Source organism: Pinus tabuliformis, chromosome 5_2 (assembly GCF_031772625.1).
Source record: "Pinus tabuliformis cultivar Carrire ecotype Pingquan chromosome 5_2, CPIR1, whole genome shotgun sequence".
NCBI lineage: Eukaryota > Viridiplantae > Streptophyta > Pinopsida > Pinales > Pinaceae > Pinus > Pinus tabuliformis.
Genome location: NC_142306.1, coordinates 1,063,146,701 through 1,063,435,058, shown reverse-complemented (window position 1 = coordinate 1,063,435,058; position 288,358 = coordinate 1,063,146,701). Strand labels below are relative to the sequence as shown.

The 288,358-nt window shown below is 39.4% G+C and overlaps 1 protein-coding gene and 1 pseudogene across 1 annotated transcript; both read right to left on the bottom strand.

Moving 5' to 3' along the window:
* Positions 1 to 76,207: 76,207 nt before the first annotated feature.
* On the bottom strand, positions 76,208 to 211,754 carry LOC149162909 (rac-like GTP-binding protein 5). The gene is made up of 7 exons (XM_089437445.1): positions 211,296 to 211,754; positions 210,931 to 211,018; positions 209,518 to 209,627; positions 209,337 to 209,400; positions 125,815 to 125,879; positions 76,886 to 76,951; positions 76,208 to 76,602 (listed from the first exon to the last, which is right to left on the bottom strand). Exons 1-7 carry the CDS (start codon positions 211,392 to 211,394, stop codon positions 76,498 to 76,500), a joined length of 597 nt encoding a protein of 198 aa, XP_089293571.1. The 5' UTR covers positions 211,395 to 211,754; the 3' UTR covers positions 76,208 to 76,497.
* A 44,448-nt stretch (positions 211,755 to 256,202) lies between these two features.
* LOC149162908 (uncharacterized) lies at positions 256,203 to 256,664 on the bottom strand (annotated as a pseudogene).
* Positions 256,665 to 288,358: the final 31,694 nt, after the last annotated feature.

Here is a 288,358-nt window from a genome sequence, read left to right as displayed (position 1 = left end):
TTTTCTTGGTCCTATAAGAATCTCAAGACATATGATGTAAGCATTATTCAACACAAGATTCCCTTGAAAGAAGGGATTAAACCATTTAAGCAGAAACTCAGGCAAATCAATCCTTTTCTTTTACCATTGATTGAGAAATAAGTCAAAAAGCTTCTTGATGCCAAGATAATAGTTCTAGTCTGATACTCTGACTGGGTGGCCAATTTAGTACCTATAAGGAAGAAAAATGGAGAAATAAGGTTATGTGTGGATTTTAGAAATCTAAATAGGGCTTCCTTAAAAGATAACTATCCATTAACTAAAATGGATCATGTGCTGCAGAAGGTAACTAAATCATTCAGAATGTCAATGTTGGATGGTTCTCTAGGTATAACCAGGTGGTTGTTGATAAAGAAGGTCAGAAAAAGACTACATTCACAACTCCTTGGGGAACCTTCATATGCTCGAATGCTTTTTGGGTTGATGAATGCAGGTGCAACATTTCAGAGGGCTATGGACATTTCATTTGTGGGTGATAAGTTTGTAGTGATATACTTGGATGACATCATTGTTTTCTGTAAGTCAGATGAGGAGCATCTGGACCATCTTAAAAGGACTTTTGAGAAATGTAGAAAATTTGGGCTTTCTTTGAATCCTAAGAAGTTGTTTTTGCTCTAGAAGAAGGAAAACTATTGGGGCACATTGTTTCTAGAGATGGAGTAAAGATAGATCCATCAAGGGTGCAAGCTGTGCAGAAAATACCCCTGCCCAGGAGTAAGAATACATTCAAAATTTTCTGGAAAAAATATTTTTTTAAGGAGGCTTGTGTCCAATTATGCTGAAATTGTAAAAGAGATTACCAATATGTTGAAGAAGGAAAATGAAGTGCATTGGACCGAGGAAGCCAGAGCGTCATTCTCCAGGATCAAAGAAGAATTACAAGTAGCTCTAGTTTTAATTAGCCCTGATTATCAAAAGCCCTTTCAAATTTTTTCATTTGCATCACTTAATTCAATAAATGTTGTTTTGTTACAGAAAAATGATGAAGGAAAAGAGTAGCTAGTTTCTTTCTTTAGCAAGACTCTCAAAGATGCTGAACTCAAATACAATATCCTTGAAAAATAGGTATATTCTTTGGTAATAGTCCTAAAGGCCTTTAGGACATATGTGTTGCAGTCACAGATCATTGCTTATGTGCCAAATGGTGTAGTAAAGGATGTCTTAGTCAAGAGTGATGTGGAAGGTAAAAGAGGAAGATGGATAGCTAAGATTCAAGAGTATGACCTAGACATAAAGCCCACAAAGTTGGTGAAACGGCAGGGCTTGGAAAAGATGTTGACAGAGTCAAATTTTCAGGCATTGGGAATCAACTTGCTAACACCTGTAAATGAGGAAATAATTGAAGAAGGTGAAGAAAAATCAAACCCAGGTATGAAGATCCAATATAAATTTTTATGTTCAGAATGGTACAAGCACATAGTTCATTATTTATGTTTTCTCTCTTGTCCCCAATCATTGGATAGAACAAGATATAGAGCATTAAAAATCAAAGCACAACCATATGTGATTGTAGAGGGCAGATTGTATTGGAAGGATCCTGTGGGAATTTTATTGTTATGTTTAACAGAAGATGAATCTACAGAGACCATTAAAGATTATCATGAGAAGTTATGTGGTGGACATTATAGTTGAAAAGCTACTGCACACAAAAACCTCCAAGAAGGATTTTGTTGGCCCACCCTATTTGGTGATATATATAAGTTTGTCAGAAGTTGTTATAAGTGTCAGCTTTTTGCTGAGAAGAAGAGTTTAGCTCCTTTTCCATTGATCACAGTCTTCATATAAGAACCATTCAGACAATGGGGACTAGAATTTGTTGGACAAATTAACCCACCTTCAAGTGGACAGCACAAGTGGGTTCTCACAGCTAGTGATTATTTCACCAAGTGGGTAGAAGCTATACCTACCAAAAAGGCAAATGACTAGGTGGTGATGAAGTTTTTAGAGGAAAACATTTTCAGTAGATTTGGATGCCCTGTCAAAATCATAACTAACAATGCTCAAGTGTTTAGTTCAATTGAGTTTGTTGCTTTTTGTCAGAAGTATAATGTCATTTTATCTCATTCAACGGCTTATCATACACAAGGAAATGGATTGTTGAATCCACTAACAAAACATCGATGAAAATTCTTAAGAAAACTATTGCAGTGAATCAGAAAGATTGGGATTCGAAATTAAAGTTTTCTCTATGGGTTGTCTGAGTGACTACAAAAAGGTCTATAGGCAAATCACCTTTTGAGTTAGTGTATGGAACTCAAGCTATGTTCCCTAGTTAGCTTATGAAGCCTATGATTGCAATGATTCAGGAAGCAAAAGAAGAGCTCAATGCTCTAACAGGAAGGATGCATAAGGTAGTGGAGTTGAGTGAGAGCAGAGATAAGGTAAGAGATAATTTGATTATGTATCAATCAAAGATGAATGGTATTTTTGACAGAAAAGCCAAAGAAATTGATTTTAAAGTTGGAGACCTGGTATTAAGGTGTAATACTAGAAGAGAAGATAAGGACAAACATGGGAAGTTTGATCCTCTCTATAATGGCCCATTCAGGATTATAGAAGCAAGGGAAAATAATACATTCTTCCTAGAGAATCTTGATGGTGAAACTTTACAACTGCTTGTCAATGGGCAGTACCTCAAACATTATTTCCAATTCTGAAGCACAAGCATCCTGTCATTGTAGATACCAGAGTGAATTCATTGTAAAAATTCCATAGAATTAAAATTGGCTAAGCAATATATGACTCCATGCCCAAGGTGAAGGCACTGATATGTGATTCTTAGTGATTATGTGGCAAAAGAACTATCCCCAGGTGGAGCCAGATGTTGTAGCATCCATCATCATTTAAATTTCATTTTCAATTTTATCACAAAAAAATAAAAAATCAAATATTATGTTCTAGAAACAAAATTAAAAGAGAATGTGAAAGTCCGAAAGTAGTGATTTGTTTTATATTATTGATGGCTTTCAAATCTGATATAAGGTGGGGCCCCAACCCGTATGTTAAAGTTCAAGCAGTATCACAAGATATGAGCAAGCATGGGCTCGAGAAGCGGGTAAAGTGCTCTGCGGGGGAACAACAAGCACAAGTTATAACTCAGGCTCAACCCCCGCACTTGACCATGACGTCAAAGAGTTTGACCAAGATCTACGGCCTAAGATTGATGCGGAGGTTCAAGCCCGATGAACATCCCGTACACTCCTACCCCCGCAGCGAGTTTCCCCCATCGCTTCACTCCATCTCATCTCCTCCACGTCATCCGCCACCCTCATTCATTACCGTCCACCTCATTCACCATACCCCATCACCACATCTGCCACTCCATTAATTAGTTACATTAATTACAGGTCCCCTCCCCCCCGTTTGAATATTATATGTATAAAAGACAAGCAAATCCCCGTTGTATTAGTCTTTTGTTTTAGTACTAAGAAAATTGCATCCAGTTCAGCAGTCTGAGTCAGCAACTGTCCTGGAAACTATCATCGGTAACTATCACCAGCAAACTGTCACGTACAGTCACCATGGCCAAACAAGTAAGCTCCTCATCAATTATCCATACCCCATTAATGGATGTTGAACGAGACATTTCTGATACCCTCTGTACAATTAAACATCATTCACTGTATCAAGAGGTCATTGTAAACCATAAGAAGTCTCCTATATTCATGGCAATGGATAGGTTAGGTGTTCTAGCTACTTTTGTCCCCAAAACTCATTTATTTCCTAAATTTATTCAATGGCTAGCCTCAGCAATGTACCCCAAGAAATGTTTCGTAATGGATCAGTCAAGGGAGAGTGTTTTTCAAGTAACCTCATAGTTAATACACCAAGCTTTGAATTACCTTGTGTCTAGTACTTACACCACCTTTACTGAAGAATCCTTGATTTCTTATTTTGATAACATGTCTCCTCACGAGCTTTCTCATATCACCTCTTTCTTGGCCCCTAAATTTGGTCAATTCTCCCTAGATGGAAATCTCTTCTCTTTAGAAATATTTGCAGTTGACATAAGACCTGTTCTGCAAGTAATTGCCAAGATTCTAGGGAAAGAAGACTCCAAGCAGGCAGATAAAGTTGTGTTGGGATTTTTCTCCTTAATGATGAATCCTGAGATAGTACTAGACATTCCAGCATTCTGGGTAGATGTTATCAATACTCAATTTATGACTTTGCCTCTCACTGGTTCCTTCAAATTTCCTTCAGTCATTACTTATTTATTTATGTACCAGAATGCTGAACATTTTTCTGATTTGGGGCTAAATGTTGTTGATATCAATAAAAAGAAACAGTCAATGGTATTCTGGATAGACCTGATAAGGGGTGATCCAGGAGATAATGGTTTATTTGAATTTACTTCTTTATTCCTTCCAGTGGCTTATAAAATCTTGAATGGAACCCTACCCCCAAATTTCCTTCCTAAAGCTCAAGAATTTCTTCAATTAAGTAAGGATGTGAGATGTGGGGATTGGTTCATTTTTGAAGAGCATGCAGAGATTAGGCTTTATGGAGCCTCTGTCAAGCCTTACAGGTTACCTAAATTTGTGCCAATGAGGCTTTTTTCCCTTGAATTCATCAGGTAGAGCTTAAATGTAGATCAAGTTCATTTTGTTCCTATGAAGAAATATTTTTTCTTCAAGTTGCCTAAAGTAGTGGGACCCTTCATTGTAAACACCAGACAGGCTGCCCAGGAAGTTGAAAGATTGTTGAATGACATGTGTCTTTTACAGGTGGTTGAGTGGGCTTATGACCCTCACCAAATTATTTCAAAGAGAAGACTAGAGAATGGATATTCAGCCTTTGTACATGAAAGTAGACCTGAAACAGAGAAATTGGCAAATGGAGGTTTGCAAAATACTCAAGGGACAGAGATTGAAACCCCTAGCATTACAGAAAAATGGGTCAAGAGGGTTAGAGGAAGTTGTTGATCTGGACGAGGAAGAGTCTGAAGCAGCAAAATGGACCAAGATTTGGTATGCAATGTCTTCAACACAACTTGGTTTAGTGATTCAATTAGGAGAAACAGAGGGTGCCCCAGCTTCCCCATCTTCCAGAGAACATGTTCATGATCAGGTTCCTTTAATTCAAATTATGTTTGCTAACATAGTTGAGAGAAATCAGAAGATGAAGTTAAATATGGAGGCTCAAGCTGAGTCTCAGGTAACTCCTGAACAAACTAGATTGATATCTGCCATGGATTTGGAGAGAAGCCAACTTAAAATTGTTTTTTCTCATCCCACTGAAATATTAGTGGGGTCTACTAGAAATTTCAAGACTGTGAATTTAACTATTGACACTCACAAGCTTCCAATGCTTGACAAGATCAATTTGCATATGCAAACTGGGAAATTGATCATAAATGATCTACATAAGACAAATACAGCGACTGTCAAGGCAAAAAAATGTCAAATAAGGTGATTCAACAATTAAAGTTGTAGAAAGCCAACTCTGGGCTTTAAATGCTCAGGTGGATGAGCTAAAGAAAATTATCATTAAAATTGGTGTCAACCCTGATGACCAACCTGTTGTTCAAAAATTATTGAAATCTGCCAAATCAGAGATTGGGGCTTTGAAAAAGAAGTTGAATCTACCTGCAGGTGAGCATCCCATAGCTACAGGGGTAGCTGAAGTACAATGAAAAGGAAAATCTCCTACAGGATGTGTTGCAGAAGACTGAAGAAGTTTCTTTACTTAAAGAATCTTTAGACACGTTGCAACAATAGGTGGACACTCATGTTTGTACAATAGTAATGCTAGCCAAAACAAATGATCCACCAGCACAGGTTTTACAGTTGGGAATAGAGCTTAAAATGGTTGAGCATGATGTAAAGAAAGCCCAAAGAGAAATGGAAACAGCTTGCAAGCTACTGAATTTAAGTGAAGAAGAAGCAAGAAGGGAGAAATATAATGCAAAGAAGTACAGGGAAGATCTCCTGAGGGTTGAAGATGGAATCAAAAGGCTAAAGGAGAAAATGAAGGGAAATATGTCCTTAATTCAAGCCAGAGAAATCCTATGGGATGAAGTCATTAAGGTTATCAAGGGCATTTGGGGGTTTCTAGTGATTATATCTGAAGAAAAAACACTAATTCGAGATATGGAAGAGGTGGTCATTAAAAATAAGAAAAAAGATCTAGATAGATCAAAGTTTGCAAAGAGGATGATAGATTTCATCAACTCTAAATCTACTACAGAATTGAAGGAACATGACATGCCAGACAGAACATCATGCACAATTGATTTTAATAAAATGATTGTCAGAAACATCTACAGGATTACTGCTAAGAAGAAGATAAATGAGATGAAGGAAGCAGTTTCAAAGTTTAACATCTTGTTTGATAAAAGGGTTAGGGATGGACTTCCTTCTTTCTGGGATCTATAGGGAAACTTGCTGCCATGGAAAACATATGAGGCTTTTTTGGTTGAGGCAAAAAGCAAAGTTGATAACACTCTTGAAAAGACAGCAGTACTAAAAGGATCCACCATTGTGAACTACCTGAACAAAGATTTTAAGCTTCTCTGAATGGTGAAGACTCTGTTTACTGACAAGCCTACTTATGGTAGGATCACAGCTTGCAGAATAGCACTTGATAAGTTAGAGGAAGCACCAAAGTCAAATGTACTATTATGGATAAAGTGAAAGGAATGGATGATAAAACAGGCCAAAGATGCATCAGCAGGACCACATACTCAAGCCATAGATTCAAACAGCGAGCAGCAATCACCAATCATACTCTAATTTCTGTTACTTCTTGTTATTTTGTTTTCTTGAGAAGAATGAGGTGTCTTTTACCCTCCAATGTAATATTCTGTAATGACTTTTACTTTAGACAGTTAGGAGGTAGTTAAGCAGTTTGACAGTTTTGGTAGTTACCAACTGTCCCATGATGTATAAAAAGAGGCAAAATTATAGGAAAAAGGTCTGAATTTTGAAGAACCTGGAGACTATGTTGTTGTATTCTTGATAAATTGATGATTAATGAAAGAATCAGAAGTTTTCCACACATTGTTGGGTATGATTTTGTAATTTCTCTGTTATGTGTCATCATGTTTCTTCCTTTCTTTAAATATGGTAATGAAGTTGCAGGTCTTTGTTTACTTATGTGAATGAAGTTAAAGTTCCTTAAAAGAGTGCTCCTATATTTAAAGTTCCTACCCCTATATTTCTTCTAAGTTACAGATAATAGTTCCTGTCAAACACAACATATTATCTTTAACTTCTCAAGGCATTCTTCACACAGCATTCATATTCAGCATCACATGGCATTCTGAGATTTTCATGTCAGCTAATTATTAAGGGTTAAAAGTCAAGTCCTTCAGGCCCTTCATATGAAGATATATTATAGAAATAAGTGACATGCATAAATAAAATTAATGTCTTAAGCACAATTTCTACACAGCCAGGAAATTGGTTTCTTAAGGAACAACACATGCGATGGGGGTAAAATCAAGTTCGAACTGTGAATCCAAGGCTTCCCCTGCTACTCCTCCTGTTGTCTTCTTGCTTGCTCTCTTATGTGGACACTTCGTTGCATAGTGCCTGAATTCATGACAATGAAAGCACTTTATTTTGGACAAGTATTTCTTCTTGCCCCGTTGACTCAAATATGCTTTGAATTGGGATTTCTTCCCCTTCCCTTTATTTTCCTTTCCAACCAATGCACAGTTCTCTTTATCTTCTCCCTTGGATGAGGACTTGTCTCTAGTGTTCCACTTTATTTCTTCATACCCTAGATCAAACCGTAATTGCTCCCAACTCGATAGTTTTTCTCTACCATTTACCGAATCCTGATAGTTGTGCCAGCTCTTGGGAAGGCCCAAAAGGGCTAGAGCTGCCAAGTCTTCTTTAGGGACATTAACACTAACCCCGCCAAGCTTATCATGACATTGGGTGAACCTGCTCAGGTACTGCAGAATTGTGTCATTCTTTTGCATCTTGATACTTCAAAGCTTTTCCTTGAGTGACAACTTCCTGTGGTCACTATTATTATTGAAAAAATCGGTCAGTTCTTTCCACATCGTGAATGGAGTCTCTTTTCTGTGGATATCCGAGATAATATTATCTTGGAATCGCTCCAATATGATTCTCCTCACTTTGGCCACATCCTTCTTCCATTGAGCGAGATTCTAGGCATCAGATGCTTGGGGTTTTGCTACATTTGTCTTGACGTATTCTAGCAACCCATTGTAGAAATTTTGAATAATTTAACACATATTCAATGGAGATTATCCTGATCATGTACTAATGCGGAAAACATACACAATACATAAGCTCCTCTACGTTGATCAAGAATATAGCAGCATCAATAACAATAAAACATCAAGAGCATTCACACATTAACACAGTATGTATCACGGGGAAAGCATCTCGCTAAAAACCCCACACTATCTGTATATTAATGATTGAGTCATGTAACATTACACAGCATAATACTTCTCACAAGTATCTCCACCTCTGTTACACACAATACAGCTCAGATCTGATCTCCAAATCTCTTCCACTGCTTGCCTGCCTCCACTGCTCAATACCTGCTCAAGAACTGATGAGAATGGCTTCCCAAACTCGTTTTTCACCTGCAAAATAGTCACTCACTCTTTGTGGACGTGAGCAAAGGCTAAAATGCGGGCCAAATACGTGAGCAAACTCATTGGCATACTCAATCCCTTGATTGTGCAAGATCTGGTGCACAACTATAGTCACAACTGATAGCAATCTGATTCTCTACCACCTGTCCCTGTTGAACTGAACATGCACTGACATGCAACTGAGTTAACTGATGTATTCTTTAGTTGTATTATGAGTTAATAATTAGTTTAACAACTCATCATTAGTCTATCTGCAGTTAGACTAACTACAACCAGTTTAACTAAGTTAAACTGAACACAACTCCATCAACTGTACCTCCAGTCCACTAAACTCAACTCACTTGAGTTCTAACTGAAGTCATGCATGCAACAACTCAACTGACTCATAAGAAAAACGAATTTCCTTCTGACAGCTGCATGTGCCACTTCCGTAGCTCAAACTGAAGTGCTCCAAGAGAATAAGATTAAGTTTATAGTCCAAATATTATTGTGAGATAATAATATTTGACTTTTCTATTTTTGACAGCCAGTCTAAAAATAGACTTGATCACTCACACTGTGATCACTCACACTTTCATCAAAAATAGAAGTCCATCTATTTTCCCAACTTGATCAATCATCCATAAACATAGACATGATCCATATGTCTAAAAATAGACATAGTCTAAAAATAGACTTGCGCCAAAAATAGCCTGCGGGCCCACTTAGTGAAGGCGACTCTTTTCACTAAGCTCCATCATCTTGTTGCAATCTCAACACTCCCTCTCGACAAGATATGGATTATCAGCAACCCCTATCCTGCCTCGGTGGTACTCGAATTTGCTCCTGGTGAGAGCCTTCGTCAGAATATCAGCATCCTGATCCTCCGTTGGAATGTACGAAAGTAACATGATCCTCCGCTGCACACAATCTCTGATATGATGGTACCTGATGTCAATATGTTTAGATCTATCATGAAATACAGGATTAGCCGAGAGTTTAATGCAACTCTGGTTATCACAGTAAATCACAGTAGGATCCAAATGAGAACCGAACAAACCAACCAGGATCTTCCTCATCCATATAGTCTCGCATGCAGCCAAACTTGCTGCCATATACTCGGCCTCCGCTGAACTGAGTGCCACAGATCTCTGCTTCCTGTTGTACCAAGAAACTGCTGTCGATCCGATACTGAAGACCCCTCCTGATGTGCTCTTTTTGTCTGTTGGGCTCCCTGCCCAATCTGCATCCGTGAAGCCACATAGCTTCACCTCATCCTCCTGTCTGTACCACAAACCATATCCCGATGTGCCTCTCAAGTAGCGCAATACATGCTTGCCCGCCTTCCAGAAGAGCTTGGTAGGCTTAACCATAGCTTGTGAAAGCTGGTTAACTGCATAGCATATATCAGGTCGTGTATTGACCAAATACATCAGCGACCCCACCAACTGTCGATAAACAGTGGCATCCACTTCTTCTCCCGAAGTGGCATCCTCCTTCCTCCAACCTCCAGGAAGAGGAGTATCAACAGGCTTGCAGCCATGCATGTTGAACTTCTCCAGTATCTCCCGAGCATACTTGCCCTGAGAAACAAACAGTCCACCACTGCGCTGCCATATTTCCAATCCTAGGAAATAGTGAAGGAGGCCCAAATCCTTCATCTCAAACTCTGTAGCAAGATCCTTCTTGCATGACAGTATCAACAGCTCATCACCCGTTAGAATCAAATCATCAACATACAGTACAATGATAAGCAACTTACCCTCCACCACAATCTGGTATAGGTTCGGATCCGCCTCGCTCTTGGAGAATCCAAGTCCTGTGAAATAGCTGTCTATCCGTGTGTACCAAGCACGTGGTGCTTGCTTCAACCCATACAGCGCTCTCTTGAGCCTGCACACATGCGACTCGCTGCTGAAGACTTCAAAGCCTTCGGGTTGCTCAATGTACACCTCCTCCTCAATGACTCCGTTGAGGAACGCAGTCTTCACATCCATCTGATGAATGTGCCATCCCATCTGCGCTGAGAGAGCAAGAATCGTCCGTATGGAAGAATACCTTGCGACAGGTGCAAAGGTCTCCTCATAATCGATCCCCTCAATCTGTGAAAAGCCTCGGGCAACAAATCTTGCCTTGTACTTCTCCACACTCCCGTCAGCTGCTTGCTTAACTTTGTAGATCCATCTCGAACCTACCACTGATTTCCCTTCCGGTCTAGGAACAATCTCCCATGCACTGTTTCTGACAATAGAATCATACTCTTCCACCATGGCGTCTACCCATGCGGGATCCTCCACAGCTTCCTCGAAAGAGGATGGCTCAGTCACAACACACTTGCTCATAAGAGCCATGTATCCAGTGTACCGATCAGGTGACTGTCTCTGCCTGCGTTGGGCTGTAGGTGGTCCTACAACTTTCTCTGCATCTTGAGCCAGTCGCTCAGCTTCTGTCAAGCGCTTTCGCCCTCTGATGGTTGGCGCTGCATGAGTGGTCTCTTCCACTCCATGAACCTCGTCATGTGGCTGATCCACGTCCTGAAGCTCATCCTTAGGAACTAATAGCTCCTCATCTGCATGCAAGTGTAGCTCCCTCTCAAGCGAACACTTCATGGCTTTCTCCTCCTGAAATTTTATATCCCGTCGCACAACAGTTTTACCACTATCTGGCAAATACACACGATAGTTGTGGGGCGTATCAGTGTACCCCACAAATATCCCAACCTCTGCAGTTGGTTCCAACTTCTTTCTGGCATCCTTCGTCACATGCATGTAAACGTTAGCACCAAAAATCCTCAAATGAGAAAGATCAGGCTTCTTACCAGAATAAGCCTCCTCGGGTGTACTCATGCCAAGTATCCTATGAGGACAACGGTTCTGCACATAAACTGTTGTATTGCATGCTTCCGCCCACAAGTGAAGGGGTAGGCCCTGATCATGCAACATTGCCCGTGCAGCACCCACAATCGTTCTGTTCTTCCGCTCAGCTACCCCGTTCTGCTGTGGGTTATGGGGAGCTATGAGCTCTCTACGAATCCCTTCTGCCTTGCAGAAATCCTTGAACTCGTTCGAGATGTATTCACCACCATTATCGCTCCTAAGAGCCTTCACCTTCTTCCCCGACTCCTTCTCGACCAGTGCTTTGAATTCACAGAACTTTGAATATGTCTCGCTCTTCTTCTGCATGAAGAAGATCCAGCACTTACGAGAGAAATCATCAACAAAAATCACATAATACCTGTGTTTTGCTGTCGAAGCAACTGAGAAAGGTCCACACACGTCTGTGTGAATTCTCTCAAGGATCGTCGTGGCGCGACTATCCTTCTCGTGAAAGGTGGCTTTCACAAACTTCCCCAAAGTACACCCCTTGCATTGATCTGACTGCGCAAGTGTGCCTTTAGGAAGCCCTGTAGTGATCTGCTGCAGTATCTTCAAGGCTCCATGGTGAAGGTGACCCAATCTCCTGTGCCACAACTCGCCATCATCCCAGCTCACCAATCCTTCTGCCTTGCCTGCCATTGCTGCGCATCCATCTACATGCAACTGATAAAGGTTCCTAACTCGAACCCCTATCTTCCGGGTCTCACCAGTTGTCTTGCTGCGCAGGAAGGCCTTTCCCTCGCTGAAAACAACATCATACCCCTTGTCTTCTAACATCGCCACTGAGATGAGATTCTTCTTCAATCCTGGAACATGCATGACTTCCTTCAATACAAAGGGTTTACCAGACTCCCTCTCAAAGGAAATGGTACCGATACCGGTCGCACTGTATCTACCATCATCGCCCATCTCGATGTGCACTCCAAGATCTTTGTCCTCCAGATCAGAGAACAAATCTCTATCTCCCGTCATGTGAAAAGACGCACCACTGTCCAGAAACCACACTGATCCCATCACACTTGAAACCAAGCATGCGATCAATGAAAAATCAAGCTCAAACTGAGAAGCTAAAGCCTCTCCCCCTGCAGATCCAGCAGCTTGCTTGTTCTTCTTCTTCTGCGGACAATTTGTGGCATAGTGTCCATGCTGGTGACAGTGAAAACACTTCACCTTGGACATATCCTGCTTCTTGCCTTTCGCACCAGACTGAGAAGCTTTCTTGCTCTTCCCTTTCTTTGCTTTGGCAGCCAAAGCACAATTCTCTTCATCAGCTCCCTTTGACGAAGATCCGTCCCTGGTACTCCGCCTGATCTCCTCCTGCACAAGATCTGACCATAGTCTTTCCCATCCTGGCAACTTCTCCCGACCATTGACAGAGTCCTGATAGGAATGCCAACTCTTCGGAAGACCAAGGAGAGCCAAGCTCACCAAGTCCTCATCATCGACAGTAACCCCCACACTTCCCAGCTCATCTCGACACTGAGTGAACTTCGTGAGATACTTGGGAATACTGTCTCCCTTCTCGCATTTGATGTTTCTGAGTTTATCTTTGAGCGCCAGCTTCCTCTGATCGCTCTTGCTTTGGAATAATTCTGTTAATGATTTCCACATCAAATATGGAGTAGCCTTTCCATGGAGGCTGGACACAATGTGATCCTTCACGCCCTCCAATAGAATTCTTCGACATTTTGCGATCTTCTTTTGCCAAGCATCAGTAGGCTTTGGGATATCCGTATCTATGAATTCCTTCAGCCCGTTATCATCCAATACTACCTCCATCCTGTCCTTCCATGCAATATAGTTTGAGCTGCCCTCAAGAGCATACTCCAATCGCAATCCGTTGAAAGACATTGCTGCGTTGTCACCAAGAAAACACTGCTGCAAATTCGAATTCCACCAGCAACCAACTCAACTGCTTCCGATCAACCCTCGCTTGATATCCTGTAAAAATCTCTTCTACAAATCAAGCTGCTCCGATACCATGTAGAAACTTTTTCTACAATTATCTAGCTCCGATACCATGTAGAAATTTTGAATAATTTAACACATATTCAATGGAGATTATCCTGATCATGTACTAATGCGGAAAACATACACAATACATAAGCTCCTCTACGTTGATCAAGAATATAGCAGCATCAATAACAATAAAACATCAAGAGCATTCACACATTAACACAGTATGTATCACGGGGAAAGCATCTCGCTAAAAACCCCACACTATCTGTATATTAATGATTGAGTCATGTAACATTACACAACATAATACTTCTCACAAGTATCTCCACCTCTGTTACACACAATACAGCTCAGATCTGATCTCCAAATCTCTTCCACTGCTTGCCTGCCTCCACTGCTCAATACCTGCTCAAGAACTGATGAGAATGGCTTCCCAAACTCGTTTTTCACCTGCAAAATAGTCACTCACTCTTTGTGGACGTGAGCAAAGGCTAAAATGCGGGCCAAATACGTGAGCAAACTCATTGGCATACTCAATCCCTTGATTGTGCAAGATCTGGTGCACAACTATAGTCACAACTGATAGCAATCTGATTCTCTACCACCTGTCCCTGTTGAACTGAACATGCACTGACATGCAACTGAGTTAACTGATGTATTCTTTAGTTGTATTATGAGTTAATAATTATTTTAACAACTCATCATTAGTCTATCTGCAGTTAGACTAACTACAACCAGTTTAACTAAGTTAAACTGAACACAACTCCATCAACTGTACCTCCAGTCCACTAAACTCAACTCACTTGAGTTCTAACTGAAGTCATGCATGCAACAACTCAACTGACTCATAAGAAAAACGAATTTCCTTCTGACAGCTGCATGTGCCACTTCCGTAGCTCAAACTGAAGTGCTCCAAGAGAATAAGATTAAGTTTATAGTCCAAATATTATTGTGAGATAATAATATTTGACTTTTCTATTTTTGACAGCCAGTCTAAAAATAGACTTGATCACTCACACTTTCATCAAAAATAGAAGTCCATCTATTTTCCCAACTTGATCAATCATCCATAAACATAGACATGATCCATGTGTCTAAAAATAGACATAGTCTAAAAATAGACTTGCGCCAAAAATAGCCTGCGGGCCCACTTAGTGAAGGCGACTCTTTTCACTAAGCTCCATCATCTTGTTGCAATCTCAACACCCATTATCATCCAATAATGCCTCCATCTGGTCTTTCCATGCAACAAATTTTGTGGTGCCTTCCAAGGCATACTTGAACATGAGTCCATTGAAATCCATCTTCTCAATCCTGAAGAAAACTCACAACAATGATCATCAAATTTGAATCTTCTGCAATGAAAACTTTGAAATCTCTTCTCAACAGTGATTCTGGCTCTGATACCATGTAGAAATTAATGTGTAGATTCAATACTGCTCATGAAATTTACTAAATCACAAGACTTGAAGCTACTCTATTGATTTGCGGAAGTTAATTCACCATCTAAAACAAGAATCATTGACATGCAAAAGGAAACATCACACATACACAAATATTTATCTAGGATATCCCTCTGCTTGATTGACTGAGCCTGGCCCAACACTTAGCCAATTTCAAGCCTTCCTAAACTCTTATTTCCTTGTGTTTTTCCCTTAGGAAATTGCCCCTATTTTTTAGGAATTTCACACCAAGGAATTGTGCAATATCCTTAGGTCAATCTCTGACTGCATGCATCACTTGTACACATGGGAATATGCTACAACTAATAGTACACTGCCTTGGAATCTCCATCTCAACTGGGTAACTCAAATTCTCTGCATGCAACAATTATTTGGGTTGATTGATCAGTTAATTGGTTGATCACTGAATGTGGTTGAAGTTACACATCCACAACTTGACCTCCACTAGTTCTTATAACAGTTTGAACTAGTTAAACTGACAATAACTCAAATTAACTGAAACAGATTTCTACAAATTAGCAATCAGTCATGTAGAACTGAACTCAAGTGTCTCCAACTCGAATTTACTAATTTGACTGAGTGGCAAGAGCCATGTCACCTCAGTTAACTACCTCCAAGTATTCTGCTGAAATAGAAATTCGAGTTTTAATCTAGTTTGACCAAGGAAAGTCAAAACTAGATTTTCTTGTTGCATTTTCAACAACATTCATTGTCATAACAAAGTTACTTCCAAGTCAAAGGTACTCCCATATCAAAGTTTACTACTATTATTGTCATCATATTGTATCAATATTATTACTCAAGGTCATTCTAATTATCAAAGGTTGTAATCATGAAGGCCATACAACATAGTCGAGAGAACATAGAGTATACAAATATGCCACTAATAATACAAATCATAGGGATATAGCAATGGTGCTCCGATTTCTATAATAATATCAAGCCTCATATGTGATGTCACTATGATGTAATACAAACCATAGGTTATAGCGATGATTCCACAAAGTACTAACATAATGTCGAACCTCAGATGTGATGTCACTGTGATGTTATACACACCATAGGTATAGAGATGATGCCACAAAGCATTATAATATAGAGAAATACCGCAGATGTGATGCCATACGAACCATAGACAATGTAAACCATATATGAGAGCCACTGTGAGCTATAGATACAATCCACGCAAATTATACGAGCCATAGCAATAACAATATGAACCACACAAAGTAGAACCATTGTAACAATCACTTGTGAGCCACAAGAAATTTGCCACTGTAATCTATGATGTGAACCATAGGAAACGAGAAACTATAGAAAAATATATGCAAAGTATGGTGATCATATATGAACCATAGAAGTTTGAGATCCATATGGAGGACAATGTGTGCCTCAGAAAAGACTATATGAACCATAAATGCAATCTTACAAACCAATGAGATCCAAGGAGATGAGGCACAAAGGAGTCGAATATGTAAGCTTCTATATGGTCTGAATAGATGCTTATATTTTTGGATCCAACCTGAGTTTGTGTTTATTATTTCCCACTTAATTATTTTACATGGATTCTTGGTGGGTCGATTTGAGAATTACTGTGCCCATTGTGTAATTTGCCACGTCAAATATTAATGAGAGGAATGTCAAACCCATTTTCACATATTAAAAATAATATTTCTCTTTGTTCGATTGAATTCTTATTTTGGGGGCGAGATGGGCTTATTTTGGGGTAGATGGGTTTCCTATAGGGAAATTCGTCCCATATATACCCAATTTTCAATAGATTGCAATCTTGCCACCATTCCTACTGCCTACATGATGTTTGGTCATGAAATTGTCAGATATAAAAGACCCCCAATCATTGATATGCGAAGAGTAGCATCCACCATATGATATTTTTCATCCTTACTTAGCTTGCAACCTGTAAATATAGGAGTGCTCACAATAGCACATTATTCCATCCCAAATCGCTTAAGCATATCTCTGAGATATTTTTCTTGTGATATGAACATACCTACTTTGGTTTGAGTTACTTGAAGTCCAAGAAAGTAAGACAACTCACCAATCATCGACATTTCAAATTATTTTGACATGTTTTGGGAAAATTTATGACTCATTTCATCATTTTTCTTTCAAAAATAAGATCACCCACATATACTAATGTAATTAACATATTGTCTTTGTCCATCTTCATGTAAATATTGCTTCCTACAACTCCTTTCTTGAATCCTTGTTGTTGAAGATAGTGATCAATTCTAGTGTACCAGGCTCTTGGAGCTTGTTTTAATCCATACAAGGCCTTCTTCAATTTGCAAACAAAATATTTTCCTTCTACTAAGTCGAACCCTTCTGGTTGTTCCATGTATACTTCTTCCTTTAGGTCACCATTTAGAAATGTTGATTTTACATCCATTTGATAGAATTTGAAGCCTTTAGAAAAAGAAAATGCCAAAAAAATCCTTATAGCTTCTAATTGGGCAACAGGAGCAAAGGTTTCTTCAAAGTCAATTCCTTCAATTTGAGAGTACCCCTTGCACACCAACCTTGCCTTATTTTTGATGATTTGTCCATCTTCATTCATTTTGTTCTTATACACCCACTTGGTTCCTATGACATTCTTATCTTTTGGACAAGGTACTAGCTCCCATGTTCCATTATTTTCAATTTGATACATATCTTCTTCCATTGCTTTTATCCAATGAGGATCCTTACTTGCTTGAGTGAAATTTTCTGGTTTTATTGTGGATAGTAAGACAATATCATTCCTTTTTGGTGTATTTTTCATATTTCTTCGAGTTTGTATTCCACCATCTACATCAATAATAATTTGATATTTTGTATGATGTTTTTGAACAAACTTTACCTTTGATGGAGTTTGCGATGGTTTCTTTTGATTTTCTAACTCCTTTTCTTCTTTAGCAACATCTTCTTCTGGATATCCAAGGATAGGATCTTATCCATTGACTTCAATTTGTTTTTCAGGAAAACCCTCATCAATCTTTACATCAATATTGTCAACTATCTTTTGCAATTGATTGTTGTAGCATTTGTAGGCTTTGCTTCTTGTAGAGTATCCAAGAAAGATTCCTTCATCAACCTAAGAATCGAACTTGCCTGGTGAATCATCATTCATCTTCATAAAACACTTACTTCTAAATATTTTGAAATGTTTCACTGAATCATGTCTTCCTTTCCATAATTCATATGGATTTGTATCACTATTTTCTCGAAGGTGTGCCCTATTCATAGTATATATATTGTTTCCTCAACTGCTTCTCTCCAAAATTTAGGTTGTAAATCAATTCCTAATAGCATTGTTATTGAAGTCTCTTGTATGGATTTTTTCTCTCTTTCAACCACTCCATTTTGTTATGGAGTCCTAGCAAAAGATAGGTCCCTCTTGATTCCACGTTTTTCACAAAATTAACTGAATTTCCCTGAGGTAAATTATCCCCCTTTATTTGTCCTTAAACATTTTATCTTTGACTCACTTTCATTTTCAACTATTGCTTTAAAGGTTTTAAAACATCTAGTTCTTCTAACTTAAATCTTATGAAAAATACCCACATCGTTCTAGTATAATCATCTATAAATAATATAATGTACATTTCTCCTTGTAGAGTTGGAGTTATGGTTGGCCCGCACAGATATGCATGAATTATTTCTAAAGGATTTGATGACGAGCATTCCTTTTTCTTGAACTTGGTCCTATTTACTTTCCATGTTGGCACGATGCACAAATAGCATTTTTAGGTTTTGAAATTATGGGGATACCTCTCACTGCCTGATTTTTGCTAATATCACCAAATTATCAAAGTTTAGATGCCCCAATCGCTTGTGCCATAACCATCTTTCATTTGTTTGACTGAAATAACATCTTTCATGTATTTCGCTGAGAATGTATACATTGTTTGTTATTCTCACTCCTTTTTCCACAAGCTTTCCTAAAGAAGAATTTCTTATTTCACAATCCTTTGCACGAAATATAATATCATGTCCTTGGTCACATATTTGGATGACGCTTAGAAGATTATGCTTGATTCCTTCAACAAATAGTGCATTTTTTGCTTTGTCTTTACCATTTATGAGACTCATTGTGCCTTTTCTAACAATTTTAGCAGATCCACTTCCAAAAGTCACATTTCCATCCTTATTTAGTGAGATGAACTTATTTTGGTCACCAGTCATGTGCCTAGAACATCCACTATCTATAAACCATTTTTTTCCTCATTTTGTGCACACAAATCTAAACCACACTTTTTAGGGGTGGATTCTCTAGTCTTCCTTCTCCATACCCTTTCTCTTGGTTCTAGTGGACAATTTTGTGCTTCATGACCTGGATTATTACATTTGGAGCATTCTAGACTATACTTTGAAAGAGGAGCAAATAAATTGTAAGTCCTTATCTGGTTTTGTCTCCTTGAATCAATAGTCTTATTTTGGTAATTAGTCCCATATTTTCTTGAGTCAACATTATTACCTCCATAAGCCTTGCAATGCTTAGCCTGATGACCAAAATTTTTACAAAGAAAACAATGACCAAGGAAAATAGTTTGATACATGTTGGTATAAGCTTGGCTTGATGTGACATTCTTTTTTGGATAAGACAGCTTCCCATTCCTTGGATTATTGCAAGGATGTCCTTTTGGTGTGTCATTTGGATAGAACTGCTTATCACTTTTCGGATGATTGCAAAGAGCATCAGCATAGTTTCTTGATTCTTCTTCATGATGGGCATTAGTGTTTGTCAGACTGGGAGGTAACTCCTCAAAACTAATCGTATTATTCATTCAGGTTGTTCATTATTATATACAAGAGGAAGTGATTGTTCAGTTCATCTCCCGATGACTCTCCATTTTCTCTATTATTTATTTACACTAATTACAATTGTTCACCCAATCCCTATGATTAGGTGTCAACATCCCCCCCTTAATCTAAAGGGATGTTGATGAGTCCAAGCATTGTTCTAATTCTTTCAAGCTTTTCTCTTCCAAGCGCTTTGGTGAAGATGTATGTAATCTGCTCATTAGTGAAGCAATGGCGAAGATGGATTGTTTTGGCCTCAACATGATGTCGAATGAGATGATATTTTGTATTGATGTGCTTCGTTCAATCATGAACTTTGGAATCTTGGCCAACTTTATTGTTGAGGTATTGTCAATCATGAGTGGAGTTGATTGTACTTGTTTTACCTACAAATATTCCATAATTTTCCTGAGCCACACAATTTCTTTTGTTGCCACATATTCTGCCTTTGTTGTGGAATTTGTTGGAACTGATTGTTTGTGTGATCTTCAGGAGACAACTCCTGATCCAATACTCATAGCATAACCCGAAGTAGATACCCCAGTTTCTTTGTCTCCATCGAAGTCTGAATCAGAGTATCCAATCAAGTTGAAGTCGCCCACCTATGTATACTTGATTCCAAAGTCTTGAGTTCCCTTGAAGTACTTTAGAACTCTTTTTGCAGTAGACCAATGTCCCTCACAAGGCTTTTGCATAAACCTGGAGAGGATTCCAACAAAAACGAAATGTCTAGTCTGGTAGTAATTAGGTAGTTGAGACTTCCTACACGTTGTCTATACTTTGTTGCATCCTCAAATTCTTTTCCTTCAATAGATGTGAGCTTTAAGTTTTTTTCCATTGGAGTAGTCAGAGGATTGCATTTAGTCATGCCCAACCTATTCAACAGATCTCCAATGTACTTCTTTTGAGAAAGGAATATGGACTTCGGATGTTGAGTTACTTCAATACCAAGATAGTAATGAACATAGCCCAAATCAGACATTTCAAAACCTTTCCTCAATTCCTTCTTTATGGATGCAATGTAGCTCTCATTGTTCCCTGTCATCAAAAGATCATCTACATATACCACAAGATATACAACTATTTTCCCAACCTTCTTAACAAACAAAGTTGCATCATCAAGATCATAATGTTTGAAATTGACTTTCAGAAGATGCTCAGTTAGTTTTTCATATCAGGCTCGCCGTGCTTGTTTGAGGCCATAAAAGGATTTCACAAGTTTACATACTTTATGTTCATGTCCTTTTACAGCAAATCCTTCAAGCTGGGACATAAAAACATTCTCTTTTAGATCTCCATTCAAGAAAGCAGTTTTTACATCCATTTGATGGACTTTCCAACCGTTCTGAGCTGCTAGGGAAAAGAGTGTCCGGATGGTAGCCCATTTTGCTATGGGGGAAAAAGTCTCCTCATAATCGACCCCTTCCTTCTGTGCAAAACCTTTTTCCACAAGCCTGGCTTTGTGCTTGTCAAGTGAGCCATCAGCTTTATACTTGTTCTTGTAGACCCACTTGCATCCAATTGGTTTGGTTCCCAATGGAGGATCAACCAGCTTCCAAGTCCCATTCTTTATCAAGGCATCATACTCCTTTTGCATTGCTTCTTTCCATTCATCATGAGAAGCAGTTTCTTTGAAGGAATTTGGTTCAAAATCTGTAGACAAATTCAATTCAAAATCATAAGAAACATCCATATCAATAGGTGAATCAGAGTCATCTACATCACCTCCATTTTTCCAGGTTGAATTTCTAGTTCCTGTCTTTCCAACCTCATCAGGATGAACACTTTCAAGTGTCTTTGTTAACCACATTGGGGGACCTTTCTGAGATGGTCCAAGCTACTCCATTGATTGAGTTGGGACTGAATCAAGATTGAGTCTCCCAATTCTGTCAATCACATCACTCAAAGTATCATCCATTGTTGGAGTTTCATGCGGGGGAGAGAGTGCTTCAGAAGAAGATTCCACAGGTTGATCTAGTATAGGAATCCCCCCTTCAAGATGTGGAATCTGATTATCAAATTCTTGAAATGATTTTGCATTTTCGAATCTATCCAAGCGATCAAGTTTCCGCTCAACAACATTGTCAGTTTTGGATGATTCAAGAAAGATTACATCTCTAGATACAACAAACGTTTTATTGACTTCATCGTAGAGACGGTATGCTTTGGAGGTGTTTGAATACCCCAGGAAGATACACTTACGACTTCTTGCACCAAGTTTGTTTCTATGTACCTTTAGTATCAACACATAACATGTGGAACCAAAGACCCTGAGATGCTTTACCGAAGGAATGTGCCCATACCACATTTCATAAGGAGTCTTGTTTCTAATAGCATTAGATGGACATCTATTCTTTACATATACAGCACATAGAACTGCATCAGCCCAAAACATCATTTTTAAATTTTTGAAAAACATCATGGGGCGCACCATATTTAAGATTGTCCTATTCATTCCTTCATCCACTCCATTCTGTTGGGGATTATAAGGCATAGTTATTTGATGTTTGATCCCATGTTGGCGAAGATAGTTTTCAAATTCATTTGAAGTGTATTATTTTCCATTATTAGTGCGAATAGAGCCAATATGAGATTGTGCATCATTTTCAATCCATGTATGAAAGTTCTCGAATGTTTGAAAAGCATCAAATTTGTTCTTCAATAAATAAACCCGACACATTCTGGTGTAGTCATCAATAAATGTCATCATATATTTATTTCCATTTGCAGAAGGAACAGGAATTGGACCACATAAATCTGAATGAATGAGTTCAAGTTTTCTATGTGCTCTAGAATGCAAATCATGAAAAGACTATTTTCTATGCTTTTCTAGAATGCAAGCATCACATTGCTTAAGTTTCCTAGGAATTGTAGGCAAACCAGTAACACCATTTTTCTTCAACAAGCGGAGGTTGTCATAGTTCAAGTGTCCAAATCTAGCATTCATAATAAACTTGATGGAAATGTACCTTCTTCATAATGAGAATTGTATGAGAAATTTTGTGCACGAGCAAAGGTACCCTACAGCTTGAGAAGCCTTTCTTCTTCTATCCCCGTCATGACAAGTGAGTGGTCTGATGCTTTTCTCATCTCAAGATTTCCATCAAACATATGAATGGAGTGTCCTTGCTAGTGGATGTGGACCAAGGACAGAAGTTTCTCCTCAGCTCTGAGAGATATAAAACATGATGCAGAAGAAAGTCTAGAAGACCAGGCAATTTAAGCCTGATTGTACCAAGCCCTAATGGCTTGAGTTTTGATTTGTCTACAAAATATACTGCTCCATCAACATTGTCAGTAAATTCTTCAAAAAATTCTCTTCTAAAAGTCATGTGTAAAGTTGTGCCTGAATCAAGCAACCAATCATTTTTCCAAGAAGCAAGTGAAGCATTAAATAAGTCTTCATTTGCTCCAATATTACAGTGTGCCACAACATAGTGAGCGGATTCAGGTGCTATACATTTCTATTTGTCATTAGTTTTACCTTTGGGTTGGTTTCTTTCATGCTCAATTATGTCCCAAGGCAACTTTCATGTGGATGCATCATGTGATCCATCTCTTTTGCAGCGTATACAGTGAAAATCTGACTTTTCTCCTTGAGAGTGTCTACCCCCCCTGCCTTTGAATTTTCTTCCACTTCCTCTTCAACCACCTCTTCCTCTCGAATAATCTTGAGCAAGGTTCTTCTCTCTATGTGAAAGGCACACAGCGTCTTCAAAAGACTAAGGAGTTGTCTTCTTCCCAAAAGCTTTCTCTCTTTCAACAAATTTTTTCACAAGGGAATCAAAGGTAATATCTTTGAGGTTTCCATTTGCTTGCAATGACTCAAGATAATTTGAGTAAGTGGGATAAAGTGCCTTGAGAAAAGCTATCAGAGGAATGCCCAATTCAACATTAGTGACTTTGATATCATGCATAATAGATTTTACTTTTGATGCAAGAGCAAGGATCATCATTTTGTAATTGAAGGGTGAAAAATTTAATCATGAGTTGAACAACTTCAAGTGCAGAGTGTGATTCATAGAGTTCCTTTAGTTTTTGTAAGTGTTAGGCCCCTATACTACTAGTGTAACCCCTTATTGTTATTAGTACAACCCCCTTATTATATTTTTGTATCCATGTAGTCCCCATACTGTTATTATTGTGCCCCATAGAAGCCCACTATTGTTATTATTGTTCCCTTACATTATTATTGTTATGTTGGCTCTAATTATATTATGACCCCTTAGACTCCTATATATAGAAAGGAGGTCTTGTCATTTGTATCGTCCAATAATTGTTCATTTGTGTAATGTAAAGGAGGTTTCCCCCTCGAAGAGGCTTATTTCTAAGGCATTGATCTATCTATTCTATCTTTTTGTGAGTTGGTTTCATAACATTTGGTATCCGAGCTTTGGATTCTAGGGTTTCGTTGCTCCAAACAGGTCATCATGGATTTTTTGCTATAACTCTTTCGCTACGAAGTTTCAGAAGCTAAAAAAACCTCATTTGAGAAGAGATCAGACTAAACCTCGGCTCCGAAATTGAGATCCTCTCGCACTACATTTTCGAAGAGATAATCTGAGGAAGTTAGGGTTTTTGCAAACCCCAAATTACATTCCAAACAGGTCAGCTTGGGAAATCATCATAACTTTCTCTTTGAGCATCATATTGAATTTTCGTCAAAATTTACAGAAAGAGGAAAACTGTAGTTTTTTTGATACCATTTTCAAAACCTAAGGTTGAAACAGTGACCCGCGGCACGTCGTACAGGTTCGCTCCACTGAACAAGTCTATAAGCAAGTCACCGTGGGAGATTTGACATAAATCTTCCTTGGAGAATCCAATCTTGATCAGACTTGCAGGGTTAGAAAGAGGACTCAGAGGGCTATTATAGACCAAAATTTCAGAACTTAAATATCGAGAGTACATAGTTACAGTTGTTTCAAGATCGAGCTCCTAAAATCAAGAAAAATCGAGATGAGGAAGTTTGATGGCATCCGATAAATTGGATACTACAAATGGAGAAATATTTTGATCTACATGGTGTACCACTGTTACAAAAGGTATGTATTGCATCTAATTATTTAGAACCGAATCAATTTTTATGGTATAAAGGGCTTTTTTCTCATAAACCATTTGTCACATGGTCAATTTTCACGGAAGAAATGATAGCACATTATGAGGATACAAAGAGAAACATCTTTTGTAGCCAACTGATAAATCTCAAACAAAAGTGTTCAATGCCAGAGCACATGGAGGACTTTCAAAAATTGAATATAAGGGTAAATGATATTCCAGAGAAGCAAAGGATTGATGTCTTCATAGGTACTTTAAAGGATAACATTCAACATGAGGTTTGTCTTTGGGAACCTGATTCATTGGAGAAGGCATTCAGGTGGGCAAGAAAAATTGAAAGTGAAATTATGGAAACAAGGAATCCCACCACTCACGACTATAATTATGGAAGTGTTTTTTCTCCTAGCCTTCCACAACCTACAAGGTTTACACCACAACAATTGGAAGAAGAAAGAGAAAAAGGGCTTTGTTACAATTGTGATAGCAAATGCACTAAAGGTCATCATTGTGCTGAGAAGGAATTATTTTACATAGATTATGAAGAAGAGGAAGAAAAGGATCAAGAAACATCAAAAGAAGAGGATATACACCAGGAACCAACCCCAAAGAAAGAAGAAATGAATCCGACCATATCTTGTAAAGCATTGGAAAGAATTACCACTCCTCAAACTCTCAATAAAGAAGGACATATCAAGAAGAAAAAGGTTCACGAAGTGAAAGATCACATCGAGAAAGAAGAAATGAATCCAACCATATCTTGTAATGCATTGGCTGGAATTACCACTCCTCAAACTATCAATATAGAAGGACATATCAAGAAGAAAAATGTTCAAGAAGTGAAAGATCACATCGAGCATCAAGAAATGAATCCGACCATATCATGTAAAGCATTGGAAGAAATTACCACTCGTCAAACCCTCAAGATAGAAGGACATATCAAGAAGAAAAAGGTTCAAGCAGTGAGAGATCACATCAAGCATCAACAACAAGTTCTCCAACTTTTAAAGGATAACGCCACTTTGGTGTAGAATCGAATGAAACAACAGGTAGATCAACATCGCAGTGAAAAAAGTTTTGATATAGGTGATCGGATATTTTTACAGCTACATCTCAAGCAAGCTATTTATGAGAATGAAATGTTGGCAATACTACATGCACTTAAAAATGGCGATCTTACCCAATGGGAAGACACTTCAAGGTAAAAATGGATCATGATAGTCTTAAATACTTTTTAGAACAAATATTATCTTTAGAAGAACATAAAAATGGGTCACAAATATGTTGGGTTATGACTTTGACATCATCTACAGAAAAGGGAAGCAAAATTTTGTTGCAAATACACTCTCAAGAATGGATGACGATGTGGAAACATTGTTTTGTGTTATTTCTATTATCCAATGAGATTGGATAAACGAAGCAAGGGATGAATGGAAGAAGGACGAAGAAGTGTGGCCACTCATTCAAAAGTTGTAGAAGGTCCCAATTCAATGACTCTCCATTTTCTCTATTATTTATTTACACTAATTATAGTTGTTCACCCAATCCCTATGATTAGGTGTCAATAGTGTTCTTCCTTGAATTATATGATTCACCTATATAGCCAAGTCTTGATTTGTCATGTTGTGGTCTTTGAGTGTTGAGGATGACATCTAGGGTTTGATAAATTTTCAAGTTTTTGTTGACCTTATCCAATTATCCTTTTAAAGAGACAAATTCAGCTTCTAATTTCTCGCAGGTCTCTTCCTTTTCCTTTAGTTTGTTGTTCAATACTTCTTTTATCTTCTTTGATTCTTCCTTTTTAGTTTTGAGAGAGATGATTTCTTGTGATAATTTTCCATTATTTTTCCTTAGTTTTTCATTCTCTTCAATGGCATTAACTAACAATTCATCCACATTTCCTTCTTCTTCTTCTTCAGGTTTATCTGTGTCATTTGTGAAGACCATGAATAGTACTTCACAGCTTCCTGCATAATCCTCATCTTCATTAGAATCATCACTATCTTTCTTGGAGAATAAATTCATCTTATTTGAGCCTTTCTTCTTGAATGTTCTCTTCTTAGGTTCATCTTCATCATAATCATCGTCGTCTTCTTTGAAGAAGAAGTTCTTCTTGTTTGAACCTTTCTTTTTTAATATCCTTCTTCATATTCATCATCATTGTCATCCTTGAAAGGACACTTTGCAAGACAATGTCCTATTTTTCTACATTTAAAACAAATTAGAGGGTACTTACCTTTGAGTTTGGATCCTTTCTTCATATTCTTGAAAATTTGTGCTAATTCTATTTCAGTATCAGAATCATTGCTATTGTTGTTGCAACTCTTTCCCTTTATTGATGTTTTGTATGCCTTGAAAGCAAAGTCTTTGTGAGTTGAATTTATTTTTCTCATTTCACATGCAATAAGAATTCCATGAAGCTCATCCATTGACAAGGTGTTCAAGTCTTTCAATTCTTCTATGGCTTTGACTTTGGCATCAAAGCAGTCATGAAGTGATCTCATAACTTTTTGGACAATTGTATTCTCCTTGATGTCTTCACCTAGTCCTTTAAGAGAGTTAAAAACTTCATCTACCCGGAGAAAATAAGCAGCAATGTCTTCTTCTTCATTCATTTTAAGACTTTCAAACTTCCTTCTAAAGGTTTGGAGCTTTTCCTTCTTGACTTTTTCATCTCCTTCATAGATGCTAATGAGTTTGTCCCATGTCTCTTTAGTTCTTTTAATACTCATCACTTTAGTAAATTTTGAATATGACAGACCACTTGTTATAGAATTTAAATCCTTTACATTTGTCACATATGTTTTCTTCTTGTCTAGATTTGTTGAAAGAGGAGATGGGATCTTGTATCCATCTGTGAGAGATTACCAAAATTTGACTCCAAGAGACATTAAATAGAACTCCATTCTAACTTTCCATAACGTATGATGGATTGCCTCTTTGAATCACTGGTTGAAGACACGGGCTTGCCGCCAATATACAGAGCTGCATAAGCACCTGATCTATTCCTGATCTTATAATAGAATATCATTAGATAATGGAAAATAAAAAACTAAATATAACTTTTGTATCTGTTCCAGGTCTATCTGATTTTGATTGCTCGGTGTTTATTAACCGATACAAAGCTTAAGTACTTTTGGCAAATCTAAACAACGTTTTCCCGTACGTTCATCACAGAATATGTCCAGATCCCAATATACCCAATGCCATATAGCTGCCAAAAAGCGTAAAATTTGTTCCATCAAATTGGGGGACACTAACATCCTTACTGGTCATTGCGATTAAAAAATCCTCCTGACAGTTAGGTTGTTTTTTGAAGAAGCTAGCTCTGATACCAATTGTTGGAAATACTAACTAAGAGGATGGTGAATCAATATTTATTTCAATTGTTATATTATGTCAGTTAATATTTTTATCACAAGATAAACTAGAACACAAAAATTTGAACAAAAATAAATTTATTAACAAGATGATGAGGACTCCAATCCTTTTTATAATAAATCAGGCTCCAACTTGTACAACAAAATCTCTAATATTTTCAAGGCTCCAACCTTGAACAAATCCAAGCTCCAACTTAGACAAATTGAGGACTCCAATCCTCTCAACAACTCCAAGCTTCAACTTGGTCAAACAAAACTTTACAAGAAATACTTACTTCAAAAATTTCCTCAATGCTTCAACAATGCTCCAAGGATATCTTCAATAGTGCTTCAAAAGCAGTCAAGAATGACTGCTCAAAGAAGTGGCTAAAGTCTGCTTCCAACAAGTCTTCTTCAATAATTTTGCATAAGGGTCAACAATAGCTCTAAAGTCTGCACAAGTCTACTCCAACAAGGTTGTTCCAACAAGTCTGCACAAGGGTCAACGGTTGCTCCAATGCCTGCACAAGTTTTCTCCAAGAAGGTTTTTCCAATCAAGTATGCACAAGGGTCAATAGCTACTTCAAAGTTATCACAAGTCTATGGTATGGCTTCAAGACGATTCTCAAAAATCTGCTTAAGAACTGTCAACAATTCTACAAGGTCAACTCTATTCCTAGAAGTCAAACCTCAGAACTTTCCACAGGTTCCTTGTAACAAGTCTCTACATGTTGAAAAACTCCTTGTTACAAGTTTGTAATTTAGGGTTGAATTTATCTTGTCACAAGTCTCCACAGTGTTGAAATTTCAAGTCCTCTACTTTCCTCAAGGCCGAAAATCTAATCCAAAAGGGTCGAAAAGCTTGCCTCCAAATTATAAAGGGGTCTTCTCTAAAAGGGTCGAAGATATCTACTCTAAAGTAGGTCAAGAACAAGTCCAAGAAATAGTCAAAATTTTGCTTCAAGGAGCCTAATGTTTGCTCCAAGAGGGGCCAAAATATGTTCCCAAACAAATCCAAAAACTACAGAAAGATATCACCAAAAACCAATGAGAAAACCCATGTTTAGCTCCCTTTGATCAACTCCTTAGTTCACTAGTTGTGAACTTCTTTCTTTCTTGCCTTAGATCTGAATTTATTTTGTGTATACTTGGCCAAGTTGGATGGATGATGTAGGAGTATAACTTCTTATTTATACTTGTTCGACCATGATTTGAATAGACACGTCTCTTGGGAAGGTTGACTTGTACTCATGTAGGCTTGACAAAATATGGATTTCCAACTTGTAAATTCAATATCTCGTTAATGAATAGGAATTAGAAGGTGAGTATATTCTTGTTGGAAATGGATTGAAGCCCTCTACACTCTTATGTGATTGACTTTTTGAGTTGGCGATCCCTTTGACATCAATAACAAGAATTATTCCAACAAGATGGTGGTTGGTGCTATGTACAGTAGTAGAAAAATCCAGCTGAGGAAACAACAGCAGAGTGCATAGGAGGTTCTAGCAAAGAGGCCAACATGAGAAAATTGGCACAGTGAAGAGAAAAAAAATGTTGCAAGAGAAGACAAAAACATCAGCAAAATTATTGTACGGTGTCACTAGGCAAAGGAATTGTTGCGATAAGCATGAGTCAATAATGGTCGACAGAGCATGGTACAAAGGATAGTACTAGCAGGTCTTGCCAACATGATTGGTAGAGGTCAATTCTCAAGAGGAGAGAGGGAGACCATACCAATTGGAAGTTTAGTAGCAAATTATTTTTAGTGGATGTCCCAAAGGATCAAGATAAATCAATGAGGAAGATCTTTGCAGATCTATAAAACAACAGGTTTCTTGTGGGTGCTAACACTTAGCACAGGGGCAAAAAAGGAGAAGTAGAAAAATGACAGATGAAAAAGAGCAGGAAGCTTCGAAGGTTGAGCAGATTGAAGGGATTCGATGTTTAGGTTCACGAGGGGATGAGTAGCTCATAGATTCCTCCAACTATGTCAAGAAAGTCCCTTGGTATTGTTGAATTTGTAACTATCGTTGGTCTTCATAATGTACTTTTGGTCACTTGATGTAATGATATTTATCATTATAAAGCATATTTATAAATGCTTGAGCTAAAGGAATATTTATTTTGAGTCAAAGTCCCATTTCACCTTCTAAAAGATGTAAGTTTGAATTCTTGAAATTTTGGCTCCAAAAGTGACAAGTCGACTTCCCTCCAAGTCAAGTTGTCCCTGGCCAAGAGCCACGTCCATTCACCCTAGATAGACTTCTATATAAATGCAGCTTGATCTCCTCATTTGGGCAACTCACATTCCTCACACAAGATAGTTTCTGGGCAAGTGAATGAAGGACAAAGAAGAAGGTTGAATTTTCTCTTTCCTCTCTCTCTCTCTAGTAACTTGCACGTGTGAAGAAGTCTCTCTCTCTCTAGTTCTCATTTCCTGGGGAAACTATTATAGGGGGGCGAAATTTAATGGGTTATTGGGGCAACTGTTGCAGGGCCAAGATTTTGGGAAACTGGCTATTACAGAAGGGCCGAAATTCTGAAAGTACGGGATCAAGAGCAAAGTGCAAGATCAGTTTGTGTGACTTGACTTGGAGGAGAAGACCAAGTCTGACCATAGGTCTAGGTGTGTCTCTCATTGAATAAGAATAATTTCTCTATTGAAAGGGTTTTTGGGTTTTTCCACGTAGTAGGTTTTCCCAAGGTAAATCTTTGTTGAAATTGTAGCAAGAAAAGGCTTCATTTGACTTGTGCCTTAGTCAAATGGAAAAATTCGATTTTCCACATCAGCAGGATAACTTGGATTGCAGTTAGTTGGAGTGACATGGCTTTGTCTCCTAGTTAAATTAGTGACTTCAAGTTATAGGCTAGATTTAGAGTTGTGCATGGGTTGATTGCTAAAATCTAGCAATCTAATGGAGTTATTGTTAGTTAAACTTAATTAACTAAGCTCTAGTCATTAGTAGAGAGTATGAGTTCAGTGGAGTAGTTACAAAATTTGTTAACACGATAATGTCTCAGTTAACTAATCAATTTACTAAAAATAGACCCAATCATGCATGGAATTCAAACTGCCTAGTTAAGTGGAGGAAAAAGGCATCAATGTATTTATTATTGTATACTAGAGAGTGTATACATCTTGTATGCAGCATGTGATACTATTCTCTTGGGAATTGTGCAAGCAAATAGGGGTTTCTCCTATTCTTTAGGAGTTAATTTCCTCAATGCGAGGAAATAGGAGCAGGAAGACAAGATTTGGCTCTCTTTTGTAGAGCAGTCTCAGGAGGAGGAGATCAGAATTACAGTGCAAGGTGTGCTTCATGTGTAAAGCAGCCATTTTAATTGATCAATTTTTTCTCATCTGATATAATACAAATAGAGGAGGGGTTTTCCCAGTTGGTTCCCCTGTCAAATCATTGTATTCCTTGTGTTTTGATGGTTGCATGTCATTGCATGTGTTTTTATTGTGTGTTTTCCTTTCCGTAGAATAGTAGAAGAAATTTTTGTCTCTTGATTTCAATTCGAATTCATTAGCAGTAGAATATTTCTTGCAATTTCTACATGGTATTAGAGCCTTGAAAAATACATAGAAACCAACTTCCTAGTCTTCTCCCAGAGAAATTTCGAATTGCAGATTTTGTAGAGAAAATTTTCTTCAGTGCAGGAACACTGCCCTTCTATGGATTGAGGCTTGAGCATGCATTGGAGGGAACTTCGAATTTCATAGCTTGGAAAGACATAATGGAAGTTGTGTTGGATGAAAATGGAGTATTGGAGTGCACACAAACTAATATTCCAAAACCAACAACATCAAATGCACAGCAGCGAGCATAGTGGAAGAAAGACACTGCAAAATCCAAGAGGATTATCATGGAGGGTGTCAGAGATCATGTGGTTTCAAGTTTGCATGACAAGAAGACTTCTTATTCAATGTGGAAAACTATCACAAAGTTATTCAAAAGCAGCAATGGTGCCAGGAAATTGGCATTGAAATCTAAGCTCAGGAACATTCGAATACAGAAAAATGAAACCATTGTTCGGGTACCTATCCAGACTCACTCAGGTTAGAGATGAACTTGGAGGAGTAGGAGAGACTATTCCGCCATTTGAGATTGTGAGCTTAGCACTCCTTGCCCTTCTAAAATCCTGGCACAATTATTAGGATTCAGTTAATGGAAGGGATGAGCTTTCAAATTGGGAGATACTTTGGTCTAATTTGGTGCAGGAGGAGATTAGAATAAACACTAGAGATGGTCTCATCCAGATCTGATGAGGAAGAAGATTTTTCTCTAGTTGGAAAAGAAAAGAATGCCAAAGGAAATAAGGCCCAAGGCTGAAGGATATTAAACAAAATAAACTCACATAATTTCCAGAGATATAAAAACTGAAGCAAACATGGCAAAAAAGGTCAGAGCCTCACTGTATTATATTCTTCACACTCTCAATGTAATGTACAAAATAATGTTTATGATACATATAAATACATAAGGAGAATTTGTCTCAAGATAGTGAGTCTATCTTGGACACTATGGTTGAGAAAATATCCCAACCAAACACTAATCTAGGAGCCTAACTAGTTGGAGAGAATCTCTCAACCAACTAGGCCTAAATTGACTCCTAACCATGAGGAACAAACTCAATCTAGAAAAGTAGGAATAAATCCTAACTTTCATGATTTAATTAATTTAATATTTTTTGACTTATTATTGTTTTTAATGTGAGAGTGAGGCTAACATTCCCCCCCCCCCCCAATGATAAGTCCAAAGTAAAAACCTGGTACCATCTCCAAGTCCTCATGCTGAAATTGTTGATCCTAAAAAACACTGCCTGAAAAATCGCTAAAGTTGGATGCCGAAAAAAACTCCAATCTGAAGAGAACATGAATCAACTGCAAGTCTGATTCATCTCTGAATTTTTCTTGAAGACTCCATCACGTGCCAAGCTGCAAAAGAATCCATCTATCCTTTTCTTTCAATCAGCATCCTTTTTTCGCTAACAAAATGTTGATGACACCAACTAGCGAATTTTCTTTGTCCACTGACAAAATATTGAGAATGCCCACTAGCGAATTTGTTGATGCAAAACTGCCCATTGGCTACATGATGTTGATGATGGAAAAAATTGTTGATCGCCCACTGGCGAATTTTTTAATGATGCCCACTGGATGCTTTGTTAATGCCCACTCGTTGATTTGATGAAGTGTTCCCACTGGCTTCTTTTTCTAATGTTGTTGAGACTTTCAGTTCGAAAAACCACCTTCAATTCCATTATCATTTCCCCCCTTTGTCCGCTGAAAGGAGAGACAATCATTTGCACTTGATTTCTGAACTCTCCCCCTTCAAGTGTAGGAGAGTTTCACCCTCTTCATTTTACTGTAGAATTGGTCTTCATGTGAGACTGAATCCTTCGGTAAAACATAGATAATTGTTTGACTGTAGATGACCACTTCCAAAGATCAATCCATGCGTAATTGATCTTCACTCTAGGTGGTTGATTTCTCTTGCAGCATCTTTCGGATGAATGATTTTGCTTGCCACAATGGTGATAAGGATGGAGATCAAAGCATTTACTCTCCATATGTCCATTTTGTTTACAATGGTTACACTAAACCATATTTTGATCACTGTCGAGAAAACCAGCACTTACAAAATGCATTGGTTTTGAGAAATATGGGACATCCAAACTGTTTTCTTTGTTGTAACCTAGGCCATGTTGATCTTTGTTGAAGGAGATTTCTTCCGAAGGTCTAATCACTTTCTTGGAAATACTATCTTGTTATTGTTCTTCATACTTTCTTTTGTTGCTAACATTTTTTCGTTGATTTATTAAACCTTTGGTGTCACACTGGGCATCAATCATTAACAGTTCATTGGTTTGACATGTTGCGTCAAACTGATCAATTTGATCTTTGGTACTACTTGTTGCATCATTAAGTAGTACAACTGGCTGGTTGAGATCACTTGTGGCACAACTTATATCAACCTGATTGATTAGTTCATCGATGTCACAACTTATATCAACTTTCTTGATTAGATCATCTGCGTTGCAACCTTCATTAATATGCTGAATAAGATCACTTGTATCACAACTTTCATTTGTTGTTTTGATGAGGTCTTATGTTTCACAACTTGCATTTGTCTTCTCTACCCATTGTGCATCAAGTAAATCTTGTATTTCACTTAACTTAATTTGGAGTGCATGAATGAGCTTTTCTTTCATTTCGAGCTCAATTTGAAAGTCTTTCATTTCTTCTAATGTGTTGGTCAGTTGATTGATTAAGGTTTGATTCTGCTTCAACTTCCATTCCAGTATTTCATCTTTGTTCTATAACTCATGATTGCAATCTTGCAAATATTTAATCTCCAGTTCTACACTTTGAAGAAGTTTTCCTCCTTTGCCCATTATTAATTTTGACACGTTCATTTGTATTGGCTCGCTTGCTTGCTTGATTTGTCTAGAGGCTTTCTTGTAACACTTGTGGTATTTGAAGATCTCACTCGCTTGAATTCTTGAACTTGTGTGCCTGATTTAGTTTATCAATGGAATGGTTGAACTCACTCTCGCTTGAAATTTGTGAATGCTTCAATCAGCTTGACGCTTTCTTGAAATTTATATTCTCATTTGCTTCAAAATGGGCTCTGTCCTCACGCCAAATGCCATTGTACTCGGGCTATGTAATTTTAGTAGCATTTTTAACCAAGTTCTGTAAGTTTGAAGAATACCAAGTTCTCGTATCATCCGGCCATTGTCCACCTTCCAACCATAGTAAGAATGGGAATTCAAAGAAACCAGAAGCGATGGGGCGAGGGAAAATCCTGATAAAGAAAATTGAAAATACTACAATCTGGCAAGTTACATTCTGTAAGTGGAAGAATGGGTTGTTGTAATCTCCGAGCTCTCATCTTGGAGAAGTGAGCCACTGTTCTTCACCATCAAATGCATACCTCCTTTGTTCATATATTTGTCATTGGATCTTCAATGTTCCAGGTGCATTCACTAAGTATCCTATGCTCTCAATACGAACAGTTTCATTCAGATTCAAATCAATATAGAGTATGCAATCTGATACCAAAAAACCCCATTTTTATCCCTTTAAAATCAAGCTACATTTCTATGGAATGAATCTCTCCTTAGTGATTTTGAACTCAAATATTGACTATGCCTTGTCATGTTTTGGTTGTTGGGTATTTCCAACGTTTGACCAAAAATTTAATTCGTCATTGAATTCTCCCAATGCAAAGTGCCAACATGACTTCAATACAAATAATTCCCTTGCCTTTGACGCAGGTTACCATTCTAGAATTCAAGCAATGCAATTTCAAACCTCACGAGTTTAATACACCAGACATGGCGGAACCAATAGCTCATCAAAGAAGGCAAAACCAACTCTGGTTTGATGGCTTTGTTTCCTATCATCAAAGACGCCAATAAGCATAGACGCATGATGATTGCTGCACTAGCGATCAATACAACCACGATGGGTTCTTGGGACTTGACGATTGCCATAATGGGATCTTAGAAACCAAAGTTGAACCAACGCTAAACTCGGCCTTGCATGCCAACAACTCTTTTACGCCATTTAATACCTTTCACAAGACACTCAAATTGTCGATCCATTCTCTCCACAACTCCTTCACATACATCTAGATACCACATGAAGGATATTAAACAAAATAAACTCACATAATTTCCAGAGATATAAACACTGAAGCAAACACGGCGAAAAAGGTTGGAGCCTCACTGTATTATATTCCTCACACTCAATGTAATGTACAAAATAATGTTTATGATACATATATATACATGAGGAGAATTTGTCTCAAGATAGTGAGTCTATCTTGGACACTATGGTTGAGAAAATATCTCAACCAAACACTAATCTAGGAGCCTAATTAGTTGGAGATAATATCTCAACCAACTAGGCCTAAACTGACTCCTAACCATGAGGAACAAACTCAATCTAGAAAAGTAGGAATAAATCCTAACTTTCATGATTTAATTAATTTAATATCTTTGGACAAGCTTCCAAAATTGGAGATACTTTGGTCTAATTTGGTGCAGGAGGAGATTAGAAGAAACACTAGAGATGTTCTCATCCATATCTGATGAGGAAGAAGATTGTGCTCTAGTTGGAAAAGAAAAGAATGCCAAAGGAAAGAAGGCCCAAGGCAAGGTAGAATCCAACTAGAACCATGGCAAGAAGAAATACCTCAGTAAGATTAAATTCTTCCACTTCCATGAGTATGGACACTATGCAACCAAGTGTCCAGATAAGAAATCCAGTAAGAAGCCTACAACAAGAACAGGAGGAGACTCTCTCGCACCACAATTCGAGTTGGATTTCACCCTCAATGCTTGCATAGCAACAGAAACAGTGAGAGGGATTTTTGTTACAGTACATTCCTATAGGAGCATGATTGGGGTTTTGCAAAACCCTTTTCTTGCTAAGAGGGAGTGTTGAAATTGTAGAAAGAAAAGGCTTCATTTGACTTGTGCCTTAGTCAAATGGAGAAATTTGATTTTCCACATCAGCAGGATGACTTTGTTTGCAGTTAGCTGGAGTGACCTGGTTTTGTCTCCTAGTTAAATCAGTAAACTTGATTTATAGGATAGAAGTAGAGTTGTGCATGGGTTGATTGATAAAATCTAGCAATCTAGTGAAAAAAATTTCTTCTACTATTTTGCTTTGACAGGTTTCTTTTCAAATGATAATAACATGTGGATGGTAGATAGTGGAGCATCCAGGCCCATGACAAGAGCGGGTGGAAATATTTCAAGCATGACATACAGGAAGTTGTCTTAAAGGGTTGAATTGGGATACTATAACAATTGTGCAGTCAAAGGAGTTGGAAAGGCATCCATAGAGTTGGAATTTGGCAACAATGTTCATCTCAGCAATGTCCTTTATGTAGCAGGTTTGAAAAATAATCCATGTTTATGTTTCTTGTTTAGAATATAAAGGAGATAGGGTTGATTTTTTGGATGGAAAAGTACTTACGTGGTCAAAGGGCTCTAGTATAGATGATGTTAGGGTTATTGGGATTTGTGATGGAAAACTGTATAGACGTGTGATTCAACCAGATCAAGCATTAGTACATGACAAAAATGGATCCAAGTGAGTTGTGGCATTGAAGGTATGGACATATTCATTTTAGAGAATTGCATGAATTAAGTGAAATAGTGTCAGGGGTTCCTGAACAACGGATAAAGAACGATGGTGTATGCAAAGGTTGTGCTCTTGGAAATAACTTCAAGAAACCATTTCCAAATAGTGACAGCAGATCTAAGGAAGCTTTGGACTTGATTCATTCTGATGTATGTGGTTTGATGCCCATAAAATCACTCGGTAGTTCATTGTACTACATGACATTCATTGATGACTTCTCCTGTAAGACATGGATATATCTCTTGAAGACAAGAGATGAGGTATTTGACAAGTTCCAGGAATTCAAAGCTAAAGTGGAAAACTTGACAGGTAAAAGGATCAAGATTCTAAGATCTGAAAATGGAGGAGAATTCACCTCAAAGGAGCTTCTTGTTTTTTGCAAGCAGGCTAGGATGAAAAGGGAGCTAATTTCCCCCTATAATCCTCAACAAAATGGTGTAGTAAAGCGAAAGAACAGATCCATTGAAGAATTTTTCAAGGCCATGATGCATGATTTGAAAATTTTGTTTTCTTATGGGGTGAAGCATCACGGACAACTGTCTATATTCAAAATCGAAGTCCTCATAGAGCTATGAAAGGTATGACTCTTGAAGAAGCCTTCTCTAAAAGGAATCCAAAGGTTAGGCACATGATAATCTTTGGTTGTCTTGTATATATTCATGTTCTTGAGGATAAGAGGAACAAGCTTTAGCCTTCAGGAAATAAAGGAATATTTTTTGGATATAATGAATCTTCAAAAGCCTATAGAATATACATTCAAGAGTAGCAATAGATTAAGGTCAGTCGAGATGTCACCCTCGATGAGAAAATAGCATATTGGAGGTATAAGGAAGTTTCTTTATATTTCTTGGAAGAGGTAAAGCAGAAGTCCTTAAGAGAAGAGCATTCAAGTTCTACAGAATGTACCGGAAGGCCAAAAGGGGCCCAAGATCCAGCAACACCAATTATAGTCCCTAAAATCAAGAAGAGACTAGCATGGCTTAGATCCACATTCGAAGAGGTAGAAGAACATGCAGCTCCTGATGGCACATCTATAGAAGCGAAGAAACCTAAGAGGTTTTCCAGTTATGTAGCCATCATGACAAAACTCATTGATGAAGAACCTTCCACATATGAAGAAGAAATTAGCCAGCAAGTGTGGAAAGAAGCAATGAATGAAGAATATCAATCAATTATGAAGAATGACATATGGGAGATTGTGCCAAGGCTGTAGGTTTTCACCCCATACAGAAATTACCTGCATACGAATTCTGAAAACAGAAAATAAACAATGGCAAGAGCATAAAACACAAAACAAATATACACAAAGATTTTCCCCTGGATCCCAGGATCAGGACTACCAGATTGATTTTTCATTATGTTCCTTTCAATGTTACAATACATATATATACATGTCGAAGCATCCATAAACCCCAATCCATTAACCATGGATTATATAACCGTAGTTCCCTTGACCGGATCTACAAAATACCATGGACATTAAACAATCATGCATGCACAAAACCATAGGTAGGTCCACCCACCTAATATAGGGTCCCAAAAAAAATTTGTAGGGCCCTGCCCCATACCCCGTGTAGGGGGGCTACCACCCCCATGCTTACCCCCTATGACCCCCCCCCTTTGCCCCCCGCCCGTGGGTTAGTCATGGAAATAATATAACACAATGCAACATTCTCCCACTTGTTGTTTTCTTTCCATAGGGGGCACAGGAGAGCTTAGTCATTGATCTAGCCCTGCAATGCCCATTGTTTCTCTACACCAAGAGAACTTTTAAGTGATCACAGAGTTTGCCAATGCATCTACAATACTCTTCAAAGTGTCCACCTTTACCAGCAACACCTTTTTTTCCTCAACCATATCCCTCACAAAGTGATATTGAACATCAATGTGCTTTGCCTTTGAATGATAAGCAGGGTTCTTTGCCAAGAAAATTGCACTTCGGTTGTCATAGTTTATCCTTATATCTTGTTGTACTAAACCCATACTTGAACACAATCTATGCAACCAAGCTGCTTCCTTGCTTGCATGAGTGGATGCCATGTATTCTGCCTCTGTAGTGGAAAGTGCCACTACAGACTGTCTCTTACTCATCCAACTGACTGCACCTCCAAATAGGTTAAGCACATACCCACTTGTAGATCTTCTATGATCCAGATCTCCAACCCAGTCTGCATCAACAAAGCCATGGATGTCCAAAACTCTGTCCAATCCTGGTCTTCCTTAGTAGCACAAACCATAATCACTAATGCCAGGCAAATAACTGAAAACATGCTTCATTGTTGTCCAATGCTCCTTCCCTGGTTTTGACATAAACATGCTCAATTCTCCCACTACATGTGCAATGTTTGCTCTGGTATAGACCATTACATACATTAGGCTACTGACTGCACTTGCATATGGAACATGGGACATGTCCTCTTCCTCTTCTTATGTCTTAGGACAATGTTCAGCAGATAACTTTGCACCTACAAAGAATAGGAACCTTCACCAGTTTACTATCCTGCATATTAAACCTCTGCAGTATTGTCTCGACACACTTCCTTTGGTTTAACCAGAGCTTCCTCTTTGCACAATCTCATTTAATTTCCATGCCAAAAATATAGTTTACAGCACCAAGATCTTTCATGTCGAATTTGGAGGACAAGTGGGTCTTCAAATCCTATATAATTTCTTTGTCATTTCCAACCAACAGCGTATCATCCACATACAAGACCAAATAAATGGCACAGTCACCAATTAATTTAAAATACACACAATGATCTGCTTTACTTTTGGTGAAGCCAAGTCCACATATAAATGTATCAAATCTCTAATACCACATCCTTGGTGACTGTCTTAACCCATATAGAGACTTTTTTAACTTGCATACCAGTTCTTTCTTACCCTTCACTGCAAAGCCTTCAGGATTCTTCATGTAGATCTCTTCTTCCAGATCCCTGTGAAGAAATGGTGTCTTCACATCCATCTATTCTACCTCAAAATCAAAAGTAGCGACAACATATAAAAGTAATCTAATAGAAGCTACCTTGGTAACAAGAGAAAAAATATCACCAAAATCAATTCCCGGCACCTGGGAATAGCCTTTTACTACCAACCAAGCTTTGTATTTCTCCACCATTCCTTCTTCATTCATCTTCTTCTTAAACATCCATTTGATGCCAATGGGTTTCCTTCCAGCCGGTAACTCCACCAGATCCCAAGCCTCCTTTTTGTGCAAAGATGCCATTTCATCAACCATAGTCTCTTTCTAGAGTTTTCCATCCTCGAAATCTACTTCTTCCTTCACAGTTCTGGGATCATCATCAGTAATAGATAAAGAAAAATTTGAACAGAAAGAATATGGACTATACCTTTATGGTTGCCTTCTTTCTCGAACTGATCTTCTCACAGCTAGAGTTTGTGGATCTTCATCTTCTGATTCCTCTTCTACTGTAGAGTCTGATTCTTCCTCCTTTAGCTCAAACTATCTTCTCAGGTTCCTTTGGTAGGACTTCATGTTTAATAACATCTTTCACCTCTATAAACACCACATCTCAGTTGTACACAACCTTCCTTGTTTCTGGATCCCAAAGCTTATAACCTTTTAAACCATCCTTATACCCAATAAAAATACACTTTTCTGATTTATTATCCAACTTTGTTCTTTTCTCCTTTGGAGCATGTACATATGCACCACATCCAAATACCCTCAGATGTGAAAGAGAAGGTTTCTTACCAGTCCATACCTCTTGTAGAGTGTTATCCTCCAACACTGATGAAGGTGATCTGTTGACCAGGTAACATGCAGTCTCCACCACCTCTGCCCAGAATTCTTGTCCTAACCCGGCACCATTGAGCATGCTTCTTGCCCTTTCCATCAACATCTTGTTCATTATTTCTGCAAATCCTTTTTTTCAGGTGTGAATGGAGTAGTCTTCTGTCGTGATAAACCACACTTCTTACGGAACTCTTCAAATTCCTTCTTGTAAAAATCTCCACCATTATCTATCCTCAGCACCTTTATCTTCTTCTCTGTCTGGTTTCCCACCAAAGGCTTAAATTTTTTAAACCTGTCAAAGACTTCAGATTTCTTCCTGAGGAAATATATACATGTATTCCTTGAGAAGTCATCTATAAATGATACATAGTATACAAACTTACCCAGTGATGAAACCGACACATGTCCAAACACATCATTGTGAAAAATCTCTAATATTTGTTTCGCCTTCTTACCACTAGAGGGGAAACTCACCCGATTTTGCTTGTCATATACACAATTTTCACAGAAATCAAAATCTAGAGAGCAATTAGACATACCTTATGTTGAAGAATCTAGGGCATGCATAATTAAGTTGATTCTTCGTTACATGATAACAATTTGTGAAGTATTTAAACAATTGATCTTAGCTTGATATTTCATTCATTATTAGTGTATGTGTTTGCTTCATCAAACTGCTACCCAAAGAACAAAAGAGACAAGAACACAAATGTTTGGCTTTCTGCTAGGGCCAAAACCTCTCCCACTTGGAGTGGAAAACCCATGCATAAATTCTTCTTATATAGATTCCATTGACGAATACCAAGACCATGACCCTTGACACACTCTGCCTCTCCAAGACCAAGATACCAGTCCTCCTTTCTGTCGCTACTGATATCATCCTCATTGTTGCACCATTGAATGTCTTCATAATAGGATCACTTAAATCGTTTGCTAATGCATCTCTCACTGAATTGATATCATTGTTGCACTTCGATATAATGAGATCATAAGATCATAGTCTATAGCTACTATGATTATGGTTATGCCAGGATTAGGTTACTGCTCCTAGTAGCACGTCAGCATTTGCATCACATTGAGTTCGAGACCTTGTGGTAACCAATAAGATTGTGTGTCTCTTTTCATATATATGCCGAGGATCTCTCCCATCATGTGAGCTTATTTTATGGTATTTCTGAGATAGTTTAGGTCATCTTCATATAACCCTATAACTACTGCAATACATTGTGTCAAGGTTGCTACAGGTATATCACATCATGTGAGAAGGCCGAGGGTATTCATAGTGACTGTGTCCTCATGCCGAGAGTAATTGCTTCACTTGAATGCCCAGATCACATGCTGCTTGATCTGCTCTTATCCATCCGATGAAATCATAGGTATGCCGAGAGCATTATTTCTATTGTTGAGATATATCTACACAGATCCATATAAAGATGTCGAGGTTGTAATCACAGAAGTATATCTATCCCAGATTGCATGATGTTGTTGTGTCTCTATCCATAATCTTACACATCTGAGGGCTTCTCCTTCCAGTCACAAGTATGCCAAGAAGTTATAGGACTAGGTTCTATTTCTCCTTATACCCATCCGAGGAGGCAACTGAACCCTTAGACCTGCCTTATTTTAATGTCAATCTTCTTCTCTGACTGCGGCTTCTTTCTCTTTGACTGCGGCTCCTTTGAGCAATATTTCAAAGGCATCCGAAATTTCTCTTGTCTCTTTTTCGCTGACCCTTAATGGTTATTTATAGTAGTGAGCCACCTATATGAGCCAACGTATGTTTATGAACCGATATGTCTATTTTTCCAAGCCGAAATGACTTATATTTATTTATTTGATTCATTGGAGCCGACATTATCTTCCTTTGTTGTTTTGCTTGCAAAATTCGGTGAGCTTGCTCTTGGAGGATTCTTCTTGGTCTTGGAGGGTCAATTTGACACCAATACATTTTACATAGGCTCTTAAAGAGCTTCTCCATTCATGACATGACCCTTTGACATAACAATAAATCCTAAAGACATCAAGAATAAGTCTTTCACCTAGTGACACTTCTTGCTCATGAAACCCATGTAGCAAGATTATAAAAATAATTTATTTCCTTTTATTACATCAACTACAAAGATTATGTCATGATGAAGACCGAACCTAGTTACACTTTCTTCAACACTCCCTCTTAACTAGGTAGGTATTCATAATGGTACTTGGTCATTCTCAATCTGAAGAATTTCTCATAAGAAGAATCGGATTTGCAATCCATCTATTATAGCATCATTTCAACCAACATAGTTTCCATATAGCAAGGCCTTGACTAACAGCTCTATCTCTCAAATAGATTAGAGCACACAATTTTGGCAATACCAATGACTGATAGACACGCATCATCTTGTCTCTCTTAGGGTCATACCCGCCCGGGTGTTCTTCAAGTATGCCCTACTAGGGCTATTCCCATCTTGGGTTCCCAACCCTCAAGAATATCAGTGCTCTTGCCCACTCTTGTCTTGGATGCCCTACCACATCCTCAAAGAGTGTTGGATGCCAAATGATTACACAATCCTCCATTCTTTCTTCCAAACTGAACACAAGAATGTCGTGTCTAACTCTCCCTCTTAAGCAGGGACGAGTTCCAAGTTTCTCTTTACTCAGAAATTTGCTCGGGTTCCTTTGCTCATAGGAACTTCCGAGAGCTCCCTCTTACCCAGGGACTCTATCATCAGTGCTTTATAAGGTCTTCTAGTTTACTGATGATTCAAGACTTCGATGTCATCAATTTCTTCACATATAGGGTCAACCATCCATCACTTTCCTCTGTCATGTCATTCCTTCTTTCCCGAAAAGTATCCTCCTTGGCTTTACATATGGAGCTTCCTTCATAAGCTCATATGTCTTCACTTTCCTTCAAAAGTGATTGCTCTGGACCACAAGGTATATAGTTGTGACATCCTTCACAACTTTCCTTTCCTTGCTCCTGCACACATACCCAGACTTTTCCAAGAGGTCAGACACCAAAAACAAATTACATATTACCTTTTGGTGATGGCCTTCTTCCAGTGACATCTTCTTGTAGGTATCAATCATCCTGCATACATGTTGACACATCTCCCAATGATATATGTTGTCAGGGTTCCTCATCCTTTTAGAGTTCCATCAAAGCCTTCACATCTTTCCAGGAGATTTCCTGGTCAAGTCTTCCTGATCTTCTAGATGTTGATTGCCTTCATCAAGGTTGCATACTTCATGATCTCTTCCATCCTCATATCTTTCATTCCCAGGAGCTCTCATAGTTATTCAATGGTCATCAACTACCTCATACTACATTATGAGGACATATTATGTTGATTTCATCTAGTCTGACTTATGTATTTCTGCATCCTTTCAGAGGAGGAGATCTATTACCTTTTGATCATGCTTGATCCATTTTATCTGCAACCACATATCATGACATTAAAATATCAAGTGCAAATACAAATACAATCATATATACCTCATTTTCCTTCAGGTATTTTCCAGCAGCTTCCTTGATTGAAAATATCTTCAATCCCTTGGTCTGCTTCATTCTTCATGTTATCGAACCACCATCTCATGAGTTCCAATAGTTGGAATTTCTAACGAGGCATTTGTCGCCTTCTCGGACTAGGAGATCCTCCGTTGAGATCTCTATCAGAGATCCTTCAGGATCTAGTATATCCCCATTTGGCAAATGTTTCCTTTGACCTAGATGGCTTCTTCCATTCCTTCAATGTACAACGAGATTCCCAAGAGCTATGTTCTTCATGATCCATAAGATCTCTTACTTCCATGATGCCACGATGCATCTTCTTACTATGTTCATATCTACAGGGACTTCTGATAAGGTCCTTTTGAGAGAGATACTATCTCATTCATAGTGGATATCTATTACTCCCTCTTTCCCTTGATCCTTTCCTTAGCTTCCTCTATCCTTCAGGTAATCTTTTCATAGTACTTATCTTGTGAACTTTTCCTTTGCACATATTGAGTCTTTTGTCTTTCTCTATTTAACATAGAGACCATAAACTATTGATTGAGGTGACCTTCTTGTTCATAGAACTTTGTCACCTTGCTTATTAATGATGATCATCTATTCATCATTTTCCTAGATCTCTCAATTGAGATCTCATGAAGATGTTTCTTCATTCCTTGGCAACTTCTGTGTTAAGTTATGGTATGTTCTATGCTTATAACAGTTTACTTCTTTTTCTTATTATATTACACCGATTAGCAATCACATGTACATAAAGTAAAGTGCAGATAGAACATTAAACGATCGACAGAAAACAAGCCAAGACAAGAGACACAAGATGTGGCGGCTAGCCAGGGACAAACCCCACAATGTGTGGGGAAACCCTTTGATCAAATCTTCTTTTATCTTAAATAATTCAGCAGAGAGAAATAGTACAATAAATCTGATTTATATCAGCAGTAGAAAACCCTAGATCAGTAGCATCAGCATTAGCGGTTTCATTATCAAACTAGGGCAAACCATATCTCACAAACCGACCGTCGGATTGACTTCATTCCACCACCAAAAGTTTCGGCTTCCAGAGGAGGTTCAGATGAACCTACAGCGCAATTCAGATGAGGAGATCTTCTAGGCCACGCAAGTCAATCTTTACTTCTGCAGTTGCAGCTTCAGTTTCAGCAGTTTCCGGCTTCAAACTAGGGCAATCGATATCTTGCAAACCGTTCGTCGGATTGACTTCATTCCACCACCAAAAGTTGCGGCTTTCAAAGGAGGTTCAGATGAACCTACAGTGCAGTTCCAAAGAGGAGATCTTCTAGGCCACGCAAGTCAATATTTACTTCTACAGTTGCAGTTTCGAATTCAATAGCTTCCGGCTTCACATGTTTGAGAGAGAGAGACCCATTTCAGCGCAGTAGAAAAGAGACTCATATCTGCGCAGTAGAGAGAGAGAGATGTGATGAGATGAGTGAGTCCAAATGAGGAAAAGTCCTCTTATATTTATACACAACGTTGGTGGGTGAATAGATGCAATTGTTGGGTTTCTGAGCCTACATGAGTTGTAGGTCGGCTTGATAATAATTCCATAATCAAAATAAATTCATATCTCCATGAATACTTATCGGAATTGGATGATCTTTATATCAATCCTACACCTCTCGACGAGAGGAATCTAATAAAAATATTATTAGCCATGAATAAGGTGACCCACATGAAGTTTTACCCTGGTTGCCAATTTTAACACTCCCTCTCAACCATGGAGAACTTCATCTGCAATCTGTCTATCGGTCGTTACTATTCATCCATCAAATGCATTGCCTTGTACAACCTGACCCTTGCCCTGCTCTGCTCTATTTTTCCTGTTCTGTTTTGTCTTGTTCTGTTTTGTCTTGTTCTGCCCTGCACTGATCTGTACTGTTTTGTTCTGTTCTGCTCTGCTTTTGCATTGTTCTGTTCTACTCTGCTTTTGTCCGAATTATGAAGAAGAAGAAATGATCGAGGATGTATCATACTGACTCAAAGTCAGTCTCAGAGTATGTACCACTGGTCGCAGACCAGTCTCAACCAACCCAAAGTCAGCGTCATAGTGAGTACAACTCCAATGGTCCCAGACCAATATCATCCTCCACTGACTCAAAGTCAGTCTCAGAGTATGTACCACTGATCCCAGACCAGTCTCAACCGACCCGAAGTCAGCGTCATAGTATGGTACAACTCCTACCACTGGTCTGAGACCAGTATCATTGATCCCAGATCAATGGAGGTCATCTTAGCGTAGGGAGTACGGCAGTTACAACGATGCGTCCATCGGTACTACTATGGTCCCTAACTTCATTTCCCTGCTCATTGATCAGATGAGAGGTACTTCCCATGAGTCCCAGACTGCATGGGTAGGATGCCTCGACAGGAGAACTAATCAATCCTGTCCTCACAGGAGAACACATCAATCCTGCTACAATTTCCATGGAGAACACATCAATCCAGGCCTCACAGGAGAACACATCAATCCTGCTACAATTTCCATGGAGAACACATCAATCCAGGATGCCATGGAGAACACATCAATTCAGGCCTCACAGGAGAACTAATCATCCTGCTACATAGGAGAGCGAATCATCCCGTTCCACAAGAGAGTGAATCATCTTGTCCCATAAGAGAGCGAATCATCTTGTTCCAGTGTGCACCACCAGGGGAGGGTGAGTCACCCTGTGGTCATATGTTGCTCCAGTAGGAACCGCAAGCCCTCAGAGCTCCCAGAGCTCAATGTATGCAACATGCAGGACCCTTGTACAAGGGTTTCTTGCCGACTCCAAGTCGTTTGGGAAAATCACAGATTAGATCTTTCCTCGGGGCTTTGACAAGGTGTATCAACCTGTACATCATCTTAATGCGATGGAGCCTCCTTGCTCATCGACTTACCATATCCCAGATGATGTCTATCTGCTAGAGCAAGTGACGAATACTGGATTCCTCAATAATTGAATCCCACCTCTGGTTGTTACAGAGAATCATAGTGGTATCCAATATAAATCCAAACAGCTCACTAAAGAGCTTTCGCAACCAGACTGCCTCACACGAGGTTATGCTAGAAACAATATATCCTGCTTCGACGGTGCTCAAAGCCACCAACTTCTGCTTCCTGCTCATCCAGGATATTGAAGCAGATCCCAAGGTGAAACAGTACCCGGAAGTTCTCTTACGGTCCACCACACTGCCTGCCCAATCAACATCAGTGTATCCAAATAGTCTCACATCTCTGGCAATGTATCTTAACCCATAAGTGATAGTGCCACGGAGATATCTCAGCAGATTCTTGGCACCAATCCAGTGTATGTGGTGGGGTTCAACCATATGCTAGCTCAACGTGTTGACTGCAAAGCATATATCTGGACGGGAGTTCACTAAGAACATTAATGCTCCGACGAGTTGCCGATACTCGGTAGCATTTCGTAAAACAGGTCCAGCAGCACTACCGCTTAACTTCTTGAAGTCAAGCTCCATCGGAGTAGTTACAGGCTTGCAGGCCACCATTCCGAATCTTTCCAATATCTTCACCACATATTTTCCTTGAGATAGGAAAATTTCTCCTGGCTTTTGCCACACTTCAAGTCCTAGGAAGTAGTGCATCAGTCCTAGGTCTTTCATTTCAAATTCAGAGGCCAGCTCCCTCTTACATTTGTGAATGAGAGGGTCTGCACCTATTAGAAAGAGGTCATCCACATACAATACCAGTATGAGAGGCTTGTCATCTTCAACCTTAAAGTAAAGGTTAGGATCGGCTTCACTCCTAGTGAATCCCAGCTTCATCAAATAGCTATCGATCCTCTCATACCATGCTCGGGGTGCTTGCTTCAGCCCATAGAGAGCTTTCTTCAACCTGCATACATGAGATTTTCGATCATAAATCTCAAATCCTTCGGGTTGCTCCACGTAGACTTCTTCTTTGATCGAGCCATGCAAGAATGCAATCTTGACATCCATCTGATGTAGGTTCCATCCTTGTGAAGCGGCAAGGGCTATGATCAAGCGGATGGTCATATATCTGGCAACAGGTGCAAATATCTCATCATAGTCTATACCTTCCTTTTGGGAGAAACCTCGAGCAACAAAACGAGCCTTATACTTTTCCGTGCTTCCATCTGCTGCATGCTTTATCTTGTAAAGCCATTTGGAAGTAACAACAATCTTGTCCTGGGGTCAGGGAACTACTTCCCAAACATCATTCTTTATGATAGACTCATATTCTTCGGTCATAGCATCCTTCCATACTTGATGCTTGACGGCATTTGAGAATGACGAAGGCTCATTTTGTATGATCGTGCTCATGATGGTCAGGTATCCTTGATACCTATTAGGTTTCTTACTTTCACGAAAGGTTCCTCGGGGTGCAGCATGTCCTTCAGCATCATCAAGTAACCCCTTAAGCCATGAAGGCCTCTTCCTAGAAGAGGAAGGTTCATATGGATGAGGATTAATCGGATCCATGGGTTCTTCTACATCAGGCATTGATTCATCATCCTTTTCTTTCGGTTCCCTGGTGTCGGCTTCTTGAGAGCTCCTCAAAGTCGGAAGATTGATCACCTTGCTGAGAGCCATATCTTCGTCAAAGGTGACATCATGACTAATTATGACTTCCCTTTGACCGGCTACATAGATTCTATAGCCTTTAGTATTTTCACCATAGCCCACGAAAATTCCCTTCTTTCCAGATGCTCCCAATTTATTTATTTTCTCTTTCGGCACTTGAAAGTATACAGGGCTTCCGAAAATTTTAAAATGAGAAACATCAAGTTTCTTACCGGTGAATTTTTCTTCAGGAGTCTTGGAACCCAATGCTTCATGAGGGCATCGATTTTGTACATATACGACGGTGATTGTAGTTTCAGCCCATAGAAACTTCGGAAGTCTTTGATCATGTAGCATGGCCCAGACAGCTTCCATCATCATGCGGTTTTTCCGTCCCACCACACCATTCTGCTCAAGAGTATGTGGTGTAGTAGTCTCCTTCTTAATGCCAACCTCAGGTATGCCTGAGTGAACCAATTGTAATATATCGGAGGTCTTGCTTTGCCTTGAGGGGAACGGTCCCCTTTTGAGCTTTCCTTTGGCACATCTTGGACATACACCTTCTTTCTCTACTCAGAATTCGGGCATCCCTGTCACCATTTGTCTTACATCGGGTAGAGCTTTGTAATGAAGGTGGGCAAACCTCTGATGCCAAAGTTCGGACTGAAGAGTTGTGTCACAAGACATGACACCTAGCGGACTTCCATCGACCTGATATAATGAATCAACACTAAACCCAAGAGTAAAGGCATCTTTAACATTATTTTTCCATATACATACCTTGCCATTGCTGAAGGTTACCTTGTAGCCTCTGTCTTCCATTGCCAAGATGGACACTAGGTTCCTTTTGAGGTCAAGTGCATTTAATACATCCTAGAATTTCTAGCCTTCTTGAATGCTTGTCCTCTTCCTTGATTCCCAGCTCTCCTCTTACCTTTGCTGTTGAATTTGTCATTCCTTTGATTGCCATCAGAGGGATTTCGAGTTGCACCACTGCATACTGTACCATGTTTCTCTAATCATGATTATCATCATGTTGCCCATTTCCATGATTTTATCTATCATAACGCTGCTCAAACTAGTGTGCATCATCATCATGCTATCCTATATGTCCATGATGTCATTCATCATGATGCTCATGATCTCATACATAGTGACTTGCTTTATCGCAAATGTAACATCGTCATTTTCTTCTAGCCTTAGGTCCAGCCTTTCCTTTTGATTTAGTCCCGGAATTATTTCTTTTCTTTGTATGAGAAGAAAAAGCAGCAAGAGGACCTTTAGGGATGGGCATTTCTTGCACTTCTTCCCTTGTTTCTTCTTGAATGCATCTAGCCATTAATTCCTTGAAACCAGGAATTACATTATAGTTCAAAAGAGTAGTCCTGAACACATACCATTCAAATGGCAATCCTCCAAGAGTTGTGAGTGCCATTTCTCTGTCAGTAATAGTTTCCCCAATAGAAAGGAGATCATTCTTGATCTCGGTGATTCTTAAGAAGTATGCTTGCATACTTTCATCTTTACCCTTCTTGATTTCCCTCAGCTTATTTCTAAGAAACGAAACTTGATTTGCATCATTAACTTTAAATAAACTCACCAGTCTATCGTAGATTTCCTTGGAAGTGTCCAGTTCAGAGATGTAGGCCACCAAGTGCTTGTTGATAGAGTCCCGGATGATCTTCTATTGTTTTGACTTCTCCATTTTTTCATTTGTTCCAGGCAGCAGCGGATGCATTTGATGGAGGCTCAACAATATTACCTCTCACATGATCCAACACTCGATTCTCAAGGGTTAGATCGATAGACATCTTCCATCCGTGATAGTCAGCTTTCTCACGGAGCTTTTCTTCAGCAGGAAAGAGTGTTGAGGACCCCATAGTTCTTTTAGTATAGCCTTGCCAATATTCTCTTTGATGATTGCTCTTGCTCTTGCTCTTGCTCAGGCTTTGTCTTCACCTCAGCTCTGATACCATGTTAAGTTATGGTATGTTCTATGCTTATAACAGTTTACTTCTTTTTCTTATTATATTCCACCGATTAGCAATCACATGTACATAAAGTAAAGTGCAGATAGAACATTAAACGATCGACAGAAAACAAGCCAAGACAAGAGACACAAGATGTGGCGGCTAGCCAGGGACAAACCCCACAATGTGTGGGGAAACCCTTTGATCAAATCTTCTTTAATCTTAAATAATTCAGCAGAGATAAATAGTACAATAAATCTGATTTATATCAGCAGTAGCAAACCCTAGATCAGTAGCATCAGCATTAGCGGTTTCATTATCAAACTAGGGCAAACCATATCTCACAAACCGACCGTCGGATTGACTTCATTCCACCACCAAAAGTTTCGGCTTCCATAGGAGGTTCAGATGAACCTACAGCGCAGTTCAAATGAGGAGATCTTCTAGGCCACGCAAGTCAATCTTTACTTCTGCAGTTGCAGCTTCAATTTCAGCAATTTCCGGCTTCAAACTAGGGCAGTCGATATCTTGCAAACCGTTTGTCGGATTGACTTCATTCCACCACCAAAAGTTGCGGCTTTCAAAGGAGGTTCAGATGAACCTATAGTGCAGTTCCAAAGAGGAGATCTTCTAGGCCACGCAAGTCAATCTTTACTTCTGCAGTTGCAGCTTCGAATTCAACAGCTTCCGGCTTCACATGTGTGAGAGAGAGAGACCCATTTCAGCGCAGTAGAGAAGAGACTCATATCTGCGCAGTAGAGAGAGAGAGATTGTTGGCATTATGATTCTAGTTTGGCTCTATGGTACAGGTGTTGTACTTGATGGCAACTCACTCAAGTGGCAAAACTATGTTCAGGCTCTCAAAATGCTGAAAATTACGAGGTTCGCAGGTGAATGGTTCAAAAGGTGTGGACCCGCAGGTTCGTCGTTCATGAAGTGCGGTCATACTCGCAGGTTACCCGTTCAGAAAGTGCGGTCCCCCAGTTCACTCACTTCAAGGCAGAGAAGTGCACTCACGTAGGGTTTCTTATGTTTGGCTCGTGGTATTTAGCCCGTCGTTCATGATCCTATGGTTTTGGCCCGTGGTATAGGATCTAATTTAGCCCCGGTTTGGATCCCTTGTATTGGTTATTGATGGTTTTGCCCCATGGTGTGAATAAGGGCTTGACTATAAATAGGGAAGGAGATCATTTGGCTGAAATATCTTTAAAAGGTTGAATATCTTAATATATGAATTTTGGGTTATCAGTTTTAAAAGCTAGATCTGAATCAAGGTAAAATTTAAAGGCGAATCTATTGCTAAGTCGTGATCTCTCGGGCGCATGATCAGATCTGAGAATCTGACTGTCTGTGGTACATTGGAGGACTGTTAATTTTGCCCTAATCAGAGGTTCACAGGCGATCTACAGTGTGAGTGCGGGGGTACGCAGTACAGAAGAAGGTGCAGTGCGGGTATACGCAGCGCAGCTGAAGACGCAGTGCGGGGTACGCAGTACAGAGGAAGGGACAGTGTGGGTATACGCAGAGCAGTTGAAGGCACAGTGCGGGGTACGCAGTACAGAAGAAGACGAAGTGCGGGTATACGCAGTATAGCTGAAGGTGAAGTGCGGGTATCCGCAGGCTTATATTGGTGAAGTTGCGGACCTGTTTTGAAATATTTGTTGGCTACTTGTTTTCTAGTTGCTGCTGTGTTCTGGGTTTAGGTTACTGGTGTTGGTTTTCTGTTTATAGCATTCTGAGAAGTTTGGGTGGCTCATTGGTTTGATTGTATAAGGAGATTGGTTGACTCACATGTACTTGATGTTTATTTGATGTTCTTGGATCCAGTCTGAAAATTAATGAAAAGTGGTCCTTGAAAGAAAAGGAGTAGGGGGTTGTAGCTCCCTTCCAGGAGAGACTGGAAAACGAGAGAGAGTTGTAGCTCTCTGCAGGTTGCAGCCTGCATACTGGTAAAGGACTGCACCAGTATAAAATCATTGTAAAAGGAGTTTCTAATTGAAAGAAGATAGAGACATATTGCAGCAGGTGGTTTTCACCCACATTGGGTTTCCACCTTATATCTGGTGTTCTTTGGTGTGACTATCTGTTTTTTTTGTTCATGCTCATTATTTTATGGTACTGACATACAATATCTGAAGAATAATTCAAAGTATAAATATATTGAAAAAGAATTTGATAATACTGATTCACCCCCCCCCCTCTCAGTATTATTTCCAACAATTGGTATCAGAGCAGGTCCTTCTGAAGGAGCTTGATCGCTTGAAGGAAGATCTTTCATCATGAGCAACTACGAGAGGGAAGCATCAATCAGGCCACCGATTTTTGATGGGACAAACTTCGTGTATTGGAAGGTAAGAGTTACTGCCTATCTTCAATCTTTGGGTACAGAAGTCTGGAACATCATAGAAACAGGGTATACTTTTCCATCAGCTACTCCTACAGATCCAGCTGAGAAGAAGAAGTATGAAACAAATGAAAAGGCAATCAATACTCTTCTAGGATGTCTTTCTCAATCAGAATTTGTGAAAGTTATGCAGTATAAATCCGCAAAAGAAATATGGGACAAGATTGTTCTGAGTTATGAAGGAGATGATCAGGTAAAACGTGCAAAACTTCAAACCCTTAGGATTCAATATGAAAATCTCAAGATGTATAATGATGAAAGTGTGGCTAACTATTTTCTTCGTGTGGATGAGATTGTTAATTGTATGAAAAAATTGGGTGAAGAAATAAAAGAGGCTGTTGTGGTTGAAAAAGTTCTAAGATCTTTGTCACCTAGGTTTGAATCTAAAGTTTCTGCTATAGAAGAAAAGGAGAATCTACAACATCTTAAAATGTCACAACTGCATGGAATTCTAACTGCTTATGAAATGAAGAAAGGAGGTCCATCTGATAGGAGAGAAGTTTCCTTCAAGGCTTCAGGCAAAGGAGAGTACTATGAATCAGGACATGGGTCAGAAGAAGAAGAAGAATCAAATTTTGTCAGAAATCTTCAACGGGGTGCTGGACGGTTCAGAGGTAAGTTACCCTTCAAATGCTTTCTTGTGGAAGAGTAGGTCACTATGCTGCCAAATGTCCTCATAAGGATAAGATCGACAAGGGAGAGGAACCTATTAGATGGAACAAGAAACAAAATGCAAATAAGAAAAGCTACTACACTCATGAAGACAGTGATGGTCTATCAAATAGTGATGAAGATGAACGAGGTAATGACTATAAACTTTTAATGGCCTTTGAAGATGATGATTACATGGATGCTATAGATGTGGATAGTTTCTATGAAGAGATTTCTAGACTCAAGACATGTATAGAAGAAAAGAATGTGATCATTGATACTCTACAATTTCAAATTGATGAAAAAGAAAATTTTCTTGAAAAGTTAGAATGTGAAATTGTTGGCCTTAGAAAAGAAATTGAGAAAACAAAGGCTATTAATCTTAATTTTGTCAAAGGATCTGAAACTCTGGATGAGATCATCAATGTACAACGTTCTCCGCTAAACAAGACAGGTCTAGGGTATAATGGAGAAACATCTCAAGCATCCACCTCAAAGAGTTATCTTGATGCAGCAAGAAGGAATGAGCAAAAGCACAATGGAGATCACCAGGTAAAGCAGGGACGAATTACATCAAGAACAAACAAAGACTACCAGGTAAACCAAGGGGAATCTGTCTTAAGGGTGAACAAAAGCTACAACCAGCCACAGGTAAAATCTTCTCAACTTGCTTCAAGAATGGATGACAATAGAAATTACAATCATTTAGCCGGTAGATTTGATAACCGCAGAAGTTTCTTCAATGGCCAATGTTTCTCTTGCCATAACTTTGGTCACAAAGCAGCTCAATGTGTTGCATATAAAACAATCATGACTAGAGAAGCTCAAAAACAAAGAAGTATGACTGGGATTACAAAAAGGACCTATAACAACTTTTCGGCTCTTGAAAATGAAATTGAATGCTCTATTTGCAATAACTTTGGTCATGAAGATTCTGAATGCAGGAGCAAGTTTCAGCAGACAAAGGAACAAGCCTCAAGCACTAGAACATGGAGAATAAAGGAACCACAATCAGAAAGATGTGGGATAGCCTTTTATGCAGAAGGACAGGAAAATCTATGGTACATCGACAGTGGATGTTCGAAGCATATGACAGGTGATAAAGAAAAACTTGAATCATATTCTGCTTTAGAAAAGGGAAAGAAAGTTTCTTTTGGAAATGATACTCCTGCAGCTATAAAAGGAAAAGGCACAGCTCAGTTGAAAGAAAAGGTCAAAGCTGGAAATGTTTTGTATGTTGATGGCTTGAAGCATAACCTTCTGAGTGTCAGTCAGATGTGCGATCAAGGAATCGAGGTAATATTTCGATCAAATGGATGTAGTGTTCGTGATCTTGATACAGGGAAAACAGTGATCAAAGGTAGAAGAACTCCAAATAATATATACATATTTGAAGAAGGACAACAACAATGCTATTTGAGCAAGGATGATGAACATTGGTTATGGCACCATAGGTTGGGGCATCTAAGCTTTTCACAAATAAGGAAGGCATGCAAATATCAGGCAGTTCGTGGTCTTCCAGATATCAAAATTCCAGACAACACCATATGCAAATCATGTCAGTTTGGTAAGCAAACTAGAACCAACTTCCCGGAGAAGGAAGGATCAGCCAGCAGACCTCTTGAACTAGTCCATACAGATGTATGTGGTCCTTTCAGGACAAGGTCACCACAAGGAGAAGAATACTTGATATTATTCGTTGACGATTTCTCCAGGTTTGTTTGGTTAGGACTTTTGAAGCACAAAGATGAAGCATTCGAAAAATTCAAATCCTTCAAAGCCTTGGTTGAAAATGAATCAGGTTACAAAATTAAGTGCCTCAGGTCCGACAGAGGTGGGGAGTTTACCTCAAATGAATTTTTCGATTTCTGTGAAGAACATGGGATAAGAAGGGAATTCTCTACAGCTAGAACACCTCAACAAAATGGAGTGGTGGAAAGGATGAACAGAACAGTCCAACAAATGGCTCGTGCTATGCTTGATGAGTCTGGAACTCCCACAAATTTCTGGGGTGAAGCTGCATATGCTACGGTTGTTATTCTCAACAAAACAAATGTCCGAGTAAACAGCACTCAAACTCCTCATGAGCTCTGGTATGGTGAGACTCCTTCAGTAAAGCATTTCAAAATTTTTGGGAGCAAATGTTATATTAAGAATACTGATGAGCAACTTGGCAAACTTGAACCTAGAATAGATGAAGGTATTCTTCTTGGTTATTCTCCACACAGCAAAGCATATAAGTGCTACAATAAAAGACTTGGAAGAATTGTTGACAGCATTGATGTAGTGGTTGATGAAAAAGGATACATTCCTAGGCAAGTAAATCATGAAAATATCGAAGAAAATGAAGACTACCCTCAAAGACAGAATGATGAAGAAGAAGAACCTCAAGGAGCACCAGAGGAATAGATAAGGATAGAAGAGAAGACTCCATCCAGGTACGTTCAGAAGAATCATCCAGAATCTCAAATTTTGGGGCAGAAAGAAGCAGGTGTACAAACAAGAAGAACAATTGCAGAAGCTTCAAGTTATTTGGCATTACTCTCCTCCACTGAACCACAAAATGTAAGAGGGGCATGCAAAGATGAATGTTGGATCAAAGCAATGGATGAAGAACTTAAGCAGATCGAAAAGAATAACACTTGGGAGTTAGTTCCTAGACCAAAGGATAAAAATGTTATAGGGACAAAATGGATCTTCAAGAATAAGTTGAATGAAAATGGGGAAGTAATTAGAAACAAGGCCAGACTTGTTTGTAAAGGGTATGCCTAACAAGAAGGAATAGATTTTGAAGAAACTTTTGCTCCTGATGCAAGACTTGAGGCCATCCGAATGTTCCTTGCTCTCTCAAGCTTTCAAAAGTTCAAAGTATTTCAAATGGACGTGAAATCAGCCTTTCTGAATGGAGACTCAGAAGAAGTATACATTGAGCAGCCAGATGGTTTCATTCTTGGAAATGATCCAAATCTTGTATGTAGACTGAAAAAGGCTCTCTATGGTCTTAAACACGCTCCAAGGGCTTGGTACTATCGTTTGGACAAATATCTTCATCAACAAGGTTTTTCAAAAGGATCAACAGATAGCAATCTTTATATAAAAATTGAAAATGACAAATTGCTAATACTTGTTGTGTATGTAGATGATATTATCTTTGGCAGCAATGAAGAAGCTATGAGTCAAAGCTTTGCCTTGGTGATGCAGAAAGAATTCGAAATGTCTTTGCTTGGAGAACTGACATATTTTCTTGGATTACAAATCCAACAAAATGAAGGAGGGATATTCTTGTCTCAACCCAAGTATCTCAAGCAGATTTTGAAAAATATGATATGGAAGATGCAAAACCAATATGTACACCCATGGTCACAGGATGTAACCTCAATGCAAATGATGAATCAGCAACAGTGCATCAACCAACCTACAGATCTATGATTGGAAGTCTACTTTATTTGACAGGTTCCCGACCAGACATCATGCATGCAGTGGGAATAGTTGGAAGATTTCAGGCAAATCCAAAGGAAACTCATCTTTAGGCAGTGAAGAGAATTTTCAAATATTTTCAAGGGACTCAAAACTATGGCTTATGGTATCCTAGAGATACAGATCTCACACTTCATGCTTATACAGATGCAGATTGGGCCGGAAGCGTGGATGACAGGAAGAGCACAAGTGGTGGTGCATTCTTTATGGGTTCCAAATTAGTATCTTGGTTCAGCAAGAAACAGAGTTCAATTGCTTTGTCTACAGCTGAAGCGGAATATGTGGCTGCTGCATCTTGCTGCACTCAACACCTCTGGATGATGCAGACCTTGCAGGATTTTCAAATCACTTGTACACCACCTATCTCCATCTTATGTGATAATACAAGTGCAATCAGCATTTCAAAGAACCCAGTCATGCATTCAAAGACCAAGCACATACCAATCAAGTATCACTTTCTCCGGGAACAAGTGCTTGAACAAAAGGTCAAGTTGGAGTATGTTCCTTCTAAGGAAAAAGTTGCTGATATACTCACCAAACCATTGCCCAGGGAGACCTTTTAATACCTCAGGCAAAAGCTGGGGGTTTTTGATGCATCATCTTGTTATTGACTCTCTTCTGATTGTTGGTTGTACGCAAGGTTCATCTGGGGTATATGTGTACATTTGCTGAGTTGTGGATTGGTCGAAGATCGAATGGCAAAGGTTCAGGGGGAGCATATAATGCATTGTTGGCATTATGGAGGAAGTACATAAGGAATATTGCTGCAATATGTCTCTATCACTTTCATGGTCACTTATGGTGTTTGGTGGATTATGGTTCTTCTTGAAGAAATTTCTTTCCTTTGCAGATCTGGTTTATAGTCAGGGGGAGCATGTTCTTAGGGGGAGCATAGCCCTTTGCCCTTGATGTCAAAGGGGGAGAATGACGTTGAGGATCTTGAGGTTGCCATCAAGTCCAAAGGGGGAGATTATTGGCATTATGATTCTAGTTTGGCTCTATGGTACAGGTGTTGTACTTGATGGCAACTCACTCAAGTGGCAAAACTATGTTCAGGCTCTCAAAATGATGAAAATAACGAGGTTCGCAGGTGAATGGTTCAAAAGGTGCGGACCCGCAGGTTCGTCGTTCATGAAGTGCGGTCATACTCGCAGGTTATCCGTTCAGAAAGTGCGGTCCCCCAGTTCACTCACTTCAAGGCAGAGAAGTGCGCTCACGTGGGGTTTCTTATGTTTGGCTCGTGGTATTTAGCCCATCGTTCATGATCCTATGGTTTTGGCCTGTGGTATAGGATCTAATTTAGCCCCGGTTTGGATCCCTTGTATTGGTTATTGATGGTTTTGCCCCATGGTGTGAATAAGGGCTTGACTATAAATAGGGAAGGAAATCATTTGGCTGAAATATCTTTAAAAGGTTGAAATTCTTAAGATATGAATTTTGGGTTATCAGTTTTAAAAGCTAGATCTAAATCAAGGTAAAATTTAAAGGCGAATCTATTGCTAAGTCGTGATCTCTCGGGCGCATGATCAGATCTGAGAATCTGACTGTCTGTGGTACATTGGAGGACTGTTAACTTTGCCCTAATCAGAGGTTCGCAGGCGATCTACAGCGTGAGTGCGGGGGTACGCAATACAGAAGAAGGTGCAGTGCGGGTATACGCAGCGCAGCTGAAGACGCAGTGCGGGGTACGCAGTACAGAGGAAGGCACAGTGCGGGTATACGCGAGCAGCTGAAGGCACAGTGCGGGGTACGTAGTACAGAAGAAGACGGAGTGCGGGTATACGCAGCATAGCTGAAGGTGAAGTGCGGGTATCCGCAGGCTTATATTGGTGAAGTTGCTGACCTGTTTTGAAATATTTGTTGGCTGCCTGTTTTCTAGTTGCTACTGTGTTTTGGGTTTAGGTTACTGGTGTTGGTTTTCTGTTTACAGCATTCTGATAAGTTTGGGTGGCTCATTAGTTTGATTGTATAAGGAGATTGGTTGACTCACATGTACTTGATGTTTATTTGATGTTCTTGGATCCAGTCTGAAAATTAATGAAAAGTGGTCCTTGAGAGAAAAGGAGTAGGGGGTTGTAGCTCCCTTCCAGGAGAGACTGGAAAACGAGAGAGAGTTGTAGCTCTCTGCAGGTTGCAGCCTGCATACTGGTAAAGGACTGCACCAGTATAAAATCATTGTAAAAGGAGTTTCTAATTGAAAGAATATAGAGACATATTGCAACAGGTGGTTTTCACCCACATTGGGTTTCCACCTTATATCTGGTGTTCTATGGTGTGACTCTTTTTTTTGTTCATGCTCATTATTTTATGGTACTGACATACAATATCTGAAGAATAATTCAAAGTATAAATATATTGAAAAAGAATTTGATAATACTGATTCACCCCCCCCTCTCAGTATTATTTTGTTATATATCTAGGGGGGATAATATGGGGTACCAAGGGAGGTACCCAAGGTAATAATGTAATAATGGGATGGGCCATAATAATAAATAAGGTGGTTAACCCATGTCATGTAAGGGACCACAAGTAGTTAATAATAATGTAATGGGCCCATGGTATTAGTTGATGGTATGAGGGAACCATGGTAATGACCCATGGTATTGTATGTATGAGGCCTATATAGAGGCTAGAGACTCCACATGGAATATATGAAGTGAAGTATTATTGTATGAACGAGCATATGGCTTGTGGAGTGTTCTCCTTCCTTAAGGAGTGAATGTATGGTGTTGCCCTACCTTAAGGGTTTTGATAATAAATAAGCATTTCATCTTATTCTTGGGTTTATTTGCATTATCTTATCTTTTCATATCTGATCTATAATATTCCGGGTTAGATCTACAACAATTGGTATCAGAGCTACAACAATTGGTATCAGAGCACTTTCTTGGGCACAAAAGTGGAGATTTTTTTTTTTTTTTTTTTTTTTTTTGCAGGGTTTCGGGGGCGGCGACTTTGCAGGTCAGATCTGTACATTTTGGTGCAAGATCTGTAAAATATAATTACAGATCTGGATTCTTTGTGCAAAAATAGTCGAATTCAAAAAAAAATTCAGTTGAATCGGAGTCCGAATGAAGGAGATATCGCTGATTTAAAAATCAGTGGGGTTGCAGACAATTTTCAGGGCAGCGAGTTTGCGGCACAGATCTAGACGTCCTGGTGCAATATCTACAAAATCTAATTGTAGATCTGAATTTTTTGAGAAAAATTACCCAATTTCAAAAAAAAAATCAGTCGAATCGGAGTCCGGATGAGGGAGATATCGCTGATTTAAAATCAGCTCTTTTTGGAGAAATTTTGGTGACGGCGGGAGAGTTGCAGCGCAGATCTGGAATTCTAGTGCCTGGATCAGGATTTCTATCACATGGGCAGATGCAGAATGGTCACTCCATTTCCGAAAACAGATCATAATAAAGATTCTGAGCAATATTGACTAAACTGTGGCCACTTTAAATTTTCGCCAAGTGAGGAATTTTTCTCAAACCCTCTTCATGGAGATACTATATTTTACAGGGAAAGATGATGGTCCTACTATTGAAGAATTTATACAAAGATCCAAGTCTACACATGGGAAATATTGGAGGATTCCAGTAATATGTAATGTGAGAGATGAGGCTAAAAATTGGTGGTTATCACTTGACCACCAGCAGATGACCAAACTTTCAGATGCAGAATATGAAAAAGTCTTTTTGGACAAATGGTCTCGGGCTAGAAAAAAGGAGAATAAGACACATAAAGGGTTAATTGCTACGGGTGTCTCCTTATTGCAGGTTCATGGATTGATTCAGAAAGAGAAAATCATTGTTTCTATCAATCCTAGTTGTAAACATAATTTTATCAGTGTTAATTTGGCAAAAAAATTGCAAGTCCCACCAAAACAAATTGAACATACACAGGTTGATAATGAGGATGTTCAAGTGTACAAGGATTTGAAGATTTCTATGGATAAATATGTGTTGCATGGTGATTTTTATGCTTCAGAGATGGATAATATGGATGTTGTTTTGGGATATCCTTGGATGGAATCCGTGGGTACTATCAATATTAATGTGCAGAAGAAATTCCTAAAGCTATGGTATAAAAAGAAGAAAATTACATTACAGGATATTTCCATCCATAAACAGGTAGAGCACATGGAGGCTGAAGCAGAAGATGTTCAAGGGACTGACATATCAGATTATGAGCCTTTGATGATCGACAATCAAACACAAACAGAGGCTGCAGAAGAAAAGGTTGCAGGTGATGATACATCAGAGGAGGGCTCAGTGGTTGAAGTCATATTAAAAAATAAGACACCACAACAGGCACCACAGCAGGGTGAAGTCAAGCAAAAGCCATCGTGGGTTAAAACTTCAACATATCATCACCCACATCACCCCGCAAGACAACCATCAAGATGGAAACCAAGTAGTCACATGACGGATAGAAAGGAGAGACGATCCACCTACTACACACAGAAGAGCTGCCACGGTCAACTTCCATTTCAAGCGAGCGAGGCACCAGCGAGATCGAGGGTTCATCTTTCTCTTGGATGGCTAGATGCACGTGCATGGTATCAGTGGACTACTCTTTTGAATAGATCTTATTATTTATGTTCTTCCCATGTTTCGGGGACGAAACATGCTTAGGGGGGTGGAATGTTATATATCTAGGGGGGATAATATGGGGTACCAAGGGAGGTACCCAAGGTAATAATGTCATAATGGGATGGGCCATAGTAATAAATAAGGTGGTTAACCCATGTCATGTAAGGGACCACAAGTAGTTAATAATAATGTAATGGGCCCATGGTATTAGTTGATGGTATGAGGGAACCATGGTAATGACCCATGGTATTGTATGTATGAGGCCTATATAGAGGCTAGAGACTCCACATGGAAGATATGAAGTGAAGTATTATTGTATGAACGAGCATATGGCTTGTGGAGTGTTCTCCTTCCTTAAGGAGTGAATGTATGGTGTTGCCCTACCTTAAGGGTTTTGATAATAAAGAAGCATTTCATCTTATTCTTGGGTTTATTTGCATTATCTTATCTTTTCATATCTAATCTATAATATTCCGGGTTAGATCTACAACATATTTCCAACAGAGATGTGATGAGATGAGTGAGTCCAAATGAGGAAAAGTCCTCTTATATTTATACACAACGTTGGTGGGTGAATAGATGCCACTGTTGGGCTTCTGAGCCTACATGAGTTGTAGGTCGGCTTGATAATAATTCCATAATCAAAATAAATTCATATCTCCATGAATACTTATCGGAATTGGATGATCTTTATATCAATCCTACACCTCTCAACGAGAGGAATCTAATAAAAATATTATTAGCCATGAATAAGGTGACCCACATGAAGTTTTTCCCTTGTTGCCAATTTTAACATTCTGCAATTCATTTTAGAGAGTATATACTTTTATGTTTCCTTTCTTACTTCATAGAACCTTAAGAGTTCTCATGAATTCAAAGGAGACCTTGAGGTACTGACTTCATTCCTTCATGAGGATTATGTCAATCCTACTGCAAGAACTTTATCTAACCCATAGATCTTCTTGCATTGATGAAGTCTATAAACCAAAACTTGATTGTAGAATAAAAGATACTTACTTGATAAGAGAAGACAAGATCTTCACCTTGATCATGTTGGTTTTTGTTGAGGTAGATGCATTGAAGCTTCCTCTGGATAGGATCCTTGTTGAAGCTTCTCTTCAAGTCCTTCAAGAATAATTGACTTGAACATCTGGTCCTTGCAGCATCAACTAGAGGTTGCTTGCCATGATGTAATAGGATAGTGCAGCATCTGATTTGAGTCATGTCCATGTGCTCTTGAATCAATTTGAAAAGAATTTAATCTGAGACAGTGACTATCACTGAGATGTTGTAGGTGTAGTTGTGGGAGGCATCCGTTGTCATGTACCCTAAGATCTTAATATTGTTGTCATTCAATAACCCTTACTGTTGCAGACTTGTTGTTGTATATTGTTTCCTTGATCTAAGGTTTATAGGTCCTGCCATCTTTGAACTTGCTTTGATGCTTGAATCTTGATTCTTGCATGTCTCTTTTCTGCCCTTCCTTTGACTGCTGAACCTATCCCTCTGATACCATGTTGAAGAATCTAGGGCATGCATAATTAGGTTGATTCTTCGTTACATGATAACAATTTGTGAAGTATTTAAACAATTTATCTTAGCTTGATATTTCATTCATTATTAATGTATGTGTTTGCTTCATCAAACTGCTACCAAAAGAACAAAAGACACAAGAACACAAATGTTTGTCTTTCTGCCAGGGCCAAAACCTCTCCCACTTAGAGAGGAAAACCCATGCGTAAATTCTTCTTATAGAGATTCCATTGACGAATACCAAGACCATGACCCTTAACACACTCTAGCTCTCCAAGAACAAGATACCAGTCATCTTTTCTGTCGCCGATAAGATCATCCTCATTGCTGCAACATTGAATGCCTACATAACAAGATCATTGAAATCATTTGCTAATGCATCTCTCACTGTATTGATATCATTGCTACACTTCAATATAATGAGATCATAAGATCATAGTCTATAGCTACTATGATTATGGTTATGCCAGGATTAGGTTACTGCTCCTAGTAGCATGTTAGCACTGCATCACACTGAGTCTAAGAGCTTGTGGTAACCAATAAGACTGTGTGTCTCTTTTCATAGATATGTCGAGCATCTCTCCCATCATGTGAACTTATTTTATGGTATTTCCGAGATAGTATAGGTCATCTTCATATAACTCTAACTATTGCAATACATTATGTCAAGGCTGCTACAAGTTTATCACATTATGTAAGAATGCTAAGGGTATTCACAATGACTCCATCCTCATGCTAAGAATCATTACTTCACATGAATGCCTAGATCACATACTCCCTGGTCTACTCTTATCCATCTGATGACATCACAGGTATGTCGAGAGCATTAGTTTTGTTGTTGAGATATATCTACAAATATTTGTATAAAGATGTCGAGGTTGTAATCACAAAAGTATATCTAGCCCAGATCGCATGATGGTGTTGTGTCTCTACAATCTTACACATCTGAGGGCTTCTCCTTCCAATCACAGTATGTCGAGAATATATAGGACTAGGTTTTGTTGCTCCTTATACCCATCCGAGGAGGCAACTGAACCCTTAGACCTACCTTACTTTAATGTCGATCTTCTTCTCTAACTGCGGCTTATTTCTCCTTGACTGTGGCTCCTTTGAGCAAAATTTCAGAGGCATCCGAAATTTCTCTTCTCTTTTTCACTGACCCTTCGTGGGTATTTATAGTAGTGAGCCACCTATATGAGCCAACGTATGTTTATGAACCGACATGTCTATTTTCCAAGCCGACATGACTTATATTTATTTATTTGATTCATTTTGGAGCCGACATTATATTCCTTTGTTGTTTGGCTGGCAGATTTTGGTGAGCTTGCTCTTGGAGGATTCTTCTTGGTCTTGGAGGGCTAATTTGACACCAATACATTTTACATAGGCTCTTAAAGAGCATCTCCATTCATGACATGACTCTTTGACATAACAATAAATCGTAAAGACATCAAGAAGAAGTCTTTCACCTAGTGGCTAGTGGCACTTCTTGCTCATGAAACCCGTGGAACAAGATTACAAAAATAATTTATTTCCTTTTATTACATCAACTACAAAGATCATGTCATTATGAAGACCAAACCTAATTACACTTTTTTCAACACCTTCTACCATACCATTACGATGAAGTATTTGAAGACCCTTTTCTCCAATATGTCCAAGCCTTTGATGCCATAGCATGGTCTTTTCTCGAGAGACCACTAGTTTTTCTGGTCCACTTTCAGGAACCACAAAACTGTTGCACCCATCAATAACAGTGCTACCTTGAAGCTTGTATAGAGTTCCAATTCGAACTCCCTGCATCAACACCAGTGCTCCCCGAACTATCTTGCAAGTATCTTTCTCGAACACTGCTTTTACACTTGCATCATCCAGCTTGCTTACATAAATCAGATTTCTGGCCAATGCAGAAATATGTATAACACCCGGAAGTGTTCTAATCCTTCCACCTTGCAACTTCAACTTGACTTTTCCACGACCAACGATTCTAGCCTTCCTGTCATCCCTTAAGAAGACATCACCACCATCATATTTCTCATACTCGCCGAACTACTCTCTATGGGGAGTGAAGTGAAAGGATGCACCTGAGTCAATTAACCATGCCTCATGATCTACATGTGTACTTGAAGAAGAAGCCAAGTACACATCCCCACCCTCATCTGAGGTGGTTTTTGCCTCTACAGAAGGGGCATCATCAGATCCCTTTCCTTTCTCAGGAGCTTTAGATTTACAGTCCCTTTTGAAATGCCCTTCCTTTCCGCATTTCCTGCACACCTTTACAGATTTTCCTGGGGATTTAGATCTCCCACTCGAGGACTTATTTTTATTTCTGTTTTGGGACTGTCCTCGTACAGACAAGGCATCACCATTCTGGCCCTCCATATTTTTCCGTCTCTTCTCCTCCGACAGCAAGGATGAGAGTATTTCATCAAACTGCAAGGTAGTTTCATTGCTACCTATTGCAACAACCATACAATCCCATGAATCTAGTAAAGAACACAACAAACTAATGCACTTGTCTTCATCTGAAATTTTAATATCAACAGATAATAACTGGCTTACCACAGTATTAAATGCGTCCAGATGCTTTGTCACCGAGTCTCCATCTTTCATCCTCAATTTATACAGTTTTTTCCGTAGGAACAGTTTATTCACCAGAGACTTAGATTGGTACAAAGTCCCTAACTTGTCCCACAAAGCCTTTGTCGTAGCTTCCCTTGATACATTTAGCAATACTGAATCTTAGACACACAATCGTATTGTGCTCTTGGCCTTTCGATCCAACTTCACTCAGTCTTCAGCTAACATTGATGTTGGTTTAGTACCTGAATCTACCACGACCCACTAATCTTTATCCACCAGCAAATCCTCCTTGAGTTTCCACAACTCAAAACTATGACCATTAAATTTCTTGATCTCTATTTTTCCACTGCTCGCCATCTTCTTTCACCACAAGAATCGATCCCGCAAATCTCCCACTGAACAGGGTCTGCCACAGGCCCGAAAAAAAACCCCTCAGCAGCAAAGGCGTCCCTTTGAAGCCAAAACAGCTCTGATACCAAATATAGTTTTTAACCCCGTACAGAAATTACCTGCATACAAATTCTAAACACAAGAAATAAACAATGGTGAGAGCATAAAACATAAAACAGATATAAACAGATATTTCCCGTGGATCCCAAAATCGGGACTGCCAGATTGATTTTTCAGTGTGTTCCTTTCAATGTTACAATATATATATATATATATATATATATATATATATATGTCGAAGCATCCATAAACCCCAATCCATTAACCCTGGATTAGAACATAACTATAGCTCCCTTGACCGGATCTACAAAATACCATAGACAATAAACTATCATGCCCAAAACCATGTGCGAAATACGTGCACAAAACCATAGGTAGGTCTGCCCATCTAATATAGGGCCCAAAAAGAAATTCCCAAGGCGTTGCCCCGAACCCTATGTAGGGGGGCTACCCCCCACCACGCGTGGGGTAGTCGTGGAAATAATATAACACAACCCAACAAAGGCCTGAGGGGAAGTCAGTGGTGACTTGCAGGTGGATATACATGATTAAGCATGTTGCAGATGGGAGTATCGACAAATACAAGGCACGGTTCGTGGCTAGAGGATTCTCCTAGAAAGAGGGAGAAGACTATGATGAGACTTTTTCTCCATTTGCCAGGAACACCTCCATTAGATCCATCATTTCACTTGATACCTCTATGGGATGGGAACTACACCAGATGGATGTAAAGATTGTTTTCCTCAATGGAGTAATTGAGGAATAAGTGTACATAGAGAAACCTCAAGGATTTGAAGTATATGGACAGGAGTCTTATGTTTGTAGGTTGAAGAAGGTTGTGTATGGACTCAAGCAAGCTCCAAGAGCTTGGTATGCTTGTCTTGATACCTATCTAACGAGACTGGAATATACCAAGAGTGAAGTTGATCCAAACCTTTACTTTAAGGTTTTGAAGAGTTCACCTGTTATCCTATTATTATATGTTAACAACTTGTTTTTGACAGGTACCAAGCCTCTTACCATTCAGTGCAAGAAGTAGTTGGCTTCTGGGTTCGACATGAAGGATCTTGGGTTGATGTGTTATTACTTGGGATTAGAATCGCATGAACCTAGTGAAGTCTTCCTTGGTCAAGGAAAGTATGTGTTAGAGATCCTTTAGAGATTTGGTATGATGAATTGCAAATCCATGACAACTCCTATGGTGACAAACTTGAAGAAGTTAAGAGGCTCTGACTCCAGATTGGTAGATCCATCTATGTACATGTGACTGATTGATGTGTCGATATATTTGGTTAACACCGGGTCGGATATTTGTTTTGTTATAAATACCTTGAGCCAGTTCCAGATAGAACTGAGACACGAGCATTGGATTCAAGCAAAGCACATTTTGAGATATTTGTGTGGTACAGTAAACTATTGTTTGAGGTATGTTGCAAACAAGGACGTACAACTTCAGGAATATACAAACGTTGATTGGGCAAGATGTGTTGAAGATAGGAAGAGAACCTTGGGAGTATGCTTCAATTTGGGATCCACTATGATATCATAGATGAGCAGGAAGTAGAGGTTGATTACACTCAGAATTGTTGAAGCAAAGTATATCACGACCAATGAGGCTTGTACCAAAGCAGTGTGGTTTCGAAAGTTGTTTGCAAGTTTGTTCAACCAAGAGTTGGAACCAACGGTGATACAATGTGATAATCAAAGTTGTGTGAAGCTTTGAGAGAATCTTGTGTTACATGATAGGGTGAAGCATATTGAGATCAAGTACCACTACATTTGTGACATGGTACAAAGGAGAGAAATAAGGCTCAAGTACATCTTCATCGATGAGCAGACCACTGATGTTCTGAAAAATCCACTACCGAGGGGCAAGTTTGTGTACTTCAGAGACAAGTTGGGGTTCGTGGAGATCACCCATCTCATTAAGAGGGAGTGTTGATTTGTCTGCAGTACGGATGTGCATTCTCTTGATGGGTCCAAGAGACCTAGAGGACTCAACAAGCAGTGTTGAGTGAGTGTCTCTTGGAGGTGGACCTTGATCAAACACCAGAAATGGTGGAGTGAGGTCTTGAACCCTGATCACACACCAAAAATGGTGGAGTGAGGTCCTAGACCCTGATCACACACCAGGCATGGATCAAACATGTTGGAGTGAGGTCCTTCAGCATTTGGACCCTAATCACACACTGAAAGTGTGGAGTGAGGTCATGTACCATGATCACACACCAGATAGGGTGGAGTGAGGTCATGTTCAACGTTTAAACTTGATCACCAACCAGGAAGGGGTTGAGCAAGGTCTTGGAGAAAAGTGCTCACCAAGAAAGGTAAGTGAGTGCTTGCTAGTTGAGGGTCTCAACGTTTTGGCTTAGGTAGTGGCCATGAAATTCGAGGATTGATCACTCTAAAGGAGTGAGTCCTTATATGCTAATGACATTTCCATGGGTTCGGTACTACCTCATATATGGCCAATAGCAAATGTTGATGATAGATGATGTTGGTAATAGTGGATAACATTTTCTTTAGAGAAATTGTTCAATTTGAGAACATTTAAGACAATGATTATGAATACCTCCCTAGTTAAGAGGGAGTGTTGAATTTGTAACTATGGTCGATCTTCATAATGTACTTTTGGTCACTTGATGTAATGATATTTATCATTTTAAATCAAATTTATAAATTCTTAAGTCAAAAGAAAAATTATTTTGAGTCAAAGTCCCATTGCGACTTTTAAAAGATGTATATTTGAATTTTTGAAATGAAACTTTTGGCTCCACAAGTGACAGGTTGGATTGGAGAATTCGGACCTAGCCAAGAGACACATCCATTCGCCTTAGACATACTACTATATAAAGGTAGCTTCAGCTCCTCACTTGGGAAATTTGTATTCCTCACACAAGACAGTTTATGGGCAAGTGAGCGAAGGACAAGGAAGACAAAGAAGGTCGAATTTTCTCTCTCCCCTCTCTTTCTCTCTCTCTAGCAACTTGCAAGTGTGAAGAAGTCTCTCTCTCTCTCTGTGGTTTGCATTTTATGGGGCAACTATAGTAGGGGCTGAAATTTTCTAGGTTACTAGGGCAACTGCTACAAGGCCGAAATTTTGGGCAACTAGCTAATACAACAGGGTTGAGATTTTGGAAGTGCAGGATCGAGAGAAAAGTGCAAGATCAGCTTGGGTGACTTGACTTGGAGGAGAAGACCAAGTTTGACATAGGTCTAGGTGTGTCTCTCATTGAACAAGACGAATATCTCTATTGAGAGGGTTGTTGGGTTTTCCCCATAGTAAATATTGTCTCTCTTTTGCGCATTATGATCTCCATTGTTCTATTGTTCTTTATTGTTGAATTACTAAAGCATAATTGTTGAATGGTATATTGGAATAAGTTAAAAGAAGATCTACATCAAAAGTAATTATCAAAATTTCAAAAATATTGTGCTAAGCCTAATTGCACTAAAAAATCCACAGGTATGAGAAGACCTTACAAGATGTTCAAGAGCATGAGGCTTATAGAAATGAGGCCAATGGAAGCCAAGCTTCGAGGATGTTTCCAAAACGGATGGCATAAAAGGCTTCTAGCTTAGAGGGAGTAGCCAAGGCATTAGATTCAATTCCAAGATCAAAGTCAATTCCAAATAGTAAAAGTACCTCCCTTGCTAAGAGGGAGTGTTGATGTTTGTAGCTCGAGCAGGTATTTCTGCACAGGGCTAAGTGTCTTGGCATATGGAAGTTTCCCAAGATCTCCTTAGACAATTGCTCTAGTGTGACCAAGTTGCATTTATAACTTGGTCAAAGTTTTAAGTTAGAAAAAGCACATGATTATTATGTTGGTTAATTGAGCTAAAGAAACATTAGAAAAATGTAAGCATTTATTTTAATGATTATGTTTTAATCTCAACCCTTAATCTCAAGTGAGGCAAGATCTAATCGTTGTCGTGAATCACTTTGGAGATTAAGGTTTTAGCTCATTGGATTTTCGTGTGCTAGGCTTGTAGGAGAATTAATAGATATTAAGTTATTACATTTCTAGTGTTATATTATTATGTCAGTTAGAACCTTTCATTGTACCATTTCATTATAATTGTACCTTGTGCCTCCCATATATACATTAAGAAGACCTAATCTTTAAGTCATCAAATATTGCCTTATACATTATATTCTTGTAAAAGGAGGTTTCTCTCTTGAAGTGGACTGTAATTATTAGTTTCTTATCAATTTCAAAACACAAGGTTCATCACATTTGGTATCAAAACCATGACCTTAGGGTTCCATTACTTCAAACGAGTCATCTCGACATTTTCGCTCTACAAAATGATTCATAAGAAAAATTTAAGCCCTTAATATGGCAGTGAGAAAGATAAAAGCCAACATATGTTTGAAAATATTTCATGTGCACAATTCAAACTTAAAGTGTAGAATTTGGAACAAAGGTTTTAGCATCACAACTAATTTGAAGACTTACAAGGAAAGAAAGTGCTACAAAGTCTATAACACTATAGCAGCCCTAAATTGAGCAACTTTAGCATGATCAATGAAGGGGATGGTTTCTCTTACCTTTGCAATTAGCAATAGAGTAATGAACACTGCATAAAGTATCATGTTCGATTTTGTTGTGAGAATGTTGTCTTATTAAAGCTTCTATAAGAATTCTTGGTCTATTTATTGCAGGGTTATATTATAGTTTATTAGCTTTAAGTTCCAATATGGGAAATCCCTTTTCATAAATGAAATGTTTTTGGTGTGACATATGATCAATTTTGGTATTGTATATTAGAGGGCTTTAATAGCAAACATCTTTAAATATGAATTAAGAGTTTGTGCACTTCCATCAATGTCTATGGAGATGTATTGTGAAATTCTACGAAAAACGAAAAGATAAGGTCTCTGCATGTCGAGATCTAACGAAAACATTGAGTATAGTCATATTCATCTACCTTAGAACTTATAATACACTCGTTTTATTTCTTTTTAAAGAAGAGTTGTTTAAAAAAAATGCATGTCTAATTGTGAAAGTGCATGCCAAAATAGAGGAATATTATAGTAGAGGATGATAGAACATATAAAGGAATTGTATCGTCCGACCTTCAATTAAAAAACAGAGAAATTTATATGAACGTAGCTTAAGGTTATTATGATGGCCCAAGCTTCCAAATTAAACATACATAAATTTGCAACACTGATAAATATAAAGAATGGTGCATTAACAATTGCAAAATTTACATCACTGAGAAGAATTTTACCGGGAGTTGATGAACCCAAATTACCTATAACTTGTGAACACCAAATTGTGGTACATCTTCAATCCTATTAATTGCAACTAACACATGGTGGGCAACTCTCCACCTAGCCATAAGCTCAACTACACCATGTCATTTTGCAACTAACTATCCCTGAGCCTTTGATCAACTACCTTAGTTAATAACAATATACTTCTTCCTCAAGAACTTTATAAAAAATATGTCTTGCATTCTACTTCTCATCTATTACATAAATCCCCTTTGTTCAAAAATGGAACTCAAAATTCCATGCACATAATCTACTTCTCGCCGTGCATTTTTATTTTTATCTTAACATTTTTGTTAATTTTACCTTTTCCATTAATTATCATTACCATTCTTATTTTTTCATTAACTAAATTAGTTTTATTTATTTATCATCATCCCTCTCTTTATTTATTTATTTATTTATTATTATTATTTATCTTTTTCCCCAAGGAAAAATCACAATTGTATTCATAATAAACAAAATTACATATTGTAGATGTTAGAAAGCATATGCATTAAACAACAAATCCTAATATCCAAGATCAATAACAACTCATCAAAGAGTTAATACAAGTCTACTCTCTTCTACCTTTCTTTTTTCCACTTTCCGCCAACCACTAGAGTTGGGAGTGGAAGATACAATAGTCATTTGAGTCTCTTTTACATTTACAGGAATTTCTTTATCAGAATTTGAACTTTTTGATGCATGAATTCTTTTGGTACCACTGACTTCTTTTTCAGATGGGATTTTCTCAATCTGTTGTTACTGAACGGAAGGCATTGGAACTATTGAAGAATTATGTTCGACATCGCTCTTCTGCATGGATTCCTCATATTTTTGGAAATTGTTGTTTGAGGTTTTCTATGGGATTTAAGCATCCTCAGCTTTGACTTCTTGGGATTCTGAAAACTACCAACCTTTTGGCTTTGGAGCTTGTCGCTTTTTCCTTTTTGGATATGTTTTTGCTTGAGGGCACACATTTTGAAGATGACCAGTTTGTAAACATATACGGCAACGAAATGTCGTATTCTCGTAATCAAGAGGTTGGGACCACTATAGATTGTTATGAAACAAAATAATTCTATCAGGTAAACTTTTACTAAGGTCTACCTCTACACAGATTCTAGCAAAAGTGAAAATGTCTTTTGAAACTCTATCTGCATCCACTTTTAGGAACTTCCCCAAGGAATTCCCTATTCCTTCTAACACTAAGTAATGTCAAAAATGGAGGGAAGGTTATGTAACCGGGCCCATACTAGCATTTTGGAGACCACCATGGTATTTGCATCAAATCCCGGAAACCAAGATATCAAGAATACACCGCATTGCCCCAAAACCATGGTCTCTCATTTAATATATATTCCAAATCTATTGTTGTGTCAAACTTTACAGTAAAAAACCTTTAGAACATAGGTGAATTTCACGGTTTTCTGTCCAGGTAGAGAAAATCCACTAATGTAGGTTCTCCAATTTGGGCCAAAATCCATTGAATCTGCATATAACTGCTCTTGCATGGAAATCAGAGTAGAGTTCATTTTCCTCTGACAAGTTGATTGTTAATGTCGGCACCTGGTTCATCTGCTCCATAATATAGAGACCAGGAAAATTGGTACATTATTTTGCATTTTTTTTTGGATCTGTCTTCCCTTTAACTGCATCCTTTAAAGAAACTGGGCCTTTTGAACTAGATCCAAGACAACCTCTGAGAAGTCGCATGTTCAGGATGATGGTTGAATCAGGAACAATGCCATAGTCTTGCAACTTGAAGCCCTCTTGCAGTGATTTCCCCGCATAAATCAAATTTTGGAGTCTTACTGGAATACCCAATTGTTCTTGAATCTTTTGCTTAAGAGCTTGTACCCAATCCCAGATCCAAACCCTCATACACATTGATTTCCCTCTCAGTGTTTTAATAAAAATTTGGATTGGAGCCCCTTCAAGCAAATATGGGGATTGGCATCCCAGATTCGTCCTCATATTGGTCTCATCTAGTAGATTCGAGGGTAGATTTGTTGCATCGAGCTTCTTGGTGAGGCGAGAATCCACGATTGCTTCCCCGTAGATCATGCATTTGTTTGTTGTAGAGATCGATTTTTTCTCTGGCCTGAGCCGTCGCTTGAACGCAGACACAGAAGCCATGGTCGACCTGTAGTAGGGAAATGACAAATTCGTAGCAGACCCACAAATGTTAATGTCCTCATCAGCGACCTTGAACATCAAGCATTTGTCCACATAACAAGATCTGTTGCGCAAACCCTAGTCTCTCTGCACACCAGACCAATTTCACCATCTTGATGAGCCCCTCGAGGCTAGATGCTTGATATTTATCCTGAGGAACTCAGTGCGGCCAAACCAAGGGTAACCAGGCTCCAAGAGATGTTGGATCTTGTCGTTGTAAACATCAATGGTGAGAACTGTGTGATCCATCTCGTGCGTCATCTTCTCGCACAGATGTGGACCGATGAAGCCTCCCGCCCCAATCACATAGATCGTCATTGGCGAGATTTCACCTCCATCAAGATCAGTCCTCCGCACTGCCATCGCTCCCAACTTCAGATCCGTCTCAGGTTGTGCTAGTCTTTTCAAAAAAACAATTATTATTATTATTTATCATTTTTATTTACTTATTTATTATTATTTATTAGAGCATCACATTATTAGGTGGTTGACCTAGATAAAAAGAAAACTAGCATAGATCCATCTTAAGTACGGATCTAACATGAACCGAGAGGGATCAAATTACTTCACGTGCAAACTTTTTTAGAGTGCAAAATACAATTGTATTATTTTTCATTATTTAAATTGTATTTTTGAATGCTAAATAGAGTATATATAGGACCAAATAAAAAAAAATGCCATAAAAACTTAATTTTTTCTATATATACATATATATGAAGTTGATATAGATATAAATTAGTTAATATAGATCTTCAAATAGTTTATTTACATCTCTTGTTAAAATACTTTTGAAAGTATAAGATTTAAACATCTAATTCACAAATTTTTTTTACTTCTAATTACTTTACAACATATTCATTTTTTTTAATTATGGCCAACATTATTTTTCTACATAGAACATAATTTTTATTTTTATTTTTATTTTAGAATATGGACACACAGACAAACTTACACATCCCCTCACACTGGGCCGCTCAATAATATTATTATTATGTGATTGACCTAGATGAAAAGAAAATATTTAAAATATTTAATTCACGGCAGATAATCATAGTCACAATCACAATGGAACCTAAGAAACTATTTCTCATCCTAGAAGATAGAGAGCTTTGTAACATTTAGCTTAATAATGAAGATAGAGAGCTTTGCACTATATTTTCCGTATAGTAGGATCATCAATACTAATCTACTCTATACATTAATTAAATAGTCATCCTTCTCAACCGTGTATTAGATTTCTTACAATCCACTTTTCAGCTCATCGACTTTTCGGGGTGGAAAACTATTGACAAAATTGGTTCTGTTGGCTACAAAATCCAAGCACCCAAAGCAATAAAATAGCTTGCATAAAAATCCCAACTCGGAAGGATTCAACATGATGGGGAAAATAAAATTGTGATAAAAAAAATTTAAACACGGCATATATTACAGTATGCTGCTTTTCCAAGTTTGATGGAAAATATGATGAATCATTGATACAAATATCCAAATCACAGATACACGAGAATAATCATACCATGTTTATTGTGATTGTTCAAACTTCAAACTAATCCATGATCCCCCGATGGTGTCAATTGACATTTTCTAAAAATGAGTTACTCGAATCAATTTATTTAGTGTATTTCCATAAAATACATAAAACGTAAGAGACATGAAAGAGCGTAGTACTTAAAATGGTAATTTAATTCCAGTAGAGTACAGGCAACTTCAAATATTGAGCTGATATGTTATGTGTGTTACATTATTATGATGAAGCTCTATATTCTGAGGACCAACCCCATTGCCTTTGAAACCAATGAGATCCACTCCTAGATGCTCAAATGTGTTGCAACCTAAAGCAATCATATTGCAAGTGGTATGCTGTAGCAATCTCATCCATATCCCTCATAAAAAATGTGCACCTACGTTCATTCAAAGCTTGAAGAGCTATATGCGTAAAATGACAGCATCAAATGTAGTGGTGAAACTATATAATTTTCTTCTTCAGGAACAAAATTTGGATTATATAACTGTATATTTTTCAGCTTCAGCTTAAAACACAATACAAGAAATATATAATTACATTTATAAGCACACAAATTTATTACAGCAATCCACGCGAGGTGTGGGGCTATCAATATGTAAAATATTACAGGTAAGCTAGTAGATACTTGTTTTCGGGCTCTCATCACAACCACACATCTTTAATACAACTCACCAGAAGAATCTCACTTTCAGAAATTAATCAAAGTTAATGATCCACCATCTAGCATTGTGTTTTTCCAAGCTTTCTCTATGGTATAAAATCTGAAATTTCCAATACAGAACATTTAACACCATACTTACATAATGGAACAGTGCTTGTGAGACTTCCTTTTCTTCTTCTTCTTTTGCTTTGGTGGCTGAATAACAACCTTAATTGCTGCGTCGAAAACAGCTTTGATATTCTGCAAATAAGAGTGATGACAGATAAACTTGTATCATTCAAGAAAGTGACTCCTAAATGACAATATCAAAGAAAGGTCTAAGGTCCTAATCATTCACCAGAAGCTACTGGGTTAACCTGCTGTATACATCTTTCAAGATTAATAAAATGCAGTTTCAATTTAACAAAATAGGATGACTACAACTCAAAATACCACCAAATACTATAAACAAGAGCAGTAGGGAAATCTCATTACATATTTGCTGGGTACCCAATGCAAAACATATAGCTTTTAAATTAGATACCTGCTGAGTTTTTGAACTGCATTCTATATAAAAAGCAGCTCCGATCTGCTTCCTCAGGTCATCTCCCTGCAAGACAGCTACAGCTTTTACTAGCAAAACAAAGCAATATATCTACTCCGAAGGATTAAAAATAACAGGGCTTTCCCTAAGGTGCATATCATGTTTAGTTCAATATAACAGTTCAATAATAACAGATCAGTTTTGATTAAACAACCTAAAAAGGTCATTAAATGGCAGTTTTACCTCAATCTCAATTATAAATCCTTTCAATTAACACTGTAAAACGGTAATTAATTAGCTCAAACCCGGTTGTCCCTCAAACCAGGGGATCATCACTCATGAGGGGGGACTAGGAAGCGGGAATCCTGATAGGAAGCCCATTGATACGGATTGTTAAAAATAGCAGCGTATTACTCATTTTCTGTGATAAACACACTAACCCAATTCGCTAATAGTCACGCATCACATAAAGAGCCCATAGCACACTAATTGTTTGGATACAGTGACTCTCAAGATAATATAAATAGTGAAGTGACATGATAACCAATGAGGTATTTTTGCCTCAGGTGTTAGGGTCAATTATGATGTGGTCCCTAGCCCAATGTGAGATACCCTAAGGGGCACCCACTAACACCAATCTGGTCCACATAGACCAAGTGCATAATAAATGACATTTCAGGGCCACTGGAGCCATAATTTAAGGTTAGCCAACATAACTCCAACTCCCCCCTTCAGAGTGACTTGGGGACAAAAAAAAGTAAAGTTGGCATAAAAGATACAGGACCAAGAAAATATTACATCAACTTATCCCTTCCAACATCATGGTAAAAACTGTTGGAAAATATAATTCCTACTTGTCGCAGTTGTGATCTTATATGTAAATGAGTCTGTTCCTATTCTATAGCAGTGGTTATGTCTATATGTCCCTAGTTTGGTGTGTGGTAGGAGTGGTTATGTCCATAATTTAAGGTTAGCCAACATAACTCCAACTCCCCCCTTCAGAGTGTGACTTGGAGACACAAAAAAGTAAAGTTGGCATAAAAGATACAGGACCAAGAAAATATTACATCAACTTATCCCTTCCAACATCATGGTAAAAACTGTTGGAAAATGTAACCATCTATGTAAATGAGTCTGTTCCTATTCTATAGGGGTGGTTATGTCTATATGTCCCTAGTTTGGTGTGTGGTTAAGATATTCTCTCAAACCATTGATTGTGTCCAAGATCGTTTCCTATCTTGAGACAACACTTCTTGTATATATGTAATATCATAATTGATCAATGTGAATAGTTTGCACTATCAAATTTTATCTTGGTATCAGAGCCCGTAAGGGCCTGTGCTCTGGCCCCTCCGGGGCCGATGGAAATAAAGAGTGATTTTTCGTTTTTGTTTTTGGTTTGTCCATTTATCCGGGGCGAGTTTGGCTAAGTGTGGACGAGTGTTTCCACTGTTTAGAATTCTTCAGTTGACTATGATGCTGCAGAGCGGTGGAGTTCTTGCTTGAGCCTGGGCGCAGGTGTATTGGAGCAGCGGTGCTCCTGCTTGCGCCCATTTGACCGGGTGTATTGCATTTGGCCCTAGTGTAGCTGCTGGGATGCGATCCTGTCGAGGTGAGCAGCGTGTAAAGCGCCGATTGTGCGAATGGGATGCGATCCTACCATGGTAGCAGCGTGTATAGATAATGGTGAAATGAGAACTTGACTATGCATTCCTCTATCCGTCGGGCAGGGCAATGGTGTCCCTGTTGGTGTTTTGAGTGATTTGCGAGCTAGAGGTTGTTTGATATGAGAGTTGATCGTGGATCGGGCTAGAGAGTTGACCTGCATGGGCCGAGTTGACCTGTGCACTGAGTCGGCCTGGTGTGGTGTGAATGTATATCGCTTGGTGCCCGTAGATCTGTTGGTGAGCGCCGACAACTGTTCTGGTGTGATATTACTGAAAGCAAAGAGAGTTTTTGCACAGTGAGACGAGGTCGAGAGGTCAATGGTGCCAGCACTTAGACTAGGAGAAGCGTGGTAGTGTTGCGTCAAAGAAGAGCAAAAGTGTAGGTGTGGAGGAGACTGTGCAGCTCAATCTGCAGTGTTGAAGATGAGTCGACCTGTGTGTTGCTGCATGCTCTAGAGAAGAGTCAACGGAGTGGTCGAAGTCAATGAGTTCTGCGTGAAGAAGATTTGCTCCTGTTTGTGCTTAGATTTGAAGAGCCGACTAGTGGAAGAGCAATTGCTTTGGAGAGTTGTTGGTGTTGTTGGAGAAGCACATACCTGGATATCGCTTTTAGGTGATTCGATATCAGAGAGCTACGGACCGGTGCAGACTGAGCGCGTGAGTGTGTGCTGACCGACCGTGCCAAGGGAGTTTGGTCGCAATACAGAGGACCAACACCCTGTTGCAGGACCTGAGCACCGACATGAGTCGAGTGTTGAATCTGATGACTCTGAATCCATATCGCGCAAAGTGGAAGAGATCAATCGAGACATGGCGAGGGCACTGGACATGTTGCCGCTGGGTCTTCTGGAGGTGTCAGAGGAGGTACGGGAGCACGCAGAGCTGCCAGGAGGCTTCCAACTTCCAGTGTTTGGGATTGGCCTGGTGGAAGGTTGATTAGCTTAGGTGTTTGATTGGTATTGGCTTGGAGGAAGGTTGATTGGCGTAGCTATTCATTTTAGGTTTTGCGTTCTTGACCACAGCCAAGAGTTTGTTGATGCAATGCGTTTTTTTTTAAGATCAAGAGCATCTTTGTTAGTGGGTGTGGTTCCATTATAGAGGGATTAGTTGTTGCTGTGAACGGTCAAGAGATACCAGTTCTGTTAAAAGAGCCAGTGGATCGTTGATTGGTGTGATGACCAGGGGTGAGCTGGAGTTCTACGAAACCGTGAACGGATCTGTGTGATTGTCTGCAATATTGCTGAAGCAGAAGTAGAGCAAAGATGTTAGAGTGTGGGACCCCTTCCTTGGGTGGCAATGGAGTACTTTTCTTTGCTGCGAAAAACATTCCATTATGTGAGAAGACTGCTTCAACTCTGCCATGATGGAAGCAAACTATACCTGGCTTTGGACAGTGAAGCAATTTCCTGTAGATTCCATGCTCTGACCGAAGAACTAAATCATATTGTAGATGGCATGCCATATGATTTATTAGAGATTTAAGATGAAGTCAGAGAGATTTAAGATGAAGTCAGAGAGCAATCACATGGTGCCTTGACTCCGACCTTGATTTTGTCAAGATGCATATATTTCATGTAAATGCATTATGCATGTATTTCATGTAAAAATGTCATTCATGTAAATCTGGTTAAAAGAATTGGATGTTGTATTGTTGTGACATTTAGTCTAGCCAACTATTGTCACGAGTTTGAGTCTTTGTTGGAATTGGCCATTCTAAGAATAGACAAATTTATTTGCAGGAATGATTAACCATGAAATATAATGAAGAGATGACAGTGAAGATGGCATGTTAGGAGCAACATCAGAGATTGGAGGATGATGGACAATCGAGTTTGTGAGAATTAGTGAGAGTTTGTGGAACAGACTCATGGTGTAGTATGAGTCACATAATGTAAATAGAACAAATCTACATGTCATATACTCTTTTGTAATGGTTAGTTGTGGTCTTGAAATGTTTTATGTACTTATTGTAAGACCCGGAGAGGCATGCATACCCTTTCTTATGTGTTCCCTCTATTAGAGAGTTTTAACACCATGGAAGAGTGTGTCATGCGGGATGGATACACTTGGGTGGGCCGTATTGGTTTTAGACTCCATGAAGTGAAATTCTATATTTATGGGGAGTTCATCAAGAGGTTGGATGAGCCATGTATGTGAAGGAGTTCTTAGTAGACTGGCGGTTGGGAACCCATGCATTCCAATAGATGGTTGTTCTCTTATATGGACATCGACAATTGCATGGACAAGGTACAAGGTATAATTACCAAACTAAACCAGATGTAGATCTTGCAGATTGATATCAAGACAAGTAGTCATTAAGGGGGAGTGTTGGAAGATGTAATTCCTACTTGTCTCAATTATGACTTTCTATGTAAAGAAGTTTGTTCCTACTCTATAGGAGTGGTTATATCTATATGTCCCTAGTTTGGTGTGTGGTTGAGATATTCTCTCAACCAATTGATTGTGTGTCCAAGATAGTTTCCCTATCTTGAGACAACACTTCTTGTATATATGTAATATCATAATTGATCAATGTGAATAGTTTGCACTATCAAATTTTATCTTGGTATCAGAGCCCGTGAGGGCCTGTGCCCTAGCCCCTTCGGGGCCGAGGGAAATAAAGAGCTTGGTATTTGGTTTTTGTTTTTGGTTTGTCCATTTATTCAAGGAGAGTTTCGCTAAATGTGGATGAGTGTTTCCACAGTTTAGAATTATTCAATTGACTGTGATGCTGAAGAGCGGTGGAGTTCGTGCTTAAGCCTAGGCACAGGTGTATTGGAGCAGCGGTGCTCCTGCCCGCGCCCGTTTGACCAGGTGTATTGCATTTGGCCCTAGTGTAGCTACTGGGATGTGATCCTGTCGAGGTGAGCAGCGTGTAAAGAACTAACTATGCGAATGGCATGTGATCCTGTCATGGTAGCAAGGTGTATAGTCAATGCTGAAAGGAGAACTTGACTATGCATTCCTCTGTCTGTCGGGCAGGGCAGCAGTGTACCTATGGTGTTTTGAGTGACCTGAGAGCTGGAAGTTGTTTGCTACGAGAGCCGATCGTGGATCGAGCTAGAGAGTCGACCTGCGTGGGCCGAGTTGACCTGTGCACTCAACCGACCTGTTGTGGTGTGAATGTATATCGCTTGGTTCCCGTAGATTTGTTGGTGAGCATCGACAACTATTCCTGTGTGATATTGCTGAAAGCAAAGAGAGTTGTTGCATAGTGAGCCGAGGTCGAGAGGTCAATGGTGTCAGCACTAAGACTAGGAGAAGCGTGGTACTGTTGCATCGAAGAAGAGCCGAAGTGTAGGCGTGTAGGAGACTATGCAGCTCAGTCTGTAGCGTTGACGGTGAGTCGACCTGTGTGTTGCTGCGTGCTCTGGAGAAAAGCTGACGGAGCAGTCGAAGTCAATGAGTTCTGTGTGAAGAAGAGTTGCTCCTATTTGTGCTCGGGTTTGAAGAGCCGACTGGTGGAAGAGCAACTAGTTTGGAGAGTCGTTGGTGCTGTTGGAGAAGCACATACCTGGATATCGCTTTCAGGTGATTCGATATTGGAGAGCTACGGATCGGTGCAAACTGAGCGCGAGAGCGTGTGCTGACTGGACCGGGCCAAGGGAGTTTGGTCGCAATACAAAGGACCAAGATCCTGTTGCAGGACTTGAGCACCGACACAAGTCGAGTGTTGAATCTGATGGACATTGAGTCCATATCGTGAAAAGTGGAAGAGATCAATTGAGACATGGCTAAGACATTGGACATGCTGCCGCTGGGTCTTTTGGAGGTGTCAGAGGAGGTGTCGGAGCACGCAGAGCTGCCAGGAGGCTTCCAGCTTCCAGAGTTTGGGATCTGCCTGGTGGAAGGTTGATTGGAGTAGCTATTCGTTTCAGGTTTTAGGTTCTTGAGCACACCCAAGAGTTCGTTGATGCAATGCATTTTTTTAAGATAGAGAGCATCTCTATTAGTGGGCATGGTTCCAATACAGAGGGATTAGTTGCAGCTATGAACGGTCAAGAGATACGAGTTCTGTTAAAAGAGCCAGTGGATCGTCGATTGGTGTGAGGACCACTGGTGAGCTAGAGTTCTACGAAACCATGAACGGATCTGTGTGATTGTCTGTAGTATTGCTGAAGCAGAAGCAGAGCGAAGATGTTAGAGTGTGGGACCCCTTCCTCAGGTGGAAGTGGAGTATTTTTCTTTGTTGTGAAAAACATTCCATTCTGTGAGAAGACTACTTCAACTCTGCCATGATGGCAGCAAACTATACCTGGCTTTGGACGATGAAGCAATTTCCTGTAGATTCCATGCTCTGACCGAAGAACTAGATCGTATTCTAGATGGCATGCCATATGATTTATTAGAGATTTAAGATGAAGTAAGAGAGAAATCACATGGTGCCTTGACTCCGACCTTGATTTTGTCAAGATGCATGTATTTCATGTAAAAATGCATTATGCATTAGTTTCATGTAAAAATATCATTCATGTAAATCTGGTTAAAAGAATTGGATGTTGTATTGTTGTGACATTTAGTCTGGCCAACTATTGTCACAAGTTTGAGTCTTTGTTGGAATTGGCCATTCCAACAATAGACAAATTTATTTGCAGGAATGATTAACCATGAGATATAATGAAGACATGACAGTGAAGATGGCATTAGAGGAGCTACATCAGAGATTGGAGGATGATGGACAATCGAGTTTGTGTGAATTAGTGTGAGTTTGTGGAACAGACTCATGGTGTAGTATGAGTCACATATTGTAATTAGAACAAATCTACATGTCATATACTCTTTTGTAATGGTTAGTTGTGGTCTTGAAATGTTTTATGTACCTGTTGTAAGACCCAGAGAGGCATGCATACCCTTTGTTATGTGTTCCCTCTATTAGAGAGTTTTAACACCCTGGAAGAGTGTGTCATGCGGGATGGATACACTTGGGTGGGCCATATTGGTTTTAGACTCCATGAGGTGAAATTTTATATTTAAGGGGAGTTCATCGAGAGGTTGGATGAACCATGTGGAGTTCCTAGTAGACTGGCGGTTGCAGCGTTTGGGAACCCATGCATTCCGATAGATGGTTGTTCCTTTATATGGACATCGACAATTGCAACCAAACTGATCCAGATGTAGATCTTGCATATTGATATCGAGACAAGTAGTCATTAAGGGGAAGTGTCAGAAAATACAATTCCTACTTGTCTCAATTGTGAATTTCTATGTAAATGAGTATTTTCCTATTCTATAGGAGTGGTTATATCTATATGTCCCTTGTTTGGTGTGTGGTTGAGATATTCTCTCAACCAACTGATTGTGTGTCCAAGATAGTTTCCCTATTTTGAGACAACACTTCTTGTATATATGTAATATCATAATTGATCAATGTGAATAGTTTGCACAATCAACTTTTATCTTGGTATCAGAGCTCGTGATGGCCTGTACCTTGGCCCGTCCGGGGCCGAGGGAAATAAAGAGTTTGGTTTTCGATTTTTGTTTTTCGTTTGTCCGTTTATTCAGGGCGAGTTTGGCTAAGTGTGGATGAGTGTTTCCACTGTTTTGAATTCTTTAATTGACTGTGATGTTGCAGAGCGGTGGAGTTCTTGCTTGAGCCTGGGCACAGGTGTATTGGAGCAGTGGTGCTCCAATACACCTGCGACTGTTTGACCGGGTGTATTGCATTTGGCCCTAGTGTAGCTGCTGGGATGCGATCCTGTCGAGGTGAGCAGCGTGTAAAGAGCCGACTGTGCGAATAGGATGCGATCCTGCCATGGTAGCAGCATGTAAAATCAATGCTGAAAGGAGAACTTGACTATGCATTCCTCTGTCCGTCGGGCAGGGTAGCAGTTTACCTTTTGGTTTTTTGAGCGATCTGCAAGTTGGAGGTTGTTTGCTACGAGAGTCGATCATGGATCGAGCTGCAGAGTCGACCTACATGGGCCGAGTTGACCTGTGCACTGAGCTGGCCTGGTGTGGTGTGAATGTATATCGCTTGGCGCCTGTAGATCTATTAGTGAGCGCTAACAACTGTTCCATGAGATATTGTTGAAAGAAAAGAGAGTTGTTGCATAGTGAGACGAGCTCGAGAGGTCAATGGTGCCAGCACTGAGACTAGGAGAAGCATGGTAGTGTTGCGTCGAAGAAGATCCGAAGTGTAGGCGTGAAGGAGACTATGCAACTCAGTCTACAACATTGAAGGTGAGTCAACCTGTGTGTTGTTGCATGCTCTGGAGAAGAGTCGACAGAGCGGTCGAAGTCAATGAGTTCTGCATGAACAAGAGTTGCTCCTGTTTGTGCTCAAGTTTGAAGAGTCGACTGGTGGAAGAGAAACTGCTTTGGAGAGTCGTTGGTGTTGTTGGATAAGCACATACCTAGATATCGCTTTCAAGTGATTCTATATCGAAGAGCTACGGACCGGTGCAGACTAAGCGCAGGAGTGTGTGCAGACCAGACTGGGCCGAGGGAGTTTGGTCGTAATACAGAGGACCAAGATCCTATTGCAGGACCTGAGCACCGTCATGAGTCGAGTGTTGAATCTGATGGGGACTGTGTCCATATAACGAAAAGTGGAAGAGATCAATCAAGACATGGCGAAGGCGCTGGACATGTTGTCGTTGGGTCTTCTGGAGGTGTCAGAGGAGGTGCGGGAGCAGGCGGAGCTGTCGAGATGCTTCCAGCTTCCAACGTTTGGGATCGGCCTGGTCGAAGGTTGATTGGCGCAGCTATTCATTTCAGGTTTTGGGTTCTTGAGCACACCCAAGAGTTTGTTGATGCAGTGTGTTGTTTTTAAGATCGAGAGCATCTCTGTTAGTGGGCATGGTTCCATTACAGAGGGATTAGTTTTCGCTGGGAACGATTAAGAGATACGAGTTCTGTTAAAAGAGCTAGTGGATCATCGATTGGTGTGAGGACCAATGGTGAGCTAGAGTTCTACGAAACCGTGAACAGATCTATGTGATTGTCTGTAGTATTACTGAAGCAGAAGGAGAGCGAAGATGTTAGAGTGTGTGAACCCTTCCTCGAGTGGCAGTGGAGTACTTTTCTTTGCTGCGAAAAACATTCCATTCTGCAAGAAGACTACTTCAACTCTACCATGATGGCAGCAAACTATACTTGGCTTTGGACGGTGAAGCAATTTCTTGTAGATTCCATGCTCTGACCAAAGAACTAGATCGTATTCTAGATGGCATGACATATGATTTATTAGAGATTTAAGATGAAGACAGAGAGCAATCACATGGTGCATTGACTCTGACCTTGATTTTGTCAAGATGCATGTATTTCATGTAAAAATGCATTATGCATGTATTTCATGTAAAAATGTCGTTCATCTAAATCTGGTTAAAAGAATTGGATGTTGTATTGTTGTGACATTTAGTCTGGCCAACTATTGTCGTGAGTTTGAGTCTTTGTTGGAATTGGCCATTCCAACAATGGACAAATTTATTTGCAGGAATGATTAACCATGAGATATAATGAAGACATGACAGTGAAGATGGCATTAGAGGCGTTGCATCAGAGATTGGAGGATGATGGCCAATCGAGTTTATGTGAATCAGTGTGAGTTTGTGGAACAGACTCATGGTGTAGTATGAGTCACATATTGTAATTAGTGTGAAAATTCTATCACCGCAGCAACTTATTTACTTTTCCTACATATTCCACAATAAGTTATTCATGAAATTACTTCAATAAACATTAAAATTTAAAATAAATATTGTTGCAGATATCACACCGCAATACAGAAACAAACATATGCACAAGAATCAACACATTGACACAGTTGTTTTAGACAACAGTCCCCGGAAAAACCCAATGTGGGAAAACCAGTGCAGCAAGGGAGGTTTTTATTATTCAGCAATTCTTTAGTACAACAGGGTGCCAAACTGGCTTACCCATAGAGAGAAATAATTCTCCAGCACTCTCCCAATCCCAGCGTCAACCCGGCTGACCTCTACGTGGCTCTCCAACCCTCTGCGTCAGCCCCTGCTTGACTGCATCAACCCTGGGCCTCTCTTCGTCACCCACGCAGGCCTAGCTAGTGACTGCGTAGTCTTCTGCTGCCTTTGTGTCTCCCTGAAACGCCCTGCGTCTGCCTCTCCTGCCTCAGCGCTGATCTTCAGTGGTTGATCCCACCTCTCTGCTCTGTACTTGGTGCCTCCTGACTGCTCACCAGACCACTGGTTCAATTTCTCAGCTAACCTCGCTCCAGAAATTGAACTGACTGGTCTCCCTCAGTGTATCCTCCAAGTGACCCTGAAGCCTCCTCTTATACTTTTCTCGTTGACACATCAACAGCCGAGATTAAATCCCTAATCAACGACTAAGATTAGATATGGCTTGATCCATGACTTTTGGACCATTCTAACACATTTTTATATTAATTCACATTAACATTTTATTTTCCCTAAGTTTAGACTTAGGGACTCCATTAAAAATATTAATTATTTTAATATCTCCCAAACTGTTTAGAATCTACCCAAACCATTTATGGGTATTGGAGATCTCATGTGCTTTAGCATTTCCACCAATTTTCGTGGCTAGAGCACATTCGATGCTACCCCAAATCAACACTCCCTCTTAGCGATCACTGTGCTCTAGTAATACTCCCCACTGAGTATCACCCTGATCATCCGGCATCGATCCCTGTGTTGATGCTAGGCCTACTGCCCAACATCCTTTGCACTGTTGCATCCTATACTTCTACCCATGGCCCTGCTACTGCCACTGTTGCATCCGTACTGCAACTCCCTCTACATCCGTGTTGTTGCTGGTCCCTCCTACCAACACTGCATCCGCACTGCAACTCCCTCTGCATCCTTGTTGTTATTACTCCCATTTCTGCTACTGAAATGGGTTCTTTACCATCCTCATTTTTTCCCTGAAGTAGTCAAACTTTGTTCTTCCAAGGGCATTGGTAAGGATGTCCGCCACCTGTTCTCCTGTAGGAGTGTAGCTCCACTGTACAGCTCCTCGTTGGACACAATCCCTGACAAAGTGACGCCGGATATCAATATGCTTCGACCTATCATGAAACACTAGATTCTTAGAGAGCTTGATGCAACTCTGATTATCGCACATGATCTTGGTCGCCTCCATATTCCTTCTGAATAGGTTCACAAGCAATTTTCTAAGCCATATGGCCTCACACGAAGTTGTGCTTGCCGCCATATATTCTTCCTCAGATGAGCTCAGAGCCACGGACTTCTGTTTCCTACTACACCAGGAGGTCATTCCAATCCAATGTTGAAACAGTACCCAGAGGTACTTTTCCGATCCACTGAACTTCCTGCCCAATCTGCATCAGTAAATCCACTTAATCTGATATCCTTATTCTCGGTGTACAACAGTCCATAATCGATTGTTCCCTGTAAGTACCTGAGAACATGTTTGGTTGTTGCCCAGTGCGCCCTCTTCCGTTCCACCATGAACTGAGGGAGTTGACAGCGTAGCAAATGTCAGGCCTGGTATTGACCAAATACATTAGGGACCCTATGAGCTGCATGTATAGGGTGGGATCGACATCCTTGTCTTCTGATGCATCAATCTTCTTCCAGTTGGTGATCATTGGCGTAGCCATAGGTCTACAGTCCTCCATCCCGAATCTTTTCAAGATTTCTATAGCATACCTTCCTTGCCCAAGGAAGATTTCTCCTTTCTGCTGCCAAACTTCCAACCCTAGGAAGTAGTGCATTCGTCCCAAATCCTTCATATCGAATTCTGTGGCTAGATTCTTCTTGCAGTCCCCAATGAGTCTGGATGATCTTGTCAAAAAGAGATCATCCACATACAATACTAAGATTAGCGGCTTGTTCTCTACAACCAGATAGTAGAGATTCGGATCCGCGTCACTCTTGACAAACCCCATCTTCTGCAAGTAGCCATCTATTCGACCATACCATGCTCTCGGTGCCTGTTTCAGCCCATACAAGGCTTTCTTCAATCTGCATACATGAGACTTCTTCTCATGAGTTTCAAAGCCCTCTGGTTGTTCAATGTATACCTCCTCTTCTATTACCCCGTTCAAAAATGTTATTTTCACATCCATTTGATGGATCTCCCATCCCATCTGGGCTGCGAGAGATATCACGATTCTAATAGATGTATACCTGGCTACCGGGACAAAGGTCTCCTCATAGTTAATCCCTTCCTTTTGAGCATATCCCTTAGCCACAAACTTGGCCTTGTAGTTCTTAACATTGTCGTCTGCAGCGTATTTGATCTTGTAGATCCATCTTGAACCTACCACTGATTTGTCTTGAGGCCTTGGCACCACCTCCCAGACATCGTTTATCATTATGGAGTTGTATTCCTCCACCATCGCATCAAGCCAAACCTGATGTTGAGCTGCCTCCTTGAAACTGGCAAGGTCTCCATCCTGAGTTACTAATGCCTAATATCTATCTGGTTGTTTTCGCTCCCTCTTATTGTTTCTTGGCGCATCGATGACGTCCTCTGCATCTCGTAGAATCTGACAAAGTTCCCGGCTAGTTCTTCCTCTGCCAGCAGGTGCTTCTATTCGCTCCTCCTCCTCATCCTGAGAATCTTCCTGTCCTGAGGAAGAATTCTTTACTTCTATTGGTTGAAGAGGCTTAACCAATGACTCCTCTTTCGACTGCTCCTCGGAAGGCATCTCGCGAGATCTTCTGAAAGCCCTATCCTCCACGAACTTTACATCTCATCATACTACTACCTTCCTGCTCCCTAGAAGATAGATCCTGTATGCCTTAGCGTTCTCGCTATATCCCATCAGATATCCCTTTTCCGCAACCTGATCCAGCTTCTTCCTCTTTTCTTCGAGTATGCGGCAATATGTTAAACTCCCAAATACCCTGAAATCACTGACTTCTGTGAAGACTTTCTCTGGAGTAATCTTGCCCGATGCCCGATGAGGAGTCCTGTTCTGAACATAGACTGTTGTGTTGCATGCTTCCGCCCACAGGTTTTTTGGCATATCTTGATCATACATCATGGCCCTAGTTGCTTCTACAATGGTCCTGTTCTTTCTTTCTGCTACCCCATTCTGCTCCAGATTGTAGGGAGTTGTCCACTCTCTTTTGATGCCCTCCTTAGCGCAAAAATCAATGAAGTCTTTATCGACATATTCTCCACCATTATCTGAGCGCACAACTTTTATTTTCTTCCCAGTGAGATTCTCCACCAGAGCCTTGAACTCCTTGAATCGACAGAAAACCTCATCCTTGGTTTTCAGAAAATAAATCCAAGTTTTCCTTGAGTGGTCATCAATGAAGGTAAGGAAATACCCGGCACCAATAAGAGCTTTGACGGACATAGATCCGCAAATATCTAAGTGTATCAATCCTAGTACACTCTTGGCCCTGTGTTTGCTCCTAGGAAATGTTGCCTTGGCATACTTTCCTAGAGCATATCCCCTGCATACATCATCTCATTCCGTACTCAGATCCGGAACTCATGTTACAGTGCTCCTGAGAATTCTCAAAGCTCCATGGTGCAAGTGACCCATTCTTCTGTGCCATAGTTCGTTCAAGTCCTTGTCTCCATCACTGCCTATTAGTGTCATTGGTGATTCTAGTTGTAATCTATACAACTGATTACTTTTGATCCCGATCTGCACTTTCTTTTTCTAGCTCACGTGTTTGACGAATACTTTCTCCTTGATGAAGTAGACGTCATAGCCCTTGCCTTGTCATTGCGACACAAAAAGTAAGTTCATCCCCAATCCTGGTACATGCAGCACATTTGTAGCACGGAACCGTTCTCCCGATTTTGTCTGAAAGACTATGGTACCCTTTCCTACTGGAGTACACTTTGCCTTGTTCCCCATGGTGATCTGAAAGTTCATCTTCTCTTCTCAATATTTTGAGAAACACTCCTTGATTCCCGTCATATGCCACGAGGCTCCACTGTCTATATACCATACTTTTGATGATGCAGCACTAGTCATACACGCCACTTCTTCTTCCACCCTAGAAGCTAACATAGAGAAATCGACATCTTTATCTTGTGCAATCCTCTGAAAATATGTGTGAGTCCCCTGACGTGGATGCCTCTGCATCGTGGTCTCGACCCACAACTGATTTTCCCTTCCTGTCTCTGATTACTCGTTCTGATACCACGTGAAAATTCTATCACTGCAACAACTGATTTACTTTTCCTACTTATTCCACAATAAGTTATTCATGAAATTACTTCAATAAACATTAAAATAAATATTGTTGTAGATATCACACCATAATACAGAAACAAACATATGCACAAGAATCAACACATTGACACATTTATTTTGGACAACTGTCCCCCGTAAAACACAATGTGGGAAAACTGGTGCAGCAAGAAAGGTTTTTATTATTCAGCAATTCTTCAGTACAACAGGGTGCCAAACTGGCTTACCCACAAAAATAAATAATTCTCCAGCACTTCTCCCAATCCCAACATCAGCGCGGCTGACCTTTGCATGGCTCTCCAACCCTTTGCGTCAACCCTGGGCCTCTCTGCGTCACCCACGCAGGCCCAGCTAGTGACTGCGCAATCTTCTGTTGCCTCTGCGTCTGCCTCTCCTGCCTCAGCGCTGATCCTCAGTGGCTAATCCCACCTCTCTGCTCCGTACTTGCTACCCCCTAACTACTCACCAGATCACTAGTTCAATTTCTCAGCTACCCCACTCCAAAAATTGAACTGGCTAGTCTCCCTCAGTGTATCCTCCAAGTGACCCTCAAGCCTCCTCTTATACTTTTCTCGTTGACACATCAACGGCCGAGATTAAGTCCCTAATCAATAGCTAAGATTAGGTCTGGCTTGATCCATGACTTTTGGACCATTCTAACACATTTTTATATTAATTCACATTAATATTTTATTTCCCCTAAGTTTAGACTTAGGGACTCCATTAAAAATATTAATTATTTTAATATCTCCCAAATTGTTTAGAATCTTCCCAAACCATATCTGGGTATTGGAGATCTCATGTGCTTTAGCATTTCCACCAATTTTCATGGCTAGAGCACATCTGATGCTACCCCAAATCAACAATTAGAACAAATCTACATGTCATATACACTTTTGTAATGGTTAGTTGTGGTCTTTAAATGTTTTATGTACCTGTTGTAAGACCCAAAGGGGCATGCATACCCTTTGTTATGTGTTCCCTCTTTAAGAGAGTTTTAACACCTTAGAAGAGTATGTCATGCGGGATGGATACACTTGGGTGGGCCGTATTGGTTTTAGACTCCATGAGGTGAAATTTTATATTTAGGGGGAGTTCAACGAGAGGTTGGATGAACCATGTATGTGAAGGAGTTCCTAGTAGATTAGCGGTTGCAACGGTTGGAAACCCATGCATTCCTGTAAGATAGTTGTTCCTTTACATGGACATCGACAATTGTATAAACAAGGCACAAGGTGTAATTACCAAACTGGACCAGATGTAGATCTTGCCAATTGATATCGAGACAAGTAGTCATTAAGGGGGAGTGTTGGAAAATGTAATTCCTAGTTGTCTTAGTTGTGACTTTCTATGTAAAGGAGTTTGTTCCTATTCTATGGGAGTGGTTATATCTATATGTCCCTAGTTTGGTGTGTGGTTGAGATAGTCTCTCAACCAACTGATTGTGTGTCCAAGATAGTTTCCCTATCTTAAGACAACACTTCTTGTATATATGTAATATCATAATTGATAAATGTGAATAGTTTGTACTATCAAATTTTATCTAAAACATACCTAGAATAACCAATGCCAACATTGCATGATGTCTCTTTATGGACATCCAAGTAAGAAGGCTATTGTTTACAAAAAATAAGCCACACTAAGTAAATGGATTTGAGATGTCCAAATGGATTGGCATTATCAGCTTCCAATGAAAGTGTAACATTACAAGGTTCTTCAAAAGTCAGCCACCTTTCCCCAATGTCCCTAAATACAGAACCTCCTACAAGCATTTTCATAACATGGCCTTCACTTCTTTTACTGCAATATAATCCATAAATTGTGCTTTGTTTTCACACTTGGAAATTGGTTAGAAATGTGGAATTATGGGGAACGCAAGGACGGTGGTCCAGCACAAAGAATGGTAGAGAAATATCAATGCAATTACAGGATTTGCCATGTATGGACATGCCATAGAAGAGGGTCATACCATAGCCTCCCTAGATATTAGGCCATATGTGAGTGATAAAGTATAAAATCCATAGCTACATATTCTCCCTATTGCAGGAGTTACAATCCATAAGATAGGAACAATAACAAGTTGCAAGGAAGAAGAGGAGCAAGCAAAGAAAAATAAGCCAAATCAAAAAAAACAGTAGAAACAATATAAAGGCAATGGCGTATGGGGAAGAACCCACTCATGTTTGTGGTGGGAGACAATGCACAAATATGTTGAGGGAGTAATATCCATTGTTCTTCATTTGTGTTCTCTACTTTTTCTTGGAGACCTTGTGCTCAGATAATCAATGCAAAGAGTGAAGCCATAGCACACCAACACAAGTAATATGATATGACTCATGTACAACACAAAGTGGAAATGAAAGAATGAGAAGCAATGAAATGCATGACATTCAAAGAATGTTTAGAAGGGAGACGAGAAATTATAATTATTAAAAGAAAGAAGCTAAAGCATGAAATGAACTCTCACTACTATGTTAATAGAATAATATATAGACCATGGAATGAAAGGCAACTATAGATGTTTATGAACTTAAGATATAGAATTAGGTTATGACTGTAAATGTAGTAAATATATATATCATGAAAGCAATACAATAGCGAGATTCTTGAAAGAGATGTAAAAGGAAATATGAGAGTGAGAGTGAAATAAGTACTTACGAGATAGTGGGACTTGACAGTAACTTGGGGACACATAAATAAATGTTAGCATGAAGGATACAGGACCAAGAAAATATTACATCCCCGCATCCCCCTTAATATGCACGGGATAGACCAGGGTTTGTGCGTTGGAGCAGATTATTGAAGTAAATGTTAAATTACTATGGTCAATTAGATATTAGACATAGGCATCAAAAAAGCCACTTTGCCTCTATTATTTTATGCTTTACTTTTATTTCATTTTAGTGTGTTCCTCAACCTATCCCACATTCATAAAGTGGATTGACTCAACTAGCTTGTAACCCTTTATAAGAAGCTTTTACTTTTCATTATTAATGCAATCTTGGTTTTCTTTATGTGTTCATCTTATCATTACATAGTGTCAGAGTCTGCCATTCTTGAAGTCATATCAAGAGTTTCAAACACTTAAAATGTTAAACTTCTACTTCCATAATTGATTTAATATTCCTAGTATATTATTAATGTTGGAAGAATTCTTGTTATTGATGTCAAAGGAAACACCATCTTGAGAAATGTTGGAATTATGGTAGCAATGGTTGGTATTTTCATCATGAAAAGAAATGGAAATTTGGAATTTGAATTTATGCCTCCTAAATTAATCAAGTTGGCCTCCTATTGTTCAAGTCAGTGGGGCTCATAAGAAGCATCCATTCGACCCCCTTTGAATAATATATAAAGGAGACCACCTCTCCTCATTTGGCATATCGATCTATCTTATGATGAGTTCTATTCCAGCAAAAGAAAGGAAGGAGGAGGCCGAAACTCTTAGGAGACTTGGCACTTGTTTTTGGTTAGCTATTATGCCTTTGGTTTTTTGGATGTATTGATGAATTGAACTCTCTCTCATAAGGAAAGACTTTTTCTAGGATTTCCCTTGTGGTTTTTGCCTTGGCCTCAAGCCTAATTTATGTGTCTCTTGTCTCATTGTATCATGATTATTTTACTGGTCTTTTATGTTTACTGGTTGAGATTTTCTTCTATATAATTGCTTAATGATATTGGATATGTAATTGATGTTAACTGATCATTAGAAGTAGTTATTGTTGAGAAATCCATTAGGGCAGCAACGTAGGATTTTTCTTAAGTTGATTTCTCTTACTTTGACACAGAACTTGGTGATTTTGAATTTCTGAGTTGGTTTAGATCTAAATTCCACATATAGAATTTCACTCTTCTTCCTGGTTTTGACTAGGATTGTATCCTAGCTTCTTGAATTCAACAAAATGATGATATTTGACTCCTATAACTTCTTCGCTTCACTGACCTAGGTATGTGGCCTTAATTATTCAATATTGCGGCGTAATTGTAGATTTATAGTCTTATGATTATGCCCAGAACTATATCATATCCATTCGGTTCTCTTTCTTGATGATACAACATACAAGGATGGATTTAAAACCCTTTTTCTCTTAGCATGGAAGTGACCTACTAGTTGCCTTACTCTACTAACCTTAGCTCTGATACGATGTTGAGAAATCCATTAGGACAACGACTTAGGGTTTTTCTTAAGTTGATTTCTCTTTGACATTTTCTTGTGATAGTTTAGTTAATAGTTCCTTTCTCAAATATTTAATTTTTTTCATCAAGAAGAAATGCTAAACAATGAAGATCATAAACACAAAAGAAGACACAAGATGTAGGCACTCAACAAGGGAAAAACCTATAACAAGGGGAAAACCCAATCAAACTCTTCACTGGTATATTTAAATCAAGTTGAGACAACCAGGACCATTTGACCAATACAAAGATACCCCTTCATTCATCAAGTCGACCTCCCATAGTGACAAGACAAATTGTAGTCAAATTCTTCAGCAAAGTATCTTTTCTTTTTGCAATCCTGAAGCTTGTCTTTCCATTTTAGCCCTACACTTTCTGAGATATATTTTGAACCTTCGTTTCTTGCAACTTAGTCATAATCCTTCATATTTATGATATAGACTTCAGTGTTTTAGCTCAGACTTATTTTCGCTTGTCCTTCTTTTATCTTCTTTGACTTCACATCCCTTTCTTGGTACTTTCATTGCAAAACAAGTGCGTACGTCTCATCTTCCAAGGTAGGTTGAATGCTTGGTATATGTAGTGGTTGGAGTCTATTCTTTGAGGCCGACATGATGTGTTTGAAGCTGACTTTTATGTGCTTGAGGTCGACTTGATGGTGGAGGGGTTAACATGACTAGAATACATAGAATAAATTTCTTTCTTTGATATAATGAACCCAAGAAGGGTCTTATACATCATGACATTGACTTTTGACACAAGACACAAACCCTAGAGCACTCAATGGGTGCTTTTGACCTATTGACCATTGACCCAAGCATGAAACCCATGCTTTAATAAGTCAATTTATTTTACAATAAAAATTCCTTTTTTCTTTTGTTTGACAAATACAATTATGAAGATTGTCACTAGTTACATTCTTCAACACGCCCTCTTACCTAGGGAGGTATTCATAATTACATATATATAGACGTACATGCAAGATCTCAAAATGATATGCTCTATGAAGAGTCACAGCACACACGGTGCTACAAGTTAGATACATGATCAGAGTATCTAATCAGGTAGGACTAAGGTGTGTTCCAAGCTTCAGCCTCTATAGGTACCAGTAGGCTTCAACTCTAATGCCAACCCAAGGATCTAGGTGTGTATGCAAGGTCGGAGCTCCAAGACCAACACCAACCCAGGGATCTAGGTGCGTATTCAAGGTCGAAGCTCTAAGACCAACGCCAACCCAAGGATCTAGGTGCGTATCCAAGGTCAGACGCCACCTTCCCTACTTCGGGATCTAGACATCATCACAGGTCGACCAGATGTCATCCCAAGCGTCTTGTCACCCCAAGAAGCTTCATCTCTCCCTATAAACTAAATCAGATATATCCATCAGACCAAGCATGCTTCAAACATTCAACCTTTTTATGGAGAGATCCTGCACAATCACAACCCCAATTAGTACTAAACTAATAATTTAACTAAAACCTTTGGGGTTCTCAAATACATCGATGTTGCTTAGATCACCATCATATTATCCAAACAAATCTTCATCAAAAGCTTTCTTCTTTAACTTCTACAGCGACACCAAACTCAACTTTAGTACTTCTTCCAGAACATCTAACTCTTGTTTACAACTTTTCCACTCACCAATATATATTTGTAATGCTTCAGCAATGATCTTTATTGTTTCTTCAAGGTCTTAGTTGTCAAATTATGCCCTCCCTCTCACCTAGAGAGATATACACTTTCTTTCATCCAAGCTCCCTCCTAACTTACGAATATCAACAACTCCATATCATCGGAGAAACTTCAACCTTTCAAAACTTCAAAAACATCATTATTTCTCATGGCAACAAGGTCCTCTACTCATCTTTTATGCCATCATTATTCCCTTTATTCATCATGCTTATTATCAAGTCATCTTCAATTATGAACATCTCCAACATCTTGAAGATTATGTACCTATGAATCTTCAACAGCAAGTACGGCCAAGTACAAATATATAGAAGCATCAAGTCAACTACATCAAAATCATGTCATTACAATGGAAGAATCAAAATAATCATCAAATACCTGATCCTAGTTAGGTTCATAGTCAACAAGGGTTACATCTTTTATATTCTGGACTTCAACAACTTGCTAGGGTTTTGTCGTAAACCCTAGATTTCATTATCTTAGATATGAGCAAGTAAATCAAGTTAGCAATCCAATCATAGCACTTTACATCTTCACTATTATGCCCTAGAATTTTGTGTCAAACTTTACTAGGGTTTTGTTACAAACCCTAGATTTCATCAATAAAACTAAATCATGTATATCAACCATCAAGTTAGCATTTCATATCTAGGGCTTCATTATAATTTCCTTGTATCAATCTCTTACTAGGGTTTTTATCATAAACCCTAGATACACACATTAGACTTCAACAATTTGACTAGACTAGGGTTTCAATTATATGGACGCACATATACCTAGGGTTTCATTCCTAGGATGGACCATCGCAAGGGTTTTGTCATAAACCCTAATTTACCAAACCCTAAAGTCTGGGGTTTCATCATATAACCTAGATATCAACAACAAACCCTAAAAAGGCTAGGGTTTTATAATAGTATTAAAATTCTAAACATCAAAGGATATCATTATATGTTTTATCAACAAACCTAAGCACACTAGGGTTTTATTATTTTTGTCAACATACCCTAAGCACACTAGGGTTTTATTATTTTTGTCAACATACCCTAAGCACCAAAAGGCTAGGGTTTTAAGTGAACCCTAAAGTAAGAGATAGTATGACAAGGGTAGACTTAATCTAGTGATTAATCACCCTAACAAAAATACTTATGATTCAAAACCCTAAACATAACAAAATAATAAGAGACAAATTTCAAAATGATCATACCCTTTTAATAAAGAAGTTTAGCTAGGAAACTTTATACATAACTTGAGATTCTTCCTTTACAAACCTTGGAGGGTTACCTTATTGAAGGATTCTCTCTGAATTATGACAACATCTTCTTTTCTTTGAGTCAATTTGTGCCCACGGATCCAATTTGATTTACCAAGTCTCTATTAATATACACCTGCAATATTTATTTGACAAACACAAACAAAATATACAAATATAATAGCGTAATATTTATCTAGGATTTTTATTACCTCTTAGAGAATGAATTTCGAGGGATTTAAGTTAGGCATTATTCAATTTCATTCTTTCCAAGGATAGTCATATATCTTGGGCTATTTATAAACCCTAAACAATTGTGAGAAGGGTTTCTAAGTGAATTAGTGAGGGACTATCATAAGAACTATCCCTAGTCATGAACAATTTTGATGAGGATATTCCATTCCTAAAAGCGTACTTGCAACTAACCAAAAAACATCACATTTTAACAAATTATGCATACCTCAAAACTTGCTTACCTTTGTCTTTCATGCTCAAAAGGTTGGTATTCCATTGAGCTTGATGTCTTTTCTTAGCAAATTGAAAAACATATGTTAGATGATTGAAACATAAAGAACAACAACAATACTTACCTGAATTGACTTCAAGTCGGTCTGTTTTCCAAGATATGTAGTCAAGGTTTACTTCAACAAAAATCTAAAGTTGACTTCTTTGAATAGGGCTTCACCAATTACTGAATGTATACTATCACTTGGCCAGAGAATGTCCACCAAGAAGTCGGTTCCTTCATCATTGTTCAAATTCAATCTACTTTTATATATATGCACAAATCTACATTCTTTTACCACAGGTGTAACTTTGTAATGGTTCTCTTCAGTAGAGCTCCATAGGCTCTAAACAACTCAGTCTTCTCTTCTTCCTAGGCTTCTATGGAGATTATGGCTTTACAATACCTCAGTCCTAGTCCTTTGCAATACCTTTGATAAAATTTCAAATTTGATTTGACTATAATATTGACTTTGGATCACTGGACAACTTCGGATGCAACTTTGAATTACAGAACTGTAATTTGCAACTTCTTTCAAATGATCTTGAGACTGTCTTTATTGGTTCATTCTTGGTTCCCTCCTTTTTATTTCTTTGCAGGCTTTTAGGATTGCCTTTTAGTCTTCAAAATATATGACTTGGTCATTTTGCTTTCACACAGAACCTGAGGTAACTTCATTTACACAAAACTTGGTGATTTTGGATTTCTGAGTTGATTTCAGATCTAAATTTCATGTATAGAATTCTGCTCTTCTTCTTGCTTTTGACTAGACTTGTATCCTAGCTTCTTGGATTCAAAAAAACGATGATATTTGACTCCTATAACTTCTTCGCTTCACTAACCTAGGTATGCGGCCTTGATTATCCAATACTGCAGCCTAATTGCAGATTTATAGTCTTATGATTATGCCGAAAACTGTATCATATCCATTCAGTTCTCTTTCGTGATGATTCGGCCTACAAGGATGGATTTAAAACACTTTTTCTCTTAGCAAAGAAGTGATCTACTAGTTGCCTTACTCTACTAACCTTAGCTCTGATACCATGTTGAGAAATCCATTAGGGCAACGACTCAGGGTTTTTCTTAGCTTGATTTCTCTTACTTTGACATTTTCTTGTGATAGTTTAGTCATTACTTCCATTCTCAAATTATTATATTTCTTTCATCACAAAGAAATACCAAACAATGAAGATCATAAACACAAAATAAGACACAAGATGTAGGCACTCAGCCAGGCCCTAACAAGAGGAAAACTGTTAAAATTGGACAACTAGGTCCAAACTCCATGTTCTGATGCTCAGATTAAGAGGCTAATATTTTTGTTGGATTCCTCTTTCTGAGAGGTGTAAAATCCATATAAAAATAGTCTTAATCCGATGAGCAGAACTTATATTTTGAATTTATTATTCTTAATAAATTATATGTGCAAGGTCAGCCAGTTTTGTAATGTAGGCTCACATGCCCAACAGATGTGTCACACACCCTCATTGATGGATATATATATACAGGAAAAGTTGGAGAGAATTTGAACACATCACAACTCACATCTTCCTCTCTCATCCTAAAAGTACGAGCTACCTGGAGGGTTGTTGTGACACATGCTGGGCTGGCTGACCAAAGGAGACTTTGCTGGTTGAAGCATCCTGTTGACCGCCGAAACGAACACATACATTTTTCTTGTTTCTGATTTGTCTTCTGTAAGATCTGCTTATATGTTCTATCTGCATTTTGCTTATCTACTTGTATGATTGCTGTGAGAAAAGTGAAATTGCTCTTAGCATAGAACATCCTCAAAACTTTACATGGTATCAGAGCTGAGGTGAAGACAAACTCACTTCAAGTGATCTCCTCTCCACGTCTTGGGTTTTGGAGAAGGAGATTCACACTAGATTACGCCGGCCTAGTATGATGCCCTAAGGGAGAACGCAGTCATGAAGTCATACGCTATGCAGTCATATGCTGGAGTTATGTATACGCAGGAAATGGATGGTTCTGAGATTTCAGATGGGTTCGAGTTCTTCTCTTTGATGGTTTAGAATTCTAGCTCGCATTCATTACAGGATAAGAGCTCACATGGTCTATATTCTCCTCACTTTGCCTCAAGATTTCTCACGTAGCAACTACAGCCCTGCATTTACCCGCCACACAAAAATAATTGCAACCGATGCTCCAGAGTCGTCATCAAATTGACTTCTCGCTCTGTAAAATCAAAACAACACATCAGGGGGTTGAAATCGAACACTTCAGCAGTTAGACCGTCGGATTTACCAGTGCCATAGGCGACGAGGGGATTCGAAGCTGGGTCGGGGAATATTGCGAAAATGCATTTTCATGCGAAGTCGGAGTCGGAGGTGACGAGCATGGGGGCATCGTCAGCGTCGACGCCGCGGAGGCCTCTCTACTTCGTGCAGAGCCCAACGTCGAGAGACTCGTTGCCCGATGGCGACAAGACGCCCTTCTCCATTCACTCCGCTAATTTCACTCCCCTCGGCTCTCCCTCGCACCGGTCGGTGTCGGCGTCGCTGTCAGGGCGCCACTCGAGGACTTCCTCGGGCACCCATTTTTGGAGCAAGGTCATCCCCGACGAAAATCACAGTAGAACTAAGTGGCCTCAGGCCAATGCCATCGCAGAGGAAGCGTTCCGCGACGATGATTCCGGGGGCAGAAAGATCTGGCCGCGTCGTTGTCATGCCCTGCTCTTTGTATCGTGTTTTGCATGTACAGCCAGCTGTCGGTAGCTACGGGTCAGCATGAAGCCGCAGTAATAACAAGCACGGAAGAACCGCAGGTAGAGCCGCATGCATAACATGATAGCCGCAGTGATACAGTCAGCCGCAGTAATGAAACCATCGTCGAGATCCCTCACAGTCAATGAAGAATGCATACGCAATCAAAAGCAACGGAGCTATGAAGAGCCGCAGTGAGCCGCAGTTATATATGGAAACGTAGTTAACCGCAGTTATATATGGAGCCGCAGTCATCTCCACATGAAGCTGAGGACAAGGGTTTGACTGCACCTCGCTATAAGAACAGTCATCAACTCGGGAGACAGTAGCCTCAGAATATAAGTAGATGAACATATCTCGGTGCTCTCACAATAGTGCATTCGCAATCACAGTGAGGAAAAGGTTTTCAATTATACGGTGGCATACATGTAGCAGCCCTAAACACAATGGAACAGCAGTGAGACGGTGGCATATGTGTAACAACTCCAACACAATTAACAACAGTGATAGAACTCTCGGCAAACTATTTCTGCAGAATCGTGTTGATGAAATAAGTTTCCATGATGCACAATATTCAGATCTATGATATCCGCAGCAAGGTATTGATTGCACCGTGGTGCAGTCATGGCACTCTCGGCATCCTGTAACGTTCGTTGATCTGGCAGCGTGGGATCTGGCAACATAGATCAGGCAGCGTGTATTAAATGATCTCGGCATAAGGACGCAGTCACCATGAATGAATACCCTCGACCTCCACACATCTATGATATACCTGTAGTTGATCTATTATAAAGCAGTTATACTACAGCGTGGGATCCGTGTTAATGCCACGTAACTGTAGGTGACAGCGTGGTAAAATCCAGCGTTGTCTATGAGAAGAAGCAGTCTTGACTACAGATCTCGGTGGTTCTTCTATAGATGTTTAAGTATATTGAATAACAGTATGAAGATAATCCAGTAACGTATCTATTGCAAACAGTGATCTGAATTACAAGAAGTGACAAGGGTAAGGATCTCGGTTGGATGAAAATCTCGAATGAAGGGACCGAGTTATCTCACACAATAGTCCTGAAATGTAGATCTCGGTGAAATCCATATGGCAGTACAAACATCTTGTACAGCAGTAACGTGGAGTATTAAATGATGTTCTAATATGCTATCACATGTATGGTTCAGTGCTCTTTCAATGAGAATATTTCGGTGCTACTACAACAAGGGTTTTTAGTGCAGACACTGTGATGAAGTCTCACCACAGTGCCACAGTCCCGGTGAAATCTCAGTAAAGGATTTCGGTGCTATCTCAGGGACAAGGTCTTGTTACTATCTCAAGAAAAAGTCTCGGTGCTACCACAAAGGACAGTGACTTCAATTCGGTGTTGTGATTTCAGTTTCGGTGTTATTGCAGAAGTAGAGGTTCAGTGTCATTGTAGAGATAAACTCAGTGACCACAAGATTCGGTACTATTAAGAGTGACCTCAGTTTGGTGCCATCACATGACCACTATGATAGGACGTTCTACTTCTACAACCTTAGTGATGCATGAGATCAAGAGCAGCATGATGATGCATGATGCATATGCAGTGGTGCAGCTTGAGAACTTGATGTAGGAAGATGATAGGTGAAGGAGTCACCTTGGAGGATCAGTTGAAGCAGAATGTCTTCAACTGATCTCATCGTTATAGGAGATGATCTATGCTCAGATCTACACAAGTCAAAGTGTTGACTTCTGTTGTAAATGGACACCCTCGAAGATGCTGAGGGTCATGCTGCCCCAAGGGGAACATTCCGAGAAAGCAAGAAGCTGTGTAGATACCAAGGGTATCTAGCTGCCATGAGTACTATTATACAATCTGAACCTGGATCTTTTGAGGAAGCCATCAAGCATCAAGTCTAGAAGGATGCTATGCATGAAGAATATGAGGCTATTATGAAGAATGATGTCTGGGATGTGGTCCCGAGACCGAAGGAAAAATCTGTTGTCACCGCTAAATGGCTCTACAAGATTAAACATGAATCTGATGGGAGTGCTGAAAAGTTTAAGGCAAGATTTGTTGCCCGTGGCTTCTCTCAAAAGGAAGGAATTGACTATGACGATATATTTGCACCTGTGGCTCGATATACCACCATCCGATCCATCATAGCCCTTGCTGCTACGCAAGGATGGAGTCTTCATCAGATGGATGTCAAGACCGCTTTTCTGCATGGTGCAATAAAGGAAGAGGTGTATGTAGAACAACCTCTGGGATTTGAAGTTCAAGATCGAGACACTTATGTCTGCAGGTTGAAGAAAGCCCTCTATGGGTTAAAGCAAGCACCCAGAGCTTGGTATGAGAGGATGGATAGTTACTTGATGAAGCTGGGCTTCACTCGAAGCAATGCTGATCCAAACCTTTACTTTAAGGTTGATGAAGGAAAGCCTCTCATTCTAGTGTTGTATGTGGACGACCTCTTCCTGACAGGTGATGACCCTCTCATTCATCAATGTAAGAGGGAGCTTGCTGCTGAGTTCGAGATGAAAGACCTAGGAATGATGCACTATTTCCTAGGCCTGGAGGTCTGGCAGAGACCTGGAGAGATTTTCCTTTCTCAAGGAAAGTATATTGTGAAGCTTCTGGAAAGATTTGGGATGGTGGACTGTAAGTCCATGTCGACACCAATGGAACTCAACTTTAAGAAGTTGAGTGGCAGCGCTGCAGGGCCTATCTTGGCCAATCCTACTGAGTATCGTCAACTCATAGGAGCTTTGATGTTCTTAGTGAACACCCGTCCGAACATATGTTTTGCAGTGAATACTTTGAGTCAACAGATGGTTGAGCCTCATCATTTTCACTGGGTTGGTGCCAAGAATCCTTTGAGATATCTTCGGGGCACGATAAACCATGGGCTGAAATACACTGCCGGGAGTGTGATACTCCGGGGATATACTGATGCCGATTGGGCTGGCAGTGTGGTGGATCGTAAGAGCACATCTGGATGCTGTTTCAATCTTGGTTCTGCTTCGATCTCATGGATGAGCAGGAAGCAGAAGTCGGTGGCTTTGAGCACCGCGGAGGCCGAATACATTGCTGCTAGTATGGCCTGTTGTGAAGCAGTTTGGTTGAGGAAGCTCTTTAGTGAGCTGTTCCAACATGTGCTAGATACCACTGTAATACTCTGTGATAATCAGAGTGGGATTCGTATGACTGAGAATCCTGTGTTCCACGACCGATCCAAGCATATTGATATCAGGTACCACTTTATCCGGGATATGGTACAGCGAGGCGCCGTAAGGCTTGATCATATAGGAACTGATGAGCAGGTCGCGGATATTCTCACTAAGCCCCTGGGGAAGGTCAAGTTCCTAACCTTCCGTGAGAGTCTTGGTGTCGTGGAAAGACCCTATGATGTGGGTCCTGTTGGACGATGAGCTCTGGGAGCTCTGGGGGGCTTTGGGGATAGCTTCTCGGAGCTATAAGCACTCATAATGCTTCTACCCCACCCTTGTGAATATTGAGCTGGTTCGCCACTCATTTAATCTGTGCCCCGTATGCATCCTACCCATTGAGTTCAGGGCTCATGGGAAGTACCTCTCATTTGGCCAATGAGGTGTGGAAAAGCTAGAGACTATTAGCAAAGACTGATGGACGCATCAGAGATTGCCGTACTCTCTATCTAGGATGGCATGGTCCAACCACTTGATCTGGGATCAAGATTTGTGAGGTCTGGGACCTCTGGACTGATTATGTCAGTCGGGGAATGATGTCTTTGTGACTGACCCACTTCTGTTCTGAAATAAAGAAGCCAGCAAAGCAAGTTTCGGCGGGATGACTCACGATGTTAATTGCACTAATAGATGGAGTTCTCCCTAGTTGAGAGGGAGTGTTAAAATTGGACAACTAGGTCCAAACTCCATGTTCTGATGCTCAGATTAAGAGGCTAATATTTTTGTTGGATTCCTCTTTCTGAGAGGTGTAAAATCCATATAAAAATAGTCTTAATCCGATGAGCAGAACTTATATTTTGAATTTATTATTCTTAATAAATTATATGTGCAAGGTCAGCCAGTTTTGTAATGTAGGCTCACATGCCCAACAGATGTGTCACACACCCTCATTGATGGATATATATATACAGGAAAAGTTGGAGAGAATTTGAACACATCACAACTCACATCTTCCTCTCTCATCCTAAAAGTACGAGCTACCTGGAGGGTTGTTGTGACACATGCTGGGCTGGCTGACCAAAGGAGACTTTGCTGGTTGAAGCATCCTGTTGACCGCCGAAACGAACACATACATTTTTCTTGTTTCTGATTTGTCTTCTGTAAGATCTGCTTATATGTTCTATCTGCATTTTGCTATCTACTTGTATGATTGCTGTGAGAAAAGTGAAATTGCTCTTAGCATAGAACATCCTCAAAACTTTACAAAAACCCAATCAAACTCTTCAGTAGCAGGTTTAAATCAAGTTGAGACAACCAGGACCTTTTGACCAATACAAAGATACCCCCTCATTCATCAAGTCAACCTCCCATAGTGACAAGATAAATTGTAGTCAAATTCTTCAGCAAAAGTATCTTTTCTTTTTGCAATCATGAAGCTTGTCTTTCCATTTCGGCCCTGCACTTTCTGAGATATATTTCGAACCTTCCTTTCCTGCAACTTAGTCATAATCCTTCATATTTATGATATAGACTTCAATCTTTTAGCTCAGATTTATTTTCGCTTGTTCTTCCTTTATCTTCTTTGACTTTACATCCCTTTCTTGGTACTTTCATTACAGAACAAGCGTGTACGTCTCATCTTCGACGGTAGGTGGAATGCTTGGTATATATAGTGGTTGGAGTCTATTCTCTGAGGCCAAAATGATGTGTTTGAAACCAACTTTTATGTGGTTTAGGCTGACTTGATGGTGGAGGGGTTAACATGGATAAAATACATAGAAATTAGAATAAATTTATTTCTTTGATATAATGAACCCGAGAAGGGTGTTATACATCATGGCATTGACTTTTGGCACAAGACACAAACCCTAGAGCACTCAATGGATCCTTTTGACCTATTGACCATTGACCCAAGCATGAAGCCTATGCTTTAATAAGTCAATTTATTTTACAATAAAAATTCCTTTTTCTTTCTTTTGACAAATACATTTTTGAAGATCGACACTAGTTACATTCTTCAACAATTATCATGTTGAAGAAAATTTATTCTAGCTTGTGCCCTAGAAATATCAACATGGTATTAGAGCATGGTTGAAGAGCAATTGAAGTCCATGATTATATCTCTTGATAGGCCAAAATTCTGTGACCAAGAATCTTATGCAAGAAAGCCAAAGGTCCAAAACTATCATCAACAATTGTGAAAAAGAATCGAGTAACCTCTGAGGTATGCAAGCTTGTATGTGATATTGTTTTTTGTTTATGCAAGCAAGCTTTCGTCCTCCTATGATATGCATGGTATGTGAAGGCACCTAATTCTCTGAACTCTTGCGAACCTGAGGTCATTACTCTGAGGTATGACCAAAAATCGATCCATGTTTCCTGTATCATATCATCTCATGATCAACGAAAATCTTTGCGGCATTCATGCAAACTAATCTGAGGTACGAGATTTTTTTGTGGTATTTTTGTATGTGGAAATTTGCAAGCTCTATGACAACCCTATGCGAGCTCTGTGGCTCCTTTAATGCAAGCCTCACCATGCCATTATTCTTTTTAATTGTGTAAGTTGCCTGTAGCATTTCACACGAGTTTTGTGGCTTTATACGTGCAAGTTTTGTGGCTCTATATGTGTAAACTCTATGGCATCTCTTATTCAAGATCTGAGGCATCTGTTAATTTTTGGCAGCTTAGTGACAAATTCCAATCATGGGACTAGATTCCTCTTTTCGAGACAACCAATTTTGACTATTGAAGCGCTCAATTTGGACAAGGGATGTGTATTTATGAGGAAAAGCCCACATGTCCACAAAAGGACAAGTCAGCCCAAAAGAGAAATTGGACTCCCATGGATGGCTATAAATACAAGTCAAGTAACCCTCATTTGCACATCATCATCATGATCATTTCTTCTTTCTTTGGTTTGGCTCGCACAGGTTTGACGCTGGGTCGAGAAGTTTGGTTCGTATAGGTACCATATTATAGGGTATGAAGCTCACATGTGTTTAAGGTTTTTGTTTCCAACTGCACGCATGGTTCATGCAAAGTTCAGTTGCAACTGCAAGCACGCAGGCTCATGCGTGCGGTTGGAAGCTTTCAGCCACATGCACATCACTCTCTGCGTGCGATTGGGACCTAGGATTTAACTTTTACAGTTAACCGCAAATTTCATCAGTTGACCACAAACAGTGACAGTGGATCGCAGGCTTTTGAAGCAAGGTTTTTGATTATTAGAATTGTTGGGTTCATCTCATGGATGTTGTTTAGTTTATTTTGCTAGATAGGTTTATGATTAAAGGTATGGATCATTGTACTCTCTCTTTGCTGAATCATTCAATGGCAATCAATAAGAACAAGAATTTGAAAGGGTTTTCCACGTAATGGGTTTTGCCTTAGTCTCTGACCAATCCTGGTGTTTCTATGTGTGAATGTTTTTCTTTTATTGTTCCTTTATGTTCCACTGCATTGATGATGATAATGTTCTTCTATATAATTGCATATGTTGTTGAATAATGTGGTAAAACTGAATAATATTATGATATTGTGGGGTGAATTCAATATGTAAATGATGAAATGCAATTGTCTAAAGCAAAGAACAATATAGCCCTAGGAAAAATTAACATGGTATCAAAGTTGGGTTGAAGAAAAGTCATTGATATCACCCCTGAGAAGACACCTTTGGTGGAAGCAAGAGAAGATGAAGGAGACCTAAAAGAATGCTAGGGTTTGAAGGAAACCCTAGGAAATCTAGTTATTAGGGTTTGATGGATGACATGAGGTTAGGGTTGTTGACCTAGGTTGTCATTGATGTCAATATGGCAATATTCTAGATACTAGATGACGATATGAAGCCAAGGGGAAGCAGAGTAGATCCATGAAGAGACAGGAGCAAGGCCATCAGGATAGCCAAGCCATAAGCAAGAGGAGTTAACAAAGGAAGCATATCAAAGCATATTACAGGATATCAGAGCAAGAGAGGCGTTCATATATGCAAGGTCTTTGAAAGACACTTCCAAGCCAGAGAAGCAACATTGGAGCAAGAGGAGCCACAGGAGGAGCCATATATATATGTAATATATATATGCCAAAACTGAGTTCTCAGAGCTACAAAAGCAAACAGAGCGAGCAGAACAGAGCATATATATATGTCATATATATATGCCAAAGAAGAGGAGCACACAGAGCAGACGGAGGAAACAGAGAAACAGAGCCATCGGAGAGCTTATATATGCTTGCTTTGATACTATCGGCGGAGAGAAAGCCCATATATATAGGCTTAACACTATCGACGAGCATCTATGGCACATTACACTATCGGGAGCAGCGATATGCCTCAAACTCATGTATTTACCCATCGGCGGCAAAAACCATGCATATATGTGTTTAACACTATCGGAGGCGCAAACGGAGGCCAAGGCATGTACATAGGCAAATACACTATCGGAGGCAGAAAGTGGACCTGAATTTTTATGAATGGGAGCGTTGAGTTGTATCGGGTCTGGTACATAATATTATATCGCATCGACACTTCGGGAGCGGCGTTACAGTGTGTCAAGTGGACCATTGCGATCGCCGATAGCGATTATCGCATCAAGAATTCGGAGCGGAGGTAATACAGTGTTAAGTGGCCCTTTCTTTGCGATCGCCGATAGTGATACATATGTATGCAGACCCACCGCAACATTGCAATATAAGTTAATCTATGATCGCATCTGTCGCATATCGCAAGCGGTAAAGCCTTGCCACATTGGAAGCGCTGACTGCAATAAGGCTGTGGACCCGACGGGCATATTAACTATGGTTTAATACCATATCGCATCCGGTCCATCGGAGCAGTGGAGGATCGGTCGTCGGCCATCAGCAGAGTCATGGGTCTGATATATAAAGGACCCCTAGGAGTCACGAATCGCCGATTGCGATTTAAGTTGCGGACCCGATACAGTTTAGATGCGGGTGTAATATTGCTTGAAGTCTGCCCCTTAGTCTTTTGACTGGTTTTTTCTCATATTCTCTGTGTAATTAAATATTTGGCTTGCGCGGGGTGTTTTAGGCCGAAAGGCTTATGATAATTGTTCCAATGGTTTAGGAGGCTGAACGTCAGTTAAATGGGGTGAATCATGGCGATAGTGATTGCGATTGGGACATGGCTGTCCATTAAACTATGCCGACTCTGTGTATGCCTACCATCATTAAAAAAGGAGAGCGTTGTTACAAGTTTTTGAATATGTGTTCTCTATGCATGATTCGGTCCTCACCATTGAATCAACATGTCCTATGAGCACAAATAGACAGAGGAAACTGTAAGCCGGGAAGTTGAAGAAGCAAGCGAGCACAGAGGAAATGACAGCGAGCGTTGAGGAAGCTAAAGGGCCAGCGAAGAGAGGAAACCGACAGACAGAGGAATGAGGAATGAATAAAAGACAGAAAAGCAGAGAACAATAAACTGTTGAATGTTGTTGAAGGTTGTTAAAATGCTGTGGAAAATAAGCTGGAGGAGACAGAGGCAGCGAGAGGATCCAGCAGAACAGAAAGAGGGCCGAAGGGCCAACAGGACAACAGACAGTCGAAGGGGAGAAGGTGCCAGCAGAGAACATAAGCTTGAACAAGAAGTTGTTCTTTATGCAGAGCTTAGTGCAACTAACAGTAGACTGACTAAAGCTGTGTGAAGACATTATCAGAGAGCATGAAGGCTATTGGAGACTATGTGTGGGCAGTGTGCAGAGTTGTAAAGACTTCTTCATAAGAATATTGGTTGTCATTGATGTTGTAGCTTGGAGACTGCAGTGAAGCTATAATCAGACAGAACTCAGTAGAGAAGAGTTCTGAGAGCAGAACATTATTATCAAATGAACCTTGACAAGATTGGGTCAGAACCCTTGAGGCTGGTGCCTCAGAAGTAAGTAGGATTGGAGTCCTTGGGGCTGGTGTCTCAGAAGCAAGAAGGATAGGAGTCCTTGGGGCTAGTGCCTCAGAAGTAAGAAGGTTTGGAGTCCTTGGGGTTGATGCCTCACAAGTAGGAAGGATAGGAGTCCTTGGGGTTGGTGCCTAAGAAGTAAGAAGGATTGGAGTCCTTGGGGTTGATGCCTCAGAAGTTGGAAGGATAGGAGTCTTTGGGACTTGTGTCTTAGGAAATGGAAGGATTGAATTCCTTGGGAGTTGGTGCTCCTAAGTCCAAGATTGATGTCTTGGCGAAATAGAGTTGGTGCTCTGGAGGTTGGAAACTCACCAAAGTCCGAGTTGGAGCTTGGCAACTGATTGCAACCACTTATATATTGTATCTATTTTACTGCAAAGATTATATTAATAAAAGCATTGATTATTGTTGTTCATCTTGTGTTCTGAATATAAATTGTTTAACTGGTAAAACAATAGTCGAAAAAGAAATACTGATTCACCCCCCCCCCCTCTTAGTGTTTCCAACAAGGGTTTGGAAGAAACAATGGGATAAGATTATGGCTTGAGATTTGTAGTTTTGAAACATGATCAGTGTGAAGACGTTCTAGCTTTGTGTCAGGGTTGATGGCCTTGGTTGTTGATGAAGTCGATGGAAACACGGAAGGCAACATTGTTATGGACAGTACTAACTCTTGAAGCCTGGTTTAGGAGGGAAATGATCACCTCTCACTAAAGATAAGTACTTTTTAGACTTATGTTATTTCTTTATGACTCTATTCTTGTTGAGTTGATTATTGCTTCCTGCATGAATATTTGAGTATATGTATACTTCTAACCTCCTTATGAGATGTGATAGGTGGATCATTCAAGAGGATCATCTAAGGTGCTGGAAAAGATGGCTAGTGCGGGAAGAGAAGAGCTACAACTGCTAATAAAAATAAAATGTTACAAACTACAAAGGTACATGAATACTACAAGGTATGTAAGTTGCAATATTGGATGGCAAGTATGCCTTGAGGTATGACAAGAATATGAAAGTAAGTTTGATTTATGGTACATATTGGTGCTCTTGATATTTGGCAAGCATCTTTCATTATAGACATGATGGATTTCATAAAGAAGGCTAGCACATTGTTTTTGATATATGGTAGCATTGTTGTTAATGCTTAAGATAAGTATGATGAAAGTATGACAATAAGATTGGTTCTCTTGTTGATCTTGATAAGGATTAGTACATCAGACATATGGTAGAATTGGAAGCCCTATCTTGATTATTATGATCCTTGAAGTATGAAGATACTCTTATATTACACTAACCCTTGATGAATGTTTGATGACATGATGATGACTTGCTATGATATATGACTGAGAACCTGATATAGTTTACGATCTAACAATTTTGATGTAGCATGACAATATTATGATAGAGAGGTTGATAGTGATGATTGAACAGGCTTCTCATTCAGAGAGAAAAACACTTCATGAGATTTTAACACCTAGTACTTGACTATTGAAGGAAGGATTCTAGACATGAATAGCCATCTGATGTTGTTGAAGAAGTTTTGGCAAGTTCTAATTTGAGCAGAGAAGGTTTCTCCTAGTCCAAGCCTCAATTGTTGGGAGAGACACTTAAGAGTGCGGTTATAGGCCTCCAACCACATGGAAGAAGGCCTATGGGTGTAGTTATGTCTATAGGTCACAAAAACTGAAGCCTTATGCACGAGATCATGAGCACACCAGGAGAATGACAGACCTACAGACATGGAGTAGAGTATGACGGACCTACAAACATGGGGCAGACGATTGAAGAGTTCTATGAGCAGGGAAGTTTCTAAGAAAGCATTGTATGGTTTGTATCAAGCTCCCTAAGCCTGGATAGATAGTTACTGAAGCCTGGAAACGTACAGATCCAAACCTCTAAATTGGTTCTGTTGAAAATACTAAGAGGGGGGGTGAATCAGTGTTTGATTTACAATTGTTATTTTACTAGTTTTTAGATCACTTCTAACCAGAACGCAAAATGAACAATATAGAACAAATGATTTTACTAATTAGAAATGACGAGGACTCCAATCCTCTTCGTTACAATATATCAAGTACAATAATGCTTATGGCTCCAACCCTAGATGAAGACACCAATCTTCAGTCCACCAAGCTCCAACCTGTACTTTGCCAAGCACTGACTTGGACTTCACAAGGCTCCAACCCTATCTTCCTAAGGCTCCAACCTTGTCTATATGAGGCACCAACCTCTAGGACTCCAACCCTATCCATTGGCACAAGCTCCAACCTGTTCTTCTTGAGGACTTCTATGCTCTAGGGCTCCAACCCACTGCTTCAGATCTCCAATAGAAATTCATCAGTTCTTCAAGGCTCCCAATATTTTCTGCAACAAGCCCTGACAAAATCCTCACCTTCAACAGTGCCCTCAATCAATCTCCAAGCACTTAGCTCATCAATGATAACTTTTGTCTTCTCAGAAGGTGTCTCCACTATTCTTCATGTTACCCAAAAAGATCTTCCACAAGGCTACTTCATGAGGACTTCAATCATGCTACTTCTTCAGATGTCTTCAAGGACTCTTCAATGTTGCTTATATAGATGTCTTCAAGAACTCTTCAAAGTTGCTTATAGAGATTTCTTCAAGAGCTCTTCAAAGTTGCTTATAGAGATTTCTTCAAGAGCTCTTCAATGCTGCCACAGATCTGCCTTCAAGTCTGCTTCAACGAAGGTCTTCAAGCTTGCTCTAAACAGTCTTCACAATTTCTTAGTTTACAGTAGTTCCAAGATTTTTCAATGGTGTGACAATTTTGACTTGATAGCAGACTTCAAGGTTATCCTAGCACTGTTTAAGACGGTCTTCTGGGCTGTTTTATAATGCCGCTGTAGTCTGCTCAAAGGCTTCAAGTCTTCAGCTCCACGTCTTAAAAAATACTCCCTTAACCTTCAACCCTTACAGCTGTAGTAGCTTCCTGCAACAATAGTGATATAGAGACAAGAAATGCCTCACAAAAGATTGTCATAAACCTTAATCCTTACTGCTGTAGCAACCTATCAAGATCCAAAGAAATTATGCTATAGGTATGAGTATCTTCCACAGGTCTAAATTGTAAAGTGTCTTTACTAGTCTACAGAGGAGGAGTATTACTGTAGGTCTGCAAAAGATGTACCTAGATGTCTCCACAGGCCCGAATTCAAATGCTCCAAATGTCTTCCACAGGTCCGCAAATAATTGTCACTACAGAAATGAAGTGATGATATCTATGAAGTCTGAAATTTCACAGGAACCAAGCTCCAAAATAGTTAACAGAGATAACTATAATTCTCCAAAAACAGAAACTTTTCTTCTGCACTTCATTCTTTTTCCTTGTCCTTAATCTTCAGCGAGATGTTCTTCACTGAATTATAATCGATCAAAATATAACAAGAAAAACATATGTTCTTCAAATATATCTCCTGTTTTAGTCCTCCTCTGTTATCTTCGTTCTTCTCCGTTTTAGACCTGCTTCTCTTTCTTGTTCGCTCTTCAAACCCGAGTTTTTCTTTACTCAGCTTGACCGAAGTTCTTTTCCAAAAGGATGAGCACATGTTTACATTTATAGTGGTTTTAACCTGAACTGAAAAGACACGTCTTTTCATAACAGCTGACATGCTGGAGCCGACATGAATATAAGGCCGACTTATGAATTGAATATTGAAATTAATCTTATCGTTTTGCAGGTTGAAACATCATTGTTTATGGAGGAGCCAACCTTCTAAGTTTATTAATGGACAGTCATATCTTTAGTAGCCGACATGAGGATGATTAAGGGGAGATTTTATTTAACAAATTTTTATTGGTCTGCCATGATGTATATGCATTATATGTCTGCCATGTGAAAGATGGAAAAAAAAAGAGATCATGCTAAAGACTTGTCTGCCATTGTATCCCATTTGCCATGTACATGCAGCAATTATACATTGTCTGCCATGTATGGTCATAGGAAACATGTATGCCATGTTTGTCTGCCATTAAACAAAGTCATTTTATGTATATGGTAATGGTAAAGTGCATAGGTATATGATGTTTGCATAGCTGTTTAGGAATTAAGCAAAGTCATTTCATGTATATGGTAATGGTAAAGTGCATAGGTATATAATGTTTGCGTAGGTGTTAGGAATTAAAATTTTAGGATTAATGTTTAGAATTTAATAAAAACAAGTAGACATTAATAATTAAGGTTTTGCTAGGGCTTCTTCGATAGTTAGGGTTTCACTTCTACAAAGGTACATTCTAGGGTTTTGTTTTAGGGTTACTTTGGCATTTGTTCAAGCATAACCATTCAAGGCTACGGTTTGCAATTAGCACCTAAGGTTATATCTAGGGTTTCGTCTTCTTACAAGGCTTTAGGATTTTCATTAACATACATGCTTGTCATTCATAGGACATCATCCATGGGGCATTTTGCTAGGGTTTCCAAGCAATTAGGGTTAGTGCATTATTAGGATTTAGCCATCTTCAACAATGCCATATTGACATCAATGACAACTTTGACCAACAGGTCCAAGCTATGCCTTTGATTTTGGTTTTATACGTTGACGATCTATTCTTGATAGGTAGTGAGCCTCTGATGATCAAGTGTAAGAGGGAGTTGGTCATTGAGTTCGAGATGAAAGATCTTCTAGAGATATGAGTCTGCATGGATACACTGATAATTGGAAGAGCACATTGAGTACATTGTTGCTAGCATGGCTAGCTATGGGGTAGTTTGGTTAAGGAAGCTCCTTGGAGAGTTGTTTGAGCAGGTTCTGGATATGACAATGATATATTGCGATAACAAGAGTTGGATTCGATTTGCAAAGAATCTCGTATGTAGTTGGGACAAAGATATCTTCATAGATTGAGACAGTGCTACTGTATGAGACAAGCTTAGGCTTGTGGTTGTTGCCTCCATCAGAGGGAGAATGAATATGGTATCCTTTGTGTGACATATTTTTGCTCTAACATAATGTTTGATTTTGAAAACAGAGGATTGTTGTTCTTGGTGATGTTTGAGGCAACTCTTCAATGAGTTGGTTAAGTTGGTACCAGATGTGAGCACGTTGATATGTTTCTAATCTACAGAGAGCAACATGGATTGATGGATGTGACCCTCCTAAAGTAAGGGTCTGGGTTGATCGAGGACACTAAGTCGGCTCTTCCCCCCTGTCTGAGCTCCCAAGGTGAGGAATTGAGATGTAGGGCTCCTGGGGTTGAGGGATCTCTAGAAAATAGGGTATCACCCCTATCTGTTACCCATAGGGTCAGAGATGTTGCTCCCCTATCTTGGTCTATGCAAAGTATACCCCAGTTGGCATCTGTCTTTCCCACCCATCTAGCCAATGGGTGTTGGCTACTTGAGTTAGGCACGATCCTTACTATTTATGGTAAGTGGCATCCCACTCAAGCTAGAGATGCAGGTGTTCTACCACTGACTCTTAAAGGTCATGTTGGGAAGATCAACAGAGTTTCCCGGGTTATAGTATTAGGCTCCCTGCTGGCAGAGTTTCCCGGGTTATAGCATTGGCTCCCCGCAGGCAAAATTTCTCGAGTTGTAGCATTAGGCTCCCCACTGGTAGAGTTTATGGGGTCATAGCATTGGCTCCCCACTGGAAAAGTTTCCCGGGTCATAGCATTGGCTCCCCACTGACAGAGTTTCCTGGGTCACAGCATTGGCTCCCCACTGGCAGAGATTCCTGGATAGCAACATTTGCTTCCTGCTGACAGTGATTCTGGGTGGTAGAAATGGCTCCCCGCTGGGATAGAGGGTGGTAAATTGAGCTCCCCTCCAATGTCAAATCCTTCTTCTTTTAGATTCGAGAATGTCCAGCATATGAGCAGAGACAAGCGAGAGATGAACAAAGTTAAGCAAAGATGAACCAGATGAGTAGTGATGACGAGATACTTGAGATGGGACATGATATGATGACAGGATTGGAATTTCTCCCTAGCTGAGAGGGAGTGTTAATTTTTGGCAGGTTAGTGACAAATTCCATTCATGGGACTAAATTCCTCTTTTCAAGAGGACCAATTTTGACTATTGAAGTGCTCAATTTGGAGAAGGGAAAGAATATTTTTTAGGAAAAGCCCGCATGTGCACAAAAGGACAGGTCGGCCCAAAAGAGAAATCAGACACCCATGGATGGCTATAAATACAACTCAAGTGACCCTCATTTGGACATCATCATCATGATCATTTCTTCTTTCTTTGGTTTGGCTCGCACAAGTCTAAGGTTGGGTCGCAAAGTTTCGTTCGTATACGTCCGAGATTGTAGGGTCCGAAGCTCGCATGTGTTTAGGGTTTTTGTTTCCAACCGCAGGCATGGTTCAGGCAAATTTCGGTCACAATGGCATGCACGCAGGCTCATGCGTGCAGTTGGAAGGTTTCAGCTGTGTTACCCACCACTTTGTGGGTGATATCCCCAAGAGAAATTTTTCTCCATGATGAGCCTCAACTAGCAGCGAACAGCGCCTTAATGCCTCCTACTATTTCTTTGTGCCATGTCTCTGCCGCCTGAGCCAGCCATGTGGTCCCAAATCTAAAGGTATGTCTTGTCATTTGGTAATTGAGTATTGGGTTTACTTATCATGGATACTTCTAGGTATGGATTGATGGGGGGCTTTAGCGGAAATAGTGAGCTTAGTTTGTGCTCCTGTCCCCTTGAACTCTTTTGGGTTGTTACCCTTTCATCTTAGTCCCGTGGGATCTCCTTTACTGACCATTTGGTTCTAGGGTGGTACTACTTAGGAAACCCCAATTTTGGGTGTGTGGTCCTGCTCCTTTATCCGCACATATCACTTCCTTTCCACTCACTATATCCCCATTCATATTTTCTCCCACCTGGGTCCACATTCCCATTATGGGTCCACATACGGCTAGCCTCCCTACCCCCTTGCCCCCACCTTGGGTCAAGCCTAAAATGATGCCCCAGAGGTTGAAGCAATTAAAAGAAAAAGTGAAAAGCATAAATGGCCACATTTAATAGGAAATTGTACCACAAAATGCAAAAGATGATCGAGACAAAAATAATTAGCACATGGGAAAAAGACAACATATGAGCTCTACCCCATCCATGGCCATCGCCCTGGTTCCATAGGCCCTAGATGAGCCTCCGCTATCATTCAGGAACCCATGATTGTCCCAACCCCTGGAGGGCAATGAACCACCCTACCTCAAAGGGGGTAATCACTGCTATATTATACACATCATGCTCTTGCCCTTTAAGCCCCAGGCAATTAACTAAAGAAAAATTCATAAAAGGCAAAAGGCATATAAAGAAGGTTGGCAAAATCAAGGCCAGGGCACCTCATGTACCACGACTACACCCTCCTATACATTATATACACATGTGTGGGCTTCCCCTTATCTGGCTACCCCTATACCCCATTATGTAGCCCAAGGCTGCCCCTCTCACCTATTTGTCACCTGCCACCCCCATTAGAAGGATGTACCTTGGACATACTATCCCCTCTAAAAGCTGAAACCACCTAATAAGGTCCTTGGCTAACCCCCTTTGGAGTTTGGATACACTAGGACATGCCAAAGCCCACTACGAAAGGGCGTGCCAATGTGAAATGCCCACTTTGTTATCCATGGTTTGCATAGGGGACACATTGGATCTTATGCAGGATTGTAGCTGGTTTCCATTTGGGTTTGGTTTCCCTGTATGGGATCCTGACCCCCAGAGGTTTGCATTGGCACATGTAGGGTGTGCATAGAGAGCCATGGGCCTCCACAACAGCAGATAGCACTCCACAACTCTTCATGGATGTTCAGAGACCACTAGCGATCCACTTTTGGGACGATGGTGACATGATTGGTACACTATGCCCAGCAGGCCCCCACAGGAGCCCCACACTCTTGACAGGTGTCCCAACACTTGTACAATGTCATGGCAGCATTGATTCCACTACCTAGACCATCGCAGAGGACCTACAGATAGCTATGATTCATATGGAGACCCATGGGGCCATTGATGTGCCCTCAGACCCATTGAGAGCACCACAGGTCTACTACTTGGAGAACAAGGGGCCACCCCCTTGTCCATCATATTCCGAGGAATTTATTCCTCAATATGGCACTCCAGGATGTTATTGAGCCTTTGGAGGGCCCTACGACATGCATACATCATTATTTGACCCCTTATGAGGCTTATTTTTACATTATGAGCTAGTATGGTGGGCTTATCACCATTAGGAGTTATTATTTGCACATTATTTTATCTTTAGGGGCCTATAGGCTAATTCGAACTACTTAGGAGGCTATATATTGATGTTAGATACATTCACTTGTATCATCACTTAACTTGGGATCTCTCCATCTTTAGAGAACTTCGCAATTTTTCCTTGGAGGATTATTTTGGATGATGGATGAATTTTGACGTATGGATTTGGGCTATTTATCTTGTCTTGGAGCTTTGTCTTGTGAACAAAATGTTGGTTGGATATACTCTATAACATTGTAAGTAAATTTCAATGTTATTATTCTTAATGTTGCATACAGCTAAAATTAGGGCTAGTTGTTGCATTATCAAAATGTGGAATTGAGCATGTTTTAGCTATTTTAATGTATGGGCCAATGTTATACGAATGAAATGTCCTAGAGATTGTTGGTCTCAATATGCTTGCATTGTTTGCATTGAAGTATAAATGCTTGAAGGTCGCTTTTCTTTTCTTTCTCTCAACATTGGATGAAGTTGACTTTCTAGGCCTCCTTGATCAAGAAACCACGTTCTTACTCATTATCATCTTTGACTCCATACCCCAAGTGAATTAGGCACTAGTCTCTAAAAGGGGTTATCATTTTAACCTTCCTTTTACCATTTTTCCCCTTTCCCCAAGTCTAGCCCCATTGGCTCACCTAGGGCATCAATTTTCCGGCAATTGGCCCAAGGAAAAATTTTGATCTCCTCTAAGCTACTGCACCAGTGGGTCCCCTCCCTCTCCTCCAAATTTGAGGCCATTCTGACGGTGGAATCCTCGAGAATCCCAAGCCCTAGCTCTAGGACTAAATCTTGCCTAGACATCCCCAAAGCTAGACACAAATAGGATCAATTCAACCTTTTGAAGTAAATATTCGTGTTTGGTCCTTTTCCCTCGCCTTGTCTAGGATAGGAACATCATTGGCTGTTACATTCCATCCCCAAACCTGCGTTGGGTCTACCTAGCCTCGTGTGGTCCCACTTCTCAATAAAGACTATTTGTCAAAGACCATTTGGGAATCCAAGTTTCCAAGGATTATAGGGATTGAGAAATTCCTTTATAATCTTATTCTTTCCCCCTCAACCCTCCAATCCTCACCCCTTACCCCTTACCCCTAGTATGTATAGTATTGAATACAAGCATACAAACCACATTTACCTTTAGGTCATCTAGGCTTCTCACAGCAGCTTCCTTGATTGAAAAGAGCTTCAACCCCTTGATCTGCTTCATCTCTTATGTCATCATAACATCATCCCATGAATTCCACAAGTTGGAGTTCCTAATGAAACACTTGCTTCCTCTCTAGATCAGTGAACCTTCCTATGAGGATTCCATCAGAGAATCTTGAGGATCTTGCATATCCCTATCCAACAGATGTTTCCTTTTGACTGATGTATGATGAGACTTGTCCTGGATGACTTCTTCCTTTTTCCCATAAGTTTCACTTGAGCTTTCAATGAGGTTCCCAAGAGCTATATCCTTCATAGTTGACTGCCATAGATTTTGTTCCAAACATCCTTCATGTTTCCTATGGTGATGTCACGAGCTCTTACTTCTAATGCTTTTCCTCTTCCTTGGATTTCTTCTTTTCAGCTTCCTCCACTTCTTCGATGAAATGGGCTTCTTCTCTATCTTTCTTGTAATGCACATAGCATTGAATCTTAGCTATGTTCTTCTTTTCTTTCTTTCTGACTAAATTTTCCAAACTTCCCCTTCCTTCCGACAAATGTTTGCCCTCAACCTGTCTTCTTCTATCTTGCATAGAAATTACAAGTTGTTAAATGGAATAGCTTTCTTATCCTCATAGGCATTTGTTACCTTGTTCATTAGTTAGTGCATTTAAAACAAAGGAATTCATTTCCTTATCTGAAATCATCTCTCCCGGATCTTATAGTTGAGATCCTATGAAGATAACCCTTTATCCTTTGATACCTTCAATTTGTGTAGATCAGATCTAAGTGATATGACTTTCTTTATCGTATCTTTTGAGAATAGTTTTACCAACTTATCATATATCACGTTTGATGTCTCCAATCTTGCTATTTGACGGACTCCACAAGAATTACTTGAGCCCATAGAACCTTTTCCATGTATTCAGATAGTACTTGTCCTTTAGATGATATGATCAATAACTTCGTTTTCTTCGAGAACTATGTCTATCCTCCTTTTCCATGCAAGGATGTTCGATGACCCGACCAACTTATAGATCTCCTCATGCAAGGAAAGAAAAGAAAGCTACATGCACTAGTAGTTGATTATGAGGACAATGATAAGCATTTCTAGCTTGATGAGATTACAGATGGATTTCAATGATTTCTGCAAGAAGGAAAGGATCAAGAGGGAGTTGCCAATTCCCTTCAATCCTCAGGTCAAAGATAAGTACTTATATCTTTTTTCCTTGATTATTATTATTTTTAGTCAACCTTTTGTCTTTGTATCTTTTGCTTCGTTATAATCATTTCTTCCATAGCCTCCTAATGAGGTTTTCAGTTACATCATGAAGGTTTCCAAGGCTCTGGAATTAGATGGAAGCATCAGGAAGAATGAAGCAAAGTTTGTGGCAAGTCCTAGAGTGATTTGTGCTCAAGACGGAGAAATTGTACTAACATTTAGAACCGTGCCAGATGACCGGAAGAGCTCTTAATTCAAAGGGAGTAGGTACGCCAACAAGTTTGAATGATGCCATGATGGAGGAAATCGTGTTGAAAGCTAAAAGGAAGTCAATGGTGATTTCCAAGTGGATATACAAGATCAAGCATGCAGTAGATGGCAACATAGAGAAGTACAAAGCGAGATTCATGAGGGTTCTCCCAGAAAGAGCAAGTGGACTATGAGGAGACATTTGCTCCAGTTGTCAAGTACACTTCTATTAGAATTATTATTTCTATTGCTTAGGTTATAGATAGGAGATTACATTAGATGGATGTAAAGACCACCTTCCTCAATGAAACGTTTAAGAAGTGTACATAGAACAACCTCAAGGCTTTGAGGTACATGAGAAGTCTCATGTCTGTTTAGTGAAGAAAGCTTTGTACAACCCTCGCCCTTGGTATGCTCGGATTGATGGATATCTAATGAGTCTCGACAGATCTTGTTAGTATATGACTTGTTTCTAATGGGAACAGAAGGACTAACGTAACAGAGGGAAGTGCAATGGCAAGAGGACTTGCTTCTGTGATAGACGGAGGAGTCAAGCACTGCTTCAATGTCAGAGGGAGTTGACCTCTGAGTTCGATGCATTACTTCCTTGGTTAAGGAAAGTATACTATTGAGATCCTTCAGATGATAAACTACAAGATTGTCAGACTAGATGCTCAAAGACGAGAGGTCTTTAAGAGCAGTATGCCTTCTATGAGTGCACCATGCCAGTCAACAAATATGCTTCAGTGACTAGGAAACAACAGTTGAAGAGGGAGCAGCCAAGATTGCCACAATAGGATCTATTTCAGAGGGAGCACCCAGTCAGGGCGATTGGAAAGCAACTATGGTGATGGATCCAATAAAGGAAGTCAGTTAGTTTATGGTTGAAGCCAAGGCATACGACACAACATGTCTTGAGATAACATCATTCTACAGTTGGATATGGATTGAGATATGATGAAGTAAAATTGCAGGAATATATAGATTCAAATTAGGCAGAAAGTGTAGAAGATAGGAAGATCACATCAAGATGTTGCTTCGATTTGGGTTCTGCTATGATATCCTGGATGAGCAAGAAGCAAACATCTATCGCCCTCAGTACTGCAAAGGTTGGGTATATTGTAGCTAGTTTGGCAAGTTGTGAAGCAAAGTAGCTTCGGAAGCTACTCACAGGATTGTTTGATCAAGTGTTGGAGACAATCGTGATGACAAGTTGAAGTACATTGAGATAAAGTATCGAGACATGGTACAAAAGGAGCAGTATGGCTCCAATACATTTCTACAGACGAGCAAGATGTTGACATTCTCACAAAGCCTTTGTCCCTGAATGAAGTTTGTATATTTCAGGGACAAGCTTAGAGTAGTTGAGAATGTCTCCCTTAGTGAGAGAGAGTGTTGATGTTGTAGCATCAAGGGCAGACATTCGCCAGTTGAAATTTTGATGTTCAATGTTGTAACAATGACTTATTCCAAAACTTCTTTTTGTTGTAATATTAGTTAAGAAATTGTAGATAGAACATAACCCAAATTGAAGACAGCCAAGAACAAGATAGGACACAGAGAATTTAGGTCTAATGACCAAGGCAAAACCCTCAAGGGGAAAACCCAACCAGATTCTTCTTCTATTAGATATCAATTGTTCAGCAGAGATACAAAGTACAATGAGAGATCAAGAGAATGAGTAAGTTCACCCAAATTTGAACAAGTTGTAGCATGAAGATCACTAGTAGTAGCAGCTTATGCAAACACTGAATCAACCTTCAAGTTTTGCTCTTATTCTCCAAGCCTCTCTCTCTCACAATCTTCTTCAAGTCTCTCCAACTCTCTCTCTCAAGTTCAATTTCTTCTTTCACAATGCACAAGTAGTGAGAATAAGATGATATGAGATATATATAAATATAGGAGTAACAAATTCTGAACATAAAGAAGGAGCAATACACATGCCTTGAGTAGTTACATATGCCATTTAGGAAGGTATGCATGCCTTTGTAACTCATGCCATTAAGGAGGTACACATGCCTTAGTAACTTATACCATGAACGAGAGTGTGTAACATATGCATTAAAGAGTGCATTAGAGGAATCTTTTATGACATGCTTTAATGAATGTGTAAGAGGAATATGGCATGCTTTTAATGAGTGCGTAAAAGACACTGTAACATATCCATTAAGTGAGAGACAGTAACATATGCATTAATTAAGGGGAGTTACATATGGCATGATTGAGTGCCATGATTGAGAGACATGAATTTCCTTTTAATAATAATATAATAGTTATCATAAAGGATAATAATAGTAATAATAATATTGATGATTAAGTGGAGATTGAACTATTAGGATTGATTAAAGACAAGTGATTTTCCAACAACTATACTTGATTACCAATTGATGCAAGGTGATTTACTATTTTTGGAAAGTCATACTTGATATGCTAGACATGACTTTCAATTTTTAGAAATTCACTCCAAAATTGTCAGAAATGAGATTTAGATAAGGAAATTCATCCTTGAGTTGCCAATTTTCAACACTACCTAGGTCGAAGGTATTGACCAGGTTGACATGTAATGTGGTTAGGGAGAATAATCTAGAAAGCATCAAGGCCCAGAATGCTCCCCCGGTCAGAAGGTGCTGACCATATTGCCAAGAGGTACTTGGATAGTGGGTAGAGTGAGTGCCTTTAGCATCGGGCAAGTGTTTTACCATTCAATTGGTATGCAAGAACAGTAATTGACCCAAGGTTTCATCATTTTTTTTCGGTCAAAGGTATTGACCATGCTCCAAGTGATGACTTGTTGCGCTGGTGACCCAGGGCTAGTCTTGTTGATCCCGGTCAGAAGGTTCTGACCATATCGCCAAAGGGTTTCCGCCAGTGAGTGACTAGATCCATTTGCAAAGGGGATTTGACTAGTAGATGAGTAGATACTTTGCATAATGTTGATGCAGCATGCTTTCCACATTAAGTGGATGGATACATTAACATAGTAAGCTCATTCAATATTTTCTTGGGAAGGAGAAATTTTTCAACCAAACGGACATCTAAAGAAGTCAAGATGAATGCCTCCCTAGCTAAGAAGGGGTGTTGATTTTTGGGTAGCAGCAGTCATTATTCCCCAGCTACTCAAGTCAGCCCTTAAAGGAAAATAAAAAGGAGAGCATTTAAAATTTAAATTTGAATTTATTTTGCCTCTAAAATTCAAGTCGGCCCAGCCAATGAGACACACCTTTTGGGACACCCTAAACCACTATATATTGTCATCTGACCTCATCACTTGGAGACTAATTTGGATCATCTCATAAGCATCTATTTCTGTTCACATGTGCGAAGGAGAAAGAAGAAATCTGAGGAAGGAGCCGAGTTTCTCAAGGAGCAAATTTCTATAGCAGATCATCACTTTGACCAGTGTTGACCTCACACGTGTGGGCCGTAGGTTTGACTGGGTGATTGAATATTCTGGGCAGCAGACCGAGTTGTCTGGGCAGCTTCAAGAGGACGAAATTCAGTCTGTTTCCGGGCAGCTTGACAGCAGGTTGACTGAGGCTAATTTGGGCAGTTTGACAAGGTTTGACCTGTGCTAGTTTGTTGGTCTTGTTTGACCAAATTTAACTGGGAAAATCAGATTGTACTTTTGTTGAATTGAACAATTTCATAAATTTCTGGTGTAGTTTGTGCATTGTTATTCTACTGCGATCTCTACTGCCCTATTGCATTTATGGTCGAATTTTCTGAAGTGTAATTGCTTAGCGATAATCTGGAATGTGCTAAAGTAATTACAATATCATTAGGAGTAATTGTTGGTTTCAGAAAATTTGTGTTTGTCTATATTGCACTTGAAAAATCAACAACTATTACTGCATAGTAATGGTTTATAACATTATGAAATTAATGGCAGTACACCCTAGGGATATTACAGTTCCTATGTGATTTGTCAAAAACTTGATGGGGTGAAGTACATAGTGGAAATTCAAGGTTAGCCAGAGATTCTGCAAATGGATAGCAGCTGACTGTTCCTCACTCTTCCTTCATTGGAGATGGGGTGTCTTTTGAAATGCATGGATGATTAGATGGGCAGGAAAGAGTATATGGGAATATGTTTATCAGAGATCTCTTTTGGGTGGAAAAGGCATTATGATTATAGGCAACCTTTAGTGGAGTTACAGAGTTGCATTCAGTTGAGCTGGCAGCTTACAGTTCAGATTTTTCCATACAGTATCACTAGTATAGCCATTTTCATAAAAGAGATGGAATCTCAAACAATGGGTGCCAGAGCAGACATGTTGACTCTCCTTGCCTATATTGAGAAAATATGCTCACATTCCTCTGTTGTGACCCTATAATGTTGTATGGTGTATCCATTTTGTCCATTAATGGAATATAAGATGCCTTGGATATATATATAGCCCCTCAGTGGTACTTTTACATGCACAGTTTCGATTAGAAAGCATGATTTCATCCATGCATTAGTTTGTGTATACTTGCTTGTGATATTAATGTTTATGGTAGATTCATGTTGACCACAACGTATCAAGTAAAAAACGATCACCCCGGAAAGTTCAAATACTCCTGCGACAGCATAATAATAACGTGTGCATCACACAATCACCCGATGACTGCACCCGACCAAAAGAAGGCACATTACATGGAAATGAAATTCTTCTGTATCTGTAAAGTGTTTTAGAATGATATCCATAGTAAAAATTGTAACTTAATTGAAGAAGATAGTAACACTTGCACCTATAGTGCAAATCAAGTGATTTATCATTTATGATATTAGGTGCTTCGAATTCTTTGGAAGGCTGTTTGGTATAAATTAAGTGCTTTGGTCTGGAAAATAAGATCACACATGCAATTTTTTATGTTCTCAATTCTTTCAGGAGGAAACTTATGATAGCACATACCTGATCAGTTGTTACAGGCAAGGCACCTGGGTGGTCAGCATAGAATTGTTTGTCCTCTCGGAGGTCTGCATAAAAAAAATGAGAATGCTCAAACTAGACAGCCCTTCTTGTATAAATGCTTGATAGGTTAAGTCGATCCATTCTAAGTCATGTTCCTTGTGCCACAGAACAAATCTACTTAGATTATTCTCAACAGAAAACACAATTTGAGGGAGCCTTATTCAAATGCTAAATTATGGGGTGTGTTATATAGAAACTTTTGCACATGTATTTACCTCTCTATTGATTTGCTTCCCTCCAACAATGGATGTACATACGTTTCTATTAAAAACAATGACTTACACATCTGAGTAGATCGGAGTAAATTAAGAGAACTATTGCCCTAGTTTTAGCAATCTGAAATCATATGCAAGAGGAAAAAGCTTCCGAGTTATTTTCAGTAAAATTAAGCATTTTAAGCCTATGCATCCATAATATGAGAAAAATCCTCAAATTTGAAAGATTTAATGATGGCATGACATGCCTGCCCTCATAAGAATGATTGTAAAAGTTCAAACATGCCTCGCTACGATTCATTCCTTGGAAAAATGTATGTGCTACAAGTCAGCAGAAATAGTTGAATCTTAGTTGTGATCTAGGCTAGATGAGACTAATCATTACTTTTTATTTTTAAGCCAATGCTTCAAGTAAAAATAACTTGCAAACGAAAAAAAATTACAAGGCCTATTGAATTTCATTGGTTTTCCAGACAAGCAATGCTGCTTTGGTGCATGACATTCTACTTTTTTAGTTATTATTTAATAAAGATCTCTAATACACACACATGTACTAACCCTGAAAAGCTTTTGATCACTGGCATACACTTGTACTCAACTAGAGCACTTATGTATTTCAAGTATTCAGTCTATGTTAACACTGTAATGAAAGACACTGATACCATTAATCTTAGCATTCTACTATTATATCCTCATATCTTGGACAATTATCATCAGTGACCTAAAGTAACAAGCTAATGCTGACAAGCAGAAGTACATACCTACATATGGAAGTATTCTCTTACAAGTAATATATTGGCTTGCATGAGGTTACCTGCTAGAGGTTAATTATCTACGTTGCAGGAAATGCACCCCCCTTGTACCGGTCATGTTCCTGTATCAAAACGCTGAAACACCCTTGTAATGCACTTAAAATATGATTCAGTACATAAAAAACATGTTTCACATGTGCAAAACACATTTCGTACAGACTGAAACTCGTTTCAAGTGCATTTCAGCATTTGTACAACATGTTTACCAAAAACAATACATAGTTTTGGCTTAATTTGGTTGTTGTGATTGACAATTTTGGATTTAATGCCTAATTAAACGTTAATTATGAATTAATGAGACTTCTAGAAGCCTCTAAGACCAGAAAGTTCTCTTTAAAAGAGGTTTCACTATCATTTTGCACCGAAAATGCTAGCAGTTAATGGTAATAAAGTAAAAGTTGACATTTCCTTTATCTTTCCCTTTTATCCTTTTAGTTAAATTTTTAGATTACAGTGACAATTGGCATTTCCTTTATCTTTCCCTTTGATCCTTTTACTTAAATTTTTAACATTACCATGAATTGTTTCATGATGTTTGAGACTGGTTCCAACCTCATCGGACTTTACATGGAGAAAGTAGAATTACATATCCCATTGAAATACAGTGCATTTAACAGTTTTCAGGATTTCAGGATTGGTAGGATTGTGGCATTTTCATTGGATTCTATCACATACTAAGGTATGGGATTGGCATTTAATCAAGAGCACCAAGCCCTTTATGTACCTCGATGTTGGTAGAATTGACTACTGAATTCCTTTGTTATTTCCTTAGCAAAAATGTACCATTCCCTCAAACCAAAATCATTGATTAAGCATGTTAAGCTTTTTATACCATATTTTGAATCTTGGATTAGGCAGTTTCATAAAAACTGGGTAGTGTGGAAAGATGTCCCTGGACAATTGAGGTATATATGTATATTGTGCTTCCCTATTTCCATATTTTTGAGGTATCAAGTTTCCAATGCATTTCCAATTAAGAAATGCATAACCGTTTCCCTGTATCATGCAACTTAGCTAATTATCAATACCTGAAACATATCATCATGAAACATTCGTTATTCTTAGCAAGCACTTTCTACAAAAAATGTGATTGTAGAGTTGATCCGTTATCTATGCAACAAAGAATCTTGCATTCATAAGAAGTCATATGGCCAACTCCCAAACCTTCCCATTGATACCAAGAGTTCACACCATGTCTTGATCACTGCCCCCGTTGAGAAATACAGCTCCTGAAATGAGGTTATAAAGTCGATCCATTATCTATGCAACAAAGAATCTTGCATTCATAAGAAGTCATATTGCCAACTCCCAAACCTTCCCATCGATACCAAGAGTTTACACCATGTCTTTATCACTGCCCCTGTTGATAAATATAGCTCGATCAGGAGCTTTTTGCACAGGTGAAGTGTGAACATTCGAGAAGTAGTTCAAGACAACTTCTAGTGACCACTTAGTAAAAGTGGTAAATAATACCATCTTGTGGTTTCACTTGAATAAATACAAGTGAAAGTCAAATTTCCTATATTCTTCTAATCTTGGAAAAATGAAATGCTCTAGAGATTCTATTTTATCTTATCTTAGCTAGACACCTCATTGTTGAGATAAGGTGGTTTCTAGGATAAAGGGGATTAGTTGCTAAGGTTTGAGAAATTAGTTGCTAGGATTGAGGACATTAGTTATATCTCTCCTACCACAACCGCCGCCCTAGGGCCTACCACACATTACTTTCCCTTTTGAGGAGGTGGACCGAAACACCTTTACTACCCACCTCTACCAGATGCTCCCCTCTAAGACCCACTTCTCCTCACTAGACTCTGCTTCTACCAAGTACATCTATCTTTCATCCATCATTTGGGACGCAGCCCTCAAGTCCTACCCTCACTCCACCCAATCCACTTCCACCTCCCCAAAAACCAACTCCTATCTTATAAATCGTTGGTATGACGAAGAATGCAAGGCTCTCCACCACCAACTTCATTACACATTGATCCATGCTTACACCTCTTACCCCAACATCAAAGCCTTATATTGTCGTCTTCCCCGCTATAAGAAACGCCTTTGTCTCTTAAAGGAGATGAGACTTGTGTACCTCCTTTATTCACTCCCTTAAATATTTTTGGCACATCGTCTTCCCCCGCCACTCCCCTCTTCCATCCGACCTTAACCCTAGCTTCCTATTCTCACACATCTCCACCCTTTGTGATATTATAATGTCTCCATTTTCAATTTCCCTTATGACGTAGTCAGGATGGACTTCCAAGATTAGTGGCAGCGAGTTTACAGGAGCAAGATTACGTCATCAGAGGGCCTAGAGAATTTTGGTGGAGTTTTATGGGGTCTGATGGAGTTTGTTTGTTGTATTTCATCATGAAGGACAGTTCCTAAAAGTTTGTTCTTGGTTTTGTTACATTTAACAAATCCTGTAAAATAGGTTTTTATTAGCATAATTTAATTAAAAACGCTAAAGGTGTTGTTTGGAGGGGAATATTAGGAGAAACACCTTAGTGTAATAGCTCGTTGAAATCGGACTGAAGAAATTTACGTGATGGGATGGTGAAAGATGACTTCCAGTGGCCGGAGAAAGTATGGTGGTTGAATAATCGTTTCCCAGGGTTAAAAAGTGATTTTAATTAGTCACTTTATTAAATAAAAAGGGGGGGAAGTGCTTAATAGGAGAAAAAGACCAAAAAGGGAAAAAATAAACAAAATAAAATAAAAAGTCACTTAAAGTGAAATAAGAGGGAGAACCTAGCTGCAGAAAGGCCCAGAATCGAACTACAAGGTCACCTGGTAAATGCTAGAATAGAGTTTATGAAAGAGCATGCAATCATAGGGAAATTCATAGGCTTATGGCCAACGGAAAAAGCTCTCTCTGGTTGGATAGCTGCCAAATGGAAACCAAAGGGAGATGTCCAGCTTCAACTAGGACCGAAAGGCTTCTTTACAGTCATCTTCTACTGCGTGGAAGACAAACTCAGGGTGTTAGGTACAGGCCCACATTTCTTCAATGCTGCAGGGTTGTACATGCGAGACTGGAAACCCAGATTTAATCCAGATAAAGAAGACCTAACCTGGGCACCAGTATGGATCCGACTATATGGACTCCCTGATGAATATTGGGACGAAGATTCACTCAGAAGAATTGGAAATGGTGTGGGAGAATACATCAGGACGGCCGAAGAAACCAAATCCCGCAGATTCATTTCATATGCTCGCATATGTGTCTTCATAAGGTTGAATGAAGCGCTACCAGAATCGATAACACTCTCCCACTGGGATGAAGAATGGACCCAGCCCTTGGATTATGAGCATGTGCCCTTCCGATGTAGACGATGCCATGCTCTAGGGCACTTATTCAGGGACTGTCCTCTAAATGTCCCAGATCTGTCTCAGAACTCCTCCGCCAAGCCCAATCAAGATGGGTTCACCAAAGTAACAAGCAGAAGGCGCTCGCACCGGAAAAACGCCAGCGGGCAAAAGTCTCAGCAGAATAATCACAAAGATCAAGCATCCAAAAATAGTTTTGAGATCCTCAATAGCATTCCGGAAGAACGACCCATGGAAAATCCCAGCAAAGCCGATCTCCCATCCTCCTCAAGCCGCCCCCCCCCCCTCCAGCCCCCCCCCAACTCGAAAACCCCTTTCATAATACCAACCATTTTATCCAGGAATCAGGAGGATCCGATGAATAACCCCAAGAATATGGAGATAGACGGGAAACAGAAGCCCGCCCAGACTTCAGAGCCTACACAGGAAGACACCAGTGTCATAGAAATAATGGAGGAAGAAGCTGAAAATGTGGACCTTCACGGACTGGACATTAATGAACTAGAGTTGGCATGTAGGAAAAAGGCGTTTGAATCCATCGCTGAAACTGACCTAGAAAAGTTGGAGATGGTCATCTCCAAAGTCTACCAACAACATCAGTTAGGGATTCAAGCGGGAAGCACCTGGGATGGTAGACTGCGTCCAAAAGATTTCAAAAAAGAGGAAGGAAAACAGTTCTTCAAAGAACAATAGAGCTTGGAGAAGTCCTAGTGGATTCAGGCCACTATGCGAAGCTTACGAAATACTTCAGCCCCTCTCAACCCAGTTATCAATGAAGCTCATCTCTTGGAATCTTAGAGGCCTCAACGGCCCTGCAAAATATAGAATGCTCAAAAACATGATAAAGATGGAGAAACCGCACATTTGCTTCTTTCAAGAAACCAAATGCAATAGCGCTACTCTAGGTCGAATACTCTCCAAGGCCTGGCCGGGCTGCCAATCAGTGGCTGTGGATGCGACTGGAGCTTCGGGAGGACTCGCCATAGCCTGGAACACTCAAGCCATAACTCTCACTGATTTCCATGCAGCCCACCATCTCATTCAAGCGGCCTTTCACATTATAGGCACAAAGGTTCATGGGAACTTATCTAATGTTTACTTCCCACAGGATGGAGGCAGTAAAAAAATACTCCTTGACACCATCGAGGCCCTCAGCATTAATAGACAACATCCTCTCTGGATTGTGGCGGGGGATTTTAATATGATCACCAAACTAGAGGACAAAACAGGGGGTAGAACCAGATTGGAACCTGAGGTGGAACACTTCAAGGATTTCATCCTAAATGCCTCCCTTATTGATATGCCCTTTTGTAATGGAATCTACACTTGGAGCAATCGCAGAAAAGGGAAGCATCAGATAGCCTCCAAGCTGGACCGATTTCTAATATCGGACAACGCAGTGCACATCGGGGGCGATTTCAATGCGGAGATTCTGGCCCACTCTGGATCGGATCACTGGCCAATAGCCCTGCAATGGCAAAGACCAGGGAGCAGCACCAGGAAGCCATTTCGATTTGAAAAATTCTGGTTAACCCACCCGGCATTCAAGGACTTCGTCAAATCTATTTGGGCCTCCTTTGTCCCTCCAGAAGGCACCAAAATGTTCAAACTCCAACAGAAATTAAGGCACCTGAAAAGCCACCTCAAACACTGGAATAAGGAGATCTTTGGGAACATCTTCGAAGCCCAACAGCAACTCAATCAGGAGCTCAAGCTACTCCACCAGACAGTCATCAATTCAGGGCATACAGAGGCTACCCTAGAAAAAGAAAAGCACATCAACAATCAACTTGAAGAAAGGAGAAAGCAAGAAGAAATTTATTGGAGACAGAAATCAAGGGTTAGATGGCTTAAAGAAGGAGAGCGTAACACCAAATTCTTCCACAATACAACAGTGCAACGAAGAATGCACAACAAGATCTCATTCATCCAGAACCAGGAGGGAGGTAAAGAGGAGGAGCATGAGAAAATAGAAGAAACCCTCCTCAATCACTTCAAACAAGTCCACCAAGAACAATCAGGGGATCGGAAGGCAGCTATCGAGAAAATCACAAACAACATTCCCAGGATAATAACGGAGGAGCAAAACGATCTGCTCATGAGCCCGATTCTCAGCCAAGAGGTGGATGAAGCAATGGCGCAGCTTAAAGAAGGTAAGGCTCCTAGCCCTGATGGCTTTACCACTGATTTTTTTCATGCTTTCTGGGATATGATTAAGGTAGAGGTTTGGCAAATTGTAGAAGAATCTCGAGCCCTTCGATGGATGTTGCCCTCTCTAAACTCTACCTTCATCACTCTCATTCCCAAGGAAGAGAACTCCACTACCCCTGACAAATTCAGGCCCATAGCTCTATGCAATGTTCTCTATAAAGTCATTACCAAAGTCATCGCCAACAGACTCAAGCCCCTTCTCCCTCAGATCATCTCACCTGAGCAATCAGGCTATGTGGAAGGCAGACAAATAATGGATGGTATAATACTCTCCCATGAGATCATTCACTCGCTCAAGCTCTCCAAAAAAGCGGGCATGTTACTCAAGCTTGACTTATCCAAGGCATTTGACAAACTCAGCTGGGCCTATATTCAGAACATGCTGAGAGCCTTTGGCTTCTGTGCCACTTGGGTAAGATGGATAATGAGCCTCATCTCCTCCTCCCACTTCTCCATTCTTGTCAATGGGCTGCCCTCTAACCCCTTCAAACCCTCCAGGGGCATCAGGCAAGGGGATCCTCTATCCCCCTTCTTATTTGTGATAATGGCGGAGGGCCTAGGTCGGCACATCAAGCAAGCTAGGCAAGCCAACCATATTAGGGGAATCTCAATCCACAACTCCCCTGCCTCCTCCCACCAGCAGTTTGTGGACGACACCATGCTGTATGGCCATCCCTCTGCTCAGGAAGCCTCATGTCTGAAATCTCTGCTCAACGACTTCTCAAAAGCTTCAGGAACCCAAATCAATAACACCAAATCCCAAATTTTCTTCTTCCACACCCCTCCCTCTGTCAAACGTGCTGTCTCTCGCATTCTGGGTTTTCAAACTGCCTCTCTCCCCTCCACTTACCTGGGAGCGCCTCTCACTGCCTCCGCCATAAAGCAACCAGCTTGGAGGCGTCTTATTGAGAAAATGGAATTTAAACTGAACCTTTGGACGCACCGCTCCCTCAATTTAGCAAGTAGAGCGGTGCTCCTTAAAGCCATCCTTCAAGCCATGCCCCTCTACTTGTTCTCCATCCTAGCCGCTCCAAAATGGGTCCTGAAAAGGCTGAGAAATTTACAGCGCAATTTTCTTTGGGGAAGTTCAGCTACCAACCATAAATGGGCGCTTGTAAAATGGGACACCACTAGCAAGCCCAAGCACAAAGGTGGAATTGGCCTCCGAGACCCTGAGCACAGCAATATCATCATGACCGCCAAAATCTGGTGGCAATGGTTAACAAATCAGGACAAACCATGGGCCAGAATTTGGATCGCCAAATACACCAACAATATGCCGCATGCAGAGCTTATTAGATTCACGCCCACAAGCACAGGTTCACTCATTTGGAATGCGGCCAAGCAGCATCACCAATTGATTCAGAAACATAGCTTCTGGGAAATAAGGAATGGTCAACATGCCAGATTCTGGTACGATGCATGGAACCAACTTCCCAAACTAACCAATGTACTTCCAGCAGCCATTATTCCAGGTGGGCAAGAGCAACGGCATGCCAAAGTCCACCATTACTGGAATCCGGAAACGGGAAGAGGCTTCAGGAATTGGCTTTCTAGCAACCAAATAATCAACACCAACAGAACGCAGGAAGCAGAGGCCCTTGACACTGAATTGGCAAAAAGAAGAATTAGGCACAACAACAACGACGACATTCTCAGATGGGGCTACCTCCCCAAGGGCTCTTACTCCACCTCTGAAGCCTACAATCTTTTAGAAGATCCTCCCGTCAACCCTGATCCTCTCTGGTCTAGAATCTGGAGTTTCAAAATATGGCCCAAAATCACTCACTTTCTTTGGTTGGTGGGACACAAAAAGATTCTTACATGGGACAAATTGCAGAAACGCAACTTCCACGGGCCCTCGATTTGCCACAACTGCTTTCAGAATGAAGAAACCTTGCAGCATCTTCTAGACTCATGTCCGCTTGCTACTCAACTATGGGAGAAGATAGAATTCAGAAGTCAAAGGCGCTGCAGAGACATGGGAGGCATAATAAATACCATTAGGCAATGGCCAAAAAGCCCCTACAAAAGTGGTCTGCTTAACCACTTGTGGAACATAATTCCAGGTTTTCTCCTATGGAATATTTGGAAGGAACGGAATAGGCGCATATTCAAAAACTATAGCTTGAATAAGGAGGACATATGGAACAGGATGCACGCCAACATCCAAGAAACCATGCTTCTGCAGTCCTGGACCCAACAAGATCTCCCAACTGAAGACAATGAGAAAAACATCTTATCAAACTGGGGACTGCAACTGACACAAGAACCAACCACACAGCAAGCAGCAAATAGCAACGGCAAGGAGAAGGAAAGCTGGGAGGCCCCACCTATTCATTCATACAAGCTCAACTTTGATGGCGCATCCAAGGGAAATCCAGGACCTGCAGGATTTGGAGGAATCATCAGAGATCATCACGGAACTCTGCAACAGATCTACTTTGGCAACCTAGGTTGGGACACCAACAATTCAGCAGAGCTGGAGGGCATGTGGCAAGGACTTCTCACTGCAAGGAGACACAATCTTCAACCATTGATAGTGGAGGGGGACTCCCAAATTCTCATAAACATGGCCATTCCAATCCAGAATGGATCGCAGGCCAGGAAAATAGCCAATAGTTGGAGACTAGAGGCCAGACTCAGCAGCATGGCGGAGGAAATTGGCAACTACAATGCCATCTCTTTTCATCATACTAAAAGAGAAGGTAATAAGGTGGCTGATCTTCTTGCCAACATAGGGGTTGACTCAGATCAGCCCTTCCTTGAGGGACACCTGAACATCATTCCAAATAATCAAAGAAAACAGGAATGTGAGAGTCTCATCCACAGGGACAATGAGACCCCGGATGCGGGTGGCGGGACGGAAGAGATGGGCACGCCACATGCCACGCATGGGCTGCCCCGTGTAAACAATACGGCCACCAGGGGAAGGCCGTCAACCTTAACATGAACCCCCCAGCTGCGTTAATGCAGTTAATGGCAAGGGTGGTAGGTTTATGGATCTGCAGAGAGCACTTAATGCGCGCCTGGTTCGAGGGCATAAGGCAGAGTTTATCAGGCGCGATGGAGTGCGCAAGGAATTATTGTCTGAAGAATTTTGGAAGAGGGGAAATTACAGAGAGCCGAGGCGGTGGCAGCTTCGTTCACCTCGACGCCTGGTTTCTCGTGGTCACTGTCACTGCCATTGCCACTCTGGTTGCTGGTCATGTAGACGGCGGCAATTGGCTCAATTGCAGGGTAAGAACTGGAATTGGTCCACCTTGCTACCAAGGGACGGGTCTCAGAAAGGAAATTGGGCACCAGAGAGAGATCTGGGAAACAATTGGCTCTGTCTTCGACTCCAAGCTCACCTGCAAACACACAAGAAAAGATTCAGAATCACCATGGTTAAACTCCGACAACGACAGCCATGTAGGAGAGGTCCAGCAAGAGGTTCCTCCTCGCGAGCCCCAGCAGTGGATGAGCATCACCACTGCTGCTGCTGCTATTGCCATAGGAGAGCCAGAGCTACCCCACTCCCCATCAGTCAGTTCTTGGAGGTTGGGAGCGCTAATGAAGAAAAATCCGAGCTTCCCTCCTTTGGCTCAGTGGTTTTCACATTGCAAAGTTCTGAGAGCAACCCAGGGCTCAATGCCCACATCTCAGTCATGTTCACAAAACTTCGGGAAGGAAATGGGGAGAACACCCCTCAGAACTTGCAGGAGAAGCAAGCGGAAGGCAAAGGCAAAGAAATTGACAAAGGAGAACATGAAGCAGGGAAACAGAGCTCAGCTATGGAGCCACCAGCGTCTGAGGCTGGACCGCACGATACCTCTCCTCCGGTGGGGCCAGCTCCTTCAGATATTGATGAAGAGACATGGAGAAAGATGTGGGAGGGACGACCAGAGGGGGATGGCTGGGCGTATGTTGTGGAGGACAAAAGCCTCGCTGAAGAAGCTGATGCCTATTTCGCGACCCTTCCTTCATCTTCAACTCATCACAAGGATTAACGCAGACGCAGACGCGGGTACTTCTCTCTTGCATTTTCGTTTTGCTTGCTGGCAGCTGATGCTTGCATCGTCGCCATATGTAATTAAGCCTTGTCTCTGGTCTGATCTTAATTTCAATTGGTCCACGTCGAGCGCTTCTGTCTTGCTCACTTCTATCTGGTTGTTGAGTCAGTCCCTTTTGGCAGTTAGCCCCTGCATGGGCAGTAATGTGTTGGGTCCTCTTTCTGTGGCTCCACTGGGAGTCCGTTGATTTCTAGAACTGTTTTTGCAAATTTGATCCGGTGCTGCCCCTGCGTGGGAGCTTTTAGTGTCGAGCATGGTCTGAATGGTTTTGATAAGGCTTTCCCTGCGTGGGAGCCTTCAGAATTTTGGTCAAGGTTCCCAGGGTGCTACCAGAGGCCCTGGAAAACTCGTCTTACAGTCTGTAATTTTTACTTGTACAGTTAATATATGACTTAGCTAGTTTTTACGGAGAAAAAAAAAAGAAATAAGAGGGAGAACCTTCTAGAGTGACAATAAAATAATAAAATAAAATACTTCTAGAAGGACAGAGAAACATCCATCAAGTCTTTAAAACGAGAACGAGGGGAAGCAGATCATTTGGGATATATTGGAGTTGTGGTATTTTCTATTGGAGAGGTTTGGAAACGTGGTTCTCAGCTTTCACTGTGCCTTAGGACGAAAACCCTTAGGTTTCCTTTTGTGATTTAGACGTGTTTTCACTCAGATTGTACAGGCACTGCAACAACGACTCAGGTTGAGGGCTGTCACTCTGATCCTCAACCTCTCTGTTCTAGTTGTCTCCCAACAGCAGGCTATGGGGGGTAGTCCCTATGGAAATGTGAAGATGAAGGACAAGTTGGCAACCAACGAGTTTGGGAGACACGATTGAATGGCCTAGCTACTTGGTTAATTTTAGCAAGACTTAAAGATTAGATTAGATTTGAATGTGAGACCAGTGCCTTATGGAGTCAACTTCTTGCTTATTATTAATTAGATGCCAAGTAACCAGATGAATAATCGTTGCTTACATGTTTTGACTATCCTAGATGAAGTGCAAATCCTACAAGCTAGGTGAAATGCAAAATCTTGGTTGATTTTAAGTTAGATGCCTATTCTAAATGTAACCTTCCTCTTAACTATTTTGGAACTAGTCTCTAGAGTAGGTTGTGGGATAGAAGCCAACAGGAAGCAAGCAAAGGCTTGATTAATGATACCTCCCCCTGTGTTCTAACCACACAATGCCTCCAACGCTGCAGAGACTGTGGCTCTGACAACTACAAGGTCATCGTGTTAACAACTAAAGAGGTGCTAAATCCCTCAAGCTAAATTGAGAAAGGCGGTCCTATTGTCTATCAACCAAGCTTCTGCTTGGAGGTAATTTATTAAATGCAAGATTAGCTTAGAATGATATGCAAGGTGGATGAGTGATTCTTAAGGTGAGATTATTTAAATGTGTTGGGATCACGATTGCCGTTACACCAAAACCCGCAGGTGTTAGTAAACGGACGCATCGCCAGAGTTAACAGATCCTCGAGAGGCGGTTAGTCCATGTCACGAAACACACGGGGAGTGCTGGATTATCCAATGCCCAACAATCTCCCCCCAAGCGCGAGCCGGGTGTGATTCGAACTCGAGACCTTTGGCTCTGATACCACTTGTTGGGATCACGATTGCCGTTACACCAAAACCCGCAGGTGTTAGTAAACGGACGCATCGCCAGAGTTAACAGATCCTCGAGAGGCGGTTAGTCCATGTCACGAAACACACGGGGAGTGCTGGATTATCCAATGCCCAACAAAATGTTTCTTTAGGTACTTAGTTATGATTTACCTCAAGATAAGATATCAAGTACTTAACAATGCTTAGGAAGATAATCTCAACCACAAGAAAAGTGCCAACAAGAGATAAGAGATACCCACGATACAATTGTTCAATCATCACAAGAGATATGCTCTTAAAAGAAAGATTGCCAAGATGCCAAAGATTCACAATAACCATAAACCAATGATGGCAAAAGAGAACAAGATCACTTATCTACCTAGAACAATATCCAATGATTCCTTTATGAGATGCCAATATTACTCAACACCAATTATCCAAGAGATGTTTGATTATATTAGAAGCCTTCAAGTAAAGAACACTTAGAATTCTAACACCAATAAGAATGACAATATGAGAGCACTATTCACCAAGGTTCTTATGTCGATTAGAATGATGAAAACAATTATACTTCAAAGACAAGTGATATGGCTTAGATCATTCAACACGATAGTGAACATCCAATGAAATATTAGATTATTTTACTTAGGAAACCATGATCATTTTATTTTGTTCTTTAGGGAGTGAACCAATTAGTGCAAAATTGACAAGATTATGAACAAGGTCACAAAGGTAAAACCAATGTTAGTTCTCTTGTTCAATATTATCAATGTCAATAAGCACTTTAGATAATGAAAACAAATTCTTCTCACAGCAAAGCATGAACAATTGGGAACACTTCAATTTACTCACGATCTTAAGAGATCTTAAGATACCAAGCGGCATTAGTGAGCACTTAGGACAGCAGTAAAGTGATTTAATGACAACAATAAATTACTTGTGTTTAAAGCACTTATAGATGCAATATGAGATGCATATACTAACCAAATGTGAGTATTAGAAACCCAAATGCTAAAACACTTTCCAAATTGCCAATTTCTCAATGTATTAGGCTTCTTAAGATGCAATTTGTCACTGTTGTGCCAGATCTGATTTCACTTATGACAGTCAGCAATAAGACATGAAACAAGCTCAATGATGGATGTCCAACTTATGCAAATAATTCCTTAGTGTGTCAAGCAACTTATGTATTGATTTTAGGGTAATTTAAATGAGATTTTACCACTGTTATGAGTTAGTTTACTTGTTGAAGCAAAACAGTGAGGAAACAAGGGTTAAGAGATCAAACCCTTACGCCTTATAGGCCTTGAAGTTCACTTGCCCAACTTGCCCAAATTTTTCCAATGACTGTGATACCTGAAAACACCAATTTTTACCAATTTCTCTGCCAAACCCCACCAACAATTAGCTCAGAAAATCAAAAGAAATGACAGAGGGCAAAGATGCAAGGTGGGAGGCTCGGAGAGAGGGCACACCATGCAACACACAAGGGAAGGCCAAAAAGCCCTAGCAGCTTAGGGAGAGAGGACCTAAGGGCCTATGGCAAGGCCTCTAAGGTAGGCCGAGGCTAGAAGGAGGTTGTCGTGAGGCAGCAGAGGAGGAAAGAGGAGAGAAAGGGGAAAAAATGGCATTGGAGGGATAAGGAGGCCACGGAGGAAGGGAAGGAGACCAAGGCAGGGAGGAGGCTGAACGAGGACGACGAAGAGGAGGAAGAGTTTAGCAGAGGGTAGGGAAGGCCTTTTCAGGCCTGCGGCAAGGCCAAAAGAGGAGGTCGAGAGGCCTAGGGGCTGGACAGAGGCAGGGAAGGGAGGTCGACAGGATGTCAAGGGGAAGGGAAGGCCCACAAGGGCTACGACCAAGCAAAGGAGGGCAGGCTGAAACCTTAGAGGCTTGCGGCTAAGGCCCAAGGGGACTAGAAGGGTGACGGCAGCCCTTAAAGGGGCCACGCTAAGGCCACAAAGGCCAAAACAGGCCTGCAACCTAGGGCTAGAGGGAAAAAAGGGGCAACGACTAGGGCAAGGAAGGCTGGACAACTAGGGTGGAGGAGAACGTTGGGCCTAGAGGCCTCAAAAAATTTGAAACCCTCACCCAAAATTTAAATTTGCTTCAGATCTTCAATTTCACTGCAAAATTCTTCAATTGTTGGCCCTGCAAAAATTCTAGAGACTAGATCTTACCCTCAAGGGCCTAGATCTAGCTAACACAACAAATATTCTTGGATCTCACCTGCACAAATGAAAATACAAGTGCCCAAAACCCAAATATATACAAAAAATTCAAATCCCCAAACCCCAGCTACAAACAAGGGTTAGAATAAAATTAATTTACAAAATATACAAATATACAATGCTTGAGAGATATTTTTGAAGAATAATTTTTAATAAAATTTTGACAATGGATAGATGTATTTCGAAACATAGATGTTAACCACAACCTAGCGAAGTAAGAAAATCAGATAAAATATTCGAAATCCAAACAAGGTCAGTCTGTGCCCACCGTCTGTGAACTTGGAGCCCAAGGGCCAAGGAACCTGCAAACTCTATATATTTTCTTAGAAAAATTGTTAGAACATACAATGAATCAGATCACCTACGATAAGCCCAAAACTTACCAATAGAATGTTCCTATCATCTACAAATGAAATAACGATTCAAATAATATTGAAGCACAATACAAGAAAGCACATACCACAGATCAATGAGACAAAGACACCATGAACTGTAACCCAATGTCTTTTATTATGAGATTCAAACATTCCCAGCAGAACAGTGGTTTCACACCAGTGTTTACAAAATTACATCAGACCAAATACCATCATTGCCCTCTAGAATAGAAACAAAATGTCTTCTATTTATAGAGAAATCCCTCCAAGTGGAAAATAAACGCTAGTTGGCTTGATCCCTATCAAAATAATCTCGACCGCCGATAAATCTTTGATTAATTTTTAATCTCTGCTGTCGAAAATACTTATTTTTGAGGAATTTTCGAAATTCTCATTAAAACCATTTTTTGTTAGTTCAAATATAATTATTTTGAACTAATTTCCTCAAAAATTTGACTTTGACTTAACCACCAAGGTCGAAGGTCCCAAATTTTCTTGAAATTTCCAATATTCCATTGGTGGGGGACCTCCAAAAATTAATTTCTTTTAGACCCACGAATTTTTCCACTTGAAGAAATTAATTTCTCTCATACTTTAATTTTGACTCTAAATTAATCAAATTTTTGGCTTAGGATTAAATTTTGTTTTTGCCAGAAAAATTAATTAATTGACTCATGAGGGGATTAATTATTTTTCCACCCTCAAATATTTTAGCCATGGTGTCTAAGTATGAGGGACCATGCACTAAAATATTTTTTACATAAGATTTTACAAATTCAACCCTCAAACGGGGAATTCTCGTTCGTTATAAACCCTCATAATATTTACCCAATTCTGTGACACAATATGATCTAGTAGAACAAGTGATTTGTAATCAAATAATTTAGCCAATTAGCTTAAATTATTCCCAAATCACTTTAACAATTGACTCGACTAAAACTCTAGGACTCACCTAAGACTTCGACGATAAATTCCACCCTAGCTTTGGGGTTGAGCCTGGAGGGAGAAACTCTATCGATCATCCGTGTTTAGAAACACAAATAATCAGTAAGACGAAAAACCTCCTATAGGATGAAATTCATCGCCAAAATCATAGGCTTACCAAGGTTGTTACATGATTAAACGGTCGTAGTAGCATCATTTACATTATAAATTTGCATAATGGGTTTACAATGACATGACAGACTGTTGGCTGATGATTCTAAATTTTGGAAAAAAAATCCTTCAAGTCTTTGGTTCTTGCGTCCTTGGAATGTTGAAAAAATGGGTGCAACAAGACGAAAACCCAACCCATTGTTGAGGAGATTTCATCCAAAAACCTCACGGAGCTTCAACAGCATCAATTGGAGATCAAATTTGGAACCGATCAAAGGATTGGAGTGGGGATCATTCAGATCTCCAATTTGGGCATCATTTTCAATTGTTATTTTGCGAGGTCGAATCTAGTTTGCAACAGTTAATTAGAGGCCATCATCATCTCAACTATTTCTAGTTATTCTGTATTGTTTTGTAATCATCTTCTAGGTAAATTAATATAATAACGTTGAGTTGTTGCATATATTTCGTGTTCTATGTGTATTTGCAGTATTTATTTAATTGTCGAGTAGCAACACTTTTATTTATGGGTTTTATATGTTATCCACGAGCAATTTTTTTGGTGCAAATTTGAGAATTCTCATGGTATTGTTGAATTAAATTCACAGCATGTTTTTCTAAAGAAAGTTTCTAGATATTTAACGAAAAATCCAAAAGGGATATGACAGTAGTATCAAAATTGTGCATCCTGCTAGCCTAGAGTATTTTTGCAAATCGATTTTTGAGCTAAGTTCGTTGGTTGATTTTGAAAAGTGCTTAAGTTAATATTATTTTGCGGGAGGATATTTCCTTAAGGGTCGAGTTGCTTCAGTAGTGGTTATCCATTAGGCCAAGTTCGTATTGCTTTTTCAGGAGTATTATTGTGGTCAAAATTATCATTGTGGAAAGGCAGAATTTATCCCTTCACCAGAGATCGAATTGTTGGCATCATTTCAGGGTTTGATATTGTTTTTTGAAGGCCAAATTACTTCAGGATTGTTGAAATTCTAGTGGCTAGGAATAGAAGAGTTTTTCACAGTTGATGTTAGGATATTCCGACACATAGGATATAGTTAAGTTCAACTTGGTCTAGTGTAGAGTTAGGTATAGAGTTAGGTAAAGTGTGTTTCTTTACCGTTGTACATTTTGTAACTTACAATCCGACGGTCACGATATGTAGTGATCCGATGGTTCATTCTCTCCTCGATATTGTCGACACTTGATCCGTGGCTTGACACGCGATTGGTCCATGAGTTCTATTTAAAGCGCATGGAGGGTCTTTGTTCGGGTAATCCGTGCATGAGAGAAGCTTATGTAAATTTTCATTCTTTGATTAATAAATTGCCTGTAGTACCCACGTTGGGATAGGCCGTGGACTGTTTCCCTCCTTGCACTTTGAGGGTTTTAACCACGTCAAAAATACTGGTGTATTGATTTGAGATCTGGTTGTGAGCGGTGTCCTTTTGGTGTTCTTTCTGAGGAACTTACCCTGTAAATTCCTACATGGTATCAAAGCTATTTGAGGGCCGTGTCCGTTGGTGATCCAAATCTGAAGCCGGTAGAACTGCATGCGGCTGTCGTTTCCTAGATCTGCTGTTTCTGACTGCTTTCGGGCCGAGAGGACTGCTCTGTTGCGTTCGGAGCATCTGTTCCAATGAGGAACCCCTTTCGTTTCACGCGAAAAGGTTTCCGGTAGCCCTAGCTGCGTCATTTTTCAGATCGGGAGGTATACAGTGTTTTTGCAGTTTACTGTTATTTTCTCTCTGCTTATTTCGGTTTCGGTTTATTTAGCCCTTTTTTTTTAACCGGATCTATACCTTTCATTTCTGCGTATGCTCTTTGCCCTGCGACTCTGTGCGATCTGGGCAAATCAGAAACAGAAAGGAAGGATTTTTCTCATGCGTATGCTCTTTTCCCTGCACCTTAGTGTGATCTTGGAAAATCAGAAACATTGAGAAAAATATTTAGTTTTTCGGCTAAAGCTAACTTTGAGATTTTTTTTTTTTTTAATTTCTAGTTTTTTGGCTAAAGCTAACTTCGAGCCGCAAGGTTCGTTTTTCTTTGCATATTCGTGTTGGGTTTTGTGTTTTGTGTTTTGTAGGGAAAAAGAGCTTTCTCAAGGCAAGCACGCAAACCAAGGCCCCCCCCCCCCTCTCTCTCTCTCTCTCTCAAATTTTTTGTATAGATCAATTGGTTCAAAGCTATTTTAAGAGAGTAGAGGTCTTGGGTTCAAGTCTCCATTTTGTGGGGGCGGATTTTTTCATTCCCGCACATTCGCGCACTTTGCCGGCAACTTCAACAATTTTTTTTTCAAAAAGCCATAACTTCTTCATCCGGAAGCCTTTTTCAGAGCCGTTTTTTTTAAAACCGCCTATTTTTTCGAGATCTATCCATTGGAACACTTACTTTCAGCATCTTCAGCTTCAGTTTTTTTTAAAAATGGAAAGTCCATGCCAAGTCATTCTTGACAGCACTAACTACTTCCAATGGGTAGCCTACATGGAAGATTTACTTAGAAGTAAAGGTCTCTTCAGAATAGCCACAGACCAAGAGAAGAAACCAAAAGATGAAGACAAGGTTGCAAAATGGGAAAATAGACAAGATCAAGCACGTGGTTTGATAGGGATGTCTATTTCTCCTGATCTTAGATTCCACATTGCAGACCTTGAGACTCCTCATGAAGCATTAGAAAAACTCGCTAAAGTTTTTGGGATTAAAAATGAAATTAGAGCCCATCAACTTGAAAATGAGTTGCTTACTTTGGATCCTAATAATTTTTCTTGCATTGAAGATTTCTTGTCCAAATTCAAGACCCTTAGATATCTCTTGGAAAGTGTTAAAGTTAAGAAAGAAGATGGTAACCTTATTTATTCCATCCTTACTAAGTTGGGACCAGCCTACTCTGTATTTGTTTCCACTTTCCATTCTACAAGGGAAGCTTTCATTTGTCAAGGAAAAGACTACAAGGCCCCTTCCTTTGACTCCTTTTGTGATTCCTTAATAAGAGAACAAGAAAAACTCTTACACCTTGGTCTTCTTAATCTTGGAAACTCTTCCACGAAAGCGTTAGCCGCCCAGCAGCAACCAAATTCAAAGAATCCTAAGAAGTCATATCCTCAAAAGAATGGTCCTAAACCAACTCAGCCTCAAAATGAAAGATCATTTCAGCAAAATGATAAGACCAATAAAAACAAATGGAAGAAGACTGATAGACATTGTAACTTTTGTAATCGAGATGGCCACTTAGAATCTAAATGCTTTAAGAAGATGGAAGCCTTGGAAGCCGCAATGAAGAAACATAACATCCATGTGGAGCCTACTTCAACTTCAACTTCCGGAATGGCACTTTCTGCATGTCGTTGTCAATCATCTCAGTCTGGTTATGCATTAAATGTATCTTCTTCTTCTTCTCATTCTCATGAGTGGCTCATTGATTCTGGAGCCTCTTATCACATGGCCAAAAACCAAGCCATGTTTTCTTCTTTAAATGATTGTAACACCAAAAATATATATGTTGGTGATGATAGATCTCTTAATGTTGTAGGGACTGGAACTGTTCATCTAGACAATGGTCAGTTTAATGATGTATTATGTGTTCCAACCTTATCCTGCAACCTTCTATCTGTCTATCAGATAACTCATTCAGGTGAAGGTAAAATTGTTGAATTTTCACCTCATGATGTTGTAATCAAGGATCTAAAAGATCCTAAACAGATTCTAGCTACTGGTCTTGCTGATGATTCCACAAGGTTGTATAAGTTTCACAACTTTGGGTCATCAAATCTTCCCTCAGTATTTGTTGCTCATAATGATGAAGTGAGCAAACTTTGGCATGAGCGATTTGGTCACTTAAACTATCGCTCCCTTCAGCATCTATGTAAAGAAAATATGGTGACAGGTCTTCCTATGGTATCTTGCAGAGATGGTGTTTGTTCCGGATGTGTACTCGGAAAACATCATCGGGACAGTTTTGACAAACGTGCCTCTTGGCACGCCTCAGCCCCTTTACAGCTTGTGCACAGTGATTTATGTGGTCCTCTTCCTGTTGCTTCATTCTCTGGCTGCAAGTACTTCTTAACTTTCATTGATGATTTCTCCAGACGCACTTGGGTATACTTCTTAAAACTCAAGAGCGAAGTATTTAACACATTTTTGGCCTTCAAAGCCTTTGTTGAAAAACAATCTGGACATCAAATTCTTAAGCTAAGAACTGATAATGGTGGAGAATATGTTAAAAACACATTCATCAACTTTTGCACCGAAAATGGAATTCAAATGCAACATACTGTTCCATACACTCCACAACAAAATGGTGTAGCTGAAAGGAAAAATCGCACCTTAAAGGAAATGGCTAATTGTATGCTGCAATCTAAAGGACTCAGTCTTAGTTTTTGGGCCGAAGCAATTAATTGTGCAAATTATATAATCAATCGCACTCCTACTAAGGTTCTAGAGAATATCACTCCAGAAGAAGCTTGGAGTTCCATTAAACCAGATGTAAGTCACTTTCGTGTGTTTGGAAGTGAAGCATGGGCCCATATTCCAGATGAAAAGCATAAAGCTTTAGAACCTAAGAGTGAGAAATGTACTTTTGTTGGATATTCTGAAGATGTAAAAGGTTATAGACTTATTCCATTTAAGTCCAAAAATGTTATCATTAGAAGAGATGTAAAATTTGATGAAAATAAATCGGCCTGCGAGCCTAGTCCGGCGGATGTGCCACCTCTTCCTATCTCTTCTACTTTTGAAAACATTTCTTCTTCAGATGATGAAAGCGAGGATGATAATCCTCCCCCACCTTCTCAGGATCCTCAACTTCCAAGATGGGTTCGTGCTACTCGGGATGCAGCAGGTGATCTTGCCGGTGATCCTACAGATCAGCGACGTACACGTTCTCAGTTTGAAAGAGCCTCTTCTTTACTGGCTCAAGCTCCAGTAAATCATGATCCTGACACTTTTGCAGAAGCTTCAGGCCATCCACATTGGGAAGCAGCTATGAATGAAGAATATCATTCATTGATGACAAATGATACATGGGATCTTGTTCCTCTACCAAAGGGACGCAAACTTGTTAGATGTAAATGGGTTTACAGAACCAAGTATGGACCAGATGGGAAAGTTGATAAACATAAAGCTCGTCTCGTTGCTAAGGGCTTTTCACAGGTTGAAGGCATTGACTACACTGAAACCTTCTCCCCTGTTGCCAAAATGAACTCTATCCGCCTTGTTCTTTCCCTTGCTGCCTCTTTAAAATGGGAAGTCCATCAGATGGATGTTAAATCTGCCTTCTTGCATGGGGACTTGCAGGAAGAAATCTATATGGAACAACCCATTGGCTTCATACAAACAGACTCCAGCCTTGTTTGTCGACTTAAGAAATCCCTTTATGGCCTCAAGCAAGCTCCTCGGGCTTGGTATGCCAAAATGGATAGCTTTCTTTTAGAATCTGGCTTTTCTAGGTGTCATTCTGACAATACTGTCTACACCAAGAAAGTGGGCAACTCTCTTATCATCCTTGTTCTTTATGTTGATGATCTTATTCTTACTGGTAGTGATCCCAACCTTATAAACCATGTGAAGTCCAGCCTTAAAAAGAAATTTGAAATGACAGACTTAGGACACTTACACTATTTTCTCGGTCTTCAAGTCTTGCAATCCAAGGAGGGTATTTTCCTTTCCCAGTCCAAGTATGCTTGTGATATTCTTCGTCATTTTCACATGGAAGACTGTAAGCCAGCCCCTTCTCCCTTTCAGTCTGGAGTCAAACTTTCAGTCTCTTGTACTTCTCCTGAAGTTGATGCTACCTTATACCGTCAACTTGTAGGAAAACTCTTGTATTTAACCCATACTCGTCCTGATCTTTCCTTTGCTGTTGGCCTTGTTGCTCGTTTTATGCAAAACCCCCGTGAAAGTCATTGGAAAGCAGCTAAAAGAATACTTCGTTATGTTCGAGGTACAGTACAGTTTGGGATTCATTACAGTGCCAAAGCAGCTCCTCTATTAGTTGGTTTCACTGATTCTGATTGGGCTGGTGACCCTGATGATCGGAAGTCTACTGCCGGTTATGTCTTCACTCTTGGTTCAGGACCTATTACATGGGCTTGTAAGAAACAGGCTGCCATTTCTCTTTCGTCAGCAGAAGCAGAGTATCGTGGTGCCGTGGAAGCTAGTAAGGAAGCCTTGTGGCTTCGTCAGATCCTATCAGAGTTTGGCTTTGAGCAGCAGCATCCAACCACACTTTGGTGTGATAATCAAAGTGCCATTCAGCTATGCAAAGATCCAGTCCAGCATCAACGCAGCAAACACATTGAACTACACATGCACTTCATCAGAAAACTCATTCATGACCATGTTCTTGAAGTGCAATATTGTCCAACAGATGATCAGGTTGCAGACATCTTCACAAAGGCTCTCACAGAGGCGAAGTTCACTAAACTTCGATATATGCTTGGAGTTCAGGAAGTTGTCACTAAGGGGGGATAGGCTCTAGTGCCTCCTTCCTTCTCCTATTGTGTCATATTTGTAAATCCTTCAATCCTATCCCAAGTTGTTCTTAAGGGGGGATGTTAGGATATTCCGACACATAGGATATAGTTAAGTTCAACTTGGTCTAGTGTAGAGTTAGGTATAGAGTTAGGTAAAGTGTGTTTCTTTACCGTTGTACATTTTATAACTTACAATCCGACGGTCACGATATGTAGTGATCTGACGGTTCATTCTCTCCTCGGTATTACCGACACTTGATCCGTGGCTTGACACCCGATTGGTCCATGAGTTCTATTTAAAGCGCATGGAGGGTCTTTGTTCGGGTAATCCGTGCATGAGAGAAGCTTATGTAAATTTTCATTCTTTGATTAATAAATTGCCTGTAGTACCCACGTTGGGATAGGCCGTGGACTGTTTCCCTCCTTGCACTTTGAGGGTTTTAACCACGTCAAAAATACTGGTGTATTGATTTGAGATCTGGTTGTGAGCGGTGTCCTTTTGGTGTTCTTTCTGAGGAACTTACCCTGTAAATTCCTACAATTGATAACTACTTCTATTGATACAAACAGTAATTTCTTTATCCTTTAATCAACAAGTAGTTATACATGAAAAACTTCAACCATTAATTCTTCATCAAGAGTAGTAAATAGAGATCTCAGTAGACAATGAACAATAGACAATAAGCAAGAGACAAGAGACACCAAGATTAGGCTCACAAGGGGAAAACCCAAAAATTCTTTCCTTATGAGAGAGATTTTATCCATCAATAGTACATCAGAATGTTCCAACAAAACCAAAATGGTCAACAATGGAATACCAATCAAGGTTTGCACATAGGAGAGATAATCCACTTATGTCCAATGAATAAGGTTTGTATAAAGATGTCGAAACTTAAGCCTGTGGCTACTAAAGTATGAGGTTGATAATACCACAGAAATGTCAACGAACTGTCAAATATTCAGCCCAATAATTGCAATTAAAATCCTCAGTGAACTTCAGGTAAACATCACATTAAAGGTGTTAAGTTACAATCAGCAGAAGTATCCACGTCCCTAATGTTTTCGGCCTTCTAGATGACACAAGATGGTAGCCCAAACAGAAGTAAAATGCCCAAGACAAAATTCAGTTAACTTCAGTCCAAAGAAATAGGTCAACGCAGATCAAGAAATCATTTCTTCTCCCTCGCACGTGTGGTGTCTCCTTCCTGTGATTACAGATCAATCTTATGTAATTGTGGTGATCAAATGAGAGCCAATGAGCAGTTATATATAGGCATCATGAGAGGGCTAATTAGCCCTCGTAGGCTGACATGAAGACCTCCTTCGAGCCGACTTATAGGGCTTAGTTGGGTCGACTTGTATGTGTTCGAAAATTTTATTTCTTCTCCATGTTTGTAATGAAAAATGTCGACCATAGCTACATTATTTTTCAACACTCCCTCTTAGCTAGGGAGGTAGTTTTTCATTCTCTCTCAAGATCAATCTTCCCGACCAATCCATAGGTCTCACGACCCACAGCCTAAGGAAGAGAACACAATCCAAGTTTCTCTCTCTCAAACTCATCATAAGGAAAGATACATAGCATCCATCTCAAAGCATCTCCCCGACCACGAGGTCTCATGGCACACAGCCTAAGGGAGGAACCAACAAAGCATCTCTTAGACCACAAGGTCTCACAGCACACAGCCTACAGGAGGAACCAACAAAGCATCTCTTGGATCACAAGGTGTCATGGCACAAAGCCTACAGGAGGAATCATCAATACATCTCTCGGACAACAATGTCTCACGGCACACAACCTACAAGAGGAATCATCAATACATCTCTCGGACAACAATGTCTCACGACACACAACCTACAGGAGGAATCATCAATACATCTCCTAGACAACAATGTCTCATGGCACACAACCTACGGGAGGAATCATCAATACATCTCCCAGACAACAATGTCTCACGGCACACAGCCTACGGGAGGAATCATCAATACATCTCCTGGACCACAAGGTCTCACGGTACATAGCCTACAGGAGATGGTCCATAATATGATGTTATGCAATCAGTGTTCCCTCCTCAAGGGGATTCTAAATCATTCCAGTTTCTTCATATAAACATCAGCAACCAGTTCAACATCATAAATGTAGCCATGGTTGATCTTAGTTCTTTATCAAACACAACAAAATTCAGTTGTTCATTCAACTTCAGCCAGGGCTTCTCTCGGAAGAAAACATCTGCAGCTATCAGCAGACAATAGTAGACCTTAGCAATGGCTTCTCACAGAAGCAATCATCGACAACCATAGTATAGTCCAGCAGACACTAAGTGGCTTCTATCAGAGGCAAAAGTCAGTATCCATAGTCAAATTCAGCTGATGATAAGTGGCTTCTCACAGAAGCAAGCATCAACAACCATAGTAGAATCTAGCAGACCATAATCAAATCCAGGAGATAACAACGAACCAATCAATGAATCAACCAAGTCAACATCAGAATCTTGCATCTTCTTCAAATCATCCAGTAGGGAGATGTCGATGGACCTGTAGTCCATTATGCCAAAGATATCACCATGCTATGTTTTCACAAAAGAAACTCCTTACATAGAAAGCCTCTTCATAGAAATGTGCTTCAATCAGGTTGATCTAGTTTTCTCCCTTTGAGTATAGAGCCTATGATGAGTCTTATTGTCACATTGTTCTTCCGTCATTTTCAACGATTGCCAAATCTTGGCAATCATCATTATGCACCTGCAAACCTCAGTTATGGAAGAATAAGAACAACCCAGCAAGCCAAGCGACTCATAATGAAATAATCAATAGAAACAATCAAGACAATACTTATCTTTTGAGCGTGTGTGAGCTCCTTCTTGATCTTAGCCTGCTCAAATAGATTCAATCTCATAACATTATCAAGGAGTCCATGCCATCATCAAAGAGATCACATTGTCATAAAGGAGTTCTCATCATCAATAAATCCATATCATCAAGGAGTTCACATCATTATCAACAAAAAGTTCACATCAAGGAGTATGCAACATCAAAGAGTTCATCGACATCTACATCATCAATGAGTGCACATCAATAAGCTCACACCATTATCATTATCAATAAGTCCACATTATCAACAAATCCACATCATTATCATTTAGTCCATATCATCAACAAGGAGTCCTTGTAAAGAGTTCACATCATTAGTAACAATTTAAAAGTAAAAAGAAAAAACACAAGATATTTATCTTTTCAATTCCCTCTTAATCTTTAGACCTTTTACAATCACTTTGCTGATCAATCTTAACTAGATGCCAAATCTTTTTAAATGGAAGCAATAAGGTCCAAGGTTTGATTCATAAGCCCTAGGCTTTCTTTTCCAAAACCCTACCCAAGGTTTACAAAACAATTCAATGTCAGTAATAATTAAAACAAAGAAATACAAGATACTTATATTTTTTAGATTGTGGTAGCTCCCTCTTGATCTTTAAATCCATCCTGCAAATCAACCTCATTACCAAGATGTCAACTCATTTAGGAGCTAGGGAAGTAATTAATCCACAGGCCCAGGGTTTTTCATTTGCAGCTCCTTTTGACTTGATAGGGTTTTAATCCCAAACCCTAATGCTTATTCTTCATCAATCATTCTTGCATTCTTCATCATTTTTAACAAAGGCAATCCTAGGGTTTTACAAACCCTAGGACTTTCTTGTTCAAACCCTTAGAGATCTGCAAGTCTTTAGCCAAAACATGAAACCAAAAACAATCCTTTCAATTTGGAGACTTATAGTGGAGCTATAGGTCGGCTATTTAGCAATGAGTATCGTCCTTCTTCTGCTCGAATATTTATATGAGGCACTGTATTTGAGGTTCTTGACTTCAAGGAGTATTCCTATACTCGACTTTCTTTCTTCCACACAATTCATGTAATCGAATTCCTCAGAGATGTAAGGCAACTTGGAGCCTAGACTTGTCACAGATCCTGCATACTAGTCATTGCTCATGATAGACTCGGTTCTTTTTGTTAATGCAACAGGCAGAATTTTGGCCATAGGAACACATCCTCAAAGATGACTATAATTCCTTTTGGATTACACCGATCACATACTATTCAAATTACTACCATATTGACATATACCATCACTGTGGGATATACCTAGTCCCATATACTGTCCAAGTTTCATTATCATATCAAATTACTGTCAAGTCAATCAATGTTGCATCATACCACTAACATATCAAACATATGTCTGAGAACTTATACAAGAGTATATATCATCAAAATCGCACCCAAATTATACATATTTCGATCATTGTTACTCATGCAAGCATTGTGTACCTATTGTACATTACATACCCCTCAATTTGTATTAAATGTGTCTCTCATAGCATGTCCTAGATGTACTGTAACAATTTGGATGGACTGTAACAGCTCGGATCTTGACAGGGTAAAACTCAGGTCACAATCATATTACTATCTGCCATGTCATACATATAGTCTGCCATGTCACACATACCATAATGGTGCCTGCCATGTCACATATATTGTCTGCCATGTCATACATACCAAGGGTGTCTGCCATGTCATATATATTGTTTGCCATATTGTCTTCCATGTCATATATATTGTTTGCCATATTGACTACCATGTCATACATACCAAGGGTGTCTGCCATGTCATATATAGGTTGTCTACCATATTGTTTGCCATGTCATACATACCAAGGGTATCTATCATTTCATATATATTGTTTTCCATATTGTCTACCATGCCATACATACCAAGGGTGTTTTCCATGTCATATATACATTGTTTGCCATATCTTCTATACAAATCACTGTTAATGACATACATACTATAAGGGTGTACATAGACTCGCATCATTACTTAGCAATTGTTATAGCTACTTTGGATCATGTATGGTGCTACAACATACTCACATACATATTCCAGTGTACTTCACATCATATATTGTCATACCTTAGGAAATGGCTTGGATTATCACATACATACTACGTTGTACATGTTATACGCAATATATACTCTTTGCAATTTTAGTACTCCATATTGTGAAAATTCGAGAATCCCACCCAAATCACCACTGCAGCAACTGATTAAACGTCTCCTATCTGTTAAATACTGAAACAAATTATTTACTATTTCCTACAGCAAATATCGAAGCTAACACAATGTAGCCTTCACTTAATTAATTAATTTGCCCAAAACAAGAACAGAACAATAGAGAAAGATACACACAAGCGACAGTTACTTTTGGGCAAATGTCCCCGAAAAAACCCAATGTGGGAAAATCAGTGCAGCAGCTCTAAGGGTTTTATAATTATGCCGTAGTAATTTCTAAATACAACTCTTGGATGCCTTCCCGACAATCCAGTTACAAAGAATATCACTGACAGAGAGATCTGTGAGATTACCTCACACTATCACTGGAAATCTTGGTTGATCCAGCCCTGAATGACTACCCTTGGTTGTCTCTACGCAGTCTCTGTGTCAACCCAGCGTCAAACCCTCTGGCAACAGTGTCACTCCTCCAATTGATCGATTTGTTGCCCAGGAACTTCGATTTTTGCCTCTCTCACGCGCCGGCTCCCAACTTCTGCAATCGATTCCTTCAACAAATTTTTGGACTTCCTTTCGACTTCTGCGTGGCTTTGTGTCAGCCCCTCTAGCTCCGCGCTGCCACTGCTAGATCTCCCTCTGCCTTCTCTGCTGAGTATTCTCTGACCGGGAAATATTTCCCTTCAGATACTATCCCTGCCCCTCACTACAAAAGCTCACTTCGAATTTCTCACCAACAGCTGCTCTGCTTCAGAAATTCCATCTTCTGAACTCTCTTTATGTGTTTTCCAAGTGACCCTCAAGTCTCCTTAAACAATCTCCTCGTTGACATTCAACGGCCCGGATTAGAAGCTAATCAATGGCTAAAGATCATTTCTGCTTGATCCTCATCTTCTTCTAGAAGTTACACCCATAGTTTATATTAATACCCTTTAATTATTTTATTTTCCTGAGTTAGATCATTTCTGCATGATCCTCGTCTTCTCCTAGAAGTTACACCCACAATTTATATTAATACCCTTTAATTATTTTATTTTCCTAAGTTCAGACTTAGGGTCCCATTAAAAATAATTAATTATTTTAATAAAATTGTTTCTGGGTGGAATTTCCCAAAACGATTTATGGGTTCTTTGGGATACATGTGCCTAAGCCTCCCTGCAAAATTTGAGACTTGGAGCACATCCGATGCTACCAAAAATCAACATATATAACATATCTTTGTCATTGAATCATACAAATTGTGTAACGCGTGGATCAAGCAATTGTAGCATTTGTCACCTCAGAACAACTCAGATCTTACAGCAGCATACTCATTGTAACATCAAGCAGCTTTGAAGTATAGTTTTTAACATTCTTGGTATCTGACTCGGATCATTTTGAAGGAGAAGGCATGGATTACAGATATCAGTCTCTGATCTTCTTGGACCACAAGCAAGAAAGGTTCTCCAAATAATTTGAGTAAGGGGCAGACCTTAAAGCTTCTAAACTGTGTTCTTCAGATCTAATGAGTAGTAGAGGATTCAAACTAATATCAAGTTTTAGAAGAAATGGAGAATGGAGGTCATTTTCATTTTCTTACCTTTTGATATCCTTGGAGACCTTGCCACAGAGCTCCCAAGTAGTTCATAAATTTGCTATAGGAGGCTCGCATAGAGAATAGGCCAGTACCATGTCACCGGGAATTCACTTTCTTCAAAGAGACAATCCCTCATATCCGTAAGCGTATCGATCTTGTTGTCGCACAAAGTGTCCAGGCACCGCGACAACGCTCAGAGTAAGGGTTGTCACTCTAATCCTTACTCACTTCATTTAGACTCTCTCCTAAACAAGTCAAGGGGGGTAGTCCCTAGGGGTAAATGAATGAAGGAAACCTGTGGAACACAGGCTCTAGAGACTTATCACTGAATAGCTTAATGAAAATGAGACAAGTTCTGATTAACTGAGATGAATAAGACACAACCACAAGATAGAAATAATTTTTTGACCAGTGCCTTAGATGTTCAATTAACCACGAACTTACTTGAAGAAACACAATCAAGCTATTCAGAAGAAACAACGATTTTAACATAGTATAACAGTGAAATTCCGAAAGATCTAAATACCATGAAAAACCATGAAATTCAAATGCTAGGCAAATCACAATCCTAGAATTTAAATGATTTTTCTTTAATGACCCAGATCTAGAATTTATCTTTTTCCTATATTCAATCCTTAGATATCATTAATTGCACTTGATAATAGAGAAATCAATACCACAAAATTTAAGATTTTACACTTAACATAAAAAAAGACACCAAGGAACTTTAGATTAGAATTTAATTATCCCTTAGGTAAATTTTTAATGTGCTATGCTTATAAAGCAAATTTTATGTGGCAATTATTAAAAAAAATTAATGTGACCAAAAAAAATAAAAATCAAAAGGACTTTAATAAATTTAAAATTTTAATGGGCCCTAAGGGATAAGAAAATTCTAATCTAAAGTTCATTGGTGTCTTTTTTTCTGTTAAGTGTAAAATCTTAAATTTTGTGGTATTGAATTCTCTTTTGTCAAGTGTGATTAATGATATCTAAAGATTGACTATAAGAAAAAGATAAATTCTAGATCTGGGTCATTAAAGAAAAATCATTTAAATTCTAGGATTGTGAATTGCCTAGCATTTGAATTTCATGGTTCTTCATGGTATTTAGATCTTTCAAAATTTAACTGCTATACTATGTTTCTTCAAGTAGGTTCGTGGTTAATTGAACATCTAAGGCACTAGTCTAAAAATCATTCCTATTTTGTGGTTGTGTCTTATTCATCTCAGTTAATTAGAACTTGTCTCATTTTCATTAAGCTATTCAACCTTAAGTCTCCTAGAGCCTGTGTTCCACAGGTTTCCTTCATTCATTTACCCCTAGGGACTACCCCCCTTGACTTGTCTAGGAGAGAGTCTAAACGGAGTGAGTAAGGATTAGAGTGACAACCCTTACTCTAAGCGTTGTCACGGTCCCTAGACACTTTGTGCGACAACATTTTTTGGCGTCGTTGCCGGGAACCAATTTATTAGACCTTGGCTTTGCAACATTCGTCTTAATCATCTTTATCTTCTCAGTTTGTCATCATTTCTTATCCCATCAATGCCACATTTTTTGGCGCCATTATATTTCTTCATCTTTTCATCACCTTATCTTTTTCCTCTCACTAATCCTTTCATCTTCTCTATCTGCACCTTTAGCACCTGGACATTTCGGTTAGTTTCTTGTTTGGGTGGTAACTCCACTTATTCATCCATTATTTCTCAGACAAGAAGCCCTCCCTGATATCCACCTGCTTCTCCCCCACTAACCTTTCGGTTTTTGCCTTTCATGTTCAAGTGGCGACTCCACTTCTTTCATTATTTTCAAGAATTTTCTGCTAGAAGCTCACTTCTTGTGGAACTATTGATTTTCTTGAGCAAGGATCTCTCTCTCTAGCATCCATTTGGCCCCTCCTTTTCCCTTTGAGCAAGACATCATGGACTTGTTCGCCCCTTGTAGCTTTGCTAACATTCAAAGTTATCCAAATGACCTTCCTAACAATGACCTTGACTAGTTGCCTTCTTTCCACGGAAATATTGTGGTTAGTGCTATGGCTCGTCTAAAAGTTTTTAGCTCTTGGTTGGGTAAATATGCTAGAGGTGCTGACTATAATCATGAAGATGTGAAAATGAGCCTTTTTGTTCTTTCCTTAGAGGAAGATGCTTTGGATTGGTTTACAGAAAAGCCTGATAATTTGTTTAATTCATTGCAATCGATTATTAATGCCTTTAAGGACAAGTATGGAGACAAAAGAGAAGAAAGACATCTGGTTAAAGCTATCAACATCATAGAGAAGAAAGAAAATGAAACCGTAGAGGAATTTAATAAGAGGTTTAATGGTATTATTAAAGAATTACCTCAAGATTATCGACCTCCTGCCAGGTCTCTTTTGGATTTTTATGTTGATGCCTTTGATGCTGATACTTCTTATGAGTTGAGGCGAGCTAAAACTAATGATTATAAGGTTGCCCAGATTTTCGCCGAGGAAATTGAAAAGGATAAGAAAGCATATGGGAAGATTGAAATTTCAGGTTTTGATGAGGGTCCAAGTAAATCGAAAGAATCCAATGAATCTGATGATGACCCTATGCAGATACTGATGCAGAAACTTGAAAGCATGGAACTTAATCAAACAAAGTTAATATCTAATCATGCTAAGGAAATGAGTGTCATGCAGGCTAGGTTGGTCCAAATGGAAAGATCTCAAGCACAAAGTTTCCAACCTAGAAATAATAATGTCTGGCAGAAGAAAGACCCATCTAATGAGCAGAGACCAACAAATCCACTTGAGTTTGCCAATCTTGTGGATGAGGCTCTGCCTTATTGTAGGGCCTGTAATGCTCTTCATGAAGAGGCTACTTGCCATGTTGTCAAAAGAATCATAGATAGTAGAATGGCAGGGGCGAGCAATCAAATTAATGTTGTTGGTAAGGAATATCATTTGTCTATAGAAGATCATGAACATCCTCAGACGATTAAGGACATACAACTCAATTATACACAAATGATTCTGAACATGGAAGTTAACCAGATCAATCTTCAAAATAGGATAGAGGCCGTGGAAGCAGGTCATGACAAAGAAAGGACTTCCATGCAAAACTATTTACTTGTCATGAGAGAAACACATGTTAAGGAAATGGAAACCATGAAAGCTAATCATGATAGAAAAATGAGCTCTATGCAAAATTTCTTGATGACAATAAAAACAGATAATGACAAAGTAGTAAAAGATATGGAAGCTGGTCAAAAATGTCTTCAGAATAAGTTATTGACCATGGAGGAAAACCATGCCAAGGAAGTCAGTGCTATGAAGGTTGAACACTCTAACCAGATGGATGCCATAAAAATTGAAAAGATCACTCTTCAGAATAAGTTGCAAGTAATGGAAAAGATACAGGTACATGAATTTCAGCATGGGTCAGAGGATGAAAGAAACAAGGAAACGTCAACAGATCATAAGCCTCCTTGTCTGCTGCAGCAAGCTCCATCTTATTATGAGGAGGTCATTTGTTCCATTGAAAAGTGGCTAATTGAAGGTGACCCGGATAAAATGGAAATTGATAAGAATCAGGTTGATGCTTGCATGGTTGATCCACCAGTCATAACAAATCAGGTTCATGAAAATAAAGAAGCGCAGGTCACAGAAGTCTTGAACATTCCAAATTTTCCATATGAGCGTTTTTCGGATCAAGAAGGAAGTTGTGCGCCGACCACATCATCATCAACATCAAATCCTAACGAAAGCAAACGTACAAAGCGAAAGAGAAGAAGGAAGAGGTTTGATACATCTGATGGCCAAAAACAAATCGATTTTCGGATAAGACATAGTCCTACGATATGCAGGATCGGGCATGGCACATCCGAAAAACAACCCACAAATTTGCCAGAAAGCAGGCAAATGCTCAACATGCACTACATTGAACGCATCTGATGCCATGGGGCATCCTTTGTATTGTATTCCTAACCCTACACCCTTTTATTTCAGTATTTTATTTTGTAGGTAGATTTATGTTTTTCATGTTATTAAAATAGTTAATAAATGAAGAGCTTATATCTTTCCTGTGCTTAATGTTATATGATGATTTTTGGATGGACGCTACTTATGTTATCTTGTGTGTTGCGTGGGTGCAGATTTTGGATTCTCATATTGCTCTGGTGCAGCAACGTGTCCCCAAGTAGAGTCAGATGTTGACCACTACATGTCAACGACCCATACAGTAAACCCCCTTTTTTCACAAAACGGATAGTACCTGATCAATGTGTTTGTGCCGTCCAACTATCATCATTAGCCTGACTTCCAATATGTTTTGTAAACACATTCTGCATGTGTATAATGTAAATAATCTCAGCAAACCCGTGTCATGTATGTAACAACCTGGGTAAACCTACCTTTCTAGTGACGATCTCCACTCTATGAGGTTTTTCGTCCCACCGATTCATTTTCAAATAATCAGCAGAGCTTTTCCCTCCAGTCTTACCCCAAAGCTAGAATGGATTTTGTCACTAGGATCTTAGGCGAGTCCTAGTGTTGTAGATCGAGTCTATGTAAAAGTAATTTGGGAATAATCCTAACTATTTGGTTAGGTTATTTTATTAAAAATTACTTGGTCTGTTGGATTATATTTGTGTCACAGAAATAAGTAGTTTGTGAGGGTCATTACAAATGGGTTTTCCCCCTTATGATGTAAAAAATATGAAAATCACGATGTAAAGTCTCTTGAGGGTTGGAAAAATAATTTATCCCCTCGTAGGTTAATTAATTAAATTTTCTGGCCAAAAATTAATTAAAATCATAAACCAGGAATTTAATTAATTCTAGGTCTTAGATAAATTTAAATTCTCCAAAGAAAAAATTCGTCGGTCCTAAAAAAATAAATTTTAAAAGGTCTCGGGACTAAGGTAAATTAATTACTTTGCTAAATTTTAAACCTTTGATCCCTGGGAGTTAAGTCAAAGTCAATTTTTTTGGGAAATAAACTCACAAAATTCTATTTCTGAGTTAATTAAAATGCATTTAAATAAAAAAATTGAATTTTTTCAATCTTTAAATATTTTGACGGTTGAGATTAAAAGAAACTTTAATCTTCATCAATGGTCGAGATTGCTTTGACGAGGATCACTCGAACTAGCCGTTGGAGGATTTATCTTTAAATAAGAGGTCATTTGTCAGTCGATCCATCCGATCTCAGAGACATGTGCTTAGCAAGAAGCTCTTGTGTAATCTTTTTCTAGATAATAAAGAAAGACTTTGGGGTTAAATTCTGTTGATGTTACTCTTCATGGGAATACTGTTTTCATGCATAATTTTTTCTAAAGCCATTGATGATAGCTTCTAAAGAGTGATTTTAGTACAGGTATCTTGCTGAGTCACTGGAGTTTGAATAATAATTTAAATTTTGAACGTAATAGCAGGTATCTCTATTTGTCTAAATTTTATTATTATTTTCTCGCTCTATTTTTTATGGCTAGATTGAGTTTTGCAGGAAAATCTTGATTTTAGATCCTCGGGCATTAAGGGAAGTTTTCAGTTGGACCAGCCAACTCCCGATCCGTATTTCCTTAAGAGCCCAGCTAAATTAGCTTCGGGCTTATCATAAGATTTTGTTGGTGATGCACGAAAGGTTTCGAGCTAGCAGCTCTCCCTAAAATATAAAAAAAAATAATTTGTGTGCAGCGTAATGATAGATGTGGCTAATTAGAGCCTTGGTTTGTAATTATTGTAATTTCCTAATGTGGGTTTTTTTGGGGGGGGATTTTCAATTTTATTTGTATATCTGGTTTTTGGGTGTTTTGTTTTGTTGTTGCAGGTGCAGATCTGAAGGATAATTTTTATTTGAAGCCAGATTTAGGCCCTGGAGGGTAAGATCTGGCCTCAATATCATTTTGCAGGGGCATTATTCCCAATTTTTTCCAGTTTGAGGGTTTCAAAATTCAGATCTCGGGATTTTATAAGTGTTTCGAGTACAAATCTGAAGCAAAATTTCTAGGAAATTTTCTTAAGGTTTTTAGGCTACCATTTTCGACTGCCCATTTATTTTTTCTCTCTGAATAAAAATTTCGAATTTCTCTGATGCCTGGGGTTTCTCCTCATTTCTGCGTTTTTCCTTTTCTTTCTTCCTCCTACAACCTTCTTTTCCCCCTGCGTTTTTTATCAACTCCTTTCCAACCTCTCTCCTCTGCTTCACGCTACCATCTAAGTCCTCTTCTCTGCTTTTGCCTTTTCCTTAACCCGCAACCCTTTCTTCTTGCTCTGCATTTTTTCTATTTCCTGCTCTCCCTCTCCCTCGAGCTGCAAAACCCCTCTCATTCGTCCTCCTTGTTGCACTGCCCTCGACCTTTGCAACCTTCATCAATGTCCCTTTTCCTCTTCATGTGTTTTTTTCTTCTTATAATTCCTCGTTGCTTCCTTCGTGTAGCTCCCTCATCGTTGTTAGAAACTCCTTCCTCGCTGTTGTCGTTGCTCTCCCTTTCGAAATCCTTGCTCCCTCGAAGCTCCATCCTTCGCCATCGACTTGCGAAACCTCTCCTTCGCTGTCATTCGAAAGCCCAGCTTCGTTTTCTCCATCTCTGCCTCGCATCCCTCAGTTTCCAACTACTCCATTTCACTCAACCTGCAATCGAACTTCTCTTCCATCCTCCTCTGCGTTCCTCTAGTTCTCCTTTGGCAGTGTCGCCTCTCCTTTTCGACTTGCAGGCAAACAAAACAATTACAGATCCCATTTAGGAAAATATGTCCTCTTGACAGTCAGTACAAAAGGATTTCGGCCCTTCTCATGTAGTCACATAAATGCTTCAAATTATTTTCCAAGTAAGAGGCTCAGATCTCTACTATGGCTTGGACTAGAACCTCAGACCTTCATAATGCTATAGAATAGAAATTCGGAGGTCTGAAACTGAAGGGTAATAGTATAGGCCTGTACAGAGAATTTCGATTGTCCCTCCATAGAAGTACCCTTCTCAAACTCAAATTGATCTTGGCTTATAACTAGGCTATATTGCTCTTGAATCCAACTTCGCTCTAAAACAATGTTGAAATTCTAGTGTGGCTAGGACTAGAATAGTTTTTCACTATTGATAATTACTTCTATTGATACCAACAATTCTTTCTTTATCCTTTAATCAACAAGTAGCTATACATGAAAAACTTCAACCATTAATTCTTCAACAAGAGCAGTAAATAGAGATCTCAGTACACAATAAACAATAGACAATAAGCAAGAGACAACAAACACAAAGATTACGGTCACGGCTAAGGCAAAACCCACAAGGGGAAACCCAAAAATTCTTTCCTTATGAGGGAGAGATTTTGTCCATCAATAGTACATCAGAATGTTCTAACAAATCCAAAATAGTCAACAATGAAATACCAATCAAGATCTGCACATAGGAGAGATAATCCACTTTTAAGTTTTGTCCAATGAATAAGGTCTGTATAAAGAAGTTGAAACTTAGGCCCGTAGCTACTGAAGTATTAGGCCGAAAATACCACAGAAGTCACCAAAGAAATGTCAACAAAGTGCCAAAGATTTGCCCAATAATTGCAATTAAAATCCTCAGTCAACTTCGGGTCAACATCACATTAAAGGTGTGAAGTTACAATTAGCAAAAGTATCCACATCCATGATGTTTTCGGTCTTCTAGATGATAGGATGGTAGCCCAAATAGAAATAAAATGCCCAAGACAACATTCGGTTAACTTCGGTCCAATGAAATAGGTCAACGCAAATCAAGAAATCCTTTCTTCTCCCTCGCACGTGTGGTGTCTCCTCCTTGTGATTGCAGATTGATCTTGTGAAATTGTGGTGATCAAATGAGAGCCAGTGAGCACTTATATATAGGCATCATGAGAGGGCTAATTAGCCCTAGTAGGCTGACATGAAGACCTTCTTAGAGCCAACTTGTACGACTTAGTTGGACCGACTTGTAGGTGTTCATTAAATTTATTTCTTCTCCATGTTTGTAATGAAAAATGTCAACCATAGCCACATTATTTTTTAACATGAATGACAAGTTCATAATTTTGGTGGTTGAATTTGCAAATTGTTGGCAGAATATCCAAGCCACATTAATCTTCATCTTGGAGGCTGAATTGTAATTACAAAAGTAGGGTCGAGTACATCACTAAAAGGGACCGAGTTTCCCTTCTCTTCAGAGGCCAAATTCAGCTCATTTCAAGGGTTGAGAACCATCTTTCTCGGAAGCCGAGTTTCACTTGTTAGAAGGGAAAATCATTGTTTCAACTATCTTCACTTCAAGAGATTGATTTGATTAATTGAGAGGCTAACTATCTAGAAGTTGAATTCAAGAGTTTGGGTTATTTAATTTTAAGGTAGATTTTTTTTTTAATTGCTATGCGAACGTTTTGGGTCAAATCTTTGCAAGATGGCTTATTAAATCACCAGTTCCGAGCCAATATTCAGTGTAATCACAGTGTGCTCTAAGAAAAACATAGTTTCTTGTTTCACGCCTATTGAACATTCAAATTGCTTTTGAAGTTTTGTCAACCATTCCATGTTTGGAGTACATTTCAAAGCATCTCACCAGTGTCAGAACATCCAGAATTTCAGAATTCATCATCATCATTTAGCTTTTGGTCATCATTTTGTATTTCAAATTTTGCAGCCCTGCGGGGATATTGTAAAAATGATTCTAGTATGATGAAAAATGAGTCATGTAACACATCTAGGTAGCTTAGGATTTTGCTAGAGAGTTTTCACTCTAGGGAGTTTTTGTTCCTTGGCTAATTATTTGTGTTTCTCAGCACTAAATAATTAGTTGAATTTTTCTCCCAAGTATCCCCCAAAGTTGGAGTGAGGCTTGATGGTAAAGTCTTAGGTGAGTCCTAATGTCTAGAGTTGACGTAAATTGCCATACCAAATCATCTCTAAAGTTTCGCAAATTCTGTTTGTGTCAAAGTGTCATTTTTAATTATTAAAAATTTCCCACTGGTCGGGATTTTTAATAACTATTTGATGTAATGGGGAAGCAGGAGCGGGAGGGGTTATCTTTCGCCTCAACAAAGAAAAAGAGACTCAATTCACTTGGGGTTTAGAAATTGCAACAAACACTTAGGCAGAGTGTCTTGTGTTGTGGCATGGGTTTGGAATTGGCCTTCTCTAGAGGACTTTGGCAATTGTTAGTTTTTGTTGACTCCAAAATAGTAATTCAACTGGTTATAAATTATCGAAACTTCTAACAATGGTATTAGAGCAAGGAATTCACTCAACTCCATGATTCTCTCCCTCTCTCGCAAACATTTATGATCGTAGGGTTCCTTAGTCATTTGGCTTTCTTCACCTACTCGTACGACTAATAAGTTCCTTCAATCTTGCACTTATAAGTGTTCAATGATTCCTCCAGCCATTTGCGTCCCATTTCTATCTATAAGCGCATTATCCTACTACAGATTGTTTCTCTCAATTTTCTCCTAAGATTTCTCTTTTGCTCAACTTTCGTATCCACATATTCATCTCCACTATATTTTGAAGTTGTATGTTCATTATTTGCCAACTTCTGGGGTCCTTGAAGGCTTCCATTTCTACTTGACTATCTCCTTACTCTCATGGCTAAATCCTTCATGCTCCTGTGATATTTGCAAAAAAGTGAACAAGGGCCATTTCCATCTTTCCCACACTTTTGCTTGGTTCTTGAAATCAGGGTTTCTATGATTCATGGTGCTCATTGAATCCCAATTCATCCTTCACACAATGCTCATAAAAAGTCTTAAAAGAACACATTTTTTTCCCTTTTTTGGGTATCCAAAATCTATATCTTCCTAACTAGAAATCAACAAAAACTCATCATGGTGACAATTTTCTAGGCAATTGTGTAGAGAAACAAATTTTAGGTCAAGGGAGTTTGTTGGTTCAAGGGTTACCTAATCGACAAAATTGCAATACAGTGTTTCCAACGTGTTATCTCTAGCACCACGATGATTTTCCAAGGTTCAATTTGGCTTTCTGTGATTGATGGTTTGGAGATTGTTGGATCTGTTTGGTGGGTTTTTTGAGAAAAATAAATATAAGCATTTTTTCCCTAGATGAATGCCATCTCCTAGTGTTGGTTCTAGCAAAGGCCTAATGCCCCAGGAATTAAGATCAACATGCATTAGGAAGTAACCTACATTTGTAAACCTTTGATCTTCAATATCTTTGTAGAAAGCTCATGCAATTTCTTTTATTGCACATGCTCTATAAGATTTTACCAAAGTTTCTTATCACGGTACTCCTAGGGTTTTGTCATGGGAAATGGCATGTAAGATTGAATATGCTATCACTAAGTTCCATGAACATAGTATAGAAAGTGCAAAACACAATTTTCTCATTTGGTGTATTTGTTGTGCCCACTAATGCAACTGGGGAATACTATAATGGTTGAGAAGAACGACATTTTTTGGTCTGTCAATAGTGGACAATTTTAGGTAATTGAAAAATTGTTTAATGGCAACTATCTGGGATTGAGAGCATTAAAACATTCCTCTTTGTAAACCAGAGTGTTCTACAATTAAGAGTTGGAACACCAATCAATTATGAGCATCACTCACAACCATCCAATTGGGCACTTATATACAACTATTTGAATACTAAATAATTGAAGCATTATCAAGCTAGTAATCAAAGGATTCAAAGCATCGATGATGCATTCAATCCTAAAGATCAATTCAACTTTGGAATCAAGAATAATTGTAACTTGTAAATAGTCTTTTTGTAAGTTTACTTGTACCTTTTTGAAATTAAGTTGAATTACATTGTAAATGGGTGCATTTTCTATAGAAGCCAACACCCTTCATTTGTTGAGTTTGTGGGTGGAGTTGCAAGAAGCCCTTTGAGGTCTAGGTCAATATTTAAATAGCTCGGGTTAATACATTATTAGAGTTATCGAATACTCTAATACTCTCTATTGTTGACAATATGGTCACAACTGAAAAGTAGCTCTCACTAATGTTTTAACCTGTTTACAAAATTCATAGGACAAAAACAAGATTCATAGGACTATTACCCACCAAAAGTGGGTGATCCCATAAGAGAATTTTTCTCCTAGCCATCTCTTACAACCAACAGCCCCTGAGAGCCACCTAGTAGCCGATGCAATGTGCCATTTATCTGCCACCTGCATTAGTCATATGTCCCCTCGCCCAATTGTTAAGATCACATGTTGGAAGGTGGGCTTCTGGTCAAAAGGTACTTTATTCATTTTGCATTCGAGTGCTTATGTTTGTTTGTATTTGGGGATTTTGGCATGGACTATAGGGTGACATGGAAGAAAAAAGGGTCTTGGTCATAGTCATGTTACTTCACCTTAAATGGGGGGTTAATTCTCTATCCTAGTCCAGCGGAACCACCTCTAATGGCTTATTGCTTTAGGAAGCAGCACTACTTGAGAATCCCTGATTGATATAGTGTGTCTCATCTATCCCTTATCCATATTTATCACTCCCCTTCACACATTACAAGCCCTTATTCCATCTCCCTTTTCTGGGTCCACTTGACCATGGGTCCATTAGGATCTAACACACCCCCTCCCCTTTTCCACATATCTGGGTCGGGCCTAGAAATGTTGCCCCAGGAGGTTGATGCAACTAAAAGAAAAAGAAAAAGCATATCATGGCCACAAGCAAGAAACAAAAGAAAGAAAATTATAAAATGCAAAAGAATGGTAGGGACATTAACATTAGCACGTGGCAAAAAGCCAAGCATGAGCTCTACCCCATCTATCCCTTATCCATATTTATCACTCCCCTTCACACATTACAAGCCCTTATTCCATCTCATGACCACAAGCAAAAAACAAAAGAAAGAAAATTATAAAATGCAAAAGAATGGTCGAGACATTAACATTAGCACGTGGGAAAAGCCAAGCATGAGCTCTACCCCATCTATCCCTTATCCATATTTATCACTCCCCTTCGCACATTACAAACCCTTATTCCATCTCCCTTTTCTGGGTCCACTTGACCATGGGTCCATTGGGATCTAACACACCCCCTCCCCTTATCCACATATCTGGGTCGGGCCTGGAAATGTTGCCCCAGGAGGTTGATGCAACTAAAAGAAAAAGAAAAAGCATATCATGGCCACAAGCAAGAAACAAAAGAAAGAAAATTATAAAATGCAAAAGAATGGTCGGGATATTAACATTAGCACATGGGAAAAAGCCAAGCATGAGCTCTACCCCTTCTCATATGGCCATCACCCAACTCTAGGGGCCAATGTTTCCCCCTCACATCATTATAAATGAACCCTTGCATGTCCCAACCCTTGGTGGGCGATGAATTACCCCACTACTAAGGGGGTAACCACTACTATATATCATTCAAAGCATGCTCTCATTGCCTAGAGCTTCGAGCAATAATACAAAGAAAATCAATAAAAAGAAAAAGGCGATAAGACGGGTGGAAAGACAAAGGTCGGGGTAACTCATGCACCCACAACTGCTCCCTCCTCAAGTCTCTACACCCAATTTGTGGAATTCCACATCATTGCTACCCCTTTGACCATTGCATTTGGCTCTGAGACCCCTGTCTTCCCCTTTCGTTCCATTATTATTCACGTGACACCTATTGATTGAAGGGAAGACTAAGGAAATGTCACTTCCCTTTGGGGGTTGGAAACACCTAATAGGGTTGTCTACTAGCCACTCCTACCTAGAGAGGTAACACCATTACGTGACTAAGATCTCAATTTTGGAAGAGGAGCCTTGTATGAAGTGTCACATTGCCCATTACTTGCATGTTTGGTTCACTTAGATGCAAAAATGATTAAATTAATCTGATGTCATAAGTTGAAGCATTGGATAATGTGTGTGATTAGCAAGTGGTTTCATTATGGGTTGGGCAACTTAACTAGGGCCCAAGTCCACCAAAGGATCATATTAACACCCACACGTGAGGCGTTGACAGCCATGGGTCCTTGGACATTCATAAAGCATCATTTGTGTTCTCGGGCACCTTCAAAACCCACAGCTTTTGCACTTTGCCCTACAGTATTCATGGGATGATGCACTTTGACCAGTGTGCCCCCAGTTGGTTCAGCTTATGTACATGGTGTGGCAGTTGATCCGAGGCCCAGATGAGGTTGGTCTCGTTCATTAAGACATGGGAGGGCTAATAGCATCTTCAGTGCCTTCACCATTGGAGTAGAGATAGAGATTCAGCCACATGGAGACCCATGAGACCAAGTTTGTGCCCCAAACCATATTTGGGGGGTCCACAGGATGATTTGCACCGAGGCAAAGGGACCAACCCCTCCATCATGATTTTAAAGGCCATTTACACTTCATTCGAGACAAAAAGGCCTCAACACCCGCCCTCTAGAGGCCTACGCATGCATGACATCAGCATTTCGGCCCTCTTTGGAGATATATTTTCATTTGCACATTGGTTACTAAGTCAACCTGCAACCTAGAAGCTTTCCTTGCCCATTATTTTATGGTTTTAGGGGCTTGTATGCAAAATAGGTTATGTTAGACCTCATATATATTAGAGAGATGTCATTTCATCTCTTATCATCATAAAACTTGTGAATTTCAGACCTCTTAGAGAATTCACACTTGCTTCTTATGGGTGGTTCTGCAGAAACTTGGATGTATTTTGATGTATGGAAGCTGATTTTGACATTCTTTGGAGCTATTTCATGGTCTAATGCAAGGATATATTGCATGTTATCTTGTAAGTGGAACCTATTGTTGAATATCTTTTTCTTGAAGGTCTAATGCATGGAACTATTGATTCTAGGTTGAAATTTTGTGCCCTAATTTCTTGAAGACCAATTTATTGAAGAATATCTGGATGAATCTTGTATGCACTACTCATTGTAACATGTAATGAATGTTCCTTGTGGAGTACTTCTTGTACTTCTTGGGTAATTGTTGAATTTTTATAGTTAGGGAATTAAATTTCAACCTCCTTAGAGGGAATTTGGCTTATCTTAAGCATCCTGGACTCCATATCCCCATAGGACAAGACACTGGTCCTATCACTTGGTGATCATGTTGAAATTTCCTCCATAAATTTATCTCCCTAAATTCATTCCTTTTAAGGATAGGAAGGAGAATCTAGGGCTTATAGCAAAATTCTAGGGAGGAGGGTTTTTGGTGGTTTGAGAGCCTCAGAACCAAGAGGTAGGTCTTGACTACATGACCTATCATTTTGGTGGGAATCAACTCAAATTTCATCCATAAAATCTCTTGCCCTAGGTGTTGCCCTAAGAGGGAAACCCTAGTTTCTTCTCCCTCAACTTGAGGACTTTCTTGAAGGTTTCATGAGCCTTGTAATTGTTGGAATCCATCACAAGGAACCTTTTCTCTTTGGTCTTGACCTTTGGAACTCCCATTATCGTCAAATACATCAAACCCTAGGTCTTGCACCTCCCTTTTCTACGTCTTTTCATTAAGAGTGAATTGCTTCCTTAAAGAAGCCTTTGATCTTATGTTGTGTCTCTCTCTTAAATGAACTCTAGTGAGATCATCTTATAAATTATCTACAGCCCATCTATTTTAGAATTGATCTCTTCCTCTCGTACCGAGACTCCTCCCATTGATGAAAATCCGTAAAGAGCAAGGGGTTTAGGCTAAGGTGACATTGGGCCTCTACACCATTGTTAGCACTTTGTCTAGCTTTTGTCATGTATGGTTTCCCTCTCCAAGGCTTGCTATATTTTGTGGTAACAGGGACAAAAATGAATTTCTCCAGCCTAAGTCACAACTCCAACAAGATGAAACACAACAAAAAATCAACATTCAAATCTAGTCCTTGTTCAAAACAATTCTCTTTTTGAATTTGAGAATGATTCCTATTAGCAATCGATACATGATCCAATCAGTGATGCCACTTTAGATGTAAATTCAAATGAAGACGAAGTTTGTCATAAACAAGTTCCACTTGCACTTTCCAAACTCATCACCAAACCTTGGCAAGAACTCATCGGCAACAAGCACAAAACATGTATTGAATAGGAAAGGGAAGTGACCTTTTACATTCTAGATTATTCAAAACAAAGTGCTAAATTACGTCAAGAAAATTCATCCTCACCTGCTCCAATTCAAGATCAGAGTCCTAAATGCCAACATGGTCATTTAGTTGGTCACATGTAGGATCGGTGTTTTCATCTTCATCCTTGTGAGCATTGTTGAATTTAAAATCAATCTTCACACAAATGTTCCAAACATAAGAAACCTGTGAGAGTAAAGATTCATTGTGGGTGGATCACTTCTTGGCAATGGACATCAACAGCCAAGAAGATATATCGATCATATCGAAGAATTGATTCCCGAGTATTAACACATCTTGTGGTGGAAAGATTTCCATCTTCTCACTTTGTCTTTGACAAGGGGGGATGATATCAATGATTAACAGTCAATCAAGCAAGAAGAAGAAAGCCTAAACCACATCCACATCTTGAATTGGAGCCAGCGACCAGAGTCAAAGCTAGAGTCAAAGTTGTAGCCAAAACCATATCAGAGTTGTAGTAGTTTGTGGGTGGAGTTGCGAGAATCCCTTTGAGGTCTAAGTCAACATTTAAATGGCTCAAGTTAATAAATTATTAGAGTTCTCACATACTCTAATACTCTCTATTGTTGACAATATGGTCCCAATCAATAAAGCAACTCTCACTAATGTTTACAAGATTCATAGGACAAAATTTAATTTCTCTAGCTTGAGTCACAACTCCAACAAGAGGAAATACAACAAAAAAATCAACATTCAAAACTAGTCTTTGTTCAAAAAAAATATTTTTTGAAATTGAAAATGATTCCTATTATCAACCAACACATGATCAAATTAGTGATGCCGCTTTAGAAACAAATTCAAATGAAGATGAAGTTTGTCATAAACAAGTTTCACTTGCACTTTCCAAGCCCATCATCACACCTTGGGAAGAACTCATCAACAACAAGCACAAAACATGTATTGGATATGAAAGGCAAGAGACCTTTTACATTCTAGATTATTCAAAATCAATCCAATTCCAGAGTGCTAAATTCCTTCAAGAAAATTCATCCTCACCAGCTCCAGTTCAAGATCAGATTCCTAAATGCCAACATTGTCATTGAGTTGGCCACATGTAGGATCAATGTTTTCATCTTCATCCTAGTGAACATTGTGGAAAGCATAATCATTCTTCAAACAGATGTTCCAAACATAAGAAACCTGCAAGAGTAAAGATTCATTGTGGATGGATCACTTCTTGGCAATGGCCATCAACAACCAAGAAGATATATCAATCATACCGAAGAATTCATTCTCAAGTATTGACACATCTTGTGGTGGAAAGATTTTCATCTTCTCACCTTGTCATTGACAAGGGGGAATAATATCAGTGATTGAAAGTCATGTTTCAACCTTTGAAGTCCTATCAATTGAGCAAGGACAAGAGAGCCTAAACCATAGCCACATCCTGAGCTAGAGCCAGCAACCAGAGTCGAAGCAATAGCCAAAGCTAGAATCAAAGTTGTAGTCAAACCCAGAGTCAAAGTTATAGCGAACGCCATATTCCATTAGTGTGATTTGGTTTGTGGTCTTTCCTAAACCACCATTTAGTAGAAGACATCAACTTCTGCTACACAACAATCTATGGTCATCTTTAAATCACCATTTGAGAGCACTTCCAATTAGTAGAAGACATCAATTTCTAGCTAAATAAGGAAATATTTTGGGATCTACTGTGCTTTAGAGCCAAGTTCTACAGCTTGTGGTCATCCCTAAACCAACATTTAGTAGAAAACATCGGCTTCTACTAACCACTTGGTTTGTGGTCATCCCAAACCACCAAATTCAAGGAACACATTCAGCCATTGGAAGTTACCCACTTCTAAATTTTAACTCTCTACCTGGACTCACATACACCCCTTCGCATTAGTAGTGGAAAGATGAAAACAAAAATCCATTAGGGTTTGTATTATTCAATTTAAAAGGAATATGAAAAGTCACAAGTGAATAGGGATAGTCATTGATAGTCTAAGAGACCTCTTAGAAGATGAATGCAAAGGTCATAAATTATGTACTTATACGTGTATCATATTAATAAAATGTATATCATGCTTAAATCCATTCGGGTGTGTTCTAACAATATATTCAAAAAAGGATCCCAAAGGGGATGAATCTAATGGTGGAAAGCGAAGAGTTTTTCACTATTGGGCAAGGTTCAATTCCCATGAAGGCCTAGCCCTAAGCCATGAGGGCACACCTTGAGGTAGTGGTCAAACATGTGGTTGCACACCTTCAAGTAGTGGTCAAACATGTGTTTGCACTTAGAGAGATTATATTAAATGGTCTTTTGACCCATGTAAACACAAGAGGATCAAAGCCCACCCCCATGTTCTTAAATTTCAATGCCCCCTGTTGACCACTACTGGTCAACTGCCCATAGCAGTACACCCCCTTCTCTTTGCAAAAAAGGGGTAGCGCTTGATCGACATGTCCGTGCCATTCTGCAGTCATCGACAGCTTGATCAATTTATGTTGTAAACCCAGTCTGCATGTATAAATTGTAAATAATCTTAGCAGATATGAGTCATGTCTGTAAATTGCCTAGGTGGACCTAATTTTCTAAGTGATAATCTACGTCCCGGAAGGTTTTTCGTCTCACCGATCCATGATCGGCAAAGTTTTCCTTCAACCTAACCCCAAAGCCGGGATGGATTTTGTCATTAGAATCTTAGGAGAATCCTAGTGTGTTAATCTGCTAGATTATAGTTGTGTCGCAGAACTAGGTGATTTATGAGGGTCTATGTCAAATGGGTATCCCCCTTGGGATGTAAAGTTGTAAAAGTCATGATGTAAAATGTTTTGAGGGTTACGAAATGTTTTAATCCCCTCATAAGTCCTATGTCCTAGGTCCTAGGTAATTTTCCCAAAAGCTAAGTTCAAGGATCCATTTAAAAATAAATTAAAATTTAAAAATAAATTAAAAATTTAAAATAAATAAATAAATAACTGAAAAATAAAAATTTAAAAAAAAATAATAATAATAATAATAAAATAATAAAACAAATAAAAATAATAAAAAATTAATAAAATAAAGCAAAAAACCTAAAAATAATAAAATAATAATATTTTTGAGTAAATAAATGCAAAATTTCATTTTTTAATGAATTAACTAATTCGACGGATGAAATTAAGAGATATCTTGATTCTCATCGACGGTCGAAATCATTTCAACATAGATCACTCGAACTAGCCATTGGGAATTTTTCCTTTAAATAGGGTGCTAGGGGTCATTTGAAATCAGATAAGATCTGTGGAGTCTTGTGCTGAAGAAGCTCTCTTGTAGTTCATTTTTTTTGTGTAATAAAGAAGACTTTGGGGTTAAAAATCTTGCTGGTGTTACTCTTCTGAAAATGTTGTAAGATTGTTCTATTTGTTCTGCATAATTTTATTTACAGCCATTAATGATAGCTTAATGAAGATTTATCTAGGCACAGGTATCTTGTCTGATCTTTGGGGTTTGAATGATAGTTTAGATTCTGAAATATATTGGCAGGTATCTCCATTTGATCAGGGTTTCACTATTGTTTTCTCCTTCTATGTTGATGGTTGAATTTAAGCTGTGCAGGAAATCCTTTTTCAGATTACCGGGCGTTAGGGGAAGTTCTCGGCTGAACCAGCCAACTCCCGGGTTGTGTTTTCTGAAAGAGCCCAGCCAGTTCTTGATCCCGGGCTTATCATTCGAAAAAAAAAAAATTATGAATGCATGCAGGGTTTTCTGAAGCATTTTACATTTAAAATAAATTCTGATAATATTACTGTGGTTATTGATAAATCTGGCTTCTGAAGAGCTTTCAGTTTGTAAATACTGTAAATTTTTTGCTGGGTTTAGGGTTTTCATTTTTTTTTTTTTATTTTGGCGCCGTTGCCGAGGACATTTTATTCTCGGCGTTTCAACGACAATCATCCTTCTCATTTCTTATCTTTTCATCTGGCCCGGCAACGCCAACATTTTTTGGCGCCGTTGTCGGGGATACTTTATTCTCGGTGTTTCAACGACTTTTCATCATTCATCATTCATCTTTCTGTCATTCGTTTGAGCCGGCAACGCCAACATTTTTTGGCGTCGTTGTCGGGGATAGAGTTTTTCTGTTCCTGGCGTTTCAACGACATTCATCTTCTCATTTCTCATCATTCTTTCATTTTTTCTTATCTCTCATTTGAGCTGGCAGATTCAACATTTTTGGTTATCATTTGGATCTTTTATCGCCTTATCTTTTGTCATATCAGCAGCTTTTCTTTGGTTTGTTTCTTGTTTGGGTAGCGACTCCATTTTCTTATTTTTCCCAAACAAGAAGCCTCCCTCATATCTACTTGTTGGTTGCTTTTTGGATCTTAGAATTAGATTCATTGTTCAAGTGGCGACTCCACTTCTTTCATCTCTTAATTTTCTTGAGCAGAAATCTCTTTCTATCATCCATTTGATCCCTTAAGGATTATTCATTTAAACCATGCCATTTTACTGATAATCTCCATGATTTTCCGAAAGAGGCCATCTCTAAATTATTTAAGTTCTCAGGTGGTGATTCGGTCGCTGTTAGACAGCATTTAAACAGGTTTACTTGTGTAATGATCATATATTGTAAACTTCCTCAATATAATCATGAAGATTTCAAGATGCGTCTATTTGTCCATTCTTTAAAGGGTGATGCTTTGAACTGGTTTAATAGTTTTCCTAAAGATTCCTTCATTTCTTTGCAAGACATTGTCGATGCTTTTAAAGATAAATATGGTGATCCAGATAGCTCGCCTTGTGCCCCTGAAATTGTGCAACAAAATGAAAGTAATCTTGTAAAAGGTCCAGCTGTCCAAGACAATCCTTCATATCAGAATGTGCCATCCACTTGTACCATTGCAGATCATAGTAGTGTTGACAATGAAAAGGAAGATCATAAGCAAATTATACAAGATCTATTGCTACCGGTAAGAAATATGGAGATAAATCAAACTAATTACGCCAGTGATGTGAGAACTTTATGCACTCACCTGGAAAAGCGTAATAGGGAGATGGAGATCATGCAAAATCAACATAGTAAGGAAATTGAAGCCATGAAGATTAATCATGACACAGAAATTAGATTCATGCAAAGCAAGATGTCAGGCTTAGAGGAAAATATGACGACCATGAAAGCTGATCATGATAGGGAAATTAATTCTATGCAGACCAAGTTATTAACTATGGATGAAGAAATGACTATCATGACGTTCAATCATAATATTCAGTTAGCTACCATGCAAGCAAATCATAAAGAAGAAATAAACTCTATGCAGTATTGCTTGATGAACGTATAGGAAAAGAACGATAAAGTAATAAAAGATATGGAAGAAGACCATGTCAAGCAAATCAGTGCTATAAAGGTTGAACACTCTAGTCAGATAAATGCCATTAAAATACAGGTTCAAAAGTTTCAACAATGGTCAGAGGATGAGAGAAACCAGGAGACATCAATAGATCAGGAGCCTTCTCATTTATTGCAACAAGCTCCATCTTATTATGAGGAGGTCATTGGTTCGATTGAAAGGTGGTTAATTGAAGGTGATCCAGATAGACTTAAAAATGATAAAGATCAGATGCAGGATAAAGAAAGACATGTCACGCATATCTTACATACATCATCTGATAGCTTTGAAACAGAAAGTTCCATGTCATCAGTAATACAGCCTGCCACAAAGAAAAAGCGCAAGAGAAAGAGAATGAGAAGAAGATTTGATGCATCAGACGGCCGTGAGCAGCTTGATTTTCGGATAGCAAAAAGTCCTACCATATGCAGAATTGGACATGGCACATCTGACAAGCAGCCGACAGATTTGCCTAAAAGCAGGCAAATGCTCAGTATACACTATATTGAACACATCTGATGCTAGGGGCATCCGCTGTATTTCTAACCCTACTCCTTGTTTTTTTCAGCATTTTCATTTCTGTTTTAGGATTAGATAGTTAATAAATGAAGAGCTTATATCTTTCATGTGTTTAATGTTATATGATGATTTTTTGGACGGACGCTACTTATATTTTGTTGTGTGTTGCATGGATGCAGATTCTGGATTCTCACATTCCTACAGTGCAGAAACATGTCCCCAAGTAGAGCCAAATGTTGACCACTACTGGTCAACTGCCCATAGCAGTACACCCCCTTCTCTTTGCAAAAAAGGGGTAGCGCTTGATCGACATGTCCGTGCCATTCTGCAATCATTGATAGCTTGATCAATTTATGTTGTAAACCCAGTCTGCATGTATAAATTGTAAATAATCTTAGCAGATATGAGTCATGTCTGTAAATTGCCTAGGTGGACCTAATTTTCTAAGTGATAATCTACGTCCCGGAAGGTTTTTCGTCTCACCGATCCATGATCGGCAGAGTTTTCCTTCAACCTAACCCCAAAGCCAGAATGGATTTTGTCATTAGAATCTTAAGAGAATCCTAGTGTGTTAATCTGCTAGATTATAGTTGTGTCGCAGAACTGGGTGATTTATGAGGGTCTATGTCAAATGGGTCTTCCCCCTTGGGATGTAAAGTTGTAAAAGTCATGATGTAAAGTGTCTTGAGGGTTAAAAAATGTTTTAATCCCCTCATAAGTCCTATGTACTAGGTCCTAGGTAATTTTCCCAAAAGCTAACTTCAAGGATCCATTTAAAAATAAATTAAAAATTTTAAAAAATTAAAAATAAATAAATAAATAACTGAAAAATAAAAATTAAAAAAAAAAATAATAATAATAATAAAACAAATAAAAATAATAAATAATGAAAAATAATAAAAAAATTAATAAAATAAAGCAAAAAACCTAAAAATAATAAAATAATAATATTTTTGAGTAAATAAATGCAAAATTTCATTTTTTAGTGAATTAACTAATTCGACGGATGAAATTAAGAGATATCTTGATTCTCATCGACGGTCGAAATCATTTCAACATGGATCACTCGAACTAGCCGTTGGGAATTTTTCCTTTAAATAGGGTGCTAGGGGTCATTTGAAATCAGATAAGATCTGTGGAGTCTTGTGCTGAAGAAGCTCTCTTGTAGTTCATTTTTTTTGTGCAATAAAGAAGACTTTGGGGTTAAAAATCTTGCTGGTGTTACTCTTCTGAAAATGCTGTAAGATTGTTCTATTTGTTCTGCATAATTTTATTTACAGCCATTAATGATAGCTTAATGAAGATTGATCTAGGCACAGGTATCTTGTCTGATCTTTGGGGTTTGAATGATAGTTTAGATTCTGAAATATATTGGCAGGTATCTCCATTTGATCAGGGTTTCACTATTGTTTTCTCCTTCTATGTTGATGGTTGAATTTAAGCTGTGCAGGAAATCCTTTTTCAGATTACCGAGCGTTAGGGGAAGTTCTCGGTTGAACCAGCGAACTCCCGGGTTGTGTTTTCTAAAAGAGCCCAGCCAGTTCTTGATCCCAGGCTTATCATTCGAAAAGAAAAAAAAATTATGAATGCATGCAGGGTTTTCTGAAGCATTTTACATTTAAATTAAATTATGATAATATTACTGTGGTTATTGATAAATCTAGCTTTTGAAGAGCTTTCAGTTTGTAAATACTAAAAAAATTTTGCTGGGTTTAGGGTTTTCAGTTTTTTTTTATTATTTTGGGCACATTTTACTTCTTGGTGTTTTTTGTTTACATTTCAGGTTACAGATTTGACGGAGCAAGGATTCCCAGCTTTCACAGCTAGGGTTTGAGGTTCACATTGATCATAATTTTTGAGAGTAGAAAAGTGTTGTATCGTGGCTCCATCTTTGATCCTCAACGCTACCATTTGTTGTTGCCCACGTTTCATTGTTTCCACATTAAGATCTACAGTCACTACAGCACTCGATTTTCCCTCAAGCAGTCATCTCAGCCCGCAGTCCCTCACGTTTTCCAACCCTGCAACTGCAAGCAAAAATAAGCTACAATCAAAACATGTCTTCTGCATTCCTCCACTGCCTCATTTATTCTCCTCTGCCTGCTGTCGTTTTCCATCCCTCAGGCTGCAATCGTTTGCATCGAGCCATTCTAGAAATCGTATTGTATACGCTCATTGTCCATTGCTCGTCCTATATCCGCTCTTTCAAATCTGTGCAAACTCAGCTCCCACATAATAAGCGCAGGGCCCGTCGTCCATCTGGGCAGCGACCTTGGTGACCACGTCTTCAAAATCGACCCATAGGCATTACGATTTGGATAGCAACGTCGGCCTCAAACCTGAAAATACCCACGCATTTTATTCAATCACCGCCGTCTGGTTGCTGGAGGCTGCAAGTTTCAAACAGTGGCGTAAGGTAATTTCTGATGTGTACGCGGACATGCTGTGTGTAAGCATCAGGTAAGAGACGCATCGTTTGAAAGCCTTTCAACGTGAACCGTTCCTCGCCAGGTAGCAAAATCCGATCTCAGTCGAAATTGTTCCATTCAGAAATGCTCAGGTGAGCTTCAAATCGATTCAAATTTTGTCCGCTGCCGTCACCTGTGCTTCTGTTGAAATTTTTTTTTACACGATTCAGTCTTTTTCGCTTTGCATTGAATCAGGGTTTTTCTATCTTCGTTGGCCCATATAGTATCGTTCGGCATATTGATTAGACGTGTTTTGATTTGCTTGAAATTTAGTTTTATCATATATATGCGTAGTTAAGTTTTAGGTTTTATTAGATTTAAGTTTAGCATGGTTTCGTTATTTTTTTTTTTGAGGATTTAAGCTAAGGTTTCGATTTAAGTTTTATTTTTCTTTAGTTATAGTTTAAATTTTATCATTTCTTAAATATTAGATTTATTCAATAGTTTCATTTTTCTAGATTTTATATATATTAAAAAAAAAAAAAATTAATTTTTCTCAGGAAATTGACACATCATTTTATTTTTCCTGCTGAGATTCAAATTTATTGATGTGGAATGAATGTTTATCATTTTAGACAAGTCTGCACATGAATGATCATCTTAAAGATTAGCTGCATATGATATCTGGTTAATGATTCATAATTGCGTGATTGTTTAAAGCATTGATCTTTTTGAAATTTTTTAATTGCTGGATATCGTTATTGAGATTTGGTCATTATAAGAACTTTGTGGTTTTAACAGATATCTTGCATTGTTCTAAGTTATTTGATGACAAATGATTGCTGTTCATGGTTTATATTTCTATATCATCTAACAAGTAATCGTTTAAATATCAATCTCTTAAGGCACTGGTCTTTTAACTTAACAAAATCAATTTAGTGCTCGTTTCTTCGTGTCTCCCAACCCAACTGGTCGACAGTTGGTCTTCATCACCTCATAGGGTCTACCCCCCTTAGCCGCGGGAGACAGGCTTAAACGGAGAGATCAGGGATCAGAGTGACAGCCCCCGGTCTGAGCGTTGTCGTGTCAATCTGTGCGACAACACCCCCAAGATGCAAATCAGTTGGCAACAGAGTGCATTGTTAAGGCACTCCTTGTGACATCGCTAGTTCAAACTAAATTAGCCCTGTGTCCTATGTGGAGCAGCATGGGCACGCTTAAAGGTTAAAGTTGTAGCGAATGAAATCAAGCCCATGGCACGAGTACAAGCTCACCCTACTTGTTAATTTTGCCAGGTACACAATAAAAATAAAAATAAAAACTATATATTCAAAAAAAGCATGTAGAATGGTTAACTGCAAAAATATATTAAAAAAAAAATCTTTATAATAAGTTAATGATAATTATTCATCAATCAATCATTTATTAGCACACCAATAACATCAAAGGTCTAGCAGTTAAAACTTACAACACTGTCATCAAATGATCAACCATAACATCAAGTTTCAAGTTTAAAAAGATAGCATATGTCATCAACAAATTGTAAAAGATAACATCAACTATGAAATGAAATAAGACATCATGACCAAAGAGTTGTTGTTGGTATATGGGCATGCATGAAAAAACATTTACACACAAAAAATGATACATAAGAACAACAATATCCATAGAATATCATATTGTATTAATTTACAATAATAATACTCACACCCTCACTCATATCAATACAATACATGAGGCCTCGTAATATAGCATTGAGGTTGGTATAGGCTATTTTGTCACACCAGATCAATTAGCCTCCTAATGGGATCAATCAACATCATATTCCCCCTTTACATCATCATTGCACAAAGCCCTATGCATGACTCTCATTCCCCACTGTTTCTGCCCTACACTGCATCATCTGAGCCATTTGTAGGACCAACGCACCCTGGCCTCTTACTGGACAGCGTTCACCTACAAGTTGCTCCACTGTGGCCTGCGTTGATCACCTACAAGTTGCCTTCCTTGCACCTGCGTTGGTTCTAGAAATTTGGGAAAAAGAGAGAGAATCTTGAAGCCTCCATTTCCAGAAGCTTCTAGGATTTGTTGTAACCATTTACCTCAGATTAAACTCTCGAATCCTATCCTATCCTACCTTTAAGTTTCCATCCCTTATCCTTAGATCTCATCCTCCCATCAAGAGTGGATCTCAATCCCAAGATTGGTAAAAGGATAAGAACTCCCAACTTACCCCACTCCTCTATATATTTACAGCCTTCCATATGCAAGAGGTTGGCTTTTGGAGAGTGATTCTACCCTTATGTTGTTGTGAAGAGAGTTAGGTTTTCATGCATTTGGGGTGATTGGAGGTACACTTTGTGACAAAGGAAGGACAAGTCAACAACTTGGAGGAGCTCTTCTACAAGATCAACACCTATTTATGGTTGTAACTCACTCCATTTATATCAATACAAAGAGTTCTTTTGTTTTCCTATATGTGATGTCGTTATTTCATATATTTCAATACCATGTTGATCTGTTGAATAAAGTAGATAGATGATGCTACATAGATCTCGTAGTTTCTTGGCTTGTGTTGTCTGGTTGTGCAGGTTCTAATTTTGGCAGTTGGAGCTAGGATTGGAGCATTCAAGCCAAAGAAGGAGCGAAACATATGACAGATTCCAAGTAGGTTTCTTCCCCTCATCTACTTACTTTAAGGAAAACATTGGGTCCTTTGTCATTCTGTTGTTCTAGGTTAGCCACCAAACCTAAGGGAGATATTTCTGTCTGCAGTCATAAATCCCTTATAACAAATTGACGACTCCACTGGGGAACAATGTATTCCCTTAGTGGTTTCTTTGTCCATTGTGTTTAATTTACCTCTATCATAGACCTTTGTTGCTTTAATCAACCAAGAACAGACCTAGGAAAAGATTGCATTGACTCTTGTTTGCATTTTTTGTGTCGGAATCCTCTCTCCCAGAACCAACGCACCCTCTGGTCTATTGACAGAGCGTTGCACCTCACCTAGGCCTTCTCTGTGCCTGCGTTGCACCTCATCTGGAACACCTATTTATGGTTGTAACTCACTCCATTTATATCAATACAAAGAGTTCTTTTGTTTTCCTATATGTGATATCGTTATTTCATATATTTCAATACCATGTTGATCTGTTGAATAAAGTAGATAGATGATGCTACATAGATCTCGTAGTTTCTTGGCTTGTGTTGTCTGGTTGTGCAGGTTCTAATTTTGGCAGCTGGAGCTAGGATTGGAGCATTCAAGCCAAAGAAGGAGCGAAACATATGACAGATTCCAAGTAGGTTTCTTCCCCTCATCTACTTACTTTAAGGAAAACATTGGGTCCTACGTCATTCTGTTGTTCTAGGTTAGCCACCAAACCTAAGGGAGATATTTCTGTCTGCGGTCATAAATCCCTTATAACAAATTGGCGACTCCACTGGGGAACAACGTATTCCCTTAGCGGTTTCTTTGTCCATTGTGTTTAATTTACCTCTATCATAGACCTTTGTTGCTTTAATCAACCAAGAACAGACCTAGGAAGTGATTGCATTGAGTCTTGTTTGCAATTTTTGTGTCGGAATCCTCTTTCCCAGGACCAACGCACCCTCTGGTCTATTGACAGAGCGTTGCACCTCACCTAGGCCTTCTCTGTGCCTACGTTGCACCTCACCTAGGCCTTCTCTGTGCCTACGTTGCACCTCATCTGGGCCCTCTCTGTGCCTGCGTGGCAGAGCACTGGTGCCTCTTCTGCACCTGTGTTGACCCCTGTTCTTACACAAAACTTGCCTTGTTTGCTTCAGTTTTGATTTGATCAACCTACTTCCAACTGACCTTCCCTAAGTCTTGAGTAGCTTTTGATCTCTCTGAAGCCTCCATTTGGTTTGCATGTGTGTTTGATTGCCTTTGATAAGAATTGGTTTCGATTTTTCTTTGTTTTTATCATTAGGTTGCTTGCAAACTTGTTTGTTTGATCATTGATTGCTTGGATGAATTGTTGTTCTAGTCCTCATTCTGAAAAGTGCATTTGAATCAGTGATTAGACTTTACATCTTAGTTTTCCTCATTTTGAAAATTAAGTGTGGTGAAAAGAAAAAATCTTGCATTGGCATTTAGGGTTTTTGCATCTATATTGATTTAGGAACAGTTGCATGAAAAGGGAATTGCATTGAGCATCTTGTTTGTTGCATTTTCTATGTTGCATATTGTTTGTTTCTTCCCTTCCTTAGCTAGATTTTCATTGAAGAGAAAGATTCCATTTCCTCATGCTAGATTTGCATTTTAGGGAATTCAGGTGAATTTGTGGTGAGCCATAAAACTAAAACTTAATTCAAGATCAACTTAAAATTTACTAAATCAACCTAAGGAGCATTTGTAACATTAACACAAACACATAGAGATGTGTTCCGGCGTCGTTAAATGTAGGAGTTGTCGTTGTTTGTCAACGTTGCATCTCAGGGGTGAAATCTCGTTCCATGTATGTGAGTGTATAGGACCGTACTCCACGTACCTTCAGGTATATTGGTGGCGCTCCACGCATGTAAAGTATATGGGAACGCTCTCATCGAACGAACAACACTACTGCGAACTGCACTCCCACGTACCGTAGAGTATATTTTGGGAGTGCCCAATAGGTTGTTATCCATCCATAGGTAACCGAGTCTGCCGCCTTGTAAACTGTGATACACCGAACACAACATTCAGGGAGATTGGTTGTACGTTAAGTCCTTGGTTCGCCAAGGTGTATATTGTAGTTCACGATTGCTTGGTAATCCTTTATGCCTAGATTACCCTCTTTTTGATTTATTTCTTTTTGTGTTAATAAAATTTATTATCCAACGTGGAACAACAAGATCCCCCACTCCGTTGTTCACGTAGAATGCAAAATAAGCCTCCTCTTCCACCAAAGGCTACTCCTGGCCATCATCAGAAGCATAAGAGAATGCAAACTACCGAATCAAGAAACTCAGGAACTACTTCTGGTCCTCCTCCTGAATCCAATCAACCAGAATCAAGAGTACCGAGCCCGAGATAACATCTACTCTTGCTGGTGAAACTGACACAATTGATACCAAATTACCTGAGACTTTGTTCCCTGAGGTTATACAATCTGACCTTCTTGAGTCGAAAACTTTATTTCCTAAGGTCATTGAACCTGAGGAGCCTCAGTCATCTTTACCTATTACTTCAGGTATTCCATCTTCTCTTTCGTTGTCTCAGATAGATCCGCCTACTATATATCTCGGCCCTGATGGTGAACCGCTTCCACCTGGACTTGTGAGTATCGAGGAGATCCCACAAGAAGAGCCTCATCCTTCTACTCATTTGGAGGGACTTTTCCTTTATCCAACCCATCCTCTTCTTCCTCCTCCACCTCCTAAACAAACTCCTTTACCTGGTTCTTTTGACTTACCCGCAAATTTCACGCGGCAATCTACATTGGGATTATTGACCATGACTGGAAAATATGGCTTCTCAACTTACATCTACCACTATGGTTGAGACTTCAAATGTCGCTTCCACATCTATGTTTTCGACATCACTAGAGGCACATCTGTATGGTGGCCCGTCCGTCCCACCAGGTTATCAATCCTTATCTGGTACCTTCTCTGGTGCATCTTCTAGTTTATGGACATCCCCCATGTCATCCACTTCAGGAATTCCATCTGGCGCTACTCTTATGAGTGTTGCACAGCCTGCTCCTTCTCCTCCTCCTACACCGACAGTTGAACAGCAGGCTGGCCCCTATGTTAGTGGGCAAGGTTTTCTTCAACAACCTAACTATCCTTATGTTGGGTCCCCTCCACATGGAGGGCAGTTGCCTCCATCATCCCCTCCTCTTTTGGTAGGGGGGCAACCTGTTGTTGGTATACCTCAAATTGGTAACCAGCCTTATTATAGTCCTTATCCTAGGATGGTTGCTAGTGTTTGGCAACCTACTTTGCCCGTTCAACCTGGTTCGATGTTGGGTTCATCATTTGTTTCCCACGCTGTGCCATTATCTCAAATGCCTATTCATCAATTTGTACCTCAACAAGCTCAAATCCATGTAACTCAACCTATACAGGCTATGATTGCATCTCAACCCATTCCTTTAGTATCTGGCACCTCTCAGGTCACACTTACTCAGCCTTTACAATCCCAATCGCTTGCACAAGGTATTCCTCAAATTCCAGTAGGACAGACTGTGTACGGTATGGCACACCATCAATCGAACCCTCTTTATCATGGGATTATGCAAATTCCCATCGGGCAACAGTATAGACCTTATCAGGAAATCCCTCAGTACCTTTTTCAAGGCCAGCAAATTCATGGTTATCCTGGGGCTGGTCAACAAGGTCACTTGTATTCTGGCTATCAGAATCCTCCTTATTCTGGTAACCAGGTTCCTTATTACCAAAACCCTCCTTATTCAGGAATGCAAGTGCCTGTTGCCCAGGTTATTCCTTCATATCTAAGTCATCCTCCGCCGGACTTTAATCAGAAGTTGTCTTTTGTGGCCATTGAAGCAACAAAACTTATAGCTTGTTGGCTTGAATGTAAAAATACACAAGAGGTATTTGTAATAATAATTTATTATATAAAAAAATGTACAAGTGATGTGGAATGTTTACAATGAGGACCCGCATATATACTAGACAAGTGTCCCTTCACAACTGGGCATGTCTTTTAGACATGCCTTTTCGCTTAACTAGATGACTAATTAACATAATCATTATTTGATTATTTATTATTTATATTTATTTTATTTTATATAATTTATGTTTGTAACATTGCCTCTTCCTTCAGAAGCTTTGTCCTCAAAGCTTTATTGTCGACAATTTTCTTCACTTTGCTCACATCATTTTGATTAGTGTGACTGATCACTGGTACCTCAACATGTAACTGGTCACTAGTGCTTCTGGTGATATTATTTAGAACAAAGGTTTCTTCTTCTTTTTTTTAAATAGCATTTTTTTAATTAACCTCCCATATACATACATACATATATATATATATATATATATATAGTTTTACCAATTGTTACGGACCGGTTTGAGACAGATGGAAGACGTTATTGATGGATCACATTGTTTGACTAACACAGCAATTAAATGTGTCGGGGAGGGTGGCCCAGCGGTCAGACTTCCTATCAGAGCAGTGGTTCGGTGCCCACGCAGTCAATTTACAATACAAATCAATAATTCGGGCTATCTCACTCACCCTAGGATGGTCGTCATCAACCAGACCTACAAATCTCAGATAGTTGGCGTCATCCTCACCCATCCTCTCCAGCAGTGAAATATATCAAGAATTCTTCAAAACGTTGAAGATCACACATATTGCCAGTGTCACATGGCTTTCCTTCCAGTGACACGATATGTTCATATAAGAAAGAGCTTTGTAGAAAGTTGACAAGTAACTGTAACCACTGCGGCTGATCACTCTCACAATCTCCAGACGGCCTATTCGGGTAGTGCTTAGGCATTCAAGAACCTCAAAACATCTCATAAACACCAGCTCTTCGGCCTCCGAGGACGTTAACTCGCCCCTCCAAACCCACCCTTCCAGATTACTCTGTTTTGCGGCATACGTGAGTGTTGCATAGTCCAACACATAGAAGATTTGAGTCACCAACCCTGCGCGGGTCATGGCTTCAAGGAGCAAGGGTGGTGACGAGGGACTAGTCTGACCCTCCACTTGGTTTTTTCCGTCTGGAGGATATTGTTTGGAATAGATACTCGTATTGTTTGAAATAATGGATTTCCTATCAGTCCCTGTCCTTGAGGAACAAAAAGTCAAAACAGGCCGTAATTCAGGTCCTCGTGTAGAAACAGAAATCCATACATGGGGTTTTCATACTCAATTCGCACAGAACCAGCCGTGGCTGATTTCTGCTGAGAGGTGCCTCAACCCACTTGGTTAAAAAGTAGTTTGATGAAAGAAAGTCGTTCCCTTTCTTGGAGATCATGTCATAACTATACCCATCTTCAAATGTTTTACCGGTTGACAAATGTTGCTCAGCAATTTGACATGAAGTAGCATCACATAATATACTAGTTGTTGCTTTATTAACGCATGCACCCTTGTTAATACAGAAAGCAGTATGGTCATTACCTAACCAACCATTTTGATCACTTACATATGAAATATCATTGATTAGCAACTCAGGACAGTTAGTTTTTCCAAAACTATCCACCTTCAATTTGGCTTTCAAAGATTTGCTTTTTAGAAAGATACTGCTGGCAGCCCCATAATCCGAATCATTTTTCTGCTTGTTTGAAGCACATTTCAGTTTGGCCCATGAAGATACTAGATCCAATACAATGGCTACCACATCACCTTCTACAACTCTATTTTGAGCAGCTACTCCGCTAATGAGGATGTTAGTTGGCACACCTTCTAATGTGCAATAGCCCTCGAGACGATTATGCATATTAACACAAAATATAGCCTTAAAAGCTTTCCCTTTCTCTAAAGCTTCATTAATGGCCTCAGTCATCTTTGATGTTTCATTCAATTCACCAGCGAAAGCAGTGAATATTTCCATGCCATCCACATCCTCAAACAGTATTAATGCCTTGCTCTTATTCTGGTTGCAACGTCTTTCATCAATACCATAAATATGTTTCTCCTTTTCAGTGAGTATTGGTTGTTTAGTAGCAGCAGAAATTGCTACAGACTGCTTTTCATTCTTACGTTTGTTTAGCACATTTCCCTTCATCCTTTTTTCCTTCCTAGAAAACAAATGCTCATGTACAATCCTACTATCCTGTTGTGGGTGGCCAGCTAAACACTCTTTCTAAGGTTTTCGCTGCAGCATTTCACTTTTCGAACTAGTATAGCTTGTCGACACAATTGCATTATTTGATGAGGAAGATAAGTCATGTTCCTTCATATTGACCTTACTTGAACTTGAAATTGGTCCCACATCCATTGTATTTTCAGGCAATGCAACTTTTCTTTTGTTGATGATTACTTCCTCGTCATCAATATAATCATCGGAATCTATCTTAATCTTCTCCTTTCTCTCTTCCTCTTTCCCATAATCCACTTTTTCTTTTTCAAATATGTCGTCTTCATGATTATCTTCAAAAATAGCTTCTTCTTTTGCTTCTTTCATGTCTTCCTCTTCATCATCATCAATGTCTTCTTCCTCATTGTTATGATATTGTTCATCTTCCTATTTCTCAAGATAGTCCTCATCCACATCATCTTCATCTGGATCATCATCTTGATCGATATCATTCTCATATTCATCATTATCTATTATATTTTCATTTTCATTATCATCGTTTTAATCAACATCTTCTTTTCTTGCTTCACCTTGTTTCGTTTCTTCACTATCGCTATTATCTTCCTTATTATCGATTTCCTTTTGACATGCTTTAACTTCTGCATATGATTTTTCTAAACGTTGAAATGCTTCTTGAACTTTACTAAACTGCTCCATGAATTCAAGACGTGAACGTAATGGCATATTGTGCGGCGAACAACGTTCAAAGACTCACATGGTTACATCGTTCAGCATGGCTCTGATACCACTAAAGCAACAAAACTTATAGCTTGTTGGCTTGAATGTAAAAATACAAAAGAGGTATTTGTAATAATAATTTATTATATATAAAAATGTGCAAGAGATGTGGAATGTTTACAATGAGGACCCGCATATATACTAGGCATGTGTCCCTTCACGACTTGGCATGTCTTTTAGACATGCCTTTTCGCTTAACTAGATGACTAATTAACATAATCATTATTTGATTATTTATTATTTATATTTATTTTATTTTATACAATTTATGTTCGTAACAGCCACTCTCGAGTTGTCAGATTTGACTCGGCTCACCAATGACCCCATCGCTCATTCACCTTGGTGGCTGATTATTCCTACTAAATTGCCTTCTAACATCCCTAAATTCAATGGGAATCCAGAAGAAGACGCATGTCATGATGTATCACCTGTGGTGTTCATCAAACTCCCTTAATGATGATTCTATTCGACTTCATCTTTTCCAAAAAACGCTTACATGTACTGCTACTAAATGGTATATTGAATTACCTAGAGCTTCATTCCATGATTTCAGTACCTTAGCCACAACCTTCCTCACGCATTTCCAGTTGCACATTAGATACAAAACTAGAACGAAACTGTTAACCAACTTCAAACAATCAGATTCCACTCACATTTCAGATCACATTCATGAGTGGAGGCATCATCATCGGTTGGTCAAAACTTATGTTCCCGATCAATTGCTCATGGAATGGTTTACCAAATCTCTGTTGGCACCTATAACAGAAGATGTGGCCAAAGGTGGAGTCGTGACTGAAGAGAAAGCAATTGCTCGTGCGCAAAATTTGGATTTGGTTATACTCAATCTGGCACGCTCTACAATAAAATACCAAACGCTTCGAGACCTTTGAATATTGTTCCTCCTCTTTTACCTGGTAAAGAATCTCATGTTGTTGATGGCATTATTGGTTCTACCAGCATGCAGACGGCGAGTAAACCATATGGTATTGCTCCACCCGCATCTTCTCAAAACCCTCAATCCCACCCTCTTGCGGCTTCTGCTTCCGAGATAAATGTTGTTTCATCTCATAAAGGCAAGTCTCATAGCAACCCGCAAGCAAGGAAAAAGGAAAAGGTAAGAAAAAGAAAGATCCCTCTTCGCAGGATAAACAAACAAATCAGTGTTCTGATGAGAAACAAAAGCCTCGATATCCTTGCTTGATTTGCAACGAGGAACACTTTACACGTGATTGTCCTCACCGCGCTGAAGTGAATCAATTTCTTAAGTCCTCCACTTCTCCTGTAGTGTTGACCAACCCGTTTCCTAATCAAGAGACTCATATGGTTGCTCGCGAAACATCTTCCTCTAACACGGTTTTGATGTTTTCCTCTTCAAAGCCGAAATCTGATGTTTTGGTAGCTAAACGGAACATGGATTATGGAAATGCAAATCTACCGAATGGTCATGCTACTGATCAACCTGCCAATTCGGCACCATCCTTCATTAGATCCCACTCTGCCGTCGATTCCTACCGAATTGACTATTGAACCTCCAAAGGGTATTATTCATAAGTCAGCTTTCAACCCTCGTGCAAGAGTCGCTTAGAATTATAACGTAGTTGAAGACCTGGCTCAGTCTCCATCGACTATGTCGACTTTTGAGGTGTTGCAAAACTGCCCCGCCCAAAAAAGGGCTTTACTTTTAGCTATCGGATGTGTGGATCCATCAGATTCCAACCTCGTTGTTTTCTCTCATGAAAATTATACCCCTCGACTTCCAGCTCAATTAGCTTTTATAATTCAAGTCGTTGTCCGTGGTAAGAATATTCATCGTTCTATCGTGGATGAGGGAGCCTCAACTTGCATTATGTCCATGTCTTGCTGGAAGGCGATTGGTTCTCCTCAACTGAGTCAGTCACCTACTACATTAAAAGCCTTTGACAAGAAAACATATAAACCTTGTGGGATTTTGAACTCCCTACAAGTTGAATTAGGGGACAAAATTGTGTCCATAAAAGTTGAAGTTATTGACGGACCTCTCGATTACAATCTTCTATTAGGACATACGTGGGTTTATGCCATGGTTGTCACCGTCTAGACATACTTCCGCATGATCGCCTTTCCTCATAAAGGTGGGATTGTAGCCATAGACCAACTCACCTTTTTCGCCTCTGATTCACATGTTACTAGAAGTGTCCCTCTTGTGGGGGAAACCTTACAATCATATCAGCATGTCGGAGTTGGATTGTTGAAGGATTCTTCACTCATGGGGACCTTTTCACTCCCTCCTCCTCTCCATCCCGGCAGCTCATCTTCGGTAGCCTATATCAGCATGATATCGTCTTCTACTATCCTGGCTGATCCATGGATTCTACCAGACAAAACTGACATCCAAAGTTTTGGCAATCGAATGCCGCTAAGCCCTATTGAGCTAGATTATTGTTGATTTTTGGGTAGCATCGGATGTGCTCTAGCTCCGAAATTTCGTGGAGAGGCTAGAACACATGAGATCTCCAAGACCCAGAAATCGTTTGGTGATATTCCACCCGGATTATATTTTATTAAAATAATTAATATTTTTAATGGGGTTCCCAAGTCTAAACTTAGGAAAATTAAAATATTAATGGGTATTAATGAAAATATGGGTGGGAAGCTTCTAAGAGACGAGGATCAAGTCTAATTTAATCTTAGCCGTTGATTAGATCACGGCCGTTGATTTCTCAACAGGAAAAGTATAAAGGAAGGCTTGCTGTCAATTGGGGAGAACACAGAGAGATTGAGGAAATAGATTTTCTGAAGTGAGAAGTTCTCAGGAGGAAAATCAATTGGGGAAATCTTGCAGCTGAGGGGCAGGGATAGTTCGGGAATACTGACAAAGAGGCGGAGAGAAGCTTTTGGAGGCAGCATAGTAGCCAGGAAGAGCTGACATTGGGCGAGTCTAGGCCCATGCAGCCTTGACGCAGAGCCAAAAGAGCCAGCGCAGAGGAGAAAGTTGCCTTCCACGCAGAAAGCCGAAACTGCTCAGGAATTGCCGGAACAGTCGGGAAAGCTAATGCAGTGGGCAGAAGTGCTAACACAGAGCCTCAGAGAGCTCCACGCAGTTACTGCGAAGGGGCAACGCAGTTGTAGCCGGGGATAGCCAGTTTTGTTGCTGGATCAACTAGAATCTACCAGGTGAAGTGAGGTAAAATCACTGAGGTTTTATGCCATTGTATTTCTCTGTCACTAGTTTGTCGGGAGGGCAACCAGCATTTGTATTCAGAACTACTGCTTAATAATAGAAAACCCTCAAAGTTGTTGCACCAGTTTTCCCGCATTGGGTTTTTCCGGGGACGTTTAGTCCAAAAATAAGTGTGTCCTTGTGTGACTGTCTCATTTATTTTTCAGTACCTGATCTATATAGTGGTGTAGGTTGCAGTGTATTTGCATTAATATTTTCTGAATATTTCTGAAAATAACTTGTTAAAAAAGAACACAAGTAGGTAATGCAAATCATTTTACTGCAATAGGATTTTTAGTTTGTTGGATTTTGAAATTTTCACATGGTATCAAAGCGATTGTAGATCATGGATGACTAAAGCCATCAGCAAAAGGTCATAGGAAAATCTGTGTGAAGACAGTTGTCCCGAGAGACAACGCAGTTTCTGGCCGAGAGAGCAAAGGAGGGGTGACGCAGTCACCAAGGGGGGCTCACGCAAAGCCTACGTCAGCCTAATTGGGTGACGTTATTATTGTAGAGGGCAACGCAATGGTTACTGGGCCAGCGCAGACACTGTTGAGTCTCATTTTTTTAGTTGCCATGGCTAGAGGTGCAGTGCAAATTTCATCTAGAGTTGCTGGTGGGTGTTGATTTTGTTGGTGCAAAACAGTACCTAGTGGGGCAGAAGCAAAGTAGAGGGAATGAGTTCCTCAGAAGATTTCTTGCCAAGAAATCTAGATCTAGTGTTGAGCAACAGCAAAGAGAGATCAAAGAGGGGTGGTTCGACAGTGATTGGCAGAAGGATTTCCGTGAAGGAAATAGAAATTCAAAGGGGGCTTGTTCCTTAGAGGATTTCTCGCGCCAAAGACATCTAGATCCGATTTTTGTTGGGGCAACAGCGAAAGAGGGAGAAGACAACCAGTTCGACATTCATTTGAGCAGAGATGGTCGTTAACAGACTGAGGGATCAGGACAGGTTGGATGGAGCATCCAACTTCGTCATATGGAAGGCCAAGATCCTGGAAGTTTTGGATAAAAATCGCATCAAGGATTATGCCTTGAGGACGGTTGTTGTTCCGGTTGATGTTGATCCTCTCAAGAAGTACGAGGAGGCTCAGGCAAAAGCAAAGTGCATGATCTTGGACGGGGACAAGGATCATGTGATCCCACATATCGCTAAGAAGGACACAGCAAGGGAAATGTGGGAGGCCTTGACCACATTGTACGAGGGAACTTCCATTTAGCAGAAGATGTTGCTTGAGAGTCAACAAAGACAGTTTTAGATGCAGACGGGAGAAGAAATCGATCCCTTCCTCCTCAGGTTGCAAAGAATCCGTGACCAACTAACTTTCGTAGGGTCTACACCAGATCTTGAATTTATGGTCAGGATTGCCCTAAATGCAGTCACTGAAGACTGGGAAACCTTTGTCCAAAGCATCTTGGGCAAGGCTTCTCTTCCCATTTGGGAGGAGATGTGAGCAGCTCTTTGACAAGAAGAGATCAGACGGTTGACCACAGCGGGAAGAAGCAACAAAGGGATCAAAATCAAGGAGGAGGAAGAGGAGGATGTGATTCTCGCATCAACGGGACAGCAAGGGCAGCAGAAACAGAAGAAGGAGGACATATCCAAAGTCAGATGCTTCAGACGTGGAGAAATGGGTCATTTCGCCACGCAGTGCCCTCGAAAGAAGGGCAAAGAAGAGAAGTCTAACTCGAAAGTTGCTCGAGCACACGCTGACAAAGAGGATGATGATGATTGCCGCCATGAGTGCTCATGCACCTCTAGAAAAGAGGTGGGGCAATATTGAGCTGTAGCCGGGAGGACTAAAGTGTGGGGAGGATCCTTGAGGTGCCCAAACTCTTGGATCACATACGGCTACGGGAGCCCTTAATGACAGTTGCAGAACGACAGGAGTCGGTGCGAGGGATGATGGAGCAATGCTGCAATAGTGGCAGAGCTAGAGTGTCAAAGTTTGAAGCAGCGCAGTGGAGTGTTGCAGTAGTGCAGGAGGCACAGAGCAGATACAACAACAGCGCAGTAGCATCAGAGGGTCAACAGAGATTAGCAGCAAAGGTAGCTTTCGCGTCAAGGGGCATCCAGACTGACCAGCATGTCAACTTTTGGGTGGTTTTTCAATTGCTTACTTCTTAGCAAATGAGTTGCAGTGCGGCAGTTAGCAGTGGCAGTGCTATGGGTAGCATGATGCAACATATTGAGAGGGAGCTGCAGTACAAATACAGCAGTGACAATGGCAATGTCATCGGCAGCAAAACAGATTGCAGCAGCGCAGTGGATAAAAAGCAGCAGGCCAAGCATCAGCAATGCAGAGGACCGATGTCGTGGACCAATGTGATACTTCTACTGGGAAGTATTGCTAGAGCACATTCATCGCTAAGAGGGAGAGTTGATTTTTGGGTAGCATCGGATGTGCTCTAACTCTGAAATTTTGTGGAAGGGCTATAACACATGAGATCTCCAAGACCCAGAAATCGTTTGGTGAAATTCCACCCAGAATATATTTTATTAAAATAATTAATATTTTTAATGGGGTTCCTAAGTCTAAACTTAGGAAAATTAAAATATTAATGGGTATTAATGAAATAATGGGTGAGAAGCTTCTAAGAGACGAGGATCAAGTTTAATTTAATCTTAGCCATTGATTAGAGATTAGATCACGGCCCTTGATTTCTCAACAGGAAAAGTATAAAGGAAGGCTTGGGGTCAGTTGGAGAGAACACACAGAGAGATTGAGGAAATCGATTTTTGTGAGAAGTTCTCAAGAGGAAAATCGATTGGGGAGATTAGAGATTAGATCACAGCCCTTGATTTCTCAACAGGAAAAGTATAAAGGAAGGCTTGGGGTCAGTTGGAGAGAACACACAGAGAGATTGAGGAAATCGATTTTTGTGAGAAGTTCTCAAGAGGAAAATCAATTGGGGAGATCTTGCAGCTGAGGGGCAGGGATAGTTCGGGAATACTGACAAAGAGGCAGAGGGAAGCTTGTGGAGGCAGCGCAATAGCCAGGAAGCGCTGACGTTGGGCCAGTCTGGGCCCACACAACCTTGACGCAGAGCCAGAAGGGCCAACGCAAAGGAGAAAGTTGCCTTCCACACAGAAAGCAGGAACTGTCGGGGAACTGTCGGAACAGCCGGGAAGGCTGACGCAGTGGGCAGAAGAGTTGACACAGAGCCTCAGAGAGCTCCACGCAGTTACTACGAAGGGGCAACGCAGTTGTAGTCAGGGCTAGCCAATTTTGCTGCCAGATCAGCCGGAATCTGCTAAGTGAAGTGAGGTAAAACTCACTCAGGTTTTCCGCCATTATATTTCTCTGTCACTGGTTTGCCGGGAGGGAAACCAGCATTTGTATTCAAAACTATTGCTTAATAATAGAAAAACCTCAGAGTTGTTGCACCGATTTTCCCGCATTGGGTTTTCCCGGGGACGTTTAGTCCAAAAATAAGTGTGTCCTCTGTGTGATTGTCTCATTTATTTTTCAATACTTGATTTGTATAGTGGTGTAGGCTGCAGTGTATTTGCATTAATATTTTTTGAATATTTCTGAAGATAACTTATTAAAAAAAAACACAAGTAGGTAATGCAAATCAGTTTACTACAATAGGATTTCTAGTTTGTTAGATTCATAAATTTCACAATTACGAAGCCATTTATTCGACTTGTGCAGTTTCCTCTTTTGATTCGCTTAATTGGGTAGACAAGTCGCTGGACTACGGTACGTCTTCCGATCCTTTCTCACGTGAATTCCCTACCGATGAAAGCATCATGGAAATCATGATGTCGGACGATGCACCGTGGGACGAACATCATCATCGTTACTCCTTACCTGACTCCAATGAGGGTAGCCTCAGTGATGTACACTCGCCCAATTTTGTCGAACTTTTTACGAATTCTGTGTCCATTCATGAGGTCGACTCAAAAAAACACCTTTTGAATATCGAAGCAACAATACCTCTTGACATTTCCATCAAGCCAGGTGTTGTTGAAAATCTACACATTGGAGCATCTTATTCTCCATCCGAGATCGAGACTTATCAAGCCCTTTTTCGTGAGTTCCGAGATGTCTTTGCCTGGACATACGAGGAGATGCCATGTATTGACCCAAATATAGTTGTACATGAAATTAAGACGTATCCTGATGCCAAACCAGTCCAGCAATGCCTCCGTCCGGTCCATCCCAAGAAGGCTGCTAGTGTTAAGGTTGAAGTTGAAAAGCTTCTTCGAGTTGGTTTCATATGCCCCATTCCTTTAATCGATTGGGTGTCGAATGTAGTCCCTGTCATGAATAAACAGGGCAACATTCGAGTGTGACTCGATTATCACGATGTGAATCATGCATGTTCGAAGGACAATTATCCCACCATGTTTATTGACGAGATAGTTGATGACTACAATGGCTGCGAAATTTATTCATTGATAGATGGATTTTCGGGTTGAAATCAAATCAACATTCTCCCAGCGAACCAACCTAAAACTGCTTTTATTTGTCCCTGGGGCACTTTCGCTTATAGGAAACTCCCGTTCGGTTTGAAGAATGTTGGGGCCACGTTTCAACGTGCCATGGATTACACTTTTCATGATATCAAACACATTGTTCAACCATATTTGGATGACCTCCCTGCTCACTCAAAACATTGGATTGATCACCCGATGCATCTTCGAGCTATTTTCCTTCGTTGTAGACATTATAATATTCGCCTTAACCCACACAAATGTGTGTTTTGTGTCAATTTTGGTCGACTCTTAGGTTTCTTTATTTTGAAACAAGGGAATCGTATAGACCCGTTGAAAGTACAGGAAATTGTTGATTTGCATGCACCTTCTTCATTAGTTCAGCTTCAACGACTTCAAGGGAAAGCTAACTTCCTACGAAGGTTCATCCCTAACTACACTGAATTGACCAAAGGATTCACTCGCTTATTGAAAAAAGGAGTTCCCTTCCATTGGGATGACGCAACTCAAAAAGCGTTTGATGCCCTGAAAGATGTATTGGTTTGGGCATCTCTTCTATATCCCCCTAACTATCAGCACGATTACTTCCTGTATCTTGTTGTTGCCATTTCTACTATAGCAATGGTATTGGTCCAAGAAGATGATTTAGGGACTAAACATCCCATTTACTATCTGAGTCGGAATCTTAACAATACTAAGATCTGATATTCCCATGTAGAAAAGTTGGCTTTGGCGGTCGTTCAAGCCATCCAAAGATTTCGCCATTACATCTTGCTTCGAAAAACTATGGTCGTTTCGGATTGCAACCCTATGACATACATTTTGTCACGTCAATTGTTGGGGGGCAAGTACTCGAAATGGATTGTCATCTTACAATAATTCGACCTAGAGTTCATCAAATCCAAGTCGAAGAAATCCCTAGTTTTCATAGAACTAATGTGTGATCTCCCTTCCCCTGATTCGAAATCTACATCTGAAGATTTTATTCCCAATGAGTTGTTGTTTCTGATCTCTTCATCTAACCGTGGTATGGAGATTTCCTAATTTATCTCCAGACCCAGACTTTCCGGTTTAATACCTCTCACTCGGAGCAGCGATGTATTCGTTACAAAACCCGAAATTATGTCATTATCGGCAACGCCCTTTACTGTCGTGGTATCAATATGATCTTACGAAGGTGCCTCACACTTGAGGAGGCTGAGAAAGTCTTAAATGAATGCCACTCGGGGGCATGTGGCAGACATTTATCTGGTTATGCTACCGCCCAAAAAAAATTACGTGTTGGTTACTTCTGGCCTACCATCTTTCGAGACTGCATCCTTGTTGTCCAGAAGTGTCATGCGTACCAGATATATGATCGTAAGACCCATGCTCCGCCCGCTCTGTTGCATCTCGTTATCATTGTTGGTCCCTTTGCGAAATGGGGTATCGACTTCATGACATGTAACCCTCACTCGTCCGGGGGCATGGTTATATTATTGTCGTTGTTGACTACTTTACTAAGTGGGCCGAGGTGATGCCTACATTTAACAACACCGACGAAACGGCTGCATACTTCTTTTTCAACCACGTCATCGCACGGTTTGTTGTTCCACAAGGAATAGTTACGAATCACGGAAAACATTTCCGAAATCATATGATGACCGAACCAACTACTAAGCTAGGACTTTCGCATGAAAGTTCCACTCCCTATTATCCTCAAGCTAATGGACAAGTTGAAGCCATCAACAAAGTTCTTAAGATGATGCTTCAACGTATGGTAGGGGTTCTTAAGACGATGCTTTCAATCCATGTGGTTAGGTCCATACATTGTCAAGCGAGTCCTTGCAAAAGGGGCCTACGAGTTAGTAGATCTTGATGGAGTTCCCTTGGCGCAGCCTAGAAATGGGTTGTACCTCAAAAAATACTATGCTTGATCTCAAGTGTAGTTTTCATTGTGTACATATTGTCTATAGGTGTGTTGAGTGTGTTTGCAGTGTGTGTTTTTCAGAGTTTCACACGGTTTATGTTGATTCTCTTTTACGTTTGGTTTGCAGATGTCGATATCTCTTGAAACTTTCATCGGTTATGCTGATGGTGCCAGTCATAGTACTCAGAACCTATCTTCCGTAGCATGGGCTATCTTTGCTCCAAATGGCGAGTTAGTGAGTCTGCAAGGGATTTGTATTGGTCGCTCCACCAACAAAATCGCTAAGTATAGCGCAGTGGTCGAGCTACTGTCTGATGCTATTGCACATGGTATTCGTTGTTTAGTCGTCAGACTTGACTCACAACTCATGGTACTACAACTTGTCGGTGTCTAGTCAGTTAGAAGACCCACCATCTTACGCATGGTTTAAAGAGTACGCCTTCTAGAAAGACATTTTGATTTCATACAATATGAACACATTTCTAGAAATCTAAATACATTGACATATGCCCTAGCTAATCATGTTTTAGATAGACATTTGCAACGAATGTAATTAATTTTCAATTCACATCACATCATATTGAAAATACAATAGAAACCCAAAAACACTGAAAATATATATATATATATATATATATATTTGGTTTTACAAAAATTTTTGTCTGAGACACATATGGCATACATCGCCCATATAAAAACTACATGCAAGATCTAAGTAGACATAATCAATGGTGCTCATGATAAAATGACACTGCACGAGCCATCTTGCGTAGTAGTCAACCGATACGACTAGGCACTCCTATGGTGTATCGTTGAAGTCGCAGTGGAAGTTGATCGACCACAATATCATCAATTCCATGTGTCAACCCTTCCATGTGGCGCTCTACCTCTTATAGGACCTCTGCTACATCTACATCTCATAGCATATCCCGTCCTACCGCAGCGACCTGTGTTGGTTCTACTGCCACCTACACGATGGAGATATGAAGCACCAATAGGTCGAACTGGTCCCACATCTGCATGAAACATCAATAGTTTAGTCTCGGAAACATCAAAAAACACACAAAAAAATTGTAAAACTTTCAAAACTTAAAAGGTCGAAATTTCTTACTTGAAACACCCCATTCCTCACCCTCAGGAAGCACAAGCTTAGGGTCATCACGAAAATCCATGCCTACATAAGGATAGTCGTTGATCATGATAAATTGTCTGTGCAGCCATCCAAAGAAAGTTGGTGAGAAGCTAATCATCAACGGCCCTGCATGTCGGGACATGTGATCTATCCACCTCCTCATCTGTGGCACCCTCGAATCAATAGGCCCGAGTATGATATGATGAGGTTGAAGTAATGGAACTCGTTCTAAAGTAAAAGAAACTAAGATTGCACCATATCCAAAGTTCTTTAGTTTTCCTTCTTTTGCCTTAGTCAGTTGTTCTTTCATATTGACCAGAACTCCCTCGCTCCAATTGAAGAGTGTTGGCTCCAGACACTCCAATCCATATTGCATATATGATTTGCTTGCCACATGCAATGTGGAGCTACCTACCAATCTTGCAATAATGAATAGGATCGTTCTCAAAGGTAACCGGATCACATCTTTTATACTGATCTTTCCATCCTTTGTTGGCTGGGCGTGAGGTCTACAATAGATGTCGATATAATCTTTCACTGTGTCCCACCTAGGAGAGATATGAGGGCACCCCTCATAAACAGGCCTGTCAGAAAGTAAACATCCTCTACCTTTATCTCAAGATGTTCCCCAAACCTGAACTCTTGTGCCTAAACATCCCATGAACAAACAAGGTATTTCAACAACTCCATCTGTTGCCTCATACCAGGAAGCCAGAAGAATTTTAGCAATCCACAGTTCTTTAATGCCTGGAGGGTAGTAGGATCATTTGTTGCATTTAAATCATGTTACTCATGTTCTCTTTCTCTCCATATAAAAGCCATTTTATGTTGATGAACCCCTAAAACATCAATAAGATATTCATTAGGATCATTTTCATGCAAAAAACTTATCAAATTTTGAGGGAAAACTGATAAACAAACTTTATATTTGCACCCAACGCACCCCAGGAGAGCAAACCAAAGCATTGCACCTCTGCCTACAGTGCATGACTACCTAGGTGCAACACACTTTTCGACCCTTTGGGCCTGCGTTGGTCCTAGGGCGAAATTTTGTAACCCCAAGGCCCTCAAAAACTCAGAAATTTTGCTTGAAATCACAAAATGGAACCACTAAAAGAAAGAGAAGGGTTTTAGCTCCTACCTGGAAGTGACGGTACTCGAAATCATCCACTGGATTGGCTGCAATCAACTACAGAAGATCGAAGGCAAAAGTACTCAAAACTCTCACTGCTAGAGGTAAATGTGAAATGGTAAAAATGAACAGTCATTTTGAGTATATATGGTCATATTATTCATTATTTTATTCATATTTAATGTTTTGACCTAGTAATGATTCATTTTTACTGTGAAACAGGTATGTTTAATCCTTTCTGTGTTGTTCTGAGCAAGTTGACAACTGTTAACGGATTTTGTTGTGCTTTACAAAGGTGATTTTGACCGAAGAGTACACTTTTATCTCTTTTTCGAGCTCTTTAAACCTATGAAAAAGGAACCCCTTGGAGTCCTCTTTCAGCTCTTTTCAGACTCCCAAAACATGAAAAGATTGTCGAGCACTTGTCTTTTCGAACTTGTAAAAGTAAATGAAAAAACGTCTACTAAGTATAAGTTTAACCCTCTTTTGGACTACGATAGACTATTTACGAAAAAGGAATACCTTAGTCGAACATGGATAAGAGATTCTCTTGGATATTGTTTTCTACCTTTTCGGACCTAAGGGACTACCTACGAAAAAGGGACATCTGGAGTTTTCTTTTTTGCCTCTTTTTCAAACTCTCTAAACATGAAAAAGAAGTCAAGTTTTACCTTCATTGGACTCGTTAAAACATCAAACAGCGATGGACTCGTCAATCATGATGGGGCCGAACCACTCCTCAGGGTTCATTAAATATACTCTGAGGGATTCATCCAAAGGATGAACTTACAGATCAAGCATATGTTATCCTCCTCAAGCTTGTTAAAAAATAAAGAGGTACTGACCAGTATGGTTGGGGAAATTGGGAAAACAGGGTACTCCATTTGTTAATGGCAACGAGTCGCTCTTGAACACGACACTCTTCCACTTCATCTTTGTGGTTGTTGGGTTGGGTAATCTACTTGTCTTTCGGTTCATCATACCTTCACAGAACCTCCATTTCGGTTTTGGGTCAATGCTGCCAACTCCATTTCAGTGTTGTTGTTGTATCCAAGAGAAGTCATTTAGTTGATATCCGTTACAATACTATTAAGCCTTCATTCCATGTTTGCCTTTCTTGATCCAGTTCAGCGTCATTCTGTCTCAATCATCATACATGTTTCGTGTTGTTGATGGCGGATACATCAAGGCCCTCCTGTGACAAGTCGCTTCCTATCAACATCAGCACATTATCCAGGAAGTTGACTTAGAAACACCCATTGGTTAGAAACACCCATTGGTACCTTGGAGCTTGCATACATCAATGGCAAGTTTCCTCGCTATCGGCGACAAGTTTACATCAATGGCCTTCGACCGAAAGATTTTGTGTGGTGTTCGATATCAACTCATTTATTCACACCATACGGATTGTACTTGAGTACCTTGAGAGCCATTAACATCATCAGTGGTTTCTCTCGCGTCTATTAACAGCTTATATCATTGGTCGGTAATCAGATGGTGTCTACCATGTTCGACTTCAGCTCATTGTTTCCACCATCCGGGCTGCGATTTCAGGATTATACAGAGATCACTATGTATGATGGCTATGATCATATTGACAGTCATCCAGTCATGGGTCCACCATTAGTCATCAGTGGACATGTCTTTTGATCATTATACATGTAATGTTAGCTTATGTGTTGAGTATGGGTATGCCTCCCTCAGCAAAAAGATGTCATGATGTAAATGTATTGTAACAGAAGATGAAGCTCGTTAGTTGTTCTTGATCCTGACTTGTCACAAGGTAAAGCACTTCAGTCATTAGTCATCACCTCTAACTTTGCGCTTAAGGGGCACTCTGTTATAGGCTATTTTGTCACACCTGATCAATCAGTATCCTAATGGGATCAATCAACATCCTATTCCCCCTTTACATCATCATTTCACAAAGCCCTATGCATGACTCTCTCATTCCCCACAGTTTCTGCCCTAAACTGCATCATCTAAGCCAGTTTTAGGACCAACGCACCCTGGCCTCTTGCTGGACAGCGTTCACCTACAGGTTGCTCCATTGTGGCCTACGTTGATCACCTACAGGTTGCTCCATTGTGGCCTACGTTGATCACCTACAGGTTGCCTTCCTTGCACCTGCGTTGGTTCTAGAAATTCGGGAAAAAGAGAGAGAATCCTGAAGCCTCCATTTCCAGAAGCTTTCAGGATTTGTTGTAACCATTTACCTCAGATTAAACTCTCAAATTCTATCCTATCCTACCTTGGAGTTTCCATCCCTTATCCTTAGATCTCATCCTCCCATCAAGAGTGGATCTCAATCCCAAGATTGGTAAAAGGATAAGAACTCCCAACTTACCCCACTTCTCTATATATTTACAGCCTTCCATAAGCAAGAGGTTGGCTTTTGGTTAGTGATTCTACCCTTATGTTTTTGTGAAGAGAGTTAGGTTTTCATGCATTTGGGGTGATTGGAGGTACACTTTGTGACAAAGGAAGGACAAGTAAACAACTTGGAGGAGCTCTTCTACAAGATCAACACCTATTTATGGTTGTAATTCACTCCATTTATATCAATATAAAGAGTTCTTTTGTTTTCCTATATGTGATGTCATTATTTCATATATTTCAATACCATGTAGATCTGTTGAATAAAGTAGATAGATGATGCTACATAGATCTCGTAGTTTCTTGGCTTGTGTTGTCTGGTTGTGCCGGTTCTAATTTTGGCAGCTGGAGCTAGAATTGGAGCATTCAAGCCAAAAGAGCAAAACATACGACAGATTCCAAGTAGGTTTTTTCCCCTTATCTACTTACTTTAAGGAAAACATTGGGTCCTTTATCATTTTGTTGTTCTAGGTTAGCTACCAAACCTAGGGAGATATTTTTGTCCACATTCATAAATCCCATATAACAGAGGCACTCATCCCAAGATTTCCAATATGGCTAATTGGTTCAACCATCTCCATAACTATCTTCACAATATCTACATGAAAAGCTCCATAAATCTCTCAGTTGATTTTATGTGATCTCCATCCCTTAACTTCTCTCATTGTCCTCATACGTAGACTTCTAGAGTAAGTTTACTTTCATTAATATATTTCATTCTATCATAAGTACGAATTATTCCTTAATACTCCCCCTTAATGAATCCTTACGATTCAATCTAGATGTCTTGAGTTGTCTTCATGTTTAGTCTTTTGCACTTTGCATCATCGTCGATGTCTTTTTGTCTCAATATGCATTTCATCTTTCTTTGACAATTTTGATGTTGAGTCAATCATAATACCACATCATCTTCATATCAAGGATTTCTTTAGCTTACTCTTGACCTTCCCATGGGTTTTCTAGGGATAACCCTTCAATCATTACATCATACCCAGAGTTTTCATGGCTCACCCTTAACCATTACAATTTCAAAGTGATTTCAGCATATCACTAACCATCAAGTGGTTTCATCTTACCATAAACCATTCATTACATCAAGTGGTTTTGGATGACCACAAACCATCATGTGGTTTCTAGCTAACCACTAACATTCCTTTACAAGTTGGTTTTTGGATTACCATGAACCATTAGAAAAAGAATACCCATACTTCATTTGACTCAAGAAATGACTCAATAAACTGACAAATTTTTCCTTAATGACAACTAACTTTTGGAAGACTAACTAGCTCATGAACTTTGTATGGGAGATATTGTTGTACATTGGCAGACTTGATCCTATAAAATCCTTTCAACATAGATTTGACCTTCTGCCATCCATTTACATCTGTCCATCCACAATGTGCTTGTATATGAGCCTTTGATATTTCTCTATTCCAACACTTGTGATAATCATAATTTGTAAGACCACAAACACTACAGGGATATAAATTCCAACACTTAACTTATACATGACCCTTTCTACCACAATGATTGCAATGTTTTTCTTGCCTTTTACGACTTATAGATGGTTCGCCTATTTTCAATGTTTCTGCTTTCACAAATTTGATAGTTTCATTGCTCGTTTGACCTTCATAACCTAGGCTTTCATTTTTGGCCTTAAACATATTTGTATGGACTTTTGAATCCCTTGACCACTTCTACCTAAACCCTTGCCATGAAAACCCATTTTATTAAAAAGTTTGGAATCAATTCCTTTTCTGTTTTTCTCAAAATAGCCTAGATCATCATCTTCATCCTTAGAAATATCACCAAGATCATTCTTCAGTGCCCTACAGCAATAGAGAAACATGTACATCAACATTCTTATCAACAAAATAACAAGTATTAGTTGAACTATCAATCTTCCAAATGAGATCACTAGTGTCACAAATTGCATCACACTTTGCTTTCTCTTTATTTAATTGTTTCACTTCACTTTCAAGTGTCAACAACACATTTTCTTTGGCCAATAACTCTTATTGCAATGATATTATCAATTTGTCCTTTTGATCTTGAATTTTGAAAAGAATATCTATCCATTGATTCAATGATATTAATCTTTCCTCTAATGTGTTGATGCTTTATGTAGTGAAACCAACAAATTCATGATGGAGTTCATTACCTCGTTATCTAAGTCCTGCAACTTTGCTTACCATAGAATTATTTTGCTTTTGTAACTTGTCTATTTCTTGCAAAGCATCATCAAGATCTTCTTGTTGTAGATTAATTTCTTGATTGTAGTCTTTTCCTCCTTTTCCCATTAAAATGTCTAACGATTCACACTCGCTTGTCGAAGAAAGATCGTAATATTAAATAAACACATGGTGTCTGGTACAACTAATCATGCACCCATCTTTCAAATACAACAATGATAAATGTGTCGAGTAACACCAATCATGCACTTTTAATTTTAACTTGAACACTTCGACCTCAACTTTGTCTTTGACTCTGACCTTGATTCAACTCGTCAAACTCCCAATTCTCACCTTTCACACCTGGCATCAAAAAACTCCCGAGACTTTTCATGACTTAACTTCAACTTTTACTAGACTCAACTTTACCAGACTATACTTGAAGTCATATTTAATCGACTACCTTCATACCTTCTATAAAAAAGTTGTTAATTGTTATTCACCCGCTCTTAAAATTATCTCAGCATGGACCTTCGTTTTAAACCATGGATACCCATTACATTACAATAATGTGACTACTGCCTTTACAAAATTCTTCCTTACCTACATACCAAGATCACAATGGTATTTTAAAATTAAGCATTTATGGTCCCCTTCATAAATTTTAAGTGACACTTTGGAATTTATTAAAAATATATATATATATATATAGATATATACTTGTGGACCTTGCCATGAATTATTTATCTAACAACAAATTAATTGTCATGCTTTTTAAAGATTCTATGCATCGTTCTTATAATTTTATTATAGCACGAGCAACCATCTTTTACCTTCAAATAACCATGATCACTAAGCACCATCAATTTGTACATTACATATCTCACACGCTTACACATAGGTGGGCCATTTCTCTACTTGCTCCATTCAATGTCATGCCTTTGCTTTTTAGGTGGGCCACTGATCAATTTGGGAGCCATAAATCAATGAAATTGCCATGCATAGCTTTAGGGAGACCAAAACAAGGAACGAAAACATGATGTGCTATATTTCAAAATATTGGTTCGCTTGTTGCTTAGACGAGGGTTTGATCGTCTAAGCTCACTTCGGCTTTCAAAGAGATTAATCGTTCCATTACACCCTCCAATCTCTCTTCACCCAAGATTTAAATTGAATGCTTTTAATTTAGAGAGTTTTGAAGGCCTATATATAACAAGTACATATCTTTAATATTAAGCATGTTGTGACACGCTATTTCATAGTACTTAGATTGCTCAACTTTTTATTAAACATTTATCAGTTCTCAATGGTAAGTAATTTTGAGTTCAAATTTATGCCAAGCTCCTATGCTAGAGACATTGCAAACATGTGAACTTCGAGGAGCTCTTCTTGGGAAAGTTTGTATTCCATGGCATCAAAATCTATCACTATTCATTATCCACTCACATCCCACGGCAGAAACAACCAAATGAAGCTCCAAACGTCTTGTTAAATCACTAAAAAATCAAATAAAAACATCAATTAAATCATCCTAACAATGGCCTTGTCGACCCCCAGATGCGGGTGGTTAACAGCTCAATGGTTATGTGGAAGGCGTATCACATGGGTAGGTGTCAGCCCCCATGCGCCACGAGTAATAATGCTGGTCAGGCGAGTTGGGCTCGCACAAGTTCATTTATGAAGACATTAACTTCGTCCATCCGTTGCAAGGTTAACAGTGCCATGGCGCTCCATAAGCGAACTGCTCCCGCGGCTTTGTTGCATTCCTCTGCAGCTCCTTGGATTGCAGCGCTGTGCGTTTTTCTGAGTCTCTCCGCTAGCGAACACGGGCACGTTAGTGCGCCAGGTTCATATGATCCATTTGATGTTCTGTTGTTGTCTCGTTCAGAGCACTCTTCTATTTGCATTCACCCTCTGAACGCGCAATGTCGCGTGAAAGGCCCAGGTTATTGAGCAGACGAGGTGGCTCTGGTGGCCGCGCGGCCTCTCAGCGGTCTTCTGACACACTGGAACCTGGGCGGAGCAGTCCACCGGTCACAAGAGGCGGAAGAGGCAGGGGTCGTGGAAGAATTGGGAGGGTCGAATGTGAGCATGCTGCTCATCCCACTGTGCATTATCGCATTCCATGCTCTCTCGCTAATTCCACTTTCATAGTCTCTGTCACCATAGAAAAATGTGAAGATAACAGGGATCTGGGAGCCGCCCATCCTGAAGCACTTGCCGAACAGAGGAATGTGAATCCAGTGGATAACCTGCGCCCGGTCATGGGGAGTGCTTCGATGCTGGACCCGGCCGTTCCTGCAGGCCCAAGTGCGCTTGTTCGTGGCGTACCCACAGGCTCGGTGGCTCCACATTCTGACTCGGAGGACTCTCTTCAATATGGATGTAGAGTCGTCAAGGAGCCTTATACCACTGATGATGACTGATACAGCATGACTATGTTTTGTTTTCGCAGCTACGGATTGTCTCAAGTTTCTGACTATCAATGTGTCGTTTATACTTATCATGACTATGTATTGTTTCGCGCAGTTACTGTTTGTCTCAGGTCTATGTCCGTCCAGGTGTCGTTTACACTTAGCACTGTGGCATGTTGGTCCAATGTATTGTCCCCGCTTTGTTCAAATTTGTGTTGTGTCGAAGATGAAGTCAGCTTACTGATGAAGGTTCACACTGTTTTGACCTCATGAGCTTTTTGTAATATGCCATTCTCAGGGTAGAACTCTCAAGGCCACGGCCTTGCTGTAACTTTTTTGTATCAATAATAGAAGTAGCCAGACTGAGAAAAAAAAAAACAATGGCCTTGTCGACCAAATAGTTATGCTCCAATAAAACCATGACATCATTCTCCATGTATGAGCTTTAACCATTTGCGTGTCTTTTGTCGCACACTAACAGCGTCACTCGCTTCTTCACAAATACATCACTACAACCAGGGATCTGATACCAAACATTGGTATATGGCAGCCATGAAAAAACATTTACACACAAAAGTTGATATATAAGAACAACAATATCCAAAAATATCACATTGCATTAATTTACAGTAATAATATTCACACCCTCACTCACATTAATAAAATACATAAGGCCTCATAATATAGCATTGAGGTGCTCATCACAAGATTTCCAATATGGCTAATTGGTCCAACCATCTCTATAACTATCTCCACAATATCTCCATGAGTATCTCCATAAATCTCTCAGCTGATTTAATGTGATATCGATCCCTTAACTTCTCTCATTGTCCTCATACTAGACTTCTAGAGTAAGTCTACTTTCATTAATATATTTCATTATATCATAAGTATGAATTATTCCTTCAATTGTAATATACAATCATTAATCAACAATTCAGATTTCAACTATCACATAATGGTCACAAAATAGTCCATAATAAAGACAAATAATTCTAAGTTCTTGAATCTACATTATACACTAAGAAAGACAAAAAAAGTATACTATCTACTAATCATAAGCCTCTTGCTACAAGCAATTTCTAATTTCTTCTCATGTGGTCTAGTAGCAACAAAAATCATTCCAAGAGCATCGTGAATCATTTCGCAAGCATAAGGAATAAAATAAGCAAGCTTTGAGAGCAACTGCATGACGTAGGGGACAAGCTTCCCCACAACTAGGGTTTCATAGTTTTTTTTGTTTCATGGCCTAAGAAAAGAACAAATATTTTCTATGTTTCTATTTCATAATTGTTTACAAATATATATACATAAGCCCCAAGGGGTTAGCTCAATCAATTGTTGCCAATTTTGTTGGGCATTTAGCTAGTTCCATACTAGCAAATGCCCTATTCAAATCCCCTTGGGTTAAGCACACTAGTATATTACCAACGAGTTTAGTAGGGACACTATCCACAAATGTGGGGAAGCATTTCTTGGGTTCCCCCACAAAGTTTTCTTTGATTGAGAGCTTTGAGTTTCATGCAGGAGATCTCAAGGTCAATCCCAATGTCCCTATCAGCTCAAGCATCGTAATCAAGGTCAACAATTTACACTAGGTATCATTCACGAAAATGCAAGGCAATGCTCGAGGATTTCCCCGTGAGCTTTTCCTAGGAAAAAACTTATACTATACTTTCATAGTTTTTTATATGTTGTACCCTAGCCACATCAACTCCAAACTGTTCAAAAAAATTGCATATCCAAATACAAATCTATTTCAATTTTCCATGAAACTTAGTTATCATGTGCTTAAACTTTAAATGGATGTGGTGACCTAAAACCCAACTTGTTGTGTTATATGGTGACTTGATACAAACTAGCATGGAATCATTGGCCATGAGGTTTGAGCCATAACTTAACGCTTGAATCACCTAATGCACAAAGATGAGGGATGATGCCTATAATGAAGTGAGATCAATCACTCTCCAGAATCCAAAGCTAAGTCCCTCATACACAAACAGGTGTTACACCCTCTTCCATGAAATCAAACTTCAATTTTTTCAAGTGGAACCCAATGAAAAATAAAGTGAATATTGACTTAGTGTACATTTAATGTCAAAAGTTGCTATAAGATTTGCACTGAAAAGCACATATAACAATCCACCCAGTATATTCCCAAGGCACATCTAGAAGCCATTTACCTTGCACACAAAATGTTGTAACTAACAAGAGGCATCCATGAGCAATATCAGACACAAAAGGAAAGATAAACCTGTTAATGTTTTTCTTAAACCATATATGTTGTGAAAATTGGCACTTTCTATTGCAAGTATACATTTTATTAGAATTACAGGTTCCCTTGAAAAACAAAGCCAACACTTCATGCAAAAGGTGCAATCCACTATCAAATATTTGCACAATGTATTTGGAGTGCAATTAAATTTTAAAGCTTGAACTCATGTCTCGTCTGGTAACAAGGTGATTTAAGAACATACTTTACTCGAACAGGAATAAATTATTCTCTGCCAAAAGTGCACTAACATATAGAGTAATTTCGGGTGAGAGTGAACTCAGTGAAGTATGAGAGACACAGTAAGAAAATATTCATAGAATGCATAATCAAATGGGCTCAATTATTCTCCTACAGCTTACTTTTGGTTTTCAACATGTTTATGAGTACAAGTACTTAGAATGTTTAGCTGTAATAGACAAGAACTGTGAAAGGCAAATAACATCATGGTGTGTATAGCAAGTCTTCTCCAACAGAAGCAACAAAAAAAGAAACATTCAAAGTAATAAAGAGAATTCTTCAAATATACCTAGGACCTTTGCATTCTAATGCCAATGACAGTAGAGATGTCGATTCTAACAAAAGAGATTTTTTTAGTGCCTCAATGAGAGTGATACGTAAGATGATAAAAGTTGTACAAACCTAATTTGGTCCCAACGAGGATTATTGGAACTCCAGGAGCATAATGCCTCAGCTCAGGAATCCACTGTATAGCCATTGCATAGCAGCTTATTAGTTGTTCAGAAAAGAACTGCAAATAGGATATTGCTATATATCAAACCTTTTAGAGACTCGCACTAAAGTTAGTGGAATCAAAACAAACCTTTTTGGACACATTCTCATAGCTAGCCCTACTGATAAGCGAAAATGCTAAAATAAAAACATCTGCTCCCCGGTAGCTTAATGGTCTCAATCTATTGTAGTCCTCTTGACCTGCTCAAGCAACATATACACAAATAAGGGCCCTCTTTCACAGACGTATATGTCCAAGTAGGTAAATTACAGTTATTAAAAGTAAGTCACAAGGTGCATTAAGGAAAGCAATTATAAAAAATGTGTAGTTAATTTATCTTAATAATCCAGAGTGAAGCAGTGGATCGATTGTAATCCTCTTGACCTGCTCAAGCAACATATACACAAATAACGGCCCTCTTTCACAGACTTATATGTCCAGGTAGGTAAATTACAGTTATTAAAAGTAAGTCATAAGGTGCATTAAGTAAAGCAATTATAAAACATTTTTTTGCTTTTCACAATTACAATGTTGTATATTCCATAGACGTATATGTCCAGGTAGTTAAATTACAGTTATTAAAAGTAAGTCATAAGGTGCATTAAGTAAAGCAATTATAAAACATTTTTTTCCTTTTCACAATTACAATGTTGTATATTCCATATGAGGAGTATACGTATATTCCATATGAGGAGTATACATATACTGTCAATACTGTCTGTATGTCACTTGCGGGAATTGAACCTGGGGGGAGGATTCCATTCCTTCCTCCTAACCACCCGGGATAAGCCCGATTGATAAAGCAATTATAAAACATATTTAGTTAATTTATCTTAATAATCCAGTGTGAATCACATACATTTCAATTTTATCATTTTGGAAAGATAGTGGGTGATGGCCCTAATTCGACAGACAACCAAATTTAACACATTTCAGATCTAATTTTATGCTGAAAGTTTAAGACCCAAATTCAATACCGACAAGAACTGAGTTTTTTTTTTATCTTATATATTTTTAATTTTATTGTTGTTGAAAATATTGGAACACCCAGCCAAAACCACTGACTTCAAACTATAGTTAAAAACAGTTTATTTGTTTTTCAAACATTTATACCATGATCTTTTGGGATCAAATTTGTTAGAAATGTTTCATATTCTGATGAGATTTTTTTAAATTACTGATGGAATTATACATATATATATATATGGTGTAATTTACCATTTTTCTTTCCGCATCTATCCTATTTATTCAGTTGTACGGAAGTTGTGACTATGCTATTAATTTAACATATCATTCTGTGATATGTGTCCCTGAATTTACCAAAATTCCCTTAATATAGCAAACTCTGAAAAATTACCAAAATTCATACAAAACCATGGTAGGATCGTTCATACAACTGAACCAAAATTTTCATTTTTCATAACCCTAATTTGATCGGAAATGGATATATTTAATACCAACCGGCGAATTCAACCATATAGAAACAGAGGATAAAGTTATTACCTGCTGTATCCCACAGGCCAAGGTTGACCGAAGTGCCATCCACCACCACATTTGCACTGAAGTTATCGAAAACAGTCGGCACATAATCCTACCATCCACCTTACGCAAAATAACATGAATATACTCATTCTTCATTAAATTTAGCCATGAGAATAAATTTAAGCATGAGAAGAGCATGGCCCATGGGGTTTGTGTTATAGCAGCAAGTCTTAAGTACTTGTCGTGAAAATGACGAACTTAAAATCCCAGCAGACAGTTTCGGATTACAAAATCATCAAAAGAAGAAAAGGGATTTGTTTGTAGGGGCTAAAGCCCAAATGTTCCTCTAAAAATAATAAGCACAGGAAATGTGAAAGAAAACTTACAGTGGGGAAAGTGTTGCTGGTATATGAAATGAGCATACAGGTCTTGCCCACTGCACCATCTCCGACTGTGACACATTTTATAAATCTAGAAGTACTCATTGCAGTCTGTCGCTGGGTGCATCAACACAGGTCACAAAATTGGGTTTGGGTTTTAGTGAATTTATTAGGGCATTGATGCATGTAACAATGTATTTGGCGACCAACCAATCAGAGTTCCCTCAATGCTAGGGATCATGAAGCAGAATGAGGGTTATGTGACAGGGTAAGGGGCATAGTAGTTGGCCAAATTTTTGCAAAGTCTAAAGCTCTCTCACTTTAGCCGTTTGCTATAATTGGCAGAGATGCCCACTCCAGCATTTCTTGACCCACCACGTCGCTTTCAAAAAGAAACGATGTAGACACGGAAGACGACCACAAGGGTCTAGAATGTCTTCTTCATGCCGTGCGAGCTTTTATTACAAGGGTCCCATTGCTATACACTTACACATTACTTGCTTTTACGGAATTCCAGAAACACAGGTATGTATCTCAGAACTTGGTTTGAGCACGAGGCATAGAATTATTCTAAAAGTTCAGAAAGAAAGATGTAGAGGGAATAAATATGGGCAAATTAAATTATATTTTGTTATTTATAAAATTGAAATGGAAATTGTGATTTTTTATGGGTATGATTATTTAATTGATTTTCCCTTCCCTCGTTCGTAAAGGTTTATTATAATAATAAGAAGAATAGAACAATAATATGAATAAATATATGTTGATAAATAAGGGTATGAATAAATATATAAGGTTAATATTTATTAATAATATAATAGCTAATTAATTGTATAATAATTATATCTGATTATTTTATATATTTTTATGTGTTTATATAATATAATAATAATAAGTTAATTGGGTTTATTAGGTTTAGACTATATTCTAAAATTGTTTTTGTTTGGTTAAGAACTCATTTTCTTCATACATACGGAAATAGGTTAATAGCTCAAGACTCTAAAGTATTTGGCAGAAGTGAGAGTCTGGCCCTTACGAACCACCAACACGTAATTCTAGGTGGCATGGTTTTCCTTGAATAACAGTGATGAGAGTCTGCCCCTTACGGACCATCGACGTGTAATTCTAGGTGGCATGGTTTTCCTTGAATAACAGTGATGAGTCAACATGGTTTTCCTTGAATAACAGTGATGAGTCAGCATGGTTTTCCTTGAATAACAATGATGATTCAGCTTGCATTCATGGATAGCATCTAGTGATGACTACCCCCACTATTGGTTTGAAACTGAGTTATGATAGGTTTTCACACTATATAGAAAAAATAATAAATTAATTGGGTTTAGATCTTGTGGTTGGGAGGAATGATTGTTATCTTCTCCACCGAGTTTAATTCCTATAAGCAATATAATAAGCTCATACTAAATATATCGATTGGGTTATCTTTGGTGCTTGAGAGGAGTGATTGAAATTCTGTTTACCAAGAATCAAGTGGGTTTATCTTTGGGTTTATCTTTGGTGCTTGAGAAGAATGATTGAAATCCTTTTTACCAAAATTCAATTAAGTTTTTATATTTTTCATTCTAAACACCGGGATTCACTGGGTGTCAACATCAAGTTGCCTAGCTGGGAACCAACATGAGAACAAATTTGAACGTTCAAACATAGAGAACTGTGTTTTATAGGGTGGCACATATTGACTTTTGAGTGAAAGTGGGTTTAATTTATTTGAAATATTTCATGTCAATGATGCGACTAAGGGAGTACTATATTCAACGTAGAATTGTCTTCAACGAAAAGTGTGATGGCGGAACTATTTTATGGTAACAAATACTTCAGCAGCGAAAACGGGGGAAATGCTTCTAACTTAAATAAAAAAGAGGGGGAATGACTTTCGGGCTATGAAAGTTTTTTATTCTCACATATTATTTGGCATTTCTCACCTAATTTTAGCTTTAAATGTTTATTGTTTAATTAAACCAACCCATAATGAAAATGAGATGTTATGGATTCTAGTTGTCCGCTAATATATAGAGGAAAATAGTTAGAATAGGTATTTGTTTTGCAATTTTGTTTATTGCTAGGTTAGTCTGTTTTTCCTAAAATATCTTTAAAATTTTAATTATAAAAATATTGAAATTTATTAAATATTTAATAAGGTATAATTAAATTAATAATGTAAAATATATATTTTAAGAATGTATAAAAGATTAAAATGAGTGATAACAATCTGGAAGAGTGTGATATATGTTACCTTTTTGTTTATGCGAATTAATTAAATAAGTGTGAAGGGTTGTTTTTTATTTTGATATTTCAAGTTTTTTCAACATACTCGATTTATGGAGCAGTTAACATATTGGTTTATGGAGCAAACATCAAGAAAGGATTTATTACTATTGAAAAACTATTGGCATATAGTCGAAGATGTAGAAATTCTCACTGTAGATTAAACTGATTATGCAATGTACTAAAGCAAAATACTTAATCTACTTCTACAATCAAACTTGCGAAAGCTTAATCGATTTTGAGCAAGATCAACTAGAACACATATAACAGAGAAGAAGATTCAATCACACATGAAACACAGAAGAATACTCTGGGGAAAGCCTCAGCTAAAAACCTCGCTATCTGTATTATCATACAAGTGGAAATATCTCAGGATTACACAAAGCTTTAGCTCTCAAGCTATCCAACTCTCAGTACAATCCCTCATTGTTGCTCATAAACAGAATAGACAACACATATGCCTTCCTTCAGTCCTCCAAGCCTCCTATTTCCTTGCGCAGTTTCTCTTGGGTCCTCCAGCTGTCACCTGTGTGATTCTCACCTCACACACTGCTCTGACCTCTGTAGTAACTACGCAATCCTCAAGGAATGAATTCCTTCTTCATGCAAGAGATATTCACATGGGAATATTCTAACAACTGATAGTACATTGTCCCTGCCTTTAATCTCAATTGGGTCTTTGTCTGAACTAACATGCATTGGTTATTTATGAGAGAATATTCAGTTATCTAGAGAACACTAGTTGCATGCATGCATGCATTAATTGACTGAACTCATAATTAGTTCCACAAACTGTTTGGAACTAATTTAACTGGACTTAACTCAATCAACTGAGCTAACTAATTACAACTCAAATACAACTCATCCTTATCTCCTTAATTAAAGGATAACTTCCTCAATCAAAGGGATAATTGTTGCATGTCTTCACAAAGACTTCATGTTTGATTTTCACCAACTAATTAACTCAAGATGAATTAATTAATTATTTTTCAAACAGCTGGTGAGACTAAATTCAAATTTTAATTCTCAATTTTAATTCAAGGACAAATTAAAATTGGAATATATCCTGAAATATTATCTATAGCAATGTTATTTTTAGCATTTATTGTTGCTATTTTCAACACTCCCTCTCAACAAGAAAGGGATTATCTACCACCCCGATCCTATCTCTGTGGAACTCGAATTTACACTTTGACAATGCCTTAGTCAAAATGTCAACATCTTGCTCCTCGGTCAAAACATACTACAACAACATGATCCTCCTTGCCACACAGTCTCTGAGATGATGATACCGAATGTCTATGTGCTTGGACTTGTCATGAAATACTAGATTCTCAGAGAGTTTGATATAACTTTGATTATCACAATAAATCACAGTTGGATCCATCCTCTAATCAAACAAACCAACTAGAATTTTCCGCATCCAAATGGCCTCACATGCTGCCTGACTTGCAGCCATGTATTCAGCCTCTGCTGAGCTAAGTGCAACTGACCTCTGTTTCCTGTTGTACCAAGAAACTGCAGCTGAACCAAGGTTGAAAATTCCTCTTGATGTGCTCTTTCGATCTGATGGACTCCCTGCCCAATTTGCATCTGTGAAGCCTTGTAGCTTCACTCCCTCTGACCGTCTGTACCATAATCCATACTGAGATGTGCCTCTGAGGTATCTCAAAACATGCTTCATTGCCTTCCAAAACAGCTTGGTAGGCTAAACCATAGCTTGACTCAGTTGGTTCACCGCAAAGCACAAATCTGGTCATGTGTTCACTAAATACATCAATGAACCCACAAGTTATCGATACACAGTAGCCTCTACTACCTCACCTGAAGTAGCATCCTCCTTCCTCCAGTTACCTACTAGAGGAGTCTGCATGGGCTTGCACTTCTCCATGTGGAATCTCCTGAGTATCTGATTGGCATACTTTCCTTGAGACACAAACACTTCCCCATCCTTCTGCCACACTTCCATGCCTAGAAAGTAGTGCATGAGACCCATGTCTTTCATCTCGGACTCTCTTGCAAGGTTCTCCTTGCAAGACATGATCAACTGATCATCAACATAAAGAACAATGATCAACTTCTTACCTTCCACCATGATGTGGTACAAGTTCGCATCCGCTTCACTCTTTGTGAAGCCCAACCCGGTGAAGTAGTTGTCGATCCTAGTGTACCAAGCATGAGGTGCTCACTTTAGCCCGTACAAAGCTCTCTTGAGTCGGCACACATACGACTCACGATCGAAGGTCTCAAATCCTTCCAGCTGCTCTATGTACACCTCTTCCTCAATCTTGCCATTCAGGAATGCACTCTTCACATCCATCTGATGGATCTTCCAACCCATCTGTGCTGATAGTGCCAACATCGATCTGATAGATAAGTACCTTGCTACAAGAGAAAAAGTCTCATCATAGTCGATCTCCTCGACCTGTGAGAAACCATGGGCAACAAACCTTGCCTTATGTTTCTCCACACTACCATTAGCAGCATGCTTTACCTTGTAAAGCCAATGGGAACCCATAACTGACTTGTTCTCCGGTCTTGGAATAACATCCCAAACACTGTTCTGAACTATGGAGTCATACTCCTCCACCATAGTATCAACCCAAATTGGCTGCAGCACTGCTTCCTCAAAGGAAGATTGTTCAGTCTCTACACATTCCCCAACAAGGGCCATGTAACCAGTGTACCGCTCAGGTGACCTCCTCTATCTGCGCTGAGAAGATGGCTCTCCCACATTCTCTCTTGCATCCATCAACAATATGTCAGCCTCCCTTGTGCGTTTCCGCCCATCTCTGGAAGACTCTGCATGAGTGGATGTCTCCACTCCTGGAACCTCTGCATGTGGCTGCTCCGCATCAGTCTGAGGCTCCTCCTCCTTAGGAACCAAAAGTTCCTCCTCTGCCTGCATCTTGAGCTCCCTCTCAAGGGAAACTCACATGGCCTTCAGCTCATCGAACTTAAGATCTCTGCGAACCACTGTCCTCTGACTAGTAGGCAAATACACCCGATAGTTGTGGGGAGTATCAGTGTACCCCACAAGTATCCCCAACTCTGTTGTCGGCTCTAGCTTCTTCCGGGCATCCTTGGTCACATGGAAATAAACCGATGAGCCAAAGATCCTGAAGTGACTCACATCTAGTCTCTTCCCGGAGAAAGCTTCCTCTGGTGTCTTCATCCCAAGTATGTGATGCAGGCTTCTATTATGCAAGTAAACCGTTGTGTTGCATGCCTCAGCCCACAAATGAAGTGGTAGGCCTTGGTCATGCAGCATCGCCCGAGCTACTCCCACAATCATTTTGTTCTTCCTTTCGGCCACCCCATTCTGCTATGGGTTATGGGGTGTCGTCAACTCCCGTTTAATTCCTTCTACAGCACAGAAGTCCTTAAACTCTTGAGAGACATACTCTCCACCATTGTCACTTCGCAAGGCCCTGATCTTCTTTCCTAATTCTTTCTCAACCAAGGCTTTGAACTCACAAAACCTTGAGAAGGTTTGATCCTTCTTCTGCATGAAATAGATCCAGCATCTACGAGAAAAATCATCAATGAAAATAACATAGTACCTTTGTTTAGCGGTGGAGGCTGTCGAGAATGGTCCACACACATCTGTATGAACTCGCTCCAAGATTGCTTCAGCTCGACTATCTCGATCCTGAAAGGAATATTTTGCATACTTACCCAAGGTACAACCTTTGCATGTGTCCACTTGCTCAAGTTTACCTTTGGGAAGTCCGATAGAAATATGTTGCATTATCTTCAAGGCCCCATGATGCAAGTGGCCCAACCTTCTATGCCATAACTTGCCAATATCTTGGCTTTGCACCAATTCTACTTTGGAACTTAATGCAGCATAGTCATCTACCTCCAACTTGTAGAGATTCTTCACTCGAATCCCAATCCTCTTGGTCTGACCCGTGGCTATGTGTCTCAGGAACACCTTTCCTTTACTGAAGACTACATCATAACCTTTGTCTTCCAACATCGCAACCGATACCAAGTTTTTCTTCAGTCTAGGCACATACTTTACATCAGTCAGGGTGAGAGGAGCTCCATGCTCCCTCTGAAACACAATCGTACCTTCACCTGAAACACGGTACTTTCCATCATTGCCCATCTCTATGCGCATCTAGAGGTCTTCCTCCTCCAAGATACTGAATAAACTCTTATCGTGGGTCATGTGGAATGAGGCTCCACTGTCCAGGTAACAAACACAACCCACCATCCATGAAACCATGCATGCGATGAGGGTAAAATCCAATTCAAACTGTAAGGCTAATGCCTCACCATCTGGTCTTTTCGAGGATCCCTTCTTGGATTTCTTCAATGGACAATTAGTTGCATAATGGCCCACCTCATGACAATTAAAGCATCTCACTTTAGATTTGTCAATCTTCTTCCCACCATGGGAAGAAATCGATTTGGAATGGGAAGCCTTCCCTTTCCCTTTCCGCACATTACTTGCTAAGGCTAGATTTTCTTCATCATCATGATTTGATGAAGAACCATCTCTGGTGCTTCTCCTGATCTCCTCTTGCATCAGATCTGACCACAGTCGTTCCCAATCTGGCAGTTTCTCTCTTCCATTCACTGAGTCTTGGTAGCTATGCCAGCTCTTAGGAAGACCAAGGAGAGCAAGACTCACCATATCATCATTGAGTGTCGTGATTCCTACACTTCCAAGCTCATCTCTGAAGGTGGTGAGCTTGTTCAAGTATGTAGAGATCGTGTCGCCCTTTTCACACTTGATTTTCTGAAGCTTGTCCTTCAGCGTCAACTTCCTCTGGTCGTTGATGTTCTGATATAGATCCTTCAATGTCTTCCACATTGAAAATGGAGTCTCCTTCCCATGGAGACCTGAGACAATATGGTCTCGAACTCCCTCCATAAGAATCCTCCTCACTCTCGCCGCACATTTCTTCCATTCCGCCAATTCTTGGGCATTAGCTACTGCTGGCTTGGGGACTTCTTGATTAAGGAAGTCCTTCAAACCGTTGTCCTCTAATACTGCTTCCATGTGATCCTTCCAGGCTATGTAATTCGAGCTGCCATCCAGGGCATACTTGAGTCTCAAGCCATTGAACGCCATTGGTGAACTTTGAGATGTGATAAGAAATCGATTCTATACCTACAATCAAGAACTTCGAACTTCGAACTTCTCCCTTATTTGTATACTATTCTTCGCTTTGATTAGCTTTGCTCTAATACCATGTAGAAATTCTCACTGTAGATTAAACTGATTATGCAATGTACTAAAGCAAAATATTTAATCTACTTCTACAATAAAACTTGCGGAAGCTTAATCGATTTTGAGCAAGATCAATTAAAACAAATATAACAGAGAAGAAGATTCATTCACACATGAAACACAAAAGAATACTGTGGGGAAAGCCTCAGCTAAAAACCCCGCTATTTGTATTATCATACAAGTGGAAATATCTCAGGATTACACAAAGCTTTAGCTCTCAAGCTATCCAGCTCTCAGTACAATCCCTCACTGCTGCTCATAGACATAATAGACAACACATATGCATTCCTTGAGTCCTCCAAGCCTCCTATTTCCTTGCACAATTTCTCCTGGGTCCTGCAGCTGCCACCTGTGTGATTCTCACCTCACACACTGCTCTGACCTCGGTAGTAACTGCGCAATCCTCAAGGAATGAATTCCTTCTTCATGCAAGAGATATTCACATGGGAATATTCTAGCAACTGATAGTACATTGTCCCTGCCTTTAATCTCAACTGGGTCTTTGTCTGAACTAACATGCATTGGTTATTTATGAGAGAATATTCAGTTATCTAGAGAACACTAGTTGCATGCATGCATGCATTAACTGACTGAACTCACAATTAGTTCCACAAACTATTTGGAACTAATTTAACTGGACTTAACTCAGTTAACTGAGCTAACTAATTACAACTCAAATACAACTCATCCTTAGCTCCTTAATTAAGGGATAACTTCTTCAATCAAAAGGATAACTGTTGCATGTCTTCACAAAGACTTCATGTTTGATTTTCACCAACTAATTAACTCAAGATGAATTAATTAATTATTTTTCAAACAGCTAGTGAGACTAAATTCAAATTTTAATTATCAATTTAAATTCAAGGACAAATTAAAATTGGAATATATCCTGAAATGCTATCTCTAACAATGTTATTTTTAGCATTTCTTGTTGCTATTTTCAATAGAAGATTAAGCTATGCTTGCAAATTATTTGACAAAATGTTTAAATAATGTAAGAGAGTGCCCATTAATTATTTGGTGAAATGTCAATATGCCTACATCGATGCTTGCATAAGAAGGAAATTTTCATGTCTTTGTGGAAACCCTCTTCAAAAAACCACCACCTTGGAGATAGAAAGTTAGAGGACTATTAATAATGTGAAGACCAAAATATAGGGAGAGTAAGAGATTTCTATTATTTAACAACTATTGATCTTCTAAAGAAAGTTGTTAGACAATAATGACACCTTAGGAATTGGTGCTCTTTCTTTTGGAGAGTGCCAAGTAAAAAGCAACATTCATATATTTATTCTCTCAAAGAAGCAATGAAAAATAATTATTTTATGCCATTAGGATTGAAATATCATCACTCTAGAGAATTTACCTTTGAAAGCCTAAAAACCATCCTTAATTTGTAGGTGGAATTGCCAAAGATTGATGTGATTATCAAGTGCTACTTATTGTCTATTTATGGCATATGGATGCTTTATTAGTGATCTAAAACCTTCTTGCTAAATTTCTCCAAGCGGACACTAGTCTGTTTGAAAGGGGAATCATACCCTCTGCAAGAATATGTTTGGAGTTTGATCTACGTGGATACCTACCAAATCATACAATGGCATGATGTAGAAACTATCCATGGTGCAAGGTCTTTAAACTATGAGAATTTGAATTTGTGTTGCCAAAATTGTTAGTAACTATGTTATTTTCAAGATTCATATATAGAAAACTTGACCCTAAGAAGAAAAACAGTGAAGGTAGAAAACCCAAAGGATGATAAATATTGAAGAAGAAGACCCCTAAGGTATCTCTAAAGTACATATTAAGCAAACAAGACTATTGTCATTGGCTAAGGAGCCCAAACCTCCATTAGGGAGTCATTATGTGGATATAGTTGTAGTTCATATTGCCTCAAATATATAGGGTCTTGTGAGGGGAGCTCACAAGGCAAGAACTAAACCAAGTGACAACATTACGAGGTGTGGCCCATTGTCACCACAACCACTACCTCCTACTCTTTAGTGAATTCTCACCACAAGGGAGGCTTCCCTATGTAGGTCACCTAATGGATATACCAAGTCTAAGGCTTAGAGGTGACAAGGATAGGTACTCAGCTTAAGGACGAGGATCAAACTAGTTAAGATAAGGCAAAGTGTACCCTCCAAAGGACTTATCTAAGGCACAATTTACCTAGGGTTTGTGAATAGGCAAGTTCAGCAAGCTTACCTAGATACATAAGGCCAATAAAAGGTTTGAATAAATGAATATAATCAACTTTCAGGAATAACAAGCCTTCAACAAGCTCCAAGTTGGAGCCTAGGGCTAGATTAGGGCTTACCTAAGGCAAAATTTGCCCAGGGAAAATAATTTTAGCCCTAAAATTGAATGATTATCCACAAAAAGAGGTTGATTTTGAAGCAATGTCTTGCAAACCACGTGTTGAATCCCTCCACAAGCTAACGCATGAACTCTAGTTGGATTTTAACCCTAACCCTAGCCTAGCAACTTTCTTTAAGAGGTCGAAATGAGAAACATGGGAGAAAATGGAATTTATGGATGACTTATGGTGTGATCAACGATGTGAATAAGGTTAGTGCTTGAACTTCGGTGATGGAGTCTAGAGGAGATCTACTTAGGAGAAATAATAAACCCTATAATGGAGTAAGGGAATATGAGAACCTTAGTTTCATACCCTAGTTATCATTTTATGAGGGAACAAAATAATTGAGAAGAGCTTAACATGAAGGGTCACTCAAGGGATTGTCACACGAGATCTTAAAATGGTAGTGCATACAACACCATTTCCAAGATTTCATAGAAAAAAATTCAATAAAAACTAGCACTTAGAAGCCCTAACAATATTCATCCCATGCACTAGCCATGAAGATATTCAAATTCATAAGATACTTACAAGAAAAATACATGAACCAGTAATTTATTGTTCCAAAATGACATCTCCAAAGCAATATAATAGCTCCATAAGCAAAAACTCCACAAAACATCACATCTCCACAAGATACAAGATAAATTTTAGCTTGGTCAAATTGATCTACAAGTGATGGTGAAAATGAAATGGAGGTGACCTCTATTTATATGAAGTTTGCCTCAAGTAATTTTAGTCTAATAAAGCACATACAATAAGTTTGACATAAGATAAACTTGGGTTACAAGCTAACCCCCTAGTCCAATTAAAAATTAGACCATAAATGCCCACACATGTGAGATGTAGCCTCTCAAAATTCTAACATTGTGCCCAATTAGAACTACCAATGCCATGCCAAGGTGTTATGAGATGTCTAAAAGTTTCAAAATTCTTGTATCGTCCGAGATTTGAGGGAAGGACCTCAAATCCTCCTCTAGGAGCCCACGTGCAGTTGAGGGCACCATCATGTGGTCTTTATGGGTCTCCCAATGCTCAAATAAGGCCTCCTCTTTCACACATTAAGACTTCTCTAAGTGCAACAACCCCTCCCTAGTCTCTCAAGAGGATATCATCCTTATTGGGACTTTGAATCAAGCCTTTCCCATCAAGTTGTGTTAAGGCCAACCTGGGGGCACACTGTGTCTATTGGTGTCATTATGAAGATTCCTTTGTGTCAAGGCAATGTAGACCAACATCTTGGTTCTTGAGGGTGCTTTGAAACATGTGAGATCTTCTATTGTTGTCAAGATGCTCAACTCTGTGAATGTTGCATCTACTAAGTTGTCTTCCTCTCAGAAAGGGCTTGGGTATTAGGTAAACTTAACTCAGGGAAAGAGTCAAAGTTGATCGATTCTATAGTAGTGGTTTTCGACCCATGGTTTTTTGGTTTCACGTGGTTTTTTACCTGCAAATTGCATGTAATCGAGCCTTTAAAAGGTTGGGAGGAACTCTATTGTAATGGGCAAGGGAGGTTAGAGATGAAGGCTCACTTGGTTGGGTTTTAGCCAAGGGATCTAATGGAATTTCATTAGCTGGTTTTTTTCCTCAAATTTGGGGTTTCCCCAAGTTAAATATTATGCTCATTATATTTATGCTTTGTGTTTTGTTGCTAGTTTAATTTTCTTCTCTGTAAATATTGTTTTTCTCTAGTAAAGTGTATACATTTGGTATCACAGTCATATATTGGCTTTAAAGGGATGCCTCTATTGCCAAGGGCTTATATGCATGTTGAACAAAGCATCGTGAAGGAAATTGTAGTTGGTAAGTTCCACGTTATTTGATGCCCTGAAGACTGTCAACAAGCACCACATCACTAAAGGCCGAATGGGCAGATACATAAGGTCATGTGTAGAGGAGGAGGGGTTGTATTAGAAGGACAAATTTGGACATCGTCAGTGAAGGTATTGAAGAGCCTAGCAAAATGATATATCGATTGGGTGCCAAGATTTGTTGAGATTGTGTACATCTAGGGTTGGATCTATGTGTCAGAGTTTATAGAAAATGGGATTGTGGTTTGTTGGAGAGACTTAGTCAAGAAAAATCCATGTAGAATGAAAAATCCTTTGAGTCATTAATGAGCAAGTGAGGGTTCACTAGCATCCATGTTGGCCACTGTTAAACCCATGATGCAAAGGCAGAGGTTTGAGCCTTGTTGAGAAGTGTTGGAGAGGTGCAGGTCCAGGTGTAGCAACTAAGATAGCCACAATGTGAACTTGATCATTCATGAGGTTGAGGTCCATATCATCCGATAGATCAAGTATACATGAATGATGATGAGCCTAGAATGCATGGGATCAGATCAGGAAAATGATTGGGAGCAACATGGTCGATCTAAAGCTAGAGAATGAGGATGAATAGGAGGCAGTGATGGTAGAGGAGAATGGCAGTCACTCATTGTCGAGATAGTAACTCGAACAAGTCAGGGGGGTCTCACGCAGTGCTGCTTTACAGGGAGCGACTGCTTCGTATCTTAATGGTGGAGGTCATGGTCAAGCCAGACAACCGTGTTTGAGGAAGCACAGTGTCAGAGAGTCATGGAGTTAAATTTCTCGCACATGGAAAACAAGGTCAATAGTTTGTGCTTCGAGAATGACAATGATAGTAAAAACAATGAGAAGGTCCTCGAGACTATCAAAATGACAACCATTATTTTTGCATTGTCATGTCAAATCAAATCATCGTGGCTAATTGTGGGGACTCGGGAATGGTTTTGTCACACAAGGGTGAGGTGATCCCATTTTCCATTGACCATAATCCTAATACAGTATACGAGATGGCCCATATAGAGGTTGGTGTAGGATGCGTTATTTGGGAACGACAATGAGAGTTTTAGCCAAGGTGAAGATTTGAGCAGTTTTAGGTATTCTAACAAGGTCGGGATTTTTGGAGGGTTGTGCGTTCATGGCCATAAGGGATTAGCAATATGAGACTTTGGTGCTAAGGAAACATAGTTTGAGTATGATAATTGGGCTTTAGTGGTGGACCCCCAACGATTACAAGAATGAAAAAAATGAAATTGTTTACAACCAAGGAAAGCTCCAAGACCTGTGCTAATTTGAATTGTGCTGTAGAGATGTAATAGCCTCCTAGAATTAAATTGAGTTAATAATTTTGATTGTGGCTTTTATTTTATCTAACAATGGTATGTTGCAGAAAATAGAAGGCTAGAGATGAAGAGCATGATGGTTGAGTACAGTTCATATGAATCCTCGTACATTCTAGAAGAGAAATTAGTGGGATGGGAGAAATTAGTTGAGTAGCAGGGAGAGGGAGACTCTCCTGATCTGGAAGATACATTAAGAATTATGCATGCAAATATCATAAGTTGGAAAGAAGATAATGAGAGGTTGATTGAAGCATGGGAAAAGCTTAAGAAAGCTTAAGAAAAGCAAGTTAAGGTTAATGCAATTATTCTTCAAAGTCTTTCAGATTTACAGAAGCATGGAAAAAAATGGTGATTTACTAATTCCTTTTAAAGAATGATGATGAGTATGAGTAAGGGTTGTATTAATGGAAGAGTGTGAAGATTCTTGTGAAGAATAAGATGAACAAGATGGTGGAGAGGGTGGATGTTTGACTCCATTCCCATTATCTCATTTTCCATTACCTCCTCCTGAGGAGCCTTCTCCTTTGGGAGGTTTGGAACTTTCTCCGTGCAACATGCTATTCCTCTCTTCATAGAGGACATTCACCATCTCTGTCATATCAAAGAAAGCCTTTCTGGAGTTCTTCTCATTTGCAGGGTCTCCTTCATGAGACACGATCTTTGGAGTCTCAACTGCAACTTGAGGACTTACTGGTGTAGAAGACTTTGGCAACCTTGCTCTTCTTCCACTTGAGCCAACTAGAAGGCTTTCAACCAGCTTCCCTTATCATCTTTTTGAGTTTTAACCTTGTTAGCATGACACAAAGCTAGCAAACAATACTCCTTCTTTGCACAAGAAAATATAGTAAGCAAAAACCAATGCTCTGATACCAACTTGATATGAAATGGAACAGATTAGTAATGTTGTGCTAATTCCCCATTCAGAATAAAATGCAAGATGCTTATCATTTTCTTATCAGGTGGTTAAGGATTCACCATTTTTTGCTTAATTAACTAATTCCCATGAGAGTTTCTTATGTAAATGTTATAAACAATTTAAAATAAAAGATATGTTGAACAACAACAAAATAACATAAAAGAACATCAAAATAGAACACACAACACAGAGATTTGATGAGGAGTTCACCCCTTTTGGGATACGTCTCCTTGGTCCAACTTCCAATGCTTGGGCCTCTCTATTATGCTCAAAATTACAACAAAAGTGTGTTTACAATGCTCAAATGCCTTTGAAACCTGTCTCAATGAGTTCAAAATAGCCAAAACTGCTAGAATTGACTCTTTTTGCCTCTAATTTGGATAAGAACTGAAGAAGTTATGACCTCTCCCAGTTCTCCCACAATTTTCTCAACAAATTCCCCTTTTCTCACCACTAACCATCGAATTCGGCCTGAAATCCGCCAAATTTGCTACATTTCGGCCACCGAAGCCATACTTCCCGACAGGTTCGAAAATCACAATCGCAATCAATGGAGTTATGCGGGATTATGGTCTGTGAACAAGGTGGAAATATGCATTTGCAGTTTTGGTGGACCCGACAGGACATTAAACTGCAGCCTATAAGTTATCGCATCCAGATCCTTTCGCTAATCTCAATCGCAGAGTATCGACGATCTTTTATGTGCAAGACTCTGCCTTGTTTGCAATATGTGATTACGATATCGCATCGCAACCTGCTACCTACCGGGGCCAATTCTTCGTAATGCCTTCCCTTCGTCGATATGTGATATCGATCGCATCGTAACCTAATACCTGCCAGGGGCTGATTTCTGTAATGCCTTCCCTGTAGCGAAGTGCGATTACGATTTATCACATCGCAACCCTGGCCTTGCTTGGGGCTGATTCTTTATCATGACCTGCTCGTGACATGCGATTTGCAATATGTGGGGGCCAATGGCGGCTTGCCACTTGGTGCCTCCTCATTTGCTGAAGGACCTTGCCACATCATCCAATCCTGCCATGTAAGCAAGTCAAATATGAACTTTGACTTGCTCTAACTTCTGCATACAAGCTCGGATTTGAGTGTCATTTTCACCGTTGGAATTAGAATGACGAGCTCTTCAAACTGAAGCTAAGTTTAACAAAATTCTGACACTTTGATTTTTGAGCATAATTTTTAGCACCTAATCACTCCTCCATACTGGAAGCTTTTGGACCCCAAAAGATTATATTCAGTTATTGAACAGATGAGGGTATTGTTCCCTCACCTTCCCCTCTTCAATCCATTTGGCCTTTGATGGCTTTATAACTTTTAGACCCACTCAAAGATAATCAACATTTCCCCTCTTTGATGACCTCATTCTTTTGTCAAGTATGGTGTCTTGTTGAATCTCATCAAGAAATTCTGGAGAAAAAACTTCAATCAACAGAATCTGTACACTTTCTCCTTGATCTTCAATCAAAGGAGTCTCATACAATCTCAAATTTTCAACATTAACAACGGAATAAATTTGCATATATGAAGGCAAATCAAGCTTGAAAGCATTATTACCAATCTTTTCTAGAATTTTAAATGGACCATAACAGATTGGTTTCAGCTTTTTACCTTCACCTTGAAGCCTTTCCTTGCTAATGTAAAGCCAAACTTCATCACCTACTTGAAACTGATGATCCACACGATGCTTATCATGCCTTGCCTTATACTTGCCTTGACTCTTTTCTAGTTGTTCTTGAATTGTTTGGTGAATCAACTGAATTTTCTCAATGAATTTATTTGCTCTGTCTATGTCGCTATGTCCATATACAACTACATATTTCTCAAAGATGAAATCCAAAGGTGATTTAGGCAAATAACCAAGACATGCCTCAAAAGGCGAAGTTAGAGTAGAAGAGTGTTTTTCTCGGTTGTAAGCATGCTGAATATAATGCAACTGTTCATCCCATAACTTAGGATGTTTATTGCAATATCCTCTTAGAAAATAATAATTTTCCTGTTAACCACTTTAGTTTGACCATCTGTTTGCGGATGGAAGTTTTTACTTTTCTTCAACTTGGTGTCCATCAAGTTCCATAAATTTGACCAAAAATTCCCAACAAATCGGGAATCACGATCACTTACAATAGAAGTAGGTAAGCCAAAATGAACCCATACATTTTGAAAGAAAAGTTGAGTTGTTTGTTCAGCTGTAATTTGTTTTTTACAAGGCATTAATATGAACATCTTGCTGACCCTATCCACAACTACGTACAAATAATCATGAACTTTTCTTGATAAAGGAAGACCTCCTACAAAATCCATAAAAACACTCTCCCATGGATGGAAGGTACTGGAAGTGGTGTGTACAATCCTAGTTTCCGATTACTAGGCTTACTGACTGCACACAATGAACAACCTATGATAAAACGCGACACACTTTCAAGCATACGAGGCCAGTAAAAATACCTTTGAATATTTTCCATTGTTTTAGTTACACCGAAATGTCCAACAATAAGAGAAGTGTGCGCTTCCCTTGTGACATTTACTCTATCTCCCTGTGGAACACAAAATTTTCCCAAATGATACAACAAATTATCATGTACATGGTAGTCTAATTGCTCAACTTGGTGGCCTTGAATCAAGTTTGAATATACCTCTTGAAAGTTAGCATCATGTGCGTATTGTTCAACATAACTTTCAGGCAAAACTTAATGATCCTTGAGTAAAATGGCTACATTAACAACCGGTCTAGAAAGATTATTAGCAACTTTGTTATAAATATCTTTCTTGTACCTGATTACCAAGTGGAATTGTTGTAAGAATCACATCCAACGAAAGTGCCTTGATTGCTGCAATTTTGTTTGAGATTGCAGATATTGCAAAGGTTGATGATCGGTGTGAATAATGGTTTCTTTTCCCATTAAGTAATGCTTCCATTTCTTCAAACTTTGCACCAATGCGTAAAGATCTTATCTTATGTAGGATAGTTAATAACAACACCATTAAAAATCTCAGAATGAAATGAAATGGGCTTACCATGTTGTAAAAGAATTGCACCCATGGCATAGTCACTTGCATCTGTTTGTATTTCAAATGGTTGTTTCAAATCCGACAATGCTAAAATCAAGGCTGAACTGATATTTTGTTTTAAATCATCGAATGCTTTTTGTTGTTTGCCTCCTCACTGGAAGACAACCTTCACATTGGTCAAAGCATGTAGTGGAGCTGCCATGGAAGAGAAATTGGCAATGAACTTCCTCTAGTACTGCGTTGCTCCCAGAAAACTCCTTACTTCTGTGACTAATTTGGGTATTGGCCAATTCACAATGATCGAAACTTTAGAGGGGTCAATCTTAAGCTTGCCTCCTCCAACTATGTGGCCCAAATACACTAAGTTTTCCCGAATTCACATTTAGAAATCTTCATAAATCATTGTTCTTTTTCAAGACATTCAACACTTTCCTCACATGCTTGACATGCTATTCTCGTGATTTTTTGAATATCAAAATATCATCTAAATAGACAATTACAAACTCATCAAGAAAGGATCTTAAAACATCATTCATAACTCTCGTGAATGTAGTTGGAGCGTTGCAAAGACCGAAAGGCATAACCGGCCATTCAAACAATCCTTGTTTGGTTTTAAAAGCAGTCTTCCAAATATCCTCCTCGGCTATTCTAACTTGATGATATCCACTTCTCAAGTCTAATTTAGTGAAATATTTTGCATTCTTCAACTGATCTAGCAAATCATCTATTCTAGGCAATGGGTATCAATTCTTTATGGTAATTTTATTCAAAGCTCGATAATCTACACACATGCGCCAGGTTCCATCTTTCTTGGGTACCAAAACAATTGGTGAACCACATGGCAAAGTAGAGGGACGAATTACACCTTTATCTAATAATTCCTGGACTTGTTTCTTAATTTCTAAACTTTCCAGAATTGACATTCGATACATACTGATATTTGGGAGTGGACAATCTTGTTGTAGCTAAATTTCGTGTTGAATTCCCCTTTTTGGTGGCAATCCCTTTGGTTCTTGAAACATATCTCCATATTGATTGACCACATCAACCAATTTGGCTTTTAGCTTCACGTCATAGCCTGCAAAGGATTCATGCTCCGTGTCATTCTTTTGCTTGATCATAAGGAGCATGAGATTCTTGCTGGAATTGACTAGTCGCTTCATTTGCCCTGCACTTGCTAAAGACATATTAAGCTTTCTACGATGGGCTCTCACAATATACTCCACTCCGTCTTTGAAAAAATGATATTTGTTCTCAAATCTATGGAAAATGACTTTCCAGTCATATAGATACGGGCTTCCCAACACAATTCCAGAAATATCCAGCGACACTACATCTAATTTGACTTCATCAATGAAATTGACAGTAATAGCTTACCTGAAAACGTATTTCCTTGTGACCTGAACATTTGCATCCTTGGTTATCCAACCCAACGAACATGGTTTATGATGAGGCATGGTTTCCAGATTCAACTTCTTGACCAAATCTGTAGAAATTAAATTTGCCTGGGATCCACTGTCAAATAGCGTATCAATCTTGGTGTGTTTGGAAATAACTCTGATATGGAACAACACAATTATGTTTTCTTCATTTGAAGTGTTGTTGGAGTTATATGTTGCGTTGGTGCTTGCCACAACTTCCTCTTTAGTGACTGTGGCTGCAATCTTTGTTTCATCACATGAGTCGGAACCCAAGTCTTGTTGTACAACAACGTTTTTCTTTTGTTTCCCTTTATTATTAAATTTCTTCGGTCTTAATTAAGGATGAAGCTTCGAGAAATGTGCTTCATCATGGCCCTCTTTAGAAAAATTTTTGCACACGAGTTTCTCTCCTTCTTTCTTAACATAAGCATTTTTCTTCTGCTTTCCTTTAGCTTTATTTCCCTTTTTACCACTCTGGAATGGCTTCTTCTTACCTTCTTCTTGTACTTTTTTCCCTCTTGCTCCTAGGTTTGTAGCTTGAACACAAAACTCATCAAGATTCGTGGGATTAAACATAAGAATGGTATGTCTAAGATAGCTATGCAAACCTCCTATGTATTTCAGCAAAGTATCTTGTGTCTGCAAGTCTACTCCTAGCATAAGAGCTCTTCTCCTAAACTCTTGCACATTTTGACCTTTTAACTGTCTGAAATTTTTCCAATTCATGATAGATTTTTGTATACGAGCTAAAGGGTAGAATTGTCTTTTTATAGCAGCAATGAAATCATACCGAGTAATAGAGATCTTACCATGTTTTTTGATCTCGTCTTGAGTTGTTGCCTCCCACCAAATGAGTGTTGCACCCTCCATTCTCAAGGAAGCTAATTGAATCTTTATGTAATCCTCTTGAAGGTTTTGAATCCTACGATAGACCTCCAATTGACGAATCCAATTATCAAGCTTCTTTGCATTCACTTCACTATTATACACGGGCAACTCGAATTTAACATCAATTTTTAAAAATGGTGATTTACCAGTCCCTTTTGATGAATGATGATGAGTATGAGTAAGGGTTGTATTAGTGGAAGATTGTGAATATGTTTGTGAAGAAGAAGATGAAGAAGATAGTGGAGAGGGTGGAGGTTTGTCTCCATTCCCATTACCTCATTTTCCATTACCTCCTCCCGAAGAGCCTTCTCCTTTGGGAGGTTTGGGACTTTCTCCTTGCAACCTGCTTTTCCTCTCTTCATAGAGGGCCTTTCTGAAGGTCTTCTCATCTTCTGTCATGTTTGTAGGTTCTCCTTCATGAGACATGATCTCTGGAGTCTCAACTGCAACTTGAGGACGTGCTTGTGTAGAAGACTTTGGCAACCTTGCTCTTCTTCCACTTGAGCCAACTACAGGGCTTTCAACCAACTTCCCTTCTCCTCTTTTGAGTTTTAACCTTGTTAGCATGACACAAAACTAGCAAAGAATACTCCTTCTTTACACAAGCAAATGTAGTAAGCAAAAACCAATGATCTGATACCAACTTGATCTGAAATGGAACAGATTAGTAATGTTGTGCTAATTCCCCATTTAGAATAAAACCCAAGATTGCTTATCAAGTGATTAAGGATTCACCATTTTTTTCTTAATTAATTGATTCCCATGAGAGTTCTTATGTAAAGGTTATAAACAATTTAACATAAAACATATGCTGAACAACATCAAAATAACAACAAAGAACATCAAAATACAAAACACAAAACAAAGATTTGATGAGGAGTTCACCCGTCTTGGGCTACGTCTCCTTTATCTAGCCTCCAATGCTTAGGCCTCTCTATTATGCTCAAAGTTACAACAAAAGTGTGTTTATAATGCTCAAATGCCTCCGGAACCTATCTCAATGAGTTAAGAATAGCCAAAACTGCTAGAATTGACTCTTTTTGCCTCTAATTTGGATAAGAACTGAAGAATTTATGACCTCTCCTAGTTCTCCCACAATTTGTTCAACAAATTCGCCTTTTTCAGCCACTAACCGTCAAATTCGACCTAAAATTCGCCAAATTTGCCACATTTTGGCCACCGGAGCCATACTTCCCTGTAGGTTTAGAAATCGCAATTACAATTGGCAGAGTTATGCGAGCTTATGGTCTGTGAACAAGGCGGAAATATCTGATTTCGATTTTGGCGAACCCGATGGGACATTAAATTGCAGTCTATAACTTATCGCATCTGAATCCTTTCACTAATCATAATCGCGGAGTACCGATGGTCTTTTATGTGCGGGATTCTGCCCTGTTTGCGATATGCAATTGCGATATTGCATCGCAACCTGGTACATACCAAGGCTGATTCTTCGTAATGCCTTCCCTTCGTCGATGTGCGATATCGATCGCATCGTAGCCTAATACCTGCCGGGGGTTGATTTATGTAATGCCTTCCCTGTTGCGAAGTGCGATTTATCACACACAACCCGGCCTTGCTTGGGGTTGATTCTTTATCATGACCCGCCGTGACATGAAATTTACGATATGCAGGGGCCAATGGTGGCCTGCCACTTGGCGCCTCCTCATTTGTTGAAGGACCTTTCCACATCATCTAATCCTGCCATGTAAGCAAGTTAAATCTGAACTTTGACTTGCTCTAACTTTAGCATACGAGCTCGGATTTGAGTGTCATTCACACCGTTGGAATCAAAATGACAAGCTCTTCGAATTGAAGCTAAGTTTAACAAAATTTTGACACTTATGTTTGAGCATAATTTTTTAGCACCTGATCAAAGCTAGATGGTTGCGTACTTTTAGAGAGTTTTACTTTGAAATTAGGTATATCAAAGACAAAGAGAGCCAGGTTGCAGATGCTTTGAGTAGGAGAGTACAGGTGAATCATATTTTAGATGTGAGGTCTTATGGTACATATTTACAAGAGTGGATCTTACATGCAGGGTGACATAATGAAAGGTACCAACAAATGAAGTAGAGATTGCGGCAACAAGGTGAGGGTGATAAGAATGAGAAGTATCACCTTGCAGGAGATGGCTTGGTTATATTCAAGAGTAGGACCTATGAGCCTAACTGTAGTGAATTGAAGAAGCTTATTTTGAGAGAGTTTCATGTCAAGCCATATTTAGGCCATCCAAGATACCTGAGGACTTTGAAAACTATTAAGAAGTTCCACTATTGGCCTAACTTGAAGAAAGAGGTGGATGATTTTGTTTCTAAGTGCTTGGACTGTCAACAAATGAAAGCTGAATGCAAGCATCCAACTGTTTTGTTACAACTTATTCCTATTCTAGAATGGAAATGGGAGGTCATTTCCATGGATTTCATTATAGGATTACCGAGGACATCAAGCAACAAGACTCCATCATGGTGGTGGTTGACAACTTGATCAAGGTAGCTCACTTCGTTGCAATAAAGTCTACTAATTTAGATAAATAAGTGGCTCAAGTATTCTTTAAGGAGATAGTGAGGTTGCATGGAGTTCCCAAGAGGATTATATCAAATAAAGATGCCAAGTTCACTTCCAAGTTTTGGAAGGAGTTGTTTGCAGGCTTAGGGACAAAGTTAGCCTTCGGTACAACTTATCATCCACAGACATATGGATAGACATAGAGGATTAATAGGATCCTCAAGGATATGTTGAGGATGCATGTCATGCATCAACAAAGGAAGTGGGAGGAGTATCTTCCATTGGTGGAGTTTTCTTATAATAATGGGTATCAGGAATCCTTGAAGATGAGTCCATTTTAGGCTCTCTATAGGAGGAGTTGTAATACTCTTATCATCTGGAATGATCTAGTGAGAAGGGTGTTGATTAGACTAGATATGTTGAAAAATATGGAGCAGGAAATACAGGTTATCAAGAAGAATTTGAAGGCAACATAGAACATGTAGAAGGGCTATGCGAATCACCATAGGGTATTCAAAGAGTTTCAGGTTGGAAAGCATGTTACTTGCATATCAAGCCCAAGAAGAGCTCCTTGAATATTGGGTCATGTGCCAAGTTGACACCTTAGTATTGTGGGCCTTTTGATATCCTTGAGAGGATTGGACCAGTAGCCTACAAACTTGCTTGGCCTCCATCGCTTAAAGTCCATGATGTTTTTCATGTTTCTATGCTTAAAATATATATAAATGATTTCGGTCATGTGATTGATTGGTCTATATTGCAGGTGGAACCAGAAGGAGATTTCCATCCAGAGCCTCAATGCATCCTACAACGGAAGAAGCTCACGCTCCAAGACCGAGCAATAGATCAAGTTAATGTGCAATGGAAGCACTTTGGGCCCGATCAAGCTACATGGGAGATGGTTGATCAAATGCAGGAATTATAACCTTCTTTATTTGCTAGTTGAAGCAAATGTGTTTAGGTGTCTATGTGTGTGTGTGTGTGTGCGTGTCATTATAAATGATACATCGAGTTGTGTTATAAAGCTCCAATAAGCAGTATATTTGTCATGTTTTCAATAGTTTTATTTTTTCATGAGTGCCATAAGAACATTGGAGACGGTGTTACCCTAAGGGGGAGGGGTTTGTAATAGCCTTGAGTTAAGTTTCTGTTATCACTCAGAAATATCCTCTTGGTTGTGAAAGAGGAAGTCCTAAGGTAACCTTTTCAAACCGAACTTGTAGATTGAAGGCTGGCCCCTTCAATCCAGAGAGGGCTCTCTCTGACAACCTACTCACTAAACTTAGCCGCTGGTTGTATATTCAAACAATTGCTAGATATTCGGTAGTGTTTTTGGATTTTGAGTGTGGTGGTTGGGTAGGGTTGAAGAAATATCAACTATTGGGAAATTGAGTCAAATATGAGTGTTTATAAAGATTTTCAGTGACTAATAAAATTCTCCAGGAAACATAGGCAAGGTAAATGATGTCTATCTGTGGATATTATCGTTGTAGTATGAAAGTGGAACAAAGGATTATCAATCCATCACATTGGAAGCATCTAAAAATGGATGAATTTCAAATGTAACTTTAGAGGAAAATTATGAGTATTCAACTTTATGAAATGGAGCATCTAACAAAGGATGAGTTCCACAATATTTACTTTCAGTTTAAACACTTAGAAGATTTACACATAAATGAACAACTCAAAAGGGACTCACATACACATGATAAAAGAGTCAAACTTCAAAACATCATCATCATGAATCTATGGTATGAAAGCACTTTGTACTTCTGCACTTGATATAATTAAGACTCATAAAAGACTACAAAATAGAGTAATAGTTTCTTCTCCAAAACTTGAAAATCCAACCCTTCTTCCTTCTTTTTCATTCATTATATAGGAAAAATACATAAATCTAAGAGCACAATGTTTGGGAAAGTATTAATTACAATAACCATCAAGATCCAAAATAAATGGATTTGGAAAACCTCTTCACCCATCTTTAGTCCGATCCCAAGTTGAATTTGATGAGGTGGCTGTTGGAAATAATACTGAGGGGGGGGGGGGTGGTGAATCAGTATTATCAAATCATTCAAACTTTTTCATTTCCATACTTAGATATATATATGCAATTTCAGTTAATAGAACCCGCGTGTATACGCAACTGTGTCTAATGCAACTAGCGTATATCCAAAATACTTATGATTCAGTTAATCCATTAAATGTTGATCTTTAGTTAGTGCATCAGAACTTAATTAACCATATGAACAGTAAGCAGGTGCAGTAAAACAGAATTGATCATCACACACATGAACACCATGATATAAGGTGGAAACCCAATGTGGGTGAAAACCACCTACTGCAAGTTGTCTCTATCTTCCTTTAATAAGAAACATCATTTTACAATATTTTTGTACTGGTGCAGTCTTATACCAGTACGCAGGCTTCTACCTGCAGAAGGCTACAACCTTCTCTCGTTCTCCAGACTCTCCTGGAAGGGAGCTACAACCCCCTTAGCTCTTGTACTAGCCGATCCATTTACTAGTACGTAGGTGTCGGCCTACTGAAATGCTCCAACCTTTACTCGTTCTCCAGCTGCTACTGGAAGGGAGCTACCACCCCCTTTGCTCTTGTACTAGCTGATGTACTAGTACGTAGGTGTCGACCTACAGAAGGCTACAACCTTCTCTTTCTTCCTCCAGGTACCACGTTTCATAAATTTTCAAACTGGATACTCCTGAAGCACAACACCATAATCTGAAGGCCATGTTTCATCCAATTTTCATACTGGACCCATCAATATCATTGAAACACAAAATCAATCAATACTAGCATCATCAATCTCTGAATCACTGAAACACTGAAACCTTGTCAACAACACAGTCACCAGAACACAGAGCAGACAACAGAACTCTGCAATAACAATCAGACCCAACTGCAACTTCAAATATCATACTTCATAATGTATATGCTACTATGACGAACCAAACCCGCGTACATATGCGCTTTAACCAAAGCCAACCCGCGTACAGATCTACAAATATTTTCTCATAACTTTGTAGCTGTTCCAGACATCAGTCATACCCTTAACATTTATAGAACATTACATGCGTCAGTATACAGATCTAAAGTAAACAAGATCAAACCGTATAGAGATGATTCATTCCAAGCCATTAGATCCCGATCTATCCTTAGATCTTGTTCTCCATCAACTGTTGAGACTCTTCCTTAGCAAAACATCATGAACCCATAATCTGCATACTAGATCTCATACTTCATCAGATATTCAATACTTTCTCTCTCCTTGCCTAATGATCTTCTTCTCCTTTTATAGTCTTAGGCCTTACTCAATACCACGGTCCAAAACCATAACAAATCAATACCATGGACCCAATACTTGTGATCAACACTTCTGACGAGATACCATGGTCCAAAACCATAGGTTCAAATACCAAGGACTAAATACCATGGACCAAAAATAAGTTCTCCCACATGTACGCACTTTTCCTTGCGTGAAAGTGCGTGTATACGCATACACGTCTTTGGGATTTTCTAAGAGGAACTTGCGTGTACCTTATTTTCTTGATTCTTTGTAGTCTGATCATCAACTCTTTGCTATTGACTTGCTGCACTATGATCTGTCATCTGTGTGAGTTTCCATCAAGGACAATACTTGTATCATAATGCCAACAATCTCCCCCTTTGGACTTGATGGCAAAGCTAGCTTGTCATACTGAGAACTGTCATCTGATTCCCATGTATTCTGTCACATCTAATATCTCTTCTATAGATTCATATGTAAGTGAGTTGTTCTTCTATGAGTGGGTTTCCATCAAGTACAACACATGCATCATAATGCCAACAATATCCCCCTTTGGACTTGATGGCAACAACACCAAATCACTCTCCCCCTTTGACATCAAGGGCAAAGGGCGGACCAAGATATTCTCTTTCCTTGATAATCATTCCGCTGTCCATATTCCCCCTGAGTACCTGCTGAAATCTTTGAATGAGCTCCCCCTTTATATATGCCAAGGTGTACCAATCTGTCCATGCTCCCTTTGAGTACATGCTGAAATCTCTGTTATGTTGAAGAGTGCTATTCATGCTCCCCATGACTGTAAGCAAGGTCTGCAAAAAGATGTTCTATAAGAAGAACATGACTCTGTCATAAATGACCTTCGTATCACCAAAGACTCATACATACATCCATCTCCCAACCAAGTGGAGATATACCAGAATTTTACATATTACAAATAAGTACATTACATTATTCATCCCATGCATAGTGGGGAAACCAACATAGGCTGTTACGTGACCTTGATAATAAAAGAAATACATCACTGAAATATTTCATCATCCTTCCTATGCATAGTGGGGGTACGAATGACCAGAAGAGATTTCATCAAATGACTACAATAGATAGAGACACACTATTACATCATGAGTTTTGATATGACCTTTACATGAGACCAAACATCTAAATAAGACCATGATAGTCATCAGCAACTATTATACACAATGTATGATCTGCTCCACAAGCATCTGTCAACAACATCTAGACCAGCAATCATGTTCTCCCTCTGCACCTGTTCCAGATGGTCTTTGTCAGACCCATAACAGACTTTTCTCATTCTAAGTCTGGCCCACTGATTTCCTTCAAACCAACATATACGCGACCGTATCCACTGAAACAGGCGTATATACTTGGATGCTCCTCATAAAACTCGCGTACAACCACTTCCAGATTAGCAACCTGTAAATGTCCTGTAACAAGGTATGTCTGCATATCAACTTATCATAACACCATAGTCATCTCATCAAGATCTGCAACAATGCAACTCCATGTATCCATCATATTGTATATAGCACTATGTATCAAGACTTCTTGGTATCATCAACAACAACAATCCATGTGAGCGCCAAGAACTATAGGAATCCAGCATCATAACTGTATTATATGATCTTTATGCATATGACGACAGCAGCATATGAGTAACTCATCATCAACTAATGAAGATGTGTATTAAATCTTTGCACTTCTCCTTATCCTTCTGAAGATCACCATGTAAGCACCATATATGCATCATCAGAGAATCAACCACAAATCTGATCTGAACATCAACTATGTAACCCCAAGAATCATATGAGACTTTGTCATGGATAACTCATAACCATATCATATCAAGATATATCATTTAGCCATTTAAGCATCATCACCAAGGACTACTAACCATAATGCCAACAATGCATTATTCAAAACATAAACTCCCCCTGAACCTGTGGCATCTGTTTACTGTCAGATCTGATCACGCATATATCAGCAAGAAGTATCACGACATCATCATCATCAAGTTAGGATAAAAAACACTTCTAAACATCTTATGAGTATCAAGGCATTTCCACACATCATTAGTATATTGTAACCATTATCAAACATAGCAAATAATGGACTGAATCATATCAGATCCTTTTTCTGAGCCTGTCCCCTCTGCTTTTCCTCAGACTGACATATACGTGACTGTGCAGTGTCTAACTCACGTATATACGCGACTTCCCTTTATGAAACTTGCGTATGAGATTTAGGACACTGAAGTTTTACACTTTCAGCTCCCCCTAAGTCTGTTATGTCTGTATATGGTGTTGTGCCACATCTTCCTGACTGTACTTCCTTCTTCTTCCATATCTTCAAGTGTGATGATGTTTTCTCCTTTTGGTGTGGTGCGCGTCCCTTGTTCCTACATTCCTTTGCTATATGTCCAAGCTTGTTGCATGCATAACATCTTACATGTTTCATATTCCTTCTGTAGCAATCAACAGCTTTGTGACCGAACATATTGCAAGAAAAACAATATCCATTAAAGTACCTGGACCGTGATGATCTTTCTAGGTGATGATCTTGAACCATTCTTCTTCTGCATCTGGCTGCAACATGTCCAAGATTATGACATACATAACATTCAACCTTATTTATTGGAGGAGTAAAAGACTTTCTTTGAAGAATTTCTTTCCTTGGCTGTTGCTGGGGTTGACCTCTCATCTCCTTGTTGAGTCTTTCAAATTTTGCATTGGAGTCCCTTGTCTTACTTTGTGAACTAGATTCTCCTTCAACAGATCCATGAAAACAAAGACCAGTTTTGATAGCAGGAGACATTTGACTACTAAGAATATCGTCCAAGATCTTAGTACTATCTTGAAATTGTAAGAGCTTATCTTTTTCTTCTAATTTATCTTTTAGAATATTTACCTCAACCTGATGATGCTCTTCCTTTTCAAGATATTGCTTCTTCATGTTTTCTTCAGCATTTCTTCCTTCTTCCAACTGATGTCTTAGTTGAAGAACTTCATTTTCTTGTTTTTCAAGAGATTGGAGTAGTTCTTTATTCTGCTTCTTTGATTCTTCAAGATCTTCCTTTAGCGAGAGGATCGTAGCTTCAAGCCTTTCATAATAACTGGATCTATCTCTGAGTTTCTTGATTGTTGTGCTCCTTTCATTGACTTCATTTCTTAATGATGTCACTTCATCCTGCAACTTTTGACATTGAACTACCTTGTCCTTGAATACCTTCCTTACCTTGTTTCCTTCCTCTAGTTGAACTTTTAGTTTGGTAGCTTCTTCTTTGAAGGCACATTCCCTTTTGTTCAATAGATCTTGTTGATCTCTAATTTTGTCTGTAAGCCTTTTAAATTCTTCCTCTATTTGATATCTTTCTTGCTCACCCATAAGAGCAATTTCAGTTGTTTCGTTATCACTTTCATTATCTTCAAATGGATAGATAACTGTATCACCAGAGGATAACAAATTCATACCTGATAGTTCATCTTCATTCTGAAGTGATTTTGAATCTGAAGTGCTTCTTCCACATATTCCCTAATCGATACTCCCACTGTCATAGTTCTTCTGAGATGTCTTCTTCTTCTTAGGTGCTTTCTTCTTAAGCTTCTTTCCCATTGTTCTACGGATCTTCCTCAAGTGATCAAGCTTCTACCAAAGGACCTGCTCTGATACCAATTGTTGGAAATAATACTGAGGGGGGGGGGGGTGAATCAGTATTATCAAATCAATAAAACTTTTTAATTTCCATACTTAGATATATATATGCTACTTCAGTTAATAGAACCCGCATGTATATGCAACTGTGTCTAATGCAACTAGTGTATATCCAGAATACTTATGATTCAGTTAATCCATTAAATGTTGATCTTTAGTTAGTGCATCAGAACTTAATAACCATATGAACAGTAAGCAGGTGCCGTAAAACAGAACAGATCATCACACACAAGAAGCACACATGAACACCATGATATAAGGTGGAAACCCAATGTGGGTGAAAACTACCTGCTGCAAGTCGTCTCTATCTTCCTTTAATAAGAAACTTCATTTTACAATATTTTTGTACTGGTGCAGTCTTATACTAGTACGCAGGCTTCTACCTGCAGAAGGCTACAACCTTCTCTCGTTCTCCAGACTCTCCTGGAAGGGAGCTACAAACCCCTTAGCTCTTGTACTAGCCGATCCATTTACTAGTACGTAGGTGCCGGCCTATTGAAATGCTCCAACCTTTACTCGTTCTCCAACTGCTACTGAAAGGGAGCTACCACCCCCTTTGCTCTTGTACTAGCTGATGTACTAGTACGTAGGTGTCGAACTACTGAAGGCTACAACCTTCTCTTTCTTCCTCCAGGTACCATGTTTCATAAATTTTCAGTCTGGATACTCCTGAAGCACAACACCATAATCTGAAGACCACGTTTCATCCAATTTTCATATTGGACCCATCAATACCATTGAAGCACAAAATCAATCAATACTAGCATCATCAATCTCTGAATCATTGAAACACTGAAACCCTGTCAACAACACAGTCACCAGAACACAGAGCAGACAACAGAACTCTGCAATAACAATCAGACCCAACTGCAACTTCAAATATCATACTTCATAATGTATACGCTACTATGACGAACCAAACCCGCGTACATACACGCTTTCACCAAAGCCAACCCGTGTACAGATCTACAAATATTTTCTCATAACTTTGCAGCTCTTCTAGACATCAGTCATACCCTTAACATTTACAGAACATTACATGCGTCAGTATATAGATCTAAAGTAAACAAGATCAAACCATATAAAGATGATTCATTCCAAGCCATTAGATCCCGATCTATCCTTAGATCTTGTTCTCCATCAACTGTTGAGATTATTCCTTAGCAAAACATAATGAACCCATAATCTGCATACTAGATCTCATACTTCATAAGATATTCAATACTTTCTCTCTCCTTGCCTAATGATCTTCTTCTCCTTTTATAGTCTTAGGCCTTACTCAATACCACGGTCCAAAACCATAACAAATCAATACCATGGACCCAATACTTGGGATCAACACTTCTGAAGAGATACCATGGTCCAAAACCATAGGTTCAAATACCAAGGAATAAATACCACAGACCAAAAATAAGTTCTCCCACATGTACGCACTTTTCCTTGCATGAAAGTGCGTGTATACGCATACGCGTCTTTGGAACGTCTAACCCGCGTGTATACACGGCTTTTCTAAGAGGAGCCTGCGTATACCTTATTTTCTTCATTCTTTGTAGTCTGATCATTAACTCTTTGCTACTAACCTGTTGCACTATGATCTGTCATCTGTGTGAGTTGCCATCAAGGACAATACTTGTATCATAATGCCAACAATCTCCCCCTTTGGACTTGATGGCAAAGCTAGCTTGTCATACTGAGAACTGTCATCTGATTCCCATGTATTCTGTCACATCTGATATCTCTTCTGTAGATTCATATGTAAGTGAGTTGTTCTTCTATGAGTGGGTTGCCATCAAGTACAACACATGCATCATAATGCCAACAGTGGCCTTCATCCGTTTACTTGACATTTTATAGGAAACAAAATTTCGAAAACTCTAGCAAATTTCTGAAAAATAGGCTTCATATATGCATTCGGATATCCCAAACCTTGATAATTGTATAAAAATGGAAAGAGGTTTTTTTCAATTAGCTAATTCCACACAAAAAAACTCTTTCATTTTTGGAAAATTCATCTTCATCTTCTCGAAAACCTCGCCCAAAGTGGATGACTAAAACAAGAAATAATTAAATTAATTATTTAAATCTTGAAAAATAGGTTGCAAACATTCCTTCATATCCTTCAAACCATGCTAGCTAGGTAAAAAATGAGAGAGTCTTCTTTAAATTGGTATGTTACCAACAAAAACATCTTTTGGTTTTTACAAATTCATCTCCATATGTTTGTAACCTTCATTTGAAAATAGTGACTAAAACAAGAAAATTACAAAATCTGGAAAAATAGGCCTCAAAGATTCCTCTATAATTTCCAAACCATCATGTTTGGGTAAAATCTAAATGAGGTTTTTGTAAATAATCCCATTTCCAACAAAAATTGTTTTTCTTTTTTAAATTCATCACCTCATCACCACCTCTTCGAAATTTGTGTTTGAACATAGTGACTAAAACAAGAAAATTGTTGGAAACTATCATTTTAGGGCAAGATGTCGTTTTAGGGTTTAATTTAAAATCCCTCTCTTAGGCTTGAAAACTCTACCAAATGTTACATCAAGTTTTAATAAGGGTAAAGTTTCTTGAAAAATGGTTTGGGCAAGTGAAAAGCAGTTTGGAAACTCATATTTTTTTTAAATTTCGTAGTGCTAGCTATAGGCATTCGATAGGCTCTGATTTGTTGCAAAACTTAGGGAAAACTTAGATATAAATTAAATAATTTCTTTTGAAATATTTTTGAGCTTTATGTCACCCTTCCATAAAAAATTTCATAGGCCATTATATAACCCTTGGCACAATGAACTGATAATCATAACCTTTGGACCTTTAGGAAAGGTACAAACTTCGTGCTAACAACTGGCTCCAATGGGGATATTGTCTCCCTAGGAGGTAGTAAAGAACACGTTGAGCATGTGCTTGATCCATTGGGTGGCTCCCATATATTTCTCGAAACTTGCAATCTGATTCCTGGTCTAAAACCAAAACCACTATACACACTTAAAAATCATAATTGCACACTACAAACTCAAAACTAAATGCTGAAACTGAGGTTGAAGACTGAAAAACTAAACTGAAAAGAAATGTTTGTACAAGCTTATTGCAAAATAATTCCTACTCTATCTTGTTGATACCAACTATTTGTTATATACCTAGGGGGGATAATATGGGGTACCAAGGGAGGTACCCAAGGTAATAATGTAATAATGAGATGGGCCATAGTAATAAATAAGGTGGTTAACCCATGTCATGTAAGGGACCACAAGTAGTTAATAATAATGTAATGGGCCCATGGTATTAGTTGATGGTATGAGGGAACCATGGTAATGATACATGGTATTATATGTATGAGGCCTATATAAAGGCTAGAGACTCCACATGAAGATGAAGAGAAGCATTATTGTATGAACAGGCATATGGCTTGTGGAGTGTTCTCCTTCCTTAAGGAGTGAATGTATGGTGTTGCCCTACCATAAGGGTTTTGATAATAAAGAAGCATTTATCTATATTTCTATCTTGTTATTCTTGGGTTATTTCTATTCTCATATATTTCAGGGTTAGATCTATAACAAGTGGTATCAGAGAACACGGAGGCTGAAGCAGAAGATGTTCAAGGGACTGACATATTAGATGATGAGCAGTTGATGGTCGACAATCAAACACAAACAGAGGCTGAAGCAGAACAGGTTACAGGTGCTGACACATCTTACGAGGGTTCAGTGGTTGAAGTCATATTAGAAAAGAAGCCATGACAACAGGCACCACAGCAGGTTGAATTAAAGAAAAAGACACCGTGGGTTAAAACTTCAACATATCATCACCCACATCACCCCGCAAGACAATCAAGATGGAAACCAAGTAGTCACATGAAGGATAGCGAGGAGAGAAGATCCACCCACTACACATCAACACAGAAGAGCTGCCACGGTCAACTTCCATCTCAAGCAAGCGAGGCACCAGCGAGATCGAGGGTTCACCTTTCTCTTGGATGGCTAGATGCACGTGCATGGTACCAGTGGACTACTCTTTTGAGTAGATCTTATTATTGGTGTTCTTCCCATGTTTCGGGGATGAAACATGCTTAGGGGGGTGGAATGTTATATACCTAGGGGGGATAATATGGGGTACCAAGGGAGGTACCCAAGGTAATAATGTAATAATGGGATGGGCCATAGTAATAAATAAGGTGGTTAACCCATGTCATGTAAGGGACCACAAGTAGTTAATAGTAATGTAAGGGGCCCATGGTATTAGTTGATGGTATGAGGAAACCATGGTAATGATACATGGTATTGTATGTATGAGGCCTATATAAAGGCTAGAGACTCCACATGAAGATGAAGAGAAGTATTATTGTATGAACATGCATATGGTTTGTGGAGTGTTCTCCTTCCTTAAGGAGTGAATGTATGGTGTTTCCCTACCTTAAGGGTTTGATAAATAAAGTATCATTTCATCTTATTTCTGGGTTTATTTGCATTATCTTGTATTTTTGTATCTGATTTATAATATTCTTGGGTTAGATCTACAACACTATTTGAATCAAGTAATTAAATATTTCCAATGTATCCAATCAAACAAATGACTATTTGATTGTTTTTTCTCTCACTTGCTTGAAAAATAAATAAAAAATCTAAAAATAACAACTCAAACTGAAATCTTAATCTAATATGGATGCTTACAAAAGTAAAAAAATTTGTGTCTTCTTTCTGACTCCAAACATGATGCAAAAGGATTCTCACAAGAATCAACATTGATATTACAGTTTTGCCAAATCTTGCCACTCTAATATTAAACTCCTCCATCTGCATTTTCTTTCTCGTACAACTCCATTTGATTGCTATCATATTGCTGCGAACAAAAAATTTATGGACAGGAAAAGGTTGTTGGTTGCAATGCCTATTTTTGATCATTTATGTCCGAGAAAGATTCATAAAAAACTACAAATGGAGCATCCATGTCTTATAGAACAAGAGTGACTAAGGATGCTTCTTCACATGCTTCAACAATATCATCATCTCGACCTTCTAAATTTTATGAATTTGTGTTTTCAAGAGATGTGAGATCTTTAGTACTTTCTACAATTTCCAAAGAATCTGAAACAATTTTCTCTTCTTCTATGACAAAAATAGAAACTATTGATTGATCATCATAATCCCTCTCTTGGTCACTTATCACCTGAACATCTTCATCATTTTCAAGAGAAGGAACATGCATTTCAAACTCTAGATCCTAGTCTATTTTAGGCAAAGAAGAAACTACTATTTGTTGTTGGGATGAAAATTCATTAAGGGTTTCTATGATTTCCTCATCCATAAGCTCCTCATCACCATAAAAATCTTCTCAGGACTGAATAAAGTCTTCACAATAATCACAACAGTTTTGGAATAGTGACAAAGAAGGATGACACTCCCCATAATACTCAATGAATAATGTGTGGAAATATTTAAGTGAGTATAATCTACCTAGTTGTAGTCTTTCATACCACGATCTTGCATCTTCTTCAAGGGTATCCATAGACATCTTCATGAAACTTAACCCTAATATTATGCACGTGCATATGAAATTTAATCAAATGAAGCACAACATCATCTCTAGTCCATTCTCTAAATTTTGGCAAATATGATTGCCAATCTATGCTCAGGATGTGATTTGGGAAACCTGATATATGTTCACGGTTCATCAGAGCATACCTTGTAGATCTGTAAGCCTCCATGGATGCCATCTTCGTATGTGGAGTTGCCAATGACACTTTAAATTCTGGATCTCATTGACAATGGAGTTGTCAGGTGAATAATGTACAACCTCTCTTATGTTTTTGATTTCTGTCCACCATCATGAATCATATCTAAAACAACAGTAATAGGTTCTAGGAAGATGTGTCACTCTTCTCTAGTATGGTTGCTAAGATGTTATCACTCAGAAATATCCTCTTGGTTGTGAAAGAGGAAGTCCTAAGGTAACCTTTTCAAACCAAGCTTGTAGATTGAAGGCTAGCCCCTTCAATACAGAGAGGGCTCTCTCTAACAACCTAATCAGTAAGCTTAGAAATTGGTTGCATCTTCAAACAATGACTAGATCTTCAGTAGAGTTTTTGGATTTTGAGTGTGGTGGTTGGGTAGGGTTGAATAAATATCAACTATTGGGAAATGGAGTCAAATTTGAGTGTTTATAAAGATTATCAGTGACTGATAAAATGATACAGGAAATAGAGGCAAGGTAAATGATGTCTATTTGTGAATATTATCGTTGCAGTATGAAAGTGGAAAAAATTATTAACAATCTATCACATTTGAAGCATCTAACAATGGATGAATTTCAAATGTAAATTTAGAGGAAAATTGTGAGTATTAAACTTTATGAAATGGAGCTTCTAACAAAGGATGAGTTCCACAACATTTACTTTCAGTTTAAAAACTTAGAAGATTTACACATAAATGAACAATTGAGAAGAGAATCACATACACATGAGAAAAAAGACAAACTTCAAAACATCATCATCATGAATCTCTGGTATGAAATCACTATGTACTTGTGCACTTGGGAAAGTATTAATTACAATAACCATCAAGATCCAAAAGAAATGGATTTTCAAAACCTCTTCACCCATATTTAGTCTAATCCTAAGTCGAATTTGATGAGGTGGCCTTCAACCGTTACTTGGAATTTTTATAGGAAAGAAAATTTCGAAAAATTTGGCATATTTTTTAAAAATAGGCTTCAAATATGCATTTGGATCTCCCAAACCATGATAGCTGTGTAAAAATTGAAAGATATTTTTTCAATCAGCTCATTCCCCACAAAAACCTCTTTCATATTTGGAAAATTCATCTTCATCTTCTCGAAAACCTTGCCCAAAGTGGATGACTAAAACAAGAAATAATTAATTATTTAAATCTTGAAAAATAGGTTACAAATATTCCTTCATATCCTTCAAACCATGCTAGCTGGGTAAAAACCGAGAGAGGCTTATATAAATTGGAATGTTACCAACAAAAAAACTTTTGGGTTTTACAAGTCCATTTCCATATGTTCGGAAACTGCATTTGAAAATAGTGACTAAAACAAGAAAATAACATAATTACAAAATATGGAAAAATAGGCCTCAAAGATTCCTTTGTAATTTCCAAACCATGATGTCTCGGTAAATTTTAAAAGAGGTTTTGTAAATCATCCCATTTCCAACAAAAACCTCTTCTTCTTTTTTCAAATTCATCACCACCTGTTTGAAATTTGTGTTTGAACATATTGACTAAAACAGGAAAAATGTTGGAAACTATCATTTTAGGGCAAACTGTCGTTTTAAGGTTTAATTTAAAATCCCTCTCTTAGACTTGAAAACTTTGCTAAATGTCATATTAAGGTTTAATAGGGGTAAAGCTTCTTGAGAAATAGTTTGGGCACTTGAAAAGCAATTTGGAAACTCATATTTTCAAAATTCGTAGCACTAGTTGTAGGCATTCGACAGGCTCCGATTTGCTGCAAAACTTAGGGAAAGCTTAGGTATAACTTAAATAAATTATTTTGAAATATTTTTAACCTTTATGTTACCCTTCCATAAAATATTTCATAGTCCATAACATAACCCCTTGCACAATGAACTGATAATAATAACCTTTGGACCTTTAGGAAAGGTACAAACTTGGTACTAACAATTTCCATGTAAATAAAAGGACATTATAAAAATAAAAAATAAAACCAAGGTCTTGGGACACATATTCCAAGATGAATGAAGGGAAAAACATTACATTGGGATCCGCTTGTGGTTAATTATTTGGTATTGTCTATGGAAATTGGAATTGGCATTGGCAAGAGGCAAAAGGCAATAAAAGGCAAATTATTTATTATAGGATAGCAAGGAACATGTGGCAAGGATGCAAAAGAAATAGAGGAAAATGAAATAAATTCCATGCAAGGGAAAATGAAAAATATGCATGTAAGGAAAATTAAGGAAAAAGGAAAAGAAATTAGAGAGACATGCATTCATTCCTTTGGAGGAGAAGAGAAAGAACACTATAGTAAGAAGAGAGGAGAACAACACTTGGACACAAGCAAGAGACAAGCAATAGACAAGCAAGGAAAGCAATGAGTACAAGAGGAATTGAAGGGTAGCAAAGAAGAAGATTTGGACAGCAACAAGCAAGGGCAGAAAATAGTTGTGGATTTGCAGGTAACAACGTGCATGCTTGACTATATTGTTGGGATTTGAATGTATGGTTCATGCATTGGTTTATTGGTCATGTTTGTTGTCATTGGCATGGGATTTTCCTGGATTGACAGTGATGTACAACCTTGCCTTATGCCATTTTCTGGATAGTCATGATGTAGTGGGTTCCCTGTTTGGTTGAGCTTTGGATTGCTGGTAGATTTTGGATCTTGGTTGAGGTGGTCTCAGGAAAATCCTAATGGTTGAGGTTGGAGATGGTTTTCAATGGGAAGCTCTTGACAAGTGGGTGGATATAGGAAAATTCCTATGGGTATGATGAAGAAATTATGAGGCATCCAATATTGTATTGGTTTGGTTATTTCTGGATTGGCTTAGGTGAAACCACCGTTGCTTGAGGGTGGAGGTGGTTTTCCTCTGGATTCCCTATTTGGTTATGTTTTGGTTTATCCCATGTGATCCCACATTCATGCTTAGAATATGGCATGAGGGTGATTTGGCTAAAAGAAATATTTGGTTCAACTCTAATCTATTGTTGGGTGGTACGTGGAATTCCCTGACTTTGTTGGCACTATGCATACATTATTATGTGTTATTCTTTATTGAAATCTATGAGCACAAGTTTGGTTTTGTTGTGTGAATATATGACTGGATTGTCATGGCTTCATTATGCTTAAATGTTGGTTACATGCATGGTATATTTTTCATTATATGATGTGCTCTTGGTATTGATCTTGTTCATGGTTAACAATCTCTTGAATAGTTTATATGTATGTATGGGCTAACATGTGTTTATGTAGCTAATGTGAGAGGACAATGAGCTTTCTTGATGATCCTTTGATGAAATAGTAAACAAACCAAGAATTCAAAGCTACATGCACCTTGGTCACAAAGTGTTTGTAAATATGATTCACATGTGTTGGACAAGTTTGAGTAACAACCGAGCTTGGAAATAGAGTATGAGGATTCAAGAAGCTTGTTGAGAAATTTCTGGGCAGTTGGTTTGTAGACTAGCCCTAAAAATATGGAGCAAAGTCCGTGGCTACACTGTCTTAACAGGAAATTTTAGACCACAACCACACGGAGGTTGGTTTGTGCATGCGGTTGGAGCCTTCTGGCTGCATTGGTTGGCTTGCATGCATGTGGTTGGGTTATGAGCTAGGTCAAAATGTGGTTCCATCTAAGGGAAAAGGTCACCAGTGGTAATTGTTTGACATCTAGGTGATCATGTGTCTCTGAGCATTGCAATAACTAAGATAAGTGTACCCCACTTCCATAACTGGATCTTGGATGTTGAGTCGTGCATAATAACTCTCAACTCATGCCTACCTTGGTAAACTAAGCCAGAGTTCACAAATATTTTTCATACCCTTTGCACGAAGTTGGGTATCAAGGATTCTGAGTGGAATTTGGTACTCAAGTAACGCGGATGTCTACACAAATACATCTAGGATGAGATGGAGTTCTTGGACATCTCCTCACTTGGCTCCGCCTATTGATACAATGTCAAGATCGAGAAAAAATTTAAATAGAAGAAGTGATACTTTGGATTTGTGAATCCAAAGCAAGGGAAAGGCAACCCAAAACTGCAGAACAAAGGAAAAATCCAAGGCAGGGTGACCAACGACAACCCGTCAAAGCCGCAAGCAAAGAACAACACCATGAAGATAAAGGAGGACATATGAAAGTGGTGGGAGTTCCATAAGAGCCCCACTCACAACACAAGTGAGTGTCGATCCAAGCAATCACCAGTGGCCGAGATGAATGCTTCAGAGTCATATGCATGTTCCAAATCTTAGTTAGAACCAAACAAGGGGAATGACAAAGGAAAGCATATTATTGATGCAGAGCCTAGTGCTAAAATCACAACCACCAAGGTCTCGAAGATTGAGCCCGAAGATCCAGAGGAGAAGGAGCGTCTCTTCCACTCACAGACATGGGTGAAGGTTTCATCGCTATAGTTTATTGTCGATAGCGAGGGCTAAAATAATCTCATTTCAGCAATGGTCGTGAAGCGATTGGGCCTACTAACCACACCACAACTGCAGTCGTACACTATCAAGTGGCTTCACCAAGGATGATATCTCCGCGGTAGCCAATAGTGTCACCTTCCCTACAACATCAAGCCCTTCATGGATGAGGTATTATGTGATGATGCTCCTCTTGAAGTTTGTGATATATTATTAGGCCAACCATACTTGTGGAAACATAATGCTGTGTATGATTCGAGGCCTCACACTGTTATTATTACTTTGGGGCCAGTAAGTTCTACAAAATACTGGAGGTAGCCCCGCCCATCATCATCTCTTTGATCGCTACCAAGAAATGCAGTAAGAACATATTCTAGCCCAAGAAATTTATTTTCTTCTTGATTCATTCTTAAAGTTGGGGGAATATCATGGCCACATATGTGGCCCTGGTGAAGGGCTCCACTACACAACATAAGCAGGTGGATAAGGTCATGGAAGAATACAAGGACATCTTCTCCTCACCCCCAAGGGTACCTTCACACTATCAGGTCAGACATTCGATTGATCTGACTCCCGGAGCACCTCTACTCAATTGGTTGATATATTATTGCTCAATTCGGGAAAATGAAGAAATCAAGCGGAAGATCCAAGAATTGTTGCAAAAAGGGCACATTTGACCAAGTTCCTCATCTTATGGGAGCCCAAATGTACCTGTAAGGAAGAAGGATGGGACTTGGAGACTCTACATTGATTATCGAGCACTAAATAAAATCACTGTCAGGAACATATATCCAATCCCACATATTGATGACCTTCATGACCAACTCAAAGGGGACAAGTATTTCAGCAAGATCGATTTAAAGTCTGGTTATCAACAGGTTCCAATGTAACCCACAGATGTATGTAGGACCGCATTTAAATCCAAGGATGGGCCTTTTTTAGTGGTTGATCATGCCTTTCGGGTTGAAAAATTCCCCTGCAACTTCTATGAGGTTGATGGATGACATCTTGCAGCCCTTTACCAACTAGTTCGTGGTTTTACATCTGGATGACCTCCTCATCTTCATCAAGAGTTTGGAAGAGCACTTGCAACACATTCAACAGGTCCTTTAAACCTTGCGATAACACAAACTATGTGCCAACTTGGAGCAATGCACCTTTGGCATGGGCCATGTCCAATATCTAGGTTACATCATTAATGAGTAAGGCGTGCATGTGGATCCAACGAAGATCTAAGTCATTTGGGATTGGCCAACCCCAACCACTGTAATAGATCTTCATAGATTTTTTGGCCTTGCTAATTTTTATCAGAGGTTTGTGCTAGGGTTCTCTCATATCACTTGGCCTTTGAGTCAAGTTACCAGTGGCAGAGCGAAAGCAAAGTTTTTCTTGTTCGATTCCCAACATAAGTCATTTATTGAGTTGAATCACTGCCTCTGCTCTGCACTAGTACTCACATTGCCAAACTTGCAACAACCATTTGAAATTGAGACAGATGCCTCAATTATGCTATTGGTGTAATTCTCACCCAATAAGGGCATCTGGTGGCCTATCACAGTGAGACACTTTCCGACACAATTCATAAATACTCCACCTATGATAAGGATATGTATTCGATTATGTAGGCTTTCCGAAAATGGAAACATTACATTCTAGGGAAGGAGACGGTCATCCAAACAGATCACTGACCCCTGCAGTTTATATAGACCCAAGGGAAGTTTCAGAAAGATTGCCATCATAAGTGGTCCATATCTCTGCAAAAATTCCATTTGACTATCAAATACAAGGGAAACATCAATCATGTTTCAAATTTCCTTAGTCCGCCACTGGTTGTAGGACTGATCACTGTTCTCAAAACTTGTAGCCACAAGACCTCTGGATGGCAGCAACTATATAAAAAAGATCCAGAGTTTTCCACCACATACTAAATGCTAGTGGATGGAAAGCATGTTCCAGACTTCCACCTCAAGGATGCATTATTATGCTACTTGTGCCACCTTTATGTTCCTTGAAGCGAGCATGCCAAGATCATTTGAGAGGCGCACTACAGTCGAGTCACATGACACTTTGGTGTGGAGAAAATTGTGGTTGTACTACATAAGTATTTTTACTAGCCAAATCTCCGATAGTATGTTGGAAAATACATCAGATCCCGCACTTCCTGTGCCATCACCAAGACAACTATTAAGAAGCAAGTGTGGTATACTCCTCTGCCTACTCCTAAACTGCCCTGGGAATCCATCTCCATGGACCATATGTCTGATCTTCCTTCTACCAAGCATGGAAACTACTGTGTATTTTTTGTCGTCAACAAATTTTCTAAGATGGCCATATTAGCTACCTGTAAGAAGAGTATCACAATAGATGCCACTGTCAGACTCTTCTTTGAATGAGTATGGTACATTTTGGGATAGCAGGTTCATAAGCATGTTTTGGTCGATCCTTTGGTCATTTTGGACAAAAGGCTCACCAAGTCGACTACATTCTACCCCCAGACTGATAACCAAACATAGGTCGTCAACGAATTGTGCACATACTATGCATGTACAACTCTAAGCATCCATAGACATGGGATGAGAGTCTTACCTATGTGTAAGATAGATATAAAAATCTCTCCATAGCTCGACTGGCCACGACCCCTTTGAAGTGGGCTTGATATTTCAACCATTATGTGCCCTTGATGTTGCACTGTCTTTTGCAACTATACAGGAAAATTTTTCCCATGTCCAGTCCAAAGCTGATAAAGCCACCAGGTTTATTGAGTGCATTCAACACATCCACTAGTAGGTTCATGCCATCCTGTATAAATCCAATTCAAAATGGAAACAACAACATGATCAGCATCGGGTGCCCCATAAGTTTCAGGTGGGAAACAATGTTTGATTACATTTGCAAAATGAGCATCTCGCTAGAGCCCATTGCAAGCTCATACCACTTTGATATGGGCCTTACACCATTACCAAGGCTGTGGGAGACAATGATTTTGATCTCAGTATTCTCCCATTCCTTGGCCTTCACCCAATGTTTAATGTGAACTGCCTTCGACCTTACTTTTGACCATTATTGGACACATCAAACATTACAGAATGAGTCACACCAATAGAGGTAAACCCAGACTACATGGAATATGCCATGACTAGTCGAATCATGGACACACAAATAAAGAACACTCGCCAACAGAATATCCAACTATATCGAGTTGTCAAAGTTGGCTGACTCCTGCACCAAGGCAAGTGGCTTGCCAGGGACCAAGTTTAGCAGAAGTTTCCCCATCTCATGTAGGCAATCAACACAATGGAGACCAATGCTTCCTAAGGGAGGAGGAATTATCCCAGTGGATATTGGTGGCCACCCACTTATTCCATTTGGACCCCACCATCGTTTCTTTCAGTTTCCTTAATTATAGCATAATTTACTATTTTTGGCAGTTTTTTGGGTCCTGAACTTTCGAAGCCGTTTTGAGGTTCTAAACGACATTTTTTTGGAAAACGGGAAATTCCACAATTTTCCCCAAGAATTTGCAGTCAAAAGTTGTAGGAATCGGATATATATTTCTAATGAGGTATTATAAGTGTCAAACAAAGATCATATGCAAATCTAAGAACCCATGAAGTTGACGTACCAAATTACCCCAACATGGCCCACAAAATTTTGGCGCTTCATCTTCTAGGGTTAGGTTTCTAGATGTTTAGGGTTTTCCATTGTTTCTCAGTAATAAATAGGCCTTCAAGCAATAAATAGGCCTTCAAGCCTCATTATAACACAATTCAGAAGACATGTAGCTGCCACATGTCTTCTCAGAGATAAGCTACCATCACCTAGGCTAGTTTATTTCCTTTATGCATCTAAACAATTTTCATTACTTTGTTATTAATGAATTGAAGTTTTGTTTTCACTGTATCTCTATGTTTATGTTTATATTTGTATCTCATTTAATTCCTACATAAAGCTGGATGACCTCCTGTCCATTAGACGTTCTTAATTAGTCTGAGCAGATACCTTTTACCTTGCAAAACTATCCTTATCTTAAAAAAGAGCAAATTTCAAATTCTATACATGCTTTGCCCATGGAAAATTCGTGTATGTACGTAGCTCTCATGAAAGCTTTTCGCATACATATTTTTAAAATTGAAAAAATATATAAATGATCAGTATCTCGGGGGCCCAAGATCTGAGTAATTGTCTCACTAGAAAGAAGAAACCCATGCAATAAACCAACCCATAAAATAAATCAGAAAAATATTTTTTATTAGATCATAATGATGATTGCAACTACATTGTGTTGGACAATCTGTCCTCTTACAAAGTGAGGTTGGTTATTTATAACTTTTTTTAGTTACATTACCATGGGTGAGAAAATAGCATGGGTGGATGATACCATGGGTCAGTTATTTATGGCTTTTAGTTACATTTACAATTGGTAAAAACCATGGTTAAATTTCCATTCAGATCATTCCTCCCCCCTTAGGAAGCAATGGTCCCCATTGCGTGAAGTTCCCTCCGGATAAGCTTTTGTTGAAGATGAGGTGTGGGCTTGTGGATGACCCCAAAAGAAGTGTTGTTGAAGACAAGGGTTTTGCGTGGTTGACCCATAACCATGATGCACAAAGATACGAGGATAGAGATACCTTGTAATGCTTGTGAGCCAACTGTGATATAGACAATGTGTGGCCTAGTAAATGGAATTTGATAGAAGGGTTTTGAGTGGTTGACCCATAACCATGATGAATGAAGGGCCGATGATACAGATACCTTGTAATGCTTGTGGGCCAACTGTAATGTTAACAATGTTTGGCCTAGAAAATGGTCTTTAGTGGAAAGGGTTTTGTGTGGTTGACCCATAACTATGGTTTGTGGGTGACTCGTAACCATGATGAGATATTTCGTTTTCCAATCAATCTGGTGAAAATTTGGTGGCTTAATTTATTTTTAAATTCTCACCATCTAGTGAAATGTTGTGAGGCTTCTTCCAAGTAGTTGAGTCTTCTTATTTCAATTTCTCGGGTTTGAGACCACCTTGTAGAACTAGAATACTTAATGCCAATCTTCGCATAATTTATACATATGATAGTTCCATACTTTCAACGTCATCCTTTCAACACAATACTCTCCATTAACAAGATAATTAGACTCCTCTTTATGTGAAAAGGAGATACATATTTCAAGCCATTCAGACATATCCCGGTTCAAATTATCCACATGGGCAGAGGCATCTGTGTCTAATAGTGTAGACTCAAGACGCATGCCATCATCCAACCCATGGTTGGTTTGTTGACTAGTAAAATCAACTAGGATACAACCTTCCCCAACTATCGGTGTTTGCATTAGATGAAGTGGTGATGCATGCCTTATATATGAGCTAAATCTAGCTCTAGACATATGTGTATGAGTATTGCAGTGTTATGTTTGTTCTTTTGATAGACTTCATTTACTGGTCAAGTCTCTATTCTCATTCTTGATATTGCATTGAAAGAACTTCCATAAGACTATACTGGTTGAGCTTGTGATGGAGGTTGAGCATAAGGAGCAGCCTGCATTAGCATTGCAACCCCCTTGTTGTTGTCGCTGAGCACTAGCACTGTATTTTCCATACATCACAAAATATGTCAAAGTCACGTAGTACAACCTGTTGGTGAGAACAATGTATGTTTTCATAATCTTTCATGTTGAGTAGTTACACAAATTCAGGGTATCATCGAGGGAGGCAACCAAAATGAATTCGCCATTGGGAGAAATTTTGACAAAAGAAGCTATGGGAGTTTTGTTGTCATTGCCAGTTGCAAAATCCCATTTCTTACAGGATCCATCACGACTATTGGAGATGTTGAGCAATCTGTCATGCTTGAAATGAACATTTGTGATGGGATTGTTGTACAAATCTTGATTTTTCTTTTTTTTGTCAAGGATGACCTCCATATACATAAATCCTTGATTTGATCCTAAATTAATGTCCAACTTCCAACCTATAGATTACGCCGAATCAGATGTTCCATTAAATAATTAGTGGCTTCCATCGCCTCGCTTGCTGCACCAATTGAGCCTTCATATATAGTTAAAATGAAAGTTGCAGTTTGGACAACAATTGCACCTTGAACCATAGGATTTTTTGCATTTACACATGTTGCACAATACTAGTTATCATGCATTGATGTAACCAAATATGTACTTGCACCAATGAAGATAAAATCAACATGTATGTTGTTCTGTTTTACAGACTCAATAAGTTGTCGAACATTTGTCGGTATCAACTTCATTCCCTTCCACTCTATTATAATGGGAAGGTAGTGTGAAGAGGCAGCGACTTCCAAATTACAGTTGTTGTTGAGTAGAATAACTGCACTAAGTGGTTCACTTGCATCAAAGTAGGCAACACAAAATGATGCGCATTTATCCTATAGAGCGTGCAATGCTCCCCACTCCACCATGGTTGGAGATGATGAGATTGGACTGGGGATTAAGTTAACGAAAAAAACTATGCTCATGTGGCCATGAAATCCCTCACTTTGAAGGATACACATGGAATATACATATCAAAAAGAGGTAGGATACACATCAAAATTTAGAAGTTGTGCCCTCATTGTGTCATTGACATACTTCCTTTGGTTTAACTAGAGCTTCCTCTTTTCCTGATCTCATTTAATTTCCATGCCCAAAATATAGTTTGCAACACCAAGATCTTTCATGTCGAATTTGGAGGACAATTTGGTCTTCAAATCTTGGATAATTTCTTTGTCATTTCCAACCAACAACATATCATCCACATACAAGACCAGATAAATAACACAGTCACCAATTAATTTAAAATGTACGTGGTGATCTACTTTTCTTTTGGTGAAGCCAAGTCCCAGTATAAATGTATCAAATTTTTGATACCACATCCTTGGTGACTCTTTTAACCCATACAAAGGCTTTTTTAACTTGAATACCAGTTCTTTCTTACCCTTCACCGCAAAGCCTTTAGGTTGCTTCTTGTAGATCTCTTCTTCCAGTTCCCCATGAAGAAATGTTGTCTTCACATCCATCTATTCTACCTGAAATTCAAAAGCAACAACAACAGATAAAAGTAATCTAATAGAAGCTACCTTGGTAACAGGAGAAAAAATATCACCAAAATCAATTCTCAGCACCTGGGAATAACCTTTTGCTACCAAGCGAGCTTTGTATTTCTCCACCTTTCCTTCTGCATTCATCTTCTTCTTGAACACTCATTTGTTGGTAATGGGTTTCCTTCCAGCCGGCAACTCCACCAGATCCCAAGCCTCATTTTTGTGCAAAGATGCCATTTCATCAACCATGGCCTCTTTCCAGAGTTTGCCATCCTCTGAATCCACTGCTTCCTTCAAAGTTCTAGGATCATCATCATTAATAGATAAAGAAAAATTTGAACAGAAATCAGATGGACTATACCTTTTTGGCTGCCTTCTTTCTCGAACTGATATTCTCACAACCAGAGTTTGTGGCTCTTCATCTTCTGATTCCTCTACTGTTGTAGAGTTTGATTCTTCCTCCTTTAGCTCAAACTCTATCTTCTCAGGTTCCTTCGGCAGGACTTCATGTTTAATAACATCTTTCACCTCTCTAAACACCACATCTCGATTGTACACAACCTTCCTTGTTACTGGGTTTCAAAGCTTATAACCTTTTAAACCATCCTTATACCCAATAAAGATGTACTTTTTAGATTTATATCCAACTTTGTTCTTTTCTCCTTTGCGACATGTACATATGCATCACATCAAAATACCCTCAAATGTGAAAGAGAAGGTTTCTTACAAGTCCATACCTCTTGTGGAGTCTTATCCTCCAACGCTGATGAAGGTGATATGTTGACCAGGCAACATGCAGTCTCCACCGCCTTTGCCCAGAATTCTTGTCCTAACCCAGCATCACTGAGCATGCTTCTTGCCCTTTCCATCAACATCTTGTTCATTCTTTCTGCAACTCCATTTTTCTCAGGTGTGTATGGAGTAGTCTTATGCCATGCTATACCACACTTCTTATAGAACTCTTCAAATTCCTTCTTGCAAAACTCTCCACCGTTATCTATCCTCAGCATCTTTATCTTCTTCTCTGTCTGGTTTTCCAGCAGAGCCTTAGATTATTTAAACCTGTCAAAGACTTCAGATATCTTCTTGAGGAAATATATCCATGTATTCCTTGAGAAGTCATCTATAAATGATACATAGTACACAGACTTACCCCGTGATGGAATTGCCACAAGTCCAAACACATCACTGTGCACAAGCTCTAATATTTGTTTCGCCCTCTTACCACCAGATGGAAACTCACACGATTCTGCTTCCCATATACACAATTTTCACGGAAATCAAAGTCCAGAGAGCTATTAGACATACCTTCTACCATACCCTTACCATGAAGTATTTGAAGTCCCTTCTCTCCAATATGTCCAAGCCTTTAATGCCATAGCATGGTCTTTTCTCCAGAGACCACTAGATTTTCTGCTCCACTTTCAGGAACCACAAAACTGTTGCATCCATCAATAATAGTGCTACCTTGCAGCTTGTATAGAGTTCCAATTTGAACTCCCCGCATGAATACCAGTGCTCCCTGAACCATCTTGCAGGTATCTTTCTCTAACACTATTTTTACACTTGCATCATTCAACTTGCTTACAGAAATCAAATTTCTAGCTAATGCAGGAATATGCAGAACACTCAAAAGTTTTCTAATCCTTCCACCTTTCAACTTCAACTTGAATTTTCCACGACCAGTGATTCTAGCCTTCCTGTCATCCCCTAAGAAGACATCACCACCATCATATTTCTCATACTTGCAGAACCACTCTCTATGGGGAGTGAAGTGAAAGGATACACCTGAGTCAATCAACCATGCCTCATGATCTACATGTGTACTTGAAGAATAAGCCAAGTACACATCCCCACCTTCATCTGAAGTGGTTTACGCCTCTGCAGAAGGAGCATCATCAGATCCCTTTCCTTTCTCAGGAGCTTCAGATTTACAGTCCCTTTTGTAGTGCCCTTCCTTTCCGCATTTCCAGAACACCATTACAAGATTTCCTGGAGATTTATATCTCCCACTCGAGGAATTATTTTTGTTTTTGTTTTGGGACAATCCTCGTACAGACAAGGCATCACCATTCTGGCTCTCCATATTTTTCCTTATCATCTCCTCTGTCAGCAAGGATGAGACTATTTCATCAAACTGTAAGGTAGTTGCATTGTTATCTATTGCAACAACCAGACTATCCCACGAATCTGGTAGAGAACACAACAAACTAATGCACTTATCTTCATCTGAAATTTTAATATCAACAGATAATAACTGGCTTATGACAATATTAAATGTGTTTAGATGCTCTGTCACCGAGTCTCCATCTTCCATCCTCAGGTTATACAACTTTTTCCTTAGGAACAATTTATTCACCAGAGACTTAGATTGGTACAAAGTCCCTAAATTGTCCCACAAAGACTTTTTCGTAGCTTCCCCTAATACATTCAGCAATACTAAATCTGAGACACACAATCGTATTGTGTTCTTTGCCTTTCGATCCAACTTCTTCCAATATTCATCAGACATTATTGGTAGTTTAGTACCTACATCTACCACGATCCACTGATATTTATCCACCAATAGATCCTCCATCTTGAGTTTCCACAACTCAAGACTTTGACCATTAAACTTCTTGATCTTTATCTTTCCACTGCTCACCATCTTCTTTCACCACAAGAATCGATTCCGCAAATCTCCCACTAAACAGGGTCTACCACAAGCCCGAAAAACCCCTCAATAACAAAGGTGTCTCCTTGAAGCCAAAACAACTCTGATAACAAATGTAGGTTTTAACCCCGACCTGCATACGAATTCTAAAAACAGAAAATAAACAATGGCGAGAGCATAGCACATAAACAAATAGACACTGAGATTTTCCCCTAGCTCCCAAAATCGAGACTACCACATTGATTTTTCATTATGTTCCTTTCAATGTTACAATACATATATATACATGCTGAAGCATCCATAAACCATTAACCCTGGATTAGAACATAACTATAGTTCCCTTGACTAGATCTACAAAACTCCATGGACTGAAAACCATCGCGCCCAAAACCATGCGCGAAATCCATGCACAAAAGCATAGGTAGGTCCACCCACCTAATATAGGGTCCAAAAAAAAGATTCCCGGGGCGCTGCGCCTGATGCAATGAAGGGTGGGCTCCGCCCCCCCTCTAACCCCCCAGCTTAACTAATGGGGCTAGTCATAGAAAGAATATAACACAACCCAACACTTGTGACCTCTAAATTACCGTCTAAGAAATCCCACTCCTCTTCTTTCTATGACATCATCTCTGAAGCATGGTTTCTCGGAGTCAAAGGCACGTCATATCCATCATGGCACTTCCGTCATTGTATGGGTTCAACATGTCGATGAATTTTCTGTCCACGATAGACCCTTGACTCTAAATTTGAGTGGATCTTCTTTGTATAGAGGATCCTCGATTGGTGAAATTATTTAGTGGGAATAATAGTGATACTTGTATAGCCAAATGCATCAAGCCAATGTACTTCATGACCATGTATTCGCATTACTACACCTTGCAACATTGGGTGCTCTGTGGATGCAGTCACCATGAGGAGGAGCCTTGAGCGATATAAATTTAAGATGTGCCACAGAAATGCATAAAAATGACATCCGTATATTCTTGCTAGCAACCTCTTATAAGATTATGTACACCGAATTTGAATGTTACATCATCGGATCTTGGAAATATACTGGTGAAAATATTGTTGAAGGCAGCTGCATCCATTCATGGAGTGGAATTTAATTACAAGACACAAGCATTTTTGTGCCCATGCAGACCATAAGATACACATGTAGTGCTGCTTAGGTTTGATTCCTAGAGATGGCCATAATCCCCATGTTGTTGGATTTAATACATCACTCCATGAGGCCTAAATGCAATGTTTTTGGATGTGGATCAAGCGAGAATGAAAGCCCTAATTCGGCAACGCATATGGGTGCAATATGTTGTCTGGATTAAAACGATGGTTTCTTGTCTTCAGGATCCTTGGATATGACTGTGAAGGTATGGAAAGTCATGGATCTCAAGTGCATCAAAATGATTTAGGATCATGATGACATTTCTATTGGCTCAGACAGATTGATCTTCATTGTGTTGGATGACTTTTCAGGATCAAACAGTGGATCAACTGTTTTGGAACCCCAATTTCCATGGAGTTGCAACCTGCTCTGATACTACTGATCAGGATCTTGGGGGCCCAAGATCTGAGTAATTATCACACTAGAAAGAAGAAACCCATGCAATAAACCAACCCATAAAATAAATCAGAGAGCTAATTTTTATTAGATCAGAATGATGATTGAAACTACATTGTGTTGGACAATATGTCATCTTACAAAGTGAGGTTGGTTATTTATAACTTTTTTTAGTTACCTTACCATGGGTAAATACCATGGTTGGGAAACTACCATGGGTGGATAATACCAAGGGTGAGTTATTCATGGCTTTTAGTTACATTACCATTGGTAAAAACCATGGTTAAATTTCCATTTGGATCAATAAAAAAGTAATTTTTTGAGCAGGGTTTACAAGTTAAAATGAAAATCCACCTACAAGATCCTATGGCCTAACCAAAATAATTAGTTTTTGGTGGTATAAATACACCCTATGGGTTGTGATGAGCCTTAGTATTGCAGCAAGACTGCTGCAACTCCTAGGGCTACCAACTGTACTTTATCAACTTGAGGTTTCCTACAAACTTGGAGGTGACAATGCTATATACACAACAGATGCATCATTCTACTAATGCCACTTCTCAACTAGGGCACTTGACCATCAGGGTTCCAGACCATTCCTCTATTAAACTAAAGGGACTCTGACTACTGACAGTGGGATGTAAAGCTATTTCTAGTGCAAAGATGGTAAATGATTGTAAAACTAGGAAATGGAAGCTACCAACTTGTAAATGCTATGAAATGACACAAATCACTTGCAGAAAGGAAACTATGCTAATATTGTACTTGATCACCTAGCTATCAGGGTTGCTTGAAAATGGAAGATTACTCTATCATTTCATAAGTCAAACATGCATGCATTAACTATCTCATTCACACTTGTAGAATAGATAAAGTTCTAATTTCTAAACTTAGAAATAAAAGAGCTAATGCTATCTAATCTTGCAGGAAGGAAAGGAGTGAAAGGACTGGTCTAGGTGGCACTTCTGGTCATGGAGTCCAAGATGAGGGGTTAACCTACTTCTAAACTAGGCTAGGCTATGTTGGGTCCCTATAATACTAGTGATTACCCCATTACTATTGTAGTTATACCCCTTATTTATATTGTTGTGCCCCTATTACCCCCATATTGTTATTTTTGTGCCCCATAGAATCCCTCTATTGTTATTTTTGTGGCTTTATATTATTATTGTTAGGTCGGCTGGATTATATTGTGACTCCTTAGACTCCTATATATAGAAAGGAGGTTTTGTCATTTGTATCATCCAATAATTGTTCATTTATGTAATGTAAAGGAGGTTGCCCCCTCGAAGAGGCTGAATTCTAAGGCGTTGATCTATCTTTTCTATCTTTTCTTGAGCTGGTTTCATAACATTTGGTATCAGAGCTTTGGATTCTAGGGTTTTGCTGCTCCAAACAGGTCATCGTGGCATTTTCGCTATAACTTTTTCCTGTGACGTTTCAGAAGTCGAAAAAAACCCATTTGAGAAGAAATCGCGTTGAACCTTAGGTCCGAATTTCAAAGCTTTTCGCACGATATTTGCGGAGATATGATCTGAGGAAGTTGGTCTTTTTGCAGACTCCTGAATTACATTCAAAACAGGTGACCTCAGGAAAATCGTCATAACTTTCTCTCTGGGAATCAGATTGAAATTTCATAAGAAGGTATAAAAAGAGGATGGACTGTAGTTTCTTGTATATCTTTTTCAGAACCAAAGATCGAAAATTGTACACGTGGCACTTCATACAAGTTCGCTCTTCTGGAAAGGTCTATAATCAGGTCATCTTGGGAGATTGTGCATAACTCTTTCTTGGAGAATCCAATTTGGATCAAACTGGTGGCATTGGAAAGAGGACATAAAGAGCTACTACAGGTCATAAATTCAGAACTAGATGATTGGAAAGTACAGAGATACATCAGAGGCAATATCAAGCTCCTACAAAGTGAAAAAAGGTGTGTAGATTTTTTTTAAAATTTTTGCTTAAGCTTGGTTTGAAAATTTATTTTGAAGGAATTCAAAGGGCATAGTAGAGCATTATTATCGGTAACTGATGCCCCGAGGAAAGAAAATGCAAACACCTAGTAAGGAACCTGAAAGCTCTAGCATGACTCATGAAGAAGAGGAAGAAATGCTACATGATATATCAAAATTACAAGAACAAGTGCAACAAATGTCACGCTCACAAAAGTTAACAGAAGCTAAGATAAATGGCGTGGAAGCTAAGATGAATGGCATGGAAGCTAAGATGGACAATTTGAAGATAGATTTGAACACAATTTTGAAGACAGGCATGGCAGATTTGAAGACAGATTTGACAAATTTTCTACAAGAAATACTTACTAATGGTGAAAAGGTAGTAAAGGAAACTCATGATGAGAACAAAAGAAATGTTAATCATGATTCCATAGACTCTAATGTTGGATCAAAGAATCACCATATTCCAAAAATCGATATGAGGAAGTTTGATGGCAAGGATCCCGCCACATGGATATTACAGATGGAGCAATTCTTCGATCTCAATAATGTAAAAAACACACAAAAGGTACGTATGGCAACTGTATATTTGGAACCAAATCAGTTTGTATGGTATCAATGGATTTGTTCTCGTAAAAAATTTATCACTTGGGCAATTTTTACGGAAGAATTGATAGCACATTATGAGGATACAAAAAGCAACACTTTTTTTAGCCAATTGATAAGTCTCAAACAAAAGGGTTCAATAATGGAGCACATTGAGGAGTTCCAAAAATTGAACATAAGGGTAAAAGATATTCCAGAGGAGCATAGGATTGATGTGTTCATAGGGTCTTTAAAGGATAATATCCAACATGATGTTCGCCTTTGGGAACCTGATTCATTAGAGAAGGCATTCAGGTTAGCAAGAAAAATGGAAAGCAAAATTATGGCAACTAGGAAGCATACCATTCACAACTATAAAGACGGAAGTGTTGTTGCCCCTAGTCTTCCACAACCTACAAGGTTGACACCACAACAATTGGAAGAAAAAAGAGCAAAAGGGCTTTGTTACAATTGTGATAGCAAATACACAAAAGGTCATAAGTGTGCTGAGAAGAAATTATTCTACATAGATTGTGAAGAGGAAGAAGAAAAGGAGCAAGAAAGGTCAAAAGAAGAGGATATACTCCAGGAACAAAGCCTAGATGAAGAACAAATAAATCCGACCATATCTTGTAATGCATTGGCGGGAATTACCACTCCTCAAACCATCAAGATAGAAGGACAAATCAAGAAGAAAAAGGTAATAGTGTTGATTGATTCAGGAAGCACCCACAATTTTATTCATTGTAGGGTAGCAAAAGAATTGAATTGCTTCCTATATCCAGCACCAGAGTGTCAAGTGATGATTGCAAATGGAGGAACAATAAATTGCTCTGGAAAGTGCCATAATATCAAGCTATCCATGGGAGAATATGTATTGACTAGCCCAATGCTTTCCATTCCAATGGGAGGTGCTGATGTTGTACTAGGAGTCCAATGGCTACAATCCTTGGGTACAATAGCTTTTAATTTTCAAGAACTTTTCATCAAATTTTCTACGGAAGGAAAGGAAGTTGAATTAAGGGGTATTGCAGGGAAACCAGGAAAGATAATCAGCTCTAATGGCATGACAAAGCTTCTAAAAAAGGAGCAAAGAGGTGTAATTGCACAATTATGTTCGCTAGATGTTTCCACATTGGAATCATCTATTTCTCCAGATCTCCAAAAAGTCCTGGACAATCATTCCAAGGTATTTGAGACTCCCAAAGGTCTCCCACCTATGCGTGATCATGATCATGCTATTCATCTGATTCCAGGAAGTGTTCCTCCAAACATCAGGCCGTACAGATATCCCTATGTCCAAAAAAGTGAAATTGAACGTATGGTTGCAGAAATGCTAGAGGCTGGTATAATTCAACCGAGTCAAAGTTCTTTCTCAGCTCCAGTAGTATTGGTGCACAAGAAGGATGGATCATGGCGCATGTGTCCGATTATAGGGAGCTCAACAAGCTCACTATTAAAGATAAGTTCCCCATTCCTGTCATTGATGAATTACTGGATGAATTGCATGGATCAATTTACTTCACCAAGTTGGATCTTCGTTCGGGATATCATCAAATCAGAATGAAGATTGAAGACATTCTGAAAACGACATTTAGAACTCATGAGGGTCATTATGAATTTTTGGTCATGCCTTTTGGCCTTACCAATGCACCTTCAACATTTCAAGGTTTGATGAATTCAATTTTCAAACCATTCCTTAGAAAATTTGTGTTAGTATTTTTTGATGATATACTAATCTACAACAAGTCTTGGAAGGATCATGTTGAACATGTTGACAGGGTGCTACAACTATTGGAGGAGAAACAATTATATGCAAAAAGATCCAAATGTTTCTTTGGAGTCCAAGAGGTGGAATATTTGGGTCATATTGTATCTCATGAAGGAGTTAAGGTAGACCCTAGCAAAATTAAAGCCATTAAGGAATGGAAAATCCCCACATCCATAAAGCATCTGCGAGGATTTCTTGGGTTGACAGGGTATTATCGCAAGTTTGTTAAGAATTATGGGAGAATAGCAGCACCTCTAACAACATTATTGAAGAAAGATTCATTTTCATGGACTCCGGAAGCAACAAAGGCCTTTGAACATCTTAAAGAGGCAATGTGCCAAGCACCGGTCTTAGCTACACCAGACTTCACAAAAACCTTTATTGTGGAATGTGATGCTTCAGGAAATGGAATTGGTGCTGTTCTAATGCAAGATGAAAGACCCATTGCTTTTGAAAGTCGTCCAATCAAGGGAAAGTTTTTAAGCAAAGCTATTTATGAGAAGGAAATGTTGGCAATACTCCATGCACTTAAGAAATGGCGACCCTACCTAATGGGAAGACACTTCAAGGTAAAAACGGATCATGATAGCCTTAAATACTTTTTAGAACAAAGATTATCCTCTGAAGAGCAACAAAAGTGGGTCACAAAGATGTTGGGTTATGACTTTGAAATCATCTACAAAAAAGGGAAGCAAAATGTGGTGGCAGATGCACTCTCAAGAAAGGATGAGGATGTGGAAGCATTGTTGTGTGCCATTTCTATTATCCAACCAGATTGGATAAACGAAGCAAGGGAGGAATGGAAGAATGACGAAGAAGTGTGGGCACTTATTCGAAAGCTACAACAAGATTCCAGTACTTCTGATACATTTAGCTGGCAAAATGATTCGTTATGGTACAAAGATCGCTTATACCTCTGTAAGAATTCCCAGCTAAAACAAAAGATTCTTATGGAATTGCACACTTCTCCCTTAGGAGGGCACTCAGGATTTTTAAAAACTTACCACAGGGTTAAGAAGGAATTTTTTTGGGATGGCCTTAAATCAGATATTCAAAAGTTTGTGGCAGAATGTTTGGTTTGCCAACAAAATAAAGTTGAAACAATTAAGACACCGGGTCTATTACAACCTTTATCCATTCCAAGCCAACGTTGGGAGGAGGTTTCAATGGATTTTATCACAGGTTTACCCAAGTCTGAGGGAAAGAGTGTCATCATGGTGGTAGTTGACAGACTTACCAAGTATGCACACTTTTGTGCATTATCACATCCATTTAAAGCCAGTACAGTTTCTACTGCATTTATGGAAACAGTTCAAAAGCTACATGGAAACCCAAAGATTATTGTAAGTGACAGAGATCCCATTTTCACTGGAAATTTTTGGACAAAATTATTTTCTTGTCTTGGTACTCAGTTAGCTCATAGCTCATCTTATCATCCTCAATCTGATGGGAAAACTGAGATAGTAAACAAATGTTTGGAAGGATATCTTCGTTGCTTTGTATATGATAAACAGACACAATGGGTCAAATGGTTGCCTCTGGCTGAATGGTGGTATAACACTTCCTTCCATACAACAACAAAAATGACCCCATTTATGGCACTTTATGGGTATCAACCACCATCCATCACATCATATTTAAGAGAAAATTCTAAGGTTCAGGCAGTGGAACATCACATCGAACATCAACAACAAGTCCTCCAACTCTTAAAGGATAACCTCGTGTTGGCACAAAATAGAATGAAACAACAGGCAAATCAACATCGCAGTGAAAGAAGTTTTGATGTAGGTGATTGGGTATTCCTACGGCTACAATCATATAAGCAAATGTCCCTAAAGCAAGCTAAGAAGGATAATAAATTATCACCAAAGTATTATGGTTCGTACAAGGTGTTGCAAAAGATTGGTACTATGGCATACAAATTGGAGCTTCCTGCAGCTTCTCGATTGCACCCAGTTTTCCATGTTTCATGTTTAAAGAAGGTTATAGGCGACAAGCTCCCAATTCAAACAATATTTCCAGAACTTGACGAGGAAGGAAAAATTATATTGGAACCGGAAGCAGTCACAGAAACAAGAACTCGACAGCTACGAAATCGATCAATTTCATAGTATCTTATCAAGTGGAAGAACTTATCTGCTGAAGATTCCACATGGGAGGATGAGAATTTTATGTAGAAGTATCCAGAACTACTCAAGCGTTGAGGACAACACTTTTTTGAAGGAGAGAGGCATGTTGGGTCCCTATAATACTAGTGATTACCCCATTACTATTGAGTTATACCCCTTATTTATATTGTTGTGCCCCTATTACCCCCATGTTTTTATTTCTGTGCCCCATATAATCCCTCTATTGTTATTTTTGTGGCTTTATATTATTATTGTTCGGTCGGATGGATTATATTGTGACTCCTTAGACTCCTATATATAGAAAGGAGGTTTTGTCATTTGTATCATCCAATAATTGTTCATTTATGTAATGTAAAGGAGGTTGCCCCCTCGAAGAGGCTGAATTCTAAGGCGTTGATCTATCTTTTCTATCTTTTCTTGAGCTGGTTTCATAACATAGCTATCAGGGTTGCTTTAAAATGGAAGATTACTCTATCATTTCATAAGTCAAACATGCATGCATTAACTATCTCATTCACACTTGCAGAATAGATAAAGTTCTAATTTCTAAACTTAGAAATAAAAGAGCTAATGCTATCTGATCTTGCAGGAAGGAAAGGAGTGAAAGGACTGGTCTAGGTGGCACTTTTGGTCATGGAGTCCAAGATGAGGGGTTAACCTACTCCTAAACTAGGCTAGGCTATCATTGCAGGTCAAAACAGGGTCAAAACATGTTGCTATAGGTTTGCTACAGGACACTGCTACAAGATGTCTTGAATTGCTACAGGGAGTTGGCTGAGAGGTTTTGGAGGACAAGAATGGTGGGATGAAGTCTTGGAAAGGTGCATGACATTTGTGGAAGGTGTAGGGAAGGTGAAAATCACCTAATGCCAAGCCCAACAATCCAAGAAGGTCGGATTTGCCTAAGATAGCTTGCTCACGGTGGCCAGAAGACAAAGGTTCGAAATATGGGTTGGTATGCATCAACAGAAGGTGGGGAAGACCTAGGTGGAGTTGGTTGGAGGAGTCCCTTCCTACATACCACAAATTCCTGTAATAAAACCCGTTTCTCTTTTCATTTACAAATTATTATATGTGAACATAGAAAACATGAGTTGAATTTAGAAAATATGATCCAACTATTGTTAAGGACTAGATCTGTGAAATGGACTACCTTCTAAGCTACAACAATCTTAAGAAGCGCAATAAAAACTGAAAAATACTTCCAAGAAATCATAAACAATTATCTAGCTAATCATGATCCCATAAGGGAGATGAGATAGAGGTCACTGTCACAAGATTTTCTAGTATATTTTGCTTCACTAGATTGCAACACTAATCTACTCTTTAAGCTAATTAAAGCATGGACAAGAAACAACTTAATCAACTTTCTAAGCTAAACAAAAACATAAATAAACTTCAACAGTTAATCAACATTCTAATCTAAGAATACAAATACAAAAGAGAGGAACTTCTGCTGCTAGGGTTGGGCCCTAACCCAAGAGCTTTAGCCCTCTGCTTCAACTCAGCGCTGGATCAAAACATAATTTCTCATTATCAATCAAGAAGTGTCAAATACATAATAAAAATAACAATGAAATGTGCTTCAACTTAATGGCCTCTTGGCTACAATAAAACTTCGAATCTTAATGAGTATGTTAGTTTGCTTATTTATACAAAACTGGAGCTACCAACAACTCCCTAGAAAATAGGGATACTTGGATCCCTAACTCAAGAATAACTCTTCGTTGACTGGCACTGGCTTGGCTGCCAATGAACTCGACTTGCTTGGCTTCTAGTGACACAAAGTTAATGAGATAGGGTGGGAGAATCTTCAATTGATTTGAGGAGTTAAGGAGGGAGACCACTTCCTAGAAATTATCTTTCTTGCCTACTTCGAGTCCCTGTACTCAAGTCAACTCAAAACTTCTCTAATTTCCCGAATTTAACACACATTAGACCATATGACATAGTAACTCACTTTTACTCTTCTCACTAAGCAAAATATAACAAAATCTGTAACTAAATGTGAGAAAAGACAATTTAATAAGTTGGAGAGTGGCATTATGATCCATATAGTTTACATATTGATGAGCCTCATCATCACCCCCCTACTAAAACTATTGCTCATCCTCTGAGCAACCTAGTCATCTATATCCATATCCTTCATAACCCTGGTGGCCTCTCTGACATCCCAAGCAAACTGTTGCTCATCCTCTGAGCAACCTAGTCATCTATATCCATATCCTTCATAACCTTGGTGGCCTCTTTGACATCCCAAGCTTCTGTGGATGGTGTCTCTTCTTGAGGATAGAACCCTGCATTTTTCTCTATCTCTTCCCACTACTTTCTTTCCTCTTCTTCCTTCCTACCTTCCAACAAACCTAACAACAAAGGTGGATTAAGCTTAAGTCCAATCCAATTGATCTTCAGTCTTTGCATGGCTTGTTTATATAAGGGTGTTCTCTCCAATGCATTCCTCAATCTCTTAGGAGAGTGATACTCCTTGATCTGGAGACTGTGTGGCAGGTTATTCTATCTTCTCTGGAATGCTTGTTGGCTCTTAGTCACCAACAGTTTGAGAGTGTCCTAAAAATGGGAGATGGCCTATTCTTGGGTAGCCAGGTATCTTGGTGCAAGTTGAACATCATTGGAAATGATGTTGTGGTTACTAATTAAATCCATTGAATTTATTTGCTCTGCCCTGATGTATATGGGTTATTTTTCCTCTTTTTCTACTATTCCCTTCAACTCCTCAGCCATGGCCTCCTCATGACTCATCCATGATGCAAGGGCCATCAGCTGGAAGTCTCCAAAATTTGTATTGGGGTCCCAAACATTCAGGTTTGTTAAGGTAAGGTTGTGCAGTTAGAATTCATATAATTTGGACTTGTCTTCAAGTGTACTCTTGTGACACAAATCGATGAATTTCCTGTAATCCTGGAATGGCATGGTCCCATGTTGTGCTAATGCCTTAATTTGGAACTGCATCCATTGGTCCCCGAGGCAAAGTGCATAGGATTTGGATGGTAGTCTGCATTGAAGTGCCTCCATGGAGAGGCTTGCCATGGTGGCCAATTGGGTCTCCTTTTCTTGCAATTTTATCCTCAACCATGTGTTTTCTGCCTGCAGTTGTGTTCTCATGGTGTATTCTCTATCTCTCAATTCACTCAACTCCTTACCTATATCTAGGAGTTTTTGTTCCATAAGGCCCACATCTTATACTTTCTTTGATTTAACAATCTGCATCCATCGATGTGTCCTTCCTCTTTCTCTTTCAAGTTCAAAGAAGAGAGGGATTGCAAATTTTTGTGGGATCACTCTGCCTCCTTCAATGAACTTGTAGTAGGAGCTCAAGTTGGGTTGTGGGCTAGGCTCCTGTAGCTCTGTAAAATCTCCCTCAACTATCTTTGGAGAAGTTGCCCCCTCCTGTACTTGTGGTGTTGCTTCTTGGCTTCCTTTATGCCCCTGCTGCTCTTCCAACAACATTTTTCGCCTTTCCTGTAGCACTGCCAATGTTTCTTGTAGCACTGTTTGGGGATCCTGTAGCAAGCCTTTTCCTTTCTGTTGGAGTGTTACAGGTGGCTTGGGCTATTTAGATGAGGTTGACCTTGTGACGAGATTTTTGACATAGGTAATGGTAGCCTTTGGGGTTTCTCCTGGTGATGTGACTTTCTCAACCTTCATTCCCATGGATTCTAGCTCCTCCTATTTATTTGGTGATTCTTCAATTATAATAGGGGTTTTTGTGGGGGTTTGTGGCTTCCCCTACTTAATCCTAATGCTTCTTCTTGTTTTGAAATAGACGGGAGTTTGTCTTTGGATTTTCTTCCTGTATTTGATGGGTGTTCTCAAAGCAACCAAGGGAACAACTGCCTCCTTTTCAGTGGGTTCAGGAGACAACCTTCCTAATCTGAGGATATCTCATCCTCTTAAAGTGCAGTGGCCATCTCAAGGATGGTCTCGTCCTGCTTCTCCTCCTCCTCTTCTTTCTTTTCTTCTTCCTCTATTTTGTTTGTTTCTTCTTCTTCTTCTCCTCCTCCTCCTCCTCCTTCTTCTTCTTCTTCAGCACTTGAGGCTGGGTTCTCACCAAGTGCAAGGACTTGGGTCTCAAGGAAGGCTTCTCTATCCATATCTTTGAATGTGGACCAGAGGATAGGGGCTCTTGATCTACTCAAAGCATCCTCTACTATTAACTTGATGAGACCATGATGTGCTAATTGTTGTTGCTTTCCTTCTTTCACCTTTTGGCTCATGTCCATGATTGACAGTAGGAGAAAATAGGGCACACTTAGTCTTTGGGCTATGGGAAAATTGTGTTGGGCATGGAATCCCCCCACAACATGTTTTGGGGCTCAAAGCCCAGGTTTTGGTCAAAGGTTTTGTAAGACTCTGTGAATTGAGGGCGCGGAGCACGAAGGATAGGTTAAGTCATAGGGTTGTTCGCCCTAAAATATCGTAATGTAATGTAAAGTCATGTCGGCCTACCCATGGTCCGTGGACCATGGGATTGTATAAATAGAGCGGGGCTCTAAGTTATAAAGAGAGTGTTATGAAACTAGCTCACAGAAAGATAGAAAAGATAGATCAACGCCTTAGAAATAAGCCTCTTCGAGGAGGCAACCTCCTTTACATTACACAAATCAACAATTCGTAGATGATACAAATGAAAATACTTCCTTTCTATATATAGGAGTCTAAGGGGTCATAATATAATCAGAGCTGACATAACAATAATAATGTAAGGGAAAAAATATTAACAATAGTGGGCTTCTATGGGGCACAATAATAACAATATGGGGACTACATGGGCACAACAATATAATAAGGGGGTTGTACTAATAACAATAAGGGATTGCACTAGTAGTATAGGGAACTAACATGCCCCTCTCCTTCAAAAAGTGTTGTCCTCAACGCTTGAGTAGTTCTTGATGCTCCTCTATAAAATTCTTGTCCTCCCATGTGGAATCTTCAGCTGGTAAGTTCTTCCACTTGATGAGATACTATAAAATTGATTGATTTCGTAGCTCTCGGGTTCTTGTTTCTATGACTGCTTCAAGCTCCAATACGATTTTTCCTTCCTCGTCAAGTTCTTGCAATATTGTTTGAACTAGGATCTTCTGCAACTTTTGAATGAGTGGCCACACTTCTTCATCCTTATTCCATTCGTACGTCATTTTGTTTATCCCATCTGGTTGGATAATAGAAATGGCGCACAACAATGCTTCCACATCCTCATCCTTTCTTGAGAGTGCATCTACCACAACATTTTGCTTCCCTTTTTTGTAGATGATTTCAAAGTCATAACCCAACATCTTTGTGACCCATTTTTGTTGCTCTTCATAGGATAATATTTGTTCTAAAAAGTATTTAATACTATCATGATCCGTTTTTACCTTGAAGTGTCTTCCCATTAGGTAAGGTCGCCATTTCTTAAGTGCATGTATTATTGCCAACATTTCCTTCTCATAAATAGCTTTATTGAGGGACATTTGTTTGTATGTATGTAACCATAAAAATACCCAATCGCCTGCATCAAAACTTCTTTCATTGAGATGTTGACCTGCCTGTTGTTTCATTCGATTCTACACCAAAGTGGCGTTATCCTTTAAAAGTTGGAGAACTTGTTGTTGATGCTCGACGTGATCTTTCACTGCTTGAATCTTTTTCTTCTTGATATGTCCTTCTATATTGAGAGCTTGAGGAGTGGTAATTTCTTCCAGTGCATTACAAGATATGGTCGGATTCATTTCTTGATGCTCTATGTGATCTTTCACTTCTTGAACATTTTTCTTCTTGATATGTCCTTCTATCTTGATAGTTTGAGGAGTGGTAATTCCGGCCATTGCATTACAAGATATGGTCAGATTCATTTCTTCTTTCTTGATGTGGTCTTTCACTTCTTGAACCTTTTTCTTCTTGATATGTCCTTCTATCTTAAGAGTTTGAGGAGTAGTAATTCTTTCCAATGCTTTAAAAGATGTGGTCGAATTCATTTCTTCTTTCTCCGGGGTTGGTTCCTGGTGTATATACTCTTCTTTTGATGTTTCTTGATCCTTTTCATCCTCCTCTCCACAATCAATGTAAAATAATTTCTTCTCAGCACACTTATGACCTTTAATGTATTTTTTTTATCACAATTTTAACAAAGCCCTTTTGCTCTATTTTCTTCCAATTTTTATGGCGTCAACCTTGTAGGTTATGGAAGGCTAGGAGAAACAACACTTCCATATTTATAAATCCAACAGAAGAAGGAATTGGTGGTATGCGCGATAGACTTTTCTGTCATCGCGGGGCACCTCTACAAGATGGGCAACGATGAGATATTGCGAAGATATGTACCTGAATTTGAACAAGGTTAGATCCTTGCGGAAGCACATGGGGGTGCTGCAGGAGGACACTATGCAGGACGCGTGACCATACAGAAGATTCTTCGCGCAGGGTTATGGTGGCTGACCTGCACCAGGATTTGAAAGCGCATTGTAAGGCCTGTGATATATGTCAAAGGACGGGAAAACCATCACGAAGGGACAAGATGCCACTAAATCCCCAAATGACACTGCAGCCGTTTGAGAAATGGGCAATCGACTTTGTGGGCCCAATCAAACCTTAGGGAAAGACGGGTGCGCACTACATCATCACCGTGACGGAGTACCTGACACGATGGGCGGAAGTGCAGCCAGTCAAGGACTGCACGGCTGCTACAGCTGCAAAGTTTTTGTTCGAAAATGTGTTGACACAATTTGGTTGTCTGAAAATATTAATGAGTGATCGCGGAACACATTTCCTAAATGAAACCATCAGTGCTCTCACAAAAGAGTTCCAGATGTATCATCAGAAAAGTACACCGTACCACCCACAGGTCAATGGGATGGTAGAGGCATTCAATAAAATTCTGGAGATTACGCTGACCAAAGTATGTAATGCACAGTGGAACGACTAGGACCTGCATGTCCCCACTGTGTTATGGACGTACAGGACAACGTGCAAGAAACTGACGGGACAGACACCCTTTTGGCTGGTCTATGGCACATACGCTGTCATGGCGATGGAATACATCATACCTTGTCTTCGAATAGCAGCGCTCACAGGCATGACGGATTGCAAAGTTCTGGAAGAAAGGCTCGTGCAATTAGAAGAACTCGAGGAAGAACGGTTTCTGGCTGGATTTCACCAGCAAGTACAAAATTAATGTGACAAGGCGTGGCACGACCGCCATATCAAGTTGCGCACCTTCAAGGTAAACGACTTAGTGCTACTGTATGACAATAAGTTTGAAAAATTTCTGGGAAAATTCAGAATGCACTGGTTGGGACCATATGTGGTAAAGAAGGTCACAGACGGGGGCATGGTCTAGCTAGTCGAACTCAATGGAGAACCCTTCCCAGGAAAAGTAAATGGCAATCGCTTGAAACCCTACTCGGGTGGGCCGACTCTCTGACTAACCGGCTGTAGGACGGTCTTTGCAACCCGAGGAGCCAGACAAAGGCGCGTGACTATAAACACACGCACCAGAAGCCGGTACCAAAGAAAGGACAAGATTTAGACACAGATGATTCAGAAGTAAGAAATGCAACAGGTCCACCAAACCGCAGAACAATGCGCGCGGATCTCCGAAGCAATATGGGACTAGTTGGAGGGGCTCTGCACCAAGGTCGTCGCACCAGCAGAGTGACTTGGGACGAGTCACGATGATTGTGTTGGGGGCCTATTGGGCATGGAATCCCCCCACAACATTTTTTTGGGCTCAAAGCCAAAGTTTTGGTCAAAGGTTTTGTAAGACTTTGCGAATTGTGAGCGCGGAGCGCGAAGTATAGGTTAAGTCATAGGGCTGTCCGCCCTAAAATATTGTAATGTAATGTAAAGTCATGTCGGCCTTCCCATGGTCCGCGGACCATGGGATTGCATAAAGAGAGCAGGGCTCTAAGTTTTAAAGAGAGCGAAGGAATTAGAGAGAAGAATACGAATGGTTTGAGCTTAGAGTAGGATTCTAAGTGTGTTGGGTCGTAGTAGTAGGAAAAGGCTCTGCAACTGAGTGCGCAGAGGCCTCGTAGAGTCCGTAGCTGAGTGCGCGGACCCCTGTAGCTAAGTGTGTAAGGCAGTGTCGAGTCTATAACCAGGATTGAAGATTAATAAAGAGAAGTTGATTCTTATTTATGTGTATTTGCTGTACATTGCCTTCTTTACGTTTATATTGGTTTATTTATCGCGCGCACTGATATGATTGTTGAATATGCTATAATAATCATTAATCTTACACACACAAGTTAAGTAATCGGGTAATAACAGATTAAATAGCAAGGAACTTGGGTATTATATAGGTTGCGCCCCGAGTAGGGCTACGCAAAAACAACATCATAGGTTGCAAAGGAATAACAAGTGCGCGTAGCGACGTGCGTGCAGGGTTAAAATGCAGACCTCCAGAAGCCCATCAGACATCCCTAGGGTGCAGAAACCTGGTTCTAGCACCCTCCCATACTACTTCGAGTGAGACCTCAGTCCGCGCTTCGCGGACTGTTACTGAAAGGTCCAATAGTATTGGTTTTTTCTTGGCTAAATCACCTCTGAACTTGGGTCAGGCCCACACAGGCCAACAACCTGGTTCGAAATCTCAATTCATGGAGCAACTTGAACTGGTAGCCATAGACGACACTTAGTCTCCCTTCACAATAAATGAATTTAAGGATGTGGTAGGCTACCTCATCTTAGCGATAGGGAAGACTCTCCCTTCTGATTCCATTTTTTTCTTCAATTGGTCTCTCATCATTGGTGAAGAATTTTTTCTTAGCAAGGGCACTGCTGCCTTGTCTTCCTTTCTCCATTGGACCCCTAGAGGAAGTGTTGTCACCCTGTTGATCACCTCAAGATTGATGGTAATGGACAACCCTCTCACCACAATGGAAACACTTGTTCTTGCTTGAGGGTTTAGTGCCATGGAAAAATCATAAGTTATATCATCATCATATCCCTTGAGAAAATCAAAGAAGCCTAACCAGTGATGCTTCCTAAAGATGTCTACCACGGGGGGATGAAGGTGAATTCTCGATGTATCTGTGGGCTCTCTCCTATTGAATCCCCCTCCCATTTTCTTCTCTGGTTTTATCTAGGTGTAGGAGGTTTTCTAAGATAGCTTCAATATGAATTTCATAGTAGCTGAGAGCTAAACTTTAGTTGATGATTGCAATTACTACAACTCCTTATAGCCACAAAATTCCTTACTTTTACAGCCCCAAACTCTTTTTAATTCACAGGCTAAATGCAATTACTAAGACAGTTCAGAGTGTATTAATTATGCAAACCATGGAAAAAAGTGAGATAGACCACTTCTCACTCTAATGCCTGGGATTATGACAATTGAGGACCGAGTTATCTTGGGCACACCCTTGTAGGCTTCCTGTGGAATTTTAGTGTTTCCTGCAACTTCATGTAGCCTTTTGTACTTCCTGTAGTTGTTTCTTGTAGTCGCTTCCTATAGGATTTCCAGAGTAGGGTTCGACTTTTGCGTTGGCTTCGCAAGCTGGTCCCTATCTCTTTGATTTCGAAATGAGAGAAAAATGCATGAAAGTTTGGGGTTTTATGCTATTTGTGATCATGGCTTGGAGTGTTGTGCTGGCTAGAAGTGGTACGAGTTTTCCTAATTTGGACTGTTGGACCACCATTGGTGATCATTCTCTTACTCCTCGTAATCATCACCCACTCCCTCTTAACTGATTCGACCACCATTTTAACTGATTCCCACTGATGTGACACTTTTACATGGCATGCTAACTGAAAGATCACTTTTTGATCACGAGCTAAGGGTGGCCAAGTTAACTGGCCACCTCCAGCTTATAAAAAAGACCTTTCTTTGACATTTACACATTTTTCATTATATCGTACCTAGGGAAGAGCTGAGTAAGTTACCATACATGTGCCTACCTTTTGCTGATCGGTGCATGCTGGAGTATTTGAATTTTGTGCTACTGCTCAGGGAAGTGGTTTCTTGCACTTTTTTTGTGTATTTCTTTTTTCTCTAGTATAACTAACGGCTTGTTTTGTTCATGTGTGCAGGTGCTTGATATATCTTTGTTGTTGCTACTATTGTGGAGTCTTGCTAGGAATAAAAAGGTGTCCATGGATGATGGTACTCCTCCTCACTCTAGTTGGGAAGAAAAACCGAGTTTCAAGCTGGTTGCAGTAGCGACACACGCCCCTTTTTCTTCCTTTTCAAGGATTTTTTTCTTCAGAGAGATGCTGGGAAGTAGTGTAGGGGTTGGAAGATGATAATAGAGCCCTTAGTAGTGAAGGGTTGTGTCACTGGAGGAAATGTCCTCTATTTATTTATTTATATTTATATATATATTTTTTCAATGAGACAGAGTTAGGTATGCATATGGTGATTTGAATCAGGGATGCATGGATGATGGGTGAGTGTTTTGATGAAGTGAAGAGTCCCTGATCAACCTAGAATAGGCATGCATGATGATTTTTTCATCGGGTCCCTTTTCTTGTGGTATTTCAGGATACCCTGTAGTGCTACATGATCTTCTTGTAGTAGCTATAGGACATCATGTAACAAACAAGGGAATGCCAAAAAGTTGATTTTTGAGCCCTGTTGATGCATGAGAGTGGTTGTGACATGGTTGAAATGGACGAGATGGAGTGGATGGAGGGAGAAATGGAATGAAACTTGAGCATGCTATCCTTGTAGCTCTGAATTTGCCACTGTCTTTAAAAACCTGCAAAATGACATAATTTATTAATGGAAAGGTTGGAGTTCCCTGTCATGGTATTCTTTTTGTTTTGTTTTGTTTTGTTTTTTTTTTTGAGGGACACATAGGCAGGCGAAAGGTTTTCAACTTGCCTACCCACCTTGGGTGCCGCAAGGGAGGTTTTCACCCAAGGATCTTTTATTTTTCTTTTTTCTCTTTTTTCGTTCCCGGGTTGCCTCAAGGAGGTTTTCAACCCAAGAGTTGGCCTCAGATGCCTCATGGAGGTTTTCATCCAGGCCTCTTTTTTTTTTTCCACAAATAAAAACAGTTTTCAAGAATGATGTGACTTGGAAGATAAGACACTTCCAATCACATTTACCTTCTTTCTAATGGTGTTGATGAACTCTTCCCTGGATAGAGGTCTTTTGTAAGCATTCAATCTATATCCATTGATAAGCAAGGGAATGCCTTCCTCATCATTGGTATTGATTTGAATAGCTCCATTATCATGGCACTTCTCTATCAAGTATGGGCCTTACCACCTTGTCATCAATTTTCCTTTGAAGTCCTTGAACCTAGAGTCATATAGTAGAGCTTAATCCCCTTCTTAAAAAACCTTGTCCTTGATGTTCTTGTCTTGCCAAACCTTCCTCTGTACTTGGATAACTTCAGTGTGTAGGAGGGCTAGCATCTTTAATTTATCCATACCATTCAGCTAGATTAGCCTCTCCTGTTGTGCCTTTGTAACATCCAAATCCAACTGTGCTACCATTTTCAAGGTGTTATATTCAAACTCAATGAAGAGTAGAGCCTTCTGTAGGAATTTACAGGGTAAGTTCCTCTGAAAGAACACCAAAAGGACACCGCTCACAACCAGATCACAGATCAATACACCAGTATTTTTGACGTGGTTAAAACCCTCAAAGAGGGAAACAGTCCACGGCCTGCGCCAACGTGGCTACTACAGGCAATTTATTAATCAAAGAATGAAAATTTACATAAGCTTCTCTCATGCACGGATTACCCGAACAATGACCCTCCATGCGCTTTAAATAGAATTCATGGACCAATCGGGTGTCAAGCCACGGATCAAGTGTTGGTAATACCGAGGAGAGAGTGAACCGTCGGATCACTACATATCGTGACCGTCGGATTGTAAGTTACAAAATGTACAACGGTAAAGAAACACACTTTACCTAACTCTATACCTAACTCTAAACTAGACCAAGTTGTACTTAACTATTTCCTATGTGTCGGAATATCCTAACATCCCCCCTTAAGAACAACTTGGGATAGGATTGAAGGATTTACAAATATGACACAATAGGAGAAGGAAGGAGGCACTAGAGCCTATACCCCCTTAGTGACAACTTCCTGAACTCCAAGCATATATCGAAGTTTAGTGAACTTCGCCTCTGTGAGAGCCTTTGTGAAGATGTCTGCAACCTGATCATCTGTTGAACAATATTGCACTTCAAGAACATGGTCATGAATGAGCTTTCTGATGAAGTGCATGTGTAGTTCAATGTGTTTGCTGCGCTGATGCTGGACTGGATCTTTGCATAGCTGAATGGCACTTTGATTATCACACCAAAGTGTGGTTGGATGCTGCTGCTCAAAGCCAAACTCTGATAGGATCTGACGAAGCCACAAGGCTTCCTTACTAGCTTCCACGGCACCACGATACTCTGCTTCTGCTGACGAAAGAGAAATGGCAGCCTGTTTCTTACAAGCCCATGTAATAGGTCCTGAACCAAGAGTGAAGACATAACCGGCAGTAGACTTCCGATCATCAGGGTCACCAGCCCAATCAGAATCAGTGAAACCAACTAATAGAGGAGCTGCTTTGGCACTGTAATGAATCCCAAACTGTACTGTACCTCGAACATAACGAAGTATTCTTTTAGCTGCTTTCCAATGACTTTCACGGGGGTTTTGCATAAAACGAGCAACAAGGCCAACAACAAAGGAAAGGTTAGGACGAGTATGGGTTAAATACAAGAGTTTTCCTACAAGTTGACGGTATAAGGTAGCATCAACTTCAGGAGAAGTACAAGAGACTGAAAGTTTGACTCCAGACTGAAAGGGAGAAGGGGCTGGCTTACAGTCTTCCATGTGAAAATGACGAAGAATATCACAAGCATACTTGGACTGGGAAAGGGAAATACCCTCCTTGGATTGCAAGACTTGAAGATCGAGAAAATAGTGTAAGTGTCCTAAGTCTGTCATTTCAAATTTCTTTTTAAGGCCGGAGTCTGTTTGGATGAAGCCAATGGGTTGTTCCATATAGATTTCTTCATGCAAGTCCCCATGCAAGAAGGCAGATTTAACATCCATCTGATGGACTTCCCATTTTAAAGAGGCAGCAAGGGAAAGAACAAGGCGGATAGAGTTCATTTTGGCAACAGGGGAGAAGGTTTCAGTGTAGTCAATGCCTTCAACCTGTGAAAAGCCCTTAGCAACAAGACGAGCTTTATGTTTATCAACTTTCCCATCTGGTCCATACTTGGTTCTGTAAACCCATTTACATCTAACAAGTTTGCGTCCCTTTGGTAGAGGAACAAGATCCCATGTATCATTTGTCAACAATGAATGATATTCTTCATTCATAGCTGCTTCCCAATGTGGATGGCCTGAAGCTTCTGCAAAAGTGTCAGGATCATGATTTACTAGAGCTTGAGCCAATAAAGAAGAGGCTCTTTCAAACTGAGAACGTGTACGTCGCTGATCTGTAGGATCACCGGCAAGATCACCTGCTGCATCCCGAGTAGCACGGACCCATCTTGGAAGTTGAGGATCCTGAGAAGGTGGGGGAGGATTATCATCCTCACTTTCATCATCGGAAGAAGAAATGTTTTCAAAAGTAGAAGAGATAGGAAGAGGTGGCACATCCGCCGGACTAGGCTCGCAGGCCGATTTATTTTCATCAAATTTTACATCTCTTCTAATGATAACATTTTTGGACTTAAATGGAATAAGTCTATAACCTTTTACATCTTCAGAATATCCAACAAAAGTACATTTCTCACTCTTAGGTTCTAAAGCTTTATGCTTTTCATCTGGAATATGGGCCCATGCTTCACTTCCAAAAACACGAAAGTGACTTACATCTGGTTTAATGGAACTCCAAGCTTCTTCTGGAGTGATATTCTGTAGAACCTTAGTAGGAGTGCGATTGATTATATAATTTGCACAATTAATTGCTTCGGCCCAAAAACTAAGACTGAGTCCTTTAGATTGCAGCATACAATTAGCCATTTCCTTTAAGGTGCGATTTTTCCTTTCAGCTACACCATTTTGTTGTGGAGTGTATGGAACAGTATGTTGCATTTGAATCCATTTTCGGTGCAAAAGTTGATGAATGTGTTTTTAACATATTCTCCACCATTATCAGTTCTTAGCTTAAGAATTTGATGTCCAGATTGTTTTTCAACAAAGGCTTTGAAGGCCAAAAATGTTTTAAATACTTCGCTCTTGAGTTTTAAGAAGTATACCCAAGTGCGTCTGGAGAAATCATCAATGAAAGTTAAGAAATACTTGCAGCCAGAGAATGAAGCAACAGGAAGTGGACCACATAAATCACTGTGCACAAGCTGTAAAGGGGCTGAGGCATGCCAAGAGGCACGTTTTTCAAAACTGTCCCGATGATGTTTTCCGAGTACACATCCGAAACAAACACCATCTCTGCAAGATACCATAGGAAGACCTGTCACCATATTTTCTTTACATAGATGCTGAAGGGAGCGATAGTTTAAGTGACCAAATCGCTCATGCCAAAGTTTGCTCACTTCATCATTATGAGCAACAAATACTGAGGGAAGATTTGATGACCCAAAGTTGTGAAACTTATACAACCTTGTGGAATCATCAGCAATACCAGTAGCTAGAATCTGTTTAGGATCTCTTAGATCCTTGATTACAACATCATGAGGTAAAAATTCAACAATTTTACCTTCACCTGAATGAGTTATCTGATATACAGATAGAAGGTTGCAGGATAAGGTTGGAACACATAATACATCATTAAACTGACCATTGTCTAGATGAACAGTTCCAGTCCCTACAACATTAAGAGATCTATCATCACCAACATATATATTTTTGGTGTTACAATCATTTAAAGAAGAAAACATGGCTTGGTTTTTGGCCATGTGATAAGAGGCTCCAGAATCAATGAGCCACTCATGAGAAGGAGAAGAAGAAGATACATTTAATGCATAACCAGACTGAGATGATTGACAACGACATGCAAAAAGTGCCATTCCGGAAGTTGAAGTTGAAGTATGCTCCACATGGATGTTATGTTTCTTCATTGCGGCTTCCAAGGCTTCCATCTTCTTAAAGCATTTAGATTCTAAGTGGCCATCTCGATTACAAAAGTTACAATGTCTATCAGTCTTCTTCCATTTGTTTTTATTGGTCTTATCATTTTGCTGAAATGATCTTTCATTTTGAGGCTGAGTTTGCTTAGGACCCTTGTTTGGTTTAGGACCATTCTTTTTAGGATATGACTTCTTAGGATTCTTTGAATTTGGTTGCTGCTGGGCGGCTAACGCTTTCTTGGAAGAGTTTCCAAGATTAAGAAGACCAAGGTGTAAGAGTTTTTCTTGTTCTCTTATTAAGGAATCACAAAAGGAGTCAAAGGAAGGGGCCTTGTAGTCTTTTCCTTGACAAATGAAAGCTTCCCTTGTAGAATGGAAAGTGGAAACAAATACAGAGTAGGCTGGTCCCAACTTAGTAAGGATGGAATAAATAAGGTTACCATCTTCTTTCTTAACCTTAACACCTTCCAAGAGATATCTAAGGGTCTTGAATTTGGACAAGAAATCTTCAATGCAAGAAAAATTATTAGGATCCAAAGTAAGCAACTCATTTTCAAGTTGATGGGCTCTAACTTCATTTTTAATCCCAAAAACTTTAGCGATTTTTTCCAATGCTTCATGAGGAGTCTCAAGTTCTGCAATATGGAATCTAAGATCAGGAGAAATAGACATCCCTATCAAACCACGTGCTTGATCTTGTCTATTTTCCCATTTTGCAGCCTTGTCTTCATCTTTTGGTTTCTTCTCTTGGTCTGTGGCTATTTTGTAGAGACCTTTACTTCTAAGTAAATCTTCCATGTAGGCTATCCATTGGAAGTAGTTAGTGCTGTCAAGAATGACTTGGCATGGACTTTCCATTTTAGAAAAAAAAAAAACTGAAGCTGAAGATGCTGAAAGTAAGTGTTTCAATGGATAGATCTCGAAAAATTAGGCTGTTTTAAAAAGAACGGCTCTGAAAAAGGCTTCCGGATGGAGAAGTTATGGCTTTTTGAAAAATTTTTGTTGAAGTTGCCGGCAAAGTGCACGAATGTGCGGGAATGAAAAAATCTGCCCCCACAAAATGGAGACTTGAACCCAAGACCTCTACTCTCTTAAAATAGCTTTGAACCAATTGATCTATACAAAAATTTGAGAGAGAGAGAGAGAGAGAGAGAGAGAGAGAGAGGGGGGCCTTGGTTTGCGTGCTTGCCTTGAGAAAGCTCTTTTTCCCTACAAAACAAAAAACACAAAACCCAATACGAATATGCAAAGAAAAAAGAACCTTGCGGCTCGAAGTTAGCTTTAGCCGAAAAACTAAATATTTTTCTCAATGTTTCTGATTTTCCGAGATCACACTAAGGTGCAGGGAAAAGAGCATACGCATGAGAAAAATCCTTCCTTTCTGTTTCTGATTTGCCCAGATCGCACAGAGTCGCAGGGCAAAGAGCATACGCAGAAATGAAAGGTATAGATCCGGTTAAAAAAAAGCTAAATAAACCGAAACCGAAATAAGCAGAGAGAAAATAACAGTAAACTGCAAATAAAGACTGTATACCTCCAGATCTTAAAAATGACGCAGCTAGGGCTACCGGAAACCTTTTCGCGTGAAACGAAAGGGGTTCCTCACTGGAACAGATGCTCCGAACACAACAGAGCAGTCCTCTCAGCCCGAAAGCAGTCAGAAACAGCAGATCTAGGAAACGGCAGTCGGATGCAGTTCTACCGGCTTCAGATTTGGATCACCAACGGACGCGGCCCTCAAATAGCTCTGATACCATGTAGGAATTTATAGGGTAAGTTCCTCAGAAAGAACACCAAAAGGACACCGCTCACAACCAGATCACAGATCAATACACCAGTATTTTTGACGTGGTTAAAACCCTCAAAGAGGGAAACAGTCCACGGCCTGCGCTAACGTGGCTACTACAAGCAATTTATTAATCAAAGAATGAAAATTTACATAAGCTTCTCTCATGCACGGATTACCCGAACAATGACCCTCCATGTGCTTTAAATAGAATTCATGGACCAATCGGGTGTCAAGCCACGGATCAAGTGTCGGTAATACCGAGGAGAGAGTGAACCGTCGGATCACTACATATCGTGACCGTCGGATTGTAAGTTACAAAATGTACAACGGTAAAGAAACACACTTTACCTAACTCTAAACTAGACCAAGTTGTACTTAACTATTTCCTATGTGTCGGAATATCCTAACACCTTCTTTCCATAGACCAAGTCATAAGGGGTGAAACCAGTGGTTGTCTTCCACGTTGTATGATAGGTCCAAGGGGCCTCCATTAGCCTACCAACCCAATCTTTTCTGCTACCGCTCACAACCTTGGTGAGGATTCCTTCTAATGCTACGTTGGTGACCTCTAATTTTCCATTGGCCTAAGGATGACATCTAGTAGATTTTCCGTGCTTTATCCCATGCCGCCTTACCAACTTTTCGATAAGATGTGATGTGAATTGAGCTCCCTAATTAGTGACTAGTTCTCTAGGGTACCCAGATTTGTAGAATACATTCTCCCTTAAGAACTCAACCACTTTATCCTTTGTTGCTACCTTGACAACTTTGGTCTCAGCCCACTTTGTCAAATAATCAGCACATGCAATTATGTACTTTTTCTGCCCTGATGGTGGATCAATTGCCCTAATGAAATCCATGCCCCACTTATCAAATGGCTTTAAAACCACCTGACGTTGCAAGGGCATTTCATCCTTGGGAGTAGGTTTCCCCATCCTCTGGCACTGTTCACATCAACATGTGTATCTTCTTGCATATTGGTGGGGAGTGGGCCAGTAGTAGCCAACTTGTAGTACAGGCTAAGAGGATGTCAAAGACTTCCTATTCCTTGACACACCTCCCCAAGATTTGATTTGGGCCCAATTTGAAGAGATTGCCCCCAATCCAAGTGAATGGGGCACTCTTCCTTACATTCCTCCTCTTCTCCCTGGATGACAGATTTGGAGGGAACTTTGCAGCAACTAGGTAGTTGGCTATGTCAACAAACCATGGAGAGAGAAATGAAATAGCAAATAAATTTTCATCTGGAAGTTGATCATCAACCATCCCTTCCTCACCTGCAGGCAAAGCAATTTGTTGTAGTGGCTACAACCACCTTCTGAAAATTTGGCTTGCATGCAAATTTGGGAGCCTACCTTGGAGCGTGCGATTGATCATCCTTGGTCGCTTGTTGGTAAGCTGATGATTTCAAGCTCCTCTCTTTGATCTCTAGAATTTTCCATGTTCTCATATTTATGCAACATGTGTCACCTTTGGGCATAGGGGTTGTTGTTTGTCATGCAAAGGGGATGCTATTTTGCTTGAAGGGAAAGCATGTGCGCATGAGTGGTTGTCATCACATAGACCTATTTCACACTCAGTTCACGCACTCTTTTCATGAATGTTGTTGCATCAAGAAAAGTATGTCTTATGCATTATGGATTGTCTACATTGTGTCACTAGGTGTCCTTGTGCGATCACAGTCGAGTCCTACCATTATTTACATCTATGTCACTGATCTCACACTTAGCCATTTCCCAAGCAACCTAGCCTCATTCAGCTTTCTAGAAATTTTCACTTTGCTTCTCCAACCATCAAGATACCTCCCTTGAATTTTGAAACCCCACAGCCTGTAGAGACCCCACCCAACACTGCTCTCCAGAAATGCGCAGAGTAGTTAGGCAACCAACACTGCTCTCCACAAATGCGCAGATCAGTCTAGCAGCTAGCACTGCTCTCTAGAAATGCATAGAACAGTCGAGCTTCCCTCCATTCAGAAACTATGTAGAGGTGTCCTCTCAGGGCCCCCATCCCGCAACAATTTCTTGTGCCTCAAAACTATGAAGTTTTATCTAATTTGTCTTGTCAGTCTTGCATGTAGAAACTGCACAGATGGGCCTCCAAGGGATTCATCCCCGCATTAGTCACTTCCCGCTGAAACTGCGCTAGTCCATCACCTAGTGACAACAGGAAAAGGTGACATGCTGAGATCACTCCCAAGGAGTTGAGGAGAAGGACCAAGAGACCGAGTAATGGAAAAAGATCAGGACTACATGCAAACTCTGTCGGATGCATGATCATCTTGAGGATAAGTATGGTAATTAAAGAACACCTTTTGAAGTGCACCTCTTGGTTGAGTTTGCAGGACTGCTTGTCATTGTCATATCATCCTGTCCTCAGTAACATGCATGTGCACAAAAAAAAAGGTCATTTCATGTGTTTCCTCTACATGTGTTGCTTTCTTGGCCAACTGTTGTCTTCGGCATGTTGATTGATATGTCATGCTTGCAACCTTGTTCTGGTGATGTTGAAGGTTTGTGTTTGAGTTGTGTTCGCTATGTAAACATCTATCACACTCATGCACGATGTTGTAATCACTATTGCGCAAGTGTCGTCACGGTCGTCCGAAGGACTATCCAAAGTGTTGCACTTGTCGCTTTCACCATTAGATAGTCTTGTAGTCAGTCACACTGAGACATGTTGCCTTGTTGGTTTGAGGTGTCTTGTCATTGAGTCATGTGGAGTGTGTGTTCGCAAGGTCATGTATGCACAAGTGATCCGAGTTCCTTCAGCTACTGGAATTATACAAGATCTTTTGCTTCTGTGATGTAGTTAAAATTACATTTTATAAGAGAATAAATGAACATATATGCATGCTTAAGCAAATGGAAACATAATGATGATCAACAAATCATAAACAAGAGACATTGATAACAAAGTTCATCCTGTGTGGCCTACGTCTCCGAGACCAGTTTTGGCCACTTTAATCAGTGCTGGAAATGGTGAAGATGTACATGGACTATGTTTTCTGTCATACAAGGACATGTGCCCTCTACATGAGTGGCAAAGTCTCTCCACAGGAAGTTATGCTACAGGAACTATCACTCACAATAGACCTCCTCTCAGCATGACATAATATTACACATGGTGACAATGAGTATCCTGCCATCATCGCATCAAAGGGATCTCAACCAAAACATCCATGGTGACAATGAGTATCCTGCCATCATGGCAACAAAGGGGTCTCAATCAAAACATACATAACAATCCATGATGAATACATCTCACATGAAATAGACACAGAGATTCCACATCATACATCAAGTAGGAATCAAAACAACATAGTACATCTCACATCAAATGATCAAATAAGTACGACAACAACACTTCATATACCTCAACTATTATGCTGGTTGAAGAATAAAATACTCAGCTCCTGGATCTGAATGCACCATCGAAATCATGGTGTCGAATGGCATAGAATCGACTGTCCTTACTTTGAAATCTGACACCGTCGCTCCAATCTGGAAAATGGTGGAAAAGTAGAAGGCTTAGCTGCAAAATCGAGAGGTGTAAAATCGACTATCCATTTGTCGAATTCTGACAGTGGCAAAAGCTGGGTCTTTAGGAATAGTTTAGATTCCCTCGTGATTCTCCAAAGA

Bases quoted from the DNA above. Each gene is read 5' to 3' on its own strand.
- LOC149162909 (XM_089437445.1), bottom strand. From the start codon at position 211,394: ATGAGTACTTCTAGATTTATAAAATGTGTCACAGTCGGAGATGGTGCA. The intron at 211,019-211,295 runs GTAAGTTTTCTT...GGTGGATGGTAG, and splicing joins CCAGCAACACTTTCCCCACT to GATTATGTGCCGACTGTTTT. The intron at 76,952-125,814 runs GTATGTGCTATC...GCTGTCTTGCAG, and splicing joins TGCCTGTAACAACTGATCAG to GGAGATGACCTGAGGAAGCA.